Genomic DNA, 227744 nt, shown 5'->3' with positions numbered 1-227744 from the left:
GGGAATCAATTATTGATCGTGGGAAATGCAAGTGGAGCCTTAAGCTTCAAAGGGAAGGATGCACATATGGTATAAATGTTGCGTGAAACTGGTGAAATAGACACTTAAACCAAATTTGTTGATAATAGGAGAAGAAATAGCTCAAAGCAATTTTTTTAAAAATTACTAGCACCATATATACTTCATTACAGTGTTATTATTTACACTTTTGTTTATTTTTCTTGTGACTTATTGTTGCAGTAGATCTCATGGGCACAGCTGGCTATGCAGAGACTGCCAGAGAAACATCCAGACCTATTTTTTGTCCCAGGTTCTTTAAAGGCACCTCTTGCCACCTTTGACACAGTTGACCTGGGGGATGAAGATATTCAATCAGTAAGCAGCAGCACACCATCACAGGTACCTCCCATTGACAAAGAACCTGTTCATGACTCAGTTTTGTGGGAGCTCTGCACTTTTGCCTCAAAGATTGGTGCGGCACAATCTAAGGGCAGAGATCCTGCCCGAAAGCCGAGTAGTGAATCTCACTGCCCACAATCCAGCAATGAGCTTCACTTGAAACAAGATAGTCATGATACTGGTCAAGACATTTTGCATAAAGAGGCCCTACAAGGGATCAGCACAAACCTTGAAGATGAGGAAGCACCAACACCTACCAACCAGAGCCCCCATGAAAGCCCAGTGAAAGATCTAGGATCGTGTACCTCAGTTCAGCCTCTCACATCAACTCATCTAAAACAAGATTCAACACTAGCTTGTCAAAACAAAACAGGAGATAATGTGGCGATATCAGCATTACCAAGGATTGGCAAAATCTCTGTACCATGTCTTCGACATCAAGATTCAGATTCCTCATCCAGCTCTGGATCTGGTAGTGAGATTTTTACTTCTAGGGTAGTTCCAAGTTCTGGTTTTACCCCAGCTGCTTTTGATGATGATGAACTGGAAGCTGCAACTCCAAGGACACAGCGTCGTTTGCTGAAAGAAAGACATAGAGAGTATCCCCTCAATTTTTATCCAGAGGATTTGGATCCAAGTCAAATCAGTTCCCCTTCAAAGAGAAAGGCATTTGAGAAGCGTCTGCAAAGGCTTCAGGTCAAAACCTCCCCTATCACTAGGCCTAGAAGCACGACACCCATCAATGTTGTGACCCTTGATGAGTATGCATGCAATTCACCTGACATATCACCTGCACTTTCACCTGGACAAGAAAAATTAAAAATCACCCTGCCAGGAGAAGAATTTTCACCAAGACTAAACAGGAGTCCCCACCGTCTGAATAAATCAGAAGTGGCAGCAAATGACTCATGTTTCACATTCCACGAAGAAATCCTTTTCAGCCATACACGCTCGGCACTGGTGGTGGAGCAAGTTGGGCAGGTGCCATTGTCGCCGCGGCGTGTGCTCATTCCACCTACTCTTTCACCATCTTCATCTCCAAAGCTAGCTCGGGCAGCAGGATGGTGGAATGGAGGAGAGAATACCACCCAGCTACTGTATGTACAGAATGAGAAAACAGACAATGAGTTGGTTTTTGGAGAACCGGCTGGGCAGCAGGCACAAGAGAATTGGGCAACTTTCACTGAGTCTGCTTTCACAGAATCTGACCAGACAGATTCAGGAAGCAGAGAAGATAGCAGCCTAGATGCTCCTTTTGAGTTTGATCTGCCTGAACACGAAGAGATCCTCACTGTCAACATTCAGACAGCAGGTGCCAACAAGCCTGCTAATATTGAAGTGCTGCTGTCAACACCTAGCAGCTGCAGCAGCAGCAACTCAAGCCCTGAAAGCCTGCAGCCTGATGAAGAGAAAAGCCCAAGTGGAGGAGATGCTGCAGGCGACAACCATGTGACCTTGATATGTGATGGAAGGGGAGATGAAGGTCACTCATCAGCACAGTCACTGTCAACTGAATCCATGCCACAGATTTGCCTCACACCACCATCTGCTGAGTTTGCAGCTCTTGTGAACCTGGATTCGTAGAATGTACAAGTAAGTTTCATTTTCATGTGTTCTTATTTTTGTAATTTGTTCATAATAATCCTCATTGACATCCTCACCTTATCTAGCGCATCCCCCCCTCCTGCTAAGGAGGTGTGCACAATATACATAATACAGTTAAGCTGATCTGAGGAAAATCCCAAATCACAAAAAGGAAACAGTGCTGAAAATGTGGAAAATCAACACCCAAGATAAAAAGAATAAAGGTCAAGTAGTTGAGCCAACTGAGCTTTATATATATAGTAATATGCAGATGATCTTCAGACATCAAAAGTTACATTCTGGAATTATTTACTTTTAAATTTCTCTGTAAGATATTGAGAGTTTTCAATAAAGCTCAGGTTTGTTTTGTTTATGTTTATATGGCTAATAATGGGAATCAAAGATAGTAAAATAAATCTCTCATGGTACTGCAGTGTAAAGAACATCAGAAAATATATTTTTATAATTGACAAACAGCTAAGGCATTAGGTAGGCACCGTGCTGTAATTTCAGCATTCGGAAAAATGTGCTTTACAGGTTGACCTTTTCCTTTGTATAAAAGCATAGCAAGTTTTGAGATTTTCATTTGAGTAGATTTTACCTCATTCTGTACACAAATGTTGATGTTGTAAAAGCTTGTTTTCATAGCGATAAGGATTATTTGCTGAGAGTTTGGGAATTGGCATATTATAATAAAAATTACAATCATCAAAAAACCCCATTGCATTTTGGTGGATCTTTGATGCTTTGTAATTGTTGCCTGGCTATCACTTATGCTATGTTCAAAGAAATCTTAACAGGTGTACTAGCCTGTGTGTTTGTATGTGTTTTGTGCACTGTGAATAGCTGCTAACTAGAAAAATAGCATAATAAGACTTATTGTTATCACTTTTAAATCAGAACCTTATTTCTTGCAAAAACAGGATTTCCCATCCATAAAATGCAGGCAGTTTTCAGAATCCCAATTAAAACTGTTGGGAGATTCAGACCCCACTTAAAATTGTTAGGTGTTCTAGGCCTCCTCCAATGTCTCCTGAAATAAAAGTATTGAATGTCTTCCAGATCAAGTAACAGAAAAAAATGGACGGCAATGTGCAGTTGTTCATTTTATCATAACTTTAATCCATGTCAAGATTTTATGCACATAAAAGCCTGTCACTGACACCTTTTATAACTTTTTTTTTTCCAATGTCTCAGGTGATGAGAATTCCAACCTACACTTTTTACATTTTCAGACCTACCATGCAAATTTTCCTTACATGATTTGGAACACACTAGTTTGTACTTGTTTCTGCATGATGGATTTCTACTTGGAGATGCAGAGTTATTATCTTAGTGGCTTGTTAATATCCATCTTTGAATGTAGTCTTCGGTGTTGTCAGTTAACAGCAATTTACAAGTGTTAAAAGGAGAAAGGTGTTGACCTAAGCATTTTTTAATTTAATGTTACAAGCTTCACAATATTACACACACACACCATACATTCAGAACTGCAGACTGATGCTTTGTCTGTATTATGCAGTTGTTTTCAGCCTTTTATATCAGTCACATTACTTTTAAATGCTCTTAGAGCAGTGAGCTTATTGTTGTCTGGATCACTGACATGGGTACTTCTAATAAGATTGAATATTTGTCGTTTTCCAGTCATTTCTGATCTTGTCCTCAAATCACACTGTATTTGTTCTCTTCTTCAAACCACATCTTAGGCATTGATGGCTTGACTCTGTGCTCGGCATCTCCTGTCTCTGAAACCTCTTCGTGGCTTTCACGGTACAGTAAGAGAGCAGGCAGGGGATAATCTTTAGTGGTCTGCATTCACCTAGAGCTGTGTCCCATCCCCCTAGAATGGTGTCCCATTCTCCTAGAGCAGGCAGGGGGCAATCTTGAGTGGTTTGCATTCACCTAGAACCAAACCCAAACAAACTATATGTATGTCACAACAGCTATATATTTTGTTTGTTTGTATATCTGTATTAACCAGAACGGCTAGAAAGCAATAAATAGTCGGCCGGCTGGTCGCGTGGTGATAAAAGACTGATTTGTTACCATACATTGAGGTGTGCAAGGTCCAAGGTTAAGATCTCACCATAGGCACGCGATGTCTACAGCACATACGCACGCGCTGATAGGGCTTTGGATTAGAATTCATATATTAGTTGTGACCTTTTTTACAGACAAAGTACATCACAGAGTTTGCTGGATATAGGGAACTGGAGAACACAGCTGGCAGTGTTGACACTTGCCACTCAAAGGATGTTGAATACTCATTGTGTGTGTGTGTGCACGCGTGCGTGCGTTTGCTTCCTTCACTGGGTGTCGGATTTGAAAAGTGGACAGAAATCTGTTTAAAATTTTTATTTCCTCGCTCTCCTAACCCCGCCCCGGCGCAGTCCTGACCCTGCCATACCATGCTTGAACTCGCGACAGTTGGAAGCAGGAAATGAGAGGATGCGTGCAACAAGTGTGGAAGTTGGGATGGAGATGGTCCATATATCTTGGATGTATATACAGTAGGTGGATTGCTGTCTGCCAAGTTGTCTGGCCTCTTGCCAAGTTCTCCGCTGTTAGTCTCAGCGAGCCGTAACAAAGAATGTGACTAAACCGGAAGCTTTGTCGTCTCATGCCTCGTTTTAGTAGTTAATCTGAAATGTGAATAAACCGGAAGCTTTGTCGTTCATGCCTCGTTTTAGCAATTAACGGGGGAAAAATCGTCTGCCAGCAGTCCAGGGTTATTAGTTCGTGCATTTATGTAGTATTATAGGTTTGCGTACATTACTCGAGAAATGGGTGTACATATACACACAAATACACAGTACCTTCAAACCGTGTCTACATCTTCTGAATTTCGGTGTAAAAGCCACAAACAAATAATATGTACAGTCGCCAGACAGCTTTGTTTTGCATGAAATCATATTTACTCCCATCGTTTCATTTTTGTTTGCTGATTTCACCATTGGCGTTGGCGTCGATTGCTTTCGTCACTGCCTGTTACTATTGCTTTTTTTTTTTTTTTTAATAAATGCGACTTATTCCCTTTAGAAATTGTTTAATACTTAACTTTTTGAATCAAATAAACATCTGGATGTATTTTGTGGTACACGCTGCAATATTACATTGAGATACGACTTCCTATCAGGCTACCACTAGTCTACTAGTCTACTAGAATGCCGCGATTATCAGGCTGAAGTAGTTGCTCAAAAATCACCTTTCTAGCGGCAAGCATAGTTCTTTCGTTTCTTCTCAATAATTGCGTTGCGTCATCGCAGTCAGATTAAAGGTATTGATTAATTGACAAAATATCACGATCTTACATTCAGTGCCTCAGTCGAGTGCCTCCGGTGACACCGCGAACACGTCAGAGGTCAGAGGTCAAAAAGCATGTCCTGCCAGGTGGACTCAAAATGACCTCTGACAGGTCCTGCTATGACCTAGTGTGGTCGGTGCCACCCTTATAAATCCTGTTGATATGTATCTGTCATATGGTTGGTTTGGCACAAGTTGTAGTTGTTTTCCTCTTACAGTTTCTAAGCGGTCTTCGTTGTTAAATAAAGATGTATTCGGTCGTCTGGTAGGTTATTTCCCATTAGCACCAAGGGCTCCGGGGTAGTACCACAATTAAGGAAATGATAATTCCGAAACGACTTTCGATAAAATGACTTTAACTACATTAATGGAGCTGTAAGGACAAACGATAGAGGCACATAAGGCAGGTTTTATATGTGCCCCAAACTAAAGATATAGAAGCTGAACTTGCCACCCATTGCCAGCAAAAAAAGAATAGAAAGTAGCCGCGACCTAACACAGGCCTAACCATGGTTTCTTATCATGGCTTTTTTTCTGGTTAGCTTTCTTTTCTTAGCCCTTTACTCTGGGACCGTATTTATGAAGCGAGGACAAGTTGTTGCCCAGGGGGTACAATTGGGAAATCAAAGATAAACTTGTTGTCTTCTTAGTTACGACGCAATTTCTAGACCCGGAGATACTGTTTATGCAAATCTTTTCCACTGTTTCTAATACGGTCCCAGGGTTAAAGCAACCTTCGCGGAGTGTGAACGCCACTTTATAACGACGGAGACAATACGCTTGCCCCTGACTTCCCCGGGACAGCGACATGAATCATCTAGTTTGGCCGTCCCATAACTGAAGTTTTTGTTATCAACACTTTGCAGGGTATTTGCGTGTGTCCATGTGGTTGTCTCTAGTCTGAATGTCTGTAAAGTGGTAACATAAACTGTGCGTTCCCGTTTGTCTGCATGCGTGCGCGCGTATTTGTGTGATGCGCAGACAAACAGAGTCTGACAATCAGGGTTATCATGTTTGCATGCCACTTGCGAGCTCAAACAAAAGCAGGGACAGGTGGTACTCGTACACCCACGCACACAGGCGAGCGAGGGAAAAATCGAGTCTGTCGAGAACTTGCAGAAGAGGAAGACGAGAAAGACAACGGCATATTTCGATGCATTATTTTTTTTTTTTGATTTATGTTTAATAATTTGACTTTATAATTGTATACATTGCAGCTTTTTTGTCTAACTCCCTAACCCAAACGGCGTTAACGATTCCCTGCAGGACTTGCGTACCGACCCACAAGAGAAGGCCCTGTAGACCCCGCTGCGTCCGTCAATATCGCCCTCACGCCCACCCTTCACTCCGACGACCATTACCGGCTGATCAGCATAAACCATTAATTTCCGATTGAGGGAATGAATGAGCCCAGGAACACAAGAGAGGCCCTGTACATTCCTGGTGTCTGTTATTTGTTTTTATGTTTACGTTTGCAGGTGTGTACCGCAAACATGGAGTGAGAGGTGTTCAGGGGCAATAATAGCAGCGCCGAGCTAAGCCCACCCCCCAGTCAGTTGAACAATAGTCGCTGGTGGGCCTTTAAATTACAGAAGGGGGAGCTTTGTATTGAGTGGACCGATGAAGGGGTAGTACCGATAATAGCTGTACACCTTTGACAAAAAGGGTTGAGATCATGGCGGTTATTGATGCTGATCATATTTACATGGGCTGATCGATAACAGTCGCCCACATCATTTGACGAGCATGAGAGGGAGGTAAGAAGGATGCTTACGACGTATTTCTTTTGCGCTTTTTGCGGTTTCCTCTTGGAGCTTGTTGTAGTAGGTATAGCTTGAGATGCGGTTTTTATTTTCATTAATGAAGTCGCGGGTCTCACATTTTTAAAGATAGAATTTTCGCGTTTTTTACTCCTTCAGTCAGATTAGACCAAAACCAAGAGCTGGATTCCATTTGCCATATCTGGCTTTTGTTTATGATTTGTCGTCTGTATTTTATTTTTGTAAGGTCATGTACAGCTACCGCTGTAAATTTTGCGAATAAGTGCACACTACTACTTCATTGTTGACAGTTGACACTGAGCAGATGTACTTGATTTTAGAAGTAGCCTGTTTCTTGTAAACAGTATTTGGAGATTCCAAAATAGTATAGGCTGCCGAAAAAGGCTTTTCATCGTAAACATACTTTATCATTTATTACAAATTTATTGTTCATACGAGACACATTTTAATTTTAAAGGTTGCTTTGCGAAGAATATTTATTTGTTATAACAGTAACATATATTTTAAGATGTACAGAAGTTTGTGAACGCATTAAGTTTTGGCGAGATTGGTGAGATTTCCATTATTTATCTTTAAATGAGGTGGTGTGTTCTATTTCGTGTATGGTTCCAGTCGACCCTGTGCTATTTCATCATGTATTAAGCACAGGGATAATTGTCAGGGGAAAAGTGGAAAACAAAATTATTTTCGTCATATTACCATATAATGATGACGAAGTTGAGCAGAAATAAAAAATGAAATAAAAATTAAAAAGCCAAAGTAAAAAAACAAAAAAAAAACACAAAAAAATAAATAACCAAAAAAACCCCAAACAAAAACCAAAGTAAGGACTAGAGCTGGCTGTCACCAAAGGTGATATCGTTGGATCTCGAACGGAATCAGAAGCGCCTGATGTCTTTTATTTACGAAAATACGATACTGACTGTTTATTCAAATATACCAGAAGCAAACTGCTACTGCAGCGTATATGAAGGTAAGACAGGAATGGTGGTAAGGAGAGACAGGAGCTTGCTTGACGATTGTGCCGATGTTCGTCCTCCAGACAGCTAGGTGGTGTTGATGTTGATCACATCACTGGTGTAGTTGTAGATGTGTTCGCTGTTCTGTAGTGTCTTGGCACGGACGCTTCTGGCACTGGACACACTTCAGCAACTGCAGGCGTGTGGATGCTTCCAGTGCCACTCGCAGCACTGCACGCGGTGACGGGGGGGAGGATGCAGCGACTGCAGCCAAGAGGGGAGTACGAGGCGTGTGTGCCTCCGAGAAACGCTGCCTCCCGAGCCGTGCTGGGGGAATCAATAATGGCGAGCCATAAATTCCCTGGGGAACTGGCCCTTCCAGTTTCATTATTGGGAGTGTAAGTGTGACTGGGGACGTTTTCAAGCAATGCGTGGGCAGATGGTGTCCTGATTACTGTAGTTGGTCTTCTGTCATTTTTTGTAGATTTAACGATGATGACATTTTTGTAGCCACGTGGGTTTTGTTTTGTTTTTTTAATGACAAGACCGTCAGTCATTGAATACAAATATTCAGAATAGAATACTGGGCGCGGTTATTGAAAGTGTTATTAGTCTCAAACCGACATTCGACAAATTCAGCGTGCGTTTTTATTTTATTTTTCCATTACATATTGGTATTAATAGAAACCAAAAGCTTTGTTATTTAAACCTTTTTTTTTCATTGGTGGTGGTGACTGGAGAAAAAGGAGGAGGTGTAAAGTGCGGTAAGCCAGAGATTCGCTTCTGGCGCATTTATGGCGGTTTGATTATAACTAAGAAAAAATCCCTTTAGTGAGGAGCAAAGGTCCGCTAAAAGCTAATTAGAGGACCCGGCCCTCCAGCACGGTACCATTAGTGGGGCGACTTCAGTCGTCGCGTGGGAATTCACTTGTGGTGGCAAAGTCTGAACTGTATGGAACTACCCCGTGTACAGCTGGAAATGAGCTCCCTTGAGTTCCGATTTCGCATGCATTTTTCAAACCTGTAGCGGAGAAGGTCGAAATCCACGCGGCACGGCACAGAAATCGAAGATAAAATCTTCTGGGAAAGTAGAGAGTACCTTCCAGAAGTTTTAAGACGCCTTGTTTAAAGGAGTGAAAAGTGGCATCTTTCTCAAGCACACTTCCCCAGCACTCTTTCTCCACAAAAATATAGAAGTAAATGAAAATAAAATGCAATAACACTCGTGACAAAAGCTAAAATGTCTTTAGAAAATACGGTGTTATGAAGCATAAGAATTGCATTGATATTATTGTCCACTAAAGTCATTAAGCAGTATGGAGGTGAAGGGTAACGGAGTTCTAGGGAATGTGACACAGAACCCAAGAATTGCCAAAGATATTTGTTAAGACCTGAATTTCAGACTGGAGCTGATTCATAATCATTAAACATGCTTTGAATATTCAGTCCTTTCCTCAAGCAGATACCGTCTTGCAGAAACCCGCCTGTCAGCCTGTCATCCTGTCATTCAGTACAAATCTTTGCGCAGTCGGTTTGAGAATGTGGATAATATTTGTTGGTATCTGAATTGTACGGCGTTAGAAAGTTTCAAGTGATTCCGTGTTATTTTTCTTGTTTATTTGCTTGCGGGTTACTCTGAAATGATGATTGAGGAATGACAAAAATGTGCACATCATACGTTAAGGAAGAAAGTATCATTGGCTCATGCCAAGTGTAAACAGCCATTTCACACACATCGAAAGTGAGAATGGGAGTACGTTCTTAACACGGGTGTGAGACAGGGTAAGCCGGTCTGCCTGTTCACACACGCAAATGAGGGAAGGAAGAGAGAACGGAGGACCCACAGTCAGGGGGACTGAGGTCTCGTCTTCAAACAGCCAGTCTGCAGAGGGGAAGATCTTCTGACCATTCGTCATCCTTGTGGAATGGAAGAGTTGGAAACACATTCATCAGGACTAGCCCCTGTCCACACGCCGTGTGAGTGAACAAAACCGCTTGAATGCCCTTGTCCTGCGCCAGAGGAGTGGTGGGTGGGTCGGTGGGTGGGGAAATGTCCCTTCCATGTCTTTGCCATTGCTGCCGTCTTACATGCCACTTCAGTTGAGTGCTTGATGGTGTGTCCGTCTGTCTGTCTGTACTCTGGTAAGCACAGCACTTGAACTCTCTTTGACATGAGGAAAATGAGCTTTAGAAATTGTGCCGTTATTATTGTTGTTGTTGTTTTCTCCACTGGCTTCCGCTTCGGAAGATGAGCAGCAGTAATCGAGCCAGGCACGCACATGTGACTTTTTTTCATCGGGCGAAGACGTCACTCGCGCGCGACGTCACGAACGCGGTGATGGTGTATGGCGTGTGACGTGTGTGTATTAGCAGGCGGCCAGTGACACGATGCGTGACGTCAGCACCACGTGGCTAGGGCATCGTGTGACGTCACCCACCAGCACGCTGCTCAGTGTGTCGTGTGTAACGCCAGCAACGCGCATAGTCCTGCGGTCCTTACGGAAAATAGCCTCGCGCCACTCCTCTCTGTAGGAGCGCGCGTGCATGAATGAGTTAGGGGTGGGGAGGAGAGAGGGAGAGCATCCACAGAGGAAATCTCACACTATCATTGCAAGTCTGAATTGTTCCCTCTGTATTCATTATAGAAACCTAGTGATATTCAGGAAGAGTACAACCCTCGCTCTTTTTTTTTTTCTTCTTTTGATTGTATTTTTTTATTTGACGTTTACAAGGGGGCTCGTTGCTATGACGACCAGAGTGCTAGAGCTCGGCGGAAGCAATGATCAATGAATTGATTTTTGCCACAACAGTTGCATGTACCACTTCTGCTTAGGCTAAAATATGAAGGAGCGTGCCTGAGAGAGCCCCGTGTACATCGCCGGCGCGTGCCCAGGCCTCCAGCACGCGTAGAATGAACCTGGACACAGCCCGGGAGCTTGGTGAATGCAGTGTGCGTGTTCTTCACCCCCCAACCCCACCCCGAGAACAACAACACATCTCCTGAGAGCTGCCTCCGGGAGGAACTGCGTGATCACGAGGTGTCGTCGGCGTCTTGGACCAGGAGAGCGGTGGTGGATGGGTTCTGGAGGCCGGCTTCCTGTTCCGCCGGTCTCTCGTTTTGCCGGAACGTTGGAGTACAAGTGAGGCGGAGAGCGAGTGGCGATTTTTTCTTCAGCACCACGTCCCGTGGCATCATGGGACTGCCCAGGTAAATGCCCACATCGAGGTTGAGCTTTCTCTGAGCGTGGAGTCGTCCTCGCTGCTGGGATGGGGAGGATGGGGTTGAGATGTTCGGTTCTTTTTGATATATTGGCTTGGTTGTAAATTGGGTGCGATGGAAATGTTTGAGTGATTGTCACTGAATTGCGCGCTTTGCTGCAAACCTCTCTGACAAGCTCTCATACGTTTATGACTTTTGAGCTACAGAAACAAAATTCAACCACTTGACAACAGCTTTATCTGTAAGTTGGATGCTCATGGTGTAGCGTCTTGCGAAAACCGTTTTCTTTAACATTTTCGACCAAATAATCTGCACACACACATCCACACACAAACACGGCGGAAAAAGAGTTCGATGACATTTTCTAATCGGTTTATCGGATGCGCTGCACGGCGCAAGGCTGGTAGAAGCGGTTGATCAATGGCAACGTGTTGCTGCTGCATGGCTGCGGTGCCGGAGCGGACTGTACTAACGCTTCGTGTACTTCTCACACTCGTCCGTCCAGCGGAGCAGACGACACAGGCGCCTGGCTGCCACTGTTTGTTTGCACCACCAGGGTCTCTCCAACATCGTTACACGCAGACCGAGTTGTGCAAACCTGGAGGGTGGACAATACATGCGCTGTCCATCATCGATGCGGGGGTCTTATCGGTTTTGCTAGCTTCCAAATTGGTGGTGTGGGCGGCTCGATGGCGGCTTGTGGTGACGTAGGCAGTTCCGCTCGCTCGTGCGGTAAACAAGTCTTGAGTTCTGGAAAGAGGGTGGGAGGAGCTGGGGAAGGAAGGGGCAGGGGGATGCTGGGACCTCAAGAGGTAGACACAGTTCACGTCCAGCATTTGTGGTCATCGATTGGATGCCAGTGTGTGGAGCTTACTAGCAGTCTAGCTCGGGTGTGTGTGTGTGTGAGAGAGAGAGAAAGAGAGAATTTTATTTGGTCGTGTCAATGTGCGATTGTGTGTTTGTATATATGTGCGTACTTACTCTCCATTCTGCTCCCCCAGTTAAAAGAGTAATGGGCTTTCCGGCTAACGTCTTCAAGATGACGATCTGGCATTTGTTTCCATTTAGTCCCCTATTTTTTCTTACCCATATCCGGAAACAGTGTTGACAGTGACTTGGTCACCTACCAATGGCGGCAAATGTGATGTAGTCACAGGTCTGGTGCTGGTACAGCGGCAATAAGACTACTCACAGAGTCTCCACCTGCCCGGGGGCCGCGATGAGAAGCCTGACCTCAGCTCCGTGCTGCAGTGGTACTTGCAGGCGGCCACCCATCCTAGTGTCGGTGGTGCCGGTGGTGTAGCCTCCATCTCTCGTCGTATACGCCGTCCCAATCAATAGTTTAACATCGAGGCCAACGCCGCGGGTTCAGTTCCTGGCCTTACACGCGCAGTCTCAGCACCAAGTGGAATGGCAAGCCTCGCTTCTGCCTGTGGTGTGTCTACTTCTGGTCTCTGTCCTTCCCCGACTCCGTGCATCACCGATAAAGGTGGAGAGAGGACCATCGCAGTGCTTTTGCGCTCGTGTTTGCATGCGCGCGTGCATGATTCTTAGTGCAGGCCGTGACGCAAGGCGGCTGGTAGCAGTCACGTGTGTTGTCGGCGTCGCCGATCAAAGAGGACGGCGGTGGCTTGCAGGACTGCCTGGTGCTGCTGGAGATAGCATCACGGGGCGCAGTGGTGAAGGAGCCTGGTCAGCAGCCACCATGCTGAGTGTTTAGTTCCTGTACAGGTAAGGTGTTGCCTTTCGCCGGGCTGCCAAACACGGCTTTCTGGGCACCCGGGGTAGCATCCTTTGCTTGGGTATCTTTGTTATTAAGATGTTTGCCGTCTGCTGAGATATCGATTTTGTGGGTTGATTTGAGGTTGGAAATCGTGTGTGTGTGTGTGCAAGTGTGTGTGTGTGTGTGCAAGTGTGAATTGATTTCACTCCCTGCGCTTTTCTTAAGGGGTGGGGGGAGTGGGGATGGATTTGTTTGAGGTATCCACATCTGTTATAAATCTTGAGATCTGGTGTAGCTTCACATCTGTTATAAACCTTGAGTTAGCATCTGTGAGGCAGTTTTCTACTGAACTCCAGTGCCATCACACCAGGTTGTGGTGGGGAGGCTGTGTATCAAAGGTCTAGAAAAGCAAAACTTCGGGATGGCAGCGCACGTCAAAACAACACACATGTGCCTGATACATTGCCATTCTCTTCTGCAACTTTAGTGTAGCGTGGTAACGGTCATTGGTTAGTCACTTTTTAAAAACTTTCGTTTTGGCTGTGCTGATGGCTATAGGTACCGAAGAAAGAAAACCTTCAGTTTTAGAGGGCGTCTCAGGTTTTTTTTATCCTCAGTTGGAGATGTTTTGCAATAAACAGGCCCGTGTATTCCTCATTATTGACACCCATGACACGGCGATGTTTTCGCGACCCAAACAGGCTAAGGAAAGGAGGATAGATTGTCCGGTGGTGAGAGGCATGCAGATGGCACAGCTCATGAGTGGTCTGTCCCCGCCCCGCCCCAAGTTTCGACAGGTGGGCGGTGGGATTAAGGTATCTGGGCATCTTGTTCTGTTGGCGTGCGAGCGCGAGACCAACAGGTGGCGCCCATTGATTGCAGTCGACGTCAGGAATGTACTACCAGCTTGTGCATTCTCCTTTCCCTTCAACTGCACACTTCAGTAATGCGCCCTTTGACTAGCTAGTCGCCATCACTAACAGGTATAGCTCGATTTCTAATTGTTCCCTGTGTGCATCAATACCTCGGATGTTCATAGCTATTGAGGGTAAGTCCCATGTAATGGGTTCGCTTATGTAATGGCATCATTTAGTCATGCTGTGTGTGTGATAAAGAGATATGTACATGCACATTTGCATGCGTGCACATCCATACATATATACATATATGCATATATGCTTTCATGCACAGGAGGATGCTAATAATCTGGTGTTTGAGAATTGAGATCACTATCCTTGTGTTTCAAAATGACTTATCCCATCTGCTGCTTTTGGCATAGAAATGAACATGAACCAGGATGAGGATGAATCAGTTTAACCTATTGTCAGGTGTTCCTTCACTTCCATAATCATTTGGTAGTTTCTTCTTGTCTATATTACAGAAATATTAGGAAAAGAGGCACTTAAGATGGATCATGGATAAAACAATGTGGGCTCACTTCTGTGAAGGTTTAGATCTCCATTTCAAATGGAAATTTTATAGGGTGAAGGACCTATTGCACATGCAGTTTGATCAAATAAAGAAACATCATCTATTTATATTTGTGGCTGTCTTGTATATGTGTACATACACCTGTATTGGTATTGAAAAGTAACTGATAAAGTACTGTAAACAGCCATCTTTGCTCTCCTTAGAAGGATAGGGAAAAGTGGCTGTTTTTTTGAAGAAAGCATACTCTGAAACTGATCTGGATTATTTCTTCTATAAAATGCACTGTGTATTTTGCTATGTTTATTTGCAGCTTGACATAATTGCAACGACATGTCCACTGGCTCATGGGACGAATCGTCCAACTTAGTCAAAGACCTACCTTCACCACCTGCAGCTTGTGAGCCAGACGAAGTGTTTGACAAGTCAGAGACAGCAGCAAGCAAAGAGGCTGTAGACAGCCAGAGTGCTTCTGGATGGATTAAGCAGGCTTCACCTTCCCATAAACATGGTTTATTTAGCAAGAAGACCAAAGCATCTAAGGGTTTAGGATTTCTAATCAAAGCCAGTAAAGAAGGGTCAAAGCGCAGAAGCAAATCTCCCTCCAAGTCTCCAGCAAAGTCTCCCCCCAAAGATGATCTGACTGAGGATTGGGTAGATAGGGAGCCAGTAGATGAAAACATCAAAGAAAAGTCTGAGCAATGGCAGGCCTTCTTTCAGATGCAAGATCGCATCAAGCAGAATGTTCTGAAAACACAGTCAACCATTGGGAAACTCTCAGCAGGGCGCATTTCACCGTCCGGCCGGATTTCTCCTGCAAAACAGCACGAACATCTCCGAGAAGAGGAGACATCCCCAGTTCAGTGGACCAACTTTGGAGCAGATGATGCTCCTCCTCTGGGAGAGAGTGACATGCAAGAGAATGGTGCTGAGAATTTTCCCCACGATGAAGTGCAGTTTAGCAATAATGATGATACTGAGCTGTCTACGCTGATTACAAGTGTGAAGGATTTGCCACACTTTCAGTTGACTCCTGCAGTCTCGTTGCATCAGCAGTATAAAAGCAGACGCCTAAGCATGGAACAGGAAAACAAAATGGATCTTCTAGCTTTTGAGAAGCCAGTACCACCTTCAACTCCTGTTGAGCCACAAGGGGAGAGTGTAGATCTTCTAGGTCTGTCCTTGGTCACTGACTCAGGAGACATGGGATCACAACCTGCGCCTATCATTGTTAACGAAGACCTCCTTGGTCTTGATGACTTTCTTAGTGGTCCACCAACTGCCATTGACCAAACTGGCAATGACAGCCTGATGTCAGATTGGTTTATGGGTTCTGGCACGACCTATAGCAGTGGACAGTCATCCCTCTGCTCAAGTCCCATCTCCTTTGACCCAGACTTTCTTGCCGAACAAAGTCAGTTTGCTTCAGACAGCACCGCAGTGTCTAACCTTGCTCGTAGTCTTGTGGATGATTTTCTTCAATGGGGTGCAGAAGCTGAAAAAAAGTCAGCAGAACCTCTGTCCAGAAATCCTTTTCAGTCAGATTCCTTCCAGACATTAACAGCTGTGAAGCCAGATGCCTTCAATCCTTTTGCTACAATTGTAGAGTCTGATGATGCTGATGGATCCAGCGAATTTCCACCAAGCAGTGCGGCTCCTTCCTCTGGTGCCACAGATACTAAAACTTTTGGTCTCTTTTTCACCAGCAAAGATAGAAGAAGTTTTGGTAAAGACTCCGCAGATCCTTTTGACCATTTTGAATGTGCAGTATCAGCACAACATTCACAAGGTCTTGCAGCTAGTGGGAAAACATTCCACGAATCTCCCCGAGGATCATTGTATGGGGAACCCTCTTCAGAGGCTATTACCAAAGCAGGCACACAAAACCCATTCCTAGGCAATACCACTACATCTTCACAGGCTGTCTTTGATGAAGACTTCTTTGAGAAAAAGGGTGTCCAGAGCAAAGGGTCCAAACAAGATGCAGAAAGCATTTGGGGTACAGCTGAAACTGGTGCCTCCTCACAAGCATTTAATCCTTTTCAAGATGATCTGTTTACTGCAGAAAGTATTCCTACTCATTCCACTGACAACACTGCTGATGCAGCAGGAGAGTTGTCCATTCGGCCCATCAACCCTTTTCTCACTGCCAGTTTTGAGAACATTGCTGCCAACCCTACCCAGTCGGCTGATTTTCTTAGGCTCTTCGTGGCCTCAACAGATGAAACCGATTCCTTTGGTGCCTCTTCTGCTGTCGCTTCTTCCCATGAGACAGGAGACACTTTTGATCCATTTAGCAGTGCACCTGTAAAGGTGCCAAAGCCTGATTCCCTTGGTATGAATTTTGAGGATGTTAGCAGGTCAACCTATGATAATGTTGATGAAGACAATCAAGATAGCAGAAATATGTCAGGCTTCTCTGTTAAAATCCAGGCTGAACCAATCAATTATGAAGGTGCAGGTGGCGCAGTTCCAACTCTTCCGCCACCTCCCAAGCCACCAAAATCGCCTCAGATACCCACAAGAGAAAACCCTTTTGATCGAGATTCCCCACCAGAAGAAAATTTTGCCAAATTTCAAGTGGATGAGGAGAGCATCAAGGTCAAAGAAGTCCCAGCGGAGAGGGGTGTGCTAAAGTCTGCGTCCTCTGAGAGCAGCAGCCCAGAAGAGGATGAGTCTACAGAGCCTTTGGAACCTTTTAGACCAGTCTTCTCCAAAACAAGCTGGAAGCTAATGCTGCGCCAGCCCATCAAGAAGAAGTTGGCTGGCAACAGATACTGGAAAACTGTTTATGTGAAGGTAATCAAACAGAAAGAGGGCCCTGTGCTGAAGGTGTTTGAAAATGAAGACTGTGAAGGTGACTCTTTCCAGGAGCTACCCCTGCAGCCTTGCTACTCTGTATCCGATCTGTCAGTGCAGCAGTTTGACCAGTTTGGGAAAATTCACACTGCTAAGGTGCAGTACATCTTCTATCGCGAACGAGTTGGCATCAAACCAGAACGCATCACGCCATCTTTTGTCAAGAAGCCCAAGCCTACAATGGTGCTGGATCATTCTCCTCAAGTGTCAGAGCTTCTGAAGTTTGGCAGCCTTGATAAAGATGAAATGTCTTCATTTATATGGGAAATGGAGGACACATTCATGAAGTTGGAATCCTTTCGAGAGAAGACATTGTCATACACCAAAGATGAAATTCAAGCTGAGGTATGGGATGAGTATATGGCCGTCATCAACAAGGACGGCCATACCTTGAGTCAGAAAGCTCGTGTACGAGTGTTTGTCTTGGCTTTTCTCACTGGCATGCCCAACTGTGAGCTGGGCATCAACGATAGAACTCGCAAAGGAAAAGAAGTTGTTGGACGACATGATATCATTCCTGTGAAGACAGAAGACTGGATCCGCATTGAGAATCCAGAGTTTCATTGTGTGGTAGATCTAGAGACTTTCAAGAACACGCATAACATTCGCTTCCATCCATTAGATGCCTGCCAGTTTGAGCTGGTTCGTTTCCGGGTACGACCTCGGGAAAACCGTGAACTGCCCTTGCAGATGCGTGCCCAACAAATCATGAAAGACAGGCACTTTGAAATCCGCTGCGACATGCTGGTTACTGGATACCATGCTTTCAGCAAAAAGTGTGGTCAGTTTCCCTGCGAGGATATTGAGATTCGCTTCAAAATCCCTGAACCCTGGGTGTACTATTTTAGGTATGAGCGGAAGTTCAAGTATGGCTCCATAAAATCCATGATGCGAAAGCCAGGCAAGATCAAAGGGCTGGAGCGTATAACCATGATGGCACAGGGTCTGATGAGTCCTACTCTGATGGAAGCCTCAGTTGGCATTGCCAAGTATGAGCATCTGTATCGGAGTGTTGTCTGGAGAATACCACGACTTCCAGAACGCAATCAAGGTGAGGACTTAAGAAAGGACTTATATAAGTGATATCATCTACAGTATTTAACTTTATTTTTTAACTGTGAAACATCAGTATTGGTGTAGTCTGGAGAATTCCAAGACTTCTCAAATTTAACAGTACGAGGATTTTAGACCCTAAACTAAGTACTTGGCATTTCGTCTGAAACACTCAGTTTGTAATTAAAATTTGTCATGAGGACTAGAGTATGTTTTAGTGAGGTCATGAAATTTTATAACTTCTCAGATTAATTGTAATCAATACCAATTGGTCTTTGACTCTTCCTTAGCTCTGTAACATAATAATGTGTTTGAGAAATTTGAAATTTTTTAATTTGGAAAGTACAAAACTGTAGACATTTCAGATTAAGAACCTGCTTTAAATACTGTTAAAGCAGTTATTGAAATTGGGTTGAGCGCTAATTATTTGAAAACTTGTTTTACCTGAACTTTTCACCATGATGAGAATGATTTCACAGAGAACATTCAGGGCTCAGCATTTCTGGTTACATTAGAAGCATATACAGGATGACAGAAGGAGAAGACAGTGCTCTGACTTTCAGTGTAATATTTCTAGAATATTTTTTTATGCTAGAGGATAAGATGAAAACGATTTCAAAACATGGCGAGTAATGTTACTCAAGCTAGAAAGTGAATCGTATTAGAGAACAAGTTTAGCAACAGTGAAGTAGTTTGTGTCTGAGCTGCCAGGCAAGAGTGCTTTCCAGCGCTGTGGTGCCAGACTGCCAGCGAAAGCATCAAGCAGAAGTTTTTGATGGCTGTGCTAGCCTGCTGGTGCAGATCAATAGGACAAAAATTGATCCTGGAGGAAGACATAGCAGAGGACCATTCCTCTATTTTTTCAGCTAATATGATTGCATCTGGTCTCCTGTTCCCTGGTGTAAGAGACAGCATGTGTGTGTGTGCACGCGTGCACACAAGTACATTTGTATCAGTGAATGCATGTGTGTAAATATGCTAATCTGTGTCTTTTCTGAGTAAAAGAAAAGTGTGTCGCCAGAATCTGTTTTTGCTAGAAGAACGAGTTACAAATTATGCCTGATTTTGTTTTATAAATAACTGTGTACGGTGACATTTTATAACGAGACCAGATATAGACCAGAACAAAGTATGACCTCCAAGGCTGAACTGTGTGTATGCATAGCAACGCCTGTATGAGAAATCAATAGTTGGGTAAAGTCTACTCTCTGGAGACTGCTTTGCTCTCCCTTACCAGCGTTTTGAAGAAGGCAATGTTCAGTGTTCACAGTCATTTGAGAGCAATCCCCAGCTTCCATACTACAGGGCAATCTTGAGACCAGTAAGAAGTTGAGAAACGCACACTGTACTGATAGAAATAGATGAACTGAAAGAGAGATCAGAGCAGATCAGCTCAAGACAGTTGATATCAAAACTTGATACACAGCGGGTCAGTAGCATAGCTGCAGATTTAGCTTGACATCTATTGTAACTTTCAACACATATTTTTAACTTTCAATAATCTTTACTACAAGTCGGAGTGATTGGTACCTGATCTTTTACTAAAAGGTGACAAAAGGAGTGTTGTTGACAATCACTTACACTCTCTCCACTCTCTACAGCCCTTAGGTTTCGTAACCTTTTGTAGAAGGGGCCTCAGCCAGACTCACATGTGCTTGTACTTACCCAGTTTCTTCAAGAGTTTTTCTCTGCCTGTTTAATTCTTTTAACTTGACCAGTACAGATTCTTTCCCATTCTTACAACTTTATATAAAACACAATATTTTTGCTAACACAGTTGTGGATGTTTAGTTATACAGAGAGGTGGCTTTGACTTGGGTGAAGGCAACATGTGTGATAGCATACAATAGTCACATAGATTAAAATAAAATAAAATAAAATGTAAAAAAATCAGTTTTCTATATCACTGCACTAGATAAATACTTACTCCTTTGTTTTTGAAAGTTAGAATGTGCATTACTTAGCTTGCGTGGTCTCCCCAAGTTTATATTCTGTGTTAGTATGGTGTAAATAAATTATGATACAATCAGAGCCATTGCAGCACTTGTGTCAGTTTAAGTCGTCTGTAGTCCGATTGATCCCAGCTGACTGCAGCTGAAAATATGCTGTCGCTAGCAAATCCCAAGCATTAAACCATCGATTGCAGGATGGGCTTAATCAATAAGAAGGGTAACAGAAGTTGTAAGTTTGTAGCATTTGTGACACAGTAGACCTGCATTTAAAAAAAGAAATAACAGCTTTAAACTTTTCTGATGCCAAATATTGTGCTGGTGTCAACTGAAAACAAACTTTTTTCAAGTTTTTCTTTTACATACAGATTTTTGAATTACAGTATCACCACTTTAAAGTATCAGAAAAATCTGTCTTAATTAATTTTAACCTTGTTTTTAGTGAATGTCATTGTTTTTCTAGCTAAGTGATTATGGTTTTTAGGATAATGATGTTTTATTGTAATGAGCTTAGAAAAAATGCAGTTTCTTCTATTTTTCATCTATTTATTCATCTATTTAAGTTTTTGATTGATTATTCTCTGTGTGTGTGTTATTTTGTTGGCAAAAAGTCTAAAATTACTTCATTAAAATCATCTTTTTATCTATATTTATATATATTTGGTTCAATTTGGACTTATTTCAGTTCTTACTTTCTCTTCCACTCTTTGCTACTGATATGATTTAAGTACTCGTTGACAAAAAACTCTTCTCACACCGCTTGCATGATTATAGATTATTCTCTGTTTATGGAAGTTATCTTTAGATGGATATTATCGCTTGATCTCTGCTTCCAATTATTCTTCAGAATACACTTCTTCCACCAGTATTTTCAGTACTTGTCAGTTCTGTTCATATATATATATTAAATCCTTGGCTGATTATTTTCTAGAAGGCGTTGGTGTGAAGATGCACCTTGATTGTTTGGTTAGAGGTGCCGTGTTACTATTTATTATAACTTCACCTCCTTTTGTTTTAGGAGCATACAAGAACCACATGTTTGTTCTACGCTTGGATCTTGGTCCTCATGATGAGATTCCAGAGGCATTTGAGGAATGGGCCACCGCTAGTTTCACCATGCCAGCAACCACAGTGTCCAAGACACAAGTGCGTTCTATCTCGGTGGAGAACCCCAACCCACCGGAGAAATGGGTTCGCTATGTAGCCAAGTATGAATATAAGGTACAGATGGAGTGCAGAGTAGAGACCACGTCAGACCTGGAGGGTGGTAGTGACTGAATGCTTTGTGAGATTTCTTACCAAGCAGCAGGTGATAGTTCCCCTTGATGCTGATTTAGTAGTTTGCCATAATATGGAAGCAAGCAGATGATTGTCTGCTGTTTTTGACTTGTTTCATTCCATCTTTACTTCATAAGAATTAAGATACTAACATTTGAGGACAGGTCTTTGTATATTATATCAGTGATGCTGGATTCAAGGTAAGTAAGAAGAGTCTGACTGCTTTTTATGTTAGTACTAATCCAAGGATTTTCATCCACATGTTATATTGGCTTTCTGCTGCTTTGTGTAGTGAGTCTCAGTGTACATGTTGCTGTAGAGATGTTTAATGCCCATACCCAACTGCACTGCAACAATGGGGGTTACAAAAGGGTTTGATGATTGTGAATGCAATGTTAAGATTGTTTTGTAATGGAGAAATAGAATGCCTTAAAATTGCAACACTTTTTTTAAAAAACTGACATTTTTCAGTGAGCAAGTCACATGTGTACCTGCAGATATACACATGTGCAAACACATACACAGGCATGCACACAAGCTCACAACCATGCATATTTATTAAATCCTTAATATTATACATTTGTTATCCCTTCCCCCCCCCCAAATCAAAAGTTTATAGCTGTTTTTGTCAAAAATATTTGCTGACTGTGGAGGTGAACATGTACAGAGCTCTCTTGTTTAGAGAAGCAAGCAGTGAAAATTTTAATATGACAAAAGACAGTAGTGGACAATTTGGATTTTGAGTTGCTGAATATGCTGTGAGTAGAATTCTAGTATAGTTTAGCAGATGACTTAATAACCCTGTGCAAGATGTACATTTATAGAATAAATATGTGTATGTAGAACTTAATATAAGTTATTTGCAAAAACAGGAAACATTGAAAGACTGATAAAATTGTGTGTTAACAACTTTCCAGTACCAGCACACCATAAACTTTTTCCAGCAAATGGTGAATCATTTCATGCCTGGTATAATCATCTAGGTGCATATTATGCCATTCAGAAGTTAAATATACATCTGTGTTAATGTTTTGAATTCTGTACTTAACATCTTCAGATTGTCATCATCCAACTGGGGATGTCTTTCCTTTACTTGGTTGTGCTCTTGATAATCATAATGTAAAATGTACATATCAGCCTCAGCAAAATATTAAGGTCTGGCATTTAGTGTCTGACATGGTGAAAGGATACAGCATTGTGCTCATAATAAAGGTGTAATTACTGAACATAGCTGACATAATTCATTTTCTGTGAGAGTCAAAGATAATGAGAATATGGCAGTCTCAAAAGCCAGAATATCAAAAGAAAAAAATTGACTTGAAAAGCTTTGCTTTTTGAAAGTCAACAGATTTGATTGATCAGTTGGGGGTAGAGTCACAACTACATTTTGAAAAAGCATGAAGTTTGATAATAAACAATTGGAAAAAGCAAAGCAGCAGAGATCACATTGGTTTTTTTGGTATACAGACTTTTGCAGATGATGGTATGAGCTGGCAACTGTGTACTTTCTCTTTTGTTTGTTGGTTTTTTTTTAGAAGCACCATGACAGAGGAAGGAAATTAGAAATTTTATATTTTTATTCTTCACAGTGCTGACCCTTGTTCATGCAGTCTTGCTGATGCTTTCATTTTGAAACCATGGGCTATTTCCTCCTCACTTCTTTAACTTGGTACAGCAAGATTATGAAATGCAGTGACTGGATTGATTGTTATGTACTCACTGAGGTGAGAAATGTGTGGCACTACCTGGAGCTAGCTGAGAAGGAGGATTGAGTTTGTGTAAATAGCAGCAGCAAATTCTTTGGTCACATCATGTTGCTGTGTGAAAACTGATTTGGTTTTCTTTAAAGTTGTCCCAAAGACCTTGAAATTCCAAGACAGGTACACCACATCTCAACTGTTTTCTGTGATTCTTGTAAAGTCACCTGATACATAATATGTTTTCTGACTATTTTGTTGTGAGTCCTCTGATTGATTCGTTTTAAATGGTCTTTGACATGAAAATGTTATTTTAGTAACTAACACTTGAAACCCATTGAATTAATTTCACATTACTCATATTAATAATGCACGTAATCAAATCTGCTGTATTTTTTATTTGTGGTTGGCAAATTCACTGCATAAAGATCAAAATGAGATATTTCTTCTCCCTTTTTACATTTTTATACTCTCTGTTTCTTTTTTCTTAAGATTGTCTCATGATACAAGAGTGAACATTCAACTAACAGGGTTTTCTTCATTGTGGTCATTTGCTTTATTTTGCTTTGCTTTCCTTAGATTTGGATAGACATCCTGTTTATCATTTGGGACAAACATATTTACAAAGACTTAGTGGCAAAGACTTACTGACATTGTTGCCATGACATTGGAAAGAACTGGAAATGACTACCATCTAGTGGTATTGTCTCCGTGTTGAAATATCTTTTTTAGTGCTGTTTTGAAGCCTAACAGCAGTTAGATGCATTAAATACTAATAGTTTAAATTTACAAAGTGATAAGGTAATTTGGGGGAAGGCCTTATTCTTCTTGCTTTACTTGAATATGCATAGTGGAAAATTCACATTTACTGGATGTATAAACAAGAAACTAAACCCAAGAGTTAACCTGTCCTCAAAGCTGTTTCTACCAGTTAAAATGAACAAATATTTGAACAAACAAAAACTGTAGGGTTTGGAGGGGTGGGTTTAGTTTGCCCTTGGCTTCATGGCAGACGGAAAGATCAGGTAAATATTCTTTTTATTTATGACAAGAAAGATACAGTCTTTATTTTTTAAATGGTACTTTGTAAATTTGTTATGAATATGGCCAGAAAAGGTCATTGTCCTTAGTAGATAAATGTATCGTTCTATATTCCTGGGAAAAATAAGGAAGTGCTCTAGTCTTAAGCTTAATCTTATTATTTCTGCCATACCTTTAGGAAAAGTTATTCTTTCTCTTACTTCTAGTCACAGAAAGCATTTCAGCAACTACTCTTTTGGTTCTTTGGGAACCATTAGTGTCTTTCATAGTTTACATCAAAATACTCAACTAGTAACAAATTTTGTTCATGTGATGTAATTGTATTGACAGCTACATAGTTTTTCCTACCAACCCACTGTACATGTAACCATTAAGTTTGCTCCAAGTATTTTTTTGTTTGTTACCAAATTGTCTGTAGGATATATGCACACACAGGATGATTACAGGGGACGTCTGTGTGTGAGAGAAAGAGAGAGAGAAATGTTTGTGCATTCTCACTAGTTTTGTATTTGTTGGACATCCTTTTTTTGATGAGTATTAAAAGTTTCTGTAGCCTTTCTTTGGTATTCAGAGTCATCAGTATACTTTGTTATATATTCTTACTTGTCAGTATTTTTCCTTTTTACTTTGTTTAAGGTAAGATCACTTAGTAACTTTTTAAAACTGAAGAATCTAGTTTGTTGACTGATTTTCCAGAGTGCATATCATGTATTACTAAGGTCCTCATGTCTTGGATGGGATGATTATTTTTTTGTCATTCCTCAACTTTCCTATTATTAAGGTTTATTGTTTTCTTGTATTTTAATCATATTTTTTTTATTAATCTCTAATAACTATTTTACTAAGAAATTTCTTTCAATAACGTATTTGGCCCTCTTCCCTACCTTAATCATATAACCATTTCTCCTTCAGCTGTTGCAGCTCTATTTTCAGGTTTGTGTATTCTTTCAAATTCTGGCACCATTCCATCTTGATACATTGTAGATTTATAATTATCTGGGGCATACATATTTCATTGCCAGAGTGAAAGTGAAGCTTTCAGGTAACAGGATGGCTTCTTGTTGTTCATAAGTTGTTGCTTGTAGAGTAGCCAAGGTATTAGTTAGAAGGCAGTGATGGAGAATGGCGAATTCCCTGAAATTACCATTTGAAGGTAGATCTGCAATGAGCATGATTAAGGCTGTGAAATTTAATAATCCAGATACAGTGATAAGTATTATGGGTGACATGACAGATAAACCCTCACCATGATAGTTGGCATGTCAGATTAGATGAGTGTTGCTGTGTGATAATGCAGGCTGCAGAAACTATAGGGAATGTCTGTATGGATCTGGTGGTGTGGGTGCACTGTCATGAATCAAAAAGTTTTGGTAATTAATTTGATGCCATGCCTTCAGTTTTTGTTTGCTGAAATTTTTTTTTTTAATTTCAAAATAAATTATGTAGTACCTGCAGAGTTATTCTGTAATAGGAATGTTGTGTGTGTCTGCATATGTGCATTGCATGCTTATATGCAAACCAGCCTGTAGATTACATGAGTAAAATTGGTTGTGAGGCAAGATGAAATGATTTTTATGGACCAAAATTACAGGCACCAAAAATTGTTTAGCTAAAGAAAATTTTCAAAGTTATGTTTTAATCTTGTGCATCAGGATTTTATATTTGTGTCATATAGGTAAGAGCTTCCTAGAGTTTTCTCTTAATTTTTTATTGTTGTTGTTGTTCAGAGCATTATGTACAATTTTGTGTGATCTGTCTGGTCTCATTATGAAGTTGTTCATCTTCACATGAGACATTTTCTGAGTAGATAAAATCCAAATGAGCTGAGATTAGAGCAGGGCTAGTATTATGTACTGTATGTGAGTTGCTGCCTTTGACTTAAATAGAAATTTCAGTCTTGAAATGTCTAAAAGTTCTAATTACATGACACCTACAATATAGACTTGTTTTTCTTTGCATTTGTGATTCTTTTTATATTCATCATTTAACATCATTGAAGTTTGTAAAACGTGTAATACCAGCATTTTTTTTAAAGCCCAACTCAATTACTAGTATATAAAACTTAAAAGGTATGAATTTGTCTTTTGTTTAATAACTTTATGACATCTTACAGTATGGTGCATACAAAATGACCTCGTTCCTCCCAGAGTAAGGGAAGGAATTACTACCAGTCTGGTAGTTTGGAGGAATGTATGACAGAAAACTTTGGTGACATCATCTTTAACAACATAATCATCAGTGATTGTTATTCCTCATGCCCACTGGACCAGGCAACAAGCTCATAAGTAGATGATGATGTGGTTTTGATGGACATGTTTTAATGGTATGCTCCATGTCAGCGCTTTTAGTTGCCTCACCTTTAAACAGGTAGGCAGTACAGCCTAAGCTGCTGATGCAGTGTCAAACACCACTCATTGATTCATTCTGCTAATAGCAGTCATTAGCCATTTTCTAGTCACAGTGTGCATTAGGCACAAAGAATGGTGTGTTACCTCAGTAAATGTTTAGTCTTCACCAGGTTTCATGTGATACTTGTTCTGCGCAAATGTTTCTCACCTTGTATGATGAAGCTTTTGTTGTTATCTGCTTGGAGCTGTTTGTTGTTTCTTCCTCCAAGTGTTCATTCCAAGTAGCACCTGTACTATTGCATGATTGAACTTTTTTTTGTTAGACAATGTGTACTGTAACTGAAAGCTGATGGTATTCAGTTTTTGACAGTAGAAGATATTAAACGATAACATACAACATGTGTTTCACTCATGGTCTTGTGTGTTTAATATTCTGCCCAACCCTCTGTAATGTTAAAGATGCGGGAGGGTGTGTGGGTCGAGGCTTAAGGACCAGACTGCATGGTCTACCTGTTTTCTGTGGCAGTCTTTGTCCATGCTCATTTTTATTTTAGCAAAGTTGTGCAGTACCATGGCTTTGCGTAAATAGGAAGACAGAATCCACTTGACTGTTACTTTAGGGAAATTCCAATTATATGCTATCAGGAAAAGAGGTCAAGAGTTTAAAAAATATTAAAGTTCGGCCTATTCTCTGTTAAATCCGGCTCTTTTGAACGAGGACAAAAATGACTAAGGATCCTCAAAATGCGTCACTTTAAAAAAAAGTGCGCACAGCTGTTGTAAACGACTTCCTCTGACCTACAACTTCGGCACAAGGAAGGAAGGAACAAAGATTGTTTCACCACAGTCGTTCATAACAAGGTAAAAGTCGTTCATAACAAGGCTGTAAAATTGTCGGTAGCTATAGTGTAGTACATGTATATGTAATGTTTATGTCGAACACCGGAGACCATTTCCAGCTCGTGGAGGTCACTAGCTGACTGTCCCCCAGAGAGACTGTTGCTGATGGGGTATGGGGTGGGAGTCCTAGTGGATACCTAGCAAGAAGCACGGCCATGGAGCTTTCTCTAACCTTCCAAGCATCCTACGTGCACACGAGCGCGTGGTACGTGCTCTTCCACAGGAGGAACCTGCTCACAGAAATGGCCAAGAACAGAGAACTTCTGCCACTTGTGTTTATTTAGGTTGCTTCTCAAAGCAACGCTCACAGATCTTGCTGCCAGATTGAGGAGGATAAACACGAAATGGTATGTATGTATGTACTGCGTGTAATACGTCAGTTAACTAGTAATAACAATAATCAGTGAGTTTATACACCGCGCGGTTTCCTGGCTCAGGTCGGGCACAGCAAGCTTTACAAACAAAAGCAGTTAACATTTTTATAAAAGGAAAGGCAACATGTCCTACGAAGCATCCAGTAAAAACAAACTTAAGTGAGGGTCACGTCAATACACATGTAAACAGACACACGGACACATCAATATCAACAGATATTTCTCTTCGCACGCTTGCATAACTATGTACACACTTGCACGTTCCACTTGTTGGCCATGTCAGTCGAGGGAGGAGAAGAAAGTTGAAGTGTTTGTTATGTGAGGATCTTTCGGTCCTAATTCACTTGGGAAGAGTGGACTTGAAAATATTATTATCTGCATTGCTGGGAGTGGGGAGGTGTAGTACAATGCTGACCCTCACGCACACATCTCACAGCCGCAATTAACAGTCTAAGCACGTGAGTAGGAAAAATGCGGTGATTGCCGCCTTACGTGAGGGTCACGGGCTTGTAAAGGAAACTGTTGCCATCGTAAAAACCGCACTATAGGGCGATAACATTTTCCCCCTGCTTCCTAAAAATGAAAAAAAATTGCATGTCACAACTCACAAGCTAAGAAAGATCAACATGACAAACGTTTCCCAACGAACTGCATGGATGCAAGTGGGACTTCTTTCATTTTTGATCCCCATTAATTGACAATGAATTTCAGCTCGTATTTCCAGGAAGAATTAGAGCTGGGCTTTGACATAAATTTTTCGCCCCTCACCTCAAAGTCTCTCTTGTGGACTATCGCAGTTTTTTTTTTAATCCTGATCGAATTTCAATGCAGCTACGTAACCGCTATCAGGACTCAGTTTATGAACGCTCGTTGCTTTTTTTTTTTTTTCTTTCTTCTTTTCGGTTGAAATTTCTCACTGATAATTTATCTCTATCCAAAGACAATGTTTCAAATTTCCTTTCAGCATTCAAATTATTCAAAACATTCAAATAATGTTTTATTTTTACTCCCGAATGTGTTATTTTGGATGAGTGTGAGGTTTCTTGGGTTTAAAACAAAGGGAAGTAAGAAAATAAAACCTTTTAAGAGGATGGAAGAGTCATCTCCCTTAGATGTCCAGCTGTGTGGACAGCCATGGTTAATACAAGTTCGTGGTGTCATCTGTCTGTTGCTCTGCAGGATGTCGGTCAGCTGCAGCTACAAGTTGATGGAGTCACTCGCTCGTTTGCTGAGTGGAGTGCCTACTACGCCGACACCTACTACCCGAGGCTGGGGGACCAGTGCTACCGGGTGCCGGCACTGCACTTCAATCAACAGAACCTCGTTGCCGACGAAATGTTCAAAGGCATGAAACTAGGTGTACCTGTAGGTAAACATTTCCAAACACTGATCCATTACATCTTATAGAGAATTTTAAACATTCAATTGTGGAGGCGAGCTTAATGCACTACGAAAAAAAAAAAAAAAAAAAAAAAAAATAACCAAACAAAAAAAGGGGTGGGGGTGGGAAGAGGCATAGCTGATCATTAAAAATACAGTAGTAGAGAATAAAGTTTATCCATTTTGTTTACAATGTGAGTAATGATGACGGAGGTATCAGAACTGATGAGGGAACATATTTTAGTTAGCTTACGATGTTCCATGTTTACATTACCTATGATACAAAATGAAGCTTCTGCAACATGAATGATCAGTACAGCGTTAAATTAATATCTTTTAACAGTATTTTGCTAAGGAGGGGGGGGGGTGGAAATTAACGTGTCGTGTTATATTTCCTCTGTGATAGAACCAAAGCAAATCCTTTGGGGAACTAGCTCACACCCTTGTGCTTGAATACTTCGAGGAGGTTGGCCACAGACTACAAGCTAGAGGCAGCGGACCTCTCTTCATCATCAGCAGCGTCAACTACGACAACTACCTGGCCAGGCTCAAGACACCTGTGAAAGCGAATAAAAGAAAGAAGAAGGGAACTAGAGGCGCAGACTTCAGAAAAGAGGAAGACGAGAAAACACTGAAAGACGATGCCAAGAAAAGCATCGGACAAAGGCCCGAAAACCACGTGACTTTCACCTCAGCTGACAAGGGTGAGCGCGGCGGGCCGAGAGCTCGTGACAACACGGGACAAGCTGTGAACGGTGCTCATGATTCGGCCTTTGCCCACATTACGACGACTAACCAGAGAGCAGGGAAACGAGAAGAGCGATGACAAGTTGTGGCGAGACAGCAGCAGAGAGGACGAAGGGGAATGTAGGAGAGAAAGTGACGACACGTGCAGATGACGTCAGAGGGCGAGGAGGGTAGCGAGGAGGCAGCGGCAAACAGAGTTATCCCGCCTCGGCCCAAGGAGATGGGGCAGCGTCCACAGAGAGGAGACATCGACATCGTCATCATCAGCCAGAAGTATGGCGTCGTGCTGGTCGAGGTTGGTGCCCTTGCTGATGGCGTCTTGTCATACGAACATGTGTGCGTGCTTGTTTGCATGCGTAGTTTGATGTAACAAGTATATTTGAAATCCATTTAAAAAAAGAGGAAGGAAGGAAAGACCATATTATTGTAAAGAGTTTCAGAAACGGTGAACTCTTCCGCGAATACTTTAATGCGGAGAAGAAAATTTGAGGAGCAGGATGCAAGACGCGTTTCTAAATTAAAACAGTTCATTTTAGTTAAAAGCAATTTATGAAGGCATCAAATACTATTTAAGATCGTTTTCAACTTGAATTGTTTTCATCAAAAATGTATCGGTCATGTATCCTTTCCGTCAGCACTTGCTCGCATGGAAATGGCAGCTCCCATGAGAAAGTATTTCATTAGCAGAATGTACAGCCACTGGACGGATCTTTTGAAAATTCTTTACTGGATAGATTAACATATATAAAAATGCATGCGTGGGTCTACATGGCAAGCACAGGGAATACCACTGGATCTGCATACTGTAAGGTTAAGGCTAAATTCACTAACTTTCGTAGCAACATAGCTTTCTATTAAGTGAATTATTAAAAAAAAAAAACGACCCTACATTTTGAGGAATAACCAGGGACCGACCATGACGGGATAGACAGGACATAGACGACGATTTTGGAGAATTATACGTGCAGGTGATCTTGTGATCCCTAATAGTAGACTACTTCTAGATTGATGTCGGCTGTTGATGGGTGTAGCGTTCTTTGACCATGTCAGTTCTAACAAACATTCAACAACCAACCAACCAAGCAGACTCTAGTCCTACCGACACATAGAGTTAGTGGGCGTGGCCCCTTGCCTTGTGATTGGCTACTAAAGAGCCACGTGGTGTGCAGGTCAAGGCCGCTGGCGTGAGTGGCAGCTCGTGGGCTCACAACGAGGCGGCGAGTCGTGACGCATACCGCAGCGTCCTCCTCAAGGCTGCAAAACAGCTCAACCGTGCAAGTCACGTGTTCCGCTTCATCACACCTGACCTCATTCCGCCTCCAGACATCACCCTCGTCATTGCTGTCCCCTTCATGAGTCGTCGTCAGCTTCATCAGGTGAGGTCTGCAATTCTTTCTTGTTTGTTGTTTGTTCACGTGCTCAGTATTGTGCGGACATGGCGGACCACCGGTGTTTTCTTTCTTTGAAGAGACAGGTGACAAAATTAATATTTTTCCTTGATCCTCTCATTTTTTGCAAATATTTTTCGTGGATTTGCAGATCTTATTGGAAGGTAAAGGGGAATTTTGTGACAGCTTCCATTACTTGTGCAAAGGCGATTTGAAAAACCGGAAGTGGGTGACAGGGTTGTTCACTAAACACGAGGCGTGCAGGCAGCAGAGAGAAACAGTCGGCCACGATTGGTGTTCAAGTGATGCTGGAGCTGGAACTGAGGGTCTAGGATGCTCTTTGTGTCGGTGGTGGGATGAAAATATCACGGAGTGTACTTGTCTCCCCCTTCATCAAGTGAAGAGTATTGTCGGAAGGTAGTGTTGCAAAATATATTTTCCGTTCATTTATTTTAAAGACCTGTTTGTTCCGCACCCTATCCCTCGCAAAAGTGTTGAAACGATCACACATCGTCAGTCGCATTTTTTCCCGTCACAATAAGTAAATACTCAAGTAGACAGGAAATATAAATAAGAATTTAGAATATTTGCCTTTATTAATATTTCTGTATTAAAATACACATACTTTTATAGGCTTCTATATTAAAACACACACCTTTAAACACTTTACCCTTGTAATGTACAGAATTTGTGGTTTGATGTCGATCGTGTCAGTGTGGACACAAACCACACCCCGGGTGGAGGTGAGGACGACTGGGCAGGCTGTCAGCGAGGTCGGGAGACGGGTGGCCGACATCGTGCTGCTGCCGGAACAAGCCGCTTTGTTGGCCGACACCTCCTGCAACCGCGTCTGTCTGACCGGCCCCATGGGCTCCGGCAAAACACTGCTGCTGCAGCTGAAAGGCCGTCAGTGGCTGGCGGAAGGCCGAAGGGTAGTGATCCTCAACGTGCGAACAAGCGGCCGCGGGAGAGCCGTCGGCTATGCCCTGGAAGAAGCTATTGTTAGACAGGATGGTGAGAGCGCCTCCACGGGGACAGTGGAGAGACACGACCTGGCGATCGCTGAAACAAGCTTGGAACAGCTGGCGGCCAGACTACAAGTGAGCGGGTCGGTGGAGGACATTTGCTTCATCTTAGACGAATTGACAAAGCAGACTTTCGACTTCGTACTGCAGCTAGCTGGAAGGTACCCAGACTGCCCTGTGTGGTGCGTGGCCATGTTCCTCCACTCCCCACTTCAAGGCTTTCGTCACTTCCGGTTAGGCGACGTGCTGCGGTCTCCACCATCCGTGCAGCTCTTGCTCCGCCAGCTGGACTTGAACCCTTACCACCACAAGGCTTACACCACGCGCAGTGCCGCTCGGGGCCTGCCGTGCGACGGTCCTCCTATTATCCTCATTCAGCATCGCCTCCACGACCCTTCCACCCGCCCCCTCCACTGCCACCAGTGCGCCATCGAGCTGGCTGATATTTGCAGCACACGCTGGGCCTGGCCTCGGGGCCAATGATAGCCACGTGCCAATGATAACGACGACACGAAAGTCTAAGCCCTCAGCCGTCGAGGCGACTCGTTGTCCTTTAGAGATGTGCTGCTGCTGGTGGGCATGCCTGTCGACGCCTACAGACCCGTAAGCGGCGGACTCTTCCAGGCGGGGAAAGAGGACGTTAAAAAGTTCTGCCGCCATGTCCTGTCCAGCCCGATCCTTGCTGAACTGAGGGAGCGAGGACTTCCGGTGAAGCTGGTGGTCGATAACACGTCCAGGGAGATCGCAATTCCTTCCTCTGACGAGATTATTCTGGCTGACGTCATGGGTACCCACGGCCTGGAGCGGAAAGTGGTTTTTTTCCTGCCTGGGGGCCGCCTGTACGAAGACATGGGGCGAATTACTGACACACAGATACAAGCAGACGACCAGTGCGTGTTGGACGACATGTTTGGGGGAATGATGGTGGCAGCCTCACTAGACCCATCATCTCCCTACCACGTGTCTTCCGACTCCTGGCCTCACAGGGGAGGCAACACCAGCAGTAACGCAGCGGCAGTCCGTTCGTTTGGGAATGGAGGTCAGAGGTGACTCGCCTGCGCTAACGTCATTGGCGGCCCAAGACCAGACGCGGGCTGATGCCGCCATCTTGGTTCCTGACGTCACGGACGAAGTATCAAGGAGGACGGAGGAGGTGGAGCGGCTGCGCGAGGCCCTGGACTGTCTGTCGATGGACGACCAGGACTGGCTGTTCATTGCTGCCGCTCGCTGTGTGGCCCAGTTCATCTTCGTCGTGCCTTGTCCAGAAAGGTGAAGGCCACACACAGTCTCTAACCTCGCTCACTCACGAGTGTCAAGGTCACAGTCTGACGTCATGTCCACTCACCTTTTTGCAAGGGGAAGCATTAATATCGCAATAAGGGAGGTAAGAGTGGAAAACGTGACCATGAAACTGTGATGTCACTGACCGTTGTACTAGCTTCCCTGCGTAGTGCGTGTGTAAGGTGGGGTCAGAGGTCAGTCTTGGCCTGACATGCTCACCACACGATGTTTATCTTTTCAAACTTAGTTGTGTTCAAAGGGAGATTATTTATGTATTTCGTATTCTAAACTTTCATATTGCGGACAGTGTAGTACCAAGATTTGTTGCCCGATTCTTCAGCATCCATTGAAGTTTTTCTTCCGCTGATCCAAAGAAGAAAAAGGACAAATGAAGGCAAGTATAACATAATCACCTTTTTCTTGGCTAAACTTAAAGGTAGGAGGGTCCCACTGACACGTTTTTATGTTTTTGAATGCACGAGCACGTGCTCAGGTTCCTATTCATCAAAGTCGTGACAAGCAGAGATAGAAACGTGGTTATTGAACAAGAATCAGAAATAAAGGTTTGGCACAATTTGCTGTTGCGAGAAAAAATGGATTATAGGCTAGCGATGGAGCAACTGCATTTGAAAAGCAAAGTTTGATTAGCGTGTCTTATTTGATATTGGTGTTTGTCTGCCAAGTAGCTTCCGTTAGGCCTTCCACCCCGCCTCCAAGTAAACAAAGCCCGCCCCCCATTACTGGTGTGACCAGTCGTGCCTTCCCTCCTGTTAGTTGGTTAGCTAGCCACAGTTACTTCAGGACTTTTCTGACTTTTGTTAGTTTATTTCCACAGCTTCTAAAGCTTCGTCTTTAGCCACAGTGTACACAGCTTACTATATTTTGCCGGATATTTGTGTAGAGATCGATTGCAATTATAATCAGCTACAACTTTTAATTACGCAGACCCCGAAACTTAAGCTTGTGTATTCATCTGTCATGCAGCAAGAACCTGATGGCGCGCTTGTTCTGACGGTGGTCGCAGATGAGCTGCACTCACTAGGACACTCCAAGAGAAAACAAAAGGCAACCGATGTTGACCTCACCGGGGTGTGCCAATGTCGGCTCAGCTATGTAACAGCTTCTGTGTTCCAGCCAACGGGTTCCCTTGCAGCTCTTTGGCCACGCTGGAGAGAGGCGCCCTCAAGCCATCGGTCAAACAAGGTAATTTCACTTCGCACTGCGTGTCACCAGGCGGAAGGGTCAGGTAACATGGTGGTTACTGTGTACGATTTTACAGCTAATAGTTGGTTTGAGGCTCGTCCTGTTCGGTAATAAACGATTATGATGAACGTACGATATAAACATAGCCATACTGGGTATCCCAATAACTGAAAACACACAATAAAAAAACCCAACTTTAATCATTTTGACCAGATGAACAAACGCGCAACAATATCCACATACAAAGTTTGTAAAGTCACATTCATCCTCACATAAGACAGTCTGGTCCCAGCCATCTTTTCCTCCAGGTGCACCTGTCTAGCTGATCAACTACACCAAGAAACTAGGCTGAAGGAATGTTTCTTCTCGCAAACTCGTCTTTCACAAGATTACACAATTCTCACACGCGCGCTTGCTTGCACTTGATAACCAGTGTCACTTTACACCACGATTCCAACCACTTCCGTTGCTGCAACCCGCCCGGGAACGTTACACTATGGCGTACTGCTCGTACAGGAGTTCTCGCACCTTGAAGTAGTCTGGACACAGGGTCCCTTCCACCTGTATTCTGCCAGACTCCTGAAACACAAACGCCATCTGCAGAAACTCTAGGCTGTAACCATGTCCTGTTCGTGAACAAACGATCATTTTTGGTGTCCACACACACACACACGAAAACATGTTCGTCGTCAGCTGGTATACTGCTGTCTAACTAACTATACCGTTTATATCCGTGTCGTCTGAATGTTCTCATTTTAATCGTATTATTCCACTGCTTTTTAATAAACTTTTGAAAACGAAATAGGGTGAAAGAAAAAAAAAATCTAAAATACTCTGACGGCAAGACTAGTGATAAGACATACTATCCAGCGCTGGTGTACAGCTCTCAAAAACTGACAGACGGATTGAAAACAATCCATCCCCACTACACACACAGAGGCAGGGGTGAGTGGTTGTGGGAAGGAATTCTCTCGTTTGTTATTGTCTATGGCTCTATGCCAATGAAATAGAAAGGTAAGCTCACCCTTCTGACGGCTACCACGTTGTTGCAGATGAGCACGCCGGCCACGAACTCGCAGGGGATGCCGGCGTTGATGAGGACGAGCTTGAAGTCGGACAGTTTGGGCTCGTTGACGAACACGGCCGTGTGGGGCTGCACCTGTAACATAAAGCACTCTGGATGGTCTTCTTCTATACACCACTGCTGCACAAAAATACCCCGCTGACCCGGACATCAACAACGTAACCTCCCAGTCACAGAAAATCATTATGCCATTCTCAACAAATGTTCTGCCCTACAGCTAACTGGCATTGTTTGAATATGTTTATATGTTTATGGAATAAATGTCTACAGTTGATCGAGTTTGTAATACAACACACATACAAAAAAAAACAAAAAACAAAACAACCAACCAAACAAAAAACAGTAGTCACTCCGTAGCCTTTTGTCTTACCTGAGATGGTGGTAAGGGGTAGAGAGTGGGGACCAATTCAGCTACTGGTTCCTCCTCTGATGCCATAAACAGAAAAACAGAAAAGTGATAACAGCAAGAAAATGGCGGCAGCAGCAAGTTATCGGAGAGGGAGAATTGAATACAACTGTGTCCATTTTGATTAAAAAAAACAAATTAATGATGAATAAAATGTAGACAAGTGTAGGCAAACAAATCAAAATCGTGTTTAAACGACGCACAAAGAATTTAACCGCAAAATTATAACCTTCTTCCTTATTGTCTTTGGTGTCCATCGATTCTTGACCTTTGCCTTCCGACATGGCGCTGGTGTCTGTGCGGCCAGCGGACATGTCAATCTGGCCGTCGATCCACGCCAGTTCGATGTCACGTGCTTTGGCAAAGTTGAGGGAACTGGCGAGCTGGTCACGCAGCCGCACCTGGACAAGAACAGCGAAGCGTTATGACACTTTTCTATTTACAGCCTCCAGTTGTTCTCCACACACACACACACCGACAAGTGAGAACCCGACTGTACCTGGTAGATGTGGCGCTCTGTGGTAGCATCGATTACGTCCCCTACTGACGGGCAGAATACTCTCCCCTGAACGGCGTTGGCGGTGTGGCAGTAGTCAGCCAGCGAGCTGGTCGCCTCCTCTGGGCCGTGAATTAGCACCTGCAACAAGAACGAACCATGCATCAACACATATTCTACCGCTTCCATAAATGTCAGTTTGAAAAAAAAAAACAAAAACAAAAAAAAAAACAAAAAAACACACACACACAAAACATTTTTCAAGAGCTTAAATATTTTGGAACCAAAACAAAATGTTCTTTCGTTACCCACGATAATAATCTTGTGCTCTCAAAGGACATGATCTGCCTCAATCTTGGTATTTTGCATTCACAAAGCAGATATCCTATAGTGTCTATGCAAGGAAACTATTCAGTTGCATTTCTACTGCTGGAACCATCGCGCACACGAGAAATGAAAAATTAGGGGAGATAACCTGGACGTCGTCTCATTTTGTCAACGGAGTTGTTTTTCTTGCGACGAAAGTCGTGTCCACTTGAGCAAGCGCCGGCAAGAAATTTCGACACGTGTGAGCGCCGCTGCCTCTAGCAATTACGATGGCAATTATCTTAATGCAAGATGGGAGCCAGCAGGCACGACTATCACGTCTGGTCGAGACAAGGAGACCGGGTGGGTGGATGGATGGGCGGGTGCGAGGAAACAACATGCGTGTTACCCGAGTTCCGACTGCCATCAGCAACAGGAGCAATAAAGGAACTATGGGAAATAACTTCGACGTTTTATTTTGTCAGATGCTGATAGAGTTGTCATTCTTGCCACAAACAAAAAAGCCTTGACCACGTGATCAGGAACGTGCACACACTTTAAAAACACGCACGGACATGGCAGTTTTTTTCTCTTGAAATTACGTTGATAACCTTTGACCAATGAAATAAGATCTCACGTGAAAACACAAAAAGGTGTGTGTGAGTGTTTGAGCGTGTGAGTGAGTTGCGTGTGTGTGTGAGAGAGAGAGAGGGGCAGGGGGCGTCACTCACCAACTGCCGGGGCTTGATCTGCGTCAGGTAGCGGCGGATGGAGTCGCCGTCAGAGCGACCCTCGAAGTCGATGTACAGGACGTTGGCGTTGATGTCCAGCGTGACGGTGGACGACACGCACTTGGTCGGCACCTCGCGTGACGTCTGCAACAGACACGCACACAGTTTGTGAGAACGTCACGTCTTCACGCGCAAGCATGCACGCACACAGTCTTGTCAGAATTCTGTTGGCACTGGCACCCGAGGCCATCAATGAGTTTGTGAAGGGATTATTTTTAATTCCGAATCTCGCCGTCACCCTACTTCTATCCGGCCTCTCTGTGCGAATTAATTTCTTTTTAATACCAGTGTAGCCGCAGGGCTGTTTAATAAACAAATTATGTGTCACCGAGGGTATTACAATAATGAAACCAGCTATAAGGCAGTCCTAACACTGACAACATGAGCACAGATCACTGTCAGTGTGTCGTTCTAACAGTACGACACATTGTGTATCATCCTACTGAACAAACCAGAGGTGGATCATCCTAATTAATACAGCACATGTGTTCCTCTTAATTAAGCTTGTGTGTCATCACAACAGACCACGTGGGTGTGTTGTCCAGATGAACACACTTGTAAGAATCATTGTTAGTAAACACAACATGCGTAGCATCGCAGACCAGGGAACGAGGGTGTCAGGAATGCGACTAAAGCAACATCAGCCCCTTCTGCCCATCATCTCTTGCCAGCCACTTCGACTACCGGATGGTCTGGTAGCGTTAGTCACATCTTGTCAGCAACTCTGGATACTGGATGGTAGTCTATAGTCTATAGGATGCTTTCCTAGGACATTTATTGGAGGTTTTGTGTTCGCTTGTACTATTACCTCCAACTCCTGTGAGTTTTGGCCAACATCCGAAACATGCTTTTGCCTGTCTCTGTGCGATGGTGTGTCTCGGCACCTGTCACGTCTGCAGTTGCCTTCCACCAGCTGCCACTTCCTCGGCGACGAGGGTGCTTGATGCATTGAAGCCACCCAGCGCCTCTGTGGCCTTTCGTACCTTCCACTCCAGGTGATTACAGTGCTCAGACGGACTGCAATTTGCACTTCATCTTCCCCGCCAAAAAATATCACCCACTTGTAAGTGATCAAGCGAGATAATGAGAAAGAAAAAGAGAAGGTTTTCAAGACTACATTAATATTTCATTTCTTGCCAATACTGCAGTTTCCCACATTTACAACACTGCACAGCGAGGCCACGAGGACATCGAACTACATCAAGGAATGTGCCGCGGACTTGCTCCGCCCACAGTTCATGAAGCATTCGTATGTTATTGGTGTTATTAACTAATCCTTCTCTGTACCAGGAAAACTTCTATTTAACCCGAAAACCCTCGAACCTGCGAGAGGCGCGAAAGCCACTGGATCACGTGACGCAGACATTAACGAATTTCTGTCCTTACACGGCAATACAACGTGCGATCGTAATGTGTCTTGGAAACACAACCATGAAAGGACGAAAACACAGGTTGGGGGACAGGGTAGGAGCCTTGGAAACTCCGATCACGTACCATCTTGGAAATACCCAGGGTTAGGGCAAACAAGCTCTCAAATCTTTGAGGTGCCTAAAGTTCAGATGGGCAAACCCATAAAGTAATCTTCTCCTATCGGGGGATAGTTTATTTGTTTATTCCTAGCGAAGCCTTCCTCTAACGTTTGTAACTGCAGCAATCTCGCTAAGTGCTCCTACGGGCAAATTTAGAGAATTTTTTGAAGCAAAATAACAGTCGGCAACAGGATTGAAGTGATTCTTTGAGAGAAGCTAGAGAGAGAGAGACGAGAGAGAGCGAGAAGATGGTAGGATGGGGGAAGTGAGAAAAACTACACAAATGGTGAAGTTATTAAGTTAATGGTGGTGACAGGCCTCGCTGGTTACATATTCGCCTGGCGTCTCTCTCTTGCCATCTGCTGACAAAAAGGTCCCTAGTGTCCCCCCAAAACATCGTTAGCAACCTTCAACTCTCCACAACCGGAAGTTATATTTGTCCTAGCCCTGAGCGAGGACGTGACGGATTCATACAGTCAGAAGAAAAATAAAGAACTGTCACACGAGATAAAGAAGCCACAATTAATGTCCTCGGACGATCCAGGACCTGGATCCACCTCGGCATCCAAGTCTCGGAAGTCGCCTCATTACCACTGACAGCACTGACCAATGTTTTGTGGTTGGTGAACAATCTGTCTGGCGAGTTATCCCCTCCCACATACCCCGTGAAGCTCCCTGCAAGGGTATCCCGTCAATGACTGTCTTGTGACCACAGCCGCTTGGCCACCAGGGCGCAACATGGGATGAAATGACAATCTGGGGAGGTCCAGTCTTTCTTCCTGACTGAAGTCATCCTGTGGGCCACCACTGGTCGATGGTGCAACAGATAACACGGCAAATGAGGGCCTGTTGGTACACAATCACAACAAGTCTTTCTATTCAGGGAATAAAAACGACCGCCCACGCTGTAAGGAAATGTAACAAAGGGACAAAACAAAATCGTCTTTTTGAATCAACAACAGGTAAAATAATTCTCTGTTAAACCTCAACCTAATTTTATTTTTCTGAGATACCTTCTCAATAAATACTTGCCACCCCTAGGGGGCAGGTATGTTGGATGCTAACAGTTTTGCAGAAATGTTACATGGCAGTTCTTCAAGAGGAGACAAACTTTTCACATCACGAGGAGAGGGGAAGACAACCTTTACCATCAAGCAGCTACTGTTCATTTATTTATTGTCTTTCCTGATCACCATCAAAAGATAATATTAGTGTTAGGTACTGTAAATGATTAAAAGATAATAAATGTTGAATCCAGTGCAAAACCTAGACAGATCAACAACACAAAAAAGCAGGCCGAAGGAAACAAAAGTTTAAATACCAGTTCAGGGTGGATGTGAAAAAGTGTACGCCTACCGCAGACACAAAAATTAATGATCATTACCGTACTAGCCCACTTGCACTGAAACGGGAGGAAAAAATTGCACGATTTTCACTGAAACCTGTTGAGTGCCAGACGGGCTCTTCCGCAACTCAAAGTTTCCAGAACATTCTCACGTTCATCTGGAACTTTTTAGGCTCACGTGAAGCGCGAGAAATTATTCTCAGATAAAACTCGTCAGATCTTTTCTTCGGAACATTTTTTCTGTTGAAAAAACCTACGCCATCTAAAACTTATAACCAATAATCTATCGGGGGAGGGAGAGTGGAGGGGCGGCTCTGAAGCCTCAGATGTGTAACTAAGGAAATTGCACAGGAACAAAATTATCGGGACCTTCAGACTTGTCGCTCCTATTGTCTTTCGAAGTGGAAATGTGGACCATGGTACCATCCTCCTTCACGAGCAACACTGGGTGTAAGGTTGGGCTGGTGTTGACCACCAGAGGGCCACACGTTAGACCAATGACGTCACGGCCTCACCATGAGTGTACATGTGTGTTACTGCGTTTTGCATGTTTGGAATGTTGCAAACTGATTCCATTTTCATCTGATTTAAACCGATCTTTTCGCATGCAGATGCGTTCTGGGGAATGGTCGACAATGCCAGAGACTCAGCCCTGATTAAGAAAGATTCAAACAGTCTGGCTGGTACGAGAAGTATTTTCAAGGGAGGAAGCCCCGCCATTTGAAGTACATGAACGGCAAAGCTCAAGTAAGCCACCCGGACAGACCACCCGGTGTCACGATGTCCACACGACGGCGATGTTACGCAACGTATCGTCATCGACAAAGAGGATGACGGTGATGATGGAGGAATGCCGCGGAGTCTGCAAGCAATCCACGGGAGGGGCGAGTGTGCGGCCTCAGACCTCTTCCCTGGTGATCAGGGCACGTGCCGCGCGCGCCAAAGTGAGGGTCCATGTTGTAATTGGTCAACAGAGGCCCCGGGGCGGGAACCCGACGCCGGGTGTTACCAGCCTGCTCCCTCCGTCAGCTTTCATAGCTTCACCCCACGATACCCGAGGCCAGGTCGATCGTCAGGACAAACATCCTCCCTTCACAAGCGCCGCAAACCTCTCGCTGTAGGAAGAGCATCTGTTTTTTTTTTCGTTGTTGTCTCGTGCACAACAACATCTCGAGCTATGAACCCCCTCCCTCCCTTCTACTCCTTCCCCCAACTCCCTCCTTCCCACTTGAAGGTTTCTCCTCGTATATTACGTGAAGGTGCGTTTAGGCGCGCGTGAGAGGACGATGCAACGTGCACGTCCATGCGCGGTAATAATTCATCACAGAGTGCTGTCCCCTCGATTGATTACCGCCCTTGAAAGCATACAATGGCTCCACGCCATCAAGGGAGGTAGGAAAAGACTATAGTTCGGCGAGGATCCTTGGGACAAAGTAAAGTCTAAACAGGTTTTACCGGCTAAACAAATCAAGTAGAAAAACAGCGAGCCGGGTAGCTACGTGTAAAGACATTAATCGTGGTTGTCAAGGAACAAAGGTTACATGGGTATTTGTTACGATGATACGCACTCACAGACCTAAAAACACACATACACACACCCTAACACACTCTCTCTCAAGTCCCCCAACACACACACACTCTCCTGCCCTCTCCCCTAACACAGAGACAGAGAAAAGTATCGGCGACAAGGACCGTTTTTTTTCGTAATGCAGATGATTATTCTTCCACACACCCTCCCCTAACATCTCAGAGGTACAGGGAGCATATTCTGAAAATCTTATCCCTTTCCCACCACAACAATGATATAAAAAGCGACGGTGATAAATTGAAGCCTACAGGGTCCGTATCCAGAAAGAGTTCCTCAACCAGCCCACAGCTCCAGACCTCCCACACCTTCACTATCATCCTCATCCTGCACAAGTCTACTCGGGTTTATTTATTTATTGCATGTTGATGGATGGTGGTCTGTGGGGCTGTTTCTGCTGTGTGTGTGGGGGGGATAATGATAAGTTTTAGAACTTCTCTGCTCTGTCAGCAAGGACACTCGAGCTCATTTGTCAGATGTTTTGCTTCAAGACACTGGTCGTGGATAACAAATATTGCTCCGCCACAGAACCAAGCTATCCATTAACACGGAAATGCAGTTGCAAAGAAAAGAAGAAAAAAAGTGCATGACAAAATTCTGAGCTTTGTCTCCAGCAAAACTAGTTTTCAGCGAAAAATGCTTTTAACTGCACCTCGCATGCTCTCCATCTTTCAGCAAAGACAACCATCACCTCCCCTGCCCCCGCCATCCCCAACACACCGTCCGAAAATCTGCAATGGTCCCTAAACATTCTGCGAGAAAATTCTGACATGTTCTTCCCAACAGATATTAACTGATTGTAGTTAATTATACAACAAACAAAATGTTGGAATCTGTCAGTTTGCCTGGCCACCGTCAGTTCCCTTTTTCTTGTTTTCAATTACAAAAATCAACATTCTTAATGAAATATTCATTAAACGGAACGCAGAGTCCAAGCCTTTAACCGGTATTTCCCGTCGGGTACAAACGTGAATAAATTATGTCAGGCTCCTAATCAAACACAGAAAATTTGTGGTCTGAGAACGAAAGTGATGCGGTTGGTGTGTGCGACAGCATAAAAGAGTTTGGCGATCGCATGGTATCAGACATTTGGCGATACAAGGGGCATGAAACTGATATCTAGTCAATAATATAGTCAATACTTCCATCAAACGCCGGCGACATATTTCATACACAGAAACACGAGATCATGAAAATAAACATTATTATGTGCTTGCTTTTGTTTCTGCTGCTGATCGGTAGGACCATCACTATTTGTATCGAGGCAGGGAAGTGGGTTAACCCTCCCACCGCAAACACTTTGAGAATTTGAGAACCCCGAGCATACAATCGCTGTATTTTATAAAAGTAAAAACCTGCTTTGACGGTTTTAATTGTCCGAACCCTCACAAACGCATCTTAAGCACGGAGGAAAATTTAGTCGTTTTGCAAGTTTACTTTTCTGTGAATGCAATGTCAATCCTACCCTCTCTCCCCGGCCTTGTACCAAACAAAGATAAACAAACAAGGTAAAAAGACAACAAACAGCTCGCGCGGCGTGTTTACCTGTAACAAGAGTGAAACTCTCTCCATCAAAAGAAACTCACAAAAGACCCGCCATGTTACAAAGCATACACCGCAGTGTTGTGAGATCAATCGCCAGACCACGTGACCCGGACGCACTGATCGGTGGGTAGGCAAGGGAGGTAACCAACGCTTGGTTAGGCCGACAAGGGCGATAAGTCAAGCAGAGACGACGCGCCCGCTGGCTCAGTGGGAAAACTGAAAAGGCGACAGTTTTTACACAGGAGTAGCGGACAGTTACATTCTCTGCTCTGGCGTGTTTTCCTCTTCCTTCTCTCTCTCTCTGCGCATTATTTGGGTTTGGCTAAGATCAAGGAAGCCTCTTACAAGAAATACAAACAGTCGCTGTCTAGGAAAACACTAACGTACGGCGTTCTGGAGGAAACACCAGCGACCATAAAACTCAGGTTAACTCGGAACATCTACTAGTCTAAGAGTCTGGGCTTGCAGACGACAACCTGGAGGAGGACGAGGGGTGAAAAGTGATGACTAGCGTGGTCATCTCATGTCCTTTGTTTTCATCAACCTTTCCTCTCTCACACTGAGATTCTGGACGACACGCGCGTAAGAACGGCAGACAACAGGAACATTAACCTACTTGTACTAGCAAGAATACAAAAAATATAGCGAGCAAAATTTGAATAAAAAAGAAAACTTGTTCAAAGCCAGACATCCGTTTTTTCTCTTTTACCAAAAGATTTTTGTCTTCATAAAAAGAATGTCATACAATGTCTGAAAAGAAAAAAAAAATCGGCTCGATAGGTGCGCAATTCGGTTTCGGAGTCACAATGCCAGTAACATCCTGTAAGATGAGATCCAATAGAGGAAGTTGTCATCGCCACCCTCATCTTCGGCTTGCTGTTTCCTTTAGTCAAAGACAGCAAGGGAAATGCAAAATTTATATACAGTTCCTTACTAAGACTGCAGTGACCAAACTTCCCGTGTATGCAGCTTTCAATCCACAGAGTAACCATTTAGTTCCCTCATTCCCCCTTTCCCGCTGATCTCAGGTGATTTAAACGTGGCATTGAATTGAACTGTCTGCTCGACAGCAAGACGGAAGAACAGCTGGTTGACCAGGAAACAATGAGGGACAAAAAAGAGAAAGAGACTATGACGGCAAGATCAAAAGAGGGAGGAGTTCCCTGGGGAGCAGCACGTTCCCTCTCTCCGACCCAACCCCACCCTTAACCCTACCCCTCCTCTGGGTACACTTCGCGGCAGAGGCTCTCGATCCAGTCCACCTCTTTAATCCACCATTCCGATCCACAATCCAGTGGAGTCCCAACCATTGGTCGCAAGGCGCCATTCAATCTTCAGACAAGACCCTGTGAGAACTACTGACCAGCGCCCTCCCCTTCCCCCGCCTTGCCGCTCACAAACTGTTCCCGGATCGAATCTGCTTGTGTATGTTACTCCCAGGATCGCTTTCGCAAACGGTCAATGGGGGTGTGAGGATAAGCGAAGACATTCGTCGGCAGCCATTCCGCAAATTAATGGTAAAAAGATCGCCACCACTCGCAGACGCCCGACGGTTTGTCGGCAGATAACTGAGGGAGGCTGGTGGTTAATGGCAAATAAGATTAACTCTCTGCTGCTGCAAGGCGGAGTCTATTTCCAGTCCAGCTACATGACTTCAGATGTTTCTTTACTTGCAAGCTGGGCCCGAAACTAAAACAATCGCAAAGCGAAGATAAATAAATCCGGGATTTAGGGAGTTGTGGGTCTTGAGGTTAAACCAATATAGAAGGAATAAGTAGGAGGGAAGCTTTTATAATTACCTTTAAATCGGATTTGAATTTCCAACAACGCCCAGCAGAGTGCAAAGTGGTCACCACCTAAGCTTTCACGATAAAAACGCCCAGCTTTAATTTTACAACAAATTAAAAAAAAGCAAGTCACGTGACTTCTAAAACGCAAAGGTTCGTTGTTGTATGACCTACCCTAAGATAAAACGAAACACTTACGATTATTTTTCTTTTAAACACTTTTATTCGTGTTTTAATAAATCGAATTCTATCGAAGCCAAAGAAGCAAACTGGGGAGGGGACAACCACTCCTTCCCCCGAAAAAAAAACAACAAAAAAAACCCTTTCAGATTGCAAAGGTTGGGAGGACTAAAGATTTACGAAAGGCAGACTCGGAGCGGATCACTATTAATCAGATTTACCAAGTTCACGCACTCTGGCGCCAGTAAGAGCAACAGCAGCTGGAAACAAGACAGTTTGGCCGCCTAAAAAATGGCGTCTGTGTCTGAGAGCACTACACAGCGGCGACTAAAAGTTGAGTGAAAAACAGTTTATGGTCAGCGGTGTGCCGACCCCTAGAAAGGTTGACCAAGCTTCTGAGTAACTTCTGGAGTAAAATCGTAAAGAAAGGGGAGAAAACCATCAAATGAAAAGGGGTGTGGACGGGCGAGGATAAACCGATCCGTCGCTTGGCGTCACCACACGTCACTTCCCTCAAACGCACAAACGAGGCTGGCGAATCAGATGGGCCGAAGGACGGCCAGACGCGCACGTGACCCACACGCGTGTTGAAGACGATCCCACAGCCGCGGGGACTCTTTGCCAAGAAAAGGCCAAGGTTGCACGAGACTTTAACCTACCGGCGGCTGTGTAACAAACACAACTATATATTCTCCCTGCCCAGGGGCAAAGAATAAGCGGATGCCCGAGCACTAACCAACCCACTAGGGCACTGGGTCTGTATCCATGTCCATCCCCGCAGTTCTCGCTAGTCTCTGTCGGAAGTTGTACGATGGGCGACATCTTTATTCTTTCCTCAGCAAAGCAACATACAGGGGAGTGACTTTTCCATGACTCGTACGCGCATTTCAGCTCGTCTCCATAATTCACAAGTACAGTGCTAGGGTGTTGGCTAATAGATCAACACATATCAACACCCTTCCACCCTTCACTTCCCCCAACCCCAACTGTCGTCTGTGGTGTTCATGGCTGTCGTTTGGTTAATGGTCACACCCTCCGTCCGTAAGAGCCTCATGTCACACTTTACGTGACTTTTCTTACACCACCTAATAAAAAACAACATACATACAAATAAACAAAACAAACCTAGCAACTACTTTAAAAAAAACCCACCTCCACGACCTCATTCTATATTTTGCTCATCTACTGCACACAATACGCAGACAGTAAACACCTCACACAAAAAATATTCCTGCCACGCTCTCTCTCTCTCGCCAAGCTGAATAACATCCTCGTCACTTGGGAATGACCTCCCTTGACCTGTAGAGTTTCTGTTTGCATCCCCTGACCAGATTCTCCTCTGTCTTCACAGACCTGCTGCTGCCATTATAGTGCCCCTAAGTCAGCTGTTCAGTTTTCTTTGCCGCGCAGTTCCTTGCGCCCTCTACAGCTAGCTCGGTGTCTTTCCTGTTTTTGCAGACAACAGACAAACATGGAGGCAGGGTACCACTCCTGAGATTCGCACGCCGTCCTACTGACCCCAGAAGCAGGAGATGGGGTGGCCACACACACACACACTTTTGTAATTGACTCTCGTGTAAAACGTTAGAAATTCTGACCTTCGACCCTGTGGAATATACGTCCCCCCTTCATCATCTCCACCGCTTTCAGTGTGTATCAGTCACAGTGTGAGAACCTCCGCGCCCGTTTCCAGCTGTTCGATCCTGCTTGCCTTTCAGTCCGCGGCCAACCCCGAGGCAGACATACCTCTGCTTCATAACTACGACCCCATGACATCTGATGCGCTCTCTCCACCCACTCTCTGTAAAAATAATACATGTGTGCTGTAGTACACGGGGTGGATGGTAGACAACGGGTGGGGTCGCACGACCTGGCATTGACTGGCGCTTGACAATCTCGGTCCGGTGTTCGCCTCTTGGCTCGGGGCACTGCCCTATTCCTCCCGCTGACCGCCAGCTCCCCATTGTCTGGCGGTGACTCGTTCCGCAGACATCTGCAGCAGGTCGCTGGTACCGAGGTGTTCCGCTTGATGGCGCTGCTGGACATGGCAAGAGTCGATTTGTCCACCCAGCCACAAGGCAGCGTCACCAGCCGCCACACCGTTGTCCTCTTGGACTAACCACGTGACAGCCAGTGAAGTTCACAGGATTCAGAAGCCAATGAAATCCTAAGTGCGCAAGATGAGGTTCATAAGTTCATAAAAATACAAAGCTAACGACTCATCAGGTGGTTTTTTTCTCGAGCTATGCTCTCTGTCAACAAACAACGGTCTAGAGAACGGCTATCAACGGTTTAGCACACTGCAGTCAATAGACAACGGTTAGCTCAGTGCGCAGGGAGCAAAGGGTTGTCACCGACGTCCACAGATACAACACAGTCCGGTCTGTCGTCGTCAGCGTCCTCCCAGAGGACTCGACTCCTGGCTCAGATTTCTATAGAAAATGCATTTGGCTTCTCCTTGCCTGGATTAAAGCATGCTGACATCTTGCACACTCGCAAGTTCATACGAGGTTAGATATAGAGAGTCAGGGAGAGAGAAAAAAAAACAACAACAGAGGATGATATATATATATAAAAACCAAACACACATTGTCTGACTCCCTTCTGTCCCTTAGCCACGCATCAAATGCAAGGGGCATCAGCTATTGATCTCGACGGAAATGAGGTCGCTTGTGCGCTTAATAGACAAAAACCTTGTCTTTGATGTCAGCGCGGCATCGCGGCCACCGACTCTGACAGCGCGGACCCAGAGCGCTCGGCTTAAATTGAACTGTATTCAGTGATACCATCATCCGCAACCTGCCCCACCCTACTCCATCAGCCGACACAGCTCGATTGCAACGTCCCTTTGAAAAGCTGCCAGCCATACTGCTTCCCACGAGACGGCGCTGGCTCTCGAGAGTAGTCTGCCCTTCAAATGGCCGTCTGCTTGCCCAGGGACTGACTTGGTCCTACCCTGGTCTGTAATCAACAGCGCCCCCCGCCAGCAGATACGCCTCCAATACACTTCCTTCACCGATAAAAAGAGGCGAAAATCAGGAAAGCACGTGAGGATTAAACAAAACACAAAATTCACGCAGCAGCAATAGATCTTTGACAAGCTTTCGCATTCTTCAAAACCAAACCTAAAGCCGAAAGTTTTTGTTTTCAAAATTTTGGAACTTTCGTCTTCGATCGATTCCTAATTCTCTCTCTCTTTTAATCCCCCCACTCTCTCGCAAGATCCGGTTCTTAAAGGTCAACGCAAGTAAAACATTTTTTCTTCATGATCGAGTTAAGTTCATTTAAAATAATAATTCCCAAAATAATTATCTGTAATCTTCAAGATATCAGCCTTCGAACATAGGCATTCTTACCTGCCACTAAAAAAGCAGAAGACAATTACTCTTCTTAACTGTAGACTTCAGTTGCACGCAAGTAGTGTTTGTAACAGTGAGTTTTTCTCATTCAGCAAATCTCTGCATGTCTTCAAGTCAAACGAAGAAATGTCGCTCAGGATGTCGTGTTCAAAAAGGGATTTCCATCCCCCGCAGAAAATGGAACAGTTGATTTTGAACTACAGCCCTAAGAATATGAACTTTATTTAGAAGCTTTGACTGGTTAAAAAAAATTAATGGTCAGAATCGAATTTACTTGAAAGACTGGTAAGTGAACTCATACAGACGACGCCATTTTTAGAAATACTACCCTTAGTCATCTCTGTTTTCTCGACTAATCCAGGTGTGATTATATTTCTCGTTCCTTTTCGTCCATAAAAACCATCAAAATATGTTTTTGTGATGCTTTTGCTCTATCTCCAGCGATTTTCGCTGAGCGCTCGTGTTGCCCTTTAACCTGTAGTGTCGAGGGCCGTAGTCTCATCGGGTCGCTAAGCCACTTAGAGGCCATCAAAGGTCCGACCACCCTCTAAGTGGTTTAGAGGCCGAAATATGTCGCATCTTTTGACTCCGCTGGCGCTGATTCGGCTGTAAGTGTAGAGACGCCGCTGGCGCCTGTAACTCGCGAAGGGCTCGTTAAACATGGCCGCGTGGTGTTTTGCTGTACGACGCGGACCGAATCTTCACAGAAACAGGATATTTCGGGATCAAAGTAATCCCATCGATTCATGGGATGACATAACGATATACAAACGTTTAAAATTTCGAAGAGTTGACATCTGGAGATCGTCGACGACATTCAGGAGGCTTTAACATTTTGCGAATCGAGGGCAGTGTCACACCGACATTGCAAGTATGTCTTGCCCTTCGTTTCTATACGACAGGTACCTTTCAAAATGTGTGTGCTGACCACGTGCTGTACTATTTTTATTTTAAATGCTTTGTTAGCCTGGAAAGGGCCTGGGAAAATTAGGTGGAAGGGGGAGGTGTGAAAGACCCCAGTTAATGGGGCTGTCAGTGTGGACAGTCTGAGGCGTGCCGCACAATGCTGGGATGGCCGGCCGGTCTTTTTTTTTTTAAAGCAATTGGTGTTGATAGGTTGTTTTGTTGGAAGAACAAAGGAAAGAAAGCTGTGTTGATTTGAATGTTGTTGTGTGACTGAGTGTTTTTACTTGATGGGAGCAGGGAGAAGAAGATTCTCTTCCGTATTGTCAGTGAGTCCCGAGCGGTCGCTTTTTTTTTTTGTATCAAGTCTTGAACCAACTTACAAGACTGCGATGTTCTACGCCACAAGAGGCGGCAATTTTGCAATTCGCTGCCATATTGCGCTCTTCTTTCTATTAATTATTTCATTTGTCAACGAACTCATTAAGCACACCTTTTCCAACCTTACCTGACAAAAAAAAAAAACACAAAAAAAAAACACAACCCAACAACAACAACAAAAGCACAGTCAAGATATATAAAAAGAGAAGATAACGAACACTACTTCAGTCTTCTAACAAGATCCAGATTTCCTTGTTTGTCAGGCAGTTCGCCTTTCTCGGCTTCTTATATGGCGATATGCTGTCTGCTTCATGTTTTTCTTCCATTGTTCTCGCTAAACGTTGGTTCGCGCATGCGCACACGTGGAGTTCCCTAGGTATTCCCTCAAGGTCACGGTGTCGACGGCCCGATTGCTGAAGTGCGGTTACACGGGCGACATTTTTCGCACGCATGGCGCTCGCCTAGCGGCCGGCCAGCTCTCGGGCCGTTGGAGTTTAGCGATCAGGAAAATGTCGACGCGATGAGACTATGGCCCTCCCCCCTACTCTACCCCGACCTTTGTCAGACTTCTCGGGTCCTTGAGCTCATTTGTGAGGGTGGACAGCTCAGCCTACAGCACGTGTATCCCGACCAGAAGGTGTGCACGTTGATGAAGTCCGTAATACTATCAAAGAAATACATTCCTGACTTTTCTAGGAGGAGCTTCATTCTTCCAGTCCGCATGGTCGCCCATGATCTTAGTGAAACAGGGAGTCTTCTTCAGCGATTATTGCAGGATTTCCAAACGACACCCTTTTTGTTTATTTCTCTGTTTCTGTATAGTTAATAAGTACAGCAGAATACAGTGGAGACAATCATCTCAAAGTAACTGAATATGTAAACGAAATTAATACGCGGATCTCTTTCTTCTTATTCACTGATATGCCCTCATCCTCCATGACTAATCACTCCCACGAACTTGCACTGGGCGGCCAAACGCAGATTTGTTAATTTGTCAACTGTTTGTTCATTTTCATTCCATGCCAATCTTTGACAGCCAAGCTCCTGTCAGAACCCTTCACTGTTTTTACCTGTCACCAGCTTTGATGTACAGGTGATACATTACCTTGCTGTACTTACTACTCTTTCCACGTTTGATTGTTAAGATCACCTGCTGTTCTCAAAGAACTGGTTTTTGGTTTCATCAAAACATCAAACAATATTAACTTTAAAAAAATTATGTTGGCATCATCGATTCGCCTGTCGCACACTGTATGATGGATTTCTGACCTTCTTTTTTAACTAACACCACCGGCCTCGCTCGCAGATATATGATGGCGACTGTCTCTAATGTAGCCCCAACTTCCCATCTACCCTTCTTCCCTCCCACCTGTCAACTGTCTGGGCCCTCCATGCATCATCGGTCTTTGATCTTGTCTTGTTAAGAGCGCACCTAGAGATACTCTCCACCTACTCAGCCGGCAGACTTGAGAGCATCTGTAGTCCGAGGGGAACACCACCTTCCTCCTGTTTTTTTTTTTTTTTTTTTTTTTTTGCAAAATGTCACAGTAACCTGTGCTAGTGCTTCCCCAATTTTAAAATTTAGAGCTGGTTGGTGGAGAGAAGCTGCTTTGAAAACTGTGAAAGCTATTTGACTTTTATCGTTCTTGATGGTCATTTTGTACCAGTTGGAAGAACATGGACCAACAGTATTTCACTTCAGTGCTACCTGTCTAAATACATGCTCTAGTAAACTTTATGCCCTTCGGCGAAATTTTGAAGTGATCCCTTGAGACCCTAAAGTAATTTTTGCTTTTTATTTTCAGCAAGACTGTGCTTGGAATCAATACCCGATTTGGTTATTTTCGCCCCTTGCCACAAAGAGTACCCTAAAGCCTGTCATTCTGCACTTCTTGCAGCCATGGCCACATTTTAAAACATTTTGTGAGCCCCAGCTGATTGAAATATCTGGCCAACAGCATCATCAATGTGCAAATAAAATGATCACGTGATAGGGTTTACAGCGATATTCAAATCAAGTAGCGGAACTTTACCGCACCCAGTTGTCCATCTCATTTAGAACAACGAAGACGAATATTTCTTTCCTCTATTTTAAACTTCGACGTTTTTAAAAAAAAAAATATTATTTATAATAAATTTCTTTTCTTGATTTTTTAAAATTCCTTCAGATACTGACTTTTCCAGAGACTGGAAAAAAATTGAAATGTAGTGATTTTTCAGGCTTTTCCTGTACGAACTCTGCTGACAGAAAGTGCCCCCAAGATAAGGGACCCTCCTCTCCGACGATAAGATTACAGGCTTCAATTAGGGAGCTTAATGGACCTGAAAATACACACAGCGACCTTCACTTTCAGCTGTTTGTTTGTGTGTGTGTGTGCCAGCGAGTATAGAGGAGGGGGAGGGTTGATGGCTATATTAAAAAAGTTTGTTGCCCACAAGCTGCAAGACACAAAAGTGCTTACAAAGCAGAGTCTACTGTCTGTATAAATGACAGTTAAGCATGAAGGCAGCATCCAGTCTTACACAGGCCAGAAGCTGTAGCAGCAGATTACACGTGCATTAGACAGACTCTACAGACATCGTAATGATAATCAGTTGTAGGTGATCTGCCAGTTTCTCCTCTCACTCATTCAATCACGTGACATTACGCCGGACTCTGCAGGCATCACCCCACTGCACCAGAACAGTGACCTTCTCAGTCCACAGGTCAGGTCGCAGATAAAAGAAGTCAGCATTAACGACAAACCACCCAACCTCCTGCCCTCTCGTCCCCCCATCTCCCTCCCAGGTCCTTCTCGGAAGCAAGCGTTCAGGGTCTATTCAATTACTGTGTGTCAGGTGAGCAAATGGCTTCAATCATTGTTTCCTTCGGCCAGACCTTGCCATAAATATCCCAGCATCTTCACCTGCTTAGCTGCAGCAGCAGGCGGGCAGGCACGAAGAGTTTCCTTAATGACATTACGGCGACGAGCACGGGCAAGGGCCGGCCGTGCGGGTGACCGTCCGTCAAGCTCTGATGGCTGTGTGGCTGTAGAGACACCTCTGGCAGTTGATTTACGCGCCAACTGCTCGGCCAGACTTATCGCAGGCTGCGCATCCGTAGCTCCTCATCCGGGCACTGCCACGGCCCCCCGACAAAACCATTTTTCACCGGTTCGAATTGTCTCCCCCTTGCGCACCCTGACCCGTGTCTCGGCATCTGCAACACTGGCATGAGCAGGGGCGAAAACAGCTCTGCGATGCTTTTTATTTCAAACCCTCAACTTATTGCTAATGAAAAATCACCTCGTCAAAATCACAACGATCAGCTTTCCTCGATAAAGAAAGTAATTTTGTGGCTAAGACAGTGGCGCACAAACTGGAGGGGAAGAGGATGGGCAGCTCCCCATTTAAAAAAAAAAAGGTATTGAGGAGGCAAGAATGTGAACGTCCTTCATTGTCAGCATGTGTTTGTCCCCCTCCATTTCCCCCCAAAGCTGAGTATCGCCCTCCGCCAGTGTAAAATGAAACTCTTTCGCTCGCAGTTCCAGGGGGACGGCACTTCATCTCTCCAACACCAACACAGCAAACAGGAGAAGGGGCAAAGGGAGGTTGGGGAGGAAGCCGCAAAAAGTACCATCGCAAAACACAAATGCCCTCCACCGCCATCCGGGGATTCCAAATACTCCAAGCTGATAAAGGGCTTCGTTCTGCCTGCTTACAACCGCCGGCGGGCATGCGCAGTGGCTGGTGTAGCATGTCACAATGTTTGCGGGACATGTAGAGTTTGTTTGTAGGGGAGGGCGGTGGCAGGGTGGGAGTGGAGGTTTTCAAAAGGAACAAGGTTTAGTGATGAGGGTAAGGGAGTGCATCTAGAGATTTTTTGTTCAAGCCATTAACAAATTACCATCTCCTTCATACAAGCCCCAACATATTTTGCTGAGACGAAGAGAACGCATGGTGACCGCATTCCACGTTCACACCCCAGACACATCCTCTAGAAACTCTACTATCACCATCTCTTTGCCAACGCCTCCTGTCTCTGACCGGCCGCCAACCAGCATATACTATGTTACAGTATTGAACACTGAAACTATATTAGTCCGGCCTGAACTCTTAGAAACTCACTCCCAGTTTCTCTTTGCCAAAATTAATTGCCCACCCCTGGTCTAGAAACTCTACTATCACATCTCTTTGCCAACCCCTGCACAACCTCTAGAAACATCGCCTGCGAGATCTCTCACAAACTCATCACTACCACAAGATGGCAGATCAGGGATCGACAAGAGGGACCTCTCGACTGCCCCCCAAAACATCTTGTTTCTGCGAAATAAAAGTTTGAGTTGGAAAACTATTTTTTTTTTCTCTCATTTCTCCTGCTGCACGTGGCGGGTGTCTGCCAGTGCCCACGTGGGTGTGTTGAAGGGTGGGAGAGGTGCGGGTCACTGGGTCACTTCCTAGTTACAAGTTATTAGAAGATTTGAAACAAACACAAACATGCGAAGGGCAAGGCAACGACGGAGTTAGACAGATGTAGGGCGATGCTAACTGAAGGAGGACTGAGTGTGAAGGGCAGACAGGTTTGTGACATTTGCAACCAATCGAGCAAATAATAATAACTGTGTGTCACGTGACGTGTGCTAGTTAAAGGTCACTGTCAACAAACGGTTCTTTCAGTCTGACACTGACTTACACCTGAGTGTCACGACTCAGGTCAACTCTCTCTCGGTCTGATGTTTGTTTACAGACGAGTTTCCTCCCCGAGGACACCGTTTGCTGCTGACGTCTGGCGATACTTGCGCGCTTCCTTCTGTCGATTCACAACTTGATTCGTCACGTGATTCACTACGTGATCGCCTACGTGAGAGAGCCTTGTACACTAAAAGCTTCCCATCTTCGGCGGACATGGCATCCCACAAGATGAACGACCTCCGTACAAAGAAACAGGCTGATATCCCTCAACACACCCACTTGCTCGACCCAACAGAAGAGAGCAATAAACAAAGCAAAAAATAAAAGCAGCTTACCTTGCATCATGTCATCCTCTGACACAGCTTCAGCCTACACAAAGGAGAAAATCACAAAAGTAATTAACGAGACTGACAACAGAGAAATAAAGCACAAGAAAAACTAATGTGACTGAAAAAAGAACATGTACGTGGAACCCGAACAGCCTGGTAATAAAGCCTCTACAAAGATGTTTAGCAGGTCTGTATGACCCTCTCAGTATTAACCAGGAACTTCCGTCCCTAGATGATCATCTCAGGATGATATTAATATACTTTGTGGACGATGCTCACGTCCGTGCTGACCTGTCCGAGGAACATTTTAGGATTTACCAATTAAAAACTCGCTTGAGGAGGTAAAGAAAAAAACAAGGTAGACGTTTGCTGTCGTTACAAGTAATGTAATCCTGCATTACGTGCCTCGCCCTCCCCTAGCACGTGCAGCGCTGACGTCAACGCAGGACAGGGTTTCAAGGCGGGTATGTACGACTCGCAGGGATTTGTGGGTGGGTGAGTGGGTGAGTACAGGGGTGGGGATAGAAAAGTGCAGTTAGTGCATTTCACGTGTCTGCGTCGCTGTACACAAACAGCTCGGGGTGAAGGGGAGGAGCTGGGCACGAAGTCTGTGGACGAGGGAGGGAGGCAGCTGTGGCCACACACAAAGAAAGGGATTTGCTCAGTTTTCCAAATAAATCATTCTTGCTAAAAATACCGCTGTTCATGTGGTCAGCCATGTTCCTAACGATCACCTTACCAGTAATCTGAACATAACTTTTTCCTAGAAACCCAAACGAGTCACATTTCTTGACTCAATGGCTATTTAGCTTTTATTTACGAATTTTCTCGATGTATCTAGTCTGTGTTGCTCCTTTCTTATTGCGCATTTGATTCATTCTAAATACACCACCAGGGTAATAAGTAGTCCCTAGCTGTATCCTGTCTTCTGTCTTAAATCAACGTTCAGACAGAGAGAGAAAAAAAAAACCTTACTTTGTATGTAACAGCCAGCCGTAGATGTGCAACAGTCTATCTCATCAGTGGATGGTACCTAACACTAAAAGATTTCGTCTGCACCCAGTACACATCTTGCCCCAGACAACCTCAGAGTGCGAGACTTTCAACTCTCTAGACATGCGAGCTTATGACTGGAATAATAAAGTGACTACAACTTCTCAAGCTGTCTGCGCATGTCAAGTAGTAAAGGTGAGTAGATGTGTGAGGGGGTTGGAAAGGGGAGAGAACGGACACAGTCGGACCTAACTATACTAAGAGCGAAATATTAACGAAGAGACAAAAACAAGTCAAAGGGGACCAGACCTCTTTGGACTTTTCTTCATCGGCTGGTACTGGGTCTGCGATGATGTAGTCCTCTGGCCTGTGCACAGAAACAGAAAACGTGATTACAACGTGATTACAACGTGACCAATGACGCAGCCAATGAAAGTCTCTGCACAATGACCTCAGACGCTTACATTAGCATTCAATCAATGCTTCACAAACGACACACTCTCTAGGGAAGTGCAACTTACCTGAAGAACTGCAGAAAATTGCATGACTTTGAGTGAATGGCATGATAATTGTATTGAGCAATGTAAGTGCGATTGTCGTGGCTATATACATTATTTTGGATGAAAAACAAGGCTTGGAAGATCGAAGACTACGTAATAAACAATCGAGAAAATAACAATTTGCAAAATTACAATAAATTCTGTGACTGAAAAAAGAAGTGAACGAAGATAAAACAAACGAGTCAATAAATAAAAGAAAGAAAAATAGAAAGAACAAAAGACTCAAACAAGCAAAGAAAAAACTAAAAGAAAAAAACGACAAAATATAAAACAAACAAAAAAGAGTAAAAGCAAACTAAATAAATAAAAACAAAGAGAAAACAAAATGAAAGAAAACGAAAGAATAAATGGAAGAGAAGACACGACTGCCGACACACCTGTAAGCGTTTCTTTCCTGCCTCATGTCTACAACTCATTCATTTCTGACCACGGCGCTGATACTACATTTTTCTACACCGAAAATCTATTTCCCATTATTTGTCAAATTAAAAACTAATGCGGCCTCAGGCCACCCGAAAGCAAAACGTTTTCCAAATATCTAGTTGTTTTTTTTTTAACCGCAAAACATCTACACAGCAATCAAAACCCAATTTTAGAATGATCAAAACAAAGTCAAAATACCAACACTAATTATAACTTTTAATGAAATTATTAAAATGTATTGTTGTTTTCCTGGATTATCCAACGAAATGTTTTTTTAAACAGAAACTGCGTTTGCTTTTCACTGCGCTAGATGGCATTAGACACGAAAATGGATGTTTCACAAAGAAAAATAATAAAAAAAAAAAAAGTTTACTGGAATAAACAGTTACAGGCGAGAACAAGGATTTCAGAAACAGTGGTTCAATGGCTTCCTTCACAGAAAAAGGGCCCTTCAGACATGAAAATGCTGTTGAAACAAAAACACTTTGTCAGTTTCTGTATTTTTCTCTTTATGTAGTTGACGAACAATAGAATACAGGGAAACTACTTTATAACAAGTTCACAAAATTGAAGACGTGGACACAGCTGACTACTCAGATGCCCTTCTTAACACAAGGGCTGGAAGTTTGAGAATGTTCTAGTAATAGAAAAAGTATTCACTAGTTATGTATGCTGTGACAATATGAGTCTCGCTCTCTATCTCCTCCCCCGGGTGGATGGTACGGAATGCTGTATTTATGTGAATACTGTATCAAACATTGTCCAACTCTGCGATGGATAGTATAGGTATGCCGCAATTTCTTCTTGAGCCACAAGTCACACCTTCGAGCAGGTAAAAAAGTGAAAATAAATACATTCCGGGGCAACGGACTTCGACGAAACAGTGTATGATAGAGACAACAGGAACATTGCTGTCAAAATTGGCGAGGATCAGACAAATAATGTGGGCGCACTGACTTCATTCACACAATTTTTTAAATTAAATTCATTTGACATGTTTTCGTTCTTGTTTTAACTCCTTACGGCTGTGAGTATTCACTCTACCAATCTTTCATTTCTTTTTATTCTTCCCTTTCTTTCACTGACAAGACCTGTTAGCTGTGAGAGACGGCGGCTGCCACTAGCGTAGCCATGGTTGTTTGTCATCTCCTCCCACCATCATCCACTTCTTAACTCCCCTGCCCCACCGTTTATCAACGGAAGCCTTTATAATCTCCCTTTGCTAAGACAACATCGCCGGAAAATTCCCAGGGTAGTCAAAACATTTGGAGACGGGATCGTCTCCGTGACATCGCCCCTCGACAGGTCACAGTTGTACTTCATCAAGTTCATTCCTGCGGCCAGCTTTGGACTTGGTATGGCAACAACAGCTAAAACGATATTCCACTGTAATCATTAATTCTAGATGCCAAAACTTGTATTACTGAATTATTATACAGCAATACTTGTATTACTGTTACTATACCACGACATGTTTGTATTCAATACCAAGCGAACACTTGTGGTTCTGTGCTGATGTACTAAAATATCACGAAAATACTTATCTCACTGTCGTACTATACCACGGTAATCTTTGTATAACTTTTTATTTATATCACGACAATACAATGCTGTTAGTATTTAGAGTTCTGCGGTCTGGTGATGATGAGGCGAAGGCGTAAACAGCTTTGAGGGAGGACATCAATCAGAAGGAAGTACAGGAAACTTCAGGAGAAATAAACTGAGCGAATGTGAGGACGAGTCAATAGGTCGGGGGCAGTCCGGTGCTCTCCGACCGACGCATCAGCACTAGAGTGGATGACCCCTGACCTCACCACAGTGTACGGTGCCAAGGATAGAGGACTGGGTGCAGTGCGAAGACTTTGCCCAGACCAACAGAAGTCATAAGAGGGGGAGGGGGAGGTCACAACCTCGCTCGTCTGTACCCTAGCACCATCACACAAAGGTGAAAAGCAATCACACAGGACGCTGAGGTCACGGGGTTCAAGGGACAGTAGTGATCTTCACACAATTATGACTTGCTCGTTGGTCATTGCTCATAGACATCTTGATTGTTATCACTAACCCAGCTAACGACACACCACCGATTACTTGAATTCAAATCCTAACAATGGCCGACACTTCCTGTCCCTCGCTGACGTCACACAGCCCGCCACAGCCTCGTCACCGCCGTTACTAAACCTTTAACTGATGATGTTTGCCTGCTGGTCTAACCACTCTATCTGCCTGTCCAAGTCATTAAGGGGCTGAGACACAATGCTGTTTTGTGTGACAAACACTCGTAGCAACAAGGTGGACAGTCACGAGGGGCGAATCACGTGACATCACAAGCTGTAGAGTTCCGCTCACGGGAATGCTGGTGTGCAACTGCTGTTGTCTCTTGTTCGTCCTCAATCTCATGACTATACAACCAGCTGCCCTCACCATCCGGGCTGACAGAGCGGCGGAATGTTTGAAAGGAGGACAGGACTCGTCCACGGAAGGCGGGAACAATGATGCTGTCTCCCTGTCTCAACACTGCATCGCGGCTGGAAATTACGAGTTCAAGTCATCCGGTATTGCCTTGTTCAAACTGATGAAATCCCTCGACACAGATGCACATTACCCAAGTGCTAAACAGCTCCGCTTTTTCTTCTCCCCCTGACGGCCTTCGATCACCCACTTAATCTTTTCCCCAAATTAAAACTCAGCCTGTTACATATCCTGGCGAAGAAAAAAAAAAAAAAAAAAAAAGAAGAAAAGAAAGGAAGAACGGAAATAATCTGCACTTAATTTTCTAGAAATTCATTGCCCATCCACGTGGTTTAACATTATCTCCCTTCTCGCCTAGCGCCACCTATTTCCTGTTTACTGGCCAGTGGTCTAGATGAGAGACACCTCGCACAGAACCCTAACTGTAATCGTTTACTCACAAGTCGACGTCCTCACTAAAATAAAAACAAATAAAATGTCGACAACTGTCACAACTCAGGGAGACTTTGAAAGCTTTACCGCGCCTTTACTGTGGTACCTGACAGTCTTTGCACCTGAGACCACACACTTCAAGACCTATTACTACAGTCGCACCTTGCCCACCTGTTATCAACTTTTCGCAAGGATCTGTTCTACGTTTGCTAAAGAATTAAAAAAAAAAAACAACAACAACTATAAATCCTAAGCAATCCGGAAAACCAAATCCCTTAAAGACATTGAAGTTTAAAAATACTACAGACTAAAGCAAAGCACACAAAAATAATAACCATGAATCAGACATCAAATTCTGAAGAGGATGCTTCGGAAAAATGTTCAAATAACAAATCAATGACCAGTCACACTAACCTAGCAGAAAGACACAAAATAAAAAATAAACAAAAAACAAAAAAACAAACAAACAAACAAAAAAAACAACCAAACAAACAAAAACCAGATGGGTGCCCGTTACATAGCAAGAAACTGTAGTTGTTTATCGAGAAAAAGCTAAGCTGGAAATTGCTCTTGATAAAGCGAGCTTTCAGGTGATTTTTGAAAGTTACAAATATCTGAGAACGGATTACGATTGGACAGGGCTAAAAATGTGTAACGTGAGTGGCTCACCGAGCAAAGACCATGAGGTACAATGACAGCTTCCGGCTACTAGTAAGTTAAAGATGGGGTTTGGAACCTGATATTTACAGGTTAGGTTTATATCGTCTACATCTACCATTATCTGCAAAAAATGCAAACCATTCAGGTCGGTCTTTAAACATCAACCAACGAGTTCTCGCATTTCTCAAGACTGAGGTGAGCTCACTAAGAGACTTTATTTCTCAAAGCCCTTTTCATTCTCGAGCTAAAAGCTCGCAAAATGTGAAAACTCTAAGGTCCCGAATATACTTCAGGATATGGTGCGTGTGTGTTGGGAGAGAGAGGACTGGGACAATTCATTTTAATTATGACTATCTGAGGATATTCCATTCTCCCGGTTTAGGGAAGAGTGCTCGCTTGTATCGCCATGATGGATCAGCAAGGTATTCACTCACATACAGGGCGATTCTATCTTGAACGAAGCTCAGTTCAGTCATTGTTCAAAACAAATTTGAATTCGAGTAAGCTTTAACAACACAACAGAGGACAGTAGGCCTTTAACAAGTCCCTCTAAAAGTTGTATTAAACCGCTCAAACTGTTTTGCGATAGAAAAAAAATCCACCAGCTTCTCTGCAATGAAAGCATTTGTGAGTCCATATATCGTGAATGCCTTGATGGAAGGGATGCCAACAGGATACAATGCACACAACACTCGTTTCTTCCCTACAACAAACAATAAACCTGCCTTTGCACTGAATCAAGCAACATAAAAACACACTAACCACGCAGACTGGGTATCAAGCTCACCAAGAAGTTCAGCATGGATGTAAAACCCACAGCCATAAACAATGTACTGCTCACGGATTCAGTGTCCTCCGAGAGAAGAAGTGTCGCAAATCAAGAAGTTTCAGCGACAAGCAAGAAAGGATATTGCAGAGAAGGCAGAAAGAAGTTTTCAGCAAGTGAACCTACTGTACATCCCTGCCTAGATAAACATGGCTGTAGATATGTATTCCCAGGAATGTTGGTGGCGAAAACAAACATGTTTGTCGGGCAAGAGAATGTTTGCAACTCCAAACAAAGGCACTTCTACTATCTGTCGCTAGAGCTGAGATCAGTTATAATATAACCGACACCCGTTTTCTGGGATACCCACGTCTTCTGTACCCTGCCAACATCAACAATGCTACCTGCTTCTGGTGCTTGAATTTGAATATAAAGGTGTTACAAAAGTGTCAACAATAAAATGACATTAGTCAGGTACCATTTCCTTCCTAGAAACAAAAGTCAGTTGGATACCATTTACTTCCCGAATATTTTCATCAATGTATATGAATATGCAGGTGCTTGCGAAGATAAATCTTTAAGGGGAATTTTTCTAGCAATCAAAACTGGACTGGTGTGGGGTTTTTCAACTGAAATTTTATGACTGAGTGTGACTTCAGTTTTCATCTACAGTGTCCGGCCTGACAGCACTCGGTTTTCACACTCGACGAGACCCGCACATTTACGTTTTTGTCAGAATGATACATTCGTCTGTAGCCACCCTGTCTGTGTTTGATCAATTATTTCGAAATCACTCCAGCCAGGCTTCTTGGGTTATGAACAAACAGCAGACAGAACAGAGGGAAAAGTAGGACGGGAGGAAATAAGAACAGAACAAAGAGAATAAAAGTAGGGGAAAGGGGGAAAAGAAGGAAGGAAACGGAGAAATCAGAGGCAAAGGAAGGAAACGATGGACAGTAGGGAGGGTAGAACAAAGAGGGAACACACGACAGAAAGGAACAGACATTAGCACACAAAAAAAAACAAAAACAAACAAACAAACAAACAAACAAAAAAAAAAAAAAAAAAAAAAAAAAAAAACCAACAAAAAAACGAAAAAGAAAACAAAGACAGGACAAAACAAAGAACAAAGAGAGAACACAAGACGGGAGGTAACAGAGAATAAAGAAGAAACACAATAACAGACAAAAGAGATAACAAAAAGGGAACAAAAGAAAGGAGAGAACAGAGACAGAAAAGACGAGAAAACAAAGAGAGAACAGAAGCGACTACAACGCACCTGATGACCTCACCATACTCGTCCCACTTGAGTTTCTCCTCCTGGAACAGGAACATGGGGTAGGCCTTCTTGGCCTGCTTGAAGAACCCAGTCCGGCTCTTGTTCTGCGAGAGGACAGGAGAAACGAAAACGAAAGTTAAAAAAAAATTGAAAAGTTCATAACTTCGCAACCTCTATCTGCTAGCAGAATCCTGCAAGGAGCAGTGTGCGTCTCCGCCATATTGTAATTTCCTGTCAGCTCATTCAGAGCGAGGCTGGAGAGGGCGACTCAAAAAACGCTGGACACGTCCGCACCGACAATCATTGCTGGAAACGGCGCAGGAAAAATGGCAATAGACATTCCACAGGCATTCCACTCCAGCACCACGTGGTCCCCCGCAAAGCCATCGTCTCGCTACTTCCTCCCTTTTCCTTTTAAACCCAGCTTTCCTCCCACGAGAAACTTTTTCTAAGTTTACGACTTAGACCAGCAAGATGTCAGCTAAACGACGAATTTTAGTCAACTCCTGAGATAAAATTTCTTTGTGGTACTGCCACGTAGCAATCAGGATGTAATCTACATCCTGACAAAAATCAGAACTTTATTCTTCATCCTCATGGCGCTGAGGAGAGCTGATCCAGTCAGCGAAACTTCAGACGGATCAGCCTTGTTGTTCCTTTTACTTGCAGCTTCCATTAACTTCACTCCAAAAGATTTTTTTTTTTTTTTGTCAGCAGAATTTAATGGATGGCTGATGCTCTCTTCGTGGTTTCTCCCACCTTCACTCCCTCCACCTTTTTTTTTTCTGTGGGATTAATTCTTGTCACGGACTTTCGCTCTCGACGTCTGTGGCGAGAAATGATAGCAGAAATAAACCGCATCGCCGAGAGAGTAATCGTTCTTGACTTGATACTTTCTTTTTTTTCTTCACCTCTAACCACCTCTCAGCACTATGGAAGTGTGACGTCCTCCATTTATATCCGCTGGACTTTCGTATAATCGTTACTTCGAAAAAAAAAAGCCAACAATAACATGAAACGTGCAAACGAACACGCCAGAAAAAATACTTGCTACAGGAAAGAAAGTTCACGACAGGATAAAAGAAGGCGAAAATTATATCTCTGACGGAGGATTTCGTTTTCCTTCAAGAAAGATTTAACAAAACCTTGGAAAATGTTATCTTTGACAAAGGATTTCGGTTTCCTTCAAGAAAGACTCTCAACAAAACCTTAGCAGACTGCAGAGCTAATGTCTGCTAGGTGATATATTCTTTCGGGCGAATATAAAAAGGAGATAATATTCTTTCAAAGCGATGGCTTACCTCAGCTTTCCTCATCAAGTCGTGTTTCCCTTTCACCCCAGAGGTGTAGAAGCTGTCCACCTCCATCTCTGTTTCGCTCTCATCGCTGGAGTCCACATCGCCCCTGCACACACACGACAGTAAGCATAAACAAGTATGCAGAAGTGCGAACACACATACTGTGATTGATCTACATGCTCCAAATAGTTGAGATATGGATGGTAGGCAGGTCACCCACACCACAGCAAGCATAAATCATCACCAACGCCGCCACAGGAAATTTGTACCCGATAAACCCAACAAACTACTTCAATTTTTGGAACAGAGTTACCCCAAGCCAAGCAAGGGGGGAGGGGCGCTCCAGGCAGATGGACAAATAATGATATTTGCTGACGAATTGGAAATTAGGAAGGGTTTAAGACAGCTCTCTTTAAACGCAGCCTTAAATGAATATAAGAGTGAGGAAGACAAGAAGAGAGAAGCATGCGAGGCTGTTCACACTGATTTAAAATAGCTGGTCATTCATTCCTCGACACGACACGAAATTTTCGAACAGAGAGAGAGAGGGAGGAAAAGAGGAGTTGGAGGGGAGGAGGCAGAGCAGAAAGGAGGAGCCAAAGACGGAGAGGATGGTCATGGGGAAACGGCCTTCAGGACCACGTCAGCAGGAGGTATCACCCTCTCTCTCTCCCCACCCATCCTGACACACAACGAGATTACAAGAGATAATAATAGGGCCCCCTGCCAATCAATCGCCGCTGGACAAGGTTGCAGATTAGAAAGACTTATCGCAGCTTGGTGTTTCTTAATATACAAATCGCCACCTCCAGTCCTTTGACAGCAATTTTTACTTCCTGGGCCGGGAGGAAGTCGTCATCTTCAAAAAGGTTTATCCCAGATCCTGCTGCATTCCCACTTCGCTTAATTAGAGTTTTCCTAATGTTGTGTGCTCTCGGCAATATCTCCGGCATTAACCTGACGATTTCTCGTCCCCAGAATAACCGAGCGATGCCTTTCCATGAAAGCTTTTTCTTACACTCTTATCCTCCGTCTATGTCTCTCCAGCTGCCTGTGTTGAAAGCCCCGACCTGTAGCAAGAACCTCAGCCCTCGGACATTTAGTAGATGAACGTGCGGTCGAGAGAGAGAGGGAAAGAAAAAAAAAGAGCGATATTGCCAACATCTGAACTGAAGGCCCTCAGCTGAGGACTGAATGGCTTCCTCTACTTACTACCCACCCCAAGACTGTAAAACTCGTGGAGGTGTTAGTGTACACACTATGTCCTACATGTGACTATATTTATACTTTTTAAACATTGCAGATAAACATTTGTCATAGTATCATGTCCAAAACATTGTCAGGATAACGATGCAACATCCCTGATTCCTACAGTCTCTCCGAGAACAGCTTCTGGTCGTCTTCAGACGGAGGGGAGGCTGTAGGTGATACGACATGGGGTGCTTCCTCTCCTCCCTGGCACAGCCCCTGTCTGGCAGGTTGTATCGACTTCCTGTCGCCGAATAGGTCATGTACACATCTCGGCAGCAGAAATTTTTGGTATCCGCTCAAGTTTCGTGGCCTGGGAGGATGTAGCCGGCAAGACTTTGGGAGTATTAGTGGACTCTTGGTAAACACATTGCGGCCACCGTTGCTTCCCTTGTGCTGGAAAATTGATTAGGTATGTCACATTCTGTCTTGGCCCCTCCCTCCTCTTCCTCTCATGCCATCAAGTTGTGCTCACGTCTATGTCGTCGTAGTCATTGTCATCATCGTCGTCGCTGCCTCTGGCAGTTTCTTAACATGAAGCATTGACAATCTTCTCCCACACTATAAATTCTGTGTCCGCCGTGATTGTCGCCCATTTTTAAAATGTCTTTTTATATTTCCAGTAATGTAGCTGGTGGGGGTGGGTGGGGTGGTAGGTGTGTAAGTGTGAGTGGGGGCATGTAAAAGTTGTAGATAACGAATCCCACTTTGAGTCTTTCCGGCTTTGGCCATAGAAGTAAGTGTGGTTACCTACAGCCCAGGCCAGGAAGGACCCCCAGGCGAGGCGGCAGAGCGAACACCCGGCGCTGTATCTGCTGGCAACCATCTGCTGCCAGACTGCAGGCTGTCGTAGCTCGCTCCGCTAATTCCATTTTCCCTGGGGAAAGTTTAGTCCCGAGCATGTGTTAAGTCCCCGCCAGTGTCGGTGTCTGAAAGCCGGGCAATTGCAGCCTGTCTGCCGCAGACGGGTGTTCACGGGTGTGACATGGCGTCTCATGGCGGGTGACAGGCGCTAAGTTAGATTAGCTTCCAGGGGAACGGCGCCTCCACGCTCCTCAGCCCTCGCCACGCTCGGCCAACATGGCAGCAGCAAGCAGGTGTCTGCCAGGGATAAGCACAAAACCTCGGAGACATCGCACTCGGTGCCAACAAAATTACAGACTCGCAAATCTACGGCGGGTTGGCTGTGTGAGTGATACCTCAGCTACCTGAACTATTTTCTCTTCTTAGATGGTGAGGATGGAATGATAGTCGATGCTCACTGTGCTGGGGACATGCACTGAACCATTTCGACACCGGACTTTACCTTTTGGACGAGTCCGGCAAGGAAAGGTGAGAGGGTCAAATCTTAACTATGACACCGACGGATCAGATGAGCTTGTTCTGGACCGATGTCGAAAACCAGTCCTACGGGGACAACAGTTCACATTTTGACGATGTGTTGGGATTGGCAGAACAATTCGCCCTATGCTATGCCCACTAGAATTATTTCCCTTTTCTGTGTGAGTGGCTCGTGCGGCCAATGTCTCCACCATACAACGTGGTAACCGTATAACTGATTTTTTGACCCGCGAGGCCCTCAGCTGACACAAAGACTTCATCCATATGCAACATCTTCCTTTTCCCATTTCGACAAAACGGCGCTCTTTAATTTAATATCATTTTTTGTCTTTCTTGGCGCCTTCTCCCACAGAACTAGAATTTTGCTCTTTTTAAAGTGTCATAAGTGCACTTTATCTTGGAATGAGGACAATGTCTTGACATTCTGACCTCCATCAGACAAGCTTTTTCAAGCAGGGTGGTCAACTGTGAACTACCCGGGACTCTAAGACCTGTTGCAAAGAATCTCGGGATCATCATATTCCTCTGTGGATGACAATCTCATGTCACTCGTACTTCTCTGTGGGTAAAAGCCTAGGGCTGCTCCTACTTTTCTGTGTGGGTAAGGGTAAAGACACCCACGAGAGAAGGTGAAAACTGATCCTGTAATGTGATGCTAGAGCGGGTAGTAATATCAACTATGTTTCGGGTTACTGATGAAGAATGTCAGTGACGTGCGTGAACCACGTGATCGCTGTCAACAGGATGTGATGGTCGTCTTCTAACCTTTCGGTCGTTTTTAGAGAACTCACTTTTCTTGGGACTCGCTTTCTTTGAGGGTGGTTCTCATTTTCTTTTCCTTTACTTTTTCTAATCAACAGCGGGAAGCTCTCTACACGACACTGGAGCCCTTTCAGTCACCATTGCTGTAATGCCCTGTCCCACCTCGCCTTCCTAATTTATGGCAAGAGAGAAAAAGGATTGTCTTTCAAACACTGCAGTCTTCTAGTCCGAAAACCACCAGTCATTTTGGAGACGCCGCTTTAAAATTTGGGAGGACAAAAGAAAGAAAAAGGAGAAGTGCGATAAGCTAAGAAATGTAGAGCGTCTGGCGGTACCTCCCTGGGGAAAAGCCTAATCAAGCAGTTCTGTCGGCGCTGAAAGGCAGACGGCTTCCAAACCGGACATTTTATAAGAATTTTGCTTCTGTTTTCTCGTCATGTTGCTTGACAGTAAAACGAGCCTTTGATTCGCCCCTAGCGATGAGAATTGTGTGGACAGACCGTCTCGCGACAAACAGACAAACAGTGGTCCCCACACTTTCGCTCTCCGCTCCTGACTAATCTGCCTTTCAATCAGTTTCCATATCAGGCAAGTAGAAAGGATGGCACAAGTGGGTGAGGGAGGAAAGGGGGAAGTCGGGGAAAGAGAGAGGGGAGAGAGAGATTTTATGTCGGTCGTCATGGTGGTGTGGATGGGGTGGGAGCTGGGGTAGACGGGTTGCAAGGAGGTGTACGTACTTGAGGGCCAGCTCCACCTTTCGCCTGATGTCCTCCTGTTCCTGATCTTGCTTCCTCTTCACGTACTCCTCCAGCTCCGCGCCGTCCAGCTTGATGCGCCGGCGAATCTGCAAAAACATTTTGCCGCCTTGACATATTTTGTGTTGGATGGACAGAAGACAGAGAAGACAGAAGACAGAGAGAGAGATGATGATGATGATGATGATGATGATGATGATGATGATGACTTACTACGCGCAGATGTTCAACACGATGATGCTCATTGTACATAGCAAGAAAATGAAAAAGTGTAATGGCGAGTTGGATTGAAATGTTGCTTTCTTATCATTTATTTTTTGACTTTTTTTTTAAACTGCTTTTTGGGTTGGAGAAGGAAGGTGCTCGAAGACATCCCAAAGTTAAAAGACTGCTTTGAAAAGTTCACACCATCAGACACACAAAACACTTGGACATTCTACCTCCCTGTATAAACACAGCGCTAATCTTCCATACGTCTTTGGCTTACAACATTCTGATATAAAGGTGGCTTCAAATATTCTCATGTAAGGGTGGCTAGACATTCTGACATAAAAATGGCTTTACTCAGCCCAACTTGTAACCGTGTACATGGACTGCCTGTTAGTCACTGCACCTACCATCGCTTCATAACTGTGACCGCTAGATAGTTAAGTCATCTAGACTGCCTTTCTCGTTAAAAAAAAAAAAAAAAAAAAACAAAAAAAACTAGACACCCCCCTCTCTCACTAAAAGGTGGTGAAATAGTAATAGTAATACTATGTGTGTCTATAAATTGTTTTCTCTTTATTCTTCCGCTACACAAAATATAATTATTCGGCTCGCACTTCAAACCTAAGGCATCAAAATATTCTACTCTTTTTTTTCCCATATATCCCTGATTTTGCCACTCGTGTGAGTTCCGCTCGACCAGCCTGAGACGAGGTCTCCAAACTGTTTCTAACTGACATGTCGTGCCTGATGTCTTCTCACCCCTCCTGTGAGAATCAGGTTTGTCTCAAACAGCTCCCAGCTGACATACAGCTTCGCAAGTTTGCTGGACACAACCGCCTGACTTGTTGCAGTCTCCCATCTTGCCCACCCCTCCTGATACAATCACGTGCCCCTGACTGGCGGGTGTGATCAAACTGTCGCAAGTTGTTCGCTTGAGCTTAACTCTGTCGGCTTCTCACTTTTCTTATGACGTCTGGCGGAGGGTCTAGACGCTAAGTAGGTATTACAGTTGACATTAACGCCTGAATGGAAGTCTTCTAAACCGTCTCTCTCTCTTTCTCACGCACATCTCTTTGTGGTCTCAAGTCTTCAAACTTTGTCTGTTTTCTGTCCAAACGTGACACCTGTCTTCTACGACCACCTTGTCATGCGTTTGTCTCGCCGGAGCCAAAGAATCCAGGGTTTAAGAGTATGTGACCCAATCCCAGCGCAGGCAACCTCGTTTTCGATTCGACCTCGGATGCCGGTCGTCCATCTTGGCTGACAGGTCAATGGAGCTGACATACTGAACAAGCGCCTCGGCGGCTAGCAAGCTTCGGCGACAAGCAAAATTGTAACAAATCTCCATCTTTAGAAAACTCGTCTGTTGATCCTCCTCTCCTCTTTCAGCTGATTTCTGTCCACATGCGCCTCCACCTACCTATCCTTCCAGTTCCTGCGCTGTGCCTCCTCCTCATCTCAAAGGTTCTGGTTACAGCGGGATGCTGGCACGAGATAGAGGGCGCATCGATCACGCAAGAGTTCCCAGAACCCCGTGAAGCCAAGGACGCCCCCCACATTTATCACCACATGTTTGCAGGCCCTTTCCCCACCTCGCTAAATATCAAAAGCAGGCCAAGAACTAATTTTTCAGGCTCAACGATGGCGTCAGAGGGCAAAACGCGCACGTTCCACGCGCTGCTGTTCAGCTTTGACATTTGTTGGAGAAGAATGGCTTTCCTAAAAATTTCAAAAATGAGATTTTTGTACTCTGTTAGTGATCTCCAGGCCTTCAAAGCTTTTCCTTCTCTTTCGTTCCTTTCTCGCACTTCTTTTTTTTTTTTTTTTGTGCTAATACCTTACAAATTATGATCTCTCCCTCCTCCTTCCCCTATCTCCAGTTCTTACCTCCTTCAGATATACCTTTATATCTTTCCACTGACACTACCTATCGAGGTCTTTTTATCAGACTTTCTGCCGATTTACTATGCAGTAATTAAAAGAAGTCGTTTATGTAGCATTTAAAAACTTCGCCAAGGGGAAAAAAAAAAATCAAAGGTGATTACCTGTCTATGGGTTTCCATATTATGCACGTGGTACACTCGATGCTCCTATACACTGCGTCACCCCCACACATTCCCATGTACATAAATATATCCAAGAAAAAATAAACTACAATAACAACCCATCCGTTTTCTGAGCTGGTCGCTCATCACCTTACAAAATAAATATAAAAAAATAAGTGCGACTAGTGCAATGGAAAGATTAGGTCTTCCGGACACGTACAGCATGGCAGAAAAAACACCGCAGAAATGTTTTATTCTTCCAAAAGCTTGTGGAGTATGCCTTCTCGGTCTATCACCAGCTTCACGGAGCATCTTTAGTTATGGCCTTTATCATGACAGCCCTTTCCGGTTCTCGTACTAAAGGATTGATAAGCGACTAGACCTGGCTTTGAAAACCATGTAATTAGTGACCTCTGGTCCGTCAGTGGCTACAGGGGAATTTTGTTTCCACACCAACGGAGGAGAGTCTAACAAGGGAGCTAACGCTGGGAATTATCTCAGGCGAGACGCGTAATCACCCTTGGGTAATAAAGAAAGTAAATATTATTACAACTCCACCTTCTTTTGTGAATATCACTATGTAGTCTGCTTCTCTATTATCGCTCTGCGAGCATAAGACTTCTACATAAAGATATTCTATCCTGTCTGCCATCCTGCCACTGTGTCCGCGGTCGTTGGTGTCTTTGGTGTCCTGACATTTCCGTTGTGTGATATGTCATGACAAATGCGAGAACAGTCGGGATAGGTAGGTTTTGTGACTGAAGAATACTCGTCGAAACTGAGTATCTCTGTCTCCTCTTTCCTCGACCCACAGAAGAACACACCGGGGTCCCTCCCTTTCCCCTCTCATCGACGCACGAACGCACTCACGAACACACTTGAAGCACTGTCCACTTGGTCTAAAAACCAGAGCAGACGGGTACAGCTGGACGGGCAAGGCAAAAATGCCAATTAGTGACTGGACAGCTGCTAGGCATCTCTCTCCTTAAAGGTATACAAAACTGGTGATAACATAATGTCATACAAAGATTTGTGTCCATAATATCTCGAGATTCGTGTTTCTCCTGCAATTTCGTGTTCCAGGTGATAACTGATATGATAGGAACCATCTGCAATGTGTGCCATCTCTTGGGAAGAGCTTTAACACGGAGAGTACACTGGCAAACTGGGATTAGTTGTCACCAAGCTTCACGCCGCACAGTTCCTGCTCTCGTAACAAAGAGAGACAAGAAATGGTCTTCAGTGTGAGCAGGTGCCGTTAAAACAACGACTTCCCCGACAGTTTTACTCTAACATGGCCATCGACAATCACTCCAAGCTCCACTGCAAGAACAAATATCACAGTGGTTCAGATCCTCCAGTGGCCGTCTTGCTGACCCTGTGATACAAAGTCGTGGACTTGCGTGATGTTAAAAAAACAATTGCATTTCGATTCGGTTTGCAGAGGAGTTCCTCTCGCCAGCTGTGCCTTTCTGCTTGCTTGTTCCATGCAGAAACGAGATGAAACAACAGGAAATCTTCCAGCGAGGCTTTGTGTTTCTTTATCCTGCTCCCCTTCTTTCTCTCTGTCACGATGTCCTTGCAGCCGCACTCATCATTAACAAAGAAATTCGTCGATTCACCTCTGCCATTAAGAAATTTAATGTGATTTTATTAAAATAAAACGACTTCTCAAACACATTCTCCGCTCAGAGAAAGTCAATTTTAAAATCGTTATGCGCGATATTTATTTTAACAACCCTAATTATTTCTCTACCTGTTGCTCTGCCTGTGCGTTTGCACGCGCGTTTGTGTTTGTGTGGGTTGGGTATGCATGCGTGTTCGTGTACAAAGACATGTTCACACGCCTAAGAGATTTTGTCAGACCTCTCTGTGTTACCACCTTGTACTGAGTGTTGATACTCTTATTATTGAACAGATGGTTCAGTCTCAGAGCAGCCATCAGACTTCTTGGAAGGTGCAGTCACTTCTACTGAACAACGGATCCTTCCTCCAAGCGCGCAGCCAGACATTTACTTGCTTTTGCTGGAGAAAGAAGCGGCTTCTTTGTTGCAAAGATGGGACTACTGGCAGCTTGAGACCGTTACAAGGCGTTGCCATCGGCTCCAGGGGTAAAACAACATCTGCGGGGTCTGGACACTGCTTTACAATTCTGGAAACAAGACGGTTGTCCTGAAGTTCCCCCTGTTGCCCCCAGGGCAACGACTTCATAAACACCGCGTCAGATGTATGCAGTTTTTCTTATTTCCATCGATGTAATCCTGCTGCTGCTGCTGCTGGATGTCATTTCCTGCTTCTACTACTATTACTCCATCAGCTATAACACATGCAGCATATAGTTTCTCGCGGGAAGGAAAGAGTTTCAGACCACTGCGTCCAGTATCTGGTTATAGACAGGACAGCTCTTTAGGAAGGCAGCCTGCCTGTCAACGGGATGTTTTGCTGTTTTGCCCAATTGTACGATCTGTTGCCGGTCCACGGACGTGAAACATCTGCTAATCGCACGAGAAGGAAAAAATCCTCTGTAATTGACAGAGTCATTAACACTATTCCTTTTTTGTGTCTGGGTGAGAAGGACCGGTGACTGAAAGGTCCAATATCCGGTAAAAATGTCGCCAAAGAACAGTTTATTAATTATCGAATGGGGATATAAAATCACACAAGGACGATAGCAGTGCAATGGCCACCATCGTAGGTCCTCCGACACGCTGGGGGCGATTTCTGTGGTGGACGAAGCCATGTCCCTTCCCTGAATCCGTGCAAACACTACATATCATCTACACGCTCAACTGCTTGAAGGAAATGATGTGGACATGTCCAGGTCAGAGAACCATGCCATCAGCGCCCATCTACCCTCATCCAGCTCCTTCCCTCGAATCATCCGTTGTTATAAAGATGTACATCCACACCCCAGGGTGTTGATTCGCATCTTTTCAATATTTAAGAGCCACACAAACCGCATGGTACAGGGAAAACTGTCAGACAATCAGCCTGAAGGTCTGAACCCGTGTCCAATTATATGGCCCCACATTTCAGGGCCAGGCTAAGCCTGACATAAACTGACTAATAATTAAGGACTTCAGATCCTGATGTCCTCTTACTAACAAAAAGTGTTACTGCTACAGTTTTCCCAATCACTTCCATTTAAATTCTACAGAAAGCCCTAGAAAAGCAAGACAATAAATCTAATATTAATGTAAATAAAAACGGTAAAAGGGCGGACGAGAAATATACGTTTCAATAAGTTCTGAGGCTCGCCCACTCATTTTTTCGCCATTTACTTACTAATGGCTCGTAAGCTGCGCACTTGGCGTAGAGTTGCCGCCTCGCCGCACAGAAAGGGCGATAACTCTACGAAAGTGGCGCCATCTTACGACACTTCCAGTAACCTGCTTCCAGCTCGCAGTTTTATTATTCTCCATCTTCCGACGAATTATTCCGAGCTCTGAACACGAATGTAAGCTGTGCATGGGCCAGCGACTATCCTAGCTGGTCATCGCAAGGTCTGGCGGTCTGTCCTGACCCCGACTCACGCGCCATCTTTTTATTATTTTTATTGAGACTCACGAGGTGTAATTTTGTGTATGCAGGCCATAATCTATATAAGTATACACTGGGAAAGAAGTCGGATATTTGTGGAGAACATAAACTACAAGATAATATTATACAAATACGAGAGAAGGTTGGAAAGAAACAGTTCCGATCTGCATATTTTAAACAGTTTCAAGCGATCTGCTTTTTCATCCTTCAGAGTAGTAAAAAAAAAAAGTCTTGTTAGTTTTTCCAAGATAACCTTTCCTGCTCAGGAAACATTCCCCGGTAAAAAAAAAAAAAAACACTGGGAAAATAAATATAATTCTGCCAACCATATTTTCACCAGGTTCAGACAAACACAAGCTGCCAGTAACTAAGTACTCCTACAGCATAGACGTGAACAAGTACAGACAGTCAGTGGAAGTACAGAATAAAGACCAGCACTTTAACAGTCTGCTTGTCGGACAGACATTCCACGACCAAGCCGCTAACCGAATGTGAACATATGCATGGTCACTCTTGCCTACAAACTTTCCCATCTACGCCGCTCCAGCACCAGACCCAGCGCCAACCCCGGACCCATTATTTTCGATTAATTTCAGCGTTTATTACGGTTAGTCCGTTAGAAAACTAGCAGCCTGGATGAATGGGAATGACTTCCACACACGACCCACCCTGTATGTGAAACCTGGATTGTCTTCCTTCTTGTCGTCTACCATCGACCTCAAGTCTGGAGCTCACGTGGGATGGCAAATGTAACGGCTTGGCCGCCGTGTGCGCAATGCCTTCTGGTCCGTGTAAATCTTGCGACTTGATTATCGTTTATGGTAAGAGTCTTGCTCCGTCACGATGCCTCAATCTCCTTTCCCCTTCTCCTTTACATAACCTCTCCTTCGATATATAGTCCTGCTTCTGTGACTAGATTAGCTCCTGAACCTCGCCATGGCGTCGATTCCTATTCGGCTTTGCGAGGACTTCTTCGTGTCATCCACTCTGTTAGCGAAGACTTGAATGTTGACAGTACAACAAACTCAGCAAGAACCTTGATGTAAGTTAGATTAGTTTTCCAGTCTTACCTTTATTTTTATTATGTTGCCTAGGTAACGAGTTACACAGCAATATAACTGTCAAAGGTAGGCACGTGGGAGCCAAGCTCTCATAATCACGTAATTGCTTCTTTCAATAAAAAAAGGTGCGAAATAACAAATGTGATGATTTGAGCTTTAAAAAAAAATTGATTACCACGGTTCACCAACCTACTGCTCAAGGATCTGCGCGCAAATCCAAATTCCTGTTTCTTAAAAAAGATTTAATTCTGCTTGTCTTCATCATCGATTGATATCTTTTGTTCGTCCCTCTCTTTTAACTCAAAATTATTTGAACAGAATTAGGAATCCGGGCTACCAGAAGAATAAAAAACTCGCGAAGAAAGAAGAGGAAGAACGGAGAGAAGAAGAGTTTTGAAGACTGTTTAATGTACATTGATGGCGGCAATGAAACAAAGGGCTAGTGCAGTGGTCTGAGCGCAACTCACCTCAAGTGTGACAGTCTTGGCCTCCTGGTTCTCGATGAGCCATCGGGTGAGGGTGCCGGGCGAGGTGCGGGAGGTCAGTATGATGCTGTTCTTGCTGTTGCCGCACCAGGCCACGAAGAGGTCCCGCGAGTAGCCTGACTGCAGGTCCGGTGTACTGGCCAGCACCACCTGCACACACACACAAACACAACACAGAGGTAATAGAGACAGTCCACTACAAGCATCCGTCTTTAGCTCTCGGTACCAGACCGCAAATATAAACTTATCGCTTAGTTTTCTTATTGCTTCTCTCTCTCTCTCTCTCTCTCTCACACACACACGCACGGACAAACAGACTTGGGGATGATTAGAGGGAGAGAAGACAGGCACTGCTGACACAAACTGCTAGTCCTTAGAAAAATACGGTCTCTATCATTTATGTCCCCAAAAATCGAAAGGTCGGGGGAGATCTTTACCTCCTTAGCCCAAAGCAAACCCCTCAACCAGGAGGAGCAGGGTCAAAAAGTTAGTCTGGCCTCTCCGCCGACAGACCCTGTTCGGCTTGTGGTAACTCTGTATACTTCTTATTTTCCGTTTAATAGTATAGTTATTAAAAACAAAACAAAACAATACAAACAAAAACCCCAAGATTTCGAATTGGCACGCGCGAATGTAAGCACAGCACCTGGGCAGTCTCAGAGTTCGCCAAGACCTTCATTGAAGGTCTGTGCTGACTTCTCGGCAAATGACAAACTCTCGCGTTTGCCGCGAGATCCCGGCCACCAGTCGGCGCTTGTAATCTCGTCATTTGAAAACGAACATCTCGCGCCCGCTAAACGCTTTTAACTGCGCGGATGGACGGCTGGCATTTCCCCGGGACTCAGCACACTGTTGTATTTTCACGCTAGAACTGCCTCAATCTATTCCTCCTTTCTTCTTCTGTTTGATGTCAACGGCATCAGAAAAAGAAAAAAAGAAAGAAAAAACTAGCTGCCGCTGTGGTCTCGGCCAACGATTATGCGCATTTCACTGTCGGTCACTGATCCTCCGATAGCAGGGATGCCATGCTGTTGGGAAAACAATCTTTTGAAAACAGCAACCATTCCAGAATGTTCACTCCCGTTTTGAGACAAGCAGCTGCTCTTTGGGAGTATTTACATTTGCAGACATGACCACCTTTACACATCCACCACACTGTGGCAGCAGGATCTGGTGGTCTGAGGCTTTGTTAGAGAAGGGAGTGATGATTGTAAGGACGTTTCTTCTGAAGATGGCGGTGATGTTGACTTTTGCACGGATGTTACTTTCCTTCTTTCGTCAAAATGTAAACAAGTCGATGAGCCTGAGCACGACATATCCGAACAAAGTAGGTCTGCAAACGATAAGAACTGGTGTACAACTACAAGACAAAGCTGTTGTGTTGTAAGTTTGCTAAATGTGGACATTAGAGGTTAAAGGCCTCCGCAAAATGACATCCTGTCCTCTTGTAATCGTTCTGCAGATAAATCAAAACAAAAATAAACAAACAACAAACACCAGAACTAATTACCGATGGTACTAGAAAATCTTAATTAAAAACACCAAGAATAAGGAAACTACGACAAACAGGAAACTGCGCCGCCGTCTGCAAACATCGGATGACCGTTAGAAAGGGAAATGAACTAAAAAACATGATCAGAGACCAAAGATTAAAGTCCTAATCGAGGCAGAAATTTTTCATTTAGTAAAAAAAGTTTACTAAAATTCAAGATCAAAATAGTAACTTGCCATACATCACTAGCGACAAAAAACTCTTTCTCCATTGTCATCACCCTCACGGTCCTCGCCTCCGTCATCCTCTCCCTCCACGAACAAAACGCATTCGCCCGCGCTTAAAGGGACAAGCAAGTCAAACAGTAAGCTCGGCTTAAATAATAAGTGCTGACCTTTCCGAATGTCCGATCAAAATTTCCGTAATTTCTCGAGGCGCACGCCTACAAATGTCGGCAGGCAGAGAACGAGGCAAGCAAACGACTTCAATGTCCACGTGACATGCCTAATTAAAACTGGTCCCGGCTTGCCTACTGGTTGTGTGCCCTTGACAAGTATCCATGCATATTTCTGATATCTGCATTTTGGACATCTTTCTGAGCGTGAGGATGTTTGAAAATGTTTCAATTCAAAAAGGTAAGATTTATTTACTCAGAGTTTGGGAATAGTATTTTACACCGAGCTCTACCGTGTCGTTGGAAACGAATTCCACGTCACTAGACCTTTAATTTTGCCAGCAGCCATCTTTTACGAAGGCGTGGCGGTGCGGGTCACCTCGCCGACAACACTAATAGTACTTATTCTTTTTTTCCCGGACCCTTTGAAGCCTTCTCACTTCTTCGGACCCTTTCTACAGGGGATAGGCAACCCGAGACGCGACGGCGGTCTGCAGTCTCTACTACATCTCCGATGCTGCGGCAGATGAAAAGCTAATTATGGGCGCTGAGTGCTGCAGCTCCATTCACCATCCTCTCTGTTCCGCTCTCACCGTGGCGGCCGCCGTCACTAGACGCGGGTCTTCAAATGGCCAAGCACCGACCGCAACTGACAAAGAGGACGTGGACACTTCGCTCCAGGATCTCGCGAGATCTCGGCCAAAAGTCCGGCTTCTGGCGAACACGTGAACGGAAGCCGCGGGGCCGAGCTTTGCGTCGAGTCTCTGCGGTCCGCCGGGGTCAAGGAACGATCAAGCACCGGGGAAGGCCGGAGTCCGCTGCCAAATCACGTACCCGGCTGACTTTTATTGAAAACGCATCTATCTTCTCATCTCTAACACATATATTTGCAATTTATTTTGCCTGAACCTGCCCTAGATTACCTCCCATGGAGTTCTCCTGCTAGATGTACCCAATACAGAAAGAAAGAAACGAAAGGAAAACGTCTACATCTATTTATATTCTCTGGGAATGCTCTTCGATTTTATTTTGCTTGAAGTTGAGGAATACAAGAATAAGCTCGTTTATATCTGACTTGCAGAATTCGGTGCATTTGCATTTTTAAACTGTCATTGCGCCCGGGAATAATTATATTTAAAGCTTTCGTATAAAAAGAAGGTACAACGAAAGGAGGACTTAAGGAATCAAAGTATTTTCCTTCACACACATTCTATGCATATACAAATAAGATAAAATGGTTTGTAATCATATCAAAGTAATCCGTCTAAAACGATTTCTGCACAAAGAACCAGCTCATCACATCATGGGGACGTCAGCGGGGTCAAGGGTGAAGGAAACAGCACTGCAGTCGGTCAGTCGGCCTGCCAGGGATGTGGGCCCAGACCACTTGCCAGGTGGTCCAATGTAATGAATCGATCTCGGAGGTTAGCCACTACGAGACCCTGATGAGACCAAGAAGGTTGTGGCTTGCCCAGGTCTTCACCATCCAGATTTGAACCTTGCTCCACACCAACCGGTCTTTTAATTAAAAAAAAATTGTAATCATTTGGCATCTTTGGTTAATGCATGCATCAACGCCTGCAGGCGAGAGTCGGTAGGTCATGTGAGAGGGCAACATTCGCGGGTGTGCTTCATCAAAAAGTCATCTCTCTGGACACCCGGTGTGTACACTGGTGGTAGTCGTGTGATGGGTGGGCGGGATCTTGACATCCTTCAGTTACAGGACTCCAGCGCTCGCTTACCCCACAGGCCAGGATAACCACGTTGTCCACAGGTCAACTGGCGAAATACCCCGTGGATAAAATGTGCTCGCCTCGTGCAGATCTCACAAAACAGCCATGACGTCACGTCCTCCCGCACTCCTCGATTTATTTCCCCTTGGAGGTCGATATCAGCAGTAATGCCAGGCGTGAGGACCCGCGTTGTCCACGCGGACGGCCTCCTCCTGTTTATGGTTGCAGCGAGATGGACCTCGCAGACATGCTGGCAGTCATGAAGTGTGGACAAGCTTACTCGCCACAAGCCCGCGTGCTCGCCAGCTGATCCAGAATGGGCTCTCAATGGGGGCGAATAATGGATGGCAATCAGCACTCCTACTCCCCGACTCCCACCGTCAGCACGCAGCGCAGGGAAGAGCAAAGCAAGGAAGATTTTTCTCTGCTGAAGCAAGTGGTCGACATCTCAATTTCATCAACACTCACCCAAGGTCGCTTCCTCGGCAGTTGGTACGCTTCTTCCTCGCCATCCCGAGCGTCGGGCTTTAATTCGCGGCCCTCTTGAGACTGGCATGGTTTAGAACAGCGTCGCGCGCCGGCATACCATCATTATTGAATATCGCTAGTGACCATAAAAAAGGTGAAAAGGGTAGAGACTACAAAGAAGAAAAAAAGGGTAAAGGTACTGTAGCCCAATACTGGAGCAGTAAAGTGGTTCACCGTGTCAGCATGTGAAAGGAAAGTTCTATCCTTTTCTTCTGCGGCCCTTTAAAGGGCAACACGAGCGCAACATTTTTTTCGTCATTTTTTAAGTTTATTTTTAAAATAATAATTTCCATAATATGAACACATTATTATACTTAATTTTAAAACATCGTCATTCTCACCTGCCACTAAAAAAGCAGAAGACAATTACTCTCTTATACTGCAGAGTTCAGTTGCACGCAAGTAGTGTTTGTAACAGTGAGTGTGGCTCAGCTCAGCAAACCTCTGCATGTCTTCAAGATAAATGAAGAAACATCGCTCAGGTTGTCGTGTTCAAGAAGCGATTTTTGGTTTTAACATCTCGTGGTTTTTGTTTAGTTGGCACTGCTTTAGCAACATCTCTTTATTTTGATGAAAGTTCAAGACTTCTTTTTCTTCCTAACTGGGTGTGACATCTGTTTACAGGGATGGCAGCTTTGCTATGATATAATCTTAGTTGTTGACAGCTTTAAACACCGACTCCACCATATTTGGTATTTAGTCCAGTATCTTTGTGTTGTGCAAATCTAGTCCGCTAATTGTTTCAAAAGTAAGCCATTAATAATAACAGGTAAACTCTCTTCGGTCTCCCACAGAAAGTCGACTGGAGGCGCCGAGACTGGCTGATTATTATCGGGCAAATAAAAAAAAGGAATCAATGTATGCGATTTTTTCTGAGACTGAAGTGCAGCACTAGCGACAAACTTGAAAGAGCGGAAAGCGATTTCAGAGCGTGGAGAGGGTGCGCCTGTGCAGTTCAGACCTGAAAAGTTTGGGCTAGGGAAATCTCGCGAGAAATTACGTGGATACGCGCCATTTTCAACTGAGATGTTGCCGAGATTAGCTGCACGCTTTCCAGCACCCTGACTTTGAACCCTTCAACTGATCAATTCGATTTTGTCCACCCGTCAGGGGACCGCCCACCCTCACCCCTCCCCCGACAATTTGGATAAAAGGCGAGGAGAACAGACGTGTACACTCTTTGTCAAGAAGATAAGCATGATGGGAACTGTCATCACAGGACACGTGTACGCTGCATCAAGAGATGTACACAGCTTCACAGAGAACTACAACATTCTGTGTGTGAGAGACAGAGATCAGTATTTAAACCCACGTGTGTCTCAAGCAACTCATTGGAAGCTCATTACACAGACGCACGCACACTCAAGCACAGCTTGTCCTTAGCAAGACAAAAGACTAAACTCATCCGAACAATGAGATTAGTGCCTCAGCGAGCCACTAATTAGCTAAATCTTAAAATAAGAGCACTAAGCTCAGAAAGATGCAACCAGTTATTGCCATCATCTCCGCGACTGAATTTCAAGAGTGAACACTTGATTTTTCTAGTCAATGATTAAGTAGAACGCAGCTGACGGTTGGGAATGATTAGTCTGTTCAGTATCACCGTCTCCTGCTTGTCTTCTCTTCCCTTGTCTTCCCTTCTCCTACCACTTCCTGGGAAAGTGAGTAGCCGAGTTGTTGCAGCACTGACGTCCGAAACTGGAAGCGTTCCGGTTCGATACCCGTGCGGTGCGGTAAATTTTCTTCAATCGATCCAATGTCGAGAATGTATGTACCTAATTCTATACTGAGTTGGAAAAGCCAAGGCAGCGAGTGGGGAGGAGACGGACGCCGCCCTTACAAAAAGGTGGCTCCGGGAAAAGTAAGTCCTCCTTCTCCAGCAACTTAAAGGCCACGGGATGACCTTTGCTTTTTTTAAAAGACTTTCTTTTCGTCGTCGTCGAACTCCTCCACCTCTTCTTCGTTTTTTTCGAGTTTGGCCAGAAAAAAATCAGCTCCTGACATTTGTTCACGACACCAACATTCTTCTGACTCAAAGCTGCATAGAGCTTTTTCAAAAAAATATTTTCTCCAAGGACCTCCTCTAACCACCCCCTCCAGATGACGTCATACGTTCCTATGAATGGAAGGGGGAGTAATCCACATTGATAGGAGCAAAGGTGAAGGCAGCGAAGATCTTAATCCCAGTTCAAAGACAGTTTTCTGATTTCAATTTTCAACTTCAGAGCGAATGGTAATAGCCACCGTACTTTGTGAACCTCACACAAACTTTCTACGGCTCGACGCTTCCAAATCAAAGTTAATTTCTCCCCCCGCCGCCACTCCCTCCCCCCAAAAAAAATGCACGAAGCGAAATGCTTCAATTTGTCTTCCAGCTTCTGGCATCCCCCGTACTTTATCGACTCACCGACCTTTCCACGCTGCCAGAATAAATTACTTCCATACACGATCTCCAACTTTCCCCGCAAGTCAGTCAGTCAGTGTGCACGCACGCCCGTGGCCCTGTAAGCTCGAGCTAAAGTGGTCTAACCCTCGTGGTAACGCCTTCTAACCCGCCGTCGTCTGGGCTAAGCGCTGATCATTGCGCGCATTGTACGAGGCTGACTGAATCTTAGCGGCGGCACACACCACCTACCCTGGGTACCAAGCGAGAGTAAGTGGTTCTCCTCAAGGCAAAGTCGCAAACTTAAAGACCAACCTGAATGGTTTGCGGTTTTTTTTTGTTTTTTTGTTTTTGTTTTTAGCTCGCGGCCCGGCCACTACTTCATGTGTCTTGACCCCAGACACCTGTGCCACCGTGCTGGAGTGCAACGTGTGCTTGTCCGGCTACCGCTTTATACCTACGGAAACACGTTTGTCATGGAGTTTCCCCATGTTACCCATGGTAACGACTTGCCCTGGCTTCAGAACTACGGCCATGGCGTGCATACTTGCAAACGACACACAAATGCATTGAAAGTGGTTGTTCCCTTCGTACAAAACAAACAAACAAATTTTAAAAATCCACCAAAAAGCAAAGAGGTAACGAACGAACGAAAACACAAATCAGAGCAAACAACAAACAAACAAAACAAAACAAAAAACAAAAAACAAATCCAAACACACAAATTTTAATAATCCCACAAAAAACAATGAGGTAACAAACGAACGAAAACACGAATTAGAGAAAACAAAAAACAAAAAAAAAAACAACAACAAACAAACAAACAAACAAACAAACAAAACAAATAAATCCCAAATCTACTTAAATATAGCGTTCGAATATTTTACTGCAACTCTAACAGCAATATCAATCAATTTAATTTAACCGTTTCATCTTTATCTTACAACACAGGTTTACGCCCCTGTTTTCTCAAATTCTTTAATTCCTTTCTGCAATGACGGATGGCGTGTCGCCGATAATAATGGCGATAGCACGCAATCCGCGTGTTAATCAAAACCGATGGGGCGACCGCCATTCAAATTGTCGCACGCATAAACATATGTATATGCACACACACACACACACGATCGCACGGATAATTTGAGCCAACGCTACAATACAGACAAATGAAAAGAAGACAATGGGCAGACATGACGAGAATGGCGGGGTGTGGAGGAAGGGTGGAGGAGAAGAAAGGACTAATGAGAGCACACATCCAGCTCGTTAGCTTGGTCATGTTAAACCACATTCTCTGCCACCAACGTCTGGCCACGTGACTGATGGGCCTAATACCACATTAGACACTTTAATCGGGTCTGCTCGTGCCGCCGATTCCTCCTCCCTCCCGTCCTATATCTCTACTGTCTCTCCGCTCTGTCTTCAGCATCGCTTGTACACCGATACCTTGTCGGCAAAGCTGATCTCTGGAGAAAAACAACTGCAGTCAGCTCGTACAAACACCGGATCACAAATGGAGGCTTTACTCCACGAAAAAGCAAAGTGCAAGAACAAATACCAGACGGAACTTTTAAAAAAATCTGGAGAGTATTTTTATTTTATTCCTGCCAAACAGCATTATCAGTCTAGAGAAGATATAAATTTAAAAAGTAAATAATCATTTGCAAAAATAAAAGTGTCCATTGTCCTCCTCAGGTCTCTTTAATGTACTGGCTTTAATCTGGAGACACACTTTCACTCGGTTTTCTTCACACAAGCCTTGTCCGACATTGCAAACACCTCAGCACGACTCCCACGAGGGTGACGTCATCAGTCAGGTGGCCTCGCGCATACCCAGACATCCCTCCCAAGACCTCTGACCTGAGGTTTAACGTTTCTGGTATTAACGTTTCTCCAGAGACCCAAGCTTCTGACCAAACGGAACCCACGGAGACAATCAGCAGCCTGCGGTTCGGGACTAGTTTCGGCAAACTGGACATCATGAACAACCTTCTTCCAATGGACAGCGCGATACTACCAGGGACCTCGCGATACAAGGGTGTTCCAGCAGGTTGGTAGGAAGAGTATAACACTAAAAAAAGACTCTTGCAGGAAGAGCAGGCTGCTAGTCTGGGGTCATAGTTATGAAGATGAAGTAATGGCTTACATCAGGGTTACCTATAGACTTATGGACTATAAATGGAGAAGACACCGCCTTAGGAGATCGGCTGGTAGTCGAGGTCTCCGTCGTGTGTTCGATCCGCAGATATGGCTTCAGAGGGCTAAGTATTCAGCAGAAGTAAAACAAACCAGGGGACAGGAATTAACTCTCGTTTATAAATGCAGCAACATGGCAGGCCATAGAGACAAAGAGAGAAAGAGAGAGAGAAAAGAGAGCTTTTCTAACTTCCAGAAGGCCAATCACAGCCAGAAGTCATTTCCCATCGGACAACAACTCGACATACGAGGATTATGTCGAGGACCAATTCTTGAGCTAGGAAGATAAGCTCCTCATGGGACTTTTCTGGCGAAACGCAAGAACAAACGACCGACTGTTTAAACAGTGTGCTATAGAAAGAGAAACACTGAGAACATAGAGTCGGAGGTTCGAATCTCCAAAAAAATGACCTCAAAGTTATGACATCGTCTTACAGGTCAACATCCAACTACCTACCTTTCTCTCTCTCGCGCGCACACACACACACAAGGCCTGCAAACTGAAGCGGAATAATCACCCACGATGTGCCGAAGCTTGGTCCCAGAGAGTTCCTCTTGGTCAGCATTAAAAAACAAACAAATAACAAGTGACAAATGTCTACTCCCACAGCCGAGCCACGTAAGCATTTTGACAGTCACTCCGCTTTTATAAAGGACAGAACACTAATGACGTGTCCATATGTCCAATCTCCACTTTCTTGTAGAACCAAAACTAAAGCAAAACCCTTCCCTTCCGGTTCTAATAAAAGCAGACCTTCTATCATCCCATTTCTATGGTGGTCTGCTTATTCTCAAACTTTAGCTAAAAACATGTTCAAGAAATCACTTCAAGTCCCACGGGCAAATTTTCGCCTTTAACAATCGTAATTAAAACATGTCATCAGAATTTACAAACTGTCACAAATAAAGATGACTTACTTTGCCTGTCTCTTTATTTTACCCGCACTGTTCACTGTCGCAGCCCACCAGTCGGCGACCATGTCATCTCATGACAATCAGTCAACCTACATAATCAGCAGAGCACCGGAGGACAAGGGGCCGCCAAAAGGTCGGCGAATATTTCATTCCACGTTGCCCCCAGATCATCAAACTATTTTCCGATTCCTTCATTCTATCAATTTGAAGACTCCCCCGTTCTCTCCCTTGCTCCTCTCTGCCCCCAGGGAGTTCCGGGTGATGTCGCTGCATTTCCGGCCTTCCTTCTGTCGGGCATCTTGTTACGTCAATGCAGCATGCGACCACCGAGGGAGGTCTAGTCATAGCGAGTCATCTCCCCTGCGATGTATCAACGCCAGTAAATTTGTACAGAGGTTCGTCAATGAGTATTTCCTGTGAGGAACTTTGCTGGTCTTAACAAGAAAACAGTTGTCCCCGTCTGCAAAAACACACCCCACTTGTCCACCCGCCTTCTTCCCCTCTCTCTCTCTGTGATGGAGTTATCGATCCTGCGTGCAGATAGGAAAGTGTATTAAAATACCGACATCTGCGTACATCCTACCTTTTTGTCCAGGCTCCAGCTCGGCCCAGCGGACAATAGATTAATGTATTTTAGTCGCCTGTTCGTGACAACATTGACGGATTGATAGAAATACAAGATACTGCGGCGCAAGATGCATGGACTTCCGGTTTATAAACGACTCGGGCTACCAAGACAAACAGCAGATGTACGAACTGCAGCTAATACGCCAATTCTCCAGAGGAATGAAAGCGAGAAAGGCTGGAATCAGCGTGCTGCCGGGTGGCCTTTACGGGGTGAGAAGTGCGCTTGCACGATCTTTGCTTCGCCATGCAACCGATGCTAGCAACGCCTCGCAGCTCTCCAATTTCCTTTTGGACTTCGGCGGGACCCAGCTGTCCGTGCAGACTGTGACAAGATAAACCATCTCGTACCAACCTGGGCGACACAAAATCAATCAGCATTTTACTTGATACATTCAGTCCGCGAGGTCTGCAAGTTGTCTGAGGTCACCCCAGCGGTTGCTGGGTATCTTCACGAGGGGTTAACTGTAGCTTTTCAGTCACAGATTAGGCAGGATCTGGCACGACCGGCTAATTACCAAAGTCCTTTCACGATCAAATGTTGTATAAAACTTGCAATAACCACAAATTGCAAGGAGGCTTGCCTGACCGCAAAGTGCACGAAGAACATTAAAACCCGGTTTGTGGCGGACTCCTCACGACTATAAATGTGATAAAACCAGTGAAATTACAGATTAGAAAACAGCTCTCCCGACAAAACCCTGCTACCCACATTCGTTGCCATTTTACGCTGCAGTAAACCTGTTGCCACACACACACACACCGCACACGCACGGCAAAACATCCCTCGTTGCCACTGGATGCATGAAGCCTTCTTGAGGACTGGTCTTCTACAGAACACTTATGAAGCTGAAAGGTGAAGGATGTCCAGTTTCTTGATTTTCTGGCCAACCTCTGCCCCGAAACTGATACAAGGGGCTAGTGCACAACTGCTGCTTCCACTGCGCGTAGCACGTGACACGCACGAGCATAAAAGGAATTCGAAACTTTCTCACGCAGACATTTTTAACCATGCACTCGATCATCTTTTTTTTCTTGTCTTATTTATACTTTTAAATCAGTTCACAGCTATTTTCCGTTATATTTTATTGCGCACGTATTACAAAAAACGGCTACTGAGCCATTTATGTCTATTGACAGTATGGGTAATTAACTTAAAAAAAATTCTGTTTGCTTTCCTTTGCCAACCAGATGAAAATCGTCATTCGAGTGAAATATTCCCAAAATACATCGTAATTTTGTTTTTCTGCTGCCTTCCAGCCCACCGGTCTGGGTTCAGCGATCTCGAAGTTTCCAGTCAATGACTCCCAAAGGATCGTTTAGGTCACCGATCTCCCGACAGTTTCGCCAAGAGGCTTTTTAGTGTTTTTGAGTTACGGCCGCAACTCATCGTGTGATGACGAGTGAGGGAGGGGAGGGTACTGTGCTTGCCGCATTCCCCCTTTCCCCGCACTCTGACCACGAACTTGTATTATTGGACTGCAGGTAGACGATTTTTTCCAGTTAACTATTAAAACAAGGCATACTACAAAACTTCCGGTTTAATCACATTCTGTGCTTTAGGCTCGCCGAGACTAACAGCGGAGAACTTCGCAAGAGGCTAAGCGTTGGTCTTGACAGACAGCAGTCCACCTATACACATCCATACTCTGAGGTTAAAAATAGGCAAATACAATGGCTGTAGTGTTATTTCAAGATTCCACTAGCCATCAGATTTCAGCAGTTTGACAGACCAAACCTTTCAAACAGAAATATCAGCATAAAAAAAACCAATACAAAACTCACTTTGGATGCCATGTCATCTCTCTATGTCAGGGGCCACAACCTTGCGAAAGTACGGTTGTGTTTGGATCAGGTCTCCTGTTCAAGCTCGTCCATGAGTGAAAACTTGTATCGTCTACACAGCAGTGATTGAGGCGAGTTAGCAGGGGAGGCAAACGGCGGTGCCTCGTCCCGTGAACCACTCACAATTCGATGCTCTTTGACCAACAGGCTGTGGAGCCGCATAACTTTTATCTACCAGTTGATGCTTTGTACATTAATCAGCAAATGGCTTCTCTCCTCAACCATTTCTAACAGACCTTGAGTACTGTCGACTTCAAAGTTCAAAGGTTAAAAGTCTGGACCATGTGTTATTTATAGATTATCCACAAACTGACCAATCGTAATGTTTACCGTATGTTATTAAATCATACTGAGCCTAACTTGTCAATCAATGTTTTTTATGTGATAACACTTGTTACATCCCACAAAGATCCTTGTCCTCTTTGGTTGCTAAAGTACAGAACAATTTGTTATCTTAAAAAAATATATAACCGCAACAATTTTTCCAAACAAGTCGCGAAAGATGATTACCAAGGCAACCAGAAGGATGATCCCTGACACGAATCAGAAAGTCGTGGTCTTAGATTACCACAGACCATCATGTTGCTTAAAAAGAACATAGCAAGGCAGGATTGTCTCCCCTTGTACAACGGTCAAGTACAAAAACGGCCAAACGCATAGCTTTAATTCTGTCTAAACAAAATTAGAGAGGAAGTTTGCTCCGAGGGGACGCTAAAACATGTTTTCATCCCCTCCACCCTTCTACCAAAATTACCCACGTTTCCAAGTGTCGCACGTGCAGCTGCTGATCACATCACGTGGTTTCCGGCAACGATAAGCGCAGCAGCTAGCGGCAGTCATCACATGATGACACTCACGGTGCTTGTGGCAAGAACAGGGACGGGCATGAGCAGTCACGCACACGGGTGGCCGGCCAGCAGCGGTGACAAGGCATTGACCAGGAAGGAAGGAGGCGGCGGGAGAAAGAAAGGGAAACAAGACGTGTTCACTCTCGTCAGCCAATCCACAAGCTCGGCTGCACGGTATCACGTGTCCTATTTTTGGTTACAAATCGAAGTGCTGGCCGAATGGATCGAACTTTGTTGGCTTGAAAAAAACAAAACCAACCGCAGGATACGACAGAAGGCCTGTATTTTGTTCACTCGGGGGAGGTCCTGAGCTTGCATCAATCACTGGACTAAGTAAGAAAACGAGGCTCGGCTTGTCGAGCGCAGAGCATCTCTGGTTCACAACCCAAGAGGTCAGCCTGTGGGTCACTAAACATTCACGATCTGCCTCAGTGCTCACGCGCAGGAAATGTTAACATCATTATTCCATGCACACAAATCAGACTACCTGGCCGTTTCAACACGGGCCAATCATTCAAGCTGACCTGAGCTCACGCTTTCCAGAAAGAATTCCTGTCTCAGGACGCCATTTTCCGTCTTGTGTGACAAAACTCTAAGAAAATAAGTCTACGAGATTATAAACGAATATCAAATAATTTCTGCTGAATTTTCATGCATCATTTTTCCCGATTTATTTCATAGAAAATTAGCGAAAGCCTCTCAGCTATGGCCTTGTGAGTGACGGCATGTTTTGGGCAAAGAATGTCACGTGACCGGCGTGTGACGTGTCGATGTCACATCACATCGTTGTCTCCTCATCCCCCTTTTATTTGCTGGGTTCAGTGTACAAAAGTCATCTGTGTAAGCTTTCGGTAAGGTCTGCTTTCAATTTTGAGCGCCAGAGGGAGCATCAGTACTGGGAACGAAGGTCTCTTGGCAACAGTCTTGGGTTACATGGTTACACGAAAACTACGAACTGGAAATAGTGGACAGGTAAAAATTGTGGATAGAAAACAATGAGCGGGTAAGGAACGAAATGGAAGACAACAACAAAAGAAAAATCACTCTCGCCCAAAATTTGTAGTTTACTAAGAGTTCAACAAGTGTTCATAGTATTTAAAGAAATATCGTACGGGAGAGCATTTCTGACTCACTATCTTTTATTGCCTGGAGATGTTGTCAAACAATGTCGTGAAATGACTTTGCTGCTTTATTATTTTAGAGTTTTGGTTACCAGGACAAAATTGTTGAACAACTGACAATATTTCACTGGAAGGTTCACACAGAAACCACTGTTTTTAAGCACTGGGAATGCCACATGGCATCAACACGTGTTCAGCATGTGAAACTAGCGAACAGAGGCTGGCCAACTCTGCCTGGAGCTGACAAATCGCCATTTTTACAACTTGGAAGGCGATATTCGGAATCTGTAGTCCGCACTTCGTATTTTCCACAAACTGTCATCGTTGCACGCTGTTTGTTTGTTTGTTTGGTTGGTTGGTTTTTTTTTTTAACTGTCCTTGTTTTTCGCTTTGTAAATCCGAGAAATAAGTGTCGATCTGTTGAAATTCCATGCTGGTCTTTATGGGATTGCGAGTAGTAAAGAATCTGGGTGGCAGCTCCAGTAGGTTTTATCACACTAGACAGGATCTACCCGGCAGTTTTTACACCACCCTTCGCTGCAAAGATTAGAGCAAGTCGTGGCCTTTAACAGGAAAACGCTCGGTTCGTCTCCGATGATGGCTAAAACAGTTTTTATAGCGAGAGAGTCAATGAAATTACAAAGGGTCACCGAGTTCCCCTTTATCCCAGGCTCTTAATGGTCCTTGGCGGACAGGTGACACAGTCAGTTCTAAACAGCAGTATATTTCATTTGCTTTTTGTTTGTTAGGGACAAATGTTTCCAAGTTTCTCACAGCATGTGTCAAGTTTCAGCCAAACCTTCATTGTATAATGCCAGCCGCGTAAATACAACAGGTTGAAAGACAGACATCCCCTAGCGCAAAGAACAGAAAAAATATGAAAATATTAACACGTGTCGAGGGAGGACGCTACGCGCGAGAGAGAGAAATTGTGTGAGAGGGTTAGCAAGAGAAAGGGAGGATGATTTGTGTTTTACGCCGAGCCAGCAACTAAGCCAGCCAGCCAGCCCTGTAAACAGATGCCACATACAGAGAAAAAACAGTGTGCCCGAGACGATACCTGAACCCAAGACACCCAACCTTCCTTGTGTTGGCGACAGGCGCTAACCGTTGCGCCACCGCGCTGCCCCAGGCGACGAGAGAGAGAGAAAAGAAAGAAGCTTAAGAGTAAGTATGTAGACTAGATGGCAGAGAATTGACCAGAAGACGCATGCTTTCGGTGTTAACGAGCCCGCCGACGACGCCATCAAACGATTTTATTTAAAAGCGGAAGATCGGGGAAGCAAACACTTCCTCCAAGCACCTCCGGTGTATAGAAAGCCGATCAGCAAACACTCAGCTCTCACCTCGCGCCTCCTGTCTGAAAGAACGACAAAGAAAAAAAAAAAAGAAAAAAGTCTGAGGCGCAAAGGACTGAAAACCAGAGAACAAATTACTGAGCCAGACGTTCCACGCTTTGCCAGCATGGCGCCCTCCCTGGTGTACAGACCGATCGCAATCACATCTCGGTGTCCCTGTAGACCACTCGCCCACAGCGCCACTCAGCGACGGACGTCAAGCGAGACAACCGTGGGGAGCTGGGTGGCCAGGGCGACACCAGGCATGCTGCGGCGAGCCAGACTTTCCAGTCCTCGGCGAATTTCCTTCGTCAACCGACGAATGCGCTTACTAAGATGGTTAGGACAAAGTCTTGAAGGCAACGTGCCGCAACAACAACAACAACAACAACAACAACAACAACAACAACAACAACAACAACAACGACGACGACGACGACGACGACGACTACTGCGCACAACGGAGCGGGAATTGTAAAGTGAAACATCAGCTTCTCCTTCTACCATTCATTATCATCTAGAATTCTCACTTATTGCTGGAGGGAGAAAATATTTTTCAGTTACTAGTCCCAGCCACAAAAGATAACCGAAGTCCTGGGTACTAACCACACGGCACTTATCTTGTGACTATTATCTGTCTCAAGAAACACGGATGTTCAGGGGTAGCATCGCTGTCCTCCATCCCATCCATCTCCCACCCCATGGGCTCGGTGCGGGGGTCACGTGCGTGTGGTGGTTGTCCACTAGCCAATCACCATGCTCTATACTACAAGTCAAGAGTTGAACAAACATTTTGTTTTCATTAGAAAATAAGAGAAAACAATCTAAACAGAACGTAAATGTATGTCTACTGCTAAAGATCGATGCTGGACATATTGACAACAGCGCATGCGCAAATAAAAGCGGCCGGTCTCTCGTTAAGTGATGGGACTGTGTGGATCATGTGACCTGAGACGTGGGTTGCACACGCAGGACGCCACACGAAAGGGGGACAGGTTGCTGCACGTGCTGCTGATGGGCTTTTGTCAAACATGGCGAAGCTGATATCACTACAATCTACAGTCTCTCTCTAGAAGGGATAGATGGAGAAAAAAGAGAAGGGGGTGGAGGAGACAGGATAACAAAGAGGGAGAGTGGGAGAACTAAAACAGGATAAGGCAAGCAAAAGAAAAAGGAAGGAAAAATATGGGGGAGGGATAAAATAAGGAGGGAAAGAGTGACAGAGGTGATAAAAATAAAGGGGGAGACGGAGAGAAGGCGAGTGGGGGTGGGGAAGAGTGCAGAAGCGGTTCTTGCAACCGTTGGTCAGACCTGCTGATAAATGACAGTGCCTTCTGCCTTGTCACCACAAACCTGGAACCATAACAGCTCCGCACACACAGACCGTGTGTGGCAGACATCCCTAATGAGGTCTGTAACACTTTCAGGCCAGAGAAAAACACAAGCGCAAATCCAACCTCCTTGGATAATGGATCTGCGGAAAAGAACTTCTTTGTGGCGCTGTTGATATTACTCCGCTGTTCCAACAATCCGAACCGGATTCTTCAGGGCATTAAAAACCTACACATTTTCAAATATAATATTCCGGATATGTAATGAACCCGCCTTGTCCCATGCTCCACTGGAGGTGATTAGGAACAAGAAGAATGAAGCCGCCGATCACCACCCTAAACTTCCTCTGACCCATGACCTTGCATGACCCATGACCCTAGACATGAAGCGTGTATGGAGTCAGGCTGCAGCCCGATGACAGGCTGACAACTACAACAAAATACAGCGCAGGGACTGCAGTATAATTTAATTTTTAAACACTTCCTCTCCGGCATGGTTAGCCTGTACTATTTTGGGTGAACAAAAATGTATTTCTCATCATTAACTCCTTTTTTTCTGACAGTTATTATCATCCCTGCGAATTTTCTTAAAATAGTAATAGCCCGATCTTATCGTCTGGCGGATGACGGAGACCAACCACAGTGATGTGCCTGTCAGAGAACCAAAATAGACCGGAAGCAGCCCCGAGATGGCGCTTTCTTCGTCCTTCAGGCAGTCGGTGGCAACTGGTCCTCCTGGCCTTAGCACCACGGCCTCTTTCTCTACATGAGAGGAGAAAAATCGGAGCATCACAAAGCCTCAGTGTGGTTCTGTAGCTCAATGCGTCTCCTGTAAACTTCAGACAATTCTCATTAATTATCTTTTCTTTCTTCTATTAACTAACCGTTCCGCTGCTAGTCTAACAATTCTGTTATTGTTTCATTTTTTGTCCTTTCCTGTTATCCTCCTTTCGACAACGGCCTTTGGAGTTCACACACACCTGATTTCTCGCTAGAACACAAACTTTCTTTCCAGCTCAGTTTATTTCCATTCAAGATATTAACTTCCCTAATCTAATCGAATGACCCCTTCAGGTCACGAGCTACACACTGTCAAACACCTAGGTTCTCATTTATTCTAGAGAGTTCGAATGCATGAACCCTGGGACACCACAATGATTAAAAGCAAGACAAACAAGAATCGTGGTCACATCCCAATATTTAAACCTCGGCCATTACGGGAAATTAAAATAGACTTGTGCACGTGGGTGTGTCTTTAAGCCAGCAAGCCTGCACCTCCGACTGCACCTCCGACTGCACCCCTAACCCCAACCACTTCGCTCCCTCCTTCTCGGCATAATTTGAGAGGCAGAGGCAATCAGGCCAGTAAAATGGCATTCAGTTAACACTCAGGGTGTTTACTCAAACCGCTGGTGAAGCTTGCTCTCCGGCTTCCGCTGCCTCCTTCCGTTCACGCTCTCTACCCCTCCTCCGCGCATGCGCGCGTTTGCTGCAGGCGCCATTTAACTTCCGTCTGAAATAGAGCGGGGCAGTTGTTGGTGTGTGTTTTGTTCCTAGGGATGACTTTCCCGTTTGTCACCTCGCTACTCTCACCCGTCTGACAGCTAAGCGTTCTCAATACCATGTCGGAATGAAGAAGAAGAACAAAAAAGCAGGTAATGGTTTACGTGACGATGATGGCCAAGACGATTACAAATAACATGATGCTTTAACTGTATTTTTGTTTACAATGGTGTTCAGCGAAATGAAGCTTGCCGTAGCTGACCCATTACCTCCCCTGCCGCCATATCCGAAGCCAATTAAGACACGTGTAAGGTGAGCAGACAACCACCCACTCCCAGATACAGATGGAGGTAGAGAGAGAGCAGGACAGGAAGAGAAGCACAATTCATTGCAGTACTAAAAACAAACAACAACCCACAACCAGGAGAGAGAGAGGGTAGAGGACAAGACACACTCACAAGAGACAGGCGTTAAAGTCAGTCCTGTCCACATTTCTCGACATTTTGTATAGCTGACAAACGCCACCCACATGGAGGACCTGCACTCCAAGCCCTGCACTCCATCATTTCCAACACAGATCAAGAACGACAATCTGGTGTTACGGTTTTCCCCCTCGTTTTCTGAGTCGTGTGTCTGTCGGGCCACCTCCATCAGTCCACCTGTCTGTCGTACCATCTCTAACCAACATCTCTATCGGTCCATCCACTTCCCAAATCTTTGTGCGGGGCTGTCTCCAGCATCCTTCGTTTCTGGCAGGCCACCTCCATCATCCTAGCGTCTGGCGGGCCACCTCCATCATCCCATTTGTATGTCAAGCAGCCGCCGTCCTCCCATGTCTCTATGGAACCTCGCCACCTCCATTCCAGACGCCGTCACGTGAGTATATTTCAGCCGGGGGTCAGATGTCAGGGCTTTCTTGCTGTTTTATTGTCCATGCAGGACTGTTAGCAAGTCAGAGGTGTCTGCCATCATCTCCATATATCACGCGATTAGGAGGTCCACTAGCGGCAAACAAAGACCACATTACCCCACGCCACCCCATCCAACTCATTTTCTGTAACAAAATCCGTTCCCTAACTGTGTAAGAACCGTGCATATCTTTTCTTTTAGGGACGAAACTTCCCCAGTGACGGACTATATATCATTTCTTGTTATTTCCCATTGTATTGGCAAATCTTGCAGTCTTTATATACTTTTCTCTTTGCTTTGAGGTATTAAGTTCTCTGTTTTGCTGAAGGTGGCAAGTCTTGGAGGATATTCATTTTTCCTTTTCGTGTAGGAAGATGACAGCACTGTAGCAGACAGGTCAGACCGAGGGACAGGCCCGAATATTATTTACTATTGTCGTACTCGCCTGACAGCCACAAGGGACAATTAACTAGGTCTGTGAAGAAACCGGTTTTGAATTATTTCTACACTGACTTGTCATTGTTTCACAGAAAACACCATCATTAAGCCACAAATATGTTTATGTGCCAACAGTGGCTCCCACGTCCTTGGAAATGTCTCTGGTTGAAACACGGTAACAGCTTTCTAATGATCTTTTGGGAAACTATTTTTTTTTTATCTTGTTTTGCTCCTTTCTTTCTTTCTTTTTTTTCTCTGCTAGTTTCTTTCCTCAACAGTAATCTACTTGTTTAACAGAGGTAGCCCATGGTTACGGAGCTGGCAGCATCACTGATGTTGTTGGTAACGGCAAAGTTTTAGGTAATCATGGAGACTACTGAGAAAATAACTATAAATGTTTGCTAAATAGCTAGCACTTCCTGTTGGCTTACAAAGCTTCTCCTACACTTTCTCTACAGCACGAATGTTTGAAAACAAAAACTACTACACGCCTGGATCTTTCATCTCTCAACTCAGGTTATCGCTCGAAATACATCTTGGTCTTATGTGACAGATGGAGTTTAAAAAATCCTTCCTGTAGGATTCTTCCATTTCTTTTTTTTTCCATCAGAGTTCTTCATTTATTTCCTAAATAAAGAAGTTGTTTTTATCCTCAAACTCTTCAACAACTCTCCACGTGCGCTCTGGAGGTAACTTTTTTCCCCTTTAGATGACACGGCTTTTGTTATCCCAGAAACCGGAGTAATTTCCTCTTGTCCTAGTTACCATGGACCCGGTCGTAAAATACATTATTTCTCATCGGGAAACGTTAACATTTTCAAAAAGAGAGGGAAAAGATTGATAAAATAAAGGCAAAAAATCCAAATCGAAATTAAAATTAAAATTAAGCCGCTGCAAAGCACAAATACTGTCTTGCCAATCTTGACAGCTGCGAGCCGCTTCCACAATAATCCCGTCCTGCAAGTAGGAGGAGTGGCGGCACTGGGTGTGTGACAAGCGGAACTATTAATGACCAGCCATCACCGTGTACTGGCAGCTATCTAAAGGCGACAACCCCGGCCATCTTCCACCCACAGACAATGCCGGAACAGATATTATTTCTAACCAAATTAATGCGCATGCGTGGGTTGGGTGGCACAACCCTCATTACAGTCGGACGCGAACAGAAGTGTGTGTGTGTGCGTTTGCTTGCTTGAGTGTGTGTCGGTGGGAGGAGGTGAATAATGTAAAATCTGACAGACGGCGAGCGAGGTGGACGCACATCCTCTACAGACTGACCCTTAGGTGTGGCTGACGCCCAAGAAGTGGGGTAAGGCACGAACTTGTATTATTGGACTACTAAAACGAAGAATGAGACTACAAAGCTTCCGGTTTATCCACATTTCAGATTACTAACTAAATCGAGGCACGCTACAGCAAAGCTTCCGGTTTATCCACATTTCAGATTAACTACTAAATCGAGGCACGCTACAGCAAAGCTTCCGGTTTAGTCACATTCTTTGTTTAGGCTCGCCGAGACTAACAGCGGAGAACTAGAGGCTAAGCATTGGTCTTGGCAGACAGACAGCAGTCCACCCATACACCTCCATGGGTAAGGTAATGGAAAGGAAGAACATCAAACCTTACAGTCTGGTATAATAATGTAGATCAGCCAGCAAGTCAATAGTTTTTACAGTTACTAAAAATTCAACATGGATCAGATAAGCCACAGCAAACACACAGATGACACAGAGGGGAGAGCTGCTGGGTCACGTGACCTAAATCAGCGGTATATTGAAAATATAAATAACAGCTCTTGAGCTAGCCCTAAATGTGTGGCAGCAGGGCAGTAAGTTCCTATAAAGTAGCATTTCCAGACCCCGAAATCTTCCTCTGACATCCACATTGGACAGCATGTATGTGCAGACACGACACTTTACCCTGAAATAATATCTTGTCAGAAATTATATCCCGTCCCGTCCGTGGAAAAGGCGGAACTGCTGATGCACAGCTTCTTCTGCAAGCATCTGGCAGATTGCAATGGCTATTTACCCAAGACTTTAATATCTACCTGTAGAGACACGCTGAGGCCGCTACATGCAGTGCCCGACATCTTTCCAGTGTCTTTGCCTCCTGCATTTTTCGGAAGCCATTGACGATTGCTGGCTCGGTTGTTTTTTTTTCTAATCCCGATTTTATTTAGCATCAAGAAAGAGAGAGAAACACACATCTACTCAAGCTCTCTCTCTCTCACAGACACACACAATTCAATAAATATAAGCTAGAGTTGTAATCATTGCCACAACCGCGCTTGCATACTATTATTGCCTACATATTGCCAATTCCAACTTTAAATGAAAAACCCTAGAGCTCGAAGTTTGGAGTACTCTCCTATTCCTCCCTGTGCTTCAGGGTTGGTCGTAAATCTTAGTCTATGTTTTAATTCTTGTTCCTTTTGATTGTCTATATGACACGTGTACGTGTCGCTACATTCTTTACAACGGCTGCTGGCGACATCATAAGATCAGGTGTGGTGTTATCAACTTGTGGTGCAGACATGCGACAGTGCGACTGCATTTTAAAAAAGATATTTTTGTTACAACTGCCCTGTTGATTAAATGAACCCAGCGATAAGAACTGTGCTTATGATACTGTGTATTCCCGGATCCAATTTCTAGTGCCCTTCTCGCGGCCACGTACACACAAAACAACAAATATCTTGAATGTCTAAAAATAAAGTGTTCCAGTCATGTATGCGGTAAAATTGAGAAGGTCGATTTTCTTTCATTTCACTTTATATCCAACATAACATGCTCCAAACACGTCAGAGATTCTGTCATTTGTAAGCTACTTTACAGAAAAACTTCCAAGAAATCGCATATCTCGTTAACGAAATCGTTTGTGATGATAATATGACTAGGAAGTACAGAGCCAATGAAGTATTACGGGAAAAAAAGGTATTACAGGCTTGTCAATGAAGGAGATAAGCTACGAATATACCTGTCACAGGGAAAGCGATCTGATCAAACGGTGTCCACATTTACAGGCTGATTACCGATGGAGAGAGAGATCACACGAGGGCTTATGTCCAAGCTTACTGAATGCTATAATAATAAGAACCGAACTTGTAAAGCGCATTTTCCCGTGTCGATGTGAACTGTGAGAGCTGCACACAAAGCACTACAATTGTGTAGTAAAAACTGTGAGCCAGGTTGTCTTTGGTTTTATTATTCTCTACAATTTACTAAATGCAATGCCAGAGGCAGCTGACAGGATAAGTGAGCCCAACAACCAGCTGCGACATCGCGCGCACCAATTTGCTTGCTGCCAGCAGCACGAGCTTTGAGCAGTTCATTCCTTTGACCTCACGTGATGGTAGAGACTACACATCTGACAGGCTGTCCTCCACCACACGCAGCACGGTTGTTGGCATCTACAAAGGTCCACTCTTTGATGTTTTCAGAACGTCTGATCAGATTTGCTTGACCAGTCTGGCTTTTATTCACCTGCTCCCGGCGTGCATTGCAAATAACAACCAAGCAAAAGTAATAAATACAACAAAGCATAAACAAACAACAAATTGAAAAACAACCTCCTTGCCGAACCGGTAGAAAAAATGATTAAACTGCAGGCGCTGAGTGACGTCAACATCAAACACGTCAATGAAGCGTGTTTAAACTGCAGGCGCTGGGTGACGTCAACATCAAACACGTCAATGACGCGTGATTAAACTGCAGGCGCTGAGTGACGTCAACGTCAAACACGTCAATGAAGCGTGTTTGAACTGCAGGCGCTGAGTGGAGTAAACATTAGAAAGTAGCCCAGGCACTGATGTAACGTCCTCAAATCTACATAAATATAGATAAAGACAGTTTCCGACCAACCGTTAATTTCATTGTAAGACACCTTGCGTGCCACTCTTCCCGTACAAATGTGCCGCCTGCACAATGGCATCCATTACCCTCTCTCCCTAACGCCACCTAGCGTGCAACATCAACGAAGAGGGCGCCCAGACCCAGCGAAGACAATCCACGTCCTCGGTGGTACCGCATGAAGAACGGTCTCGTTCATGCGTGAGCTGGCATCAGCCGGCGCCATTAGCAGCCCCTTGTCAGTACAGCTGGTCAGCTGGGTCACGACCTTTCTCGGCGTCCACAGCAGCAACAACTCCCTGGTGGGCAGTGCTGTCACTGGGTGCAGTTCAAGCAGTGTGGGACGAGCAACAGCACTGTCTCTTCGATTAGAGCACCGGCGTTCGAGCTGAGAGCATGCCGGTTCAATACCCGTTTAGCGCAGTCGACCGAGCTGGCGGAAATGAGTACCTGACTCCATGGAGGGTTGAGCAAGGTAAGGCAGCAAAAGAGAGGAGGTGGGCGGATGTCTTTTACCTTACCTTTACTGCCTCTTCTGGGTAAGTAGCAGCCAAAATATTCTTATCATCGCCAATAGTAGCAACAATAATCATTATCGTCGACAGCAACAATGAACATCATTATCATCAACCTAATCATTAGTATGAGCCTCGCCGAGATTATCTTCAAACTGAATCTCCCGAAATGACACGCTCAGCCAGGAAAAATGGTTTACGAAACGGGTCCCTAAGTAAACAACAACAACAACAACATAACAAAACGCGAAGGCTGGACACGGTTTTCGGACTTTATATTTAACTTAAGCTGCTAAGTGGTGAAAAGGGCGAGCAATCTCCCTCCCACATTCCCCACCCACCTTCTCTTCCTCCTCTCTGTGTAACTTTCCCGGAATTAGAATCTGAACAGCCACTGAGAAGCTGTCTCAGATTTCCTTCTGTTCTCGGATTTCTTTGTCTTAAATCTGTCATCAAGGCTCACCTAGATGACAGTAGGCTTGCCGCGCCTGTCCATCATCATCCTCCCGCCTCTCCGCCACCCTCCCACTCACCATCTCCACTGAGGTTTGGACCTCCAACAGCGACCTCTTCTGAAAAGCTCACCCAAAGGTAAGAAAAATAAACGAGAGCAAAGCTTTTTTAATCGCGATGTTTTTAATTATATTATCCTTAATCTCTGTGGAGGAGCGTCGATAGGATTCTGCCTCAATACCCAACCTCTCCCCCTTTTTAGGCTTCCTGGCTGTTCAATCAAGATTTGTTATTGTTTTATCAGTTTGGTCTTCACTAACTCAAATCCACTAATCACGCTATCGCCCGCAATCGAGCCAGGGGAGAGAGGAGGAGACAGAAAGATGAATTAAACATGAGTCTTTAGACAACACTGATTATTTTCTTATTTCGCCCTCGACTGCTAAATCTTTGGAAAACAAAGTAGGAAAAATACTCGACACTTGTTACTCAAGGAAGACCCGGGATTATTTCTGCGATAGTGCAAACGTAAAACTTTCAGCAGCCTCTCTCCGGGATAAATTTGGTATTTGTGAGTTGTTATCGTCGCAGAAACAATGAATTTCTGTTTTTACGACAGAGCCGAGCTGCAAGCATTCTCGCTTTAATGGGTAGTTGGGGCGGTCCCACACCATACATAATAATACCGTTATTTAACCTGTTCGCACTTAAGCCTCAGAAATGGAAGAACATCTTTCCCTTTTCTGCGCATGCATGCTTGCTGCAGACCCACGGTTCTGTCAAACTGATTTTAGTGTTACTATTTATATGACATCAAAACAACAACAAAAAGCGTTGAAGGCAATACAGTCGTCCCTGGCATGCAGCCAAAGAAGACATTTTTCTTATTTTTCTCTCAATGTCAACATGCTAACACCCACTACAACCTGTCAGCTCGAAACCAAGAGTAGCAGGAGACAGCTCCTTGCATCACAGGAGTGTTCCCGGAAGTTTCTCGAAGGAGTGCGCTCATTTCCTCATCGACCTTTTCAGTAGAATGGAGAATGAAAGCCAGAGCTGACTGCGAGTCTTAAATATTTCGCTAACATAACACACTTGTACTCTCGTCTTTTTGCTTTTATTTATGCTCTTGTGCGTGTGTTTATTGCTTTAAGCGTCGCTGTCATCATCAACGGTACAATCACCCTCCCCCGCCATCACTGTCACCATCATTGCGTCACTTCCTGTGGTTACATGTGAGTGCGAGTGGTCTCCCCTGAGAGTAGCAGTGCTAACAGCCTCCATCAACTTGTTGTGGACGACTCACACTTGAGGAAGCAAGCATGCAGGACATGCGCTCTCTGGTGGCAGGATAATCCTTCTGATCAAATTCCGCATCTCCCGGGCTGCTTGAAAATGAGAGACGGCAGGTCTGCGATCAATGTTTGCTCTTTTGACACCAGTGAATTTAGCAGATACAGCGCGATAGCCAACCGATTTTTTACCCGACCCCTCTCTTTCTCTGTGTCCGTGTGTGTGTGTGTGTGCTCTGAAAGATCTGACCAAAAGAAATACAAACAGTGTTATCAGCTTTTCGTGTGAACAAGTCTTAAAAATAAAACGGAATAGGAATTTTCCTTCACACAGCTGAGGGCGTCCATCAAGGGCGCCCCCTATCGCCCGTGCTGGTCAACTTAAAAACAAATGTGCGAGAAATCCTTCCCGGCCACCACACTCACATTTCCATAGCTGCAATGCCTGCAGACGACATCAATATGATAGCAGACACCAACAGCAAACTGTAAGACTGACAGTTGGAATGGAGACCAGCAATAACAAGAGCACGGTCATGGTTATGGCAACAGCACAGAAAAGATCTACATAAACGGAGAGGTAAACAGTTTAAGTACGCGGGGGTCACCCTCTCTAAAGGCTTACCTAAGATGAAGAGGAGGATCCTGGTATTGGGGACAAAATGCTGGAGGAGGCTGCTTCGGATCTCAAGCATAGAACATCAAACCAATGACTGTACGGAGCGTGGTTGCCATCCAAGTTGATCATTAAAATATTTTTTTTCTCGCAAAAGTGCAACAGCGCAAACATGTTTGAGCGTGTGATTGATCCCTTTGACCCGGAACGAGACTCTAAGCCCGTCTTTCACGGTGTCTTGGAGGGAAATCGACCCGAGGTAAACAGGTGAAGAAGTGACTTGCAGATGTCAATGAGTGGTCTGGTCGATGATGTAGGACCTGCTGCCACCGCTCACGACAGACCTAAGTAAGACCCTCGTCACCCACTGTCTTCATCCAGTTGTTGCCCTCAGTGACCAGGACTGGAGGACCAGCTTAACCATCCGACAACTGCTATCAGTCAAGGAGTGAATGAATGGAGCACAAGCAAGGAAAAATGAAATGGAATGGATTACTAATCGCAGCCTTCTTCTCAGACAGTCAAATCGATGGAGAGAGACAGAGAGAGAGGAGAGAGGGAGACGGAGGGGAAATCCTCCTTTAAGGTGACAGAGTACTTTCTCTACATACGAATAAGTGTTAATTTGCTTAAGAGACCGATTTGCTGAGTCAAACCTGCAGCTTTCAGGGCCATTTCTGCAATTACCAGTCTGCTGAACCCTAGCGGCGCTATGGTGGGTCTGGCACCACGACAACTAACAAGACACGAGAACTGCTATCACGAACGTGCCAAGAGTTTTTGGAGAATTCCATCGTAAAGGCGGGTCTTGTCAAGGACTTCGGCTTCTCTGCCCTTGGTACTACAATCTTTATTTCGTGCTGTTACCTTTTCCGCTCGTTTACTTCACAAAAATGTCTCTTTAGTTTCGCCAGCGGGGCGGACAGGCACGGTTGGCATTTCTTGAAAGAAAAAAGAAACAGCGGGAAGGCGCAAGGCCTGGCGAGTTGGCTTCTCGAGCGTCAACGTGGGGCCAGTGACGTCCTCTGGATGAAACCAGTGACGTATCCTGGATGTGTGTGTGTGTGACCAGTGACGTGTCCTGGATAATGTGGAAAGTGAAGTACCCTAGATGACATAGGGTAACGTATCTTTGATGTACCTTGGAATGATGGAGGGTCAGTGATGTACCCTTCACGACGATAAGACTGTAGTTGAACGTTTACAGGGGAAATAAATGAACACCTACAGCACCGCATTCTTACCATGGTGCATCCATCCTTTCATGTGTGTGTGTGTGTGGGGGGTGGGTATTGTGTGTGCGCGCGTGTGTGTTCAAATATGGACAGGTCTGCTGACAGTATCAAAACTATTCTGTACCTTTAACTATCCTGTACATTTCCGCGTATCGAAAAGATTTGTTCCATTTCTCTTTATTCACTCACACTCGATACTTCTTCCAGTCACGGTTGGACACACCCCACTTCATCTCATCTGCGTAGTAGTCGGCCCCGATCAACTGGTTTTTAGTGTAAACACTTTGCGCATGTCTGAATGATGTCGGTGTGCAGTGTATAACGGTCGTACCGTAACATCGTCCATCGTGCGCCTTCTAATAACGGATGCACACAAGTTTCTACCTCTTTCCGATTCGCTTTCTTTTCAAACAAAAGTCCCATAAATTAATGCTAATATAGTAGTGGTACTCCTCTGACCAGTCGTCGCTGGAAAGCACGGTAACAAGAAACCTCCCGTACCCTGGGGGTTCTGACAATACAACAATGTTTCGCCTGGACAGATCATGTTTGAGGTGTAAACTAAGTGGCTATATCCACAACATACTTTATTACTGTGCCTTGGATGTCTTAAATGTCTCCATCTTAAAATATAAATACTACAGCAGGTAAAATTTTGATGGAATCACATCTTTCCTTGAAGTACAATTTTATAATTTCAATCACACCCAGTTAACTTCACTACTTGTGCATTCTACCTCAGCTCTAAATTCTTCCCGCAAGTCTTCGACATCAACACTTAAAAACATTCCAGTATCTACACCGACCTAATTTTGTCATCGTAATTCACCTCCCTTGGTACTTTTACACCCCGTATATCAATCAGTCAAACCCACCCACCCCTAGTCTCGCATCGTATTCAGATCACGAGCTTCTTTTTATTGGTGGCTCAACCAGCTCTGAGAAATTGCACTTTAGTCGTTCTATCTCTCGAACCCTTGCCTCTGGCTTACACCTGCTCGTGTTTCACAGGACAACTTTACACCACGTATCTCCCTGTCTCTGCAGTGTGTTTGTTTTGTTTTTTTAATTTAAAATAAGATTGCCTTTCTGTACTTAAACTATGCCATGGTGACTCGCCTACTGCAAGGTTGGGGTCTGGTATAAACATCGCATTGCCTACATATCCTACACTAACCCACGGAGCCACCACAAGATAGGGAAAGTGCATCATCCACCGTTTCATGTCTTGGTATTGAGAACACGACATGCTGAAGCCGGACGAGGCTAGAAACAAGCTGCCGACAACTCGATCGTGCTAGGAAGCAAATCTCTGGAATTATTTTTCTAGCAGATGAGTCTGCGATGGTAAGCCCCTTAGATGCCTCAGATTGTCCCTGACGCGGCCAGAGATTGTCCGTGGCGCTGTGTATCCTCCCGCTTCCCTCCCTCGCTGTGGCATCTCGACCCCATTCCCTGGTACAGACCATCCATGGACAATCGTTTCTCCTTACATCTGCTTGGTTTGCCAGTCCTCATTAGCCTTTCTGGTAGGAAGAAGTAACGAGAATCAGGCAATAAGATGGCGTTTGCGCAACAGTTAATCCTTGTCAAGGAGGTGAGGATGATATTGATAATGCTGACAGGATATTTAGATATGCAGCAACCGATCACACCGACACGTAAACATTGTAAACAAACAGGCCTCAAACATAGCAATGGGACAAGAATGTAATGCAGAAAACACGGATGACAGTCTTGCTTTTGTTGTGATGATAAACACCTCAAACCTCTTAGCACACATCAGACAGCAGGAAAGAAGGAGAAAACCGTTATATCAACACTGCGGTTTCTTTGACTTGTACATCATCGTAAAACCTCCTCATGTCACCTTGTTTTCCCCGCTGTCTTTCTCCTAGAAACTATTGGTAGAATACCTATGCCTCGCAACCCAAACGAGAAGCTTTAGTGTGCTTTCATCAAAAGGCTTTTCTTCTTCATGTGATCGCAAGGAGGCGACTTGCAGAGACAGGATAAACACACAGCCGCTCGCAGCATCCTACAAGTCACGACAAAGATGAGATCCTCCCTGGCAAATTGTCAGACTAAGCAAAAGGAAAAATAACAACAATATGATGCTGTGTGTTAAAAAAAAAACCACCGCTAATTGCTACTGATCTGCGAGTCCTGCTGACGGAGCATCCCAAATGCTTCCTGCTTCCTCCCCAAGGCCGCGGTGATGGGCAGCAGACGCCAGACCCGTCATTACCGAGGGCGACAATTTCCAGCATGGCTTACACTGAGCGGACAACATAACCATCATGCAAATGGCACAGCGATAAATAACGAGGAAACGATAGAAAATACCCCCCATCTCTCTCTCTCTCTCACACACTCACACAGAGCACGTCCGTGACATCCTCAAGACTTGTGGTAAATAATTATTTTTACATGGTGTCCACATCGTAAGCACGTGAGCTCCATGTTGATTGTGTGATGCTGGCGTCTTAGCTGCTTACACTAATAAACAATGCTGAGTTTATCACCTCGACTACGCCTTTATTTTACGGTTTTAACAGCCAAGAGCAAGAGCAGTTGCAAAGACATCGACAGCAAAATCAAGATTTGTCACACCCGCATGCCGAAAATCTGAAGTTTTACGACACTCGGTCGTAGCGGTCCCAGTCAGATAGGCACCGATACTCCCTCTCAAGCTGGCAGGTCCCCTCCTAGACAGCCACGGATCAAATGGATGTTTCTAAAACTTAAAACTATTCTAAAAATCAGATTTAGAAACTTCTTTAAATCGTTAAAAGCGCACGTGGAAAATAGTGCTAACCGGAACAAAAGTACTGCTTAAACAGTTTTATCTTATTTAAAACGGTTTTAGTTTACAAAATAGTGTTGTACCCTTTGCTTCTATATTATCTAAATTGATTTAAGGCCTAACCGTGTTTAAAATTAAAAATGTGTTGTGCAACTGGCCTCGGTAAGCGAGGGCTTCAGTTTTGTTCAACACTGACTTCCTGCAAGTCAGACTTGGGGTCGTCGTGTAAGCCAGGGATGCCCAACCTTTTCTTAACCTGTCATGGAAGCACGGAGACGACCTGACAAACAAACATTTGGTTTCGCTGTTGAGGTGTTGCGGCGGGGCCCGCCCGTCAACCATCGTCGGCGCCGCCAACACCACCTTCACACCGAGTCGCTGAGGCCAACGAGCGCCGACGAGGACAGGGATGCTCGTCACGCCCCCTCCATGTCCTCCTGCATGCTGGCGGGTAGGTACTCGCGTGCTCGCCGCTAACAGCGGCTGAAACCTCGTCACAAACATTATTAGTCATCGGCGACTAGAAAGAGCTGGTGCACATCAATACTCCATTATTGTGAGCGAAGTGCAGAGACTTCGTTTAGGAAATGCTCGGCCCAGACCCTTTTGATCTGCTGGCGAAGATGTCCATGATTATAAGACATAATTCAGCTAAGCAAGCCGAGATGGCTGGACAAAGGAAAGAAGAGGGTTACCAAGGGCACATTTGTTTGTATACAATTAACCCTTTCCCCAACTGTGTAGGCGTTTGTGTATTATTAACCCTGTCCTGACAAACCCACTGGGTGTTTTCGTGTATATTTTAGTAAGTCAGCTGTGATGAAGCAAAATAATAAAATAAAAAATACAAGATGCTTAAGAGACCAATTATTCACTCACACAATCGTTTGCTCGTGTTATTCTGGAAAAAGTACATTTTATTCAGCAGTTTGTCCATTCATCCGATGGGTTTTTTTTTTTAAATCAGAAAACTGAACGGAAGACGGAGAAGAGACTGAACAAAAAACAAAATGTTTAAACGAACATTAAAATAATTGTCGCCAACTAATAATGTTTTCCTTCAATTTTCGAGAATACGCGCGTTAACAGTTAGCGGTAATGGCCGCAAAATAAAGAAAAAGTTCCAGAAATCGTGGAAAAACCTTGCGAGATATTCCCGACCAAAGTGGTAACTAAAGCCTCGTCGCAACGATCTACTGCACACCGTCTTCAAAGGGCGCGGGTCGAAACTGCGAACGCGGGTAAAAGGAGGAAGGGAGAAGGAAAACGTTTGGCGAGGCGGGAGAATAAAAGAGACCGCGCAGTAATTCCATCAGCAACAGATGACCGTAATCTACTCACAGCAGGACCGCAGTCACGGCTTAGTGATTAGCTTAATCGTGTAGACGATCTGCGGCCACTATAGGAGCACGGCCATGCTTCCTGCTTCTCCTTTCTTAAAAAAAGGATGGAGAGGGAGGAGGAGACAACTGCTTACGCAACACGTCTTGCCAGCGCTGACGTCCCAACGCTCCCTGGACAGACGACAATTTCGGCGGTTGCCGGCGTGTGCGCGTGAGGAGCGAACTGCTGCACGTGGAGGGCCGGAGCACCGTACGCACCCAGCCCCTCCCTCACCTCATCCCTCCCGAACCCTTTCAGCACGTGGGGGGGACTGGCGGTGCGCCCCGCGCTGAGTTCTAGCCCGCCAGTCGCCGCCACAGTCGCACCGGCACGACGACGTGTGCGACTCGGGCACTGGCTATTGTCTGGTCGCTGCTGGTGGTGTCTCCAGGTAAGACTGTCGTAGTCCTCAGCTTGACGGCGACTAGCTGCGCCATCTGTGAGGTAAGTGGTCTCCCCTTTTTACTACTTGTTCAAGTAGCCGGGTACTTTCATGCAGTCCGCTTGAGACAGAACTTTTACTCCTCGTGACTGAACGATTAGACTGGTCACGTGTATTGACATCGTTTGTTGACACTGTTCAAATATCACATACGTTATAAACTTTAAACTTTAAAAAAAAGTCAGATTTCCGCTTTTCTAGGCACGTCGCTGGTTCTGCTAGAGAACACAATAAACACGATGCTTTCTACAAAGAATCTTTGAACTGCACCTGGTTTAATAATAACAAGGCATTGCAATATTCAAATACTCCCTAGATTAAAAAAAAAAGAAAGAAAGAAAGAAAGAAAGAAAGAAAGAAAAAAAGAAAGAAAGAAAAACTAGATGAAGAAATGCCTTGGCATTAGACTGCGCTTCCTTGTCCGCTGGACGGAGCTGGTCGTCTACTGAAGAATTGCGTGTAGCGGCATCTAGTGATAACAAAGACAACCGCCTCTTAGCCATGCAGCCAGCGATGGGAGGTCTACTGGCCCTCTGGCATCAGGACTTTCATAAACAATATCTCTTTCTCTTGTATCACCATGGATGGCAGCAGGAACATCCATACATATTTCTTTCTCTACCTGCACTCTGCCTTTAATTGTAATTAGCTGTCACATTTTGTTAATCTGTTGTTTTCGAGATGATTGGGAAAACGAGAAGAGAAAAATAAGATGGGAGAGGGGGAGTAGGGAGAGGAGTAGAAAGGAGAAGAGAAATGGAACTTGCAAAGTATCTCGTGTTCGTTATCCAACGGACACAAGTACGTAAACATTGACTGATATTGGACCTGTAATCAGCCAGAGTGCTTCTTAAAAAAAACAAAATTAATGATACCTCGACACATGGCGGCTCATCACCTCACACAACGCAGAGGTCGCTGACCTGTCGACCCTGTGTTGATTTAATTAAAATAAATAAAGCAGTCTATGACTAGCATGGACTATGTAACACAATGTAACACCATTACAAGATACTTCAACGCCAACATTAATCCTTTATGATCGGGTTCAGTTCACTAAACAATAATAATTCCAACATGAGTACATAGTTACATTTAATTTTCAAGCATCAGCATTCTGATCCGCCATAGAAAAGCAGAAGAAAATGACTTTCCTACATCTAAAGAGTTCCACTGGGTATAAGTAGCATTTGTAACAGACAGTCCAACAAATCATTGTACATCTAGTCAGATAAAAAAACATCGCTTACATTGTCGCCTTCAAGAAGCGATTATTTAAATTTTTGTCCAGAAAATGAAACGAGTGATCGTGGAATCAGGTCTACAGATGTAAACTTTATTTACAACCTTCGACTGAAAATATAAAAAAAGGCCTGAACGAAGTTCACTCGACAGATTGGTAATTCAATCTTCTCCAGATAAAAATGTATTCTTCAACGATCACAGTCATTGCAGTCTATGTTGTGTTATTACTGACTGTTATTCAGTTTGCGCATTTAAGTTATTTTTTTTATAAAATATAAACATTTCAAATGCGCATGTGTCCATGATAAACGTCTGGAATTTTTTTCGCTAAATGGTTAATTTCCAAATTGTGAATTTATCGTATAGTTACAACTGTTAATGACCTTTAACCATTAAAAATAAAATAACATTAAAAATTATACACATTTATCGATATAAAAACTTATTTCTTCTTCATTCAGCTGCTTGCAAAATTTACTGCTTACTTACTCGCACTTTTTCCGTTTAAGCTCCTTAATATCTGTCACCTTCAATTATTTTATAGCTGTTCTGATGTTGAATGTCTGGAACTTGATCCTGCTACCAGCAGTCGTAGTCGGTTTTAACAGCTCGTGCCATATATACATCTCATTATTTTACTGAAAGTTCAAGGCTTGCCTGTGACTGGATAACAATCACTTTTGATATGCTTTGAGCAAATTCTTGAGTAAGGTGTGGGGACGAAGTTCACACGGCACGTATGAACAAAGCAGAGATGTGTATAATTACAGAGATTCCTGGAGAAAGTTAATCCACTGGCGTCTGTAGCCATCATCTTTAGGAACTAACCTCATCTGAGTATCTAAGAGAACATGACCAACAACACATTGTGTCCTGGTCTGTTTTCTTCTACCGAGAATTTCATCTTTCCTCTTCAAATTCAACTGACGCAGAGGGTGATATTTTTAGAAATACTATCCGTGCGTCACTTCCTGTTTTCCCGACAAATGGAGGTGCGATTAAATAAAATATCCATTAATATACCATTTCTCGTGTCTCTTGATCATAAAATACCAGCGGAATATGTTTTGTGATATTTTACATTCTATTTCCAGCGATTTTCACTGAGCGCTCGTGTTGTCCCTTAAGGTTTGGCTATACCCGCAGGTTTCGATCAGCCCACTGAAGGATACTTGTAAACTAAACGCATTGCTGCTCACAGCTTTTGCTAAGCGACGACGACGACTACGACGACGCCGATGATGATGATGATGATGATGATGATGATGATGATGATGATGATGCTCAAACTATACTTCACATTATACTCAGCACCATACTTAGTACACTGTGGCCAGAGGGAGGATGGACCTGTTTTTCACCGACCCCTGCTGTTGCTAGGTTGCCAGGCGGTTTTTTGTTTGGCGACAGTTTCTGTGATCGCCTGAATCGATCGAACATTTTAAAGAAATTGAGGTTCCTTTTATGTCGTACATAACTTTCACATTGTCCCGTAAACAATCTTTGCGACTCCGGAATGCCACGAGACGAGAAGTGCACTATCTGCGAACGTGGATGTTTCCGGAAGGGAAGGAAGCCTGTTCACACGAGAAACATTTCTCTTTCTTACTTTTTATCACCAGCACTACTTTCATCAACCACGAGAACCCAAACTATATACCCCAATAATTAAAATACTTGGATTGAAAAAAAATAATTTTATTTTAAAAAATCGATCTGCAAATGACCGTTATTAAATACCGCTTCACTCCATCGCTAAAGCCTGCGTAATAAGCAATCTCAAGCTAGGCTTCGCCGTGAAATCGATAGAGAGAAAGAGGAAGAAAGAAAGACAGAAAGAAAAAAAAAAACCTATGATGTACTGCGAAACGATTAGAATCATCTCGCATCCGTTTGGCAGGGATAATATTAATGTATGTTTTGAAAATAAGCCAGGCAGCTTCCTGCTCCTCCCGCCTGCAAGACATTGTGGAGCAGCGTGATGGTGATTAGTCCAATCATCGCGCTCCGTGCGGCGACCAATCCCCCGGTCATCTTTCAGCGGCCGTTACGAACGGTTTCCCGCCCCCCATTAGTTCGGACAGTCGCAGACGTCAAATATCTTTGGCACTACCTCCGTTACGACAAGTTAAAAGATGGCAGCGAGGGACTCGGTCTTGCAGACCTTTGTACCTACAACATCCATCGCTGCTCCTGCTGAAGTCCGGCGACTTGGCAGCTTCTCTCGGCTGGACTTGAGGGATGGAGAAGCGGCGGGGTACGTAGGCAACGGGGCAAAGGGGTGTGTGTGGGGTGGGATGGGGAGGAGGAAAGGGGAGCTAAATCCAGCCCAGCGACGACTGAAGAGTTATTACACAGACCAGACTCTATTCAGCATCGTCTGTAAAGACGACTTAGTCCGGACCTGACCAGCGCGAGGCTGTCTCGGACCACTACAGACGCTCGATGCATTTTAAAGGCACCTTTAAGTGCTCTTCAGCGGATAAAAAGTATGACGGAGTTGAGGGTCTCTCATAACTTAGGAGCCGATGCGAATGGGAGGTAGGTTCGATGAAAACTGCGCGGCGAACTGCGTGCCCCGGTGTCCGGAGATCACGTGCCGGTGGCAGAATTAGGCGAATTTGAAGGCCAACCGTTTCCACCCCGCCGCTCGCAGAAAACGTACGTCAAGTTTATTTTAACCCTCCCAGCGACAAGTCTCCCCCATCAGCACATGTATCTACTGCTTTTTGATAAGAGGCCAGCTTCGAAATGATCCTCATTAGCCGAGTTTCGTGGGTTCTACACAAGTTTGTCAACACACGTTGCTCAGTGCCGCCAGATACGATTTTATTGCTGCTTTGTAAATAGAGACTAGCTGTAAACATGATCCGTGTTAGGTATTTTCTGAGATTTTACAACGGTTCTGAAGCAATTTCTATTGAATACAGAATGTTCATACAAGACATGCATAATATAAAATGCAGGGCCAAACAATTTTCTGGAGAGTTGGGGGTGGGGTGTGATACACGAAGGATTACAATGAAAGTTGGATCGACTGACGAGAAAGAGGAATCTTTAGTCTTTTCAGTCAACTGTCCACGGTGGGACCAGTTGTACAGTGGGTGGCTAAATGTTTAGGGCTAGGGAATAGATATCCGTGTACTCGGCTGATGTCCACTGTCCCACACAGCTTCTTCACAAAGCCAACCCGGATGTCAGGTGACTACCACACCACTCCCTGTGTATCACTTCAAAAGAATCTATTAAGTCTATGTTCTTGTTTAAAAAAACTCTTTTGTGTCAGGGTTCGTTCTACATGCGCTACAGGTTACTTCTCATGCAAGCTCCAGAACCCTGTCTTTCGTTTCTATGTTGTTGTTCCCCCACCCTTCATTTTCTGTCTTTCGCGCTTTCTTTTGCTTGTAATCTAAGGAAAATATACTGCTTGAAGTCAGATTTTTCTGTAAAAACAAATTACTGACATATCGATGTGCAGTCCACGAGCTTTCTTGCTCGTGTGATGCTAAAAATTGCTAGTGGGTGTCGCCCACGAAGAAAAAGGTTTGTGCTGTGCAGACTGAGCAAAATCATATGTAGGAGTAAGCTCTCAATCTGGAAACTTCTCCATCACCTCTATCCAAGCTTGCTGCTGAAGCGCATTGTGGTGGAAGACCCGGATGCCGACATGAAAGCGTTGGCCGTGAAAGTCTAATAGTCACCTGTCGCGCACGTGACATCAGCGTCCTACAAACTTCAGGGATGTCGGTCAGGCAACGATTATTAACAGTTTATCATTCTTGTTGGTGATGTTCATTGCCGGCAGTGATGCACGCCTCAACGAATGCTTGAGCGAAGCCAGTCAGGTAATAATTGAAACCAACAAAACAAAAAAAGCAAGAGCTTTAAAGTTGTCTTACATATAACTACAGTTCTTAAGATCTTCAACTACAATCTCTGTCTCTCTCGCACACACTCACACCCCGAGCTGCGTGTGACCCACGAAGGTTGACGATGCCAGTCTGTTGGTGTCTATGTCCGGTTCCGGTCCCAAGTGTCGCGATCACTAAGACGATTTATTGTCGCGGCGTGTGTGGATGCCTTTACAAGACAGACTGTCGTGCCGACTGTGTTGACCAATCAGCCGCGCATCCCCCTGTCATAGTGCAGGCGAGCGAATAATGGCCTGATCGATCTCGTGCTTAAACAAACCCCCGTGATCACATTCAAGATGGCGAGAAGGCCGCCATCTTCCTCCGCTCCCCAGACAGGCAACGCCAGCCGAAAAATAAGTGGCATTGCGGATGATTGCAAATTCGCAATTAATCAACACAGCTGCTATTACACGCATCCTCTCCATAATGAAGCGTGTGGGGATTTTTTTTTCCTTCTTCTTCTATTTTTTTTTTCTTTCGGCAATGATCAGGCATTGAAGTGTTCTTGAAAGTCGCGTAGAATTTCGAGCAAAGTGCGACCCAGACAGACCTCTTTGACACGCACGACCCGCCAGAGTAGTAGCTGCTAACAAGCTTCGAGGAGCTTACTTCTGGGGCTGGAAGCTCTCTGTACTCTTGTCACCTGTTTGTAGGAAACCCTTGTGTCAATCTACAAGATGGGGGAGGTGAGGGAACAGGTGAATACAGGAGGCGCGTCAGACAGAGAGACAGACAGTCGGACAGATGGACAAAACGCGAGAGGGAGCAACGGTGACGTTCATGCATGAGACAGGTAGTCAGCGTAAACAACTCCTCCTCCCCACCTCCAAAAAAAAAAAAGTCATCTCCAAATACCCAACAGAAGCGCAAAGGTATCGAGTCCAGATATTGAACAGAATCACAAACATGTGACAGCCACATATCTTACAGCAGCACAGACATGCAAAGACCAGATATCTATGGAAGCATAAGTGTCATAGCCAGACAAGAGAAAAGCTGGAAATGTTTCAACAAAGCCCGAACTCTTGACCAGTTCTGTCAGGACACTCTATCGCTCTAATGTTGACAGCAATTGCATCCTCATTATTCCGACAAAGTGTTTTATATTCTCGTGAACTGGACACGAGGGAAGAAAAATCTGACATTCTGACAACAACGCAGAAAGCGATAAACGATGACAGCTCGTGGAATTGAATACAACATCGGTTTCACAATATTTCAACCTCGTCCTCGTCCCCCAGAAGCCATGAGGACAACGCCTACTGCGAGGATTAGAACTCGAGCGAAATAAACTTAAAACCTGTTTGCTGCAGACATCGAAAGTAGTTTTCAAAAAGCTGTTTCATTTTACTAAGTCGGATCGTGTAAAAAGAGCTTAAGTAATCGTTCGCTCAGGATGACCGCAAAAAAAAAAAAAAAAGAAGGGAGGCGGGGGAAATCGAAACTCCGACTGATTGGCATCCATTTTGTCTATTTACGTACTGCATCACCCCCAATGTTTTACGAGCCATCTGAAAAGATTTTCCTCAAAACCCGCAAGCTATTTCCTCACTGTTATTTCTCTCTCCTCCCTGAATCGAAGCATCGCCTCGGTCTTGTCACACGACGCAGGTGCCGGCGCCTGCAAATTGCCGGAGAAGCCAATTTCCCTGGTGTCGGCTCCTGCCAGGCGAAGCGAGCAACTTTCCTGCGACGACGACAACCACGGACACCACCCGGTGACTGCAGTGCCGTGCTGTCAGACGGCTTCACACTCCGTCACTTCTTCCCTCCCTCTCTCTCCTCCCTCGTAGACATTGTCCCTTTTGAGGACACAACAATTTTCGAAACTAATTTACACCCGAATGGGCCTCTCCTCCTTTTATTGTCGAGACAGACCTCGCTGCCTCGGTGGTGATGTGATTTCGTTTGCTCGCTCGGCATCATGCTGGGCTGTACCAATGTTTACAAGCGGATTGTCATGTAGCAAGTTTTGATTAAAAAAAAAAAAATCCTGAGCCATGACATAAAGATAAGTGCATTTCCATGTCGTGTTTACTCCACCCTAAAGTGTGACAGGGAACTGGAAAAGTAAGTCTAAAAGAAAATGAAAGAAATCAACACAAGGGGAAAAATGGGTTTTTTTGGAAAGGGGCAATCCCTGACATTAAAATGGTTAAGGAATTTTTTTTAAAAAGTGGAAAAAAGGTTGATGGAGCTATTTCTTGCAGAGTAATTTGCCAAATGTCCATTTCTCGAATTCTCTGCCCTTTCCGTCCTCGTATTCACTCCAATTACTTCTACAACACCCGCAAACACTGCGCGACCTCTTTTAACCCCAAGTCTAGCGCGAGACAACACAAACACAACACGGAGGCGGAGTGATGGAGGGAAGGGACGAGTTCGAAAAGCAGAGACACTCGCATGACAGGGTAAATAAAAATACAGGGGAGGGATTGGTGGGAGTTTTTACGACAACAGACGAGCGTTGATTCATCATGGCGTGACTACTGTCAGAAGGGAGATAACTCAAATAACTTCTTCATACAGCAGATATTGGAGAAACAGATTTTATTTATTTGAAGCTGCAAATCGACCTTCTTAAAAGTTTTTGGCACATCCAATCCGAGATCTGTGAATCGTCTGATATACACGCGTTTCCCAGGACGTGGGCAACGAAGCGAGACGAAGCAGTCCAGTGAGTTTGAGCGTTCAGTGTTGACTGCCACCAACCCCATGCCGTTCATAGCAGCTTCGGTCGAAAAGTGAAACCAAAACTACTGTGGTTGACCTACATCACAAAAACAAATCCTACCTAACCTGACAACCTTGACCTTCTGTCCTCCTCCCCAATCAATGTCATGCTTTACGACATCAAACGCCCATCGAGGTCCATCGTGCCAAGTCATTAGGCAGGCTGTCTAGGGACGGACTGATGCCAGCAAGTCTGTACTTAAGCTGTCTCCCATCTTGACAATCTTCCCCAATCGAGGTAGTCCTCTCGGATGGCTTAGCCGCCAAACGCTCACTTCCTGCCCTCGTGTGGAAGGGTCTCACGTGGCGGTGCGCGCAGACGCAACATCATCAAGCCGTTGAGTGATTCCTTTGACGGATATGACAATGTATTGCGTTGTGCCGACACAAATCTGTCGTCAGATCGGGTGGAGTCGCAACTAATGGTGTCCGTGCCCAGTATACAACGGTTATCGCACCACCATCGCCGTCGTCAACAAGACAGTCGTCCGTTTCAGTCTTCCGTGATGTTCCACACCCTGAGGTGTTGCTGCTCGCTCGAATGCGTGATGATTTTCAAGTGAGTGGGTTTAGTTAATTAAAAGATAATTATTCCGCACATCTAAGCGAAATCTAGCACTAAGCCTTTGAACTTTGGCCTTCTGGCATGGGTTGCACGGGTTTCATTTACTCTACAAATGTCAGCTAGCTCATTGGTCACCGCGTTATTAGCAGGTGCTTGAAGCTCTAACGATTCATCTGCAAAGGACAATTTCGAAAAAAAAAGTATTTTATTGTAAATTATACCTATTAACCGACACTTTATACGTATGGTTATTTGTAAAAGAAACACCACAGCCGCCGTATAATTCACTTGTTTATATAATTCAATTAAATAATGTTTCGTGTAAAGGATTTTTCAGACGCAAGACAAACCCCAAAAGATGCTCCTAAGATTTCTTTTCGGTTGATCGACCGACTTCCGCCACATTTGGCTGCTACCTCTCGCCTTTCGTGAAGAAAAATACCAAGCATTTAAGGAGGTAATCAAGACGCCGGAGGAGTAAGCGGCCCTCGAATGCCAGCGCCACCTATCGCCGCTCCCTTTTCCCGCCATAAAAAGCCGCTCTTCCTTTTGTAAATGCACGGACAGCTAGCACTGGCATCTTTCGCTGACATAAAGCTATGCAATCATAATAATCACCTTCTGTGATGGACCCTCGTTCCTCTCAGGTTCCTTTTTCAACTGCACCAGGGTAGAGAAGCGAGTGTGACGGGGACAGTGCCACAGGACTAGACTGCCAACCGTTTACATGGTCCAGCCACTCTCCCACTTCTCCCTATCAGCAAACCGTTAAGCCACCCAACACCCTTGCCCACCCCCACAGAAGCTAAATTCTGTCCTCATTAAGCTGCTAATGTTTAATGAAATTCTAAGATAGTCACCAGGTCGTCTTTCGCCGGTGACCTGCTACAATGGTTCCTCGCCGGTAGGAGTTACAACGACAGCACCGCAAGGTCTCCCACACCAGCCATATCGTTTGCTGCCAAGTAATACTGAAGTAGGTAGGTAGGATGTTGAGTGACGGTGGGAGGGAGGGTATGGAGGGTAGGGCGGCAGGACGGAGGCGTGATGCGAGCGGGCAAATTTTGATGGATCTGTCCATCGGTCTAGACAACGTGGTGGGACAGGCGTGAAGACAGCCACTTTCTATTCCTGCCCTTCTCTATCGTTCGCAACTAACGATGCGTGGAATCGCCGCAGACGCGGGCAAGGGCTCCGCCCTGGCATCGCAGCCACTGGCGCCAACTGGGAAGGCAAGGGAGATAATAACAGCACTCTTAGCGCTACAGTTAAATGGGCAGGCAAGGGAGATAATAACAGCACTCGACGTGCTGCTGGAAGCCAAGGCGGCAAGAGAGCTCTCCTCCCCCGGCCTCCGCAAGTGCCCCTCCCCTTTCCCTCGCAAGATCCCGACATTCTTCTCAAGGTTCACAAGACCTCTTGCGCCACAGGCTGCAGTTCCAGAACGACAAGTGCCAAAGGTCGAAGGCAATGGCCTCCAATGCGACGGTTAATATGTGCATGTAAGTCACTCATTAAAGCTCTCTGCGATTTGTTACACACTCCTGAGATCGTTAAGAAAGTGATAAAACTAACAAAAACTGCGGGCCAGATAGATATAAGAACACGCACATGCACAAAGCGGAATGAAGATGTGGTCCAGACGGACCGCAGGTGCTGTCTCAGATTCTGATTTAAAAGTTCGATGAGGTGGCTCGACAACCTTTTTCCTCAAGTATCGTTTGTTGCTGTTTTATTTTTGTTTGCTACCTTATTTTTATACGAATATTCAATTCTTTCTCTCTTAAAACACACCCACACACATACACAGCAGAAAAGGAAAGCTGAGTATAGCTCACTGGACATATTTTCTTTCTTATCGCTAGACCTCTGCTGTGTTGCCCTTTTCTTCTTCTTCTATAAAGAACTTTTCCGACGAGCATTTTTCTTCTTTCCTCGCCTCCCCCACCCGTAAAAAAAAATGTCTCGCACAAAAACGTTGCAGAACAAACATTTTTTACTGGCAGGAGACCTGACAAGACTTTTTATTAAAGACTACCTCAGCAATGGCTTCTTCGATTAGTGCCGAGCAAATTTATACGAATACTGCCTTTGACTTTTACTCTGTCATCAGCCTAATGACTAGAGAAGCAAACATGGAATCGAACACGAAAATGCTGCCACATCCCCCAAACATCCTGCGCCGCGCTTCACAGAGAGAAATGTGGCTGTCAGTAAACAACGGTTTGTTTACAGAGCGGTCAATAAAGCATTCAACTCCTTTCAACTAGCCATTGCGGGCTATCTAATTAAAACAAACAAACATGTAAATGGTAATTATACAAATACAGATAGTGTGCGAGTTAGAGAGTGCGTGTGACAGAGAAGAGAGAGACTGTGACTCAGCGAGGGGAGGAAGAGAGAAAGCCCGTTGCCGAAGATGATATGTCAAGTTAGGGAGGGTACATCCCCCATTTGCTTGACTCGAGTGAAGAGCGGCAAAAACAACTCGGGGTGGCAACCTGGATGTCAACAGATCCCCGGAGAGCCTGATACAGATGCTGCAAGTGTTTCCAAGAAAGCGATTTCCTGCGATTGGATCTCTGCACTCATCGCTGCCTGGGACCTGATCACCAAAGTCACCAACGGTGCGACTCATCACCGATGTCACGAAAGGTGTGTGAACCAGCGCTCACCACCCCGGGGATGCTGACTGAGACAAGTAGGCTCGGCGCCTTAATTAACTGTTAATTTCCATTGACTCCTGTTCCTTGAAACAAGCAAGTGGCTGTGAAAGCCGCTCTATAAATGCAGCAACACTTGCACGTGTGGAGTACATTCTAGAGGAATACATTGTAACCAAGCACATTGAAGTCAGGTGCAGACTGGGAGAAGCAGGTGGCCGGTGGTTAGACAGGGTGTGAAGCGCGCAGTGGAACTACCCGTGTGGTGCAGACAAGTGCTGGGTAGCTGGCTCCTTAGGATGACAAAGGTAAGGCAGTGAGGGAGAGCATATGAGCACTCGAGATTGTCTTTAATTCTGACGATACTTTGTCCAATAGTTGTTGAATTCATTTTGGTTATATACAATTACGGATTCCTCAAACCTCCAAAACTTACAATTGCGGCATTGTAAATTGTAAAACCATTTTAACTACCATTGTAATTCGCAAAAGGAAGCAAAACATTCTAGCATGATACTACACGTTCAGCCGCCATTTTAACTAAGTATTGCAGTTGAAATAACTTTTATGTAGGTTGTCTTAGACTGGTATGCTAGTCTGTCGTTCGTCAACTGGCACGGGTCAAAAGCTGTAGCAAACATTTATTTCTACAATAAAATTTCATGAAAGCGGCGGCTGAACTATTTATTGTGTTGCTTTGAATCTGTTTTAGGCTACTCCTGGTCACGAGAGAGAAAAACTTCATTTTAAGTAAACATTACATCCCTTTTATCTTTCTGATTGCCTTCTCTAGTAAACAAATCGCCGCTATGCTTAAAATAACTCTTGGTGTGGTGCATCCTTCTAGCAGAAGAATTGTGTCCACAAAGAGATGCACTGCACCACAGTGACCTTTAAGGTCAGAAAACGAGAATCTTTCTTGAACAAATTAGTTTTCCGAAAAGCAAGCGGTTGCGACTTTGTAAGCCTCTGTGAATTACACTCGCAACACTCCATTCATCTTCGTCTCAAGAGCTCATTTCAAAACCTTGTTCCCCCGACTTTGACAGTTGGACACGGAAGTCTCGGTTACCATGACTACACCTTAATGGTTAATTGTCGCACTTGAGGACACCTAGGTGGGTGATGGAGGGGATGGGAAGACTGATGTGTCATGCCGAGACAAGCAGAAAGAATAAGTCCCTACTCCGGGGCAACACGGAAGAAATCAAGGGTAAGATGTTGCTTCAACCCTGGGGCTGTGGTTATAAAGCAGAGATGAATGTGCTGCTAGGTACAAAACATAAAGCAATGGTTGCGAGGTCTGCGAGACAAGAACTTGAGTTCCTTGCTTGTCTACAAGGCTGGGCAGCGATTGTACCTCAGTTCGTAACTGGTAGGTAAAATCTTCAGGAGTGGGAGGATATAGTGAAACGACACTGTAACTGGCCTCCTTGCCAAAATATTCAAGGTTTGTGAGCCAATTCCGTCTATTAGCCCATGACAGACAAAAGAAATATAGTTCCCCAAATTAAAAAAAAGCTCTGTAAGCGTAAACAACTTGTCCTTGGCTCAGAAACTAAAAACGACCTCATCAACAAAACAAAACAAAACAAAACAAAAAAACAAAACAAAAAAAGAAACAAAAAAAAAAAAACACAACAAAAAAAAAAACAACAACAAAAAACAAAAACAAAAACCAAACATATCGGAGCATATTGGTGGGTGGGTTCAGTAATGGACTAAAGAGCCACACCAAAGCTGGGAGGAACTTCAGATTCAGTCACATCAGCCGTGCCTTGATGTTGAATAAAAGATGAAATATCTCCATCACCCGCTGTCTCCAGGGTAGTTCATCAGCGGCACACAACTCCTCTGCTCAATGGGATTGCACCCGATACTCTGCTCAAGCACATTAATTCTAAAACTCAGCTTCCCTGCAATGTCAAGACTACACAAATCACACATGTGACTGCTCGCTCAATTTTAAATGACTGCTCTTCGTCCATGATTTGTCACGAATGCAATATTAAAAAAACAAACAAACAAAAAAAACCTCTAAAAATATTCTCCTAAAGTAAAACAGGGTGACCCAGTAACACACATCCACTGAACAGTTCAAAGTAAGTTACTCCGAGGTTACTGACTTGCAAGGTAAAATATTTAGGAGAAAGGATACATGCTTTAATGAATATTTGTCGCTTTAATGAATGTTTGTTAAAACCTTTTTCCCCCGCGCTCTGCTGAAAGGTCGAGATGCTCTAAAGGCAGTTTTGTTATTCACAAGTTTCCACAATATTTGTGTCATTATTCTTGAGGCTCTATCTCAGTAGAAGGCTCCCGTTGATAACCCTGGGGTCCGATGCCGTTGCATTCTGGCCTCGACAACCCTCCCCTCCAGGACAAGCTTCTACCCGCCGGCAGTTTCAGCTTTCTGCGGTCGCTATGACCTGTGATGAAGCTGTCAGATCCTGGGTCACGTGATACTTTTATGTGTGACGAATGCGAGAGTGGTTTTTTTTCTTCTGCTCTCTCTCTCTGTTGTGTGTGTTTTCCTCATCATGCGTCTGTACAATTCGCTGAATAACTCTTGTGACAAATATTATCAGCTAGAGACTTCGCTCTTGTACTCTGTGCTGCCTCGTTAGTTCCAGCATGATTGAGATAAGGTAAGACGGGAAAGATAGCGACCCTTCTCTCTCTCTCAGGAGAGCAATGTGAGTTTGCAGTTCGCTCTGACCTGCTGAGTCCAGGTACTTCAAGTTTTGACAAAAGTAAACATCGTCTTTGCATGTTTTTTCTCCTCCTACCTGAGAGATTAAGTCGGGTAAAAGTACCCGTGACCCTTTAATCAGTCGTCCCTGCGTCTGCGGCCTTCAGATATTTTTCGTTTCTGAAGTACCCAGCCTCACGTGACGTGTAGACCACCCGAACATATCCCGCTCCTCCCACACTAATCAACACCGTCATCTCACCCGTTCTCCCGATATGGCGATGTGCATTTCCGTTCTTGTCGGTGTGTTTATTTTTTCTGCTTATTTTTCTGGCAGGCTGCGAGTGCCAAGACTGCTTAGTTTTTGTTTTTCTCACCGGCGTCACCTGCAGCCTGCAAACGATGCCAAGGAAGTGACAGCTGCCCACCCTCCTACAGTCAAGAGATTTTACCTGCTGCTTCTAGTGATCGAAGCGATCACAACACGGTGGGGATGAACAGAACTTACGATTTAGCATTCTAATTCTGTAGCGGATTGAAGGATTTGATGGCCCAACGCAGGTGACGAATTCATGAGAGTCACAAACGAGGGCAGGGAGAGATTGTCACGTGACATCGTCTCGCATCCACCCGGAATGAGTTGACATGGGAACTGGCAACAAGAGAGATGTCTAGAGTCTAGACTGCTACTATAACGGATATGTTAGTCCGGCCTGGCGTTCACAGCCATTCATTTACGATTGCTAACAATTTTAAATTTCACAAAACAGTCACAAGTAGTCAACATGACCGTTAAACCAGTTAAACATGTCTGACAGTGCGCTGACTTACAGGACAAGCTGACTGACCCAAAGAAGCGCTGGACAAGAGAGAGCTTGTGGGAGTAATGGACGGGGCTGGGAGATGGTGAGTGGGGCGGCATCAAAAAGAAACGTCTAGAATTTTCTGGAGATCAAAGATATTTCAGAGAGTGCCTTCTTTCTGATCACTGCAAGCTTTGAGTTTCGATTTTTCTCAACATCCAATGACCAGTCATAATTCAGCGCGGAACACGGGTAAGTGGAGGTGGGAGTGGGAGCGAGGGGTACTATGAAGGAATGACGGGTAGGTGGAGGCGGGGTACCATGCAAGAATGACTACACAGCAATTGATACAAATTAGTACCCATAAAAAAACGAAACAAATACAAACAAGCAAGTTCGCTATTGCATGATTTTTCACCGCGGGGTGCACCCTGCTCAACATGGAGGTAATGGCACTGTCATGCTGCCAGCCCCTGTGCTCAAGTGGTGCACTTGAAGTAATTGCTCTGCTATTGCTTAAAGAGAGTTGGTTACAAATTGCCGGCATGCAGCATCCAGCCCTGCCACAGGACGGGAAATGTGAAGAACTCTTGTTTCTGACAAGCAGCCAACGAGGCGAATGAAACAGAGACAAGAATCTGAAGAAATGATGAAGACAATAACATAGATGTTCCTGGCAAAGAGACCAAAAAAAAAAAAAAAAAAAAAAAAAAAAAATATAAAAAAAATGATGAAATCACTTGACAAACAAAAAGTTTCTTGAAAGCGACTTAATGGTGTAGACCGCGTGCAGTGAACAAAAAAGAGAGGCAAGAAGCGACGGCGACGACGACGATGACGATGACGAAGACAACGACGAACAGAAATAGTTTTCTGAAAGCAGTAATTTACGGAGTTACACGCACTAGAGGGGTACCGCCTTCGATCCCTCGATGGATGAATGAGTTCAAAAAGAAAGCAGCTTGAGTTACACGCCGCTTGCCACCAAACACCGCGCTCACCCTCTTAGCGGAAAATTGCACAAAGAATGTGCTGGCTCAGAAACATGCCCGGCAACGGCAAAACCAATCGACGAAACGGAAGATGCACGATTTTTTTTTTTTTTTTTTTTTTTTAAGGGGGCCCAAATTCGTGAAGTATTAGCGAGCATTAATTTCACACGGCCAATCAAGAACGACCCGCTTTAGGCATGACCAGTCTTTGACCCCCTCGTCTTGTCCTCCTCATCCCCTCATCCCAAACTGTCCCTACCACCGAGCATGCGCAGGCGCGTGAGCATCTGTCACAAGCGACTAGTTCCAGTGCTTCATCGGAAATATTAAAGACAGCTATTTGCGCCCCATGTATCATATTAATGACAGCTATTGCCTTTTCCCGAGTTTGGTTCGGCCCCCATACCTTCCCTTCTGCCTGACCAACTCAAGACAAAGAAGAGAGCTGTTCCTTTCAAGACTTTTTAATTTTTAATTTTTTTGTTTTTCACAATCTCCTGAGTGATGCCCAGCGTCCAGTTCACGACTTTCCCAATCTTCAAAGCGCAGGACTGTGAGATAAGAACTATTTGTCAGGTGACTGCGTTTCAGGTCTGGCCAAAGAAGCTAAGACCCGGATGAGGGAAGGGAGGCGGCTGCGTTCACGCAAACCTCTTGGGTATGTGCCAAACCCAAGGTGGGCATAATATGTTATTACACATGTACAATGGGCTTACAGCCTCCTCTCTGCTTTCTGTGGATACCCCTCCCCACCCGGGGGTAGCGTTACGGTGCCCTGAGGAGTGGTTCAGCGTGCAGCACGGAGACGATGGCGGCTGAGAATACCGCTGGGTGCTTTCAGACACGGGCAGAATCAATAGGGCACTGCCGGGTGAACTCCACTTCTAGGGATGGCACCTTGCTTTTCCATCCTGATGGCGTTTCCTGTGTCAAGCTGCTTCTCCGTTTCCGGGACAACGCGCTGGACGACTGTCGAGAACAAAGCACAGTGCCGGACGGTCAAGATACGAGCTTTCCCTTCTCAGGAGCAGGAGGAGGAGTAGGAGGAGGGGTCAGCCATAAGTGGGTCACGAACCATTTTTTCATCGTAAAGCAGACAAAGAAATCGGCTTCCTGCAGCCACGCTTTTACATCCCAATTCCATAAATAAAGAGTGGCAATAATTTTCAGTTGAGAAAACCCTACAGGTGCACCGTCCACCATTCCATTTTGAACGCAGGTTCTGAACTTTATTATTCCGATAGTTTTTGTTTTCTAATTTATTGCCGTTACGATGATTATCATCTGCATGTTCAAGCAATATGTTCCAATCAAGGACCGTTAATTACTATTGGGATGCTTGTCATTTTCACATTATGTGTTCCCGTTCCTCCCTCATTCTCTGTGATGTACCTGTCCATCACTTTCATCCTGTGTTTACTGAGTATTTTATTGATCTCCCAGGCTTCTACTTTGATGTTTCTTAGTTCTTGTCAATTGCCTTGGGTTCCGTTTCACCTCGCTGTACTCAGCCCCACTTTCTACCTTTCCGGTGTACTTTGTCTATTTTGTCCGCTTCTATTTTCGTTACAGCAACACTTCCAGTTTCAGTCTCTCTGCTCTTTTCTTAGGTTAGTCCTTTGTTCTACTTACTTTTGTCTCACTTTTTGGTGAAGAAGTGTTTCAATGGGAGGAATCACTGATAACTAAAGTGACTTTATTCACGCCCCTTAGCGTGTAATCTCTGTCTGTACTTCACTGTTGCTTATACTTCGCAGCAGTCTCCCCAGGTCACGTACGTATGAACCTTGCGTGCTAGCCGTTGAGTATATTTAATTACAATTTGCTTTGCAGAAATCTTTGCAAACACTTTATTCTCTCTCTCTCTCACTCTCACACATTTTTTTTCCTGCGGTCGTTAATGGTGATTTCTTGTCCTTGCACTCTGCACACGATGTAAATTGTCGTCAGGACAACATGGCAAGTATCACTGCGTGGGCTGGGGTGTGATCGTTCTGCTTGGACAAACCGTGGATTGCACTCCAATCCAACTGTCTGATGTGAATGAATAATTGTTGTAACCACTTCCCTTCGCTACAATAAATAAATAACCATAAAAAAATCGTTACTTCAGTTTCGTCAAACAAAAACGTTTCTTCTTCCGGCCAACACTCGCTCAGCACCTTCCACCGCAGCTTTTTAATTGCCTGTCATTTTCTCCCCCACCTCCTACCACATCACCACCACCACTCTCCCACCTACAGTCAGTCTGGTGTCCAATCACCATTATTCACGTCTGCAGTTCTTTCCTGTCATTACAGGGTGGGGTGGGGAGGTGTGGGGTATCTGCCCCTTTATTCGCAAGTCCTCTTAGTGCCAGTCTTCGTAGCCATAGTCTCAGCAGTTTTATCAGTTAGCTGCATCAGTCGTCATCGTCGCTGCCACAATAATATCCTCAGCGATCCGCCTCTGATGTCCACATTGTACTTATATTTTTTACCCGCACGAGTCTCGCTGGTGGAGGCGAGGTTGAGTGTGAAAGCCGCGGGAGGAGAGAAAGACAAGATGATGAGGATGGGGACGCTTCTGAGAGGTGATGAAAGATCACCAGGGGTTGGGAGGGAGAGCGGGTGAGCGTTGTAAGAACTCTTCAGACTCGAAGGAAAGAAACACGTGAATGAAAAATGGCGTGCTAAATAATTCTGCGACCATTTAGCAAAGTCAACACCACTTAAGAATACCGTTTTCCCTAAACAGGAAAAAAAAAATAACAGAGAGGCTGTGAAAGTGAGCGCGGGGAGTGTGGAGATTTAGGAGAACCTCTAGGGCACGTGTAAATTACAGAAGCAATTAAAATTTTAATGCTGGTCCACAGTGCAATAATCACAGAATTTTTTGTTTTCGTCGGGCGTCAAAAATTAAAAAAAAAAAAAAGAAGATGGACACGCGTTCGAATGTTAAAGCATGCATGCGCGAAGAGAAACAACTCGTCGGCCAAAGATAATGGCGTTCTTTCAACGATATTCTTCTCAACTGGTCTCAATGGACCCTTTCCTTCGCTGACTTTTTTTTTATGCACGATCTGTTGATATTGTCACGATCTCTTGCCATCAAGTCACGATCTCTCGATACCTCGGTCAGGTGTCTCCATTTACTTAGCGCCGTTAGTTAACGGTCGCCGCTAATTTAACGAACTCTGACCTCAGTCATTTAGCGTCACGATCTCTATCCACGCTGCTGGATGTCACGATCTCCTATTCTCTCATTGCCCTCCTTCAAATGAGATTTTTCAACTGTTCACTGTTGTGCAAGCAAAGAACAATCCTGAAGCAAAAATGCGACAAATAAAGCGGATTTCAAAATCTCTCTCTATATTTATATACACTCAACACTTTCGACTGAAATCGAACACATATTATTTTTTTTAAATACCTCCCCTCGCTCTCATAAAAATATTCATAAAAATCAAATGAAAAAAAATTGCAATGAATATTCCGCAACGGTAATAATCCTGGAGACACAATCAACAGTCCTGCAAGCTCTCCTTCAGTGGCGAGGTGAGAATGCTCATGAATATTCATGGCAGTGCCTCCTAATACAGTCCACCAGCCAAGACCTCTTGCAAACTGCCTGCTGGAGGAAGCAGCGCGGAACAGAATGGAAGCGAACACACAAAGATACACAATCGAATCAATATGCCGAACAAGAAAATGGTTAGCGCGCATACAAAATCTCTCCCGGAACTCTTGAAGCCGAGCGAAATGAAAAACTCAAAATTGCGGCCCACATTCTGAGTTCCACCGGCGAAGACAAGCACAGAACCTCATGTCACAAGTGTCCCTCCGTCCACGCCCTCTCATCTCCGCAGTCTTCCCCTTCCTCCTCTTCCCTAATTCTCCCTTCCTCCTCCCACCGCCATCGAGCTCCGAAGCAGTAATTCCCAGCGGAGGCACAAATGAAAGTTGTAAGAACGATTCCCACCTCCAGTTCCACCTCGCTATTAACAGGGCATCGCGCTTGTAGTCATTGCTACCATAGTTCTCTGTGGTCTACTACGTCCAGGCGCCATTGCCTTGGGAAAAGGACTCGTGGACTCCAACTAATTCTTGTCATGATTGCGGAATATTATCGCTTTTGTATGTTTGCCTTCTTCACTCATTCAATCTCTAGACAGACACATCTGGTCTGCCGCGCGATCTACCCTCGCCCCATCTTTCTCTACTACAAACACACGGTCTCAGTCTCTCTCTCTCACACACACACGTCCACTCAACTATCAACTCTGGTGATGACAGATGGACCATCACAAGCTCTAGCCTAGCGGCGGACAGTAAGTTGTTTCGCAAAGTCCTACAGGAACACGACAACAATGAGGCTTTGCCAGTCGTGGGCTCGTGTCTCTCGGGCGGAAGTTCGCAAAGGAACCTAGTAGATGGAGACACGAGGTGGTAAAATAATCACAGGAGGACGATAGAAAGACATAGACCCCATATGATTGCGCAAGAGTCCCGTTCGTAAAGCCAGATGCATTGCAGTAACATGTCCATAAACGGACAAACAGAAAAACTCCGGTGACAGGCTGGCAATACCTAATGACAAAAATACAATAAGTTGAGCAGCAGAAAGTTTAGGAAGGCTGTGGATTTATTTTGTCCCGTTCCAGCAGAAAGCAGCCTGCGCACCCAAACAAAGTTGTACTAAAACTGCCGCCGAAAGCTCACGCTTCTAAAGTGTGTGACCCCCAGTAAATGTGGGTCGTCTATACATTTACCCTGACCCCATGGGTAGCCTTCAGCTTCAGAGACAGTTATGGTTCTGCTCTAAGACCTGTCATGCTACATTTCATGGAACTACTTTGCCCAGCAAATACGTTTTGTAGCTATAATACTATAAGACCTTTGTGTCTTCATAATGTTTTACGTCTTATACCTGCTTACTTCAGGACGTAACTGGAAATAACAGTTTATTTTGGAACTCTGTGTTGGTTTTTTAAAACTTCAAAGAGAACCTTTACAGGATGTGAGTATGGTCTTTGAATAGACAATCAACACGAATGCAACAGTTAGCTGGCGCCAAGAGAGACGAATGGACGCCAAGAACAAAGGGAGACCATTCTTTGGGTTAAAGTTGACAGTGACGTGCGGAAGTGGATTGCACCAAGCGTAGGAAATCTAAAGCGAAAGGGACGCGGTGGGGAGACGTAGCTTTAAATGAAAATGCTGACGACTTTCATTCTCTTTTGATGTTTTAATGGTTCGAGTAACTTTAATCTTTTTCCCCATCCAACGTCTTTCCCTTTTTTCTTTTCCTTTCCTTCAGACGCGGTCATCCTGAATGCCATTCATTTCCCGCTACGAGGTCGTGACGAAGGGCGCATCGCGGACGACGTGGCGACGACACCACGAAAGCGCGGCGACGTGGTCCACTCGGACAACTCGCAGCGCCCCCTGCTAGCACACATCTCCCAGGGGAGGTCACTTCCAGCGGGCCATCAAAGTCTTCTTGTCCATCTCTTGTCTTGTCGGCTTTGGACACAACTTAGCTCGCTGTCAAAAGGAACTGCAGCTGACAGGACGTCGGCGTCATGCCAGTCCACACGTGACTATCCATCACGTGACTGTGTCTAACGTTGCCCTCGCAACGCTGCCATCACCTTCAGGCAAGCATCGCCGCTGCACTAAAAGACCAGGAATTGTATTCTTTTTAATGTGTTGAGAGCGATATTTTGTGTAGGCTCGATATTCAAATTTCAAAATGGATTTCAGTGTGGGTGATCACCCGCATGCAGGAGGACACAACTCTTCAAGTCGTCTGCGATGAAAACGAGAGACAAGACATCGCGACTAACAATCAGTCGATGTTCCACGCAAGTTAACTTTCACCTCCGAAACAAATTCCCTCGTGGCCATAGACTTATCCAAACTTTTGTTTAAAAGTTTTTGACCAAAAGGTCCCTCTAATTGAGTCTCTTCGTCTACTACATACATCGAGCCCTCGACAGTGTTAAGAACGACGAATAATAACCCGCTGTTATTTTATTTATTTACTTTTTATCTTCGTGCTTGGAAAGAACCCACCGTATTTCCCATGACTAAAGTGCAGTCTAGTCACAAGCTAGGATGTAAAAAAGTGTCAGCGCAAATTATTGTTGTTTCATTCTGTTGTACGGATTCCGGAATAGGAAAGAAGTTGATCACGTGACACCCACCCACTGAGTGGACATGTCAGTCGTTGGAGAATGTGATAATGTGGAGCTGGACAGCTACTACCAACCCAAAAAGGAAGCGTGTTGTTTACAGAGATCATAGCACTGCTGGTTCTGGCTGAAAAAAGGTATTCTGTATAACCATATGTCATGAGAAGCTTTCAGCAAAGTCACAAAGTCATTTCTCCCCTTTCTACAGACAGCCTGGTCACTGGCCATTCCATAATTTATCTATTTACTTTTAAGCCAAACGTCGAATTTTTCGTTTGATGACAAATATTCTTGGTGGCAAAACGAAGATAATTAAAGTGAACTCTGAGTGGTGAAAGACCTCTCCTGCGGATGTTCTTTCGCTGTGGGAAAAGGAAAAGACAAAAGAATAAAGTACAAGTGCGCTTCATCAAAGCATGTACAACGTATATTAATAAGCTGAAAGTTGGATGAAACGAGGCCAAGAAATTTCACTCACAATTCGTGAATGGTTCAGAAGCCGGTGCTAATTTCTGAACATAAACTCTGCATCATCGAATGCTATCATCAGTTCACACGTTGCCAGGGAAACCTGACTCCTATGTCAGGAATGAGACAGGCGCGGACAGATCACACAGCCCCCTGGCACCCGACCGCCACCCAAGTGACAACTACCCGAACTTCGCGGAAGAGTGAACTCAACTCAATGATAAACTTTGTAAGAGAGTATGTCTACGTACAAGTGAAGGAGTCAATGAACTTGTTGAGGTCGTGAGGGCAGGTCAACAACCAGCGCCGGGGGAGGTGCAGGTCAAGTTCGTGCAGACGAGGGTGTCTGTGCGGGTGTGGGTGCAAGTCAAGGATGAACTCATTGAGACGCGGTGCCGGCGACTTTATGACTGCCTACGGACAGATTGAACTCCCGCTTCTCTTTGGAATGTACGATAACATCACAAACATCACCTTCCTGGACGTCTACTACGACTGGAGAAAGGAGTGGGAGGTTCTACACGATCAGCGATGGAAGGTAATACTGGGGACACGTTACTCGATAGATAAGCAAGGTGGAAAGTATACACTCATGTATTTAATACCAACACATGATGCAGTCTTTATTATTTATGCTATGATCTGACCGTATGTGTGTGTGTGTTTGCAGGCGGCGGTCATCGCCCTCTACGTCATAGTCATTGTGTTCGGTTGCATGGCCAACGTGCTGGTGGTGGTGGTCATCATCCGCTACCGCCAGCTGCACACCGTCACCAACGTCTTCATCGTGGCGCTGGGGCTGGCCGACGTGGCGCTGTGCGTGTTCAACCTGCCGCTGCAGCTGCACTACCAGCTGACAGACAACTGGGCCTTCGGGCGGCCGCTGTGCCACATCGCCATGACCACCTTCGCCGTGCCCATGTTCGCCTCCTCCCTCTTCATCCTGATGATCGCCATTGACCGCTACATGCTCATCGTCTACCCCTTCAAGCGCCGCATGACCGTGCGCAGCGCCATCCTCATCGCCAGCGCCATCGTCGTCTTCACCGTGGCGCTGTCCGTGCCGATGATGGTCTACACCCGCGCCGTTATCATCGACCATTTCATCGACACGCACAAGGTGTACTGCGTGGAGGCCTGGCCGTCGCTGCCGCAGAAGCAGACCTACTCGGTCATCGTCATCCTCTTGCAGTTCGTCCTGCCGCTCGTCTTCACCTCGGTCTTCTACCGCCGCCTCTGCACGGTCCTCCGCAACCGCCCGCTCAAGCGGAACGAGACGCGCCGGAACTTGCGCACCAACCGCATCCTCATCACCGTCGTCCTGACCTTTACCCTGTGCTGGCTGCCCTGGAACCTCTTTAGCCTCACGTCCGAGTTCAACCAGCTGCTGGTCAAGGGCAAGTACTTCCGCCTCGTCGACCTCCTGCTTAAGATCTTCGCCATGGGCAGCGCCTGCGTCAACCCTTTCCTGTACGGCTGGCTCAACGACAACTTCAAGAAGGAGCTGGGCAAGTTCTTTGGCTACACCTTGTGCTGGAAGCGCCCTGGGCGCACGCAGGGGGAGTCCATCTCCATGGGGTACTTCTCAAAGACGACGAATGTCGCCAACCAGTCTTGTTACCAGCCTCCTGGCCCCGCGTCTGGCGTCTGCCCCGCGACAGACCAACAGTCTTCAGCCAAGCTCTAGGTGTTCGTCAGGTGGGGTGTACGGTATACTCTGCCAGCAAGATACAGGGTGTTCGACAAGGATGTAAACACCTAACATCCGAGCCAAGTCCCGTGGCTAGCAGGTGTTTGTAAAACTGCGTATCTGACCTGGATCACGTGTAATTACAGGTGTTGACGAAGGTATGTGAACCTTACAATGGCGAAAACGGCAGGATAAAGACTTTGTGAGCCTCGCTCCTTCACTCTCCCCTCCAACCCACCCCTTCCATTGCGACGGCTGTTCTGACACTTCTTGTCAACGATTTCTACGTGACAAAGGTAGATATTTGACAAGATAAGGCGAACATGTGCATTATTTTCTGCTCTCTGAGAAAAATGTTGATCGCGTATTACCAAGCTATTGCCTTTACAGTCTGCCAATTCGAAGACTGGGACGCAGGGGTGAAGGGTACGCACCCAAACCCTACACACGTCTTACAGAACAGTGGGCTTCCCACCCAAGACCCTAGCTGGGTGAGCTCGGCGTTTTGAAGTTGATTGCAGTTGTGTCTGTTCATGCATGTCATCATACTGGAAGCTTTGTTACAAGTGGTCATCATTAAGACCCTTGGCAAAGCCAGTGAGCCACAGAGGCACTTTACAGGGTGTGGGGCAATACACTGCAATATATCGTACCTTAAAACATGCCAAGCTGCAGTGTTGCGTTACTGGTTGTCCTCGGAGATCCCTGGCAGGTCCAGCCAGCCATACACGTGGACACTTTCCAGTTATGGAATTGTTTGTTTCTTTGTTTTCTTTGCTATGCGGTCGCTCCCACAGCACACGTGTTTAGTGAAGTTTCGTGGACGTGAGTCTTGTGTGCTGCGTGCGGTCATTTTCGCAAATCATCAAAATCGTTGGTCCCGCTGTGACCGTTATTCACTGGTCACCAAACCCGATAGTGCGACAAGTGAGTTGCGGACGTCTCTGATACGCTTCCGTGATGTCCATGTCTCAATGTGGCCTATCCTCCATGCAGCAGCCAATCAGACAGCACGCCGTAAAATTTGAATTCTTCACAATCAAACAAACAAACAAACAAACAAACAAACAAACAAACAAACAAACAAACAGACAGACAGACAGACAGACAGACACAGACAGACAGACAGACAAACAAAAACTGGTGCTGAAGCAGATTTCGCATACGCCTACACTGCCACTTCATCCGATTTCATAACCTGGCTATTCATGTGCACTTTGCTAGAAAGTTCTTCTAGCACTTGAAAGCAGAACACTTTACACAGATGGAGCCACGAATTGAGAAAAGCCATTAACTTAACATCGCACTGTGGATGTCCTAATAATTCATGGTTCTGAGAGCATGTAGTGGATCTTTGTGTTTCTTTGGAAACCTTTTTTTTTCACATTGTTGACTTGAATCTGTGATTTTCTTCTCCCTTGTACACATATTCCAGTCTGATTTCGCGCCTGTTCTATGAAATATTTTATCTCATTAAATGTAATCAGAGTGCTGACTACACTCTTGTGATATCGTGATATATGAATGTTACGAAATGTTCAAAATCAAGATAGCCTATGCCCCCACAATCCAGACTAGTCGTAAGTGGTGACACCTTACACCTGACCACCAGCAGCAGGTGAATAACTTCAGAAACAAAAACAACAGAAGAAAACCTGTGTGGGAAAAAAACCGGAGCAATCTCATCTGAGTTTTTGCATGCCAGCGCATAGAAACGTAGACACCTGAGACGCCTAAAATAGTAACATCTACAACATCTACACAGGGAGAACCTGGACAAAGGAAGGGAATGATGGGTAACTAGCATCATGTTAAAAACCCGACCATACATACACACACATACATACTCCACATACACACCTACAACATACACACACATATACAGTCACACACTTCAAGCTCCTAAAATAGAAGTGCTCTATTCCGATGCCATTACAGGATCACTAAAATATTTACAACTTTTTGTGTCATCTGCAGACGTGTTTATTCGCAGTACCGTGGAAACTTAGCCCAGTCAAAAGACTGTTCAAGACACAAGCGGCTGACAAAGGCAGAAATGGAATCACAAGACCCGGGATCCAAGTGTCACATTTTCAAGTGATGCGAGACGATGCCCTCCTTTCTGTTTCATCCATCCCGCCCCCGCCTCTACCCCACACACCCACCCCCTAGCCCCAACAAGATGTGTCCGGTCTGTGTTCATCTCGAATTTTGTCCATAAACGGCGACGTGATCATCACGTGAAGGCCCCGTATTAATATCTGGGAACTCACAAACGACGATTTATGACTTTCATCCCACACTCCCTGAACCTGCTCTCCAGCTCTCACGCAAACTCGTAGTCAGTCAATCAATCAAGCAAGCAAAGAAGCAAAATAAATGATTTCGAATGCATCTGCGATAACACTGAAATATTACACTGAAATTAAGGCAGCAATGAGAGACAACCGATGCGCGCGAAAGCACAAAGCCCGCAAGGGCGTGTCTTCCGTGGGTTCGTTAAAGCAAGCATTAATTAAGCAACAGACTTTAAGTTGTCGATGGACGGTCACTATATGTTCTTTGTCAGACATTTTAACACCACAACACCTGTTTTTTGTTAGACCAGACATCAAGCCGAACAATTTAACTTGTCCTATCAGACGCCATATGTTCTGTCTTAGTCAGACATTTCAACACTTAGACCTGTCGATGGAGTCACCATCTGTTCTGTTACACCAGACATCAAGCCGAACATTTAACTTGTCGATAGTCACATTTTTTTTCCTCTGCCAGCCTTGGCATCATTCGTGCTAGCCGAGTGCCCCAAGCCTCGTGACATTCAAATTTAAGAGCTGGGAGGGGTGTGAGGTGGGGAGGAAGAGGGCGACGGGGAAGGGGACGTCGCGCGATGAAAATGAAATCACTTCTGCTGCAGGTGGGAGGATTGGAAAGAGAGGAGGTGGAAAAGTGTGTTGAGGACACCGAGTTGATAGCTGCAGACCTAAAACCCGTGCCTACGGCCTTCTCATAGCCACCGCCAATTAAATGGAACAACTTCTGGGACAGGAACCCTGCCGGCGATGTGGGCAAGTTGGTGCCAACTGGAAGCCTCCAACCTGGCGATCACAGCCTTGTACAGGATCCAGGCTTTCAAATATCAATGGGTCTTTTGAAAAGTGGAACCATCTGACAAGAAGAGGGGGAGAGCTTGGAACTGCCTCCACCACCTCATCTCGTTCCCCAACCCCATTTCCTCCATACCCCAGCGCGAGCATCACACCACTCGAGAGGCTCGTGAAGAAGAAAGGGATGTGTGAAGAATGCACAACTAGCGTTGCCAGCCCTGTCTTCTGTCTGCATCTTGTGCCTACATGTACACACATATTTGTATATCTAAAGAAAGGCGCACTGAGATAGGCCTAGAAGAAAAGAGACAGTTTATTAATATTCTGTCCGGAAGACTGTTATCTGCGATGGAAAAGTAGCATCTCCAGGCACTGTACACTGAGGTCACATGACCCAGCAAGTGCCAAGAAATCATGTACAGCCTTTTTCGCTTGCACACGATTTGGCGATCTACCTAACATCGGTGTAATTCTGTCCATAGCTTCTGTTAAACTTATCTAAACCTACTATAGACCACACACACACACATGCATGCTATATACATGTTATTAACTGCTAATATTTTATTTATATGGCAGATCCACTACTTGCGCATGCGTCATGCTTGTTATGCCCAAAATTAATTTATTTAGTTTTGACTTGTTTTCTTTATTTAAAAAATTCCATTTAAATCAAACTGAGCATGTATTGCTAACAATCTCATGTATATTGCGCATGCATACACCATAAACGAACATGTTAATAGGTCTAGAATTCAGGTCGAGGCTGTAGTTCACTTACAGGGGGTCAAAGGGATCGTCTGTGGTCCTGAGTAACGTAGCGCACGTGGCACGTCAGCTATGGAGTTACACGGAGCAGGGCCGTGCTTATCTGCGAGGGGCCGCGCTTTTGATTGTACTATTGACGACGTTGTTGTAATGTGTATGCAGACGACGACCCTGAGGAAAAAGTGACTTTAGATCCTAAAACCGTGTGATCGTGAGGGCCCCGCACATGCCCTTTGCCTCGGCCCCCGCGGGGGCTAAGAACGAGCCAGCATCTTGGACCGGGGCTCGCCTTCCGGTAATCAGTGTAAGCATGTATGATCGGCCAGTTAATGATACAGTCTTGCTTGAGAAAGCCCTGTTGGTGGACAGCTACCCACCACTGAATCACCAATGATCATCAATGAATCACAGATTTGAGACAAACGAAAAAAAAGTATTTTTTAAAGGAGGACGCTCTGTAAATCAAACATTAACTTTTGATATTAATTTCGAGTCCCTCAGCATAGACCTCACTTTCTGAGGCATGACAAGGTACGAGCATTGGACCTGCAAGACAATCTTGAAAGAGTCGCCTCTGCGAGCAGATCTTCTCATCGTCGCGAGAAAGGAAGATACTCTCGGGCCTTGACCCTGCTCGTGGCGAGGGCCATTCGCTACAAAAGACGACACGCGGTGACTTCTGACGACTCACTAACATCGCCGCCTCCATCTTGGCCTCCACGTAAGCAAATTCAAATTCCAGCCACCAGTCACAGGATCCATGTTAGCAAATCTCTTCTTTCACCCCCTTTCCCCTTCCTTCACTCCCTCCGCACCTCCCACATGATGCGCTGGGTTGCCTATTAAACGAGATGCAAGAATGCCCTTTTCTTTCTTTTTTTTTTTTCTTTCAGAAGGCTTTCTGGTTCTTTCTGCTGGTTTTATTTCGTTTTAGGCCTGGCTTGTGCCCTTATCGTGGCCCTGATTACATGACATGCAAGACAAAAATGCAGTCTCCGCCATCTGCACTTGGTGATTACGTCGTCTTTTCACGCCGAGCTCCTCGGCGGTGCTGCGGGCGGCGGTACGGCGGTACACGTGCGGCACAAGAACGCGGAACAAAGACGCGGAAGACGGTGTCGCCTAATAATTAAAGAGAAGTGCAAACAACCTTCGCACGTTCCATGGCTTCGGAATAAAAAAGTTGCGACATTTTTAAGTCCTTGTGAGATAAGACAACGATACGGTCGATTATTATTATTTTTTTTTTTTTACTTTGGTTTATCTCTTCCTCGGTGTGATGAGTTATTCACGACAGAAAGACAGGTTCTTCACGCGTTCGTTATCGTTCCCTAATATATGGATAAGAAACTCTTCTCATCGTCGACTCTACTTTGAAGGACAAGAAGGCGTGGTGGTCACGTGGTCTGATTAAAGGGTCAGGAGGGAACCAGTCGCGGCCTCTGACCAATCCCTGCTCTGACCACGACACCCTCCATTGTCTCTCCAACATCCAGGCAAGATTTTTCAAGTGTGATTCATTCTTTTCCTTCCCAGACTTCACAAGCAAACTTGCAGTAAATGCATTTATCACAAATTATGGAGACGTTAAGAAAAACATCAGACTGAAAGGGAGGAAGCCGGGGGAAAAAAAGGAACGAACTGCCTTCTTTTTCGCTGCTGTTGATTTCGAATTTTCGTGACCCCTGGTAACCTTACAAATTAAACGCAGCAGAAGTTTGGAATAAAATCTTTCTGCCTGAAAAACTACAATTAGGTTTGTGTTCCCCAAGACCGCCTCGCAAGAAGACAGCATGGTTGATTTTTTTTTTTCACACGCCGCCGTCTTGTGATTCCATTATTTCTTCTGCTGGCGCAGTGCCGATGCAAGACATTAAGAGACACGTGCACACACCTGGCATCCCTCCCCACACAATACCCGTACCACCCACCCACCCTCCCACTGCGTTCCAAGTTTTTCTGAAAGAAAAAATGATGAGTAGCCCCGACAAGGCACATCGCGAAATTTCTAATACTGTCATTTTTCTCTCTCTCCTCCAAACAAAATTTTGAACAGTCCATTTCTCCCTCCAGCACGCGCCATCGAAAACTGTTATCGTTGCACCTCTTCTTAATCATCATCTGAGTCAGCAGGAGACAGGTCATTGCTGAGGAGCCATGCAATAGGTCGTGAAGCCTCAGTCCTTGTATGAAGTTGGTTGATGGTGTTAGTACACTCAGGACAGACCAACACAAACACACACACTCTGAAACAATATTAACATGCAAACCATACAAAATATCATCTCTATCCTCCCATTGACCAACACTGTAGATTCGGTCCAGTCAAGAGATACAAGGAAAGCTACACTGTGGTAGTTCTTCACCACCTACCCCACCCCAAACGTTTCCTAACGTCGAACTTAAATTTATCACTATCTTTACTGAATTCTTCTGCAAAAGGTTTCTTTAGAATCCTGTTAAGCCGCGAGCAGCTCTATTTACTTATCCTGACAAGTACAAATCTCTCCAGCTTCTCACGTCAAGCTTAAGTTGTCTGGATGGGCTCCGTTACGACCCACAGTCACTTCGTGGTTGTCATCACATCAAGTTTATTGTGAAGGAATCCTTCTCGTCGACTGAAGATGACATGCCAAGATGATGAAGGAAAACTACAAATCTCATCTCGCCAGTGAATCGCAATAATAATAATGATGCCAGGGAAAAACTGTATTTTATTTGGGAGGCTTTATTAAAGAACACCCCCCATCTCAGATTCAAGAATTATTAATTCTTAAAATGACAATGAAACGACCTACAGCCAGCGAAATCAAGCATCAAAAATAAAGAGATTTTCTTGATAAAACACTGCAGAAGCAGTTTCTTCCCTCCTGGATAATTTTTATGCCTTTTGTGCTGCTTCAACCTCCCCCCGAACACTTCACTCGTACCACTCTCTCCTCCCGGATACCACTGTGTTGACAAGAGAAGAAAGAGAGGAAAGAAAGTGGGTGGGTGGGCAAAATTCATTTCGAAACAAGAAACAGCAACAAAGTTAACATGCAGGAACTGACGTCAGTGTAACTGCTTCACTTAATTGTTTGCTGATCTGGAATAAAGACCCCGGAACGCCAGGGCTTTAGCGGAGAAAATGAAAGCGCTGTAACAAAACGGCATCATCTCGGTATTTTTCTGCAAGGTTCCCAGCGAAATGAGGAAAGTTTATGGAGCCAGGGTTCCACGATGATGATGCCAGCGGACTGCATCACGGCTGCATGACGACGAGGCTGAGAACGGCGCACACGACCTCTGGTGTCAAGGCGCTGATTTATGGAGCTCTCCAGCTGCCCAACAATCCCTCCTCGTAAAATTTGATTAATAAAGTTCTCAGCTTCCCAGATATTCCTCCTGGTAAAAGCACGTCATTGTCCTATTAAGCAGCATGGGCAGCGGCAAACATCAAATTTAAAATGTGAGTCCGTGCGTGCACGTGTGTATGATGTGCATGTGAGCAGATGGAAGCAGTATTTCATTTTTCACTCCATCCGCACATACACTCGCAATACTCTCTTCAGTATTGTTATAAACATCAGAGACTAGAACATAATTCCTTTTTTTTTTTTGGCTACATGACACATGCACCTGCAAGAAAAACTCATAAGTACTTAGCGCAATCTATCTCACAGGCCGGAGAACTCCAGTTTCTCCAGACATGCTTCATCATACTGTTTACTGTCATTAATAATGTCCACGTAGCAACTTTCATTGCACAAGGTTGTGTGTGTTTGTGTGAGAGAGAGAAAATAGCAAAGAAAGCAAGCGAATGTAAGTGAGATATGTAAGACGATCTGTGACCGGCACCGCAATATTTCTCTCTCCTTCAACAAACGAGGTGAGCAGCGTTTCGTGCTGCCTTCTGATCCTGTCTGAGCAATGACAGCCTCCCAAGGAATGGGACACTAGTCAAGCAATGCCAGATACACTTGCTACTTATACGTAAAAGAAATACACCACAATTATTCGATTATCGTAAAAAAGAAGCCTAGCTGGTGCCTAGCAAAACATTCCAATATACGACACCCGCTACCACCAAGCTCACCTCTCCTGTCCCCAGAGAGGCTTTACAAGCGTTATGCCATGTTTGAGTCGTGATGTTCATGCCAAGTTCCGGCACCAGCGGAAGTCTCTGGTCTTCGCACGTCGCAGCCGACAGGTCGAAGACAAAGAGGTGCTGTGAAAGGGTGACAGCGCGCTGCCAGAGTGCCCGGGGGTCCCACGGAGGTATCGACGTCGGCCTGTCAGAACAAGTGCAGCCTGGTGCAACCGCTCACAGGCACCGCAGCCCGGCGGCTGGACGATCAGATGTCTCCTAGTCATCTCCTTCAGTCACAGAAATTACATTTAAGGGAAGAAGTGTGGTCTCGCCAGCGTGCGAGCGCGCCAAAAATATCAAGTCTCATCCATTCATCTAAATCTCTGATTTCCGCAGATTATTTCTTTTCCAGCTGCCACGTGAGAAAGGAGCATTAGGTGATGGCTGCCATCATTGAAGAAACTGTGCGGAAGGCCCTCGCTAACAATTACAATTACAACGGGTGCCACGTGAGAAGGCCTCTCACAACGTCTGATGACAAGATGGCTGCAGATGACTGTAGGTAAGTGTTGTCCTCCAAGAACAAGCAGTCTTGTTGCGGTTTCAAATGCTCGTCTTAGTTTAAAGCTCCAAGGACAAAGAACGGGAGAAGGAGGAGAGCCAGACATTGCCTTGCATCCCCGCGAGATTTCTAAGCAACAAAAGGTCCGCGAGAGGCGGGTTAACAACCGTGACCTTCTCCGGGCCAGGACTGGTTGCTCGTAATCAGCGTCAGGTTGAATGATGCTTAGTCCACGCTCGCCAGAGTAAGACTGGGAGGAGGCGGGATAAGGAAGGAACAGACATTAATCATAAGACCCCAAGAAAATTAGGATAATAAATCTGTGATGACCACACTGTCGTGTAAAACAAAATTTAAAAAAAGTGTCATTCATGTATTCTACAACAGGGGTTTTACATGTGAGTGAAAATTATTGTAGCAGGTTGAGAGAGTAAGCAAATATAAGGAGACAAGAATAAATATGGAGACAAAAGGCACCGGAGGTCAGGCCAACGGGGATGGGGTTGTCAGCTGCCTGGTGCGGAGAGGCAGTGCCGGACACTTCCAAAGAATCAATACTACTGTCACCTCCAACACCTTAGCACACCTGAGGCGTGTCATCTTTAATTAGCAGGGAAGTCAGGGCAGGGCCAGTCAAAGTCAGTATGTGGGTGGGAGAAGTAAGAACATGGGGAGTACTGAGACAGGAAGTGAGGAGAGTGATGGCAAGCTGACATCTGGATATGACGATGACACCAGCCATGTAGTAGGTAGGGCAGAATGACATCAGTCATACCTAGTATCTACAGCAAGATGACACTAGCGATATCTAGTAATGTACGAGAATGACATGCACAAGCAACATCCAGCTGGGTTCCTCTGCTCTAGATCACAGGAACAAGAAGATTAAGTACCCCTGGCTTCTTTGTCAGTGTTCCTGACTTAACTAGTAGACTGTACAACAGGTACTGGAGTAGACATTGCACTCGATATTACTGAGCTAAAGACTGATCATATGCAGTGCTAGGTCTGCCACATCTTTCGACAAGACCTGCAGCAGGTGTCTTGTTGCTGACAGGCCACAAACTAGCCCTCTTTGGAGTAATGATAATGCCCACCCAATCTCCTGCCTCCAGCACAAGCCATACAGTACCAAAGGCGTTCAGAGCCTACTTGGATGCTGCTGATGGACAAGACAAACCTACAGACAGACAAACCTACAGAGAAAGACAGAATATGCAAACTGCTGCTGCAAAGAAGGGGGATCACTATGTAATGAGGGTATTTTATTTATGGCCTCACCTGATCAACATTTAGCAGTTTTCATGGTGCTGTGCACAAACCAGAGTCTGCAAGTGTGTGGTATAGCAGATAAGTGGTCTTTCACTTTGAGCTACATTATTTCATGATTTTACCTGATTAAGGAGCCATTGAAATCAAAGCTAAATTCTGAGTGGACAAAATCACTTTCACAGCTGCCTGCTCTTGCTGAAGTAACAATTTTGGATTGTGGGCACCAAAAGGAAAGCAAACTAATGAAAGCAAAGCATGACTAAGCCTGCTTTACGCCTTAAAGAGTCTGGCTCTGTCACTTGCTACTATCGTTGATACTTTTCTTTCCAAGGGAGAGGAATAGGACAGGAGGGATGGAGTTAAATAAAGCCATGTTCACTCAAGAACATCATATTCTTAGTCAGCTCTACCATAACAGAAACCAAATTATATTATTGTAAGAGCCTTTAATAAATAACTAGTTTATGACTTTAATGTACTGGTTCGTTTCTTCATGTCTGAACAATGTATTTTTTGTATTTAGATGATATATGTACAAACTCTTCTTAAAAATTATGTTGGAGGTTATACTGTAAGCAGTTGTTTTGCTTGTCCTAGTGATTAGTGCAGGTTTTCACTTACTTTCATCCCATGAGATAATGAGATAAATACCCAAACTCTTAAAGAACACTTTTCTGATACAAGTTTATAAAGGCAGCCATCTCTGGCTAGGACAGCTGCAAGGCCTACTGTATCTCCTGGGTTCATCCTTCTCTGCCCTAATGGGAACCCAGAGCAATCAAGTGTGCTACATAATAATGACCAGACCAGAACCATGCAGGGTTTTTTTACACTCCACTGCCTTTTCATACTTTAATTCCAGAACCCCATCACCGACTTGGTGGGGAGAAGAGACGACAACTCCCCTGAGATGTACCATGTCTGCAGCATCAGACCAGGGCAGTCAAGCTAGGTCTGTCTTAGTTTGGTGTAATGTTCTGGGACTACTGAGACAATCTAACAGTATGCCACTATGAAATGAACACCAGTCCAATCTAAAGGGTAGATGGCAATAGCAAGGGAGCCCTAAGGGGAAAGAACACATCTGCAGCATGGTTCCTTCTGAGCAAAAATAAATCACATGCCATCAATCATCTGACCATGTTATTAACACTTCATGCCACTTATAGGATTAAAAAATCCCATAAATTACTATAAATAAAAGCACCTCAAAATTACATCTTTTATGTACTTCCTTTGATTCTGAAAGAAAAGAAATTTACTCCCATGACAAAAACATTAGAAACAGTGTCTAATGTCAATGTATGAAAATAAAGGTTTTTACCACAAGGCACATCTCAGACAGGATTTGGTGTCAGATGTATGCAAGACAGCCAAGAACTAATACATTACAAAAAAAAAAATGTTCTGTTTGAAATGGACTGTAATCAATGAATGAGTTTTTGCAACAGGAAAGTAATTCAGACTTGACACCTGCTACATGATGCACACTTACAAAACAGAGGACATCCTAGCTTCATTTTAAGTAAAACGTACAGAGCAAAAAATTCTTTGGAAATATCAGAGTGAATTTCTAATTTTTTACTACCAGAATCACCTGCCGCAATGATCAGCAAGTTCTATCCTAAAAATTGCACATTCAGTTTTACAGCCATTGAGCCTAACTGTAGAAGGCCAACAGCTATGAAAACTGAGAAGGCTTATTTAATACAGCAATGTGTGTATGTGTGTGTGAGTGCGCACATGCATGAGAAAGATGTAAGAAGATAAAAAAGAAATAGATGTGTCAACATTAATGTTATAAAGTTAGACTCTGAGAACTGGATTAATATAAGTATTCAAAAATTACAAAGCTGAGTAGTGTGAATATTGCAGATGATTCCCTGTTCACCTTGAACTGAAGTATTTATCTCATGTGAATAGTTTTGCTCCTTCTATATATCCTACCCAACAAATGAGGCCTTGCATCACATCGCAGCACCTCATGTGACATTCCATTTCTTATAGCTTAACACACCCTTGTTCTCATAGTTGCAATTCATTACCCTTTCTTCTACTAACTTCAGCAGCACCTTACCACCTCATCATAACATGCTAGTTCTTGCAGCCTTTCTTTACCAACATTACAGCTTTCTGTACACACAACATCCATTTCACAAACCACTCATGTTGGTGCCTGATACATATATTACAAACTATAAATCCTTAATACAACTTGAGGAAGAACAACTACTTATGTTACAGTGAGGTCACATTTATAAAGGCCCTAACTATACAAATATATGCACCCATGCATCTGCACTTGACTGAAAAGAGATGGTAGAAAGTCCTACCTTTGGTTCTGGAACACGAGCAAGTTCTGCCAGATTGTGACACAGTTTAAGATGTTTGAACTGAAATGGGTTGTTCCTGTTGTCTTCAAACGCTCGCATGATCTTGTCACTCATCCACTCAACCTGGCAAGTTCATAAAAATTCAGCATCAGCTATAAATCCCGCAAGCTCTTCTTCCTCTAATTTCCCAATGCTACTTTAAAAAAAAATATATAAAAAAAACCACCACCCACACACTTGTAAAATTCAGCTTTCAATAAAATACTCATGACTGACTATATGACTACCCTACTTCTTACCACATCGCAATACTTGTGAGAGAGTCTAGAACCACATTATCTCAAAGATGTGTAATAAAGTAACAAATTAAACAACAAATTTAAATTAAACAAATTTAACAAATTAAATTGTTCTAGATGCTTACTAAAATATTTCTACTGACAACGTATTTCAAAATGACTTGAAATAATTATGAAATAACAGAAAAATTATTAAAAAAAAACCCTCTAATTTTATTTTGAAAAATCTGAGATTTGCAAATTTTGACATAAACAAAATATTTTGCAGCTACAGAATTGTCTGACATTGTCTGCTTTTTTTTCATGGGAAGGTTTTTGCTAATTTTTTGTTTTTTTGGCCAATACTAAGCTACAGCTTCAACTCCAGGTAACCTGCTGGTCCCAAGCCCGGATGAAAGAGGAGGGTTGGGCATAGGGCTAGAACCCCACCCTATAAAATGACCTCTGCTACAGAAACCGCAAATACAACACAAGCACAACGTAAGCCTGGGAGGCAGCTGGCATGACATGGTCCCAACTGGAAATGGATGCCCAGAACCGGGTCTGATGGCGTGATGTAGTTGCGGCACTATGCTACCCTAGGGGTGATTAGGAAGAAGAAGCTACAGCTTCATAAGTATGAAAATGTTTAGAATTGAGTCTACTTATTGATTTTCTCTTTGAAAAATATTTTTTAAAAGAAACCCCACTGTTCATTCTTCTGGTGTTTCTACTGCCTGAACTAACCTGTGACTTGGCGAACTCCACAACATTGAAACTGACATTGTTAAGAAGAGCTAAAGAATATGTTGTCAAGCCTGACTCTGTATTGCGCCACATTTGGTCCTGAGCGCGAAAAAGAAAGACAACCAACCATTTCATATGAAAAACATATATACATGTAATGTTAACATGATGTTGAATCAATGTGTTCCATACATATACACACACACACCACATATCTGTATGCATGCAGTGTTACTTTGCCTTAGAGGTGAGTATCATGCATAAACAGGTGGTCTTCATCAATTTAACAATTGTCTACCTGTTCCCAGGATGTAATCCTTAAAAATCACAGCACTGTCTACAAGAAATTTTACATTCACTCCATAAGCCTGCTAGGAATGTATGGTAAGTTCACAAGTTCAATGGCTGTGGTAATGACATTCAACAATTCTTAGGTTTACCAGAGCAGTACTCACTAAAAGCTGAGCCAGTTCCAGCATCCGTCCTGCAGTGTCTGTCGCAATGAGGACATTGCCATCATTCCTCATTGTCTGCAAGATGGTTGCTGAAGACGACAAATTTAAGTATAAAATGTGGATGGCCAATAATGTTATTTATCAGAAATTATGACAAAGTTATGCTGAAATACAGAGAAAATGTTTATAAGGAAATAACTTTTAATACAATCTAAGATATTTAATTATCCTTGCACTCTACAAAAGATTATCTTGTTAAATAATGTGCAAATTTTCAAATTATTAGTCATTCCTATTTAACCACTGAGTCAGACTTTTTTAACAAATCTTTCACATGCTAAACATGACTGACCAATTCTTTCTTACTTTAATACCAATGCACACTTTTCAAAGACTTCTGGCACACATTCACACATATTAACCAGAAAAGCTCACTCATAGCTGCTCATCTCTCAGACGTCGCCTGGACTGGTTGTACAAGGCGTTGAATGCATCTGTGATTAAAAGTGAGGGTCTGCTAATGGAGTCCAACACGCAGCCATTCAAATGCCTGCCATCCGAAAAAACAATTACTGTAACATCAGTAAGAAGCAAAAATGTCACCCAGCAGTGTACACAGATACCATCCTCTCTTTTGTTTTCTTACGATATACTCACTATGGCTTTAAATATCTCAGGAATAGTTTCTGCTACCTGTGAAAAATTTTCATGTCATTCATGAAAAAACATGCAAGGGCAAGTTTTATCCACCACAGTAAACGAAACATGTGTAAAGAAGCACAACTCTAGAATTATCCCTATTGTCTGAGTTATCTCCCTCTCAGGAAAACACTACCTACCACTTGCATACACTATTGCTCATTCAGTTGTATGTTAGTCAAGCCATATTGGTCTATTTATTACTTAAATGCAATTGGTAACATCTGGAAATTTTAGCAAACACATTCTGGTCTGCTTTTATTAAAATGTGATACATGTATTGCATAACACTAACTTAATAAAAAATAATCAACATTCATTATATAGTGAGCCAAACAGATCATTGCTAATGATGTCCATACTTTTAAAAAGCTGACTTGTATCCAAAAAGAAAGTGTTGATTGCTGTCAGTCATGTGATCAGGTTAGTGTTTTTAACTTGATAAACATTTGAGTCAAAATCATGATGGCCATACACTTAGCAGGCAAACAGAAAAGGAGAGATCATGCTACTGCAGGTAACACTTGTCAATGCTTTCACCTTTCTTTCTTGTGATTGTAATCCACAGCATAGATAACCTCCTCCTCTCCATCCTTTACTATTTTCCAGATGGTTCCTCCAAGCATGTGGCCGGCTGGCAGGGGTGTGATCTGAAGTCCATGACCCTTTCCTAAAAGTTCAAACAAACGTTAAACCCTAACCCTAACCCTGATGTTAAAAAAACCCCTGATTTTAAAGAGATTCTGAACCAGCCACTTCAGAATCCACTAGTCAACTAAAAATAAAAATTGAACAGTAAACTGGTTAGACAATTTGAGATATGTTTTTCAGCACTTTTTAAATAAATTTGCTTTTAAGAGAAAGGGAACATAAGTTTTTCCTCAAGTGTCATTGGAATGTGTTAGATATATAAGGATAAAAAAATTTGATAAAAAAAATATATTGAATCTGACCACTCACCTTTAAGCGCAACTGACTGAGAATATTTCAGCTGTATTATTTTGTCAAAAGCAGCATCAACATCATCAAGTGTAAAGATGTCAAAATCTTCTGCATTGTGTCTAGACTGAGAAAAGATATAAATACATTAAATTAAAATTCCTCAGCTAAAATAAAATAAATTTTTTCAACAGCTGACCATGACCAGTCGCCAAAAACTTTCAATGATTTTAACTAAAGATCCTTTTAACTCCCTTAATTTTGGAGAACACTGAAAATGATAAAAAGTTAACAGAGTTATTTTAAAGCTCTACAGGAGCCACGCTGCAAGCTGCATATTTGCAGGAACATACCTGATACAGATCATACATAAACATTTGCCCCATTTTATAGACTGGAACTGTAGCATAAATAGGGCAGTTCAGCTCTGCCTTGCCAACCATGTATGGCAAGGCACCTAGATGCAAGTGATCTGGATAAGACAGGAGCACTGCATCAATCTGATGAGAGTACCTGTTGATAAAATAAACAGAACAACCGGAAGAATGCTATTTTGAATTCTATCACATCATTGAATGCACTTTAACAGCGCCTCTGTAAGTTTAGTTTAGGTCTGCACTTTTTTTTTACATGAATGAATGAAAGAAAAAATGATCAACACCTAAACCAAAACCTGCTTTATCTTTTGACTCTTTCATTGTTCTCTGTGTCTATGTGCAAGTGTGTGTATGTGTGAAAGAGACCCAAAGAGAAAGTGATTTGATTACCACTAATAGTGTATGTTCATGCAATTTTGTGGATGTAAAGACTTTGAGCTTTAGAATTAGTTGAGTAGGGCGCTCTATAAATAAACATTATTCTTACTATTAATAATAATACTATTAATAATTATTTTTAAAAAAAAAAGTTTCCAGTTTATTAACTTTCAAATGTCTGGTGCAAAGAGCTATATCAGCACCGCTGAATGTTAACCAAGACTATCCTTTTATACAAAGATTTTTTTGTTTGTAAGTAATCCATTTCTAGTCTCCTTTAAGTTTATTGTGCATCAATAATTAAATAACTAAGAATTATAAGAAATGAATGAAGTTCAAGACATGATAATAGCTACGACAAAGTAAATTTTATCATCATATTAAGATACAAAAATGTAAAATGTTTTTTTTTTAATTATTGTCATCATCTAGAGAAGAATCTAAACACTTCATACAACAACAAATCAACCATTCATTCACCCACACATGCATGTGTGCTTATATATAATAGATACCTCTTGAGTTCTTTAATAAAATGCATATTGAAATCTTCATCCCAACCACAATCAAGGAGAAAGCGAAATTCATCCACTTGGAGAAGGTAGCAGGGAGGCGACTCATCGTGAGCCCCAGAGAAGACATGCATTTTGATGATTGAAGTCATGGCAGATTAGCTGCCGCCACCTTTCCTTTTACCTAAAAATTTACCATTTCCTTTTTTCACATTTTCACAATCGCATTTGAAACAGCATTAATAAGCTTATGATGTCCAAACTAGCGAAATTGTGTGCACTTGTGAATTGAGATCTGTGTAAAGATTTCACATACACTTTAACAGATGCTCGCAGAAGGCAGTGTACAACAATAAATCTGTTACTAAAATTAGCCTATAAAATCAAACAATGTCATGTTTACTTCCAATGTAAAAAATTTAACTCTTTCTCTCCGCATTAAATTAGGTAGGCTGAAGTCGCCAAGCTCACTTGTCTCCGTGTCACACTACGCGTCAAGCTTTGCTGTAATTGTTTTAGGCCTATACAGCTCGTGGTTTAGAACTAGAAGAAAAACTTAATAAATAAGATAGTTTAAGCCTTTCTGAACACAATTATCTCCTTTACAAAGGAAGTACATTTGATTTTTTTCTCGATTGGAAACATGGTGAGGCGGCTGGCAAAGACGATATTGAAATGCGCAACGATGGTGAACATCATGCATCTGTAACATCGAATAACAACAGAAAGAACATCCCAGAGGATATTCCTGCTTCAGATGAAGGAGAATTTGACCACGAATGGTTTCAAAATGGTTTTTCATCTGCTCCCAAAATGAAATGTGTAAATTAACTTTTTCAAAACTCTACTTCATATACCTAATTTTGGTTGGATTATCATAAAAGTGAGTTCTCAAGCAAGATTCAGGTAAGACTGAACTAGTTCTACACATTTTGTGTCGTTTTCAATTCGATCTTCTATCTTGTTTAGTTGTTTTTTTTTTTAAATAAATTTTAAATCTTGGAAAAAGAGGTAAATTCATGCATAGAAGGGGGTCTGACTGCCTTTAGCCTATAGGAGAGAAAGAGTTAAAGATGGAAACTACCTAACAACAAAATCTGTGGTACATCGAAACAAGGCCGCAAATTCACTAGTCTGACAAAGCTACAACAATAAAATTTGCAAAAGATTTAAAAGGTGAATATCACGTCCAGAAACAACTTCATTACATAAAAATTATTTCTTTCATACTACCTCTAAAATGTAATCCAAAGCACAACGTTTTATGTATAACTCCAACAGACACGGTTTTCCCACATTTAAAGAATCAGTAAGCCGCCATTTTGTGGAAGGGACTGAACTCTCACACACTTCCGCCAGAGAAGGGAAGATCTCGGCTACAGACTTGAGTCAAAGAAGTGAAAGTGTACATGATAGAAGACGTTTTTACGATTGGTGTTAATCTGATCCTGATTTTATTATTTTCATAGCAGCTGGATCAGAAAAGGGACACCGAAATTATTCATTACTCCATGGTATCGAAGATAACATCTATATAACGATCGTATAGCTTCGTGATTCGCGATCGCATCTCTAATTCACCTGTTGCTTTAGAGAGAGTTGTCCAAAGCCAGGATTATAGATTGCCTACAGCCTTAACGGATCAACACAAGAGGAAAGGATTTTAAGTACGCACACTCTTAAAAGTAGAAGAGTCACTGGACTTCACATTTTAAAGTCCTTATAAGAGCTTTGCATGTTGATGAAGTTAAATGTCGATCGGTAAGGACGTCAGCAACTAATGGCCGAATCAAATCCGTCATGGATTTATTTTCATTGTCGTTGTCAGCAAGCGTCTTGTGCATCGTGTTGATCTTATCACTACGCTATCTGTCGTTGCTTCGATGGTTTAGTGGGCAAGCATATGTTCTAAGCAAGGTAATTATACATTGTTTTTAAATCCAGCACTGACATTTAATCTCATTAAGAAATGTGTGGGAAGTTATTTAAAACGTTACTGATAGGATTGTATCAATTAATGTCATGTCAATTAATGTAATGTAATGTGCATAACTGTAGCTGATGAGTATGATAAATAATTGGAAACACAACTCATTGTAAAGACAGCTTAAGTGTTTACCAAGAATGCGTTCAGCACATCTGTACAAACTATTATTAACTCTAAACATTCCTTAAGCCAGAACATGCAGTTAATATGAGGTTTCTTCTCATTTTTTGTACCAAATCAAAGTGAAATAGGATAAATGAGTAGATCAAGCTCTAAGATATAAGAATAAGAACTTGTTTAGTGGCCAAGTGACATTGCACATGAAATATTGGGGCACACAGCACACAATAGATCTATTGTATAAGGGGTTGAGGGTTTTAGTGGTGTTCAGGAAACATATTGTTTCTTGATACTGATAAATCATCTGTTTGTGGGTGTGTGTGTGTTTTTTTAAATTTTTGTTACAGAGAAAAGAGAGCTTCACAGTCCTAGAGGTTCTTGAGCTCTTTAAAAATGCAAAGGTTTGTCTTTAAATATGCAAGTGGCATAATTTGTTACAAGTATAATGATTTGCATTGTAAATTTTTTTGTTAAGAATGAATTAATTTAATAATCCAAGATGACCTCCTTTAAGACATTAAATGTAACTGATTACTTAAACATTAGCTTGGTGATGCACAGTTTGTATTAGAGATAAATGACTTGCAGAAATATAGATAAGTGATGTAGCAGAATGGACCTATGATCAGTGACAATGAACAGCCATTGTGGGTGTGTGCACTCTTCTCACTTGATGTAAATAAAGCAAAACATAAATCACATCCAAGTGTCAGCCAAGAAATAACCTAAGAAATCAAGATTTACGCATCAGTGCAGTTTAGAACAGTTAGCATTTTGTCAGTCTATACAACACTAACAAATTTATGTTATAAATTTATATATCATTTTGTTGTCATTAATAAAATAATCAAAATTATTCACACAGCGAAGCATTTGAATACTCCATGCATCATTGATGATAATTTTTAGCTGCTCGTAGCATTTAAGACCAAGAACGAGACATGGGCAGCAATAGAGGGACGGAAGAACAAACAACATGAATGATGGAATGATAAACATCAGTACTGATCCTGACTAAAAAAAAAACTAATACAGAAAACACAAAGAGGAACTTAGTAACAAGGAAGGAGTATTGTGATTTTGTAAAGGAAGATGAGTAGAGAAGTAGCAATAAGCGGAAACTGGGGTAGGGTGTGACAAAGGACTAGCAATTTGTGGACTGTTGTTACGAGTAATGCTCCAGGAAGAGGTGTGTTTTCAGTGCACATTTTAAGGGTTCAATTGTGGGTAGGTGGCGGATATTGAAAGGGAGAGAGTTCCATTGTTTTGCTGCACAATAACTAAAAATCATGTGACCATATGTTACGTTACAATAGCAAACCAAGTCATATTTGAAAATGTTCAAATAGATTTTTCAGAGCAATGGACAGAAGGTAAAAGATAAATGATTCAGGGATAAAAGAAAGTATGAAAAATATCAAAAGAGATAGATTGAATGAGCTTAAATAATAACAGCACAAAGTTAAAGCAATTTTCTTGCCCATGTGTGCAGCCTTTTCCTGTGGGATATCAAAAAGGATGGAAAATCAACAGTTTTATTCATGGTCATCGAGTGTGGTTCCATTTTCTCACTTTCACACAGTCTCCCACCGCACCATGCATCAAAGTCTATGCAGCTTTTGACAAGATCAATGCATCAGCACAGGTACAGTGAGTTTTGTGGGAGGGTCATATAGATGTATGTGTGTGTGCACACATGCAGATGTGGATATGTCAGTGCATATTTGTGCATCCATGTATTATTTAAAAGAAATGTTTGGGATTGAAACCAAGTGAATAAGCGACCTTCCTTGGTTACCGCATGTGTGTGTGTGTGTTAGGGAAAGAAAATGCGTGCATGATAGATAATACATGCTCATCCATGAATATATTATTAAGTAGGAATGTAGAAAATGTATGGAAACTGAGAGTAATTACAGATAGTATTTGACTAATGACATTTACTTTCCTCTCTTTAGTCCATTTTACAGCTGATTAAGGATGCCTCATTAAGCTGTGAGTGGAAACCAGGGGTGATAGCAGCATCGAGTGTGCATGATGTTACCTCCCTTGAGGTGAACGGTCGTTCAAAAGGCCTTCCTATGATGCCAGTGCAGCATGACTATGTGCGGGAGGAAAAAGTGAAGTCAACAAGACACAACTGGCTGAAAGCTCATAGCAGTACAGCTAACATTGTAACACCAACAGTAATTGAAGACTTCAAAAGGTTGGTGCTGGCTATTTGTATAAAACTAATAAGCTTGGGATTTGGAGGATTAACATATAGTTTTTTTTTTCACTCTTTAGATATACTGTGTAAATATTCTTACATTGTTTTGTGTCCAAGTGCATGTTTTGGAGTTTGGTTTGGCAAAGCTTTACACAAGGCTGGAGGTTCTGTGGGAATTGGCCAATTATCTGTGACATTGTTCAAAGGTTTTGGCACAAAGAAGACAATGGCTGCAGCTGGTTACTGCAGATGAATGAAGGGTCTCAAGCTCTGGTATTCTACTTGATCCAGCCTGTGCAAGGTTAGGTCACAAGAGATTTTCTCTTTGTGCTAAACTGCACAGTTCTTATAGTACTTTCAAAAGTGTGTTTGAACTTACTCTAAAACAAGTCTAAACCACATGATTCTTGAGTTGTCAGTTTGTTTCAGTAATCTGACTATGGTTATTAAGGTGACAAATAAACATGAGTATTCTCGTTACTATCAGGCCAGATGCTCAGAAATGCATGCACACATAGAATATATGTGAACTAGCTGGTGGAATTAGATTGTAGAAACTTTTGCCACAAAATATAGTCAACCACAGATTAAGAGCAAATGTTGCCAACAAGAAGTTGTTAGTCTTTTTCCTGTCATGATAAAACTGATGAAGTAAAGGCATTTATTTACTTTGAGTTTTTTTATCTGTGAAAACATAGATTAATTCGTCCTCTTTTTAAACTCATAAATCTGTCAGCAGACGTGGACCATTGTCTGTTGACTGTCGTGACCTGGTCAGCACCCCAAGTGTCTTGCATCATCCCAGTTGATGAAAAGCCTTCTGTTTTCCTCTCTTCGCTCAAAGAATACATCCACCTTCGCAGAGTACAGACAACACCACTTTTAAACATCTCCCTCCCACACCTTAGGGCTACAAGCAATATTGCCAGTCCTCTTGCAGATGCATCTCTCACTTCACGAGGTGCTAGCAGATGGCAGCATATGCCTCTCATATCTTACATCAAACGGTTCATGGGATATCAGACCATTGCAAGAGGGTTAGATGGAACTTCAGAGCAGGACAACATCAAAAGATCTGCATCAATTTTGCATTATAAGAGCAGTGACAGCAATGTGCCAACAAAGACCAGCCATCTTAACCGTGAACAATCACCTGTGATCAAGGAGGAGACAGAATCTGCCAGTGATAGTGAAAAGCCTGAGGGCAAAGAATCGTCAGTGGCAGCTGGCTCTGGAGACTGTCTGAAAAATCAAGGTCTAGAAGAAACAGTAAGCAACTATGCAAACAGCAATCAAGCAAGGCATGGCATCAGACAGTCACTGAGTGAAGGACACACACGCCACAGTCCTTCACCTCCTCTGGACTTGGGTTCAAGGAGCATAGAATCTGGTTTGTGCATCTGTCAGCATACATAATTCATTAGTTTTGTGTACAGTGTGTCGTGGAAAGGGTTGGTTATGTGCATGGTTGGAAAAAAAAAGTGATGTCCCTTTGCCTAACTGTCCGGTGTTTTGTTTTGTCTTTGGATCTACATTTTGTCTTGTCTGTGGATCTGTGTTTTGTCTTGTCTGTGGATTTTATATTTTTGGTATCTCCTACTGATCTCTGATTTGTTGTGCAATTTCTATTGGTTCTGGATTGTGTTACTTGTTTAATTTTGCTGTGTAAATATCATAGAGTGTATTTGCATGTTTGTTTTATTACCATTATAATAGACTATAACTGTACATAACTATTATATGGCTGGCAGTGTAAAAGGTTTTTTTTTTATATATATTTTACACCATCACCAGAATGTGTTGTGCAAATATGTCACTAGGTGATAGGAATTTTTCATCTTTATTGTTATTTTAGAAGACCACCGTTGTCTGTGCAGTCAATTGACTGACAGTTCATCATTTAACAAATGACTATACTGTAGTCTCAAACCAGAGTAGACATTTTCATGGAGTTTGAAAGAAAAAAATCTTTTTTTCATCAAATTTTCCACATGTATTCTTGTCATCTTTCAGTTTGTGTGATTATCATTACCCTGTAGCATGCATGTGCTATTCTATTCTTCTGAAACTCAATTTCTGTATTTATAGAACAAGAAGTGTTGAGTCATCGGTTTTGTCTGTCAACAGAGAAAGCATTAGCACGATACAAGACAATGGTCAATCAGGCAGCAGCAGAGCTTATGGCAGAAGTGAGTGTTAACCATATAAACACTCATTTAATTTTTAGAACATTTGGCTTTATTTAAAAAATATTACCTGCACATGTTCTTGGCACAAATTTCTGTAAAATTGACTATATGACTGTATTGAGTATTAGAAGTATTTGACACCTCAGTTCGTGCAGCAGAGGAAACATTTTCTAAAATATATTATTTTACTTCACCAGGCTCTCAGAGCATCCAATATTGACTTGGAGAATTCATCTGAGGCTCAGGCTGAGTCATCTGATGGCTGGATGTGAGTGAAAAAACAGCTTTGACAAGATGAAGGCACAAAATCACATGAATTATTAAGATCTGTTACTGTGCTATTATTATTCAGTGTAATGTATAACAGAAGCATTACGAGCTTCATAACCAATAGAACTTCTTTTGCCCACATACCACAATACATAAAATGTATCCTTTATTTTACACACATATGTTTCACCATAGTGGTTTGAAGCAGTTTTAAATTCCTAACAGTTTGGACCATGCTCTATCAATCAAAGATCTTGATTTCAGGTTTGTTGAGTTTGTGAATAACATAGTAGTTCTGCGGAAGCTCTCTCCTCCAGGATCATCAGTCCAGAGGTAAAGAAATCTCTTTTGTCACTTGGCAACAACAGTTGTAACAGAAACATTTTATCATCAGATCCTTTTAAATATGAGATGTTCTGTAGTTAAGTAAACCACAATGAAATATGAACAGAAAAAAAATTGGAATAACTGACAGTAATGCGTAATGTAAAATTTAATAAAGAAAATGTGTTTGTTTTGCTGTTTTTTTTATGTCAACTATTTGTTGCGTATTGCAGTTATCTTGGAAAAGGATTTGTCTTGGCACCACCAAAAACAGTTTGGGATGCCGTTAGGAATCCACGCACTCGTTTTACCTACGATGATACCTTGAAGGTAAATCTTTCCACCTATACTTTAGTATCAAAGCTGATTATATGTCTGGGAGTTTGTATTTGTATTTTTTACCTTGTTTGAAACATTCGTATGAAAATGAAAGCATCTTGAAATTATTGTGTTGTGTTGTGTTGTGTGACTCAAGTTACTTTTTAATCACTATATCCATTGCTTTCACATTTGCAGAAGGTTGACATTCTTGAAAATATAACAGATGGAATAAAAATAGGTAAGTAACTGCATGGTTATTTTACTTAATTGCTTCTATTTTTGTTTTTTTTAAGTTGTACCATGAAGATAGTAAGCATTCTTGCTGTTATTGTACGTGAGAGAGAGACCAGTTTTTCCAGCTTTCAAGACTTTTTTCAGGCAACTTTCAAGATTATTTATACAAGCTTGATGTTTTCCAAAAGAAAAAAAAAAGGATGAATTAGATGCACAGCAGTATGGTGGCAATGAGGCTACAGTTTGGGCAAATGTAAAATAAGATGTTATAAAGCCAAGAGACTAAAAATGCTTCTGAAGTCTTTTGCCCCCTTCATGCAGCAGAACATTAATTCCACAGCTTTCTTACAGTTGTGTTCATTGCTAAAGGCACTGCCAGATGTCTGTGTGTCACAAGTCACATACTTTCTCTGTTTATCAGTCTACTTAAACCAAATGTCTGTATCCTAAGTTGCATGCTTTCTCTGTCAGTCTATTTGTATCAAGAAGTACTGCAGCTGCTACGGAAGGACAGCTGTGATGTCTGCTGTCTCCAAGGTGAACGCATCGAAGGGTCAAAATATGTGCTTGCCTACACCTCAATTGATCATCCTTCTGCACCATTTGCAGAAAATGCCATTCGAGGAAAGGTTAGTGAATGGTGCTTTTTCAAAACATCATGGTTTTAGACACTGGCACTTTAAGACAGGTAAACTGTTTGGATTTACACTGGAGTGGCTGTCTTTAACATATTATTTTTGGGGAGAAACATTTACCCTGACTTTAAAAGCATTTTTTTGTGCTTAAGTCATTTGAGAGTAGTTGGTCTACCAACAGCACAATAGGATTGCTAACATTCTTGTTTTACAGATGCTGTCTAGTGGGTGGATTATTGAGCCTGTTCGGAAAGACACCAAAGTCTATTCCCTTGTTACATATTTAATGCAAGTGGACTTTGGCCCTGCCCATTCTAATGTGGAACGGCTTCCAATGGAAGACATGATGAACCGACAGCCTTTGAGCATCTCCTTTTTGCAGCAGTACTTGAAGCCAGCCGTGCAGCTGGCACGACGCAAGTCAGCACCTCTTATCCCTATGTCATAGATGCTTGTGACAGTGAACAGAATTCCCTTCTTTGTAATCATCTACATTAACAGGAAGAGATTATCTACTTTGGCAGGATGTCAGATGTCCTTGTATGTGCCTGTGCTCATTTTTGTATATAAAAGCAACATGCACATTGTCAGTTTAAGTGAAACATCACTTAAGACAACATCCATTTACTTGATTAAATTTATCTGTATGGTTATCTCTAAAACCAAGATGTGGTATTGATAAGAAATATGAATGGGGGAAGAAATCCATAAAATGTCGTAGATAAAAACCTGGAAAAGAACAAACACATAACTTAAGACCTTTCGCACATTATGGAACAAACAGCATGTGGTGTAGATATTTTTGTACCTTTAATAAAAAATTTTAAGAATTGTTTTTCACTCAAGAACTTTCATTATTCTGTTAGCATTGAGTTTATAAAATATAAATTTATCTAAAATATGGACTTCATCTGTAGCTAAAATTCTATTTATTACACTAATTTAGGATGAAGCAAAAGAATTGTTTTCTTGAAAACTATCAATCATTATTCCTTTTCATGCATGTCATCTTAAAGAAGGAAGATGGTGCAGGATTTTATCAGTACCCTAACTTACATATTTTTGCTAAATTCAATAATTTATATTTTTCCCTCCTAGCATTAGCATGATCTTAGATTTTTAAGTAGAAAGATCGACATTTTAAATCTACAGTTCTTCTCTGAGCTTCCATCATAAAAGTTTTCAAAAAGCACTCTTGTTTTAATTGGGTTATGTCCCTGAGTTTAATCAGACTGCAAAGAGTAGTTTCAAAGTTCGAAAATGCAGCAATTGGAGAAGAGCAATATTCATGCACTCTAGGCATAAATGCAGCAGTTAGTTACAGGCCCAGTAGATGTGAACAATAAATGCAGCAATCTGAGTAGATGAAGACCCGTTCAATATAGACAGTAAATGCAAGCCACAAAATGAAGATTGTGTAAAATCGATGCCAGTAACGTTGCCTCAAAATGTGGGGTTAACTTTTATCTATATCAATTTGGGGCCAGAGAATCATGCAAGTGCATGAATACAAATCCATGACGTGTGACTGGCTGATATAGATTTTTTTCCAATTTAGGGTACCATTTTTTAAGCTTTGATGTGTTTCCAATTGAAATACAGAAAATAAAATGTAAAATTCCTGTGGGTGTGCATCAGCACAGTCTTCTTATGCAGCTTACTATACAGCAGTGGTGCCCAACCTTTTCTCGCCCGAGGGTCAGACTGGAGATGATGTAAAATCTCCCAGGCCTGAACATGGCGGTTTTGCCAGAATCATGATGTTAAAAATGAAATTATGTTATGTCTGGTTAAAATGAGCAAGTCGAATGTTGCACCTCTGCTGTACAGCCTGGTATTGTTTCTTTTGCATAGCTGGTGTGGCTGCAAATGAAATGCTTTTTCTGAAAATAATATGGATGAACACATGGTTATATTTTTCTAGTGCCTTAATGACATAAACAGCATCTATGTTTACACACAATGAGTAATTTGCCCCTGTGATCACTCAGTTCAGCACATAAGGAAGGAGGAAGTCTCCAATGAACTCTTGTTTGACACAAAAAGTGTGAAGAGTATAACTCTCCTTTTTTGCTTTGAAGTGTTTCCAGTCATAATAAGAGGAAAAAAATCTTGCATTTCTAAACATGATGGATGTTGGCAATGAGCTGTCAGAAAAGGGCAGAGATTACTTTCTTGATATATTTGGTGTTGAGAAAAGCAAGTATGAATCTAATGATTGTGCTCAGATAAATGAGTTATTGTGCTGAAGAAAAACAAAGTGCTATGCAAATTACTCATATAACTGTAAAGTTGATATCTGTGTCTATACACAACTGTAATGTATAGTATCTAGAGTAGGAAATGACATGCAGACAAAAATGGCTATTTAGTACCATGACATTCACTTGTCCCCAAATATCTTCTGACTATGCAATCTTACTCTGAGCCTCATATGTTTTGAGAGCTGTGCAGACCTAGTTACTGCAAAGTACTAGTCTCTGTATTTTTAAGAAGCATATCATCTGTGCAAGTGCATGTTGCAATCCCTGGAAACAGTGGAATAATGATTGACAAAAAAATTCCCTTCTGCTTTGGTATATACTTCCTTGGCAGCATTTAACATGGTCATAATAAAGTTATTTTTACTCTCTGTAAGATACAATGGTGATTTTGACATGTAAGTCATCCTGGGTACTAACACACAAAACATGATATCAAATGGACAGGTTTGTCTTTTTGTGATGTAAAACAGCTGGTACCTTAAGTTTGTAGAAGTTATGATTTTTTCGTTTTTGTTTAACAAATGACCATGTTCTTTATGCAGTAGCAGTATGAGCCAGCAGACTTCCATTTGATTGCAAAATATGAGCCTTTAAACATTCCCACCTGTGTGTTAAAAGAGATTGAAGCCATGACATTGTAAGTTTATGGGACATTTGACCAGTTATTGTGGATGTTGATGTTCGAAGGCTCTTGTGAAAAAAAGGAGTAATTTGTTCATATTCTGCAAATATGCAATGAGCTAAACCTATTTGTTTAGTAAATTTGTGTTGACAGGTGAAAATGCCAAGGCTATAATAAACTTAAATACTAGGCCTATGTGGGCATAGCTACAGCATCAGATGTATCCAAGTTTTCTCCCTTTGCAGTTGTGTATAACAGGATGTAGTGGCTTACAGCAAGGTGACACCCAGCTAGTTCATCCATTTATCCAAGTGCTGTTTCTCTACTGGGAAAACACCATTTCTAGAAGAAGCACTGCTCACGCTCCATCCTTGGCAATTTTTTTTTTTATTTCTGTGAGGATATTGTGAATAAGCATTTTTTCCAATTCTTTCCACTCAAGTTTATGATGTGGTTTCTTTTCAATTTATGACAAAATTTGTTTTCGTCTGTTCTGATATATGCTTGTTTGTTTGAAATATGTTGCAGCTTGCCTTTATTGCACAGTCTGGTTCTTGGTTTTAACATAGATGGTGTTATTCCTATTTGACAAAATTCCTTGTTTTTCAGCTTTATTTACATTGGTAAACTGCCTTTGGTCCAGGTTTTATTCACTGTGATTTCTGTGTTTCTTCTCCTAGTGCATGTACTTTGATCTCTACATATCATGGAACTGAGGACAGTTCACAACAAAACTGTTTATATACTCATCTTTAAAACCATTCCTTTGCAGCTTTTTCATATTTTTGTACTGCCTTGCAAATCTTTCATTTGCATGCCTCATATTGCTTTATGCATCAGTAACAATGTGTCAGAAGCTTAGAATATAAGGGCTGGTGAATTCTTTGCAACTGAAAATAACTCCTCATACCTTAAGTTGTGCAGCAGCAATTTTTTCCCATTAAATTATTACAACTCACATCTTGGCATTTCTTAACGAGATGGAGTGTGCATCTTTTGTAAGTGAAATAAATCTTGTTCGTAAATTATATCTTTTTATATCTGTTTCACTTACGGTTCCAAAGCTGCGTCAACAAAAAAATCAAATTCATTACAAGCCGCTGCTACTTTTGTACTGATCTCCAAGAAATAAAAGTTTGTTTGTGATAACTGTCATCGTCCTTTGATGTTGTGAAAAAGTAGGATTCAGGCAACAAGCCAGAGGTCATGTTACAGTGCATGTAGGTAGGGTTTGGGAGTGTGTGGGTGGTGATAATTGGTGTTTTACTCTGAGCCAGCAACTAAGGCTGTATTATGGCAAGGCAGCCAGTCTTGTAAATAGATGCTGCATGCAGAGAAAGAACAGTGTGCCCGAGATGAGAGCCAACCTTCACTGTATTGGTGACAGGTGCTAACCACTGCATGACTGGACCGCCTTGTATACTAAGGGGGAACGTGGCTAGCACAGTGTTTAGGAGAAAGGCTATTGCAGGAGGTGCATATGATACTGAGAAGAATTCAGCAGATAAAGAAGTTACCATAACAAAACTGTTATCAGTGTATACACCGTAGATTTCGGTAATTTTCATTAATTTTATCTCTACTCTTTTTACAATGATTTCCCACACCCACTCCAAATATAAATATCTATATGTTATTGAGTTTGCCCTGCACACTTAAAATGGGCATGACTTTCCCATTTTAGGCAGTCATTATGGACAGTTTTAACCAAACTCAAATATTCCTGGTATTAATCATGCATACCTGTAATTTTCACCTGCATATGCACTCATTTAACGAGGCAGGTATGCATGCAAGGAACATGAAAAATAAACAGGAAGATGGTCAAGTTTATTTTCAAAAACACACTAGCTGTCTGTAACAGTGGTGAATGTAAGAAGATACCCTCCCGTGCCAGACATACTCATCTGAGGGTGTGTTCGAGATGGCAGGACCTGTAAGCAAAATGTCAAATGTGAATTGCTGAACGGGTAAATTTAAACATTCATGATTAAGCATGTAAATGCAGCTGGCAAGACAGAGTTCTTGAGCCTAACCAATCCTCATTCATCTCCTTAAGACAGACACACACACTCAAGCATGCTTCAAGTAAGACAATAAAGCTACCTGGTATTCTCTGTACCATGTTTCTGACAGCCGTCGCTGAATGCCCAGATTCTTCTCCTGTACTAGATTATAGCATTCAACCAGAGGCTGCAATAAACAAAAGGCATACATGGTATTAAATGACTAGCACATGGAATTGTAAACTCCTAGAACTTGATGGATGGGATTGTTTGCTACAGGCTGTGTTCATAAACATGCATCAGCAAGAAAGCTCACGAACTCCTACTTTTTTTTTTTAATGGGTAATTAAGTAATTACCAACACAAAAATTTTATATATTTAATACATAATTTTTCCAGCCTTCAACATTTAATGGAACATAACTAGGTGTTTACTGGGTAATTCAGTAGCCAGTAATAAAAAAAAATAATATAATTTTTTCAGCCTTAATCACTTAATGAAATATAACTAGAAAATGTTTATGCCTTTACCTCCTTGTGTTGTGAGAAAACCACAACTGGACGAGAAGGTGGCACATATGGAAGCAACCTTTGAAGAAGTGTTGCTGGATGGTATTTGGCAGCAATGATAAGACTGTAAACCAAACATGACATCTGACAATTCTTAGTTTGTTAGACAACTTCAAAAAAAATAAAATAAAATAAAAAAACCTCACATGGTGTATGTCATGCAACAGATGCACTTTATGCATTTTTAAAAATCAAAGCAGTTGTTATTATATTATTTTTATATACCCAGCAGTTACTTCCAGAGATCACCATTTACTTTGACAAACCATATTGTTACAGCCTTAACAAAGTTGAATCGACCCTTGCTATAACCAAATCATCCCAGGGTTAGGGTTAGCTGATTTCAATGTTCTCAGAAACATTTGGGTGACGTGGTTCTGGATTGAAATGATTGCCTCACCAAACACAATAGCAGATAATCTGACTGTTTATAGCTAATAACTATGCTCACAATGTAAGTAAAATTCTAAAGACCACAAACAAATCTTTTCCTTACCTGTCTATTAATCTCCCCTTCAATATTTCTGCTGCCTTGTTTGATCTTTCTGTCTTAATCTGCTTCCTGCTTTCTTTGTCTGCCTGAAGGTTAATTCAAAAATGAAATGAATAAAATCGTGACAAACAAATCAAAAACCAAATATAAAAATTACATGTTCCAACATTTTCTTCAAGTCATAAAAAAGCTGTACACATGGAGATTTGCATATAACACATCTAACTGTTGATGCCTGTTGCTCATGGAAGTTATGAAAGTGGGTTTTAATTAAAATACTTGACTGGCCAGAAGCTGAAGTCTGTTCTTTACATCAAGAAATTATTCTTGCTTCCTTCGCAATATAGTCTATCTACCTCCTTTAGTTCCTGTGCTTTCCTTTTGCGGCCCTCTTCTTCTTGAACACTCCCATCTTCATCCATTGCCTCATCAGCTTTTTTCATGGCAATGTCTTCCTTTGTACTCCCATTTCTGCTGGTATCAGCCTCTTTTTTACTATCAGCTGGACTTCTGTTCTTAACGACATCATCTGGAATGTCCACACACTCTGTCTCCATCTTCTTCTCATCGTCTTGTTCGACAGCACTATCACAGTCCTCCAGCACCTTAGGTTTTTCAGTCTTCTCCGTCACTTCCGTACATAAAGGAAGATTTTCAGAACACACCCTGGTGTTATCTGTGCTGCATTCCAGCTCCGCCAGCTTGTTGAGTGGAAATTCATATAAGATCTGCATATGTTCTTCAGAGAAGTTGAAGTATGATACCACATGTCTAAAAAAAAAAAATTAAATAATAAAACATTCTGGTTAGCAAAAAAATAAAATAAAATAAAAATGTTATTGTCATAATGAAATTAAAAAATACAAACATTTTCAGGATAAAGTTTTTATTTAAAAACTAGATGAGATGCTATCCACTAAATAAACAAAATGTGGGATTGGAGTGGGGAATAGAACCAGCCATGTTTATCCCACAAAAGGGTTATGAATACCAGATAAATATTCTTCACAAAAGGTTCTGAAGTATACAACCCAAGACCAAATGTTAGAATTGCAAAAACCCTCTGATGCAAGAGTGGATACTATAAATTTATTTGATGGTATGGCCACTTACCTGTTCATATCGTTTCCTGGGAACAGGTGAATAACTTTTCCCAAGCCTTCAGATATGGAAAGAAGAGCACTTTATTCTAGTACACACAAAAAAACTACAAATAAACCTCAAAGGCTTATGCTTCAAAGATAAAACAGACAAACAGTAGGTTTGTTACGTTCAGATTGCAAAGGCTTGGGGAAAAGGGAATAGCTGCAAAAGCAAGTTCTGGTTTTTAAAATCCCCAACTGAACCTAACAAAAATGGTTTGAAGGATGAAACATGCTGGGGATAATTGTTCCAGATTTCCAGAATGAAGGCATTATGCACACAGACTTGAATGGATTATGCACATTGAAGAAAGAGAAGATAGACATGTGTTTATGACACCTTCTTAGCTAGTATTTTAAAAAACCTCTTTGTTGCAAACACAAATATACTACCACATATTGTACAAACCTTCTTTACAAAGTAAAAACCTAAGTCTCTGTATTATGGAGACATTAATATTATTTGTAACTTATAAAGAACAAGACCAGTAAAGTTTCTATTATGCACATTACATTTTTGTGAAATCTGCAAAGACAAGAACAGCGAATTTATAAAAATGTAGGTCATTTTTACAGATAATATTCGTCGCATACATAAAAAGTAACATGAAGGTTTATTGCACGACACTGCCAGACCACTAGAACTGTTCTTGTGTCGATAACAATCTCCTATAGATTTTTACTAATGTGAAACAGTAGATCAGTCAGTCCTAATGGCCACACCTGACAATTCTTCATTTTAAATTCATGCTCTGTTTTCTAGATCAAGATCTTCTGCCATGACAGTTTATGTGACTAAAATGTCATCTATTTTTAAACAGTTTTAGATGCTATGACTACAACTTTAGACACATACCTCCCATTCTCTCCATGACAGAGCCCAGAACCAGACCATGACAAGATTCCACCACAGCAATTGTAGCTCCAGCCATGACGCTGCCATAGCATAAAAGCTGTGAGAGGCTATCTGCTCGTAGATTGCTGAAAGTAAATATGATGTTTATCACAAAGTTACTGTCATGATTCACTAAGCTCCACAAAGTAACTTGACACAATGATTTTCACTTCATGCAGAATGCAGGACAAAGTTATATCCAGTGATAAGGAGGAAAAGATACTTTTTTTTAAAATTACCAAATTTTCATGGGTGACTGCTTGAAGACATCTAAGAGATGGTGAGCATTTGGTTCCAGCACCCGGAACTCAAGGATGTGTCTTGTAAGTGTGGGAAAAAAAGGGAGACAGAGATTAGCAATAAAATAAATCATTACATAATTGTATGGATTCTACAACAATCATCTGTGGCTTCTTTGTTTTCTTGAACAATAATAGATATCATCCTGGAGGGCAATTTCAAGGCAGGAGTGCTAGTTCAGCACAACTTTCTCATGCTAGACAATAAATGAAAGAATGTTTGTGCATTTGATTGGACTGCAATGACTTTTTTTGGGGTTTTTTTTTTAGCTCTCTCCAGAGGTTTGTTTCCTTCACTTGCAAGATGATTAAATTTTATGACTATTTGTTTATCAAGTTATTTGTTTAGGTAGCTGTCAATTCAAGGAGCTTGTTGAAGCCCAGTAACTGACCAGCATGTATCCATCTATTCACATATCTACTTAAAACAAAGCTCTGTAGAAACTGCTAACTCATACTGCAACCGTAAATATGAAAAGAAGACAAAAGTTAAACAGGAAGTGACCTAACACAATGCCCTTTCAGCTTGTTCATCAAACCTGGATAATGTAATTAGCATGTGTGCTTGGCTGAGTGTACACTTAATTTCCAAAAAGATTGCAAAATATTTTTTTAGATATTGTCACTTCAACAATGCATACCTCTTACTTTTTTTCTTGATGTATTTCTCTTGAGAAAATTCTGTCTTGGTTTTGAATGTTTCGCTCTGCTCGATCAGCTTTTCAACAATAGCCTGAAACAGTTCACAGACACAGAAACTTCTTGGCTCACATTCATGGATGCACAAAATAAGAAATATAAGAAATCTCAAGTAAAAAATTATTTCAGAGTGCAAGTGTGCATAAGATCCTAATCTGTCCACAGGAAAAAAAAACGTTTCTTGGACAATGTAAGGGAATGCATTTCAAACTGAAAATTTGAGAAACAGTTGGTTTCAAGCTGATGTGATCAAAAAAAAAAAAAAAGGTATTTTCAAAATAATATATGTCATAGCCTTACTTCATTCATAGCAAAACATTGTCTTCTAAATGGCAGAACCTAAACAAAACAAAGGTGATAGAATCACTCACCTGACCACAAACACCCTCTTCTTTCATTTTAATGATTTCTTCATGAGAGAGCTTTTGATTCTCTTCAGAACCCACTAAGCCTCGGTTGTCTTTTCCTGACATTCCATCTGTTAAAAATCCCATAAAAACAAAATTATATCACAGACTCATTATAACAGCCCTTAGCTGATACAAAAATAATAAATAAAAGTTTCTGACTGTCTTTCTCACTCTTCATTAGCTGTGGATATTTCTTTTTGACACTTATAAGCCTGCCAGTCATAAACATGAAATTATATGCAACCTATTTTAGCACTCGACATTACTACACATTGCTTACATTGGCAGTGCTGTAACAACAACAGTAAAACAGCTATCCTTGGTTTAATATATCATAATAAACCTCAGGGATGATGAAAATAGCATTCCTCCTAAAATCATTTCACAACTTCTGATTTTTTTTAATATGAAAATTTGAAATTGATTCAGACCTTGCTCTAGACTAAGAAATGTTCATACAGTAGCACCCTCCCAGTAGTTAAACAACTTCCATTTCTTTTTTTAAATCAATTTGAACCTTCTTCTCTTGCAATAGCCACATTAATGGAGGTCTTGGTCACGACCACAGGAATAAGCTGCCCTTTCTCAACAGTAAACCGGGACCCATAATGCTGTCCAATCAGCTGTTCCCCAGCAATCTTGGCTTTCTCAAAGAAAATATGTCTGTAACAATTGGAAAACTATTTTTATATAAAAAAAACACAACTCAACAGGCCACTAAGTAAACCTTTATACAACTCCTAGGCATTATGCACAAAATTAATGCTCTTCCATAATCATTCTCCATCTATTCTGACATACAAATACTCATGACTGCACACATGTGAATGCTTACCAGTGAGCTCTATGTTGGCATTGTGATTTAGGCCCTTTCTTTACCTCAAAACCAAATACCAAAAGCTTCATCTATATAGGCACTGCCCTTCCTACTTACACATCTAGATTTTCTACAAACTTTTCCTTTCTTCCTCTCTATTATAATTTTTTTTTTTATATCCTAAATGCAAGGAAACATGACAAAGGATGGATCGTGACATTTTATTTCTCTCCTCATGCATTTTAGACATTCTATTAAGTGTTTTCTTGCATGTCACATTACATTCCTTGATTTTTTTTTTTAATACCAGGCTATACATATGCTGAAGGGTCATAAATGTGCATAACTGACGTCGCCCTCTGAGTGTGTAAGAGAGAGAGGGTAAAAAAAAATGATTCCTCTGAAAATGTTTATAAGTGCTGTCAGTATTATCACAAACCATTCTCACCCACTATATCACTATTTCCAAATGTTACCCTCTGGCCGTATATGGAAACAACTGGTCGCCAAAAAGAGTGCTTTTGCCAAGTCCTTTAAATATACCAACTGCAATATCATTCTTTAGCAGGTTTAAGAAATGTACCTAGTGTAAGTGTATATATCTCTGGGATCGGGGGGAGGGTTAAGAGTGTAGATATTGTATGGGTGTGTGGGATGCGACTGCGTGTTGTTTAATTTATTGCTCTCAACAAAGAAAAATTTATCTGTTGTAAGCAGGAATAGACAATAATGACGTATCTATCGCAACTTCTACAGATCTTACATCACGAACACATGCACTTACTTTTTCTTACAAATCTGAAACACTTTTGAATGGTCGTCCCTTTTGAATACTACATAGTATCCCTCCTGAATTGTTTTTCGTTCTGTCATTATATCGGTATTCCAGACGAGCACAGTTTCGATATTGTTTTTAGGAACACAGCAAAAGGAAGCGCATGTACCGGAAGTGAAGAAGGAAAAGCAAGTCAGCCTGACCAGACCAGCCTGACTATATAGTAATAAATCTTTTAGAGGAAAGAGGAGAAATACTGCGTGATAAATTTGAAACAAAATCAAATCAATAGATTTTTTTACAAGGGATGTGTTAAAAATGTGACAAAATACATAAATAATTCCATAACTCAATGTTCCAATATGGTCCATTCTCATATAGCTCCACAAAATTACAGACGCAAACTGAAAGCAGCATCTCTCGTGTCTGTGTGTCTTGAAGAAGTAAACTGAACCAGAGAAGAAAGTTACAGAGATGAGATTTTAAAGGGACATGAAAAAGGTCTTAGACTACAAGAAAAAACCTTCGAATAGCTAAAATATCAATGAAGTTTTTACCTGTATTCTTGCGACTGGGATTGAGACCTCTTAAAACTGTTTACATTCCATCTCGATTTAAGTTAAAGTATTTGCGTGAGGGACAATTAAATACAATGAAGCTCGACACACCAATTTTTCAAAAATTGTTTACACCGGAACTGCAACGACTAGAATCTCTCTTTTCTAAATATGGGCATGAATTAAGAATAGCAGGCGGTGCAGTGCGTGACTTATTGATGGATATAGAGCCTCATGATGTCGACTTTGCTACGACAGCCACGCCAGAACAGATGAAAGAAATGTTCGAAAAGGAGAAAGTGCGAATGATAAATAACAAAGGCGAGAAGCATGGTACGATAACAGCACGTATCAACGACAAGGTACATGTACTAGACCCTCTAATGAAGAGTACTTTCACAACTAGGTTTGCTTAACATTCACATTTATTCGTTGGAAGTCAGTAATTATAATGAACTATTTGAATTTTCTTTGATTATTATAGTTTAGGTAAGTGATACGGTACCATATAGTGTTTTTGAATCTTAGCCCTAGATGATATATAAGGCATCCACTAGAGACCCTTTTTGTCTAATTGTTTTGGATACTTAACAGGAAAATTTTGAAGTAACAACCTTGAGGATAGATGTTGTCACAGATGGTCGTCATGCAGAAGTGGAATTTACTCATGACTGGCATCTTGATGCAGGTCGACGTGACCTCACCATTAATGCTATGTTTCTTGGTCAGTGTTTTTCACTTTGTGTCCATGTGCTTTACATTGAGACATGAACTATAGCTGTTGTATTGCATTGGATACAGCTTGTTTAAATCATCAGACTAAAATTTTAGTTCTTTTGAAATAAGATGCTCATTGGAAGTGGTTTTTTCCAAAAGTACAGACTTAAGATTAATTTAGCTCATTTTGTCATTTACTATTTCCAGTAGGAAACTTTCATCATTTGTTCCCATTATTACAGGTTTTGATGGGACTCTTTATGACTATTTCAATGGCAAGGAAGACCTTGATGCACGGCATTTGCGCTTTGTTGGGTCACCATCAGAAAGAATATGTGAAGATTATCTTCGCATTCTTCGTTACTTCAGGTATGAAATGACCAAGCTGTATCTGTATAGGAGAGCAATACAGGTCCACTGGGACCTAGTCTTTTCAAGCTCATAGAATCTTACAGGTTGTCAGTGCCATTTGCAGCTTCAGCAGTTTTATTAGATTGCAAAGTTTTAATGTTAGTGCATCAAAAAATTTGCTAATAACATACTGAAGTACTCAAATTTTTGGATGAGCACCAAGACCAATGCTACTTGTGTCATATAAATAAAATATAGTAGCAGGTTTGGCCTATAATGAACCCAGTGGTTTGCTTTGGCTTATATTTCAGATTTTATGGCCGTATTGCTAAAGGGCCAGACTGCCATGAAAAAGATATTTTGACTGCCATTGAGGAAAACAAAGGTGGATTGGCTGGTGAGAGCAAATATTAACTTAAGACCAGGAAATTTTAAAAAGGCTTTTTTAAAAAAAACTTACTTCAGTAGTTAAGTGTTTTGTTTTTGTTTTTTGTTTTTTGTTTTTTTTAAATGTGTTGAAATCTATCAGTTGAATTTGAAAACTAGAAGGCAGAGCACAAGATACAATTTGTATACTTTTTATAACTTGACTGTGTATAATAATAGAATTTGTGACTTTTTTCAATCTATCTACCCAGCAGTGTTTGGCTGTCAAGTGAAAGGCACAAAGAAGCCAAATAGTTAATAAGTATTGGTGACAGTCAAAGCTATCTTCCTTTTTTATGTAAAATAGAGTTATTTAAAAGTAGCATGTATGTGAAAGCACACGAGACCAATGAAGTAATTGGGTTTTTTAAAATAATGATTGCAATATAATTTGGTTAAAGATGCAGTTTTGTAGAGTTTACAAAGAGTTATCAAGAGATTACAAATATTCATTAGTACTTGCATGCAAGAAAGAATGGGCCTCTTCCTGTTTCTGTTCTTTTTAGGAGTTTCTGGTGAGAGGCTGTGGATGGAACTGCGCAAGATTTTGTGTGGACGTTTTAATGAACCTATCATGCAGACAATGTTGAAGCTGGGCATTGGCCAATACATTGGTAGGAAATTTGGTCACAGATTTGTTTCAGGATATTTAAGCAAGTAATTTTCCAGAGTAATAAAACAAACTGATTTGTTTTCAGGAGCTTAACTATTTTAACCTAAAAGATAAAAGTAAAGAGTCCTATACCCTGGATGCATGGACCATGAATATGGTTCACTACATCTAGGTCATGAATTAAAAGGTGGAGCATTCCTTCTTCTTTTTTACCTTCCCTGATAAATCGTATCAAGTAGTAGTTAGCCTTTTTCTGCAGAGTAGCTGCTAGGAAAGCAGATGTTCTTCAATCATAAGTCTGAGGCTTTAAACTGGTGACCTTGTGGTCAGGAGTTGAGCTGTCTAACTGCTAGCGTGTCTTGACTCCTCTACTTTTTCACTTTTTAACTCTAATTCTTTATGTGTGCTTACCATTTTAATGTGTATTTGTGCCAAAACTTGTTACAGTTGGTGACTGGCATTATAATATAAATTTGTGTACAAGTTTTCAAAAAATTTAGTTTATAAAGTGTATAGATGTTTCACGATTTAAAAGTACTTATATCATATTGAAAAGAAAGGTGTCCCACTCCTACCAACAAGAATTGTGACAAAGTCATATGCATGTGACCAAACCTAACAGTTACCATTCAACCATTATTGCATTTTGTTTCAAAAGTCAACCTTTTTTAAGTCATTTTTATTTCCTAGCTCCCTTGGCTCTTTCTTTTTGTTACAGCAACTGTCAAATTTGGTTACTTATCAAGTCTACAGTTTACTGTTTGCTATGTCTAACAAAGGAATTCTGTTCACATTTCTTTGTAATTCTTGCAGGACTGAGTGATAATGTGAATGTTGATGAATTTGCAAGGGTTTGCATTAACACTTCAAATATGGATCCACTCCCAATTACAGTTCTGACTGGGCTTTTGTTGTGTGAAGATGATGTAAGTATTTTAATTTCACCGGTTACCACATTCCTGTCAAATCTGTGCCATGTACTACTTGTGATTAATGATTTAATGCTACAGATCCTGGAAAGCTGTGCCTACCCTGTAAGGTAAGGGCAAAGGTTGTCCCCAACATTTTTAGTTTGTTTTTGGGAGCAAGGTGTTAGAGGCCTCACTTTTTTTTGGGTCCAGCTTTAATGAGGGCATTTCCTATCTTCTCTCTCCTGCTGCTACATTGCTCAAAGGAAGCTTGTCGATCAGGTATAACTGTCATTTCACGTAATCAAAATGTTGTAGGTAAAATCCAAACAATGTGACCTTGTTTAATAATAATATGAGAATCTATAAAGCGCAATATCTCATCTAAAGGCTGACTCATTGCGCTGAACAAGATCCCAAAACAGTAACAAAGATGTAGAACAAGTTAACAAAATAGTAACAAAGATGAATAACAGGATTACACAATAGTAGCAAAGATATAGAACAATCCTGCATTCTGTCTGTAAAGGGCGATCACTGTAGATTTAATGGTAACGACTCCAGAGGATGAGGTTAGTGACATCAGGAGAATACTGGGAAAATACTGAGTAATCTTATAATAAACTTAAATAATCTAATACTAAGAAGAATAAAGGAGATTTATATAGCAGTTTTCCAAAGATTTGCTCCGTGTGTTTTACATGAATAATATATAGAATATATCATCAACCATGCAGCCATATTCGCATATAACAGACTTGCTCACTTCTACAAAACACTCACACCCATACACAAAATAAATTAGACATGTTATGCATGCTTATGGTCAGGACAGGGTCTCAGTGAAGTTATTCTGAAAAGATGAGTCTTAAGTTTAGACTTAATGATGATAAAAGAATCAGTGATGAAGCCTAGCAAGTAATCCATTCCAGGTTGATGGGGCTTGGTAGGAGAAAGACCTCTATCCATATGTTTCTTTCATAGCTAGTTTACAAATGTTTATCAAGCATTAAGAAATAAAACCGTTATATCCTTGTTTGCATGTAATAGTTAATAAATGCTGCATCTAGTGACATATAATTCCAACATTAGTGTAGCACCAGTTTGAAGAATATAAGTTATTTTCTCCTCCAGGTTCAAAGACTAAACAAACGCTTAAAGATGTCAAATGAAGAAACCAGAACTGCATCCTTTATTGTGAAACATCGTGAGGACAAGATTGACCTAACCACACCCATGCGATACTGCATGGACCTGTACAATGACACAGTTGGCAAAGAACCTAAAGTGAAAGACAGAATTATCGAGCTCTTAAAATACAAAGGGAAAAAAGACCTGCTTGACCAGTTTGTGGAATGGATTCCTCAAAAGTTTCCAGTCACTGGACATGATCTCTTCATGATGAATGTCCCTAAAGGACCTGTCTTTGCTAAGGCTCTTCATGAGCTGAGACAGATCTGGAAAGGCAGTAATTACTCCATGTCAAAAGAAGACCTGTTAAGTCAGCTGCATGATGTGCTTAAAAGAATACAGTAAAGCTGCCTGTCAACTATCTATGGATTGATCTTAAACAAGGATTTGTATTTTGTATTTAGGGGCTTGGTTACAGCATGCAGCACTAAGCTTGAGAGCTTAGCAAGAAACCAAGAAATCAATTGGTATTGTAGGCAAGCTATGGACCATGTGAACATTGACTAAGAAGTAGCTTTCAGAGGTAAATGCCAGCAGACATGAGGGCTGCACTCTAAGGTATTGCATCATTAGTGAATCACAGAGTTTGCTCTGTATAAGATGTTTAGGAATATTCTCTTTACAATCCCCTAGCCAAAGATTGAAGTGTGTTTATGCTTCAGTAGGGTGACCTTACAATAAAGTGTGATACATATCATTTTCGTGTTGCATCTTCTTTGCCAACTAGCCAGAATGAAAAATTTAGGGATTTACATCCAGAACACTAGACTGAAATTTTATTTATAGAACAGTTAAGGCAAACAAAATTACTTTAGATACTTATGTAAATATAAGTAAAAGGGTGACATACACTTCTCATGAAATTAACACCATCTGAATTTTGAAGAACATGTTAAAAAAATAATAATAAAGTTGAGAAAGTTTACTCTACCATCAGTAGTTTGCTCATAGTGCTCTTAAAAAATAAAAGCAATAATAATGGAAGCAGTTCATTGTGTGCCAGTTTAGCATAGCTACTCATGTTGAAGCTGGTGCTGAAGATGCTTTTCTATAAGGATGCAACAGTTCTGCAGGTGTGGCAGTAGAAATTGTCCAGAAAAAGAAGTGGCACTGACACAGAAATCAATCCAGGAATGTAGCAAATAGTATGACAGATGCACAAAGCAATGTTAGAAAACTTGACCCAGATTAATGGGCAACGATGAAAAGTTACACTCTAGCCAGTTACACCGAGGGATATTATTCTCCTAATTCAACAATGGAAAGATAAAACTGTTGGTCCAATCCATTTCTCCACAGTTTAATACAAATGCGTTCAAGCCACATTCCACAATAAAGCAGGGACTGCAGATGCAGTATAAATAGTTTTATTTGTATAAAATGATTACATGTTTGCATTTCATATAAATGGCAAAATGGAAGTTATCAGTGTTTATATAAGTAGATATTGTGTATATATATATACAATAAAAAGTTGTAGGCTCCTGTTTCATTATTTACACAATATTTTTGAATACTTTGTCCAAATGCTCTACATTCCTGCATATTGTCTATGTACAGAGCAGTAATCCAGTTTGGGGGCTTTTTAAACTGCAAGCAGTTGTCTGTCCTGTGCATTATCACCCTCTCAAACTGATTCTTGCAAATATGCATAATACAAACATTACTGAAATAATGGAATGACTAAAAAATGGTATTTCATAATTTAACCAATTAATGAAATCAACCCAAAGGACACAATTTTTAACAAATATTGCTGGACAAAGGACCCAGTCTTCTACTTTCATGATACGATTTGTGGAATGCTCAAAGGCTTGGGTGTGTGGGTAAAGAATATTACCACAGTCTACAGAATCTTTGCAAGACAGCATATACATTCTTTCACATTGAAGCTCCAAGCCTCAAATAAACCCGTTTTACTTCTGCAAATATGCATAATCACCACCAAAAAAAAAAAAAAAAAAATTCATCAGAAATGATGCTTATCAACCAGCACAAAGAAGATAGAGAAAGCAGATTCATTTTCATGAAAAAGCCGGAAAGGAAGCCAACATCTGCATGCTTATGTGCCTTGTCTTCTTACCTAATTGGTAAAATCTTTTAAAAGAATTTTTCTCCTATTTTTTAATGACATTTTCCACAATAATTAAAGCAACAAGCGTAGCCATAATTTGACATCTTGACATGTTATGCACTTCAAAACTGAGTATAAGTATTTGTATTTAGACTCATCATTTTACTTTTTTTTAAGCATTTTGTATGAAAAAATATTAAATTTATGAAATGCTTTTCATAAACACACATGCTGTGGCTGCTTAGAGAGGTCTGTGATGGAGAATGGCCAGTAATATAAAGTAGCAGCAGGACAAATGTTTTCAAGGATGTTGATTAAAAACAACTCAAACTAAATCAACAGATCGAACATGGACACGGACAACCCTAAAGTCCTATTCTGTGGTTATCAGCAGCATTATTTAGATGAAGATGATGCCAGTAAGCTGCTAAATCTAATGTGTGCAGGTGATCAGATGAAGGAGGCAGCAAACACTATCTAATCCTCTTCGTGCATCAGGTTGCACATAAGGCCTCAACCAGAGTCCGCCACCGATGTCGATCGACTGAAACCCGCTCTAGGTGACCCCATGTCCAGCCCTTTCCTTTCATCTCCCTTTCCACTGTTCTTCTAGCAGCAAACACTGCCTGCCCTCGGACATAATGAGTTCAACTCCATTCTTTTAAACACCTGCCACCTTGTAACTTTATTGCAAATTAATCAAATGTTTTCTTGGCACATTTCCAGGTTACCATCTTTATCATGAGCCATGAATAAATGAAAAAGCTTAATGTCTGGTTATGTCAGTACATTTTGAAGAGGAAAAACTATCCCACACCCACCCCTCTCCAAACAATCCAATTTCTTTTTTTAATGTTTTCCAACCTGTAAAGTGGACATGTCAATTAACAACCTTCATTTAGTATGTCAGGCATTCTGTGCTGTGCTAATAGTTAGTGTTCTTATATTAAAACAAATCCCCTCTGAGAGCATTTTCAACATGTCAGTCCCACTGTGCAGTGTTAATAGTATTTTTATTTTAAAATTAAGTCCCTCTAATGTAGCTAACAGAATCCAGCCACAAAAGCTGAAATAGAAATGAAACAACAAAATGAATGACAGTCCTTTGTTTAAAGCATAAGCAACATCAATAGCACACTGTAAAAAGTCCACCATAACCAAACAGCAACACAGCTGTTTGATTATGAGAGATATCAGCTAGGTACACATGAAAAGATGCAGGAAAAATCCCACTACAATTTAAAGAAAAAATACCAACAGAGCCACCATTCACAACCAATCAGTCTTCAGTGCATACAAAAATATTGAGAAACCTGGAAAGATTTACCCAATAAAAGGATGCACATTTCACAAACATAATTTTGCCACTGAATTGACAAATTTAACAGAAGGGAAAAAAAGTTTTTTTGTACAATAAAGTATCACACCATTTAAAATGCAACCAAAAATTATGAAGAGTAGGGCTTTGAAGAGATTTTGCTTTTAACCAAAATACACACATCTCTGGTACATACTAATAATATCACTTGTGTAAAGAAGTGCCATTTCAATCTCATCCTTGCACATGTGCATTCAAACATACACAACCTCTAATATTTCTGATATATATGCACATCCACATACACAAATCATTAAGTCTATCACATTAATCTGACTTCTGATTCCACACCCAAATAACTGAACTGTGTCTACTTTGCAAAGTAATGTCAGCGTGACAAAATGTTCTCTGCACTCTCTTTTTAATGCATGCTGACCAGGTACAAGCTAATTTATCATGGCTGCTTGACATTTTCTGAGTGTTAACACTGGGACACTGCACAAACTCACATAGTTTCAGGTGAGAATGTCGTTTTTTTGTTTAGTTTAAAGCAAAGTATTCTGGAAAAGTTAATTCAATAGGCTATTCAGCATTTCCAATTCTGCTGTTTCGACCAATATGACTTTCAGAATTTTTTAAAAAAGAAGAAACAAATGCTAAATATCAAGTGATTTGTTTCAGTTAAATAGCAAAGAAATGCCACAGCAGTTATGCAACAGTCACAGACCCTAAAAAGGCTGTCAATTTTTGTACATTAGAGATAACAGAATGATCTATGAACAAAAAATGCGAGTTCTAAATAAAGCACAACCTCTCAATATAAAAATTGCTGTGCACAGTTACAAATACAAAGCCAATAAACTGCTATTTCAAGTGTTCACGGTGTTAATTTGTGCATATAATGTGGGCATATTTATTTTAAACTTTCTCTTTAAAATGGCCTTGGGAAAAATCTGTACACTGCTATGGCTTGAATATGTCCTGGTCTTGCCAAGCACACATAGTCTTGTATAGGGAAATGTGTACCTCAAGGCCTAGGATGGTTCAAGAAATTAAATGAAGAGTAAAATATAAGGCTACGACAATGAAGCTACATTTGTATGGGTCAATCTACTGTGGCTAAAATGCTGCTTAAACAATTTTTCCAACTTTCCAAAAATTCTTTTGCAGTGCTTCCTGTTCCATGCAGCCAACTTTTAATCAAATTATGTCTTGCTTTTATCTTTAAAAATCTGTTTATTTATATAATAAGAGAGCAGAATTTAAAAAATAAAAACAGAGGAGCAAATTAAAAACAAACTCCCCAGCAGAGGAAAGAACAGAACGGCACATGCTGTGAAAGCATGTGTTGTAAACTTTGCATGCAATGAAAACATCAGTAACTGTTGCTGCATACATAGAAAGTATCCCATGGAATGAATTCATGAAAGAAATTGGGAGCATGGAATTTTTATGCAAAATAATAAAATTTTCAATGGAAGCATTCTTGGTTACATAAATAAAGGCTACTTTATAGTGACAGTGGCTCATCTGTTCGTTTGAATGCAGCCACTGAGGAAGCCCAGCGCAGAAGACCTTCCATATTATTTGCTTTTTTTTTTTCTTTAGGTCTCACTTCCTTGCTAGATGTGTTCCTCCTGATTCATGCCGCTGCAGATAACTGTTTTCCCCTTTAGATAACATGATACTTAAGTTTTTTTAAAATTTTAATAATTTCTACAAATACCATCACAAAACACAACACAGATTGCTACACTTCCTGTGTGCTCAAATATTGCGACACAGTGCTTGTGTAAAATATGTAGATCGCTGTGCCAATGAATATTCAGTTGGCGAAACATCCACTGGAATAAAACAGTAGATCCAAGAGGCAACACTCCAAATGAAAAACTTGCAACTGAAAATGATCCATTTCTGCAGATGCCAACAATTACACACAGTCCTGACCTGATGAAAACTGGTAGCTCCTGATTATACGGCTCTATTTTGATTTAATTATTCAGAAGTTTGCATCATCTTGTACTTACAACACTGGTTATAAGAAGCAGTTACCAAGTGGTGATCAGATAAATGGAGACACATGTGGCATGACTGTGAACTGGCCCCTTCATAATTTTAGTTTCCACATTATGAACAGAAGACTTTCAAATCTTCTCTCATGCTGCTAAATGGGCAACCCAGCCCATTTTCATGATCACAATGAAAGACCTGGCATTTTACATGATACTGTTGTCAAGCCAATGTAAAGGCACCCATTGCGGTTCGTTGTCAATACGAAAGATTTCCTGTTTCAGTTCCTCAAATGTGCGTTCAATGTCCATGTTAACAATGATGACATCAAAGAGATGACCGTACATTTCTTCCATCTCTCTTCCCTTCTCTATGATTTCTTTCAGCTTCTCATCCTGAAACGAAGCAAATAGTAAGATAAAATAAAACCTCATTTTGCACGGATCCGAAAAAAAATGGGATCAGCTTAGAACCGAAATTTATCTGCTTAAACGATACTAAGCTTAATGTTTTCTTTGCCCATTAAACATCATTATGTATTATTTTTAAAATAGTCAAATGTACATTTCATTTTCATACTCTATTCTTATTTCCTTATACAAGTTTGGTTATCTGTCTTATTGGCTCAATATTTTGTGCATTGTAGCAGGTAATTGTTCCATAGCAATTTTCTTCTTACACACACACACAATCTCTTTTTGATTCTTTATTATTCATCAGTTGGTGCAGAGAGTGCTTCCTACTTGGCTGTTACGCTACACGATACAAATGTTCATTAAAATTCAACTAAAAGACATCAAAATAACTTGACTTTTGCCAAGTGAGTTGCATTTTATCAAGGTATTTCTTACCAAGAGAGGAGACAAAAGTACAAAAGGAAAAGCCTACCTAGAGTTAAGTCTTGGAATCAATCCCTAGTGATACTTGGGGTTAGAATGTTAAAAATCATCAACTTCAAGCACTACTTGGGCTTGAAACTTTACGTACAAATTGTTAACTCTGAACTATACTGATCTACTTTACACTGCATCTGGGGGAGTAGGGGTGGGGGGAATTGGTGTTTTACGCCATGCCAGCAACTGAGGCTATATTACGGCAAGGCAGCCAGCCCTGTAAAGAGATGCCACGTGCAGAAAAAGAACAGCATGCCCGAGACAAGAAATGAACTCTGGGCAGCCAACCTTCACTGTATTGGTGACAGGCGCTAACCGTTGCGCCACCGGACCGCTCATACATCTGGGGGAGTAGGGGGATTGGGGGATTTGGTGTTTTACACTAAGCCAGCAACTAAGGCTATATCACAGTAAGGCAGTCAGCCCTGTAAACAGATGCCACATGCAGAGAAAGAAAGTTTACCTAAGATGAGAGCTGAATCCAGGACAGTAAACCTTCACTGTATTGGTGATAGGCTCTAATTGTTGCCCAACTTGACTGCCCACTGCATATGGGGTCAAATCAGGTTACCCAGATACACAGAATTAATAATAAATATTTATTTTAGGATGCCTCACCATACCAAGACAGGCATTCTAGCCACTTCAAAAACTGCCCTGTGCAACTATTTAAAATTATAAAGCTCTAATCTTGACTAACAATGAAAGGCCCATATAAAGATGAGGTAAAAGATTCCACAAAAGGCAGCTCACCGTCGGCCGATGTTTCCCAAGATCCAGATGTAGCTGCTGAAGTTTCTCTAAGTTTGGTGGACAGATGAACACTGCATATGGCTTGAGGTCTGTGTTCCGCAACACTTTCAATGACTGAAAGACAAGCAGATATATCTCAAGTTAGACAGCATGCTTAGTGGCATTTGTGGGAAACAAAAAAGTAAGCCACACTGTATGCAATAACCACATTCTGTGGAGCTAAGATGACTAGAATGTGTGATAGTTAACTGTGTTAGCATACACAAACATGAATTACAATGCCAGGTTTATACAAAACTAGATCACAACCTGTGGGAGACGAGAGACGATAACAATGTAACTAAAATACTTTTATCAGCTCAAGAATAACATTTGCAACTCCATTATTCACTATTAGGCTAAAGTCACTCAGACATTGTTCATAAAATTCCCTTGTCCCCACTGAAGACAGAGATTTGTGATTCAGACTATATTTCTTGTGCAATAATGGCTCCACTTGCAGGAAAGGCAAATTGTGTGTGCACTAATGTCGCTGCACTGAAAATATGGAGCCTGAACAATGAGCACACACTCCCAAGTAAAGGATTCTAATTTTCGTGAAGCTGAAAAGTCTGACATGGTGCATGGTGCACGTCCTTTTGTAGGTGAAACTGGGAACCTGGCCATTTCTGTGAGAAGTGAGAGTTTTGGTACTGTGTATGCTATTAACACTTTGGGCACGATAGGCCATGATTGTAGCTTTGATAGGGAAGGTTATTTTCATTACTTTTATTGCAAATTTCAAACTTTCTCCTTTTAAAAAATGTATAGGTTTTTTGGTCTAATGTTTACCTGAAAGCAGCAATAATTAAAAAAAAAAACTTCACCTACTGTCGTCTTCACAGTCTTCAGTTATTAGCCGGTCTTTGTAATACTTATACTTTTATGCAGTGTTCAGAGGGTTAACTCTTCCCAGTTTGCACATGGATAATAAAAAAAAAATTTAAACCCTGTATTTGCTTCAAGGATGAACAAGAAAGTACAAGCTTTTACTAAATTTAAGGAGTTGGACACCCCAGAATCTACTCTTATTCACTTTTGACAAGCCAAAGCACAGATCAGATGGAGATATTTAAAAAACAATTGTTTTATAGGTCTCTAAGGTTGTGGTAAAATAGCAAACAACAGCTAATCACAATCCTCACCTCTGGCTCTAGATTCAAGATGCACTGCTTGCCCTCATTGATGACCTGCCTCACAGCCTGAAAGCTGGTGCCATAGAGGTTGTTCTGATATTCCCCATACTCTAAAAACTTGCCACTCAAAATGTCGGCCTCAAATACTGAGCGTGTGATGAAATGGTATTCCTTCCCAGGCTGCTCTCCAGGTTCTGGGGCACGACTGGTGTCTGTCAAGAAAAGATATCCTTGTAATCACTGGTTTACACTACCAGAAAAATATCTCTTGTATTTTTATTTGCTATCTTCAGTATTTTAGTTTGAGTATTGTCTTACTACTGTCAGGAATGCAGTTTAGGTGCGTACGTGTATGTGTATGGTCAGGATGGAAAGCATGGAAGTTGAAACAAGCACTAGTCAAGGGAATTCACTTAATTCACTTAGCAAGCATGTGAGTAGGTGAATGAGACTGCATTGCTGACATGACAGTAGAGCATTTTGAAATGGTTTGTTGATATTAAATCATAGTACTGGCTTTAAACAAAAGAAAACTCAAAAAAAAAAAAAAAAAAAAGAAGAAAAAAAGCACCAAGCCAGTATGAATTCACTTGGGTAACTTTCAATATAATACCAGGAAGCACACAGGAATAAAATAAAGTTTGTGATTTGTCCCTGTGTACTGTGTCCTAACAATTACTCAGTTTAGTCTTTGCCATGGAATTTTCTACACCTAACTGCTTTTCAATGGACTCTGACGCTGCACTCTTAAGGTGTTTTTATTTCTTTGTGGGAGGCTGTTGCCACATTACAGTATGCCATGCTGCTTGAAATGATCATGAATATTAGTGACAGTCAAAACTTAATGCACTGAGGTGGAAGTGCCCATTCTCTATGTCAAAAGTATGCATTGATGACTGACATGAATATGTTCAAATAACTACAGCCGACATCACCTTTTGACTTGGAAAATAGCTAAGTGTGTTTTATGCATTCAAAGTGTGTCATTGTTATCTATTTCTGTTTTAAATATTTCATTTTCATATGTTCCTATTATTTGCCAATTGTAGCAGATGCTGCATAATGTTAAATCATTTAAATTTTTTCTTAAATCAAACATCATCCATAGCAAGTCTGTAATGCTACTTACGTGGGACAGCAAAGGCAAATCTGTCACAGTCCCACTGCATCAAACGATTCCGAAGCTCCTGGCGACCAACATCAGGAGGTCCAATCAACACTATGGGCCGTTTATGATTTGGCTGCGGATAGTACCTGGTCACCTCTTCATATGTCAGGATCTCTTCAGCTTCTAGCAATGAAATACAAAGTCAGCCTTCACTACGTTAATTCATTTCAAGCATGTTTTATCAAATAGCTTCAAATTTCAAGTTTCTGAACATGAATCTGAACACCATCATTTAGACAGCTGATCCACTTTTTTTCACCCTCTAGCGCCATTTACCTGATCTGAATTGTGCTTTACAAACACTAACAAAAAATTTATACTTTTACACTGCTCTTTCATGCTCTGTTTAACTATGAACATCCAACTCTCACCTTCACTAACACCTGCACTATACAAAGACTTCTTCTTTTTCTTCTTTTTTCTCTCTTTCCTTCCACATGCACAGACTCGATTGCGCTTTTTATTCTCTTTACTCTCTGCCTGCAGCTGTCGACGCACAGTCTCCCGTCTGGAAAAAATGGCATAGGACAATCTTCATGCTTCTCTTGACAACAACTGTATTTTTCCCTTTCGAAGACGGCTTAAATCCATTCAGAACATATTCAGATCTTTTAACAAATGAACAAGCAATATAAAGCTCCACTGGGTGTCATGAGAGAAAAATTTAACCCTTAACAAATACAATGCAAGACTATATTATGAGAATTCTCTATTTTTCATAATCTTCTCTGGACATGAAGAGACTTACTGTTCCTGGAAAGAGCGACTGGGAATGAGGCCAGCCAATGAATGCTGCTCCTCTTCACCCTCACGGTGGGCCTGCCACCAGTTAAGGTCAGAGAGCTGGATGGCATGCAGTATGTCCCCTTTTAGAAATGAGATCCCTAGTTCTCGGCAAGGAATATAGGGATCTTCCTCAGGATCATAGTTAAACATTGCACGTAAGTGCATCTGGGGTTGAAAAAAAAAAGAAAAACATGTTCAACCACCTACCAAAGGAACTCATATTTTCTATTCTTCTAATATACTAAAAATTTACTTTCCAAAACATTGTTCTTTTGGGATTTTCATATTTTAAAGACTTCCCAAACCAAAATTCTTTTTTGAATTTTTACATTTAAAGACCAATGAAGCTGACAGACCATGAAACAGCTTCCTCTCCTTCAGATTATCTTCTTTATATTTATCCAGGTTGGATGTATATGAGATGATAAAAGACACCAACAAAAATGACTCAAATACATCTATACAGCTTGAAAAATATTTCAAAATTAGCATACAATACATTGAATATGCAAAATAAGCCAACAAAAGAAACAAATTTGGGTGACAAAAGAATTAAAAACAAAATAAAACACCCAAACTAAATAAAAACAAAACTAAAAAAACTCACAACTGCGTCAGAAGATGAGGGTGGTGGTTCCACACAACAATGCCCAGGAATGATCATAAAAGTGATAGTTCCTGACATGTTTGCCTGAAATAAACATTTAATAAAATGTAACTATTCACAATTAAAACACACTAAATATTAACAATTATAGAAGCAGATTGTCATATTTTACAATATAATCTATCAATAACAATGTCATATGCTCACCATCCCCAAAAACTGTGTGCTGATAAGAAAATAATACCTGCTACTGTTAAGAGGATGATTCCTCAATATAACTCTCAATGTACAGTGATACATCTAATTTAAGTTTATGATACATGAAATACACATGTATTACCCCCTAAAAAATGTTTTCACAACTGCCCAATATTCTTCCCTAAAGATTTCTCTCATACTGCCTAATACTCTTCCAAGTTTTCTTCCTGGTCCTTTCTACAACTCACCAAAATTTCAGACACTTCATTGACATTCTTGCCACGCATGTCTATTCCATTGACTTCCAGGATCTCATCTCCTTCATGTAGCAGCCCTGAAAAAGAGAAAAATACATGTACCACACAACTATAACAGACAATTACCATAAATTTTGGTGCATTGAGCTGCACCCACTAACACTTTTTTAAAATCTACTTTTTTCACAAATAAACCGAACTGGTTTATATGCCGCAAGTATGCACAACTTGAAAGCTGAATTGTATGCATTTTGTCTGGTCAAGAGGTTGAAGGAGGAGATTATTACGTGTAATCAACAGCAGGGAAAACTGAGTTTATGCCATCACACACAATCAAAAATTAAAAACATCACTGGAAACCAAATTTATTTTGTAAGCCACACATTTACCACAGACAGGTCTTTAGCATGTACTCAAAACTAGTTTTCTCCTAGAGTAATTTGCAGCCCCAGTAAAGGGTCTGAGCTTAAGACAAGCACGCCATCATTACTGGTCTCTGCATGCACCAAAGTCTGAGACTGTGCTACATGCTTTGACTCACAGACTGGAGAGGTTTCAGCAAGACAGTCTATTATATTATAAATCTTATCTTAAAGCCCTCTTACCACTTTTTTCTGCAGCACCTCCTGTGACAATGCGTGCCACAATAACAGAGTCTCCTTCATTTTTTACAGTGGCTCCCTAAAATAAATAAAACGATGACTTAAAGGCTATACATGAAAAGTACATAAAAATACACACTCCTGTACATCTTTCAATAAAAGTTACTAGCAATTACTAATGGCAGACTTTTGGATCTGATAAAGATTTTCTTTGGAAAAAAACTTGTTAGCCTTAATTCAAATCTGATGTCAACATATTTAATGCCTAAAAAGGCTGCAGCAATTGTGATAGCTCTAAAACACCATTTAGGATTGGATGACATAGCTGTGAATCTACAACAGTGACCTCATTCAAAAAGGTCGCTGAAAATTTCTGTGCTAAATGATCAGGGACATTAGCATATCACAACAAGAGCTTGCCTCTGAGTAATTTTTAAATTACTGCATATATGACACATGCAGCTAAACAGCATACCCTCATGCATAAGGAAATCTTTATCTCCATAAGCATCAATACATCATGCACACTGGCAAACACAAATATATTTTTCTGAACTTTTATAGCCCAGAAAATCATGTAAGCTATACACTATTCAGTTTAACATCACTCTTTATGCAAAGATAGCCAGTAAGTGAATATCTATATATAAACTCAAGTATTAATCCAGTATAAAATGAAGGCACAGATGAGGAAGAAAAATAATGCACTGCAATGAGATAATACCTTTAAGTTTCAAAATTCTATCCTAAAACCTTATCTAAGTTGTGCTTCTGAACTGCACTGATTGTGTCACAGAACATTTTTATTTTTCTATCAATACCTAGAGATAGGTGAATGAGAACTAAGATTATGAGTGGTACATATGATGAAAAATGTGTATTAACTTAAAAGGCATGCCCGTTTATTTGCGTCTCGTAAAAATTTTATTAACAAGGGAAAATATGTGACCACTTTACACTGAAGCAAGATGTAATTTACTCTGCACTAAATTGTAACGCCCAAGTAACAGATTCTTCCTTAGGACAGGACTGTATATGACCAACATTCATGGTCATGACTGGAATGTTCCTGTGTACCCTGGAGAACAGCGAACGGCCTTGACAAGTTCACCCCTACTCTCATTCAGCATTATGTTTGACACTTGTCCCAGCCATTACTAGGTCCTTTACTGAGTCTCTGCTTAAGACAGGCAATCTCATCTTTATTATTAGCATATATTTACATCATTCTCCTTTTCCCTCATGTGCTTATCTTTCTGCCTGGATTCTACACATTATGTGTTTGGTGCATGTTGCTAACGTGTTTTGAACATAGGAGTTAAATACTGTTAGGTGTGTTACATGTTGTCCTCTCCAAAGTCCTTCATCTGAGAAACTATTATACAATCATAACCTCAACAGGCAAAAAAGGTATTGTTCTGTTGTCGTTGAAATATGCATGTGTCCCCAGTGAGTATAATTTACTGACACTGGTTTGTGATAATGTGATAGCCATGACTCTTGAGCCACTGTTTCAAGTGGAAACTTCTCCAAAACAAATAGCTTATCCCCAGACTAAACAGGATGACATTACAGAAAGAACAAAGCTGAATACAAGCTTTGGGCTGAGTGACCAAGGTATCAACACATGCATATCACACAAATGATCACTGGCATATTGAGTGTGATGTCCCTTCACTTTACGGGTTTGAGGATACTAGAACTCCCTGTTCTCTTCTTTTTTTCCTTGTAGTGCCCTTTGGGTTTTTGTGGTGTTTAGTGTCTGCTGAATACTGTTGATCTGTGCTTTAAATTATGTTTTCCTGCTGTTGTCTTGGACTATCATCCTGAATCTGTGCCATTGTTGTTTTCTTTATCATCTACTGGTCTCAAAAGCTTATCTGCACCATCTTGTTGAATTAATTCTCCTCTACCCGGTTGTTCAAACCTTACTGCTGTGCCCTCCATTTTTCACTCACCCCCCCACACACACCTTACTTCTTTCGATTCTGGATCTACATGCGTGGATTTCATTTGATCCTTTCATCTATTGTCTACAATACTGTAGACTGTTTCATTTTCTTCATTGTCACTGCTTTGCTGTGACCTCTATAACAGTCATATATGCACCAAAACTGGACAACTACATGCTAACCAATGTTAACCTCAACAATACTGAGACCATTGAAACCAGAAAGTCTGCAACAGAGATTAATGGATGTATCATAAAGGCCAATGATAGCTGAGGAACAAAAAGCTGAATCTTCATTTGGCAGAAGATGAGGTCTGCTGCCATGCCGGCCATTCTTTATCACCTGCCATCTTCCTCCCACCAAAAGCCACAGCAACAGGAACACCCCAACCTCTCCCTCAATCCCTCCAAGACCATTGTCTACTGTGACTGAAGACAGGCAAAGACAATAGGAATGTGACTCCCCAAAAGGTCAGCACTAAGCAGCCCACCACACGTGCTGGACTACCCAAAGATTCCACTTTCCAGATTTGATAACTGCATTCCAGAAGGCCGCCCAGCTGAGTTACTGTTGTTCTATCAAGGAATCCTTGGGCTAAAAACACACCCATCCTAAGCAACAGGGCCTTGGGATAATGGATCCCTTGGTGACAGCTACTTTAGCTGTACCATCAGACATGTCATGTACATTTATAAATAAAATATACATATTTGTGTAAAATCTTCATCAGCATTTGGTAACACACAACAGCATCTCATGACATTAAAATCTGCTGGTTTGAAGTTGAAACAATATTAATACTGTAAATCATGCACCATGTTAATCAACAGATTTCAGACAGTACTCTCATCGGAGACTTTTTCCTCAACTAAAAATACCAAACACCTAAGACTTTGCTTAGGGGCAGGCAGACAAGGCACCTGCCTAGGGCCCCCAGGCTTTTGATAAAAACAGTGGCAATCATGGCTTTGAGGGCCCCACACATACCCTATGCCTCGGGCGGTGGGGGCTAAGAACAGGCCTGCAAACAACCAGTGGTCCACAAGATACAGTCTTATCACCAGTAATATTTACATTATAAATGAGTGCAAGGGCTCTCATCTCATCTCATTCATTAAGATTTCTGATGACACTGCATTGTAGATCTGCTGAACTTCGATAGGGTGTGAAGGTGGAAAAAATGGATGCCTACAATAAGTTGGGCACTACAACTGACAATACGCCAATTTTTATTTAACACATGAACTCTGTTCACAGAAAGTGCCTGTCAAGATATGCTGTGATTATGATACAGAAGCTGCAAGTCAAAGCTGATGTTTTGCAGGATTTTTATTCTAGTTTCATAGACTCTGCTCTGGCATGCTCCATGGTCTGCTGGTTTCAAAGTCAGAGCATTCAATCTCAAGCCACATATAACACTTATAGTAGGTATAATAAACATTAAAATAATAATCCGGGATGAAAATATAACTAAAAACTAAAAACCTCTTGTAGATCAAAATGCAGCTGCACAGCACTTCACTAGAATTATTTTTCTCTCTCTCTCCCACACACACACACTGCCACATTATGCTTTCTTTATAAAACAGTCTTTTGATTCTTTACAGGGAATTTTGGTGGGATTTATAATATTTGTCATACACTGACGATCAACTTGTAGAAGATACATATGAACCAAGAAAGTGTCACTGATAAGGAAATTATATTCATTTGTCTGAATAGGGAATTGCCTAGTCTTTTTCAAAGATGAAAAATGCTGGGGGGGGGATTGGTGTTTTACGCCGTGTCAGCAGCTAAGGCTATATTACGGCAAGCAGCCAGCCCTGTAAACAGATGCCACGTGCAGAGAAGGATCAGCGTGCCCGAGACGAGAAATGAACTCAGGGCAGCCAACCTTCACTGTATTGGTGACAGGCGCAAACAGCGCTAACCGTTGCGCCACCGGACCGCTCTCTGAAAAATGCTGGGAAATAAAATTTGACAGGTAAAGTCCATAAAGCTGTCAGGGTACCCACACAGGTTTTACAACACTGAATTTCACTCTACCACTACCAGTTCTGTAAAAGGGAAGAGAGAAAGAAACCTATAATTCTAAGATCCCAATAACAAAAGAAAGTGAGGGTATTCATGACAGTATAGAGTACAAATGTGATTTCACATTACCAAAAGGGTATAAATGTTGTCCTGCAAAAGTTAACTCCACAGCTAACAGGGTTAGAGTTCACTCCTTAGGATCTAGAATCTGAAGCAAGCTTTGCAAATAATTGTATATACCTGAGGCGAAAACAGTCACCTTTCTTCCCCACCCACCTACCCCCTACATAAACACACACCACACCCCTTCTTTCTCCCCATACCCCTTCCTCGAACAAGGAATCTTCCAGGTTGTTTTTTTTTTATATTCTGGGGGTTTGTAAAACACATTTGCCTGCTAAGATCTCTAAGTGTACAAAGAGCACACTTTGGGGATGTAGGACAAACTATTAAACTCTTCTGAAAAGTGATAGCTCCTCTTACCCACCTCACCATTTCTCTCTCCCTTTCCCAACCCTGTCCATCTCTCTCTCTAAGGCATGTCCACACACTCATATGGGCTCTTATACACAGGAGAAAGGATTGCACGCGATGCGATATTTTTAACACAAGGTAACTTTAAATTAGTCAAATACCTATGATTAATCATAAGCAATTCTTTGTTATTAAACACAGTTACACCTTGTGCAAATTAATACCTAATCAGAACTGGGCTGCTGCTACCAGAGCTCTCCCAATCCCCACAACTCCCCCACCCCACCCCTTGCCCAAGCAAGGCCTGTGGGGAGGTCAAACCCACTAGCTGGCAGGCTCTGATTGCTAAGCATTGTTCTGCAAACTACATAAAGTTACAAGTGTCTGCCTGTGACAGGCTGCCTCTTCACTTGACAAGGGTCCAAGAGGGGTGACTGATAAGGGGATAGCCCAGGAGGGTGGGGGATAAAGACGAAGACTGAGGCAAGAATATTCAGCTTGAAAACTGCTAAACTATTCCCCAAATGCCTAACTGGTCTTGCATGTATACTTCAGTTGCCAAGCAGCAAAAAGATACTTCTCTCATCCATACTTGTGTAGCTGTGTGTGTGATGAAAATCTTTTACTTGTAAAATGTAACCTTTCATAGCTTTGTCAATAAATATGGGAGGGGAAGAGGAGAGACTGAGGATAAAAATAACTGCTAGCTCTTCCTCTCATACTTACATATCCAGGAAATCAAACAGAGAAACAAAGAATTATAAACTGCTAGCCTGTTTATAGTTTATAACATAATGAGAAAAACTGACAAGCAACCAGCTAGACAAAGCAAAACTGAAGATAACCACTGACCAAGTGCTCGTTGGTTTTCTCCAGATGAATGATCTTCACACTGTCTTCGCCATGTTGCAGGAGTGGGTAGTCCAGCTCACTGTCCTGGCTGTGCAAGATGGGCTGGCTCTCTCGCTCGGCCACTTCATCATGGGCCTTCAACAGGTTCTGTGGCAACAGCAGCCATAACATCAGTACAAATCACAAAATGGCAGCATCTTGCAGAGATCATGCATGTAAAAATGCTTTGTACAATATTGGGATAACATGAGAGATTCTGGAGATGGTAAAGACATCTCAACATTTACAAAATTATTTCAAGGTGTATTAAAGCAGCAAACCTATAAACTATTCTGTAATTTTTCATGCCTATATATATTTATTATGCTGCTGTCTGCAATTAGCTGCTAGATTCTAAATGATCAAGTCACTTAGACTAACTCAGAGATACTTTCAGCTTCACGGTTGAAAAAGTGCAAGTGACAAATATTAATGACACTAATGACCATTACAAAAATGAACACTCCTTTTAGCTGTGAGCCAGATTTAACGATAGAAAGATTTAACCTACATGTAAAAATGCTACGAAACAATTTGAAGGCGCAGCCTCCTAACTATTCAAATAAACTGTAGGACTTTATCCCATAAATTACATGCAGTGGCTAATCATGCAAGGCTTGATGCAATTCTTGACAAAGACAACTTTTGTCAGTAAAAAGTTTTACGTGAAAATACAGACTGCCAAACTTTCATCCTCCCTATTTACCAACACAGAATGAAAGCGACTGCTTTGGAATGACATCCAAGACTGCTGCTACTGCTGACACAGCACCTGTGTCATCACATTGGAAGCACTCTTGCACCCACTTTATTCCAGCCTTGACCACTGGCCACTGCTTCAACTATGACAGTCCCACATTAACAGAGAGAAACACTCCTGCTCCCACTAATCCAACAGTGAAAAAAGTCCACTCATCGCCTGAGTGCTCATCAGTCCAGGAAACCCTTCACTTCCAGCTGTTGCAATAACAAACCTCTGGCGTACCTTAGCTTTCCCCAAATTCTTTCTGTTATAGCAGTTGTAGATGTAAGGGTGGGTGTGTGGGGGGAGTGGAGATGGTAGGTATGGATGGGTGTTTGTAATGGAGGCACCAGCTGTCAGCAACATGGGTTTCTATATCTATGTTGAAATGCCAGCCTCTTGCTAAAAGAGTTTTTAATCACTAAAAGAATCCTTTTAAATCATTGTTCTTTTTTCATGTTTTAATCCTTTTGGCTTTATACCAAGCAGCAAAAGTTTCAGACAAAGTGTGGGAGACTGAACTGAATGTCATAAATACTGTAAACTCATCTCAGCATTACTGATTTCCTAGTGGAACAGTCAGTATTAGAATAATAAAATGTTTCCCAGTTCTGATGCACTACCTTGAAACTAAAATGTAAAGATAATATCAAGCAAAAAATAACTAATAAAAACAATATCATACAAAACAAGTGTCACAAAATACAAATGGAACTTTTTGTTTAATGCAAATGAGGATAAGGCTCTAATACTGCAAATAGCATGGTATTTTTAGCTGTACTAAGGATTAAAGTACCTATGGGAAGAAAAATGAGAAAGAAGTGATGACAGCAAACACAAAATCTTTACTTGCCTTCATGTGTGGCTTGCTCAAAAGCTGGATCAGCTCCTTCATGGCTGGTTCATTGCTTTTTGAAGGAGATGCTGAACGCACTTCCATGAACAGTTCACGAGCATCAGTCCTCACGGGGCGGGGATGAGGGGATCGAGAGGTAATATCGACCATCTTCTGATGCATGATCACTGCTTGTTGAAACTGAGGATTGTGGAAAAGGGTCTTGAGAAATGTAACTTGATGGCCGCCCGCGGAGCTACTGGTGTTGTCACCAGTGTTGAGACGGTTGCGGATGTGATGCAGGGTTGACAAAAGATCTTCTATACCTGCAATGCAATCAGAAAGTTTAAAACAACCAAGATATGGATATGGCTGACCATTCTTTGGATAGAAACATATTTTATCTAAAAACATAACTGCTACTGGTAAAAAGAAAAAGTAGATAATATATTGCTGAAAAATTTTGATCTCTTTGAACCTGGAGCACTGGTCAGAAGAATGAAGTAAAATGGTCACCTACAGACCTTAAAACTCCTTTAACACTTTAAAAAGTAGGAAATGTGGCTTGCCAAAACCTAAACATTTTAACAACTATTATCCATCCTGATGAACACACAGATGTGTACTTGTGTGGATGAGTTTGCAAATACTCTCCTTTTCACCCCAAAGTGAAAAGGAGTAAGTCCTTTAACCACAATTTTTCAAAGCTACTATACCTGCATTCTTCTTTAGGTAACGCTCCCTGGGCTGCACTTGGGACAATGGTACACCATCAACATCATCTGCTGCCTCGTAGTCATCCTCTGCATCAACGTAGGCTGTGTTGACAAAGCCTGTGGGTGGTGCCTGTGTGTCTGGTGCCATCTTACGGTTCTCTAGAGCCTGCAACTTCTTGGATCCTCTAAGAGACACGCGCAAGAATTCTTGTTCTTGCTGCTGCCGGCTCTCTTCCTCACGTCGCTTGCGCAGGTCCTCCTGGTGCTTGCGAAGACGCTCCAGTTGTTCAACAGTGGGTTTGTGTTGGGAGCCTGTCACCAAAGCAGCAGCATCTGACAGTGTGTTGTCTGTCTTTGTTTTGTCTTTCATAGAGTCCGACATTTTGTTAGGAGTGGTGGGGGGAACACGGGGACCACTGGATGGGACAGCAGTATTGGAAGAAGTCTGTGAAGGTGGGGGGTACTTTGGAGGTGTCTTGATAGCACCAATAAAACTGTCTGGGCAGTCAATGGCCATCTCTCTATGAGGACCGCTGTCACTGTATTCAAAAGAGTTCTGGCCACTATGCTGGAAGTCGGTGTTGGAGTCGGGACCATACAGGATGACCTCGTGGGAGGAGTGGTTCAGAGAGTCATGGCTTGAGGCCTTCCCATTGGATGAAAGTTTTCCCCGCCCCACCAAATCCTCAATCAGCAGGGTGTCTGGATTGCTGTGAGCTTTGTTCACTCTGCCTTCTTTTTTGCCCTTTCCTCCCTTGCCCTTACGTGGGCCCTCCTTTTCCATGACTCCATTCATTTCCATTCCTTCAATGCTACCATTGACACTACCACCACTGCTCCCCCAAGGAATGGCCTTGCGCTGTTTTTCTGCTACAGGCATTGACAAGGAGTTCTCAGGGATTGGATCCACCAAATGAATCTCTTCTTCCTGTTCTACCTGCTGCACAAGCGTCTCTTTCTTTTTGCTCTCGCAAGGTTCTGCACGAAAAGATGTTACACCTTCTTCTCTGTATGAAGGGGGTCTGGTCATATCAACTGGCACCACCTTGTGATTGATAGACAAGTCCTCCAATTTCTTCCGTGCATTCTCTTCAACAGCAATGATGTATGCATCATGAACTTTGGCTATTTCAGGCACTGCAATGGAAGAAAGTTTATGAATACAAGTACACACAACTAATAGTGTCAAAAGATGTAAATTTACAGAACTCGTTCTTAGTTCATACTTAATTAAAAATATGTTAGCAACTAGAATATAAAAACCAGCAGATTTATTATTAGCCACATTATAAACACCATAAATATCTACTGCCTGCAAAGAAAAAAGTGTATGCAATATTGCTCAACCCCATCAACAGCCACACACTCATCAACCAGGCTATTTTACAGAAAACTCTTAACTGTTTCTGATCTTTTGTTGTATAATTTAAAGACTTAATGAGGCCACTTGTCACTAAGCACATGCCACTTCTTGTTCTTTAATAACTAGTGTTTGTTTTTTAAATGGGAATGAATTATAAACAAAACAAACAATTGTAAACATGGTGATATTTTGACATAATTTTTTACACTCACAAAGTTTGCTCAATAAAACTACTGGCAGGAGTGCTTTCAGAAAACCAGCAACAAAGCAGTACAGCCCTGTGATGACGGTGTTCCACCTAGGCCACATGCAGCTCAAGAAAGCTTCTTTAAATGACCAAGCCCTCAACTGTGACATGATTACATCACAGCTGACTACATAAAACTCTTCAGGGACCAAACCTCTTTGCCAAACCCCTGAATCCTGCTTGTCAAGCAGCATAAAAAATTATGGTGCATCAATCATAGCTGTAGTCGGAAAAACAAAACTGCAGCTTAACTGCTAACAGCTATGGGGACATGATCCAGGCTATCAGGACATTCCTACATGATTTTAGTGCTCCATGTACAAAAGTGTCAAGAGTGATGTGTCAACATACCCTTTCCAACTACTTTCACCCCACCCCTCCACCACACATCATTTTATTTTTCAGTCTGCATTAAACAAGCTAAGGCAGATATTCATGAAATTTTAAAGTACAGGAATAGCTAACAATGTATGGCTGCACATAGACATGATAAGCAGATGTCCAAAAAAAAAACCATATGAATATACTGTCTGTGGAAAACAGACCACAGAAATGTGTCAAACATAATTTAAAAAACCTCCACCCTCTGTAAACCTCATAATTATGTAAAGACCATATTCAGCAGTTCTTCTGGGTTACAAAGCTAAAGTTTCTGAGGGTGAAAAAGATTCTGAGCCATAAAGAGACCGGACAACATATGATGAATGCTTGATGAAAATTCAGCAGGGAAGAAAGAAGCAATTTTACTCATGGGAACAAAAATCACCTCAGGTGTGTTCCTGAATGCTATCCATCACTGTCAACAAGTGGGACCAAGTATCACGAAACATTGATTTATAATTAGCAAGAAAAGTGAAAGAACAAAAACAAATGACTCTCCTGCGTGCAAATAATTTTTTCCCAATCAGCTAATGCTATGCTGCAAGTAAAAAAGAATAAGGTTAAAAAAAAAAAAAGATGGCTACAATTAAAGAAATAGAAACAATACAAACACTCTATTACAGTCTTTAAGTTTCTGCAAATGTAAGTGCTCACACAACATAGAAATTTACAAATCTATTATATACATACTTAATTACATTTTGAAAGTTTCTGAAAATGTAAGTACACAGTTCGCCAAAGGGACAAATTTACCTACTGCAATGTCATTTTATGCAAATTCTTGCCAACTGGAGTGGACTGGCTGAGCAACTACGTTGAAATTCAAAATTTACCTTTGAGATTCAAATCTCCGAGTTCATGTTACAGGACAAAAGCAAACTAGACAAAATATCTTATGTAATTGCAGATATGAATTATGACCTGCTTCTTAACTGCTTACACACAGCTGTAAACAGCCAAACAGTTTTGCATTCAATACTCTGAATTTGTGCTTTCTTTACAAACTTGATGGTGATATCACACTTGCATTCTTATTTTTCTACAGGCCAGATTTGTGGAGTTCTTGTATGAGAATGTGTTGGGTCTAATATTCAGCTCAAACATGTACATTTTAATTTTTTTACTCAATTCTAAGGACTTCTTTTAACAGAATGTGGTCAAACACTTGCCTCAAACAGGCACAAGCAGGGCAAACACAATTGGTCTACACATATCGCCCTTTTTCATAAATATCCTGTTTACCAATGCAGATTGACAGGAGCTGCTAGCGACCCAGTTCCCACACAACTTACACTCCTCTTTATAATTCCATGAAAAAAAAATGTTGTTAGAAAACATAGTTTCTTATTTCCTTTTGCAGCCAAGTTAGTAACAGTAACATATCAGGTTAATCATTTTTAAGCACATGAATATGAACGACTTTTAGTGATAGTTAATTATGTAGTCTCTTATTTAGGCACTCAAGATCCCTTATTCAGATATTCAAAACTTTTTCTTAGACATTCAAGCCCTCTTGTTAAGTTTCTGCAGCACCTTATGTACTCTGTAATATAAACTGCATGGGCAAACTTTACCTCTACTCAGCTGTAGTCCAGTTAAGATTGAAAAATGTCAAAAGCCCTGGCATGCATGGTTTCATCTCTAAGGAACAAGTCTAACCAATAGTTAGGCCTGGGACTTTTCCTTTTCTTTATTTAGGGGCAATGTAGCAAAGAACAAACAAGAGCCTGACTTTAAACTTGGCATTCAAGCTGCCCATGGCTTGAGGAGGTATCTCACCCATTTTGAAGTTAACAGGCCAGGTTTGCAAAAGAAAATGCTGTGACCTTTACTCTGCAACCAATTACAGTAGCAGCTCAGCTCACTGTGTGTGCATGAGCAGGATGTGTGCAGGATGAAGTTCTATTTTTACCAGAAATAAAATCAAATAAGCAGGTGTATATTTAAGTTGAATATTTTACAATGAATAATACCATCCTGAAGAGGACACTTATTGAGCATTCCTTGATACTTCCAAGTCTCTTATTCAGGGATTTATATTTCATTGGGGTTGTAAGAAAATACATCTTTTGTTTATGTTTGAATTACTCTGGCATGGGTACTTTTCATTCCTATATCTGAAAACATAGTACTCAATTTGCTATAAGTAGAGCAATCTGGAAGTGCTATTTCGAAATGCTGGTGCCTTATGCCAAAACAACTGGAGGGGCAAAGCAGGCTAGGCAGCAGTACTCTCATCAGTCACTGTAAAGTGACAAGGTGGTAATTTTACCTGTCAAGTTGCTGATGCACTTGAGCAACTGACATCTTTCAGACCAGGGCCCAGGCTTAACCAGTCAGGAGTCTTCTGCCTACCACTGCCCTGTTTGTCTTACAACTCGCCTTTCATAATCATGACATAGCACACTGAGAGAGAATCGGTTCTACTCAAACCCCTACTGCCTCTCCCAGACACAATTGTATTTCTTGAATTTGAAGAGGGAGGGGGGAGGTGAAAGCGTAGAAAAAGAGGAAGAAAAGAAAGAGAAAAAGGAGCGTTTATCATCTGCATGTTTACTCTAACCCTGTCCTTTCAACCTTGCTAACATCTGCCTTTGATCTAGTAAACTTTGTAGGGCACACTAGTTTCAAGAAAGTGCAAAAAAGTTTATTACTGTAACCATTTATCCAAACCAAAGATATGACAAAGAGTTAGAAACACATGTTTAGAAAATAACCACTTGCATCTGTTAAGCATAAAGACTACTACAATGCCATGATGGAAAACATTCAATGAAACAAACCTCTACTGAGTATATTTAAATGAATTTTTATACTGATTGCTGAAGCAGATTGTGACTTGCAGGATTATATACAAAAAAACATCTGCAGAGATATCAAAGGGAAGGACTATCACAACCCTGACTGTAAAAAATAACATCAGGGAAAACATTGGCTGTATTTGAGTCTCACTGGGACTTGTAATTTTAGCAAAGTGCATCTATAAATAAATATATGTGTATGCACATGCAATGACATGTTTGTATGCATAGATAAAAGGTCAAACACTGGATGGAATAATTTTCAGGCAAAATGACAAGATCTATGATCAACTTTTCTTCTTCAGTATCACAGCCCTCACCTACCATTAATGAATATCAGTTCCAATTTATCTAACCTGCCAAGAAAATGTACTGATAGAATATCTCCAGTTAAAAGTGTTAAAACGGAAATGGCAACATGCAGGAAACAATCATTGGCTATTCTGTGAATGGTTGGTGCAGACATTTCTCAACCTCCTAAATTCCTCCCAATATTGCAGCATACCACAACGCCTCCTGACAGCTCTCTCAAGGTAGTTGCATCAAAAGAGACTGATGATGACCTCCCCCCTCCCATCCTTTCACTGAACTTTTGCCCTCAGTTCTTCACCGGCCAGCTCTTAGCCTGAAGCCTGACAGCACCTACCTGCTCATAAAGCCAGGGCCTATTCAAAGTGTGAAGCTCCCGACCTTCCAACAACTTGCATAAGGCCCGGCCTACAGGAACAGATGTCTCCATAAACATTTTACCAGGCAATGCACAAAACTTACTTGCTCTGCACTGGGTGCTGATGCATGACAGGAAAAGGAGAGAGAATATTTAAGACCCTACACAACACCTGCTATTGTGACTGCCACTTGGTAAAGACAGGAAATGGCAAACTGCTTTGTCTAGCCACTAAACTGTAATGATTATATTATTTCTGCTGCTATTTCTCCATAAAGACTAAGGAAATAAATGCTCACTTAACAGAAAGAAAATACCTGCTCTGCCTGTCAAACTGATTTTTGTTCTTCTGCTTAACAACTCCCCTTTCATGACCATTCTGTCATTACTGGGAAAAAAAATTGGAGTTGTAGTTTTAGTCTTACCAGGTTGTTGGTTTTTTGCTTGATTTCTTCACAGTTTGTTACATTTCTTCTTACTACCATGCTGCTTGCTAACAAAACTAACGAAGAAAGTAACCCCCAAAAACGCCCCTAAAGAAAAGCATATTCCTAGCCATTTGATATAAATTGCACCTTTTCTTTCTTTCTTAAAAGCCAACAAGTTATGAAAATGTCATGCTACTTTCAAAATATCTGGAAGCCATGTGCTGGGCAAACAGGGTATTTTTTGGAGGGACAGAAGTGACGGCGGAAGGAAGAATGAAGTTACAAATACACTCTGCAGAGCTACAATAGTAGCGACCTGGAAGTACAAAATATTCACTTGCCACTGATGCTCAAATGCTCACCTGGTTTTTGGAGGTCCCCCCTACTCTGCTGGTCAGCAGAAGGGGTGGTTTGAACTCCCACCACATAAATAAACATCTTGAACCATGAAGACTGAGCTCACAACAAACACCAATTACCGCCCAGCAAAACAACACAACCAGCCCAGTGTGGCTGGCAGCTGGTGAGGGCACTCAGCCTTATCCAAACACCCTTCTTCTAATTCTTTGCAAAGCTTGACCGACCAACAGCCGGAAAATGCACTCTGCATAGTTGTTTTGTTGCATGATGAATAAAATGTCACACAAGACTGTCACATTTCCCTGCTCCACTGGCAGTCTCTAGCCTTCTCTGTTTTGCGCATGTGGTGTCATATAAAATAAAACTTCCTCCTCTTCTAGTGGGATTCACCAGAGCTGTTTACCAAGCCTAGGTAATGTAAAACCTGGACTGGTCTTGCGGACTGATAAGATAAAGGGCTCTTTCATTAGCTTTACCTACATTGAGGACTGTTTGCAGACACATCTTCCTGCCCCTAAATTTTCACTTTAGGACACTGCAAGTAAAGGGTTGTCATATCTTATTATTTCCATCTTGGTAAGGTGTATATGTGTGCACTCACACTCTCAGATGGTGGTCATAGACAAGATAATATGTATATTCCAACCCAGTCTATTTCTCCCTTTACATGAGCTCAACATATAAGTTAGATCCCCAAGTCACAAATCAGGCAAACATCACCATCTTCAAGTTATACTGAACACAAAGAACATGATTGATGACTGTTTAAAAATATAATCAAACACGCAGTTTCAGTGTGATTCTTAGCATCCAACTACACTTCATCAAGTAAATTTCTGCTTATGAATAAGGATGCCTTATTTTAAAACATTCACATTCATCAACTATAATATTTCAGACACTTCTGAATAGCAACAGTTATTTTTATCAGTCATACCACAAATAGCACAAAATTTAAATGAAGAAACTTTTATTTAAACACGACTGACATTTATAACTTATCTTGCAATGTGTTATGTATTGGTTTAACAATAATATACAGGATATTTTTGAGAACTTAAGCAAAGTAGCATATTAAAGAGCAAAAGTTACTTTTTAAGGTATTCACAAAAACACAACAGGTATATGTTACCAGCTGGTATTTCAATCGCTAAACCCTTTTTCTTCATCTAGCTAAAAATCCACAATTGTGTTACACATCTACTTTAAATCATTTGAAAACAAATATTCCAATAATGTGAATCACCTTTTGATTACTTTTATTTATGGGAATAACTCCTACCTTGTTCTAGCATACCTGAATCACTGTACTCACTTTCAATAAATCAACGTTTACCCAGTTTATAACACCTATGAATCTATCAAAGGTGTCCTGATAATATAAATCATAATTACTTCAAAATCAGCCAATGAATGATATAAAAAGTTGAGTTACTTAGGAAAACAGCATGCTTGCTTTTGTCAAGTGATGCAGTGTACCACATCTGATGCCTTTGTAGTGTTTTGAATAGCCTCATGCATGCTCAGACTATATGGGGAGGATCATCTAATGTGATGTCCTTATTATTCCCTCTCCACCCTCTTATTTATTTCAATCCTCTCCTCCAACATACATGCTTCTGACTATTCAAAACTTGCAGCCTTTTCCCTCTTCTTGGCACTTCACCCAAATGGTAAGAAATCCCAGACTACACACATATCATGCAGAACATTTGAGATGTCAATCAGAACATAATAATAAAAATAATGAAAATTTTTATAGTGTTTTTCCCATGATTTGCTTTTGCACAGAGCACTTTATAGAAATGATAGACCTCTCCACATAGACAGAAGCACTAACACCATGCACCCCTATTGCATGTAACAGATACAATACTCATACATAAAGTAAATACAGACATACATTAATAATAATATGTTGATACATATTATGTTTTTCCTTACTGTTAAAGGCAGGCTCAAAGCACTTTACTAAAAAGAAAAACACACAAACATAATAATGGTGAATGCTGCCATAAGAGTAGGACAGGGTCACAGTGAAGTCTCTGAAAAAATGCATCTTAAGTTTGGAGGATGCACAAAGCTGTGGATTTTAACTTTTTCAGATCCCCTTTCACATAATGGCACTTAGAGGCTCCAATAGTGAGATAATATATTACGAACCTTTATTTCATGTAGCAGAATTTATATACAGGAGTGGTCCTTGTGAACAATGTACAACTGGTTGATTCAAACTTTGGAAACTGGACTAACCTACATAGGAATGTGAGTGAATATGTGTAATGTTTTGTGGAATACCCCTTAGACCCTCTAGGTAAGATGGTGACAGATTAATAAAGAATATTGAATCTTGACATTAACTTGTTTTATTATTAACTGTAACTGCATCTGACATTTTCAGGTATATTCACTTTCAAATGAGCCTTTGAATGTTTTGTGAAATGCACAGTGAAATGTTCATAGTTTTGGTTACCTGCGTTTTTAAAATTACAAAATACTTTTATATTGCCTAATCCTAAATAGTGTTGTCATTTTCCGATTGTCACACCCACACACACAAAAAAATATGAAGAAATATTGTCAGCACATAAATAAACAAACAGGAAAGTTAACTTGCTCGAGGAAGTACTATGATTACTGTGGTTCGGCAAAGCCAACTTTTACGATAAAGGGATAAATTCAATGACCGATGTAAATATCCATGTTCCCTAGGATCACTGTTGACTTTCGTTACTCGACCTTACATAAATCATGTCTTAAACGTTAAAGGTACACAATAAGTCCTCACCTTTCTCGCCGTCCTTAAGTCTTTTAACTCGAAGGCGAACGGCCTTGGAACGAATGCACTGAAAGCAAAAACAGAAATAACTCCACGTCAAAGTTTATGGGGAAATATCACAATCCACAAGAAATTTTCAGTCGAAATGTACTTGTAGTACTACAGATGAGCCAGTGGATGTATTTTTTTTTTTTGTAATCACATTCCAACACACATGACACGACACCTGGGTCGGCTGCAGTTCATGGGTGTGTGTATGGTGTCATAGCGTGCTATACCTGAGCCAAGCCCAAATACTTCCCACCTGACAGAGTGTTGTGAAGCGATCTTCGCTCGCTTTGTAACTAGCGATAGACACGAGGCACACACATCCTACGCCCACGCAAGCAAATCAACATGTAGAATATCTTACAGCACGCGACGGCGCGAGCAGTCGTACGCGACCTGTTTACACTTTCCTATTCTCCTTGTTTTAAACCGCAGGACTGTACTTAAGCTGTGCAGGGCCCGCTAATCATCACTCAACTAATGTCAAAAATTCAATATGGCGGTCCTTCTCAATCTGGGTCAACATCAATGGTCCCTTGCAGCCCGTACAAATGTAAACAAGTGGTTACTTTTAGCTAAACGGCATGAGTCAGAAGAAGCCGACTGGAAAAAAATTAGATTCCTGGAAAAAAATAAGGAAGGTAGCATAGCAAAGAGCACGTAAATGCTGCCTACTATTTCTTTAAAACACATGACAGGCCGATGCTCTGGACATCATGATCGGCTTTACACATATGCCGAGCATTTATACAGTCGGCGGAAAATTATTAAAAGATTGGAAACATTCAGAATCGTAGACTTTGTAACAATGATCTGGATTATAAAAACTGTTAAATTTTGGTCCCTAAGGCATAATGTCCCCTCCCAGCTGAAGTACGTATATTAACTCGCAGTGTGTGCGCGCTCGTCTTGAGGTGTTTATATTTTGTTGATGAGCGGCCGGACATGGAGAGAGCATGAATGTATGAACAAATCCACAGCTAGAAGTTTGATTACTGCGTTTTGAGATCGTGAACTGTTAACTGATACGCGTTGATGACAAGACTGCTAAAGAATCTGTATGATTCATTCTATATATATTAAACTTAAATGTCTATTCGTCGAGCTCTACAGCTCGATCAGTGAACAAGCCCACACCCTAGTCACATAAAGAACTTGGGTGGTCACATGCATTCTCTTCATTCACAATAACAGAAATTATGAAAGTAACAGATATTTGTACACAAGTACAGTTCATGAGACTTTTAATATCTTCCATTATAATTTAAGAGTATGCGAGATCATTGACGTTAATTTTATCTGCTGTTATGCGTTTCATATTTTTGAATAATCGGGACAGGCCACGTAAATATCGATCATACACTATTAAAGGTTAATTGCATTTTTTGTGGGTTAATTTTCGTATTTTTTTACTCGATCCGCTATCATCCATCCTCATTCACCATTTTAGAAATTTAGATATTTATTATGGCTTCATTGCAACACTATATTTCTAAACTTTATCGATATATTTCTTTTGATCTTGGTAATATCTATACCAATTATTATAATTACCTCCAGAATTTTGTCATTTATTGCATCTAATGCCTCCGTGAACAGAACTAACTGTCAAAGTCCGATAACCACATTTTGATTGTTTGTCACATGTTTAAAAACGAGTGACGTCCCTTCAACAAGTACATAATGAGATGACTGTAAAAGAAAAATATTAATTTGTGATAAGGTTGGTGTTGATAGCAAGGTATGGCGATCGATCGTTCTTGGGTAGAATTGTTACCATTAGTCTGACTTCCACTTCGGTCGAGGTCACTTAAAGCATTTGTACATTTATTGAAAGTTCTGCAGTTTTGAACTGCATGAGTCCTAAACTTGATGTCTCAACACGTGAACAATACAAGAGAGGCAGCTGATCAATGCCAAGATATTCCGGTCAGTTTTAAATGGAAATTCGTAAATATGCTGCACTGACGATCCTACGTACTATAGCGCCACCCACTCTATATATCTCCATCGTTTCGCAAACCATTTCAACCTTGCCGACGGATGAAAGATTATTATGTAAAATAATATCCTTTGTTTTTGTTCAGGAGGCAGACACGGAAATAACTGTCATTTTCACATTATTGAAAGTAGGAAACATGAAGGAACGAGGTGGGAATGGATAAACGGAGCGACACAGCGACGGTGTTCATTTCTGCTGACCGAGGCGTGAGGTGTGCAACCAGATTTCAGTCAAGCATGACCTTTTCCCCGAGGCCCGGTTGGTGTCGACACGAAGGATGAGGTCACCTAGCTGTTAGGGCAATGTACAATACGATAATGTGCTCGGACTGCTCCGGAGTATTTTTAGATGTTGAAGTGTGTGGAATGGGAGAAGTACCTCAATTTCCTAACTGCCCCCCCCCCCAAATCTCTCTCTCACACACACAAAGAGAACTACTTGATCATCTCTTACGTAAGACCATGGACGGGGATATAAGTTCGTTGTAAGACAAGCACATTTTACTATATAGGAACAAGGGAATATATATTATCTCCCTCCTTCCTTGCAATACCAACGATTTTTCAAATAAATTGTTCTAGATTTTTTTTTTAAATTCAGACAACACACAACCAGAAACGGTGGGTTTTCCTATGGTGTTATTTGCTTGACAATGACAGGAGTGGCGATCAGTAAAGATCATATTTAAGACCTATTTATACAAGCAGTTTTTCGCGGAAATGTCAACCATATGCTGCAGATTGTTTCCTGGGGAGGATCTGGAGTAGCAGCTGGTATAGGCAATAGTTCGCCGCAATAAGTACATGTACATAGAACTAGTTTATTAAGCTTGCTACTCCTCGGGGACATAGAACTATCAACTTAATAAGCTGTTAGTGTTGTTAACATTGTTATGACCACGGCAAAGGAAGCTGAGACATTCACTCATTCATTTTCTCTCTCACACATACACACACAAATAACCCAACTTGGGTTGTTTTACTGGTTAAACAGGACTTTATCAATTTCCGTAATAACCTGCCTTAGGTAATTTACAATATATATTTTCAAGCATTTTTTCCTGTCAGCCACTTCTCATCCCTCTGCTTATGTCCTATAGGCCATCAGTCGTATTTTGGATATGCCCTGAAGGGAGTGGAGAACAGACGAAAACATATGACAAGATTACATAGAACTGTGAAACAAACAAACAAACAAACAAACAAACAAACAAACAAACAAACAAACAAACAAACAAACAAACAAACAAACGTATAATCTTGACAAGATCAAGGAAATACGAAGTCACCACAAATCACCTGATGGATGTGGGCGATGATCTCGGCGTGAGAACAATGTTCCACCCTCTTGCCGTTCACCTCCACAATCTCGTCTCCCACCTCCAGCTCGGCGCGGTCTGCCGGTGAGCCTGCAATCACGCACGTGCATGGTCAGTCACGCGCAGCAAGTCGTGCAAGGTCGGTCACAAACGGCGCGCATTGTTAGTCACAGCAAATACTGTGTGTAAACAAAGTAGATCATGGTCCTCTGATAAATCTACACAGTTTACCCGATCCTCCAAATTTAGCAGAAACATCCCTGTCATCTACGGTTCGCTTGTCAACTACGTTTGACAGGTGTACGTTGTTCCGGAGCAGCATAAACCAACCCAGGCAAAGTCGGGTATCGGCCTGGTAAATTATGTACCGGCCTTGATCACAGAAAGCGACCTTCATTCACAGAAAAGTTTGATTTTCTCATGTTCTTCGGGTGCAACTGCTTCCTCTTCCAGCTCTGCTCTGAGCCCAGGTACCATTAATTAATATCGTTTAGGCTTATGTTTTATCTGACTATCCTTTGCCTCGTCTGATATTATTTACTAGTTTAAACATATTATTCTACTTCATTTCCTAATGATTTCAGTGTGCGAGAAAAGGGTGAGGGGTTGTGTTTCCAGGACCATAGGAAATTCTATGTCTTTGTAAACTGTATGTTTATCTTCCATCACGGCACCGCTACAACTGTCATCGAACCAACCACTCTTTCACAATAACCCTGCAGGTCTTGGAAAAATGATGATTTTCTGCCTTCGACAAAATAATATACATAATAATATTATGGTGTGCGAAAATATATTAGCGTGTACACACACACAACACACATATTTAGGTAATAGGAACGGTTTCTAGCATCTTGAATAATGTCAGGTGTTGAAAGATGAAAGGAAATTACACATATTCCTTAAATTTGTTGCAAACTAAACAGAATAAAGGTGTCACGACTTTGAAGAAGACACATTTGCTAATTAGAAGAGCGAGTGGTTGGCTTACCGAACAGTTTAAACAGACCTTCTTTGGTCTGGGCCAGCAGAATCATGTATCCATCCAGATCCATACCCTGCAAGTGGTAGTATCCACTAATATGTCTGTCTGATGTGACCCCAGGCGCCTACCAGTGATAACACACCTACACCCCAAGTGACAGGAGAAGTTCGATTGATTTTTGCCGTCCTTTCCCCAGCAATTTCAACTTTGAAGTGCACTTTGCCTCGTTTCTGCATAATGTTTATCAGCCTTGGTATGTTTGCAAGTTGTGTTCAACATGTTCGATTTTTCTCAAGTTCTCTTTCTGCAGATTAATTCGCGTACCTTAAGTTTGGCTGTCAACAGAGTGAACTTCAGCCTCGGGGCTACATCTGCTTCAGTCTCAACGACCTCGATGTTGTGGTAATGTTGCTGGTAAAAGCTCTGGGGAACTGTCACTCGTGGGTAAGATGTGAAGCTGTTCAACAGTGGAGAAATCCAGGGATCCAGAAACTTTCATATTTCCACGCTGTCCGCTACTCCAAGAGACTTGAGCTCTGGGAACAGCTTTCTTCTTCCCGTAAAAAGCTTTCTTGGCACACTTCTCTGCTGATGTATTTTCTTTTCAAGAGCAAAATTGTGTGGTGTAAATGTCTATCCATCGATGGCTTATTTCCGGCGCGACGAGATGACGGTTGATAGTTCAGAAACTACATGAGCATTCACTTTGGCAGCATATGGAACCAGAACAATCTGTCCATCGCTTCTTAGTTCCTGACGATTGTTGCCGAGAGAGGTACTGGGCACTTGGTCACTGACACCACTCAGGGCCTGCAATCAGTCCAGTTCCGGGTGGACGAAGTGGAGGCAGGGCAGTCGATGCCTCACACTGTCCAAACTCTCTCATTATCCGCCGTTAATGTTCTTTCGTTCCTTTTTTAAGTTTTGAGAGGCGGTAACGCTCCAGAGTAAATGTTTCAGGTTCGACTCTAGGTCATGACTAACGATGCCAAATTTTTTTAATGCATAACCGATGTGTGTTTTCTGACATTGTTCGCCTACTTTCAGCCAAGTCTGCTGTCTTCTTTCTATTCTTATTTATATGACACTTCCTGTCCTCAATCGTCTCTCACCTCGAATGTACCTGTTGACGTCACAGCTCAGGTGTGCAACCATGGTTTTTTTTTCTGTTTTCCCCGCGCTCTTTTCTTGCTATCGGTCATGCGTCATAGACCTAATCTCGTTTTGTGGGTGGGGTGATGGTGAGAAACGGGGTATACTGTAAGTCAAGGTAGACACTGCAAAAAAATGATCGATACAGCATTCTCTGATCAACCAACATCTGCCTTCGACCAATCAGATAAACCGGAAGTATCACAGGGCCAATCAGATAAACCGTAAATATCACAGGACCAATCAGATAAACCGGAAGTATCACAGGGCCAATCAGATCGCTAGTAATGGGGCACCCCGCTGAATGTCCACGGGCCACATTCAATGCTGTAAGAGTTCGATGACACCCCTTTCATGTTATCATTCATCAACTTCAAAGGCGGTACCCAGGGGCAAGAGAGCCCGAAGCCTAGCCCTATCAAATCCCCTGCAACTTTGTCTATTTGTAAATCTTTTCAGCGAGAAACATTTAAAGAAAAATATTCGAAAGCCACAGAGTGACCCTTATTGTTACACAAGAAAGATATACCAAGGGGGCCAAGATACGAACACACAAGAACAGACCATCAGCACAGTGCGCAGCATCATAATTACGGAGGTCTGCCTCGGGACCTGGTCTCCCCATCTCTGTTTGATGGATGGCTGACTGTTTTCAGAGTAAATGTGCAGCAAGGTCTGCGAGCTGTAGTCAATCTCTGGAGCCCAGAAAAAAATAAACCCTGGGCTGACAGTACATCTCCTTTTGTCGTCTGATCGATACAGTTACCAGGTCTTTTCGACTCACAAGTCCGGAAGGATAACGAATAAATGCAGAGAGGGACAAAATCAACAAGACAGATGGAGAGGATGATGGGTCGTTGTCGATGACTAACATCAAGTCTACAGACGATACTGCAATGAAGCTGCACTAACAACCACAGTGGTTCAATTTGATAAGAGCAATTTCAAAATTTATAACGAATTTTATGTATAATTATTACTCTAAAGAGAAGAGATTACTACAATGCATATTTTGTATATATATATATAATAATTCATTATGATTTGATTCAACAATCAACAATTATTAGAATTAGATATAGTAAAAGAATAATTTTGCATGCAAATAAAGAATTTTCCAGAAAGCAGAATCTGAGATGTAGTCACTACAAGTACCGACTGCTTCAACATTTGCATTTAAAATGAGGGGAAGACTGGAAACAGAAAGCCTCTACTTCACAAAATACAAGTCCCTTTGTGTCCAGCCTCGTCTCTCTATCACTGGCTCTCCTCCAACAAAACCAATCAAGTAAATGCCTACAGGGCCAGTATAAACTTTCTGTTTTTTGACATTAAAGAATATTCGTGGGTTTACATTTACTGATTGGACAAAAGAAATTCCCAGTATATTGTGGTATTATTATGCTTGTTTTTTTTTTTCGCACAGCATCTGACATAAACGCAGACTAGTTTCAAATACTGTTTCCTAAAATCTCGCAGGTAAGATGAATGGTACGACATAACTTAGTTTTCGCAAAGCCGAATAAAATAGGACACCCCACTTCCCTCCTCCCCCCACACACTTATTCTTATTTATTTGTGACATACACTAGCAGGTTCAATAAAATACTAAATATTTTTTACTTTCGTTGGGTTTTCTCTGTCCTTCGCTACCATTACATATTTCGCATTAACAGCTTACTATTAGTCGTTATTTCGCGCTAACCTTTAACCTTTACACGAGCTCTGACATCTGCGCAATACCTCTCAGCGTGCAGCGAAACGAGTTCTAAGATGTCTAAAATGACAGACCCTGAACTCACTAACCCACCTCCAGCGGAGGAAAGAAAAAAAAAAGAAGAAAGTTCGGTTGTTCAGGGTTTTCGAGAATCACATTTGCGTTTTAGCTTGGAGCGAGAGAAGCGCCGACACATAATAGTTTATTATTTTCTCCTCGCGCCATCCTGTCTCCTCTTGTCATATTATCGCTTCTTTCTTAGCCGTGTGATTGGCAGCTCCTGCGATAACCAATCATATCTGGTTTATTGCCAACAAAATTACTCTTAAACGAATGAACTATGAACATTAACAGCAATGAAATATTAAACACTGTGATAACGAGGGTGATGCAGCCTGTAACTTGGAATTCCAGAAGACTAGAAGAAACAGAAGAAATTGCCGGATAACTTGCACAAATGCTCCTACACGATGCCTCGGTGAGGATCGGGGAGGAACTCATTCCTGGATTGCAGGATTGTTTCCCCTTTACGAGTCACGCAACCCAAATGGCAGATGACTGTGGGAGACTGACACGGTGCTGGTAACAGTACGAAGATTATGCCTGCCTTCCTATTCATCTAAGAACTACCATGAAATTTACCATTCTTTTCATCCAGTAACCGTGAAGATTACACGATATTCCCCTTGATTGTCATCCAATAAGTGTGAAGAGGAATTCGAATGGTGCGATAGATATTGCATTCCCGCTACATTATATCTGCCTTGTTATCATCCAATAATCATGAAGATCATATGTCACCACAACGACTGCTTACTTCAATAACTGTTACTCAGAATATTTTTTGAAATTATCGTGGATCACTTTTGCTTGATACATCCTTGCTGCAAGCTTCAATCACGAAGACAATATTTTTCCTAGAAAATTATTCACAAAACACGTCTGCTGCACTTGTAAATACCGAAGACATGGACACGATTACAGACGATCTGCGAGAAATCCTCATGCCCGAAGCAGTAACTAGTTTCCTCCCGCTGTAGAACTCCAAAAAGACATCATTGGCACTGAAGTAATTCAACTGTGCTTCGTGACGATCTACATTTTGGCACGTGAAGATGAGGAAGCTCTGGTCTCACAGGGCGTGAATATGAGGCTACCACACTTTGGTAGACATGAAGGTGACAGAGCCACAGAGAAATGCAGCAGCAACAGCATCAGCAGAAGTGACATAACAACCGTGGCGTCGGCTGCCTCTAAAGACACACCACCATCCATCTCTGCACCACCATCGACCGCGTGTGGATGGCACGCGCGTGCAGCCGTCACTTGGTGTGGTGCGGGCAGCGGGCAGGATGGCGACCTCTACAGCCTCGGACAAGAACTGTGCCGTTAGTCACTACCTGAACACGGAGGCTGCGGCCAAAAAAGACTTGGCCATCGATATGTCAATACCGGGGGACACCCTGGCGCCCTTTAATTAGCCCGGAGTGCAAGCTCGACCAAACCTCGTGAACAAAGCGTTTGTTTGGATGGGATGGGGGTGAGAGGAAGTAATTCGGGGTGGGCGGGTGGCTTATCCGTGTGGAAGCGGTGGTGTCGATGGGTAATGGAGCTAACGATAAACGTGGGCTGTCATCGCAGCGTGTCGGGTAACGCACGTGCCAAGCTGATCAACCCCGGGTGCGTGCAGCCGTGAGCACTCGCGTCTTTATGGCCTCTCCGTCTTGATAATTGCGCGTGTGAGCGTGTTTGTGTGTGTGTGTGTGTGTTTGTCGTGTATTTCATTTCCATAAATATTCCTTCTTCAGTGACTTTTTATTCCGTTTATTTTTTCAAGTTTACAGATATCTGGATGTAGATGAACAGGGACGCTGCACCGTCGAAAGGTAGGTCACGTGACCGATGCGCACGCAAAAGCTCGGAGTGACTAGTGCCTCAGTAACCAACTTCCGGTCTAGCACCGGGAAGATTAGACGATCGCTTGCCATCAATGAATTATCCAGGGTTGGGATCTCGTCTGCAGCCACGCATTTCTCTCGCCCTCAAAAAAAAAACAAACAAAAAAAAAACAAAAAACAAAGCATTTAAAAAAAAAACCTCTTACGGCTGAAAACGATCATGTGTGGTACAACATTGGATCAACAACAAAACCTGCCGAGAAGGACATTTTTGAGGACTTTAAAATATAGCGATAATTTTTACTGATTAGGGACACCGTCAACTTCTGGATCGTCTGCACCTTAGAATTGCAATAATGAAGAAACAATTACTGGTTTTTCTTCACAGTGAGAAAGCAATTGTATTGTTTTTATCAGTAGTGGAGGGGCAAAGGGAGGCGGGAATGAAGGGATTGTTCTTATTGATGATTGGATAGCTACAGCTCTACGTTCTTATTAATGATTGGAGACTTTAATGCAGCTTTCCTGCCAATGACTTTCACCCTCCCATCTTCTAATTTTCCTTTCTATTTTATGTTCCTCTCTCCTCTTCCTCTTTTAACACAAGATATTTTAAAACGAAGAAGTTGCCTTCCTACCTCTGCAGTTGATGTGGAACCAAGAGTTGAACAACAGCCTGCTATTCAAACCGGGAACAAAAATGTCAATTTTTTTTTTTAAATATCTACGATGAACTTGAGAAACAATAGCAGACAAAGCTGTCTGCTTATTTAATATACCTCCAGTAAGTAAGAGAAAAAACTTGAATGTCCCAAATTAACAAAATGTTAATAAAATTTCGAGAAATTTTTCAGAAAGAAAATCATATGTGAAGCACAAAAATACACTTGAAATAAATACTTGCTCCTGTTTCAGTGCGCTGATGGGTACCAGACGCCTGGTCTAAGACCGAAGAACCAAGTCCATTACAACCACAGGAAAATATATCTTGCTGGCAATGATGGAGCGGAAGACATCGTGCATATGATATCCACGCCCAAGGCAGGCTGCTCCTCCTCGCCGACCTCAGTCGATGGAGCGGAGGAAAGGTCACAGTGAGAGATGAAAGGTTCTGCAGCCTGTATTTAGGGAACTTGTCCGACTTTTTTGCCTGCCCCCTCTACAGAATGCTAATGCCGCCTGTGGTTATCACTGGAATATGTTAACTGCTTGCCGGCAGTGGGAAAAGTGAGAGGGTGGGAAAACAGTGTAAGAGGCAATATTGCTTGATAATAATGTGTCTTAAATAGCAATCGTTTGTTCCAGCTCTAGAATATTCTGGCTCTGGAGGATGTGAGCGTGAATTCTGTTACTTTCTCATCTGTTATATTCGCGGGAGCACATAAATGAATGGTAACTGATAACTGCTGTACATTGAGCTTATATACACAGTCCATAAATCTCATCAATGAAGCAGTCTGGCTACGTGTGCGTGTGTGTTCGTGCGTGCGCTTGAATACTGTCAGTTTCATCCTTATTGTCTAAACCTAACAAAAGAAAGACTACTACAGATGTGGGGAGTAAGGAGAGACAGAGATGGATTTCCAGAACAGGTTCTTCGTTTCGCGGACTTACAGTTGACAGTAAAAACACACTTGGGGAGAGTTCGCGACGGATATCAACCCTAGAGACTTCGGGTATTCCTCCTAGTATTGGTGTGGCAGAAATTTGCTTCATACAGAAGTTGTTAAGCAGCATTGCAATCAGTTGTAAAAGTACTTGTGTGTGTTCATCTACACTGGCCAGTGCCACCAACTTGTATTTCGGTTTGTCTGATGTTTGCGAGAGGCAAGCTGGTCATGGATTTGTCTGGAGGCAAAGCTGGAGCCAAGAAGTCAAGCGTAAAGGTAGGCGTGATGGAGAATTCAGGCACGCGGGTAGGAGAGCTGTTATTATTCGGAGCGAAACAGCTCGAGCGATGTTTGAGGCACAAATAAATCTTGTCCGCACCCCTTCGGAAATACATCAGCAGGCAGAAACACAAGGAAGTCAGTACTACCATGACCCATACTGACAAGGGTACACACTGTCTTCATGTCCAAGACAGTCCTTTCTCCGTTGACCCCAAACCACGTGAACAAGGCATGGCAGTGTTTTGATGTGATTGGATGAGAAAGCACTCTACATGATGTTGTGCTGTATTCAGAATGTATGAGTGTGTGCGTGTGGATGTATATTTATTTATCAATGACACGATTTTGACGCTGGTGCAGGAGACTTACATGTATATGATTGACTTGGTTAGGCTAGTGAGGATACAGGTTATACATAACTCAAAGGTAAGGCAGAATACTTCTTATATAGGTGTATTAGCTGTTTACCCGGCTTCCCCCGGGTGACTGTAGGCGCCCGATGTATTCACTCCAAGCAGATCAATGGCAGGCAGGGAGGGGTGGTGAAACACGCCGCTAGCCCTTTGTAATGAGGGGGGGGGGAAAACAAAAATTGCCGTGTTGCCAGGCAACTCGCACGCTACCTCCCCTAACTCTTTCCCTCCCTCCTATCCTCTCTCTCTCTATTTTATTCTGACATAAAATACTTTCTCAAATTACGACTGTCACGTTTGGAGCTGTACAGACGCATTTCTTCTGTGTAGCTTCATTAAGAACTACTGGTAACCTTCTAGAATGTAGAAAATAGAAAAATAAAATAAACACGATCTGAGCAACATACCCCAACCACAACCTTCAGTAGACGCAAAGAATATGCACACGAAAGTGCATACCTTCGAACATGTGTTCGTGTTTCTAAGGTTGGTATGGATGCATAATGACAATAAACAGGTACAAGCTAGTCCTGCTAGTTCTTGTGTTCAAGTGAAGGTCCCTCCCTTGCCTTATTTTGTTTTTAGGTCTTTGTGGGACTAAAGTGTTCAAGACCTCACTTTTCTCAAGAGTAATCCCTCTCCCTCTCGCTGCCTTACTTTTCCTCAAATTCTCTAAGGAGTCGGGTACCATCCCTGACAGCTGGATTGACTGGGTGAAGTGTGGTTGCCCCACACGGGTATCAAAGCCGACGAGCCTTGAGTTCGGATTGTTTAACCACATGGGTGTCCTCTCCTCCCCCTCCCCTCTCTTGTACTAGATATCGGTTAGCTTCACGTTGGACATTGTATTGTAGTTCTAAGCTATGTAGTGATCCTTGCTGGGTCCTCTGGTACTAGCCATGATGTAGTCATGTACCCCGCTAAAATGGTGTTAAATTTGGACAAAATGAATCAACTGTACAGAAAATCCAGCTCAAAATATTTTGTTGGAAAGTTGTGCTAAAAATGTAGTAACCAGTCTCTCCCAAAGCTTTGAGGTGACCAGGGGTATGCAACACCATGTAGCGGCATTTTTTTTCTTGCTGGCAGAAAGGACCTGCAGTTGCAGGATGAATTGAGGACCAGCCGACAGGAAGAAAAAAAAAACACACACTCGCGTTCTAAGTATTACTACACGGAAAATAGCGAAGACAAAATACAAAAAATAGGAACGAGGCTATGTAGTTTGTGTGTGTGTGTGTGTGTGTGTCGCTCACTCAAAAGCAGATATCGACCAATTCCTGGTTTTCTGTTTGGAAGAGTTCCAAATGTGGGTGCTTCTCTGATGCACCGGAGAACACCTTTTTTTCGCATCCGATTCCATCTCCAGCAGTTTCTTTTTCATCTGTAGAAAGCTCTTCAAGAGACGTCTGAGTGAGCCATCTTGTCTTCTCTTCAAAAAATCGCTCATGGATGCAGAGAGGAAAAGGAGATTACTCGGAGTGGAGAGGTTCAGACGAAGAGATGAAAGAAAGAATGAAAAAAAAAACTGAAAAGAACGAAAGAAAGAAATATGAGTAGGCTTGTTCTCACTATTTTACCATCAGCAGCGATTCTGGAATGATGAACTACAAGAAGAGGTGGAGATGCAAGGGAAAAATATTAATGGACGTGGTTTTCTATGCTGGTGATTCACAGTCGGCATGATACAGTTCCAAGGAAACAAGATCCCAAGATTAATTTCTTAAATCCAGAACCACTTAAAGGAAAATTTGGCTTCGATTTTAAATAACTCTCAGAGTATGTTTTCAGTAAATGTCACTCTTTCTTTATTTACGCGTTAATGTATACATCTGTAGGTTTATCCTCGCAGAAAACAAAAAGATGAGAAAGTATACAAGAAGATTTGTTAGTGGAAGAGGGTACATCCACCCTCTGTACCTTTCATGCACGAAGGCTGTGAGAGGGAAGGGTACTTACTGAGAGTGATTTCATTTACTCGGGGTATGATACCCTCGTCGTATCCACCGATGACAGAAAATCCAAACCGTTCGTCCTTGTCGTTGAGGACCATCTGCACCTCGTGTTCTTCACACTCCAGGTCCTGGTGCTGGTAGACACGAGAAACAATATGGTGGCTCAAACATGGACATGAGCAACAAAAAGTAACAGCAACAGTGTGGAAGCGGCATGTGCATAAATACAGGCAGGCAGTGTCAAGAGACATAACAACACAATGTAACATGGAGATGATGGGTTGATATCAAGAAAGACAAAACTGTACAACGAGCTAATTGAATGGTCAGTGTAGCAAACTCGTGCCAGCAATGCTTTACAATACAAATTATATTTGCACGATGGTATATATTTGTATGATAGTCAAGATTCTGTTGGTTGGGGCGGGGGAATAAGGGTCTGGGTATGAGCAATTTCCCTTTCTACTGGCGCCAGCCAGTATCACGTGTCACTTTTTGCTAATTCCCTCGATCTCTTGTATACTGCCCCTTGATGAACTGTAAAAGATCCCATTGTGAGAGAAAACTGAAAGACGTGAGTACGAGGTAACTTTTTTTTTCTGAGCGCATCCCTGTTGAGTGAAAGGATATGAGGGAAAGAAAAGGACTTCGAAGAGAGAGAGGAAGAGAGAGACATTACTTACAGGAAATCCATAAAATGTTCTCTCGTCTGCATCCTGCTCTCGCCGTTGAGGAAAATTATCTTGAAAAGAAAGTGGCGGAAAATCGAAGCTGTCGCTGGTGCTGCTGCAGTAGGTGTGGATGCTCGACACCCACGCATCCATGCGCCTCCGCTGCTCTCCCTTGTCATCTACCACGTCGACCTGCTGAGGTTCCCATCTCGACCCCCGCTCATATCCCTTCCTTTCTTCCTCGGAGCTGGATCTGCTTGTTTTGTCGTCGTATGTTGCCTCTGGGTAAGCCACCCAAGGATCGCCGGCATTTCCAAAGGGTTGGTCAGAGCATCTCGGGCTGGGATCCTTCCATCTAACATCACTTTCGGCTGCAAAGGGGTTGAGCCCCCAGGTCTTTGTCACATCGTGGGTTGGGAGGTCAGTCTTCACCGTCCAAGCATCTTCACTGTTCAAGCCCCTCCCAATCTCCTGCGCTTTGAGCCTCCAGCCGTGTAGCCCACTGTCTTCTGAGTGGTCCGACCTCAAACTTTCATTGTCGGTGCCATAGTCGTCGTCTTGGTCGTTTTCATCGAACCTCCATCGCTGGACCGTGTCAGTCGTTTTCTCTTCTTTGATCTTTTCGTCCCACTCGTCCTCCGAAGCATCCTCTTCCACGACAGCTAGCACTTCCTGCGGCTTCCACCAAGTTGTCCCCTCCTGCTCTTCATCGTCTCCGGTCTGCCGATATCCCCAAGACATTTCGTCCCCTCGCTATCCGTACTTCCGGCGCTCTCTGAAGCGGAAAGCCCGTCCCTGGAATGTTTCCCGGGTAGTCTTTCTCTGGGTTCTTCCTCGGGTTTCTCTGTCCTATTGGCTACCGTAGAAACACTTGTGTGGATTCGCTTGTTGGAGTCACCGCAAGGATAGCGGGACATCAAGTCGGGTGTGTTTAACTGGGTGACCGCCCATCGACGTATGGGGCTCATGTTTGCCTCTGTCTTGAACAAGCCAGACTGAAACGAAATGAAATGTTGTTCAGAACGGTCATATACATTTGAATGCCAAACAATATTGTAGAAATTGAAGTCATTGGTATTAACCTTCTTGCTTCCTAACGCTTAAGACATATCGTATAAAAGCTAAAAATAGACCGAGATATTTCCAAAGGTTATTCTGTATTCCATTTCTTATTCTATATTTTCCTTGCATACTTAACCAAGACAACAGGCCCTCAGAGCAACAGTATTGTTTCTCCTGTTGATCCACAGCATGGTGAGTGAAAGCATTGTCACACTACATTGTGAACATCCCCTCCATCGGCTGATTACAAGTTTACCTGCATACTCCACGCTCGTGACCCCGCATTCACAGTCGGACAGCCAGAAACAGTCGGACAACGGTCTGCTGTAGAACTTGTCCCAGATACAGATGCTTTCCCGCCTGTTTACACTTCAGTTTATACTAACACAATGTCGACAGGCGCCCTTCCAATAGACTTGTTAACTACAGAACAGGTAAGATTATTTCTGTTAAATCCCTGAAATACAATCCTGTGGGAAGGGTTTAGTTTAGCAGAGCCTTGATATTTGCGCACACGTGACCTAGATGAAGGTGTGGGGCGGGGACTGGGGTCCCTGGCCAAGCTCTGACACTGTTTGTATCGACTGCTGCACTTTAGAGATTAACTCATTCAGGCTGCGTGACACCTGAAACTTGGCGATTTATTTAACAACACACCTGCTGCGTAGTAGTACAGCCGCCACTGATCGCATTTCACTCACTGGACGAGGGATGCTAACAGCAGCTAAACAAGGCAAGAAGAAGAAAAAAATAAAGACGAAGAAGTAGAAGAAAAAGAAGAAGAGACTTGATGGCACAGTTTCCCACCCACAGAGGTGAGCTCAGTGCGTTGGAAGTCGGGGAGACGGGGTGATCACAACAGGAGGACGATGACACGGCAAAGCTCGGACGCCATGGTAGGTGTTGACATGCTGGACTGAGTCGGATGAATCCGAGAATCAAAAGAATGAAGCACGTGGATAAAGTCACGATTACAACGACAAACGTGTCCCCTCAGGTAGTAACGCCAACGGACATCATCATCGTCGTCATTGTTTTATAAGACTGTATCATCATCATCATCATCATTTAGCTTCAACGTGTCGATTACAAAATGGATAGACACTACTGCCGATAGTTCTCGTATGTAGTAGTAGACACTACTGCCGATAGTTCTCTTATGTAGTAGTAGACACTACTGCCGATAGTTCCCTTATGTAGTAGTTATAATCATCTACAGACAACCCTACATAAGACAAACTTCCAGCTATTCCCGTTTATAACACAAACAAGCCTTTCAAAGACCTCCTATCCAGGTTCCATAGTACGTGTGACCCTCTGTAGACAACACCAGTGACGGGGGACGATGTTTTTAGCTACCCGAGAGTTGAAGGGTAAAGGTCAGCTCCCTTCTACCCTCATGCCCTCTCTTCTTTGCTCGGACTGGAGGAGCTTTCCGGTATCCTCCACAATTCACAGGAACACACCATCACACGTAAGCACACATTCACACTTCATCAGAACGTTTCCAAAGTGCCCACGCGTTAAACCGTTTTAACCGTTCTCCTTCACGTTACGGGTGGTTTTTTCAAAATTACTTCGCAACAACAGTTGATTGTGACGCTTGTAGACTAAAAACACATTTGCTTTTATTTATCTTTAGTTTGCATAAACAAGTCAGCGACACTAAAAGTCTAACAGAGAACAAACATTTTTCAAAGGACTGGGTCGAGCTACAACCGCTTTCCATACTCCACATTTACAGCCTCGATCATTATATAAGGTCAGAGGTCAAACAGTGACGTCACTAACGCTCGTGGATGTGCCTAGCTACCAGCTCTCCTACCGGCTGTTACCTTGACGACGTAAACGTATCCATGTCTATTGGGGGATATCAGAGTTATTTTTAACCTCATTGAGCAGGCGCTTACCTCGACAACTAACTGTTGTTGACAAATACTTTCTGGTTCATCCATTTGATGACTGTCCTGTCATGAAATAAAAATGAGCCCTGACAGTCCTTTGATCGTCATGACATAGGAACTGTCACTAAGCAAGTGTAATACACAGACTGTTGGACATTGTCATTATCATCAACATACTCTCGGTCATCACAAATTTATCATCAGGAGCTGAATGACTTTGTTTCAAAATTAATTATATAACTTAAGCAAGAATCCATAATTTCTAAAATTAGAAATGTAGAAAAATAACTTTGATGTGAAGTATATGTCTATAAATGAAATGGATATTTACCATCGCCTTTATATCCAGATGTAGACATTTTTAAAGAATCCAGCAGCTGTCCTCAGAGGTTAATATCCTTTGTTCGTTTGCCCGACTAACACTCGCAGAAGCTCGCATCACAGTTTAGTCACGTGTTGTACAGTTGCATGATGGGAACAATAATGATGACAGACCATAAAGATTAATCACAAACATCGCTGCATCGCTAGAACTATTTCCACCTTCGCACGTGCGTGTGTGCGTTTGTGCGTGTATCCTTGCATGCATGCGTGGCAGTGAGGCAGATGACTATACCCAGCATGCTCAAAGCCACAAAGCCAGATGGTGAACCAAGCGGCCAGAAGATAAAGCCGGTGACACGAAGGGCAAACACGATGGTTTGGTCCGTGCCCCCTGTATGTTGTCCACAATCGACCCCATGACACAGTTTAGGAATTCACCGTTGTAGGTCGGCGGTTTACCTTGGGGATTGCCGGGGTCCTTTCCTGGTGCACACACGTGGCTGCACGTCAGCCCTGTGCCCTGCCTTGCCAACCGCCACCGCACGGCAGTCCACCTGACATTCACCTAAACAATACCCCACCATCCTCACCACCCTGAACAAAGTTTCCCCGGAGACCTCCCCATGACTGTGACGTCATAGCACGTGTCCTGGGCATCGTCAGAACCCGGATGGAAAGTAAATGTCGCACCCGGCAGCGGAACACATTCGGCTTGAGTGGATGGAGGTAGGGTTGGTGTTGGAGGAAGAAGCTCCGTGTGCTGTGTGGCCAGGGATTGCCAGACACTGTGAAAACAAGTTTCTTCATTCAAGACGACGAATGTCCATCAGCGAGGATGTGACAAATGCCGGGCAGATGACTTTCCATGAACGAGAAGACATTGACAGGTGATCGGTAAAAGAGGTCTACGAGGCATACATCTTCATACATCTCGAGGAGAAATATTTTGAAAAACGGATAGACGAGATAGGTTTAGATGATGAAATGTTAACGAATTTTCTTTATTCGCCTAGAATGAGCACACTGTGTGTGTGAGAGAGAGTGTGTGTGTGTGCGCGGGTTTACACCCGTAGTACCCTTATTAACTAAGTAGTGTATGTTTGTATATTTAATAGTTGATATTGATCATCCTCACCAGTTTTTATCCCTTACAAAATATTCTCCGCGTTATTCTGTTTTATATGTTGTAAGAGCACCTGAGGGACGAACAGAAAAAAAAGATAAAAAATGAAATCACGTGTTTCTGAGGAGACGAAACATTTTAGTGTCATCCAGGGACGACTGAAATAATGCAAACAAATAAAACAATTGGTCATTATAGCTCCACATACAATCAAGATACAGTCGATGTGCCATCAATCAAACACCTTCTACTCTGAAACATCCTCTAATCAATGTTTAACCAGTTAGAAAACGTGTGGCCGCCATGGTGAAGAAGTGTTCTTGGGGGAAAATATCTACTGTGCCAACAGCAAGAACGTGTGAGAGATCCCACTTGATCGTCTGACCTGATTGTTGTTTACAAGTTGGACAAGGACACCAGTCCTGACAATCATTGATGACCAGAAAATGGAACTTGTCTCTAAGACCAGGGTTGCCGCGCTAGCGCAGGCGTGAGTTTAGTGAGTTTAGTGTCGCCGAGGGTCTGAATGCTTCTGTCCACACTCGGCTATCTCTACCGGAACAAAGCTTACGGCTTGTTTGCAAGGAATCCACAATCTCACAAGCAGTTAACAATCAACTGGTTAGAGTGCTTCCACTGCAGCTAAACATAAAATGTCTGTGCTTGCACGGGATGTGTTGGAACCACTTGTAGTCTAGCTGTCAGTTAAACACGGCATTGAAGATGGTGGATAAATCTGTTTGACGATGTATAATATTCTCTTTTCATCTTTCCCTGGCTCTTTCTCTCTCTCTCTCCCTCGCTCTTTCTCTCTCTCTCTCTCTCTCACACAAATTGTGGGACGTTTGTTGACCGACGATAATACGAAATGATACAAACAACATCTTCCCCTGCAGCGGCGGTAGTTTCTGGGTGATCCAATGATGACAACAAGTGTCAACGGATCACGCGCCACTCTCTGTTTACAGATACGATTTCCTATCACATCAGTGTTGGAGGATTTTTTTTTTTTTTTTTTTTTTTTTGAGCATACAGGTCAGAAAGAACGGAAGAACGGGGATGAAAGATAATGCACGCTCATACCTAGAGATAACCTTGACCCCTACATTGACGTGGGCGGCAGTTACTAAATGTAGCCGTCGAACATTCTGGTCTCGCAAAATAAATACAGAAAGAAAATGTTACTGAATGGCATAGACAGTTCGTTTCCGTATCCGTGGAACTATTGGCAGAACTAACGGACACACTCCTGTCCACTCGTAGCAGCAGTGCCACCTCGCTAGCTCTATAGTTCAGCCCGGGGTCATGCGCTGCCGGCCCATGTCTTGTGCACTATGACCCACAATAATTATAATAGACAATCACGGTGAAGGGGGGCAGTGTTTTTGGCGAGAAATTAATGAAAGATGGTCTCACCTGACTCACGTGTGCACCGTTTCCGGCCACAGACCCCGTTTAACCCCTTTCATCTCAGCTTTCCTTTTAATATCCTCCTGCATTTCTCCAATTTTTAAGGAATTGAAGGCGTAGGAAGGTTGTGGCAGTGGACTGAAATGTTGGCAGACGACACTTGCACGTGCAAGCTTGCACACATGCACACAATAGTTCATGCCTTTAGCACTCATTCACTACTCCTACTCAACTCCAGGCCAAACACAACACACCTGAGAGAAGCAATCTAATCAAGAGCTGCGTGTACATACCTGTCGTCTGCTGTCACTCATCACACTCATCTTTCCGCTGTCTTGGCGAGTTATCTTCCTTGTCTTCCTCTGTGTGACTTCCCTTGACTTTCCACACCACAGGCGAGCGAAATGATATACAGGGCTCTGATCTTTGCCCCTAATTATTTATTTGTCTAATTTAAGTAATAATCCCCTCTCATCTCTCATAAAGACCCGATCTGGAAGAATCTGTATAAATGTATTTTATGAATTTTTCAATAATGTGAAATAAGAGACCCCCCCAAAAAAAAACGAAAAAAAAAAAAAAAACCCAGCAAGAAAAGTCGGATTTTAATTTCATTAATGGTTTTAAGGAATAAACAAACTACTAAACAAAATAAGACAAAATTTCAAATGACTTGCTCTTGTTTGATATTTTTTAAATGACAATTGATAAGAAAAGTAAGACCCTATTTCTTGCGTGCAATTTGTTATTTGTTTACTTGCAAAACTTGCGTTCTAGATATTGTGATAATATTTATGGCAATGTTTATGTTTATTAAAACATGTTACGTTCACTTCTGTTATCACTGAGGGAACATCCATAGTGACTTCACCCTTTACCTATTGGTAGGTTACATAATGATTTTACTTTCATGTCATACTAAAACAATGGGATTAGAGATACCATCAATTAAAATAATGAGGTCTACTGATACAAAACCGCTCCACACTCCACGGTTCCCCCAACTTCCGGCGAATGTTAGTGGTCCCGAAAGAGCTTCCCAGTCCTTGGCACAGAATACAGATCATGAAAGGCTGTGGTCTTCGATGATGACTAAAGGGAGACAACAACGACAGCAGATAACCCACATCGAGCGACGACATTTCTCCCCCCGCCCCTTGCACGAGCTTTACGCGGTGTCTTCAAAGGGACATTAATTAATATTCAGCAGAGACTAAATTAAAGCGCGATGATATCTTTTCAGCAACTGGAAAAGTATTTTTTGCTGATTGTTGGTGCTTCTTCATAAAAGAATTGTACCACAGAACTGAAGGTATAGCAAGACTGCAACCACACCATTAACCCCATCCTACCCAACTGTCACAGTCACAAAAGGCATGATATCAGCTTGTGGACATTTTAATAAAGTATGATTTTTATAGCCCACTGTCATGCTCTCAGTAAAGGAGACATGAACAGAATACGAAGGACGGAAGGAGAAACAACTATGGAGACAAGTAATAAAAGACAAACATGGAGGATGGAGAGTGTTATAAATTTGCAGAGAACAACAAGTAGGCGGACTAGTCAATTGATTATAGTGACAGCTCAACTGACAACAATTGGCAGATATTAATAGTTATTTGTTCTGGAAAGACGGTTTGAGGGGTCTCTCAACATTTAGAATCATCGAACTGTACTCGTCAAGTAATTGTAAAAATATCGCACAACACTCATAAGCATAGTACAGGGGGTCCTTACAAAGACGATCAACACTTGGTCTATTGTTCAACATGGCGGGCCAGTTATTTTGGTAGCACACGGACTCACTGACTTGAAACACAATCGATCCACCCGGCTGATCTATTACGGGTAGCTCATTGTTCTCAAAAGCATAGCAAGAATTCCACGCACGTGTTTGGAGCACGAACGGACGAGTTTTAATATCAGTGTCATGAGAAAAAAAGGGGTGGGACTCGGGGTATATTGTAACAATTAAAAACAAAGTACTCCTTCATTAGAAGCCAAACAAAGATGGTCTTCGCAGTGGCCCAAATGCCTTCATGTCACATTCTAATGCGAAATTTGAGCTGGCTTCAAATCTCTCATCAGAGAGGACTCACCATAGGGCAGCTTGTTTGGGGTTTCTCCAGGTGGGAGGAAAATCCAGCAGACTTCTCGTAAATAAATAAAATAATGACTTCAATTAAACTAATTACAGTTTATCCGTTGTTTATCTGGGGTCATGGCGTGCTTCTATGTCACAAAACTGGAGAGATGAAGGGAAGGAACAATGTTTATCAGTCTATCAATCCATCGTTCTGTCATTTTGTACTCCTCTCTGCACTTAAGCACGCAAGATGTGATGAAATGGGAGAAGACGGTAAGGAATTTAAATGAAAGGAATCGTGGGATGGAAACAATTGCTAGGCTATATCCTGTCCAGAGAACAATAAGGACTACTATGGTCCAGCTTATAAGACCATGTGAGAGAGGGGGAGGGAGAAGAGAGAGAATAATGGTGACCCATGACAACATCCTGCCTGAACAAGGACAGAGTCCATATAATAACTTGTCGATATAGAATGTAACACGCTGTTACATATTACACGCAATATGTGTGTGTGTGTGCAGCATCAATCAACACATAGATAATTGTTGCGCAGTTAAAAAAGAAAACCAGTAGAGTCTACATGTACTTACTGTCGTGTTCGTCAGAAAGAGAACCCTAAGGGCAACAGCTCGCTATACATCGCTACTTTCATTTATTGTCCTTCATGATTCCTCCCACGGTCGAGCACTCTTTCCAGTCTCCTTTACAAAGGCCATGACCTTTTCCAGTCTACTTCACACAGCTCGTGACCCTTTCAGGTCTACTCCACTCAGTTCACGACCCTTCCAGGTCTACTTCACTCAGTTCACGACCCTTTCAGGTCTACTTCACTCAGTTCACGACCCTTCCAGGTCTACTTCACTCAGTTCACGACCCTTCCAGGTCAACTTCGAACAGTACATAACCCTCTTCAGTCTCCTTGACACCATTCATGACTTTTTACGAATCTTACACTGAAGCAGCTTCAGAATTTCTCCGTTTTGGTTGCACAAACATTCAACTCCCTCGATGATTTAATACTTTAGTACAAGTCAGCTGCGATCTCATCTTTCGTTCTCGTTGAGAGATGCACCGTGATTTTGTTTTATCAGAGACTAGAGAGTATCTGTAATAAGTTAAGGAATATTCTGGGCACCATGGGTATCCACAGACTCGACAGCCGCTCGCACACCCGACATGTATGGTGTGTCGCACCTGGGAACCGATCGCAACAGAATCTCACACAGGCTTGTGTTTCAACCCACTCGGTTGTTCCCAGTCCAGACATGTTTTCCTATCGCCAGTCGTGAAAACAAAGCAGCGAACTGTGGACATCTGCTCACTGCTGTGACGGTTGCCCCAGGACCTCTTTGATGAGAGATTTACGAACAATGTCTTGGAGACCCGCTCCGCCTTCAACCAGCATGACCCCGCCATGACACTCGCAGCTTTTATCTTCTTCGTCAATTAGCTGGATGTGATACAGCTATTTGCACATTACATGGCTTTGGCAGTATGTAGAATGATCGAAGTACACAGCCCGATCGATCCCGTGAACTCTGAAATTAATTAATCATCGCAGACACGGAAAAGTCAGCGGTTTGCAGAGGATTCTTTATGGACACACTTAAAGGATGGTTTATTTCGTAGGAAAGTGCTTCCACCTTGAGGTGATTTCAGACTGTGCGGGGAAGAGGGAGTGGGGTGAAAACCGCATCACCCGGACAAACCCCCCGACACCCAGCTGACAGGTGTCACATACAGAGAGTTCCGAAGTGAGATCTGAACCATGAGCCGCTCACTGTAGTGGTGACAAAAGTGATCACCGGGCCCCCACCCCTCGATGGTTAGAGATAAACGGGCGTTTAACAAATAATCACATAAAATAACCTTTATGTCAGACAAAACCATACAGAAAATTCGGCAATCAGTTGCCTACACACTTAAAATTTTTTTTTTTAAATTATAGAAAACCTCTCTCCCTCTCTGATCAATATTCATTTCTTCCTTCTTTCCTTCTCTCCTTCATCCTCTGACTGAGACCAGCTCAGGACCAGTTCTGCCGGCCTGGCGGCACCAGTTGTCGTGGGGACCCGGACAAGGATCGCCACTTGAGCCACTGATCGATGCAGGGGACTGCGCAGGCGCAGTCATCGACAGCGGAAGGGGTTCTCCAACCTGGTCACCGTCTTCAAACACTCACGTGACGTGTGTACACTGTGACCCTTTATTGTTGTTGTTTAAATGAATGAACTGCCGTTTCTGACACGATAACGGTATGTGTGGCATATCTGGACCAATACTCGACCCCATCACCGGAACTACTTCAAAAGATCAGTATCTAATGTTCTCAGCCCATCACCACCACCACTAGCAGCAACAACAGCAGCTTGAGCGGCATCTCAGGGCGTCGATGGCGGGAGAAGCTTGGATCATTACAGCCAAAAGCAAGTCTGGAGTGCCAGCCATCAAAGCTCGGTCTCCAGAGTCACGTGACAGAGCATACTACAAATCATTACTTCTCCTGGTTTTTATTTGTTTAGCTTGTCATTCTCTGTTTGCAGGGATTTTATTTTCGGCCTCGGAGGTTTATATATTATGCAGCAACATCTTCTAACTAATCTTCTCTTTTAGAAAGATGGAGATGTTTCCATTAAGGTGTCAGGAGAGTTTAGGAGTCTTTTACTCCGCTCCATCTGACATAGACAACCGGATGATGAATATGTTGGCACTTACATCAAGGCAGTCGCTACTCTTGAGGAGCAACGGTCACAAAACTGCAGCAGACATGTTTAAAGTGTTGTAGTGTCAGTAACAATATTGGTATAAATTTATTTTGACCATCGTCAACGAAACCAATGACACACACACTCCTCTCTCTCTCAGCCTGTCTCAGTATTCACCTCGCAACCTCTCAGTTTGTAACTCAGGATCAAATCCCGCAAAAAAAATAATTTATATTTATTTATTAATTTGTTTTAATACGACTCATCTAAGTCCCCGGGCTACATTAGCTAAGCATCGATCATCCCATTAGCAATTTTGAAACCCCGCTTTTTACAATCTCATAATACTCTGAAATGAACTGCTCGTGGTTGCATAATCTATACAACATAATGATACACAATATTAATATATAATATCTATGATTTCCATAATCTATACCGAGCTGTTTTATCACGAATATATTTTCGCTTGTGTCTTTAGTTGGCAGATATTTACACAAACAAGGGTTCCCGGCATTGTACAAAGAGGTCACACCACACATTGCAATTAATTACCCCTCGAGCTTTAACACCTGGGATTTTTATTTTAAGTTTACAACTTCTTTTGTCGAAGAAATAAATTTTCGCGGTTAATTAAGATTTCTACAAGGACATATACCTATCAAACTTTTGCTTATGTCCACACGATAATTGCTGGGAGTTCAAGGGCTCGGGAATAGTGAGGGCGACTAACAAGAGTACTGAAAATGTTAATGGAAGCAATTAGTGTCTTACCTGAGTTACCCTCCCAGCCGTGACATCCATCGATCACTGTCTCCGCACGTCCAACCATGGTGACAGCTGTCTGCAGCTGCAGGTTGCTTTACATCCCTGACGCAAACAACCAGACTCGTCCTCTCGTATCCACGACAATACAGTGTCATTAAGCCTCACGTTAGACGACGAAGACGTCTACGACAGCGGCGATAAACTCTACTGTTTGCACGCCTTGTTTCCCCATTTTTCAGCGATCACCGACGAGTCACAGACAGGTAATTTTTACCTGGCTGAGTCGATTTCACGGGAAACAGTCAGTTGCACAGGTGTGTCGCAGCCAGGCTCACACCTGGGCGTCTGCGACAGAGCCGCAAGACGATAAAGAGCAAGCTGGGTGGGGCAGTTGGTAGCACCGTTGTTATGACAGCCGGTAAGCACAACTCGAGCGTGCAGCATCGACTTACAAAACCCAATAATTTCTCGATACGTAGCGAACTTAATGCACGAGCTTTATGGCAGGATCATACGGTTAACTAACCTGACCTTAACTCGGACAGGCCTCCATACAAGACATCATTCCAGACACACCCACCGAGAGAGAGGAGGAGGAGGAGGTTGTTAGAGAGAAAGCTGTTGACTAATTAATCGAGTGACCCAACGGCAGTAAAACAAAGGTCGTACAGGTGCAAACCATTTGAATAAAAAGATCTGCCAGCGACACATGTTGATAAACTTTATTTCCACTCTAAAATTCTACCTCCGCCTGCACTTTGTGGGGTGAGCTGTGACACCGGCTCAGCCCGTTAGTCAGCATTCATCTTAACTAAGCAAGTCAGCAGTTTGTTTCAAATTCCTGCATGAAGTAGGGGAGCGAGGAACTTTGAGAGAATAAGAGTCTACTAGTCTCCAGCCTCCAGGTGGCGTTGTGCAACCAGTGTACTTATTTAGGGAATCATTTCGTAGTATCGTCGGTCACCAAATCTCACACAATGTGTGTGTGTGAGAGAGAGAGAGATAGAGAATATGCATATATAAATGCTTTTGTGTGTACGTGTGTAGAAAAATTGTGTAAAATCTTGATGTATTGTATGATTTGTGAAACTATCTGAGGAAAATGAACTGAAGCATGGAAACGACCCATGCTGCACACTCGACCATTAGTGATGCTAAAAATAAATGTATCACTGAA

General features: G+C 42.6%; 8 protein-coding genes across 19 annotated transcripts; 5 read left to right on the top strand and 3 right to left on the bottom strand.

Moving 5' to 3' along the window:
• Positions 1–1853: 1853 nt before the first annotated feature.
• Positions 1854–27019, top strand: LOC112570737. 3 transcript variants are annotated; one of them, XM_025249328.1, is made up of 3 exons: positions 1854–1992; positions 14711–18307; positions 21277–27019. In XM_025249328.1, the coding sequence occupies exons 2-3, from the start codon at positions 14731–14733 to the stop codon at positions 21534–21536; spliced, it is 3837 nt and encodes a 1278-aa protein (XP_025105113.1). In that variant the 5' UTR covers positions 1854–1992; positions 14711–14730; the 3' UTR covers positions 21537–27019. The 3 variants fall into 3 exon arrangements, with proteins under 3 accessions (XP_025105113.1, XP_025105114.1, XP_025105115.1); XM_025249329.1 differs by lacking the exon at positions 1854–1992 and adding an exon at positions 10479–11234; XM_025249330.1 differs by lacking the exon at positions 1854–1992 and adding an exon at positions 12037–12977.
• A 416-nt stretch (positions 27020–27435) lies between these two features.
• LOC112570549 lies at positions 27436–36334 on the top strand. 3 transcript variants are annotated; one of them, XM_025249059.1, is made up of 7 exons: positions 27436–27869; positions 29076–29261; positions 29683–30318; positions 31193–31399; positions 31563–31828; positions 32097–34920; positions 35973–36334. In XM_025249059.1, exons 3-6 carry the CDS (start codon positions 30172–30174, stop codon positions 32917–32919), a joined length of 1443 nt encoding a protein of 480 aa, XP_025104844.1. In that variant the 5' UTR covers positions 27436–27869; positions 29076–29261; positions 29683–30171; the 3' UTR covers positions 32920–34920; positions 35973–36334. The 3 variants fall into 3 exon arrangements, with proteins under 3 accessions (XP_025104844.1, XP_025104845.1, XP_025104843.1); XM_025249060.1 differs by having other exon boundaries at positions 29076–29265; XM_025249058.1 differs by having other exon boundaries at positions 29076–30318.
• On the bottom strand, positions 35102–149919 carry LOC112570553 (cleavage and polyadenylation specificity factor subunit 2-like). The gene is given in 22 exon segments (XM_025249064.1): positions 35102–35499; positions 35945–36079; positions 36375–36430; positions 36640–36811; positions 36910–37047; positions 37944–38087; positions 47242–47251; positions 48050–48081; positions 56920–56977; positions 63203–63306; positions 64504–64606; positions 68589–68695; positions 75930–76097; positions 144189–144311; positions 145214–145312; positions 145669–145757; positions 146100–146218; positions 146908–147037; positions 147328–147433; positions 147660–147819; positions 148577–148757; positions 149807–149919. Coding segments are annotated over 21 exon segments (2292 nt in total). The 5' UTR covers positions 148726–148757; positions 149807–149919; the 3' UTR covers positions 35102–35409.
• LOC112570552 (prolactin-releasing peptide receptor-like) lies at positions 129555–133785 on the top strand. Its single transcript, XM_025249062.1, has 2 exons — positions 129555–130922; positions 131055–133785. The coding sequence occupies exons 1-2, from the start codon at positions 130758–130760 to the stop codon at positions 132069–132071; spliced, it is 1182 nt and encodes a 393-aa protein (XP_025104847.1). The 5' UTR covers positions 129555–130757; the 3' UTR covers positions 132072–133785.
• A 12-nt stretch (positions 149920–149931) lies between the features above and the next one.
• Positions 149932–160897, top strand: LOC112570547. Of its 2 annotated transcripts, none has more exons than XM_025249055.1 (13): positions 149932–150490; positions 151028–151081; positions 152173–152325; positions 152639–152886; positions 153096–153190; positions 153626–154279; positions 155017–155078; positions 155276–155346; positions 155613–155681; positions 155906–156002; positions 156189–156231; positions 156699–156856; positions 157077–160897. In XM_025249055.1, exons 1-13 carry the CDS (start codon positions 150374–150376, stop codon positions 157308–157310), a joined length of 2055 nt encoding a protein of 684 aa, XP_025104840.1. In that variant the 5' UTR covers positions 149932–150373; the 3' UTR covers positions 157311–160897. The 2 variants fall into 2 exon arrangements, with proteins under 2 accessions (XP_025104840.1, XP_025104841.1); XM_025249056.1 differs by having other exon boundaries at positions 149933–150490; positions 153629–154279.
• LOC112570545 (MAGUK p55 subfamily member 5-like) lies at positions 160080–223772 on the bottom strand. Of its 7 annotated transcripts, XR_003100645.1 has the most exons (19): positions 216498–216697; positions 215192–216174; positions 214513–214642; positions 204477–204586; positions 201138–201195; positions 192103–193239; positions 191405–191712; positions 189771–189917; positions 184462–184537; positions 183848–183933; positions 183402–183485; positions 182757–182959; positions 182380–182516; positions 181970–182131; positions 180850–181052; positions 179666–179779; positions 175049–178414; positions 167193–167200; positions 160080–160090 (listed from the first exon to the last, which is right to left on the bottom strand). XR_003100645.1 is itself a non-coding variant. In XM_025249049.1 (17 exons), the coding sequence occupies exons 2-17, from the start codon at positions 215918–215920 to the stop codon at positions 178226–178228; spliced, it is 3873 nt and encodes a 1290-aa protein (XP_025104834.1). In that variant the 5' UTR covers positions 215921–216174; positions 223685–223772; the 3' UTR covers positions 173963–178225. The 7 variants fall into 7 exon arrangements, 6 of the variants coding, with proteins under 6 accessions (XP_025104834.1, XP_025104836.1, XP_025104833.1 ...); XM_025249049.1 differs by lacking the exons at positions 160080–160090; positions 167193–167200; positions 216498–216697 and adding an exon at positions 223685–223772 and having other exon boundaries at positions 173963–178414; XM_025249051.1 differs by lacking the exons at positions 160080–160090; positions 167193–167200 and having other exon boundaries at positions 173963–178414; positions 181970–182128; positions 216498–216708.
• LOC112570548 (tRNA (adenine(58)-N(1))-methyltransferase non-catalytic subunit TRM6-like) lies at positions 161564–168037 on the bottom strand. The gene is made up of 12 exons (XM_025249057.1): positions 167864–168037; positions 166780–166925; positions 166224–166330; positions 165795–165886; positions 165094–165174; positions 164816–164940; positions 163931–163976; positions 163174–163588; positions 162821–162903; positions 162286–162388; positions 161855–161941; positions 161564–161682 (listed from the first exon to the last, which is right to left on the bottom strand). The coding sequence occupies exons 1-12, from the start codon at positions 167950–167952 to the stop codon at positions 161596–161598; spliced, it is 1461 nt and encodes a 486-aa protein (XP_025104842.1). The 5' UTR covers positions 167953–168037; the 3' UTR covers positions 161564–161595.
• Positions 168243–173811, top strand: LOC112570551 (CCA tRNA nucleotidyltransferase 1, mitochondrial-like). The gene is made up of 7 exons (XM_025249061.1): positions 168243–168773; positions 169006–169135; positions 169371–169497; positions 169791–169876; positions 170412–170519; positions 171332–171444; positions 172561–173811. The coding sequence occupies exons 1-7, from the start codon at positions 168399–168401 to the stop codon at positions 172960–172962; spliced, it is 1341 nt and encodes a 446-aa protein (XP_025104846.1). The 5' UTR covers positions 168243–168398; the 3' UTR covers positions 172963–173811.
• Positions 223773–227744: the final 3972 nt, after the last annotated feature.

Source organism: Pomacea canaliculata, linkage group LG8 (assembly GCF_003073045.1).
Source record: "Pomacea canaliculata isolate SZHN2017 linkage group LG8, ASM307304v1, whole genome shotgun sequence".
NCBI classification, from domain to species: domain Eukaryota; kingdom Metazoa; phylum Mollusca; class Gastropoda; order Architaenioglossa; family Ampullariidae; genus Pomacea; species Pomacea canaliculata.
Note: the sequence above shows the minus strand (reverse complement) of the source record. Positions and strands in the feature narration are given on the sequence as shown.

Coding starts and splice junctions, on each gene's coding strand:
- LOC112570548 (XM_025249057.1), bottom strand. CDS start 167,952: ATGACAGAACGAAAAACAATTCAGGAGGGATACTATGTAGTATTCAAA. Junction 164,941..165,093: donor CAGTCACCCATGAAAATTTG/GTAATTTTAAAA, acceptor ATTTACTTTCAG/CAATCTACGAGCAGATAGCC. Junction 162,389..162,820: donor AAGGGGAGATTAATAGACAG/GTAAGGAAAAGA, acceptor TTTGGTTTACAG/TCTTATCATTGCTGCCAAAT.
- LOC112570545 (XM_025249049.1), bottom strand. CDS start 215,920: ATGTCTTGGGGATATCGGCAGACCGGAGACGATGAAGAGCAGGAGGGG. Junction 201,196..204,476: donor TCATCGCCCACATCCATCAG/GTGATTTGTGGT, acceptor TTTTGCTTTCAG/TGCATTCGTTCCAAGGCCGT. Junction 181,053..181,969: donor ATTTGCCTTTGCTGTCCCAC/GTAAGTAGCATT, acceptor TTTTCTTGACAG/ACACCAGTCGTGCCCCAGAA.
- LOC112570549 (XM_025249059.1), top strand. CDS start 30,172: ATGACGTCAGAGGGCGAGGAGGGTAGCGAGGAGGCAGCGGCAAACAGA. Junction 31,400..31,562: donor GTCGTCGTCAGCTTCATCAG/GTGAGGTCTGCA, acceptor GTGGATTTGCAG/ATCTTATTGGAAGGTAAAGG. Junction 31,829..32,096: donor GTGAAGAGTATTGTCGGAAG/GTAGTGTTGCAA, acceptor TGTAATGTACAG/AATTTGTGGTTTGATGTCGA.
- LOC112570547 (XM_025249055.1), top strand. CDS start 150,374: ATGGATTTATTTTCATTGTCGTTGTCAGCAAGCGTCTTGTGCATCGTG. Junction 156,003..156,188: donor CCTACGATGATACCTTGAAG/GTAAATCTTTCC, acceptor TCACATTTGCAG/AAGGTTGACATTCTTGAAAA. Junction 156,857..157,076: donor AAAATGCCATTCGAGGAAAG/GTTAGTGAATGG, acceptor CTTGTTTTACAG/ATGCTGTCTAGTGGGTGGAT.
- LOC112570552 (XM_025249062.1), top strand. CDS start 130,758: ATGAACTCATTGAGACGCGGTGCCGGCGACTTTATGACTGCCTACGGA. Junction 130,923..131,054: donor TACACGATCAGCGATGGAAG/GTAATACTGGGG, acceptor GTGTGTTTGCAG/GCGGCGGTCATCGCCCTCTA.
- LOC112570737 (XM_025249328.1), top strand. CDS start 14,731: ATGTCCACTGGCTCATGGGACGAATCGTCCAACTTAGTCAAAGACCTA. Junction 18,308..21,276: donor ACTTCCAGAACGCAATCAAG/GTGAGGACTTAA, acceptor CTTTTGTTTTAG/GAGCATACAAGAACCACATG.
- LOC112570551 (XM_025249061.1), top strand. CDS start 168,399: ATGAAGTTTTTACCTGTATTCTTGCGACTGGGATTGAGACCTCTTAAA. Junction 169,877..170,411: donor AAACAAAGGTGGATTGGCTG/GTGAGAGCAAAT, acceptor TGTTCTTTTTAG/GAGTTTCTGGTGAGAGGCTG. Junction 171,445..172,560: donor TTTTGTTGTGTGAAGATGAT/GTAAGTATTTTA, acceptor TTTCTCCTCCAG/GTTCAAAGACTAAACAAACG.